This window comes from Anolis carolinensis, chromosome 1, assembly GCF_035594765.1.
Source record: "Anolis carolinensis isolate JA03-04 chromosome 1, rAnoCar3.1.pri, whole genome shotgun sequence".
NCBI lineage: Eukaryota > Metazoa > Chordata > Lepidosauria > Squamata > Dactyloidae > Anolis > Anolis carolinensis.
Window position 1 is genome coordinate 50,236,468 of NC_085841.1, and position 263,537 is coordinate 50,500,004.

General features: G+C 40.4%; 6 protein-coding genes across 19 annotated transcripts; 4 read left to right on the top strand and 2 right to left on the bottom strand.

Annotated features, from left to right (window-relative positions):
• The first annotated feature begins 34,124 nt into the window (after positions 1-34,124).
• On the top strand, positions 34,125-71,786 carry dlk2 (delta like non-canonical Notch ligand 2). Of its 4 annotated transcripts, none has more exons than XM_062974265.1 (6): positions 34,125-34,495; positions 44,046-44,147; positions 63,766-63,826; positions 67,437-67,567; positions 68,871-69,015; positions 69,292-71,786. In XM_062974265.1, the coding sequence occupies exons 2-6, from the start codon at positions 44,075-44,077 to the stop codon at positions 70,049-70,051; spliced, it is 1,170 nt and encodes a 389-aa protein (XP_062830335.1). In that variant the 5' UTR covers positions 34,125-34,495; positions 44,046-44,074; the 3' UTR covers positions 70,052-71,786. The 4 variants fall into 4 exon arrangements, with proteins under 4 accessions (XP_062830335.1, XP_008123535.1, XP_062830344.1 ...); XM_008125328.2 differs by lacking the exon at positions 34,125-34,495 and adding an exon at positions 34,518-34,902; XM_062974274.1 differs by lacking the exon at positions 34,125-34,495 and adding an exon at positions 36,096-37,383.
• A 10,672-nt stretch (positions 71,787-82,458) lies between these two features.
• On the top strand, positions 82,459-105,446 carry LOC103282643 (zinc finger protein 318). 3 transcript variants are annotated; one of them, XM_008125380.3, is made up of 7 exons: positions 82,460-82,734; positions 89,148-89,272; positions 94,561-95,125; positions 96,735-98,000; positions 100,088-100,187; positions 100,814-101,083; positions 102,063-105,446. In XM_008125380.3, the coding sequence occupies exons 1-6, from the start codon at positions 82,555-82,557 to the stop codon at positions 101,044-101,046; spliced, it is 2,469 nt and encodes an 822-aa protein (XP_008123587.1). In that variant the 5' UTR covers positions 82,460-82,554; the 3' UTR covers positions 101,047-101,083; positions 102,063-105,446. The 3 variants fall into 3 exon arrangements, 2 of the variants coding, with proteins under 2 accessions (XP_008123591.1, XP_008123587.1); XR_010003918.1 differs by lacking the exon at positions 100,088-100,187 and having other exon boundaries at positions 82,459-82,734; XM_008125384.3 differs by lacking the exons at positions 100,088-100,187; positions 102,063-105,446 and having other exon boundaries at positions 82,459-82,734; positions 100,814-101,741.
• A 5,584-nt stretch (positions 105,447-111,030) lies between these two features.
• abcc10 (ATP binding cassette subfamily C member 10) lies at positions 111,031-147,490 on the bottom strand. Of its 3 annotated transcripts, XM_016990616.2 has the most exons (23): positions 147,348-147,490; positions 146,468-146,542; positions 143,783-143,978; positions 134,945-136,307; positions 133,959-134,186; positions 132,858-133,014; positions 132,396-132,535; positions 132,117-132,196; positions 130,684-130,855; positions 129,467-129,565; positions 128,899-129,088; positions 128,024-128,101; positions 126,066-126,248; positions 122,471-122,615; positions 121,582-121,765; positions 120,496-120,839; positions 119,810-119,979; positions 118,646-118,806; positions 118,067-118,320; positions 117,311-117,456; positions 116,680-116,777; positions 115,541-115,653; positions 111,031-115,170 (listed from the first exon to the last, which is right to left on the bottom strand). In XM_016990616.2, exons 3-23 carry the CDS (start codon positions 143,941-143,943, stop codon positions 115,035-115,037), a joined length of 4,602 nt encoding a protein of 1,533 aa, XP_016846105.1. In that variant the 5' UTR covers positions 143,944-143,978; positions 146,468-146,542; positions 147,348-147,490; the 3' UTR covers positions 111,031-115,034. The 3 variants fall into 3 exon arrangements, with proteins under 3 accessions (XP_016846105.1, XP_008123598.1, XP_062830237.1); XM_008125391.3 differs by lacking the exon at positions 147,348-147,490 and having other exon boundaries at positions 146,468-146,875; XM_062974167.1 differs by lacking the exons at positions 111,031-115,170; positions 115,541-115,653; positions 116,680-116,777; positions 117,311-117,456; positions 147,348-147,490 and having other exon boundaries at positions 118,181-118,315; positions 146,468-146,884.
• A 236-nt stretch (positions 147,491-147,726) lies between these two features.
• LOC100559911 (zinc finger protein 318) lies at positions 147,727-188,066 on the top strand. Of its 3 annotated transcripts, none has more exons than XM_062974150.1 (11): positions 147,727-147,819; positions 160,156-160,553; positions 168,050-168,662; positions 169,240-170,646; positions 172,165-172,264; positions 172,588-172,871; positions 176,026-176,229; positions 177,543-177,642; positions 178,026-178,144; positions 182,532-187,118; positions 187,875-188,066. In XM_062974150.1, exons 1-11 carry the CDS (start codon positions 147,742-147,744, stop codon positions 187,920-187,922), a joined length of 7,938 nt encoding a protein of 2,645 aa, XP_062830220.1. In that variant the 5' UTR covers positions 147,727-147,741; the 3' UTR covers positions 187,923-188,066. The 3 variants fall into 3 exon arrangements, with proteins under 3 accessions (XP_062830220.1, XP_008123623.2, XP_008123616.2); XM_008125416.3 differs by lacking the exon at positions 147,727-147,819 and adding an exon at positions 153,787-154,161 and having other exon boundaries at positions 187,440-188,066; XM_008125409.3 differs by lacking the exon at positions 147,727-147,819 and adding an exon at positions 153,787-154,161.
• Positions 188,067-196,630: 8,564 nt separating this feature from the next.
• On the top strand, positions 196,631-213,346 carry fam98a (family with sequence similarity 98 member A). Of its 3 annotated transcripts, none has more exons than XM_016990620.2 (9): positions 196,631-196,765; positions 199,161-199,262; positions 202,836-202,984; positions 204,596-204,730; positions 205,370-205,554; positions 206,676-206,756; positions 208,791-208,907; positions 209,388-209,555; positions 211,572-213,346. In XM_016990620.2, exons 2-9 carry the CDS (start codon positions 199,210-199,212, stop codon positions 212,343-212,345), a joined length of 1,662 nt encoding a protein of 553 aa, XP_016846109.1. In that variant the 5' UTR covers positions 196,631-196,765; positions 199,161-199,209; the 3' UTR covers positions 212,346-213,346. The 3 variants fall into 3 exon arrangements, with proteins under 3 accessions (XP_016846109.1, XP_008123628.1, XP_003215972.1); XM_008125421.3 differs by having other exon boundaries at positions 196,754-196,858; XM_003215924.3 differs by lacking the exon at positions 196,631-196,765 and adding an exon at positions 196,867-197,001.
• A 2,885-nt stretch (positions 213,347-216,231) lies between these two features.
• Positions 216,232-262,279, bottom strand: rasgrp3 (RAS guanyl releasing protein 3). 3 transcript variants are annotated; one of them, XM_008125434.3, is made up of 17 exons: positions 261,740-262,279; positions 251,159-251,339; positions 247,818-247,920; positions 246,743-246,805; positions 245,157-245,288; positions 240,935-241,082; positions 240,483-240,656; positions 239,752-239,868; positions 238,515-238,790; positions 231,658-231,735; positions 228,454-228,570; positions 227,786-227,901; positions 225,275-225,422; positions 222,972-223,008; positions 219,743-219,868; positions 218,634-218,998; positions 216,232-217,076 (listed from the first exon to the last, which is right to left on the bottom strand). In XM_008125434.3, exons 2-17 carry the CDS (start codon positions 251,226-251,228, stop codon positions 217,068-217,070), a joined length of 2,079 nt encoding a protein of 692 aa, XP_008123641.1. In that variant the 5' UTR covers positions 251,229-251,339; positions 261,740-262,279; the 3' UTR covers positions 216,232-217,067. The 3 variants fall into 3 exon arrangements, with proteins under 3 accessions (XP_008123641.1, XP_008123654.2, XP_008123645.2); XM_008125447.3 differs by lacking the exons at positions 247,818-247,920; positions 251,159-251,339; positions 261,740-262,279 and having other exon boundaries at positions 228,454-228,567; positions 246,743-246,841; XM_008125438.3 differs by lacking the exons at positions 247,818-247,920; positions 251,159-251,339; positions 261,740-262,279 and having other exon boundaries at positions 246,743-246,841.
• Positions 262,280-263,537: the final 1,258 nt, after the last annotated feature.

Genomic DNA, 263,537 nt, shown 5'->3' on the forward strand with positions numbered 1-263,537 from the left:
ATTGGGATGTATTCAATGAGAAAGAAGCCGAAAAATTACCCCCACATAGACCTTATGACTGTGCCATTGACTTGGTGGAGGGGGCCCCGATCCCGCGAGGGCATCTCTACTCCCTGACTGAACCAGAGCAAGAAGCTCTCAGGGAATTCTTAGAGACAAACCTTCGCAAGGGATTCATCAGACCCTCTCAATCCCCAGCCGCCTCCCCAGTGATGTTTGTGAAGAAGAAGTCAGGGGAACTACGCTTGGTGGTGGACTACAGAGCATTGAACAATATCACCAAGCGGAACAGCTATCCCCTGCCCTTAATCTCGGATCTACTGGATCGGCTTCGAGGAGCCAAGGTTTACACCAAGCTGGATCTTCGGGGGGCTTACAACTTAGTTCGCATCAGGGAAGGGGACGAGTGGAAGACCGCCTTCCAGACCAAATTCGGATTATTCGAGTCCCGAGTTATGAATTTCGGTTTATGCGGAGCCCCCGCAACGTTCCAGCATTTTGTCAATGACATTTTTCAGGACTATCTAGACAGGTTCTTGATAATCTACCTGGACGATTTTTTGGTGTTTTCTAGATCGCAATCAGAACATGAGAACCACGTCAAAATGGTGTTACAACGATTGCGGGATCATGGACTTTATGCCAAGCTGGAAAAATGCGCCTTTGATCTACAAGAGGTAGATTTCCTTGGTTACCGCATCTCGCCTCTAGGGCTTTCCATGGATCCAGCCAAGGTTTCAGCAGTATTGGAATGGCGGGCGCCAACTAACAAGAAAGAGGTGCAGCGTTTCTTGGGGTTCGCGAACTATTACCGCAAGTTCATTCCAGATTTTGCCCGCTGGTCCGACCCCATCACTAGCTGCATCCGTGGAAAGCAGCCTTTCCGCTGGACTGATCAAGCAGAGAAAGGGTTCCAGCAACTAAAGAAACTATTCACCTCCCAGCCAATTCTACAGCACCCAAATCCTGGAACCCCTTTTGTGGTGCAAGCGGACGCCTCTGATGTGGCAATTGGGGCTGTACTCTTACAACCGGTGGGAGATCACCTCCATCCCTGTGCCTTTTATTCTCGTCAACTAACCACACCAGAGAGGAATTACACCATTTGGGAAAAAGAACTACTGGCCATAAAGGCAGCCTTTGAAACTTGGAGACATTGGCTAGAAGGGGCCAAATTTCCCATTGAAGTCCACACAGATCATCGTAATCTAGAACATCTAAGAACTGCCCGCAAACTAAATCAGAGGCAGCAACGTTGGGCTTTATTCTTTGAACGTTTCAACTTCCAGATCCATTATGTGACCCCAGCCCAAACCAAGCAAGCAGACGCCCTGTCACGTAAACCGGAATACGCTGCAGGACGCAAGGAGACCTTTGAATCCCAACTGCTACAACCCGAGAACTTTGCCACGCTCACGGTGGGGAACACCAAATCCATTCCCATTGGTTCAACTTCCCCTACTCCAGGACTCATCTGTGCTCAAGAAATCAGGGCTAGTCAGCAAGCAGATGCCTGGGCGCAGGACCAACTTCGCCAAGGTCTGCACTTTCCCTTTTCGCTTAAAGATGGGCTGCTCTGCTATAGAAATCATGTTTATATCCCACCCGGACCGGGCAGGGAAAAAGCACTTCGTCTGTGTCATGACTGCAAACCAGCAGGACACTTCGGACTATTTAAAACTATGCATTTGATCCTAAGGGATTTTTGGTGGCCCAAGATCCGCAAGGATGTGGAAAAATATGTCAACACCTGCCCAGTATGCCAGCGCTCCAAGATACGAAGGGAGAAGCCCTCAGGGCTTTTACACCCCCTTCCTACCCCATCTCGCCCATGGGAAATAATTTCCGCGGATTTCATCACTGACCTACCACCTTCCTGTGGATTCACCACGATCTTGGTGGTGGTGGACCTTTTCACCAAGTTAGCCCATTTCATTCCCTGTGAAGGCCTCCCCACGGCCAAAGAAACTGCGGATCTATTTCTTCAACATGTTTTCAGACTACATGGATTGCCCAAGAGTTTAGTCACAGACCGTGGATCTCAATTCACCTCTCGTTTTTGGAAGGCACTACAAAAACTATTGGGTATAGACTCTCGCTTATCTTCAGCTCATCATCCCCAAACAGATGGGCAAACGGAGCGCACCAATGCCACTTTGGAGCAGTATCTTCGCTGTTATGTAAACTACCAACAGGATAATTGGGCTTCTCTGTTACCACTGTCTGAGTTTGCCTACAACAATGGAGTTCAAGCTTCTACAAAAGAAACGCCGTTCTTTGCAAACTACGGCTTCCATCCACGTTTCTTCCCCCCTGTCATTGAAACTTCAGAAGTTCCCGCAGCAGAGGATTGGCTGCAGGAACTCACAGCGGTGCAACAACTTTTGCTCCAGCAACTGGACCAAGCCAAGGAGGACTATAAACGCCACGCTGACAAACATCGCCAGCCGGGCCCCGAAATCAAGGTAGGAGATCGGGTTTTTCTGTCCACTCGCTTCCTGCCCTCCCACCGCCCTTGCCGGAAGTTAGATGCCCGTTTCATTGGCCCCTATCCAGTGGTGGCGCAATTAAACCCCGTGACTTTCAAACTCCAACTTCCGCGTTCAATGCGCATTCACCCAGTGTTTCACCGTTCCCTGCTCCTTCCGGCGGATGGTGTGCGACCTGATACAGACCAACCAGCCCCCCCTCCTGTTTTGATGAATGGGGAGGAGGAGTTCGAGGTTGAGGACATTTTGGATTCTCGCTTTCACCGCCGCCGCCTACAATATCTCATTGACTGGGTGGGTTTTGGCCCTGAGGAACGCTCTTGGGAAGACGCCTCCACAGTCCATGCTCCTGATCTAACCCGTCGCTTTCATCAGACCTATCCCACCAAACCGCGACCTCGCGCCTCGGGGAGAGGGCCCCAGTTTGGGAGGGGCCTTGAGGAGGGGGATAGTGTGATGACCCATGGGCCTTGTAGTCCTGCTCAGGACATTGTAATTCCTGATGAAGATGAAAACTTGGGTTTTTTACCTTCCCAGTCTGAACTGGATTCTTCTCAGCCAGATCTTTCCCAGGCAGATCTGGGAACCTTGCACCTGCAAGAAAGTTGTCTCCCAGAAGTATGTCAAACAAGCCCAGAGCCTACTTCTCCCGTGTTCTTGCGCCGGGAGTTTTGTAAACAACAGAGAAGTTTGGAATCAGCTTCGCGCAGGAGTGCGAGGATTGCAGCTAAGAATGTGGCCAATTAAGACTGCTTCTCGTGAGAATCTTTGGGGAGTCTCACATCTGGTCTCAGAGTTTAGCTTTCGGTTCTGATTCCCAGAGAACTGCTTCGGCGGGAAAGTTAGACTCTATTTAGGTGTTTTACCCGCGTAGTAACTTCGCGGAGTCAATTCGTCAGCCTACGGAGCGAGTTGTGTCTGGACAGCGCGCTCCGATTCAAGCCTCGCTCCTGCTCAAGCCTTGCCTTGCTATCCAGCCTTCGCCTTGCTTCCCAGCCTTTGTTTATCTACGGACTTTGCCTTGTTTCCCAGGATCAATCTTTGCCTTGTTCCACGGATTCTATCAAGTTATTCCACGGACCTTGTTCTTGTTCTTAGTTACCCTGTTCCACGTTCAAGCCTTGTTTCAAGTATCAAGTTATTTCCTAGCCTCGCTCAAGTTTCATGGACTAAAGGACCTTGTCATCTCCCCTCACTTTGCTTGGCAAAGTGAGTGTTTCGGTTATTGGATTACAACTTTGGACCTTAATATTTCTTATTGGACATTGCTTTTTTGGACTAATTCTGACCTTTCCTGAAAGGTCTAATTCTGGACTATTTTCTACACTTGTTTTTATTAACTTTATATATTCCTTCAATAAAGATATTAGATAGATTCTGGCCTCTGTGTATGGTTATTGGTGCTCTGCAGCCTGGGTCTTGACAGCATGTATCTACACTGTAGCATTAATGCAGTTTGACACCACTTTAACTACCATGGATCAATGCTTATGCCTTCATAAGGAGGGTTCCCAACTAGAATATACTGATTGAATCAGTTATTGAACAGTGAGTGAACACATGCATAAACCGTACCCTTTGTAAACAAAGATTCATTTTCTCAAATGAGTGCAGTATTACCAGTTGTAATACAGAAAGTGGTATAAAGAGTTATGGTTACAACGAGCAGCCAGAAAACCATGAAGCTCCCAAGGGGAAGCAGGGGAAGCAACAATCGTGTCATTTTTCTATATAGTTTTCAAATAACTGAATAATCTATTCACAACAGCAGTTACTCTGAAAAGATTTTATCCTAGCTTTAGTACTTTAACGCTACAGTAGCTGGAAAGTTTGGTGTCCTTGTTAAAACTGAATCCAAAAATACAGAATCAACTATTACTCCCAATAAAGTAGGCCTGTTGTATGGGAGGGAATGTCATAAATCTCTAGTTACGAAAGTTCCATTTATGTAAGATGGATATACAGTGCCATATAACGCAGTTTGGAACTTCATTATATGGTCAATGTAGACCCATATAATGCATTTCAATTGCATTATATGGGTCTACACTACATTCCAAACTGCATTATATGGCACTTTAGATCCAGCTTTAGTGGGTCTGATGCAGTTGGAAGTACTAATAAGGTTTAGGCCAATGGAATTAGATTTGCTGATTAATTGTTTATTTCCAATTATTGTGTGAAAGATGCCTTGGAAATCTTATTAGCATCTTTTCAGTCTGCAGTAGAGTGCCTGTCATGCCACAAGGAGGCAAACATCACCTGCTACCCTGTTCCTTTAAGATTCTAAAGGGGCGGAGCTTAGCCTTGGCTCCTGCCAACCTGGAGATGGCAGTTATTTTTTGTCAGTTAGATTTTGTCACTTGGTGAAGCACTGGAAGGAAGTGTAGGAAGCAAAAGGGAGCACAGAAATTCACGTCACGTCGGAACTGTACTCAGATTAGGTTAAAGAGCCATAGAATACAGCAATAGAGAAAGTCACGACAACATTGTATTGAAGTCATCTCAAAGATACAAAGAATCCAGTCATGTCAAGACTTTATATTGTGTGGCAATATCCATCCAGAACTGCATAGACTTAAAAGATTTTCTTTCCTCACAAGAGACTTTATAGTGGTAACAAGAGGAAAAGAGATCCATTTTGTCTATTAATAAAATATTTTGATTTACCAAATACAGTCTCCGATCTGTCTCTTGTGCTATGTTGCCTTCCAGTTCATTTAGTTAAGCGCGGAGGCAGAACAGTGAATTTATTTCCTTTGAGCTTCCCAAGTAGCAGTGGATTTCTTTCTTTTGACCTTCCTGAGGAGAAGTGAAAACTACCTCAGAAGGTGAAGCAGTTCAGCAGCCATTTTGACTGCAGAGAGAACACAGTCACTAGAGGGCGCCATTTTGTTGGAACAATTCCTGAGGGAAGCCTTTTCTGAGGAAAATTTGGCTTTCAGAGCCACAATTGTTGTTTTTAAGTCTAAGTAAAAGGTTTCAAGGGGCTATTAATAACGGACAACAGGAGAATAAAGGACCTATAATCCAAAGTAACGGAGAATAGGATATTCAGTCCTTTCTGTCCAAAAGTATTTCAGTCTAATATAAGTAAAGTGACAGAAATTCCAGAAGACTTAAAGATGCCTGCTTCTTCCTCACAAAAGAGCAGTAGAATAACCAAGCCCACTTCAAAGATGATGGCCTTTTGGCAAGATAAATTAGATTCTTTAAAACCCAAATATCGGAAGTTATGGCAGAGGATTTTAGATAGGAGTCAAGCAAGCCATCGCTTCAGGCAGCAGAGAGAAATATTAGATTGTAAGGAAAGATTACAACATCAATACTGTGAGTGGATAACATATTCAGATAACATAATCTCTGCTTGAGCACATTAAAATATCAGAATCTTTAAGTAATAAGGAAGAAATGTTGTCAGAAAGAGAGAGAAGAGAGCTAGAATTTGATACCATCATGAATGATTTATCTAACAAAATATTAGAAGGTCAGGCAGAAGCAGACCCTGCCTCCCTTATAGAAACTGTTGACAAAGAACAAGTGCTACATATGTTTGGTATAGACACAGATGCAAAGTCAAACAGGTCTGTGTGTACATTGGCAGGCAAAACGAGAGGGACTTCTGTTCATAGTGGTTCCTCTGGGCAATCCCTTAGTCTGGTCATAAAGGCTAGGGCCGAAACAGCTGCCGCTGTAAAACAAATAGAGTTTCTTAAGAAAATACAGCAAATTATTGCAGAAAAGGCAGAACTGGATGCCTTGGCCACTGCCAAGAAGGCAGAGATGGAGGCCACAGCTGCCGCCAAGCAGGCAGGACTGGATGCAGAAAATAAGGCCCATCAAGTAAAACAGAAGCTGCTCTAGCAATGTTAGCACAGGTTGCAAAGGCCGAGGTGTTACAAGTAAAAGCCTCAGTCCTAGAACAAGGTCTTTTAGGAAATGCATCCCCTCCATTCGTAACAGCAGAGGAAGATCCCGTAGCAAAGATGGATTCTTATTTAAACACCCAAATTGTCAATATCGCAGCCCCTCCTGTGGTAACAAGAGAAAGTGCAGTAGCAAATAATCCTTTTATGTCACAATCAGAAATCACAGAGGTTTCTGCACCCAAAGAACATTATTCGCCATATACAGAAGTAACAAATCAAGCAACTGTCTCATCGCATGATATAGCTCAAACCAAGTTAGAGCAAAGTCTTCCAGTAGGCACACAAGACCCGATACAGCCAAACTGCACCATGCCAATGGCTGCATTCAATCTCAATCCCGAAGCACCTAGCTGGGTTCCAGAGAACCCCCAGATACAAACTAACTCTGAACCAATTCTGCAACAGTCCTCAGTCCCACTTGATGTTTTAAATAACACCTTCTATAGAAACCCAAGAAGGGACTTAGCAGACAGAGGTATTCAGAAATTCTCCGATAAGCCAGAAGGTTACATGTTGTGGAAGAATACCTTTCAGTCAGCTTTCAAGCAACTAAAATTGCTTGTAGAGGAAGAGTTAACTTTATTGATCGCCTGGTTGGGACCCACTTCTTCCATACAGGTGAAGAGAATTTATGCAGCAAACATAAACAACCCACATACAGCTTTAAATCAGGTATGAGACTGTCTCAATGAACATTATGGATCATCTGCACAAATAGAAACATTGCTCTTGCAAAAGCTTAGATCATTCCCTGCATTTACAAAAGGGGAATATGAGAAATTGTGGGATTATGCAGATTTGCTTGAAGAATTGGAAGCGGCTAAGGGAAATCCAGAATTACCAGGGCTTGCAGGTTTGGAACAATATTTAACACAAGAGATTATTGATAAGCTACCCTTTCCATTGCAGGAAGCATGGGGTAGAGAAGTTTTCTCTTATAAAGAAACTCATCAATGGAAATAACCACCATTTGAACATTTTGTGAGGTTTCTCTTAAGATCAGCTAGAGAGAAGAATGATTTGCAAATGGGGTTTCCTCTTTTATATCAAAGTAACAAAAAGGATAAGAAACATTTCATAAAAACCAAAAGCAAACCACAAGTTTTGGTTAGAAAAACTGAAACCAAAGTCAAAAGAGTTGAGCATCACACAAAGACATCAGCAGGAGTAATACGTCCAGTACATCAGATAGCACATGATCTAAATAACTGCAAAGAGTTCAGGAGTAAGCCTTATGAAGAGCATTTAACCTTTGCCAGAGATCAAAGGCTTTGTTTTAAATGTGGCCCTTTTAGAAACCACATAGCTAAGGACTGCAGAAGAAAAGTGAAATGTCAAGAATACTTTAGTGAAAAACACTGCTCTGCATTACACCATGAAACAACTCAACAGAAAGGAAAGAACTCTGAAAAGTCAGAACACATTCTTGTGGAAACGCCACAACCTAAGGAGATTAAGATAAAAACATCAGCTTGCACAGCTTTGTGTGGGAAAGTAGAAAAAGAGCAAACATGTCATCCTATCTGCTTGGTAGATGTCTACCCTGAGAATTCTCCAGATCAAGTTAAACGCATGTACGTTGCCTTAGATTCCCAAAGTGATTCCCTTTTGTTGTATGTCTTTCGGGCTGTGTGGCCATGTTCCAGAAGCATTCTCTCCTGACGTTTCGCCCACATCTATGGCAGGCATCCTCAGAGGTTGTGAGGTATGGAGAAAACTAAGCAAAGAGGTTAATATATATCTGTGGAAAGTCTAGGGTGAGAGAGGTCAGTGTGAATGTGTAGTTAATCACTTAAATTAGCATTGAAAAGCTTATCTGCTGTCTTCTTCCTGCCTCTGGGGCATCCTTTGTTTAGAGTCGTTAACTGCCCTTGGTTGATTCATGTCTGGAAACCCTCTGTTTTCAGAGTATTGCTTTTTATTTACTGTTCTGATTTTTGAGTTTTGTAATACTGGTAGCCAGATTTTGTTCATTTTCATGGTTTCTTCCTTTCTGTTGAAGTTGTCCACATGCTTGTGGATTTCAATGGCTTCTCTGTGTAGTCTGACATGATAGTTGTTAGAATGGTCCAGCATTTTTGTGTTCTCAAATAGTATTCTGTGTCCAGGCTGGTTCATCAAATGCTCTGCTATGGCTGATTTCTCTGGTTGAATTAGTCTGCAGTGCCTTTCATGTTCTTTGACTCTTGTTTGGGCGCTGCGTTTGGTGGTCCCTATGTAGACTTGTCCACAGCTGCATGGTATCCGGTAGACTCCTGCAGAAGAGAGAGGATCCCTCTTGTCCTTCGCTGACCGTAGCATTTGTTGGATTTTCTTCGTGGGTTTGTAGATAGTTTGTAGGTTGTGCTTCTTCATCAGCTTCCCTATGCGGTCAGTAGTTCCCTTGATGTATGGTAAGTACACCTTTCCTCTGGGTGGATCTTTGTCTTGACTCTCATGGCTTGTTCTTGGCCTTGCAGCTCTTCTGATGTCTGTGGTGGAGTATCCATTGGCCTGTAGAGCCCAGTTTAGGTGGTTGAGTTCACCTTGGAGGAGGTGAGGTTCGCAGATTCTTTGTGCACGGTCTGTCAGGGCTTTGATTGTGCTCCTTTTTTGACTTGGGTGATGGTTGGAGTTTTTATGAAGGTATCTATCTGTGTGTGTAGGTTTTCTGTAAACTGTGTGGCCCAATTGTTGATTGGGTTTGCGGATGACCAGAACATCTAGAAATGGCAGTTTTCCTTCCTTTTCTTTTTCCATGGTGAATTGGATGTTTGGGTGGATGCTGTTAAGATGGTCCAGGAACTTGCTGAGTTCTTCCTCTCCATGGCTCCAAATCGTGAAGGTGTCATCTACGTATCTGAACCAAACAGTTGGCTTTTTTGGTGCTGTTTCTAGGGCCTGTTTTTCAAAGTATTCCATATAGAAGTTTGCTACTACTGGGCTGAGAGGGCTCCCCATGGCCACTCCATCCTTCTGTTCATAGAATCCAGTGTCCCACTGAAAGTAGCTAGTGGTGAGGCAATGGTGAAACAGGGCTGTGATGTCTTCTGGGAAGTTTTGTTTGATTAGTGTGAGGGTGTCAGCTACTGGGACTTTGGTAAAAAGGGACACCACATCAAAGCTGATCAGGATGTCCTTGGTGCTTAGATTGAGGTTGCTGATCTTTTCTATAAAGTGTGTAGAGTCCTTGATATAATGTGCAGTGAGCCCAATGTGGGTTTGTAGCTGTGTAGCCAGAAATTTTGCCAGGTTGTAAGTCGGCGATCCAATGGCACTTACAATGGGTCTGAGTGGGATGGCGTCCTTGTGGATTTTGGGGAGACCGTAAAGCCTGGGTGGGAGGGCTTCTGATTTGCACAGCTGTTGGCGTATGTCAAAGTTAATGGAGGAGTTCTTGATTAGAGTGTTCGTTTTTCTGGTGATTTTGTTAGTGGGGTCTTGTTTCAGTTTCTTGTAAATTGTGGGATCTAGAAGTTGTCTGATTTTTTCTTTGTATTGTTTTGTTTCCATGATTACTGTGGCATTCCCCTTGTCAGCTGGAAGAATGATGATTTCAGGATCTGAGTTGAGATCTTTGATGGCCTGTCTTTCTTTTCTCGTTATGTTGCTGGGGGGGAGTTTTGCATTTCTCAGGATCCTTGCTGTTTCAATTCTTACCTCCTCTGCTTCTTCCTCAGGGAGCTGGTAAATTGCTGATTCAACATTGGCAATGATGTTTTCTACTGGGATCCTGGTGGTGGTGACTGCAAAATTTCCTCCTTTTTCTAGAATGGATACTTGGTCTTCAGTGAGTTGTCTGTCTGTCAGGTTGATGATGGTCCGTGATTTATCCAGTTCTGGCTTTGGCTGTTGCTTACGGCATTTGTCAAATTTTTGTTTTTGTCTCTTGGTGTGGAGAACCATGTCTTTCTCCATTTTCTTGTAGGTAAGGCTGTCTATTTTATCCCAGTCCTGGGTATTCATCTTTTGGCTGATGTTGATGTGGAGGTGCAGCAGTTCTTTGTCTGTGTTTGCGAGTTCTTTACGGATGGTGTGGATTCTCTCTCTCAAGAGGTTGCGTTCCAGGCGGTTGTAAATGCGATGAGCCTGTGGTGTTTTGAAGGTCCTTTTGGAGACCTTCAACCAGAGAAATCAGCCATAGCAGAGCATTTGATGAACCAGCCTGGACACAGAATACTATTTGAGAACACAAAAATGCTGGACCATTCTAACAACTATCATGTCAGACTACACAGAGAAGCCATTGAAATCCACAAGCATGTGGACAACTTCAACAGAAAGGAAGAAACCATGAAAATGAACAAAATCTGGCTACCAGTATTACAAAACTCAAAAATCAGAACAGTAAATAAAAAGCAATACTCTGAAAACAGAGGGTTTCCAGACATGAATCAACCAAGGGCAGTTAACGACTCTAAACAAAGGATGCCCCAGAGGCAGGAAGAAGACAGCAGATAAGCTTTTCAATGCTAATTTAAGTGATTAACTACACATTCACACTGACCTCTCTCACCCTAGACTTTCCACAGATATATATTAACCTCTTTGCTTAGTTTTCTCCATACCTCACAACCTCTGAGGATGCCTGCCATAGATGTGGGCGAAACGTCAGGAGAGAATGCTTCTGGAACATGGCCACACAGCCCGAAAGACATACAACAACCCTGTGATCCCGGCCATGAAAGCCTTCGACAACACATTGATTCCCTTTTAAAAGTGAAAATAATGGTTGTTCTATGTGAGCCATATTTTAAGGCTAAGTGACAATAATGCAACTTCTCTTAATTTCTGTTCAGGTCATGTGTTGGTATCAATCTCTTTTCATCTGTTTGTATAGAACTGATAAAATTGAATTGTTCTGTTGAATTCTGCTATGGGCAATAGGAAAGAAATTCCTATGGGGAGGATAATTTTTGAAAATGTTAGAGGAAGTTTGGCAATTGCAATCTGTGATCAACCAGGGCATCTGGGCTCATCAAAAATACAAGCAGGACTTGTTAAGTACTATACCAACATTGGTGGTGCATATTTATCTTCTCATTTTTTACTTGTAGTTCATTTATACTCTGAAAAGCTTATCTCAGGTTCTGCTGTAAAATCAGGTGTTACTTATTATTTATATATTCATGCTCTTATTCCTAACTTTACTTTGATCTCAGTGGAAGTTCATGTCGTTAGGTTAAGCTCAGTTTCCCATCCTGCAGAGATTAATTTGAATCCTGCTCCCATCTTGAAATCATTAACTACATATCCCAGGTTGATATGATCTACCTTTTTAAGGAGTGTCCTTTCTACTTCTTCATCCAAGTCATTTTTAAAGTTTGGAATAATACCTGTGACAAGACAAAACCTTCTTCCTAAAGTTTGGAATTCATGTTATATGGCATCTTTTACAACATGCTAATAAATTCCTGTTTTCTTGTTCTTTCTTTTTTTCTAAACATAGATAAATCTGCGCTATTGTTGTTAATGTTGGTGATAAGTCTGTGTTTATGCTGAGCTTCAGTTTAGCTAATACTCCTCTGTATATGTTGCTGTTCCTCTCCTTGGTCCATGGGAAAAGGTTGGTAAGGAATTGTTATTGTTATTTTATAGTATACTAGCTTGGGTAACCACTAACCAGCAGTGCCCAGGTTATTTGAAAAGGGCATTATTTCTTTTTGTATGTTAGGTAATATCAGTTTGGTCATAGGTTACACTATTTCTTACAAAAACACCTCAAGTCTTTCCTGTTATTTTATATTAATGTTCCCATTAGAAAATGCACAAGAATGTGGGTGACAGTTCCCAAAAATCTTGGGTCAATGCTCCCCAAATTCCACCAATATTCACAGTTGGCCATCTTGGGTCTGTATGCCAAATTTGATCCAGATCCATCATCTGCTGGATTCAGTATTCTCTGAATACGGGTGAACTATAAGTCTCTGATGCCAAGGTCAATCACCCCAAAGTCCACCAGTATGCAAAGTTGGCAGCATTTGGGTCTGTGTGGCAAGTTTGGTGGGGTTCAGAGGGCTCACGGAATACAGATAAACTATAACTCCCAGAGTTAAAGATCAATCACCCTCAAAGTCCACCAGTATTCCCAATTGGCCATGTTGAATTTGTGTGCCAAGTTTGGTCCACATCTATCATCAGATGGGTTCAGTGTTCTCTGAATATTAGTGAACTCTAATTCCTGGATGTCAAGGTCAGTCACCCCCCAAACCCCGCCAGTATGCAAAGTTGGCCATGTTGGGTCTGTGTGCCAAGTTTGTTCCAGGCTCATAATTGGTGGGGTTCAGAGTGCTCTTAGATAGCAGGTGAACTATACATCCCAGTCCCTACAATTACTAGAAATCATGATGAATTCTCCCCAAACCCCTCTCTCTAGTATGTTCAGTTGCTGTGTGCCATAGAAAATAATAGGAAATGGTTATGGGAGAGGCAGTGGGCAGGATTATGTGAATTCCACACCAGGAACACTGGGCGCTCACTGTAACCTGCAATGTCAGTGGAGGGAGAGCTTTGGTGGCTCTTCAGCACTGTGGGTTAAAGCTGTTTGTGGAGGTCGAAGACTATCTAAGCGAACACTCCTGCCACATACACACATACACATCTTCACTTTTATTATATGTATAGATTTGTACTACTGCTGGGAAGTCTGTGGTGCCCTAGGTCACACATAATCAAAAAGGAATATTTCAAGAAAAGCCCTCAATACCTAGCCCTCCATACATTTTCCAAATCTTCTCTCGGCAATGGAGTCAGATAACAGTTAGAAAGACAATGACTCCAAGAATCCAGGCTGTCCATCTGTTCTGTGCTTCCAGATTCTTGCCTCCATAGTGCCAGCTGATAAAAATTTCATAGCTGCTATAAGGGTTCCCATTTCCAATACGCCCTGCTGCCTTGAAGGTTTCACAGTTGTGCCCTGTTCAGGTTTCTGTTGTAAATGACAAAGAGAAGAGCTATTTGCTCTTGTTCCATGTTCTTAATGCCCAGGATTTCAAAGTTAATAACAAGTGAAAAGCCAATGAGACGATAAAAACCTACTTTATTGAATTGTTGAGTTTCGTATAAGTATGCCACATACTCCTTTGCTTCAATTTCAAGTCCTATGCTCAATATTGAGAAAAATCGCTTCTTTTAGATGCCGTTTTACTGTTCCTTCAGTCAAGCAATTACATGGTGAAATAATGTAAAAACTAGAACCCAGCCTGTACTTCTGATCACTAAAAATTCCTTCTTCCCTTTTCCAGTTTAAATATTGAATCCAATACTCTTGTTGGGAGCCTATCAGGTCCCCTGTCCATTCCTTAAATGGGTCTAAATATTTTCTTATAATTGAGATGGGAGATGCTTGATAAAATAAGGGGAACTTCACTATGAGATATCATATTTACTAATATAAACACCATTAATACCATAGTGTTGCTCATTGTTGAAACCAGTTGTTCACTAAATTCTCTGAACTTCAGTTAACAAGCATCAGGTAATTTAACACTGGGCTCCTAATAATCCCTTTATTTTAAGGAGACTCAGGCTGGAGCTAAAGTATCTGCCAAAGACCCAGGTGGAAATACACTGTAGGTTCTATTAAATACCAGCTGAATTTATGGCCCTCGGTGAAAATCAGAAAGTAATCTCTTCAAAATACTTTCCAAGAGGCAGCACTTTATATAGACCAGAGTAATTGTATAGAAGAGATCACCAGAGAGTCAGATGTCATTCTGTAGAAAGAGAAATCTCGTATCAGTCGAATTGAACCATGATAGTTGATTATGTGGATGCTAAGAATTTGGAATGAATTGCCTCCTCACATGTCTTTATTCCTTCCATGTCAGCATGAAATCCTCCCATTAATCACTCCCATTTTGAATTACATCTGCAAGTTTTTTTAACTAGTTCCACAGATTTGCTGCTGCTTCTTCTTTCTCCTCTTCTAGTTGTTATTTTATTTATTTATTTAATAACAAACCGCCTGGTCCCATACACAGACAACTGTATTTTGTATCAGCTGAAATTTTTGATTATCCTTTGATAAACTGTTGTTTATATACTTCATGGGAAAATTTAATGGATAGGTGAATGTTTGAGATAATAGGTAAAGATAGATTAGAACTACTGTAGGAACATAACTATGTAGTGAATTACACTGTGTAGGGAGTGCTAGGTGAGCAGGAGATGATAAATGGGGAAATACATTAGTGCTGGACTGGGCCTCGGGAGACTCAGGCTGTAGTCTCTACTGAGCCACAAAACTCACTCTGTGGGTGAGTCACTCCTGTGTATTTGACCTATGTCAGAGGCTAAATCCTATGCTGCAAGGATTAAATAATGAAGAGAAATATATCTGCCACCTTGAGCTCATTTGAGGAAAGGCAGGATATAAAGGTACCTAATATTATAAAAATTGTATGGGGTATTTGGGCAATAACTCAGCATACGAATTTTTGGAAGCTAATCAGGGTCAGACCTGGTTAGTACTTGAATGGAGACTGGTAATGAATACCAAGTTCTGTAGAGAGGGAACTGATAAAGCCACCTCTGAATATTCCTTGCCTAAAAAAACCTGGTCACAGTAAGTTGACATGTGACTTGAAGGTGTGTGTGCACAGACACACATCTTGGTGCATTAAGAAAACTGAAGCTTCCTCTTGTATATGGAGCCCCGGTGGCGCAGCGGATTAAACCCCTGCAGGGAGATGGTGGCGGGGTATAAATAAAGTTTATTATTATTATTATTAACTCCTGAGCTGCTGAACTTGCTGACCAAAAGGTTGGCAGTTCGAATCTGGGGAGTGGAGTGAGCTCCCGCTGTTAGTCCCAGCTTCTGCCAACCTAGCAGTTTGAAATCATGCAAATGTGAGTAGATAAATGGGTATTGCTTCTGTGGGAAGGTAACAGAGCCCCATGCTGTCATGCTGGCCACATGACTTAGGAGGTGTCTACGGCGGCTCTTTGGCTTAGAAATGGAGATGAGCACCAATCCCCAGAGTCGGACACGATTAGACTTAAAGTTAGGGGGAAACCTTTACCTTTACCTTTAAGAAAACCTGGTCACAGTAAGTTGACATGTGACTTGAAGGTATGCATGCACATACACACATCTTGGTGCATGAGGAAAACTGCAGCTTTCTCTTGCATAGGGAGAGAAAAAGAAATTACCATGGGGATTCTCCCATTCAGTCAATTTTAACAATACTGCTAGTCTGGTGACCTGCTCTAAAGGTCATTGGTCCCATACATCCCTTTCAGTCCATAGTCAGCTTTGCTGCAGAGGTCCCCTCTGAAGTATGCAATACTGGACTTTTGAATGTTGTTTATTCTGCTAAATAGATTCCTGCAGTATTAGGGACAATTCTTGTGCAATCTATAGCAGTGTTTTCCCCATTAAGCCTTACTTGTTTATAGGGGCAGGCCTGGGCAGGCAGAGGAGATATAACTTTACCTTAGGACATGGTTAGTGCTTAACAGAGTTCATTACTGCCTACTCACAAGATCACTTTGTGGCCAAGGAGCCATGTAGTCTGAAATCGGCTCTCTGCCATGCTGAGCAGGCCATAAACATCTGGCTGAGAAGAAGCTGCTCAGCTTTTACTATTATTTAAATTGTTAAGCTAATTTAAAGTTGAGTCAGAGCAAATAAACCTAGCATTTTAATGCAGTCCTTTCTCATTTAGATTATAATTACACAGTCTGGATTTTAGTGTTTTCCATACCTACCTTAACAAAGATCTACAAAAAGCAGTCAGACATGGCTAGATAGCTATTCCCCGTCATCTTTTCCCTGTATATTTTCCAGCTGCCAAATCATATAAAAGTAACAGACTACAGATGCAACTGATGAAGTGGGATTATGTTCACAAAAACCCATTTTGCAGTATATTTGTTAAACAGCACTGCAGCAATCTTGGTTGTTTTTCTCCTATTAAATACTCATATTCTATTAAAATAAATTCTAATGGAAGTAAAGAGTACTGAAGGAAAAATATTTCTGACTGTCAAAATTACAGCATTCTAATCCAACTTTTAACTGCCATGGCTACATCTTATAGCATCCTGGGATTCATAGTTTAATAGAATCCTTTGTTACAGAAATGAAGGCTACTCCTTTAAACTACAAAAACTACAAAATCAGCACTCTCTAGACAGGGTTTCCTAAGGACCTCACCAAACTACAAATCCCTGGATTCCATATTACATAGTGTGAATGTCATATATGATTCCTGCAGTCAGTCAAATGTGTAAAGTTTGCTGGAGGTTGTACTATTTGTTACTGTAGTTCTTGATTTTTATATATATATATATATATCCAAATGATATTTTCTAGCGGTTCCCAAGATAATCTGCAATATTTTATTGCCATCCTTATTATTATTATTATTATTATTATTATAATTAGACCAGTGGTTCTCAACCTGTGGGTCCCCAGATGTTTTGGCCTTCAAATCCCAAAAATCCTAACAGATGGTAAACTGGCTGAGATTTCTTGGAATTGTAGGCCAAAACACCTAGGAACCCACAGGTTGAGAACTACTGTCTTAGACATATGGGAACAAAAAGTTAACTCTCATCCTTGTTCACTTTGAAAAACTAAAGGTACTCAGCCATAGCGCATAAGTAAAATTGTAGTTTTGCACTATAAGACTATAAATCAAAGAAAATTTTATGAAATATTTGCCCTTCAGACCATAGAATCACTTCATCAGCCAGTCTTTAATTTAAAAATATTTTGAAGAATTCCTATCAACACAAACAACATCACGAAAAAGATGGAAAAAGAGGATGCCAAGGAAAGGACCTACCAAATATTGTAATAATTCAATGCTTTAACCATTTCAGGAAAATATAGAAGCGACGTTCTATCTGTTACAGTTTATTGGCAGAGCTGTTGGGAGGAAGAATTTATCTAGGTCACCATGTTGCAATCTGGAAATTCAGACTGATCTGGTTTTGTTTTTTAGAGTTAGTGGCTAACGTACTACTAGCTTGCCTTACTGTTAATATCCAAATCCTTATTTACAGAAAATGTTGTTCTTTTCTTTCCATTAGATTCATTGGAACATATTGAATACATTTCAAAATTATGTTATATTCTTGGAGGCACCAAAGACTCAGAAAGGACCACCTAAAATTTTCATATAGTTAGTGTTTATTCAATGCTTACACCATAGATCTTTCACATATAAGGCAAACAAATACATGAAACCCAGATTATTAAATACAATGTAAAATACACAATTAAAATCCTATATAAATCATTAAAATGCTACATATTTCAATGGTGAGATACACCCTTAAAATGCAACATAAGATAGTGCATGGACTAGCACCTGCATAATTAAAAACTAGATAAAACCAAGTAAATACAGCATTATTAAAACTTAAGTAGGGAACACCTGGGATATAAACAGTCACTAATAGTTAAAAGCATCCTCAGCACAGTCGACTGCAATTTCAGAAATTAGTCTTGCCCAAATTTTCTGTGCTGCCAGGGCAAACAGAGACATCTTATGAGTGACCACAGGGTTAGTGTCAACCAAAAGATAGAAAATCTTTTCTGACACAGTATTCGTTAGAAGGAGATAAAGAATAGGCCACAGGATTTTAGTTCTTGGCTCAGAATACAGAGGGAAGGAAAACAGTGAGGCAAATCCTCAATTTCCGAGCCCCCACCGCCCACAAACTAAGAGCCAGAGGGGTGCCCGTGTATCTACTGTCAATCACCGCTGTGGGCATACTTTGAAAACGAAGGGCTGTGAAGGTTTGCCTTAGTTTTGGAAATGTGAGCCTAGTCATGTAAAAACTATTAATGAGTTAGAACAAATCTATGAAAGTGATGAGGTGTTCGGAGGTTGGAGGGCTAAAGGAACATAGACTTTTTGATATCAAATTGTATTAGCAGGTCTTCAGTAAAAAAAAAAAAGCCAATCTACTCTAGACAATCCTACTGTCTCTGCTTGTAACAGGTATGGTAAACAGCAGTTGTCTCCAGAATACCGTTATGCTTGCATGGAGAACAAATCAGAGTTGAGATGGAGGAGGGCAGGGACATCTGCTGCCCCTGTTATTGAAAAAGCATAAATCTATAAGCTTGGCCACCAAACAGAAATAAGAAAAGTTGAGGCTGGTGAAATTATAAACTACAACTGGATATATTTTGGAAGTGATCTCTAAAAGCACCACAACGTCTTGGGTAACGTATGCATGGCATACAGTATCTGTCTTGTGTTTCATTTCATACATGCATATAGCAAGTTTAGAATAAATGTTTGCTGAACATGTTGAAGGGCTCTTATTTTTATGGTGTAGGAATCTATTCTTTCAAGGTTATTTTTACCAATGGCACCAGATTTTCTGTTCTAATTCCCTGGAATACACCTACCTCATTAATGGAGGTATATGCATATGGTGGCTTTTGTTGAGTTAGCTTTCACCAGACTATTACTCACAATGATCCTCCGGACACTGGGAGCTGTTACTGTATATCTAGCGTGAGTAAACTGCATTATTCCAGATGCTGGACAAAGACTTAAAGTGTGATGTTAACTCCATTTCACAAACACAGCCTACACAGATCATTTGAGGAATCCTACCTGAATTTTTCTGTGAATCATTTCTTTGTCTCAATCCTGGAAATGCACATTCTGTGTTTAGTGTCAGTAAAGACTGAATCACACAGCACACCTTCACCTTCCTATCCAGGGAATCTTCCTGTGACTGATTTCTTTGTCTACATAGTTTTGCAAATCAATTGTGTAAATGTGTGATGGACCTAGCTACCCATGAATTCTCATTGAGGCATCTGCATTTAGAAACAAATCCCACTTAATTCAATGGCCTTTAGGAATTCAGTGTAAAGCCCAGTTGCAGAAATGTTTGTAAGGAAGCCATTCACATGCATAATGCAGACAGATTCAGTATGACCCCTTCTCTGATGGGAATACATTCCCAGAGTTCACTTAGATACACAAAACCACAGATAATAACAAACCCTATTGAAATAAAGGACTTTGGTCCAGGAACACCATAAAATTGAGCTGGAGTACCTAGAAAATGCTTAGAGGGGATATATTTTGTTGGACATATATAACTGAAACTGTCCAGCAGATATGGCTGCTGTACTGTATTACTAGCATATACAGTAGAGTCTCACTTATCCAACATAAACGAGCTGACAGAATGTTGGATAAGCGAATATGTTGGATAATAAGAGATTAAGGAAAAGCCTATTAAACATCAAATTAGGTTATGATTTTACAAATTAAGCACCAGAACATCATGTTATACAACAAATTTTACAGAAAAAGTAGTTCAATACGCAGTAATGCTATGTAGTAATTACTGTATTTACAAATTTAGCACCAAAATATCATGATATATTGAAAACATTGACTACAAAAATGTGTTGGATAATCCAGAACGTTGGATAAGTGAGACTCTACTGTACCTGGCATATACCTGTCATTACCCAGTTGCCAGTGGGGCTGCTGCCCCACTGCTTCTCCCTTCTCCAACTCTTAAGAAGGCCTATCTCAGAGTTCCCATAGTGGCCCTCTGGCAACTCTCTTCGGGCAGGCTCACTTTCTTCCCTCGGTTTCCTTCATACATCTTGTCTCTGTCTCTTTTCCTGCCTGCCTGCCTTCTCTCCCTATGCACCTCCCTTTCTCTTCCTTTCTCTTCCTTTCTTCCTTTTGTTGAGTGATTTCAGTTCCACTAATACCTCAAGTTCAGGGGGCCCGGTGTGTCTAGCTTTCCAGAAGGCCAAATCAGACACAGATGGGTAGAAAGCAACAGCCGAGGTTTGTTCTTAATGGCCAGATATGATGTCAGCCGAGAAAGCACTCCAGAGTACTGACATAATACAACTGAAAATACAAAGATTTTTATTTCGTTTGACAGCCATTTAAGAGAAGCGTTATAGCTTCTGATTGATTCAAAAACCACTCTTCTTATGGCAGGAAAATCAACTGTCATTGGTGCATCTCAAGTGTCAGTCTATTCAATGATCCACATCCGATCCGAAAGGAATGCGGTGTGACAATCTGCAATGAGTCACTGATGGCTTAATGGGTTTGCTCTGGTTAACTTAATAGAATGTACACAATGGATACTTGGGTATGATGACCATTTCAGTAGATGAGTCTGACTTGAGGCATGGGTGTCAGATCTTTCCCGCAGAAAGCCCCAAACTTATAAATGGGAGCAGGAAAGAGACCCTGGGAACTCTGACATACATTCATTGAGTGATCCCCCCCCCCCCCCCGCCCAGGTCTCCCAGTTCATTGTGAGGGGATTGTGAAAACTGAAGGAAAGGGTTTGGATGTGACCCGACAACATTCCACAGACAATTTTAACAAAGGTTAAGGTGATGCACTCATGCACTTACTGGGTCCTGGCAGAGCCGTTGATAACCGAAACCCCGGGACTTCTATTTCATACTTTAATACATTTCATAATCTTGGATCCGATTTCCCTCCTCCTTTCTTCCTCTCTTCCTTCTCTCTTTCTTTACCTTGTCTTTCATTGTGTCATGAGCAGTGTCCCAGTATCTACAATCAACTGGGAACAGCCTTCTCTCTGTCATACCACCTGCTCAAGTGTAATTGATGTGAAGAAAGGAGACGGCTTTCTCGAAGTCTGCTCCCCGACTGTAGAACTCCTTCCCAAGAAAAACCAGGGTGGCCCCATTTCTGCTGGCCTTCTGCAAGCAAGTCAAGACCTTTTTTTGCCAGCAGGCATTTTGGAAAGGAAGAAGGGAATGCTGCTGGGGTGGTGTGGGTGGGATTCTGGGAAATTGTGAGTTTTAAATGCAATCTTAAGTGTATTTTTTATATTTTAATCTATATTTTAATCTAAATCTGTGCTGTATTATTAATTTTTTTAAAACTTTTGTATTTGTTTTATTTTAAACTGTGATCAGCATGTGGGACTGTTAGTCGCCTTGAACCCCCATGGGGTAAATAAATAATATAATGGCTGAGGTTTATGTAAACAAAAGATAAGTCGAAGACCATATTTCATTTATAAAAAACCCTAAAGTCTTAAGTCATAAATTTTTTTATAGTCTGTCCAAGATAACAGAATGGTAAAACACAGACTATGCCAGAGCCAAAAAAGTCCAATTAGTGAAGGCAAGCTGAGAAGTACAGAGTCAGGTCAGAAACATCAACAAACAATAGCCAAGGTCACAGTCTTTTAGTCAAATGCCAGGAGTTCAGTTGTTAGGGTCCTTAAGTCAAAGATCAGGTATTCACAAATGCAAACTGAAATCAGATTCCATAAGTCAAAAGCCAGGAGGAAGTCAGGAATACAAACTGGGTCTAAGAGCAGAGTACAAGGAAGCCAAAGAAGTAAAAAATAAAATAAAAATCCAATGCCAGGAGTTCTTGGAAACCAAGGGACAGAAGAGCCAGGATCCAGAACAACAATACAAAGTTCAGTGTATTCAATCAAGACAGTGAATAAGAAATATCACCCAGACACATGAAGTCTCCATACAGTAAGCAATCAAAGGCTTACCCAGACAAAGGATACCTCCAGGCAACAAACAATTCAAAGGGAACAAAGGCCAGGCTACTTCCAAGCTTGCTAATGGCACCCTTCGCACTGGTTTAACAGACAATGGTTCTTCCCTCCCACCCTGGACATCCAAAAGAAATATATACTCCACTTGCTTGACTACCATCAGATTGTCTAAAGATGCCAGCCACAGATGCAGGCAAAACGCTGGGATAAAATATTGCTAGAACACATCCATACAACCCGGAAACCACACAACACTCCAGTGATTCCGCCCCGAAAGCCTCCCACAACACAAAGTTGTCTGCTATCCCAGAGGTACTCCACATAGGCTTCTTTATTTAAAGGTCTCATCTGAAGCGCGTCTCATCTAGCCTCCACCTCTAATCACTGAAACCTACAATTCTCTTCCTTGTTCCAAAGGATTACTTAGGCTGAATCTACATTGCCCTATATCCCAGGATCTGATCTCAGAATATCTCCTTATCCCAGATTATCTGGCAGTGTAGACTCATATAATCCAGTTCAAAGCAGATAATCTGGGATCAAATCCTGGGATATAGAACAGTGTTGAAGGGGCATCGTGCTCCTTCTACACTGCCATATCATCCAGATTATCAAATCAAATAATATGTATTTTTATTGCATTGTGGAAGGGGCCACATAATTCCCAAACTTGCTGAAAATACTGGAAAGAGTCTTCTGCTAGAGACCTGCCTCTTTTTTCCCTTCCTTTTTCTTCCTCTCCCTTCTCCCTTCCTTTCTTCTCTTCCTTCCATCCTTCCTTTTCTTAATTCCCTTCATACATATGTTATTTAGCAAGAGCCAAACTTCACTCCCTTTCTTTCCCTGTTATATCATAGGGGGCCCCACTTTACCTACCCACAGCCAACCTTTCACCTAGCTTCAGCTAATCCACTTTGATCCTTTTCTTTCTCTCTATTCTGGGCTCCAAAGGGGTGGGTTTTTTTTTCTTCAATGCCCTCAATTGTTTTAAGTTGGATAATGAAGGGTAAGTATGCCACGTTTGGTCCAGATCTATCAAGCCACGTAGAAGCCTTTGTGGTATAAACGGACAAATCAGGATACATACATACATAACTTTGACTTTAATATATAGAAGAGAGATTTTTCTGTGGGTTATCACCAAACGGGGGAGCACTCACAGAGCTTTTAAATTAGCTTTTCTGGATTATGACTCCTAAAATCTCTGAGTCAATCCAGAACTCTACATTTCCCATGTTTTGTTATTCACACAGTTGCAGTTCAGGGACTGCAATAAATGTGACTCAACTCGCAGTCTGGCAGTGAGATACTGATCGAGATCAGTGTTTCTTCTCCAGTACGTAGGGAAGGGGCCCAAGTCTTTCCCTACCATGTCATTTGCAAGTAAAAGTTAAGGCGATTCAATGGGTGTTGAGTCAGCGTGCTAATTATAATATTGTTCTTCATTTGTAATAAAAGCACTATGAAATCCAACCAGTGCTCATCTTGTATCCAATTTATTTTAGCCCGAGGGCACGGTTTTTCAGCTAAGCTGGCGTAGAGAAGTCTGTTGAGCATTAACACTCCCTTCTGGCTTCCGGGAACCATTGTGAGCTGGTACAGCTAACATAGAGCAAAGCAAAAGTTATCTTGTTCTCTTGGTTTACACAGCTTCCTTATTATGTGGGTGGGCCCCTTATTCTGCTATAGTAACAGCGGCAATAAACAGACAAGAAATTAATCTATAGCAGACATCCTTTATATGGAACAGTTTATTTTGAACTTGGAACTTGGTCATGGATTTGGGGATATTGGAATATTCCCTTAAAATGATGTAGATCCCTGATCTAATTCAAGTGGGAATTATGTAGCCCGCCAGATGCTGTTGAACCAGAAATCCTAGCACACTTAGCCAGAACATTATATGGCGAAGAATGATGAGAGCGGCAGTCAACATCTGGAGGGCCTTATGATTCCCATACCTTGTCTGCCACCAGTAAGCTCAGAGCAAAGCCCTTACTACAGTCAGTCCTCCACATTTGTGGATCTGACTTTTGAGGATTTGATTATCCACCAATTTGATTAAAATGTTTTCTATAGGAATCTCTAGCCCCCCAGTACAACTCTATGGTCAACTTTTGCCAGAAGCTGATCATAGAGTCATGCTGGAGGACCTAAAGATGCAGAGAAATACCTCTCTAGAAATATCTAGACCCTTGAGTATGATCTGGAAGACATTGACCATAGAGTCATGGTAGAGTAACTAGAGATTCCTAGAATGGTAACTCCACAATTATTATTAATTTTTTTAAAAAAAACATTTTATTATTTTTGTTTTTCCCTTTTGTGAGGTCCTATGCCTCTAATCCCAGGAAAGATGAAGGATTGGGTGTATATATGTAATGCAAAAAATATTTTTTGGAACTATAAGTCTCATATTTCTCTGCTAGCATGGACAATTCTGAGAACAAGAGTCCAAAAACAACTTTTCCAAGCTCTGCATTAAGTAAGTAATGAAAGGACCAAAGCATTGACACCTCTGGTCCATCCTCTGCTTGGATATCAGCCAGCAAACCAATGTCTTAAATCAAGAAATAGCTTCATAAGATCTTCAGATCTTCAGATCGCAGGAACACCTCAGCAAGCGAGAGTCCAAAAGTGGCAGGTTAAAACCCAGAACCACAATCAGTAGCTGATACCAGATGAGAGACTCCACCCTGGACTTGGAAGGCACTGAACAGACTGCACTTTGAGACCACGAGATGCAGAGGTAACCTCAAGAAATGAGGCTACAAAGTGGAGTCCATGACATGCGAACGTGGAGAAGAGCAAACTACAGACCACTTACTACAATGCAGTCTGAGCCCTGCCACATGCACAATGGAGGACCTTCTTACAGAGACACCAGAGGCACCTGACGTGGCCAGCTTCGGATCAAAGGAATATAGTATAATGCCAAGTTTTTAACTTTGTTTGTGGTTTTTCTATACATTATAACTGTATTCTCAATTCGCTTCTGACACAATAAAAATAAATTAAATAAGTAATTGGCAAATTATCCTTGTTTTATTTATTTTTCCCACATAAGTGTTATTGAAATCCCGGGCCCCCAAAAGAGGACCCCCCAAACCCACGACCATGGAAAGGTGGCAAAGTCCTTTGTTTTAAACTGCTGTCAGAATGTTATACATATTTATGTATGTTTGCACTGAATTATGTCTGAGTTACAAGCGCATCTATATAGTCTTTGCCTTCATCTTATCTGTGTCTTATTCGGTCCTTTGCAGAGCTGAACATGCCAGGCTTCTGAACCCACAGTTATTGTGGAGCTGAAATCACTCAACCTAACTAAAGCATGATCTTAATCCAAATTTGGTCCACTACTCATGGGGATGAGAAGCTTCATTGCCTGGGCACACACATGTCCTTAAAACCAGGCATGAGCACACTTGGGGCTGGAGTTTGCCCGTGCCTGATTTAAACTCATCCTACATGGGGAGTCTATTGGCAATAATGTTTTCCTCCATTTTCTTATTTTTCACTATTATGCATATACTGCCTATATATGGCAGTACTAGTCCAGATCAGTATTTTAAAAATGGTGCATAGTTTGGAACCCTAGACTCTGGATGCTTCTATACTATAGAAATAATGCAGTTTGTCATGACCCAATGCCATGGAATCCTGAGATTTGAAGTTTGGTGAAGCAGCAGAGAAAGCTAAAAGCCTTGTAAAACTACAACTCTTATGATTCTCTAGCAATTAAAACAGTGTAAAACTGCATTAATTCTACTGTGTAGATGCACCTTTGGATATACCACATATAGGACTGGAACTGAGAGGTACTGTAGTAACAGATGAAAATGTGTCTGCAGACAGAAGTCAATACTGATCGTTGCAGAAACCCTACAATCCTTTACTTAGTTATTCAGATTATAATCCCATTGAATTTAGCAGCATATAAATCCTGGGAAACATCAAATGACCTCAACCTTGTTCATACAGAGATTATGAATCTCAGAATTATACAGGAATATCATATTTTGAAAGAATATTTGTACTCAAATCTGGAAGATTTTGGATTGGTCTGGGTTGACAGGAGAGTCTTCATTTAAAATGTTGTAGTTTTAAGATGTTAAGGGGACAATGTTTTTTTTTTTTTTTACAACAAATGAGGAAAATGTATGATTAAAATGCTGCCATACTGTCCTGGAAGCACTTGATCGCATCTGATCTTGGATGTTAAACAGGGTCAACCAGGGTAAGTACTTGCCTGAGAGATTACATGGGACTATTAGCTGATGCAGGCTTTCATTTCTATGTCCCAAGGCTGGTGAAGCAATGAAGGTTTCATTCCAGTTAGTGACTAGAAGTGAGACACCTGGGTAGAAATGCAAATCTATGACTATTTCATCCTAATGAGTGAGAGTGGATAATTTGCATTGCTTCTTCCCACTCCTGAAGAGAAAACAAGTACTTACATTCTGTGTGTTTTGCACCTGGAATGTTCATGGCCTAAAGTTAATTATTGTCTATTCAAAGATGTGGAGGGGTACCAACTAGAGCAGGCTTGGGCAAACTTCAGCCCTCCAGGTGTTTTGGGCTTCAACTCCCACAATTCCTAACAGCTGGTAGGTCCAAAACACACAGAGGGCTGAAGTTTGCCCATGATTGAACTAGACGCTTATCTCTAAAAGGGAGAGGAAGGGGTTTGGTGGGGAGAAGATATAATAGGACAGTCAGAAGCTACAATATCTGTGCTGTAGAATTAATGCAGTTTGATGTCATTTAAATGGCTATGGCACAAAACGATGGGATTGTAGGATTTGTAGTTTGGTGCGGCACCAGCATTTGACAGAGAAGGCTAAAAACCTTGAAAAACCTCAACATCCAGGATTCCATTCTATTCAGCCATGACAGACGAAGCGTTGGCAAGGGAAAAGCAATCTATGGCTCCTCATTCTGGTGCTTCTATGGTATCAGGGACAGTGCTAATTGGAGATGCAGCTACACTGTAGAATTAGTGCTGTTTGGCACCACTTTAAATGGCTCAATGCTATGGAATCCTGGGTGTTGTAGTTTTGCTAGGTCTTTAGCCTTTTCTGTCAGTGCTGGTGGCTCACCAAACTAGGATTCCATAGCATTGAGCCACGGCAGTTAAGTGGTGTCCAAGTGGTGTCCAAAGTGTATGAATTCTACAGAACCAACCAGAGATAGTTTAGGAAATGCAATGCAAAACGGCATTTTTTGACACTAGTTGTTGGAAACAATTGCAGTGACAGTTCTCATGTCCTGTTTGTAGCTTTCCCTTAGACATCTGGTGGGTCCTGGATGTGATTATGGGAAACAGGATGTTGGAACAGACAGGCCTTGGATATGATTTGGCAGAGTTCCGATAAACTCTGCAATGCAACTAGAGATTCAAGCAGGTAGTCATAGAGATATACTTAAGTGGCAGAAAGAGCTGCTCAGCAGCTGGATACACGTGGCATTTTTACAGGGCTTGTTCATAGGACAATGTATCTATTTATAAATACAAGGAAATCTACAGCTTTTCATACTTTCTGCATACAGCTTCCATCAGCCTCAACCAGTTTGGCTGATTGTGAGGGATTATAGGAACTGGAGTCCAGCAGCATCTGACAAGCACACATTTTCTATTTCTACATTCAAAGTAAGGATATGGAAGAAACGTATTTATTTCACATTTAATGTGAAGCTAATAGACACTTTTAAACTATTACATATATGCATATTGCGGTAAGGTCTACAAAATAAATTTCTACACAGATCTACATGATAGAGGAAAGTATCAAAAATAGGTAGGTTTGAGAAACTAGGATTTAACATTTAAAAGATTAGGAAAAAATCTTGCAAAAATGATTTTGCAAGACAAAAGTTTATACAAAACTATATTAAGATAAATATTGGTAAATGTTCATGATAGATAGAATTTAAAAGTGAAAGACCAATCCAAATTTGGGGAAAACTACTTAAAGATTAGAAACATGAGGAACTAAGAGAAATCAAAATTGATTAATTGATCCATCCCTAGCAACAGAAGCAGGGTGGCCCTCTGCAAAAGACAGTGCTATTCACAAGCTACTTGAGCTCAAAAATCCAATGTATAAGGAATAAAGACCTCATTTTGTAGCTACTTGTATGTAATGCAGCTGCCTCCATTGTAGTCTGAGTTCTGAATATTGGAAATATTATTTCAGATTAAGGAACCCAGAAATCAGTGGTCACAATGGCTGGGGATTCTGGAAGTTGTCGTCATTTCACCGTACAGTTGATGTTTGTGGAGCTGGCCATGGATGATCTTGCCTTGGAGCAAGAAAGTGAGCACTTCCCAATTGAACGAAGCAAAGGATAAAATCATCTGGTTCCAGGGAAGATCATCATAATAAATCAAGCCCTCTGTCCAATCCAAGGAAAGATTGTAAACACCTCGATCCCTTCTCCTCCAGCATGGATTAACCTACATAATCCCAACCAGAATGTGCGTGTGTATATATGTGTGTGTGTGTGTGCGCGTGCGTGCACGTGCATGCTGCAAAAAGAGAGTAGAAGTAGCTTTGCCCCACAAACATACAATCTTTTCTATATTTCCTTTGTCGGTTTCAAAAAAGGATCTGGTTAAAGGGAAACTCTTTTCTACAGTGCAGATATAGTATTTAAATAAAATCAAGTACTACAGGGAGACAGATAGGAGAAATTACCAAGGAAGAAACACATGCAGATTTCACTGTTGCCCACCCTGTCCCCCTCCCCTCTCTCTAACACACACACACACACACACACACACACACACACACCTCTGTCCATGGAAGCTATTTGTAAGCAATCCTGGGCATCTAGGGAATGAAGTGCTGAATACCAAAATGTATGCACACACGTGCATACACACCCCTGTGCGCACACACATATATAAACAGTGTGGCTGCAGAGTCAAATATAGACCACAAGGAAGGGAAACAATAGGAGGGCATTGGGTTACATTGCTGCAGGCTGCCTAGGTGGAATGGGGGAAAGCAGGCGGGAGGGAGCAGTGTGGGTGGATGTTTGGAGAGACCATTTGCTTCACTTCATAAAGTCCTACTTGGCACTGACTTTAGCCCTGTGTGTTTTTGCTCGAGACTGACCTGGAGTAAATCCCAATTTATGAGATATTAATCTGAGTTGGCAGCTCAGTGGGGTTTGTAGTCTCTCTCCAGCTGGCTTCCACTGTTCATTCCCCCTGCCCCACACACTGCAAGGACACATGCTCCCTGATGCTCATTAGGGCTATGGAGAACGTCTCACCAAGTTTCGAATCAGCAAAGTGTTTAATTTTTCTCTTTGCCTTGGGGAATGACTGTGGAGGCAAGAGAGATGCCATCGCATAATTAGATTCCTGCATCTGCATGGTGCCATTGATGTCCTTCTGCTTTCCAAGAATCATTTTGGCCAACAGAAGAAAGGCAAGCGGCACCAGATGATTGTATAAGGTATTTTTTTGTATGCTTGGGGATGGCAGTAGCAGAGGCGCCTTAGCAAGAAAGCATCAGTGGTGTAATGGAATCAGGACTCCCAAGGATCAGAGAGACATGATTTTGGGATTATCACAATGTCCCATGCTCTCAGATTCTGATGTTCCCTGGGGGCTTAGCTGTGAGTTACACGGCATTGAGAGGAAAACTGCTTTTCCCAATAACAATATGTTGTCTTGAGCTAACCTCCTTGTAGTACAATGTATTATGTATGGGGTGACTTGGTGCTGAATTAAGACCTAATCTTATTAAGGATTGATACTGTTACAATGGTTTGTTGGTGATACAGATTAATACAGCTATCTGCATTCTTAACTCCTTTAAGGGATGGCGAAGAGGCCTGTCAAGTCACCAGCACTTCGCCATTTACTGCTACACCACTGGAGGGAGCAGCCGATAGATTGAGGTGGAGACTCATCCCTTGCATCCCTTCCTAGCTTCCTCCAAGGTGTTATTCATTGATAGATATATTTGCATTCACTGCGTTCTTATGCGCCCGAGCACAAGGAGCTTCCCTGTTTCGAACTACCAGCTAATTAGTTCAATAAACATCTTGGGGATGTACAATAATAAGTGAAACAAGTCATGAAACATGCCAGGGGATCTCATGTAAGCTCTTCTAAATCTCTCGTCTTAGGCTTGATCTCTCCAACAAAGTAAAAAAAAATTACTTCGCCTAATAAGAGTGAGATGAAGACAGACTGGGTAGCATAACAACCCTACTTGAGGAAAAGCCTTCTCTCAACCTTACTTTTTCTTTCTTTGGATTTTGCGTAGCTTTCTTCTAAAAATTTAGAATGTTCTTAGGAAGTATAAGTTTTCCTGCTTCTGTTCTCCTGTCTTTGGGCTAAACCTGAAGGGATTTTCCCGAAAACTAACCTTTAAAAGCTGTGGGTAATTTTGGGGGGCAAAATCCTCAAAGTTCTTCTGATTTCCAAGGTCCAATGAATGAACCTCAAGCAGCGCACATCAGAGTTTGGGGAGGTGCATAAGGGAGAGAAACTCTCAAGTTACCACCCTAAAACAAGGCAGAGAAAAGACATTTGGTTTGCTACACTGAAAGGTTACACGGCATGCTTATCTCTGTATCTGTTGATTGCCACTGTAGCCAAGGCATTGTGCAAAAACTTTTATAGCCTTCTCATCTCAGACTTGAGGATGTTTTGCCAATACTGTATATTATTTAGCCCAGTTGCCTCAATCAGATAAATTATTTTGAGAGGGTTGTAACATGCCTGCTAATGGGTGATATCACAGGGCTGTTTTGCTGAGTGCAAAGACATATTCCCACCTTCTCTGACCTACATAGAAGGCAAGATTTGCAAGCCCAAAGCCTGAAAGTGGCTGCCAACAGAAGCCTCCAAGAGGATTGCAAATGGCATGATGGTGATTGTTGTTGTTAACTGCCATCCAGCTACCTTTGACTTAAGGTGAATGAGAGATCTCCAAGTTGCCTGACCTTCAACATTCCTGCCCAGATCTTGCAGACTTATCTCTCAGCACAGAATCTAGGAAAAGTAACTGTTTTGGACCACCTCCAATGTCCATGCGGGCTGGAGCATTATGGAAGCTATACTCTCTTCACCATCTAATTTCTCAAAGTTCTGTTCCAGTGGCAGAGTTCTACAGGCTGGTTGCAGTTTTTAGTTTGTCACAAACCAGCTTTCAGCAACAGACTTAGAAGAGGTCTGCACCACTCATTATTTTACAAAGTTCCCACTATTTTTATCCTCTGTGTGTGGGGTGTGTGCCTGTGGTAGAACTTTCCAAGTCTAGGGAAATCAGGGTGGAAGAAATGGCTGAGGATGCATCTAAACTGTAGAATGAATGTAGTTTGGTACCCCATGGCTCACTAGTAAGGAGTAATGGAAGCAGCTTGTTGAGGCACTTCTTCAGCAGAAGAACCTGCACCTCTTGTGTCAGACTCAAAGCTGCCTGCCAAATCTGGCCAGCCATGTCACTTTGTGTAGCCCTGCAGATGCTGGACTATAACTGGTGTATTCCTCATAATTATACACCATTACTAGAACTGATGGGAATTATGATACAGTGACATCTGGAAGAATGCAGTTTGTTCTGTTTAGTTACGATAGTGGGGTTTGAATTTAGATACAAGGCTTGTGAAGATTATGTCTGCCATTAAAATATCCTTTAATCTTTCCACAACCACAAGTACAGTTGGGTTGCAATTTCCATCATCTGTATGGCAGACCATCAGAAGTGATGGCAGCTGTCCGCCCATAACATCTGGGGACTCAAATTGATGAAAAATTAAAGACCGCCATGTAAAAAAAAAAATAGCTGGCCATCACAGTCCATGTGAGAAAGATCTTGGAGTCTTCATAGGCAACAATTTGAACATGAGCCAACAGTGTGATGGAGCAGCTAAAAAAGCCAAAGGGATTTTGGGTTGCAACAAAAGAGGTATCGTGTCTAGATCAGTGGTTCTCAACCTGTGGGTACCCAGGTGTTTAGGTCTACAACTCCCAGAACTCCCAGTTTACCAGCTGTTAGGATTTGTTGGAGTTGAAGGCCAAAACACCTTGGGATCCACAGGTTGAGAACCACTGGTCTAGATTGAGGGAAGTCATAGTGCCCCTCTATTCTGCTTTGGACTGAAGACCATGCCCTGTGAGGAGTGGCTTAAAGAACTGGGCATGTTTAGCCTGCAGAAGAGAAGGCTGAGAGGAGACATGATAGCCATGTACAAATATGTGAAGGGAAGTCATAGGGAGGAGGGAGCAAGCTTGTTTTCTGCTGCCCTGCAGACTAGGACGCGGAACAATGGCTTCAAACTACAGGAAAGGAGATTCCACTTGAAAATTAGGAAGAACTTCCTCACTGTGAGGGCTGTTCGTCAGTGGAACTCTCTTCCCCGGACTGTGGTGGAGGCTCCTTCTTTGGAGGCTTTTAAGCAGAGGCTGGATGGCCATCTGTCGTGGGTGCTTTGAATGCGATTTCCTGCTTCTTGGCAGGGGGTTGGACTGGTGAGATCTCTTCCAACTCTACTATTCTATGATTCTATGTCCATGTACTTGTGGACTTCAATGGCTTCTCTGTATAGTCTGACATGGCGGTTGTTAGAGTGGTCCAACATTTCTGTGTTCTCAAATAATATGTTGTGTCCAGGTTGGCTCATCAAGTGCTCTGCTATGGCTGAAATCTCTGATTAAGTTATCCTGCAGTGCCTTGCTTTGTGTTTGGGCAATGCTGTGTTTGGTGGTCCCTATGTAGACTTGTCCCCAGCTGTATGGTATACGGTAGACTCCTGCAGAGGTGAGAGGATCCCTCTTGTTTTCTCAGTCAATAGGCTGTTAGGAATTGTGGGAGTTGAAGTCCAAAATACCTGGAGGACCCACGTTTGCCCATGCCTGGTGTAGACACACTCATAGAAGACCCAATGGTCAAGCATCCTGGGCGCTGGAAGTCCAAAAGGATCTGGAGGCTCAAACCAAGGAACTACTGGGTTTCTGTGAGTCTTTCAAGCTGTATGTTCATGTTCCAGAAACTTTCTCTCCTGACATTTCGCCCACATATGTGGCAGGCATTATCAGAGGTTGTGAGGTATGCTGGAAACTAGGCAAGGGAAAGGAGTATGGCAGGGCTGTATACTCTCACCCTACCTATTCAACTTGTATGCAGAACACATTATACGTCATGTGGGGCTTGATGAATCCAATTAAAATTGCTGGAAGAAACATTAACAACCTTAGATATGCAGATGATACCACTTCGATGGCTGAAAGAGAGGAGGAGCTGAGGAGCCTTATAACCGAGGTGAAAGAAGAAAGTGCAAAAGCTGGGCTGCAGTTAAACATCAAGAAAACCAAGATTATGGCAACCAGACTGATTGATAACTGGCAAATAGAAGGAGAAAACGTGGAGGTAGTGATAGACATTGTATTTCTAGTTGCAAAGATTACTGCTGATGCAGACTGCAGCCAGGAAACCAGAAGAAGTTTGCTTCTTGGGAGGAGAACAATGACCAACCTTGATAAAATAGTGAAGAGACATCACACTGGCAACGAAGGTCCGCATAGTTAAAGAAATGGTATTCCTCGTAGTAACCTATGGATGCGAGAGATGGACCATAAGGAAGGTTGAGCAAAGGAAGATAGATGCTTTTGAACTGTGGTGTTGGGGGAAAATTCTGAGTGCCTTGGACTGCAAGAAGATCAAAGCAGTCCATATTTCAGGAAATAATGCCCAATTGCTCACAGGAGGGAAGGATATTAGAGGCAAAGATGAAGTGTGAAGTGAGAAGACAGCAAAGCTTGGAGAAGAGAATGATGCTGAGGAAAATAGAAGGAAAAAGGAAGAGGGCAAGATGGATGGATGGTATCCTTGAAGGGACTGGCTTGACCTTGAAGGAGCTGGGAGTGGCGACGGCCGACAGGGAGCTCTGGCGTGGGCTGGTCCATGCGGTCACAAAAAGTTGGAAGCGACTGAAACTAGCCTCCGGTGGCCTAGGGGATAAAAGCCTTGTGACTTGAAGGTTGGGTTGCTGACCAGGTTCGAATCCCACCCGAGGAGAACACGGATGAGCTCCCTCTATCAGCTCCAGCTCCATGCGGGGACATGAGAGAAGCTGCCCACAAGGATGGTAAAACATCATAACATCCGGGCGTCCCCTGGGTAACGTCCTTGCAGACGGCCAATTTTCTCACTCCAGAAGCAACTCAGGTTGCTCCTGACACGGAAAAAAAAAGCGGCTGAGAGGGTGGGGGGAGGAAAGGGCCTGAGGCCAGGAATGGTGGGAGAAGTCCAAAACCCCTTGAGGGCCCAAGTTTGCCCATGCCTGCCCTAGGGGCAACAAACAGCATGGAGAGACAGGTGCCAATCTACCCAGATTAAAGGCGATGCCGGGGTCGTGAGATGGCCCTGATGCCACCTCTTTTTGGGTGCTGTGTGAATGCGGGAGAATAGAGGAACTTAGTCCTCCTGGTTTGGCTGAGAGAGAGGGAGGAGGAGGCGTCAATGCTGCTCCGGGTTCATGGCAAGGCGCCTCTGCTGCTCTCCATCTCCCCGTGAGTCCCTCCCTGAGTCTGGGCTGAAGGATCGCAGGTGAGAGGTGAGCAAGGCGGGGAAAGAGGGCGGGAAGAGGGGCGCTGCGGCGTTCTCCTCTCGCTCTCTCTGCCTGTGTGTGTATGTGTGCGTCTCTCTGCCTCTCAGCTCGTGCCGCGCGGCAAGCCAGGCTGCGCGAGGAGGAGGCGGAGGAGGAGGCGGAATGTCCCAGGGAGGGAGCGGGGATGTGTAGCCACACGCCGCCCCTGGCAGCCGGCCTGAGCATGCACCCAAGAGGAGGAGGAGGAGGAGAGGTTCGCGCAGGCAGCTCGGCCGCCGCGGCGCCTCCCGAACCCCGCCGCGCCGCGGAGCAGCCCCCTCTCCGCCCATGCCCGCGCTAGTCCCGCGCCGGCCGGGCCACTCCAGAGGGACACCCCCGGGGCGCAGAAAGGAACCGTCCCCGCGAACGCCGAGGTGAGGCGCCTCGGGTGATTCCATTCCATTTCGAGGGGGGAGGGGGAGGGGGAGGGAGAGAGAGGAGAGCGGGAAGAAAAACACGCCGCCTCTTGGAAATGTGGGTACTCAAGTAGGCACACCCCCGGGGCGCTGAAAGGAACCGCCGAGGTTACAGAGACGAGAATTGGCTTAGAGGGTTCCATTTCATTTTAAGGGGGGCGCGCGCTTTATTTTCTAATACATATATATTCATATGAAGGTCTTTACCTTCAGGGTCTGAACCAGAGATGAGGGGACATAGGGGTGCCTTGGGTGATTCCATTTCGTTTTATAGGGGCGGTGGGAGAGCGAGAAGTGTTATTTCCCAAGGGGTGTGTACTGATATGCCCAGCGGTGCTTTAAGGGCAAGCACAGACTAAATGGTGAGGGAGATAGGGGCGAATTGGGTGATTCCATTTCATTTTAGATTGGGGGGGGGGAGTAGAATATTATGTTATTTCCCAAGGGGTGTTTAATAATATGCCCACCTTAGGGGCAAGCGCAGACTAAATGGTGAGGAAGTTAAAGGCGAATTGGGTGATTCCATTTCATTTTAGATTAAGGGGGAGGGTAGAGTATTGTGGACAATACCTCTTAGTAATGCGGGAGGCACGAGGGCACCTAAACAGCATACCCCCCGAGGCGCCGAAAGGAACCGCCCATGTTGGAGAGAAAAAGATGAGTTTGGGTGATTCCATTTTATTTTAAGGGGGGTATTGTGTATGTGTGTGTGTATATATACATACCAGGCTCGGGGGCAAAAGCTGGCAGAATGGGAGGGAAACGGGAGCCGGAGAGAGGCGCGGGTGGGTGGGTGGACGGCAGGCGTCCGCACCTGGGCCTCGTGGGGTGGGGCGCCTCGCGTGGAGCAGCGGCAGGCGGCAAGAGGTCTGTCTTCCTGCCTGTTTGCTGCCTATTTGCCTGGCGCACGTGGCGGCGGGAACGGCATGAGGCCTTGTTATCATGGGAATTGTGGTTTTACAACAGGCATGGGCGAAGTTGGGCCCTCCTCCCAGGTGTTTTGGCCTGCAACTCCCACCAGTCCTCACAGCCTCAGGCCCCTTCCTTTTCCCCCTCAGCCGCTTAAGCGGCTGAGGGGGAAAAGGAAGGGGCCTGAGGCTGTGAGGACTGGTGGGAGTTGCAGACCAAAACACCTAGAAGGAAGGCCGAACTTCGCCCATGCCTGCTTTACAAAGACATCTAGTTCCCCACCAAATTATAAATCCCAAGACTAGCATTGAGCCGTGGCAGTGAAAGTGATGTCAAACTGCAGCCACTGAAAGCACAACGGGGAACAGGAACACAGAATGTCTTGCCCAAAAAGAAGCACAATTAAAGCCCTGACAGACGGTGCAAAAAGGATCTTTGAACCCCACCTCCTCCAAGGGGAATTGAACCACCTAAACTGGGCTCTACAGGCCGATGGATACTCCACCACAGGCATCAGAAGAGCTGCAAGGCCAAGAACAAGCCACGATGGTAAAGACAAGGATCCACCCAGAGGAAAAGTGTTCTTATCATACATCAAGGAAAGCACTGACCGCATCGGGAAGCTGAGGATGAAACACAACCTACAAAGGATCTAGAGACCCAACAAATGCTACATTAAGCAAAGGACAAGGGGGATCCTCTCACCTCTGCAGGAGTCTACCGTATACCATGCAGCTGTGGACAAGTCTACATAGGGACCACCAAACACAGCAGCATGGCCCAAACACGAATCAAGGAACATGAAAGGCACTGCAGACTCACTCAACCAGAGAAGTCGGTCATTGCACAGCACTTGATGAACCAACCTGGACACAGCATATTATTGGAGAACACAAAAATGCCGGCCCACTCTAACAACCACCATGCCAGATGACACAGAGAAGCCATTGAAATCCACAAGCTTGTGGACAGTTTCAACAGAAAGGAGGAAACCATGAAAATGAACAATATCTGGCTCCCAGTATTTAAAAAATGCCAAAACCAGGACAGTAAATAAAAAACAACACTCAAAACACAGGGGAATTCCAGACATTAAACAAAAAGGGACAGCTAACACCCCCCCAACAAAGGATTCCCCTAGGCAGGAAGCAGCCAGGCTTTGAAGCTGCAAGGCCATTCAGTGCTAATCAAGCTGGCCAGTTGCAACATTCATACTTGCCTCAAACAGACAAGAGCTATTTCTCCCACCCTGGACTTTCCACAGATATATAAACCCCTCTTGCCTAGTTTCCAGCAGACCTCACAACCTCTGAGGATGCATGCCATAGATGTGGGTGAAACATCAGGAGAGAATGCTTCTGGAACATGGCCATAGAGCATGGAAAACTCACAGCAATCCAGAAATTCAGCCCATGAAAGCCTTTGACAACTTCTCCAAACTCTGCCTGGTTGGATGGATGCTGGAAACATCTGAATTGTTTCTCCAGAAGAATAGTTGTGAGTTGAACTGATCAAGGTGTCTACAGCAAGGTATGGTGGTCTCTCAGTGATTCTCATTGCTTTGGGACTTGACCAGGCAGGGGTGCCTCTACCCAGCAGAATTAATGCAGTTTGACAGCAGATTAGCAGCTATAGCAGGCAGGGGCAAATTTCAGCCCTCAGGTGTTTGGACTTCAATTCCCATAATTCCTAATTGTGGGAGTTGAAGTCCAAATCACCTGGAGGGCCAAAATTTGCCCATGCTTGAGCTATAGCATTGAGCCACATAGCTTGATGCTGTGGAATCAAGGGATTTGTAATTTGGTGAGGAACCAGCATTCTTGAGCAAAGAAGGCTAAAGGCTGTGTAAAACTACAGACTCACTGGATTCCACAGCATTAAGACATGACAGCTGAAGTGGCATTGAGCTCCATTCACCCTACAAATGTAGATGTAATCTACAAGTCTCTGCTGCAAATGATCACTGGCATGTTTCCCTTAGTAGAATGGAGGTCATCATCATGGCACTAGAGAGGCAGATTTAAGATTTACCAGGTGCTGACTGATCATAACATTCTGGAGAAGACGGAGGAATCACATCCATCTTAAAACAGACCCTTCCCTGACATCTTTTTAAAAGCAGCTAAAGACCTTCCTGTTTGCACAAGCTTTTGATGAATACACTTAGCTGTAATGACAGGAAGGCTAATTTTTATTTAGTCGTGCTAATGTTTACCATCTGTCTTGTTAAGTTGCCTGCAATAATTATATTAGACAAATGTTTTTAAATATGTTTATTTATTTCTTATTGTAAACTTGTTTTTATAGGTTATTTTACGTATGTATATTGTTTTGTATTGTCTTTTATATAATGTTGTAATCCACTTTGGGTCCCGTGTAGGGAGAAAAGTGGCATATAAATAAAGATTTATTATTTTTTGAGAGCTTGGAAAAATTGCTTTTGGGACTACAACCCCCAGAATTCTTTGCATGAGTCAGAGATTCTGAGAGTTTTAGTCCAAAAATAATTTCTCCAACCCCATTTCCTCCAATTTATGGGCTCCCAGGTATCTAGGTATATAAAATAGGTGTACAAATCAAACATTTACTGGTAACACTACATAACAAAATTTTAATTTTTTTCTGTTCCTGGTTTGAAAGTGTTATTTCTTGTTTAATTTTTCGGTACTTACTTTGAAAGTAGTTGTTATACTCAAGAAACTTCATTTTTGTAACTGCCACAAATTATGTTGAATTGGTTGAGACTATGAAATATTCATTGAAAAACAATAGCAAAATGTGCCACAGGATACCCCGCAAAAAAGTTTTTGCAGTTCAGTAAACTTTTTCCATGTTTTTAATGATAGAACCAATTAGGAAATGATATTTATAACCCAGGAACAAAAATCATGTTACTTAGTGTAATAAACCAGCATTTGCACGGTTTGTTAAATAGGCTTTTTTGGGGGGTACAGATTAAGTATTTCCTGCAGAGTCCCACTGTTAATACTGTATGTTGTTGCTAACAGATGTGAAAATGAGTGACGTTCACAAACCTTTTATTATTGCTGAAGTTTTTGTGACCCCAATTTTGAGCTAATTTGGGGTTGGGACCCATAGTCTAAGAAGCAGTGCTCTAGCAGGCTTAGGCCCCGCTTGATACAGTAGAATTTAAACCAGGGTTGGCCCTGTCAATAGAGAGAGAATGGCGGCCGTATCTAGCAGATTTTGTCAGTCATGAAAGGAAAGCAAATTGTTAGTTATTTGTTAAGTTATCCTCAGAGATGAAGGAGAGATGATTGTGGGATTTGCTGCCTCACCTGCCTAAATAACATGCCTGGTTTTGGATACTATGCAGCTTGACTTTGCTGCTTCACCACAGGTAGCCAAACATTTTGGGTATGCCCTGTCCTAAATCTATCTCACTGATCCTGTGCTATAATGAAGAATCTAGTCTTGACGCAGCAATTCTTGTTCTATCTATGGGCTAGACAGTAATCCCATACATTTTTAGCATAGTTGTTCTGGCTCATATCACTGCCCGACTGAATAGGTGCCATGGCTTTAAGCTACCCATTACCCAACAATTAACTCTCCATTCATCACAATCCCATTTTCCTAACCAATAATTCCTTCCTCTGATCAAGTAGCCCTCCACCAGTTAATGAAAGAAATATGTTTATTTATTTATTTATTACAATATTTATATCCCGCCCTTCTCACCCAACAGGGGACTCAGGGCGGCTTACAATAAAACAGACATATAAAAACAGTACATATAAAAACAGTACATGTTGATCCATTGTAACGAATCCTCCAGAATGCTTCAAGGTGTAGAAACTGTTGTGTGCATAATTGTAGGGGGGACACTAATTAGATTTTAAAAAATAATTGCTTTCTGATTCCCCAGGCTTTCTCTGCTCTGGAGACTTTATTGGGAATGGAAAGGAGAAATGACCTTTTCAATGACATGTGGCATTCAGCTGAGATCCTAATAGCTCAGGAGGAATTGGCTGCCAACTGTTCATCCTTAATCCATAAATTATTTTATAAGATTCACAGGAATCACTTTGCCCTTCCCTGATATGCAGCAGCTGTTCAGCCGCACAAAGGAACACGGCACAATACTTTAGGGTAGGAAGTGAAAGAGAACCTTCCAGCCAATTGGAATTGCAATGGCATGTTAGGGAAGCTGTAGAGTACAGTTACCCACAGATGAACCTGGCTAGAATTCTATAGAGAGCAATAAAAACAACAGCTTTTAATCATCAGAGATAATTAGAATATTTTCTGGAAAGCTCTTCTTTAGGCATCTTCAAAAAGAGGCTGGACAGCTACACAGTGGGGGATACTGAAGGTGTTGATTTTGCACTGAGCAGAGGGTTAGATTTGAGCCATTGTAGTTAAAGTGGTGTGAAACTGCATTCATTCTATAGCATAAAGATGAACCCAGCTCAGTAATGTTTTGATTCTATTAACACCAGCTTTTCTTTTAGCTATTCTAGCTATTCTGAGTGGGGATTCATGGGAGTTGAAATCTAAGACATCTAGAGGGCATCTGGTTGGAAAAGCTGTTCTAGATTAAAGAGTCTAGAGAAGCTGCTGTTTTGGACCAAAGCTTCTGGAATCCTACAGTTAGCATGGGAGTCATAATACAAAAAAGCCTTTTAAAAGGTAGCACATGTTGACAGCCAATATGCATGCTGATTGAGGTTTAGAGGGGATTGAAGATCAAGCAATCCCCTCTATTTAAGGCTTTGCTTAAATACTAGGTGCATCCACACCACAAAATTAATGCAGTTTGACACCACTTTGATTGCCATAGCTTAGTGCTATAGAATTCTGGTAGTTTTAGCTTGCTTCAGCAAGTACTAGAAGTACTTTAGCAGTGAAGGATCGCCTTGAGTCTCCCTCGGGGTAGAGAAAGACGGGATATAAATATTGTAAATAAAGAGTCGAGACCTTGTAATACCAAAGCTCCCCAGAGCCATGGAAATTAAAGTGGTGTCAACCTTCATTAATTCTACAATGTAGCATACCTTTAGTGTCACTGGAGTCACCTTTAACACAAATGACACCTCTTGTATCTATATTGCTATACATTGGTTGTCGTCTTGTGATGTTCATATTTAATCTTTTGATTTTTTATTGGATGATAAATACAGTATAAACATTCTGTTAGAGGGAATCAGTACTGGCCCAAGACATTTTGGTGCTTAGAGGGAAGGGCAAGATGTTGCTTTCCCTATTCCTCTTAAAAGCTTGCCAAATTGGCAGTAGAATCTAACTTTGGCACTGATGTCAACACTATGGCCTCCACAGCAACTGATGGTATGAAGCTGACATGGGGGTCTCAGGAAAGGCTGCTGTGTGCCTATTGCTCTCTGTCCCTCTGCATCTGCTGATTCACAAAGCTGCTGCCTTTTTCCTCACAAGGGACACAGCCCAGGTGGAATAAGTGCCAAACTCATATGTCTGTTTTAGAGATGAGCATACAGGTGTACAGTGTTCCCTCACTTATCACAGGGGTTAGGTTCCAGGACCACCCGCAATAAGTGAAAATCCGCAAAGTAGGGACGCTATATTATTTTAATATTTATACATTATTTTAGTAGTTATACACTATTTTAAGTCTTTATCAACCAATCGTGTGTTGATAAATCGCTTCCTTCTCCCGTTAACTGCTTGGGCTGCTTTTCCCTCCCTTTGGCTTCTCCTTCCTCCCTTCCTTAGGCTGTAAATTGTAATTTTTTATGATTTATATTAGAGTTTATTGAAAAACCGCGAAACAGCGAATCTGCAAAAAGTGAACCGCGAAGTAGTGAGGGAACACTGTACAGTTTTCCCTCCACATTTATGGTTTCCACTTCTGCAAATTTGATTAAAAATGTTCTCTCTGATCTCTAGGTTCTCCAGTGTGACTGTGGTCAGCTTAATTCAGAGACATTGGAGGACCTGGAGATTTCTAGAGAGAACACCTCTGTAAGAATCTCTAGGTCAGTGGTTCTCAACCTGGGGTCCCCAGATGTTTTTGGCCTTCAACTCCCAGAAATCCTAACAGCTGGTAAGCTGGCTGGGATTTCTGGGAGTTACAGGCCAAAAACATCTGGGGGACCCCAAGTTGAGAACCACTGTTCTAGGTCCTCTAATGTGGTTCTGTGGCCAGTTTCTCAAGGGTTAAGGGTACAGGACTTCCATTAAAGTGAAAAAACTACAAATAAAAATATTATTTGCAGTTTTTCACTCTCATCAAGGCCCTGTGCCCTTAGCCCCTGCTAGTGTGGAGGGATGTCTGTATTATAGCATTGAGAGAAGTGTAAAAATGTGACAACTGGCTATATGTTACTTTCTGACCCAAAGTTTGGGACGACTCTTACACATAGCCTGCTCAAATTCAGCCATACTACCTGGATTTCCCCCTTCTTTTTCTGCATAGCTGGGAGATTAATATAACAAGAACCAATTACTGAGTTATTTATAGTTTTTAACTGTTAATTTTGGTTGTACAGTAGAGTCTCACTTAGCCAACATAAACGGGCCGGCAGAACGTTGGATAAGCAAATATGTTGGATAATAAGGAGGGATTAAGGAAAAGCCTATTAAACATCAAATTAGGTTATGATTTTACAAATTAAGCACCAAAACATCATGTTATACAACAAATTTGACAGAAAAAGTAGTTCAATACGCAGTAATGCTATGTAGTAATTACTGTATTTACGAATTTAGCACCAAAATAACATGATATATTGAAAACATTGACTACAAAAATGCATTGGATAATCCAGAATGTTGGATAAGCGAGTGTTGGATAAGTGAGACTACTCTATTTACAATCTTATTGGGTTTAGCATTTTCAGTCTTACATGAGAATTGTAAGCAAATACCCAGCTCACAAAAATGATAATTCGATTACAAATATAATTGGCCTAATTTTTACATATAAGTGGTCTGTTGTGATGAAAACAGTTGGTATTGTTTCATATAATTTGAAAGTAGAATTTTAGAAAAATGTACACTCCAGAAACAAACAAACAAAAGTGATGAAGGAGGTTGGGCAGGGGCTTGGGACATCCAGGTCTAAATATCAATTGAGTCAAGAAACCAGGTAATCTTGGTTCAGCCAACCTGACATATTTCACAGGTGAATATGAGGAGGAAGAGAACCAGGTATGCTGCTCTAAGGTGACTGAAGGAAAGGTAGACAGTATGTGCATCTACTTTCATTTAGATATTAAGAAAAAAGTGGGATATAAATCAAATAAATATTGTCTCTGGAAGAAGTTGCCTTGGTGGCTCTGGGATGGGTGCCTTCTCTCAGCGTAGGCCACCTTTAAAGATTACTGTAAATTAGCTCCAAATATTTTGCTTGGAATTATTTAGAGGAAGAGAATCTATCAAAGCTGAGTAGTGAAGCACATGCAGACCATGAAGAAGGTCCCAGATTCAATCCCCAGTTGGTGAGAAAGATTTCTATCTGGGATTCTGAAGAAATAGTGTTGGCCCAAGTAGATCTCATGGGTCATCAAGACCAGAGATAGAAAAGCTGTCTTCTAAGTAATCTGCATTAAGAGATGGTTTAAAATGTCTATGATAGTAGGACACATACACGTGACAGGGAAATGAGGGGATCCAGCCCTTTTAAGATATTGTAGTATTGCTTCAAAAGATCAGTTAAAAGATGGAATTTGCTCTGCAGAAAACACAAAGCAATAGGAAGCGGTATAAATAAATTTCTGTATTGAGAAATTTGGAGACTGGCGAGTTTCCATTGCCCATCTCCAAAATTCAAACCTTATTATGGTTTCCAAGTTGTATGTGGAGAATGTGATATGATCTCAGTGCTAAAAAGGGTGAAGAAAGGATCTCATGAACAGTGGCATGGGAGCTGATGGTTCTAGCACCTTGTTCTATGAGGAGTGTACATATATATATGTCTATCTGTTGTTGTACTGCAGTTTCATTCTAGTTGGCACAGCAAATGGCAATTGTTGATGGGAGTTGAAGTTGAACAGCACCTGTAAATGTAATCCAAAAATCTTTGAAGAAAAGGGAAATGTAATAGCTAGAAGTACTTTTTGGTTCAATGTTCCTTCTTTTTATACATACTTATTATTCATAGTAATAAATCTGTCTGGAATTTGAAGTCCCATTTTAGCACTGCAGAGGTGCCTACAAAGTATTGGTCTGACTTTGCCTTCATGTTCTTATAGGTGACTCTCTCGGTGGGGCCACACTGACCATGCTCAGGAGCTTCTATCTTCAGCTCATGTCCTTGCTTTGGATCCTGGTGGCCCATCACCATTTTACCCAAGGTGAGGATTAGTGCAATGTTTGCTTGGGTGCACAAAGTCTTATCGCAAGAAAAGGAGCAATGACTCATGTACCATGGCATATTCAGGGGCCTCTCATGAACTCTTGGCGAGTGACTCGTTCCCTTTTCTTCCCCATTCTTTAAGTGCCAAATAAATCATTAAGCGGTATCTATATCCAGGAGTGGATTAAGGCATGTCAAGACATTACACTATGCCAAGTTTAAGAAGCTCCCTAATGTTAACTCTCCCCATTTTAACAATAATTTAACATTCTGAATGTATTTGCTTTACACTATTATATTAGCCTCTTACACTGTCTTGGTTCTGTCCTAAGGAATCTGGATATGCAGCTTGATTAGGTAATTGGAATTCTCTTATAGAAAGCTGTAGTCCAGTCCCCTGTACTACATTTCCCAAAGTATTCTGAGTGCTTACCTATGGAACAGGATGAAACTGATTTAACTTTCAATCCCTTTCTTTTTGGGGTATCTGGGGGCCTTCTAAATATACCATTAAACTAAAACTCCAGAATTCCTCAAAATGGAGCAATAATAAGTAATGAAGTATGAAAGTGATATAACCACAGACTGTCTTTCTGCATCCTTTAACACTAAACAGTGATAAAACTATGATTCCATTTTCACTGTCATTGCAATATCCTGTGTAATTTTGACGTTTGTAGCATTGTGAGACAAAAAAGCAGAGTTGCCCAATCACTGTCTTCTAAATGTTTGGGACTTCAATTCCCAGAATCCTTGGCCATTGTTGGTGCTGACATCCCAGACATCTGGAGGGCCAAATGTTGCGCTAGAACTCTTTGATTGTGGGTTCTAAATACCTCAAACTATACATCCTAGGATTCCATAGGAAATAATATGAAAATTAAAGTGGAATTATAATGCTGTCTTAAAGGGTTCTTTGACTGTGTCTCCATCCGACTTCCTTTCTTTCCTATTGAAGAAATATGAAATCTTAAAGGCCCCAAAAATCTAAGATTCTAACACATGGTCTATGTAATATATGAGTAAATACTGCACTTTGTGGATGTCTTGACCAGATTGTCCAACATGCTTGCAAGAAGGAAGCCAAAAATTATCAGTAATCTGCCTCTCCGGACCTGAGAAAATTAACAGAGCTGGATGCTTCTCTTCTTGTGTATCAGAATGACTGTATTCTCTCTATTGCTGCATGACTTGAGTAGGGCAAAGCTGCTCTATGTGTGTGCGTGCGTGCCTATGTGTGCATGCTTGGATGCACGCACAGGCACGCATCAGGCAATCCAGCATAAGACCCCGGGTGGGTTTTAATCATAGTAGTTTGCATGCTGCCAGCAGGATTCCTTGACTATGCACAAAGGGTAGATTCTAGCAATCAAAATAAAGAGATTTGTATGGCGCATTTCTTGAGTCATCAGAGAGATACTTACCCAAAAGGCTATATGTAAAGAAAGTGCTGTTGCTTGCCTCACAGCTTTGCCAGGTAGTTGTGCAGTGTTCTGGTGGATTATTCTGAGTGATGAATTAGATGTTAAATGATGGCTGCATGTTTCACTCATTTTTGTGTTTTGGTTCTTCAAAGGTGCAAAAATAGAGTTACTTAACTTCACATCTCTCCCCCCCCCCCCCCCCCCACACGCCTATTTCTTTTCTATCCAAAATACCCAGCACCTGCTTCCTTTCCCCTTCCCTTTTTATACCATGGAAAAGCAGTTGGAGGGAAACTCTAGGAAAATATTCCTCGTCAGACGTTTTCTGCACAGATAATGGGGGCTGTTGAGGTTTCTTTGGATTAAAGGAAGAAACAGAGTTAGTGTGTAACAGTGCATTGACCTGCACTGACAAAGTTTAATAGATTTATTGGTCCTAGCTCTCCTTCACTGACCCCCACCAGTGTTTGTGGGCATGTAGTGACATCTGCTGGGCAGTCTGTGAAAAATCTTAAACTCTTCCCAGTGGAAGCCAATCCATGCCTGAGGGCCAAGCTAGACAAAATGCTAAGCTTGTCATCACTTTTGTTGATCTGTAGCACATGTGTAAAACTCAAGCCTACAGGCCAAATCCAGCCCATCATTTCATTTTATGTAGCCCTCCAAATGCTGAACGACTATTCCTGTATTCCTTACCATTAGAGTATATGGGAGTTGTGATACAGGAACATCTGGAAGGCTGCAGTATGTTCTGCTTAGTCAGGATAGTGGAGTTTGAATTTAGATATAAAGCTTGTGGATATGATGTCTGACTTTAAAATGTCCTTTAACCTTCCTCCAACCTCTTGAGTCAGAAGTGCTGTTGGGTTTTAATCCCCATTATCCCCAATTCGCATGGCAGATAATCAAAAGCGATTGAAGTTGCTGTTCAATAGAATCAGGGGATCTAAACTGGGTAAAAAACTAAAGAACAAGAACCACTATGTAAAAAATTATAGTTGGGCCTCTGTGTCCACGGATTCTCCATCCATGGATTCAACTGACCTTTGAAGGCAACCATACGCTGATGTGGCTTTGATCAAAATGAGTTTGATATCCTTCATCTATAGCAGTGGTTCTCAACCTGGGGTCCCCAGATATTTTTGGCCTTCAGTTTCCAGAAATTCTAACAGCTGGTAAACTGGCTGGGATTTCTGGGAGTTGTAGGCCAAAAAAAAAAAAAAAAAATCTGAGGGCCCCAGGTTGAGAACCACTGATCTATAGCCATATGCAGTATGATCACTGCATCTGACAGTAAGCCCTCCTTAGGAATTTTTTGGGACCCCCAGGCAATTCTGTGGTATGTTTCCTTTGGAAGTTACCATAGAGCACGTTGGAAGAACTAGCAAAGTTCTAGAGGAGAGCTTTCAAAACATTTCATATTGATGACATACTTTGTAGACATGGGTCCTTTTATTTTATTTATTACATCACTTCTACCCCGCCCTTCTCACCCATCAGGGGACTCAGGGACTTTTGAGGCACAGTAATTCAGTTTTACACCTTTTAAGAGCTATAGACACATACATAAATTGTGGTAACAGGATGTATGGAGACACAACATATCTCATGAACACCTTTCATTTATATATATACTAGCTTGGGGACCCGGCGGTGCCCGGGTTATTTGAGAACCGAATTGTTTGCCTTTGTTCCAAGTTTAGTCTCGATCCAGTGTCAGTTGGGTTTAGTTGGTACGGGTGAACTACAACTCCCATATGCAAGTCCATGGTCGATCCCCCTCCAAACAGCTTCAGGATGTAAAGCAGGTCATGGGGACTCGATGTGTCAAGTTTGGTCTTGATCAGACATTGGTGAGGGTCGCAGTGGTCTGGGGAAGTGAGTGAAGGTCAATCCCATCATCCATGGTCTGTTGCTCCCTCAAATGATAGGAGGATGTAAAGTGGGCCACATTGCACCTATATGTCAAGTTTGGTACAGTTTCATCATTCATGGGCATCACAGTGGTCTGTGGGAGTTGAATTGGATGAAGGTACTGGAAATCCCATCATCCTTGGTGCATTCTCCTGCAAACCACACCAGGACATAAATTGTGTGACATTGCACCTGTTGCCAAGTAAGGTACAGTTTCGTCTTTCATGGGTATCTGTGATGCCTCATGGGCCTTGTAGTCCTGTTCCTAGTACTATTGTGGCAGACGAAGAGGAAAACATGGGGTTTTCGCCGGTTCAGCGAGAGCCGGAGTCCCTTCACCTGCAGGATGTTGATGTTTGCCCTCAAGAATTCAGCCAAACAGGCCTTGGGCAGAACTCCCCTCCGTTTCCCAGAAAGGAATCTTATTCTAGAGAAAGGGGAGTCAGAGAAGCCCAACGGAGGAGTTTACGCATCGCTGCCAAAAATCAAGCTGATTAGGCCTGCTTCCCTTGGGAAATTCTAAGGAGTCACACATCTGGACAGAGTTGGGTTTCGCTTCTCGTTCTCTAGGGAAAGAGTTCTGTTGGCGGGAAAACGAGACCCAATATAGGTGTTTGGCGCGAGGGATTCTTTGCGGAGTCAATTGATCACCTTCAGGAGAGAGATCGTGTGTGGACTTCGTAACCCCAGTTCCTTGTTTCCCGGATCAAGCTTCAAGCCTTGCCCTGTCTCGCGGTTTAACCACGGACCCTGCTCCATGCTTCACGTTTTGCCTTGTCTCCAGTCTCGGACCTAGCCAAGAATCAAGTTTATTTCCAGCCTTGTTGTCAAGTTTCAATGGATTTCTAAGACTCTGACATTTCCCCACACTATTGCTTGGCAAGAGTGTGTGTTTCGATCAAGTGGATTAAAACTTTGAACCCTAATATCATTTATTGGACAATACATTTTTGGACTATATTTGACCTCATTTGAAAGGTCTGCTTCTGAACTATATTCTTCACTTGTTTCTATTGATTTTATATATTTCTTTAATAAAGATATTAGATAGAGACTGGCCTCTGTGTATGGTTATTGGTGCTCTGCTGCCAGGGTTCTGACAGTTTGACTCCGCCACCCTAAGCACCAAATAACCTAAGGCCAGAATGTCTACAGGAACTGGAGCGGAAGCTCAACCACCCAGTTACACCATTTCCCAGGAAGAATTCAATCGGATCCGAGACACACTCCGTACGCAGGAGGGAGAAATACGGGGCTTGAAGGAACGCGGAGCCCGACTCCCTGCCCTAGCGCTACCAACCAAGTTTTCTGGAGAAGCCTCCAAGGTTCATGTCTTCCGTCGCCAATGTCAGGCGTACTTAGAAGCCCGCCAAGCCGAGTTCCCCCAAGAAGATGTCAAGGTGGCGTGGATCTTCAGTCTCCTAGATGGGCCTGCGGCCACTTGGGCGATGGCGTTGTACGATGCGGGTTCCACGCATCTAAACACCGCGCAAAATTTCTTGAACCACCTTAGAAAGACCTGGGGGATCGAGGACGACGAGGAGGCGGCCGGCCATAAACTCCGGCGTCTCTTCCAAGGGGACAGGCCGTTGTCCCGGTACATAGCCGAGTTCCGGGTGCTGGCTCAGAACACCGGCTGGAACGATATAGCCCTCAGAGGACAGTTTCGCGAGGGCCTCAACATTGAGATGCAGGAAGAAATCTCTAAGGTGGACCCCCCAGGGACTCTTGAAAGACTCATCAACCAGTGTTTACGGGCTGAAGTCTTGCTTGCCAACAAAAAACAGTGGCTCCGAGGCCAGAGTGGAAGAGCTGGAGTAAAGCCCCCCACTTCTACCAGCGTTCAGCCCCGTCCAATATGGAGAACCCCACCGCCAGCCCCAAACCCCATGGGAAGCGAGGAGGAGCCGATGCAGTTGGGCAATGTGCGCCCCAGACTAGATGTTGCTGAAAAGGCCCGCCTCCAACGTTTGAATCTGTGTTGGTACTGTGGGAATGGAGGCCACTTCGCCAGAGAATGTCCAGCCAAAAAGAAGCCCGCCGCCCGTTTGGCGGCGGCGTCCTCCGCGGAGGCGGAGGCGGCCGAGGCGGCTGGAGCAAGGCCGGCGGGGGAAGCCAGCGACCGGGCGTAGAGAGGCTCGCCAACCCGGTCAAAAACCCCACTCAAGAGCCGCAAACGGGGGTCCTATTTCTCCTGGTGGTCACGCTGTGGTCAGTGAAAAAGGGACCTGTCATGATCCATGCCATGATAGACTCAGGGGCATCAAACAATTTCATCGATAGAGAGTATGCTGACTCTCTGGGATTACAATATCATGATTTCAAGAATGCCCGGGTGGTGCAGGCCATAGACGGCCGACCCCTGAAGACAGGTCCAGTAAGCCAATGGACTGAGCCCACCAGAATGTGGATAAGGGAACACATGGAAGAAATCTCCTTCTTCGTTACCGAGGTTCCCCACTTCCCTGTGATTTTGGGTATTCCATGGCTGACACTCCACGACCCAAACATCTCCTGGTCCAACAGAGAACTGCAGTTCGCCTCAAGATATTGCCAAAACCATTGTCTAGTAGCCAAGGTCTGCCATGCCACAGACGCAGAGCCCATCATCACCTTGCCCAAGAAATATTCGGACTTTTGGGATGTTTTCAATGAAAAGGAAGCCGAGAAACTACCCCCACATAGACCCTACGACTGTGCCATTGACCTGGTGGAGGGGGCCCCAATTCCGCGAGGACACCTCTACTCCCTGACTGAACCAGAGCAAGAAGCTCTCAGGGAGTTTATAGAGTCAAACCTCCGCAAGGGGTTCATCAGACCCTCTCAATCCCCAGCTGCTTCCCCAGTGATGTTTGTGAAAAAGAAGTCAGGGGACCTACGCTTGGTTGTGGACTATAGAGCATTGAACAATATCACGAAGCGGAACCGCTACCCCCTGCCTCTGATCTCGGACCTATTAGACCGGCTCCGAGGGGCCAAGGTTTACACCAAGCTGGATCTCCGCGGGGCTTACAATCTAGTTCGCATAAGAGAAGGGGACGAATGGAAAACCGCCTTCCAGACCAAATTCGGATTATTTGAGTCCCTAGTCATGAATTACGGATTATCCGGAGCTCCCGCAACATTCCAGCATTTTGTCAACGATATCTTCCAGGACTATCTAGATCGGTTCTTGATCATATATCTCGACGATTTTTTGGTGTTTTCTAGATCACAATCGGAACACGAGCAACACGTCAGAATGGTGCTACAACGATTGCGGGATCATGGACTATATGCCAAGTTAGAGAAATGCGCCTTTGATCTGCAATAGGTAGACTTCCTGGGATACCGCGTCTCGCCACAAGGGCTCTCCATGGACCCGGCAAAGGTCTCAGCAGTATTGGAATGGCGGGCGCCAACCAAGAAAAAGGAAGTACAGCGCTTCTTGGGGTTTGCAAACTACTACCGCAAATTCATCCCAGACTTCGCTCGCTGGTCTGACCCAATCACCAGCTGCATCCGAGGGAAACAGCCTTTCCGCTGGACGGAGCAAGCAGAGAAAGGGTTCCACCAGCTAAAGCAGTTATTCACGACCCAGCCAATTCTACAGCACCCTGATCCTAAAACCCCTTTTGTTGTGCAGGCTGACGCCTCCGATGTGGCAATTGGGGCTGTACTCATGCAACCAGTGGGAGAACATCTTCATCCTTGTGCCTATTACTCCCGTCAACTAACAGCCCCAGAGAGAAATTACACTATTTGGGAGAAAGAACTTTTGGCCATAAAGGCAGCTTTTGAAAATTGGAGACATTGGTTGGAAGGGGCCAAATTCCCCATTGAAGTTCATACTGATCATCGAAATTTAGAACACCTAAGGACCGCACGAAAGTTAAATCAAAGACAGCAGCGCTGGGCTTTGTTCTTTGAACGTTTTGACTTCCAGATCCATTATGTGACCGCGGCTCAGACCAAGCAAGCAGATGCTCTATCACGGAAACCAGAGTATGCTGCAGGACGCAGAGAGACCTCAGAATCTCGATTGCTACAACCCGAAAACTTTGCCACGCTCACAGTGGGAAACACCAAATCCACTTCAATTGAACCAACTCCCTCTAACCCGGAATCCCTTTTCACTCAAGAAATTAGAGCCAGTCAACAGACAGATGCCTGGGCTCAAGAACAGATTCGCCAAGGACTACGTTTCCCATTCTCACTTAAGAACGGGCTACTATGCTACAGGAATCATGTTTACATTCCTCCAGGTCCCGGCAGAGAAAAAGCACTTCATCTGTATCATGACAGCAAGCCAGCAGGACATTTTGGACTATTTAAAACCATGCACTTGATCCTGCGAGATTTCTGGTGGCCCAAGATCCGCAAGGATGTGGAGAAGTATGTCAATACCAGTCCTGTATGTCAGCGTTCCAAGACACGAAGGGAGAAGCCGTCAGGGCTACTGCATCCCCTTCCCACTCCTTCTCGCCCATGGGAGATAATTTCCGCGGATTTTATCACTGACTTACCACCCTCCCTTGGATTCATCACGATTCTAGTAGTGGTAGACCTTTTTACCAAGTTGGCTCATTTCATCCCCTGCGATGGCCTCCCCACGGCCAAAGAGACTGCAGATTTATTCCTTCAACATGTTTTCCGACTACATGGATTGCCCAAGAGTTTAGTCACTGACCGTGGATCTCAATTCACCTCTCGTTTCTGAAAGGCACTACAAAAACTATTGGGCATAGACTCTCGTTTATCTTCAGCTCACCATCCCCAAACAGATGGACAAACTGAGCGCACCAATGCCACTTTGGAACAATACCTTCGCTGTTATGTAAACTACCAACAGGACAATTGGGCTTCCCTTTTACCTCTGTCAGAGTTTGCATACAACAATGGTGTCCAGGCTTCAACTAAAGAAACCCAGTTCTTTGCAAACTACGGTTTCCATCCACGTTTCTTTCCTTCTGTCATTGAAACCTCAGAAGTCCCTGCAGCGGAGGACTGGCTGCAGGAACTCACAGCAGTGCAAGAACTCTTGCACCAGCAACTGGATCAGGCCAAGGAGGACTACAAACGCCACGCTGACAGCCATCGCCAGCCGGGCCCCGAGATCAAGGTAGGAGATCGGGTTCTGTTGTCCACTCGCTTTTTGCCCTCCCACCGTCCCTGCCGGAAGTTAGATGCCCGTTTCATTGGTCCCTACCCAGTGGTGGCGCAACTTAACCCCGTGACTTTCAAACTCCAACTTCTGCGCTCCATGCGCATTCATCCGGTGTTCCACCGTTCCCTGCTCCTTCCGGCGGATGGTGTCCGCCGCGACGCGAGCCGGCCGCCCCCCGCCCCTGTTCTAGTGGACGGAGAGGAGGAGTTCGAGGTTCAGGACATTTTGGATTCTCGCTTCCATCGCCGCCGCCTTCAGTATCTCATTCACTGGGTGGGTCTTGGCCCCGAAGAACGCTCCTGGGAAGATGCTTCCACAGTCCATGCCCCCGACTTAGTCCGCCGCTTCCATCAGGCCTATCCTACCAAGCCGCGGCCCCGCGACTCTCGGAGAGGGGCCCTGAATGAGGGGGGCCTTGGGGGCAGGGATAGTGTGATGCCTCATGGGCCTTGTAGTCCTGTTCCTAGTACTATTGTGGCAGACGAAGAGGAAAACATGGGGTTTTCGCCGGTTCAGCGAGAGCCGGAGTCCCTTCACCTGCAGGATGTTGATGTTTGCCCTCAAGAATTCAGCCAAACAGGCCTTGGGCAGAACTCCCCTCCGTTTCCCAGAAAGGAATCTTATTCTAGAGAAAGGGGAGTCAGAGAAGCCCAACGGAGGAGTTTATGCATCGCTGCCAAAAATCAAGCTGATTAGGCCTGCTTCCCTTGGGAAATTCTAAGGAGTCACACATCTGGACAGAGTTGGGTTTCGCTTCTCGTTCTCTAGGGAAAGAGTTCTGTTGGCGGGAAAACGAGACCCAATATAGGTGTTTGGCGCGAGGGATTCTTTGCGGAGTCAATTGATCACCTTCAGGAGAGAGATCGTGTGTGGACTTCGTAACCCCAGTTCCTTGTTTCCCGGATCAAGCTTCAAGCCTTGCCCTGCCTCGCGGTTTAACCACGGACCCTGCTCCATGCTTCACGTTTTGCCTTGTCTCCAGTCTCGGACCTAGCCAAGAATCAAGTTTATTTCCAGCCTTGTTGTCAAGTTTCAATGGATTTCTAAGACTCTGACATTTCCCCACACTATTGCTTGGCAAGAGTGCGTGTTTCGGTCAAGTGGATTAAAACTTTGAACTCTAATATCATTTATTGGACAATACATTTTTGGACTATATTTGACCTCATTTGAAAGGTCTGCTTCTGAACTATATTCTTCACTTGTTTTTATTGATTTTATATATTTCTTTAATAAAGATATTAGATAGAGACTGGCCTCTGTGTATGGTTATTGGTGCTCTGCTGCCAGGGTTCTGACAGTATCACAGTGGTCCGTGGGAGGTGAATCGGATAAGGGTACTGCAAATCCCATCATCCAAGGTCCATCCTGCACCAAGCCAGAGCAGGACGTAAAGGGGGCCACACTGCACCTTTGTATCAATTTGGTACAGTTTTGCCATTCATGGGAATCACAGTGGCCTGTGGGAGGTGAATTGGATGAAGGTACTGCAAATCCCATCGTCCTTGGTCCATCCTCCCCCAAACTGCTGCAACATATAAAGTGTGTGATTTGGGATATATATACCAGATTTGGTTCAGTTCTGTCATATGTAGCAGTTGCTGTGGTCTCAAGAAGCGAGTGAAGGTACTGCATGTCCCATCTGTGTGCCAAGTTTGGTCCAGTTCCGTCACTGATGGGCATCGCAGTGGTCTGTGGGAATCGTAGCGATTGAAAGTACTACATATCCCATCACCCATGGTCCATCATCCTGCAAACGGCACCAGGACATAAAGCGCATCATGGGGTAGGCTCTCTGGAATTGTGGGAGTTGGAGTCCAAAACACCTGGAGGGCCCAAGTTGGCCCGTGCCTGGTGTAAAGGCTTCCATACAATCCTAGAGTTAGAAGGGGTGCCCATCTAGTTGAACCCCCTTCTGCCATAGAGGAAGACACCATCCAAGCCCTCCTGACAGATGGCCATCCAGTCACAAATACGATTGGGAGATAGATAGAGTCCTAGATTTGAAAGGGGTCTCTGAAGGTCATCCAGTCCAGCCCCATCTGCCACAAAGGAAGAGACCATTCAAGCCCTCCCGACAGAAGGTCATTCCAGCCATACATACCATTGAGACATTTATTTATTTATGTATTTATTTAATTCTGATATTTCTCCCCCGCCTTTCTGCAATGGACCCAAAGTGGCTTGCAAGGTCATTAAGCCACGTGCTAACATCCACCATATAAATAAAACATAAAAGTAATGTCAAGCAATAGTAGTATAAATAAGACATAGCTGTGTTCAGTGGGGGCAGGTGAACTACAACTCCCATATGCAAGTCCATCATCCATGGTCCATCCCACCCCAAACAGTGCCCGGGTGTATAGTAGGCCATGGGGACTGTATGTGTCAGGCCTGTTAGAGTCAGTAGGCCAAAGTGGTAGTATTTTGCCTCAGTAAAAAATGGGGGGGGGGGGAGTAAACCATCCTGAAAAGGAAAGATTTAAAAGATAAGTCATTATTTTCTCTTTAGTGTGCTGTGAATAATACTGTGTCCCAATGAGCCAGGGAAAACCTGTTTTCATTGGAACAGTATTAAGGGGTGAAGATGGCCCCCTCCTTTGGGCCTAGCCGGGCCTAGCAGCCTGTCAGTAGAAGCGCTGAAGGAGGTGAGGTGAAGGGGTAGAGTTTTCATAAACATACCCACAAACATTGTTGAAAAGGAAGCATTAAAACATAATTATTTTCCATCATTAGTTGGATTCAGAATGCTGTGAATGTGTGAGTGAACTGTAATTCTTAGAACCAAAGTTTTTATTATCAGTCTGACAGTTGGGCATGTTGGGTCTATGTGGTCCAGATCCGTTGTCAGTGGGTTCATGGGTCGTAGGGGTTATGTGTGTCAGGTTTGGTCCAGCTCCGGCCTTCCTGGTGGTCCCAGTGGTGTTTTGGATTACCAAAGTGTAGGCCGAGGCTGTTAACTCTCCCAGAGCTAGCTTCGTTCTGAGGAGATAAGTAGGCCGAACGAAGCCAGTTGGTAGTAGTTTTTGCCTCAGCGGTCCCATTGGCCTGTGAAAGTGGAGGCCAATCAGAAAGCTGATCCATATTCTGCCAGGCCAATCAAAACGCGAGCACATACACCGCCCGACCAATCAAAACGCTGACACAAACATACAAACATTCACTTTTATTATATATATAGATATAGATATAGATTTAAAATATGATCTTTGAAATAATAATAGATTTCCAAGACTTTTGTCATTTCTTGTTATGTTTGCACAACATAACTACACACTGCAGTTGATATACTAATGTGTCATGATTTAAAAAATGGAAAGCTCTGTCCTAGATAATATCTAGGACTCTGCTAGGTCTTCCAGGGTGACATCAGCAGTAATTCATTTCAACAGGCTTTGCTGTCATCCACGGTTTCCTGTTTCCATTGTAAGTTCAGGAACATATCTCCCATTGATAAGGTAGCCTTATTGTATCTAACACAGGCATGGGAAAACTTCAACCATTCAGGTGTTTTGGACTTCATCTTCTACAATTCCTAACAGCCAGTAGGAATTGTGAGAGTTGAAGTCCAAAACACCTGGAGGGCCGAAGTTTGCCCGTGCCTGATCTAGCATTTCCAGAAAGTGCTGAGTATAAACATAGCATGAGGTGTAACCCTTTTTCATCATTTGAGAATTTGCCTTTTTTTTTGAACCACAGAATCTGCCAGAGAATGTGAGTATAGCCATGCTGATTGGGGGATTCTAGTTCAAAAAGTAAAGTATCTCAGCTTTGCCTTTTCTTTCTCTCCCTCTCTACATCAGATCCCTGGCTAAAACTACACAAGTTCCTTCCAATTGCTCCTTGCTCTTAAAGGGATTAAGCTATTTGGATATCAGTTTTTCTCCTAATGGCAAATAGCAGCATTGGGAGAAAGGTTTTGTTAGTAAAAAAGGGAGTTAGCCCCCTCTCTTGTCCCACAATCCAGATTTCCACACATGATGCTCTTTAAAATATTAAATCAGAAAAAATGATTGCACAATTCACTGTACTCCTTGAGCAATTAAAAACAAAACAAGCAGCATATGTATAAATGTAATGTGTAGTAGCAGTTATATTAAGAGGTGTAGATACAGTAGAATTATTGTGTCCTGTTGAAGAAGTTTAACTCATTTTATTTATGCAAATGTTTGAGCAATTTGCATTTATATATCAAATATATCTACAACTCAGGCTTATACTATGCTAACATTTTTCCTGGGAACTATTTGTTTTCCCTCATAATTGCCTTTGGGAGCTCTTGTTCCATGAAAGTGGTCCAGGGACCCTTCCAGACAGGCGCTCTATCTCAAGATCTGATCCCAGGTTTTCTGCTTTAAACTGGATTATATGAGTCCGCACTGCCAGATAATCTGGGATAAACAGAAAACCAGGGTTGGTGTGTGTTTTCCGGGCTGCATGGCCATGTTCCAGAAGTATACTCTCCTGACATTTCACCCACATCTATGGCAGGCATCCTCAGAGGCTGTGAAGTATATACCTCACAACCTCTATGGAGGCCTGCCATAGATGTGGACTAAATATCAGGAGAGAATACTTCTGGAACATGGCCATACAGCCTGGAAAACACACAACAACCCTGAGATTCCGGCCATGAAAGCCTTCGACAACACAGAAAACCAGGGATCACATCCTGGAATACAGGACCCGTTTGGAAGGGCCCCAGGAATCTATATTAGTAAACTCTTGCTTCCCCATTAAACTTAAAAGAATTCTTAGAGGAAACCCATTTTTAACAGGTGAACTGATATGAAATGTAAATAAATATGCCGATAACGATGTGATCTAGAAGCATCATGGATTCCCATGATTGCACACCACCTTGTGAAGAAACAGAGAGGAAAGAGAAAGTGAGCCAAGCAGGAAAAAAATCCATGTGATCTGAGTATGGAGAAAGGACAAAAGTGATGAGAAAGCAGGCTTGAGAAGGAGAACAGAGGAAAAGAAAGAACCAAAAAATAGCACTAGGTCAGGGCTCAGTTACAGTACTGGGGACATTTACATAATTAAAGAGAAATCAATCCTTTGGCACAGTTCTAATTTTCATTTCAAGGCATGGGACCAAGAAGTGGAAATACTGGTTGCCTGGACGGTGAAGGCATAGGACTTCACTTCAGTTTCTAGATTGCTCTGCAGCTATAATTGTTTTGGGAATTATGCAGTGGGCCCTTTACTTTCACTGGGTTTGAGGGTTGAAGCTTATTTGAAAATGGGGAAAAATTTAAAACCTGTACTTTTTAAAGTGAGTGAACACAGCTGTAGGAATTTCTAGGTCCTTCTGCACAATTTCTGACAGAAGTTGATCATAAGAGTTGCATTGGGGGACCTGAAGATTCATAAGGGAAACACGTTAATCAAATCTATGAACAACCAAATCCTCAAAAATGTGACCCGCAAATGGGTGGGGAGGTGCCTATATTCTGTCTTGGGTATACTACACAGCAGGCAGCTACTGCTTCCATCTACAGTTTCTGCCTTTCAGTGGAGGATGAAGGAAGATGGAACAGTCTTGTGTTTTTCTGTGGTATTCTTTTAATTGCTGGTGTAGCCATTCCCTTGTTCAGTCCATTTTAAACAATGAATGTTGAATTTGCATTCTATTAGCATTGTATTTGTACCTTTGTACTATGTATTTTAATGGCATTGTGTTTTATTTGGGTGTTTTAACCTGCCTTGAGTGGTGAGGGGAGGTGGGTAACAAATAACATTTAAGATGATGTCAATGATTGTTGTTGTTGTTGTTATATCACCATGAGAGATAGCCACTCTTTGTATTAAAAATTCTGTATTGGCAAGTGGATATTCCTTTTGGTTCACTTGCTCAATGCTATAATTCCATCTTATGGAATCTTAGTTTTGGTGAACAATAACTTAAAATTCTGGTCTTTCAAGGGGAATCCAGAATTCTATGTACTTTTGAGTAATTCCATGGAAACAGGGCAATTAAAATGGTCCCAAACGACTCCATTATTCCTGAAAATGCAGATGACTTTGGCTGCAACTAGACTGTAATTTGACAACACTTTAACTTTTTTAAAAATTGTGTCAGAAGCTACTTGAGGCAAGTCACTTCTGGTGTGAGAGAATTGGCCGTCTACAGAGACGTTGCCCAGAGGACGCCCGGATGTGTTGCCATTCTGCTGGGAGGCTTCTCTCATGTCACCGCAAGCTAGAGCTGACAGACGGGAGCTCACCCCATCTTGCGGATTTGAACCAGCAACCTTCAGGTCAGCAACCCAAGCTTTAGGTCAGCAGTCCAGCTGCCACAAGGGTTTAACCCATTGCGCCCCCACAACTCCTTAGCTTTAATTGCCACAACTCAACACTATGAAATCATGGAAGTGATACTTTTACAAGCCTTCTTGCCAAGAAGTTCTGGTGCCTCACCATCTACAACTCCATAGCATTAACCCAAGGCAATTAATGTGGTGTCAAACTCCATTAATTCTGCAATGTAGATGCATCATTTCTTATTAAACACATTCCTGTGGTTTTCCGGTTGTTAATTCAGTCAATTCAATTTTTTAAGTTTCCATTGAAAAAGCCAAAAAAGGTTTTAAGGTGTGAACAGATTAGAGCATTATTGCCTAACTTAGTATTTGTTAATGTGGCTTGTGATAGTGTGTGATCCTGTCTCTTCTCTGTCATTATGATTAACAACTTCCTTCCCATATGTACACAGTTTTGTCTACTATGAGGTATATTTTTAAAGAAACCTACTGTTAGTTTAATCTGTACATTAATGGAGCTTCTCTACATTCAGTGCAAATAGGCAGGAGAGGGGGTAAGAATTCTTGACAGCTTCATCATTGCCACATCAGTTATTTAAATTAAAGTGTTGATTAGTTCTCTCTTTTCCCCTCACAGACACCTTGAAGCAGGGGTGGAGTCCTTTCCTAAGAAGTATTACTTACAGAGGTGGTGGAAGAAAGAGATGTGTTTGTGGGAGGGGGTGAAGTGAGGTTTCTATAGGTTCCTATGTGTTTTGTATGAGGGACAGTTGTCAGAAAATAGAATCTGCCACCCAGCATGGCCAGTAACTTTTCTAAGCTCTTTTGCTTCAGAGAATCAGTCTCACCAGTTTCATCATGGCTGGATGGGTTTTTAAAAGTTAAAATGCACTTTCTAACACTTCACAGATGAAAACTGGACACATGTGGCCAGACAATAGCAGAGTGCAGTCAAATTGACAAAAGTTATTTATGATGAAGACCACACAAGTTAGGAGAGTCTGCAAAAACTAGAGTAGACCAGCTTCCATTAATTCAATTAGTCTACTTTAGTTGTGAATTAATGGAAGCTGGTCTACTCTAGTTGAAACTAGCAATTAGATTTAGGCTCCTTTCCAAATAGTACTATTATAAATGTAAGTGGCAGAGGAAAGAATTGGAGGGATAACGTTCCATACTTGTAGTGTTCTAGACCAGGGCTTCTCAAATTTTTCTACCTGTAGCTCCATTTGGTTTGAGAAATTTTTATGTGACCCCAGATATAGCGGCTTACAAAATAGATATAAAATTAGACATTTAGAGACAACAAATCTGCATATGCAAGGCTTGCTAAACAGAGTGATTTTCCTTTTTATGAAGCACTAGCTGTGCCCGGCCACACGTTGCTGTGGCGTTGTCTGGTGGTGTCTGTATTTTATAGGCAGTGTGGAAGAGGCCTAAGTGAGGCCTAACTTTGCCTGTCCCCTGGGCTGAGTGGGTTGCTAGGAGAGCAAGTGGGCAGAGCTTAGCCTTCTAACTGGCAGCAATTAGATAAAAACAATTATTCCTCTCCCTCTAATTAGGACTTTTTTTTGTATCAACCTAGAGGCATGGATGAGGGGTTGTGCTGTCAATTTTTGAGGTTGTGGGGTGTTTAGTTTTGTTGTTTTGTCGGTCGCCAGGATTCCATCACTCTTTTATATATATAGATCTCTTGTAGAGTCCACTATAAACACTACACAACAGATTTGTGTAATTGTCTAAAACAGCCACTAGGGACCTCATCACATTACCTCATCATACAGACCTTCAGAAGCATGGGGGACCGTCTGTTTTTGATCCCCAGTTGTCCCATTTCAAGTTCTGTCTTCCCATCACACATGTTTCTCTCTTTGGTTTTTCCCGTTCTTGCCTGCATTCGAACCATCCCTTTCTCCGCTCTCTCCATAGACTTTTTTAAAAATCAAGGAAAACTTCAATATCAAAAATCAAGATTACTATGGACCTCATCCCATATTTAGGGGGGAAGGGGAGAATTTTAAATCCCTTTACCATGATAAGTCTTTCCCATACCTTCCCTCCCTCTATTATACTAGTGTAATTATAAACCACTTTGCCATGATCCCCTCCTGCTAGGCTTTCATTCCCTCCATTAGACCAGTGTTGTGTTAAAAAGCTAGCAAGAACACAATTTCAAGCCTAGATTGAGGAGAAAATACAGTGGAAGCAAAGTGGTGAGGAACGGACGTCCCTCCACGTCACATAAATGATTCAACATGGGCAAATCTGTCAGATCCCATCACAGAAGGCTCAGAACATGATTACTTGTCTGTGTTCTGAACTGCCTCCTTTCAGCAAACTTCATCTCTGTTTCAATGACGAAGGACAATGGATGACGGCCAGAAGTAGGCAAACATCATGTGGTGGGCTCCGTGCCTCTTTGTTCTTGAGATAGAGATGAAATGTCCTACGACGGAGGAAAAGCTCCATATGATGAGGTCCTCGGTGACGTTCAAGAAACTTTTATTTTTGTCAATTTTGAGGACCCCAACATTGAGCTAAGGGGGCCCCATTTGGGATCAGGACCCATAGTTTAAGAAGCAGAGTTTTTAACTACCAGGTACATAGCTATGACAGAACATCTTAGTGCCTTTCGATCTTACCCACTTAAAGAGTTTTTATTGTGTTTTTTTCGGATCACGTGAAGCAGTGGTATACTGGATCCAAGCATCTGTGTAAGAACTTCAGATGAGCCAGCATTTGATTGTCACAGCTGTCGGCTAGATGCTCCAATGGGAAACCTATACATGCGACACAAGCGCAATAGAAGCCTCTTGCTCATAATTCACCCCAGATGGTATATTAAGGGGCACGCTGTTCTGATACCAAAAGCCATATACAGATGCCATTCCTAGTATTTTTGATAAGATTTTATTCTTCCTCTAATCCGCTATTCCTTACATTGACTGGCGGCAGCACAACATAATCTCAGCTATCATCAACTACCTGATCCATATGGTTTGGCATGCTAGGACCTGAGCCAAAAATATTCTACATCCTACGCTATGATGTTTTATTCCAGAGGGTCTGTCTTTGTGCCATTCAGAAAGTGCCTCAATCAGAGCTTTAGAGGAGTTACTTTTCTGGAATTCTGAATAAAATGACTGGGGATTCTGATAATCCCCAAAGTAATTTTTTTCGAAGATATGGTTGAGACAGAAGTAGGCAACTCTGTATCCCTCCCTTTTCAGTTTTATATCTCTTTTTAACGTTAAACTTTCTGTTCAGTATGTGGCCTTTTATATATGCCACTTTTCTCTTGAACTGAGATCCAAGGTGGCTTGCAAAAAAAAAAAAAAAACACCAAAAGGCCTTTGAGTACCATGAGGACCACTGGATTGATATCCAGCTGCCTTCTCCTGGAGCTAGGGCTTCTGCTTCTAGGGCCAAGGTATGCATAACTTTCCAATAGCAATTTTATCTATGAAGACTAGCTGTAGTGCAGGCCACAATTTTTACTAGAGTTGTACTTTGGGAGGAAAGAGTTAAACTTCCCACCTGACATATTGGATAGAAATATGAAAAAGGAGACTTAGCCCCATTTGGTTGTTTGCCTGTTTTTCCTATAATGTATAAGTAACTCAGAAACTCCAGTAAGCTCTTCTGAGACCCCCCCCCCCCCCAATTTAAAACAGGGATGGAAAAAAGCAGCCTGTGGGCCAAATGCATTTCTATCCTATTTTTGTGCCTTCCTATACATCTCTAATTCCACTGGACCCTCTATTTTCAGGTGTCAAAACCACCATTGCAGAGCAGCATTAAAATGTGTGGTTTTGGGTTCTTTTGCCTCCCACAACTCCCAACCTGCCTTCAAACCATTTGTTGAAATAAGTATAAAATGTAGTGTATTGCTCATATGTAGTAATTCTAGATGCTTCTTTTAAAATGTTGGTTTGCATAATTTCATTATTTGTTGTATACTTTTATCTGAAGATATGTTGATCTGCTTGTGTTACAGATTTTTATCAGAAAAGGACTGGACTGTAGATTTGTATGCCAAAATCTTACAGCATCTTTGAGTTGTTAGCAAGATTGTACTTAAAAACTATATTGAAAATGAGGAGAGAGTAATCAAAAGAGAAGTTCATTTTCCATGTTGCAAAATAAAATGCATTGACTCTTGAGCAAATACAGTATTTATACTGGTCATTTAAGAGGCTCTGAGGACTGAATGGGGTCTACAAGCCATAGTTTCCCATCTCTATAGACTCAGTGCAGTGATGCAGTGCTTAGCTCATTTATCTATGATGGTGGTGATGATGATAACACACCGATACATCACTTAGTCCTAAACACTTGGGAAGTGCTCGATGTGTGATCCAATACAACAGCCAGTATAGTGATCTTGTTTGCTGTGTATTAACCTTGTTGTGTATCATACAACAACAACAACAGTATGGTGTAGTGGCCTCTCCTTACAGCTCAACTATGGAGACCAGGGTACAAATCCTTGCTCAGCCATAGAAATCAACTAGGAGACCTTGGGCAAGTGGTAGTCTCTCTGCCTCCATGAAAGGCAAGTGCGAGCTCTTCTTGAACAAATATTGCAAAAAAAAACCAAAAAAACAAAACCACACACACACACACAAAACAAACCCATGATAGGTTAACCTTAGGGTTATCATATGGCAGAAGACACACAACAACAGCAACAACAACAGACATGCATAGTCTTGAAATCAGAGACTTATTGTGTTTTGTGTGGTGAAATCTATCCAAACAAGGAACCTAACCTATAATGTGATGTAGTACTCTTGTTCAGTCTTATTTAAGTTATCAAATATTCCTTATGTATTAATTCCTGCTCTCTGTGTGGTTTTTCAGGTGATGACTGTAGCGACCATTGTAATTTGGCTCACGGCAGCTGTGAAGATGGCAAATGCAGGTAAAGCAGTTTTTGGATGATGAATAAGAAAGCTATTGAATCATTAGTTCAATAAGCTCCAGTTCTGCAGTACAAAGTCTACTTAATGGCTCATATTTGCTACACTGAAAATTCTACCTATGAAACAAAGTGCATATTAGCGTATGTTGATACATCATTCCTTGGCATCTGAGGAAATAAACTTGGGGCTCATCTTCACCGGGCAGTTTAACCTGATGCTAATATGCTTCAGAGCAGTGCTAGATCTGGCACTGTTGTCTAGATGGTCCAGGGGCGCCTGCATTTCTTCTTTATCATGTCATTGCTGCAGTAGCTCCTAGTCTGCCACAGAGTTCCAGCCAAACCCATAGCCATCTCAGGTGCCTCGGATCCCATGCTATCAGCAAGAAGGAATGGGGTGATGTCCCCTCCTTCTTGCTGATTGCGCAGGTCCCCTAGTCTGACTTCATAGATGTGACAGGTGGTGGCCAGGAGTTCTGATAGAGCTCCACGGACAGCTAGGAGCAACAGTGGTGGTGGTGACGTGGGCATGATCCATCCATTTTTCCTGTGTTGTAATCTTTTGTAATCTAACAAAAAAGCCTTGTTACATCTTGACACAGAGGTAATAACTTGCCAAGCAACTTTCTGTTAACCACTGTTGTATGCCAAGTGAAGTTATTTTGCACAATCCTGTTCCATTTGCACATTTTGGCCTGGGGAAGATGATTGGTTTTTTGTTTATAGCATTTTCCAATGTACGCTTTGCAGTTCTACGTTACCCCTGGGATATAGGTTGGTCTGAAAGAACACAGCTTTTTCAGGGTGACTCAGTGAAGGTATTGGCAGAATGGCAATTGGAATCTACTGTGAATAACTGAGGAACTATAAGATATGTAGGTCATGACTGAGTAACATGGACGGGGCATGAATCCAGGTTACAAGGATTTGCCTTCTTAATAAGCCAATTCAGGCAGAAAAGATCATAGTAGTTTGTAAACACTGCCTGTGCATGTTAGGAATACTTTATATATTGCATAACTATCTCCCATGGAGCTATGGGAATGGGAACATGCCTGGGGCAAGCAGGTTAACAACCACATGGAGAAACAGCCAGGAGCATCCTGAGTTGGGCTCCTGGTCTACGTGGAACAAGTAGACCAGGATCTCTTCAGCAAGGGGAGAGATTTTGGTAGAGGTCGTAGTCCCTGACCCACAGCTATGAGGAAGAAAAGGGAACATGTTGCTTATGAACTCTGTCCTTGTCCATACTACCCCAGGAGCAAGGAGAGACTGCAGTGATTGTGAAAGTATTTTTCCTGTGTCTATACTTTTTTTTTATTCCATGCATCTGGAGAAGATGGTAAGGCATGAGTACACAATGCCTATAAGTTTTTGTTTCCTTATGCCAGGCTTACATGAGCTAGTTGTTACATTTCTCATGCATAGTGTTTTAATTTCTTCTGAATCATATTGAACTGCTTTTTTCGTGGTGCAAAAACTTATACTCTTTCCATGCTATTTCTGCCTTTGATTTCAATAGTTCCATAAAAAAGTAATGTCCAGGAATATTTGTGCTTCATCACCTGAGGCATACCTTTATACATATATCATTTTTACATGATCTATACCAGTGGCTTCTATTTGTCATTGTTTGTGAATAGTAGATGTGTATTTTCAATGACTCCTCTTGTAGTCATGCATGGCAGCATGAGGTGGCTGTGCATCAGCATTCCTTCAGAATAGCAGAACTCTGCAGTTCTCCCTTTCTCCTTGATATAAGAAAATACCTAGCTAGGGGAGTGGCGGACTAGCATTGCCGTGGATGGCGTTCAAAGGAAACCACACCCACACAGCCTGGGGATAGCCTTTTTGGCATGGAATAGTTAATTGCCAGCAGAGCCGGCCCTAGGTATTTTTCAAGTGTAGGCGAACAGAATTTTGGCGCCCCCCCCAAACCAATCACTGAAAAATAAAAGCGTTGGATAAGTGAAAATGTTGGATAATAAGGAAGTATAAAGGAAAAGCCTATAAAACATCAAATTACATTATGATTTTAAAAATTAAGCACCAAAACATCATGTTTTACAACAAATCAATAGAAAAAGCAGTTCAATACATGGTAATGTTATGTAGGAATTACTATATTTGCAAATTTAGCACTAAACATTGAACAGGGATATAGGGCAATGTGGACTTAGATAACCCAGATAGCCCTCAGTATTAAAAAAAAAAAACCTCTAAAATCAGGACAATAAATAAAGAACAACACTCTGAAAACAGAAGAAATCCAGACAGTAAACAATCAGGGACAGCTAACTCCTCCCAAAAAAAGATTCTCCCAGGCAAGAAGAAGCCAGGCCTTGAAGCCACAGGGCCATTAAATGCTAATCAAGGTGATTAATTACAACATTCACACCTGCTTCAAAGAAAAGTTCTTTCTCCCACCCTGGACCTTCTACAGATATATAAACCCCACATACCTAGCTTCCAAGTTCCTACAGACCTCACAATCTCTGAAGGCCCCAAAGGTGGGCTTGCGTGGTGCGAAGGTGGGTCTGCGCTGGCCGGAAGGCCCAGCGCGGCCGCTGGAAGGTCCGAAAGAGAAGGAGGTGGAGAGTGGTGCCCTCCTCCCAGGACGATGGTGCCCCCGGGACGATGGCGCCACAGGCAAATGCCTATTTCGCCTTATGGTTGGACCGCCTCTGATTGCCAGGTAAACACAGGGCTTGCATCTAATTTAGCCTCAGTTAAAGGAATAGTCAGCAACAAATACAGTACAGTTCCCACTAATTTAGATAGAACTAATTTTGCATAAGTAGAAGCCTGCTCACAATGAGACTTTTATCCTCTTTCTTCTCCCCAGTAGCTCCCACTCCCCTCAAAATCCTGCAAAACAGGTGAGAGCAGGAAGAGGACTTAAAGGAAGTGGTATGAATTGTACTGATTCCGTCAGTAGAAGAACTTCACTGAATGTCACCCCTCCATTTTATTTTCCCATTTAGTATTTTCTCCATTTACACAAAAATGTTCTGCAGTTACATTAGTTCACTTTTACACATCGGAGATAGCCTGCTGTATGTCTTTCTTAAAAGTCCAGCTCTGTGCAGATTTACTTCCAGTTCAATAAGACTTATCTCCTGAGTAAGTGTATATAGAATTGCAGGTTTAAGGTCCTGATACACAGCTATTCTCTTTGGGAACAATTTAGATGTTACTGAAATAGAAAAGGAAGTAGTAGAAGCAAAGGTCACATTGCAGTTCTTTCACTTCAGCTGCATACCTCTTGGTCAATGGTTTTCCACACATTTTGGACTTCAGGTTCCAGAACTGGCTGTGGCATGTGGGAAATGAAATCCCAAACTTCCAGAGGACTAAAGTTTGGGAATCACTGCTCTAGATCCTCTTTGGCCAATGGTAGACTCCTAAGACCAATGAAAACATTGTGTTGCTTCTGTTGATCTCACACAAGATTTGTGGGTCAGCCACTGAAGGCCTAACCTGCAAAGTGTAATCATAATGGTTAAATGCAAATCTGTTGCTCTATGAAATTGTACTATTGAGTTTCCCTGCTTTTTATGTTGTATTGGTGTTTGATTTTCTCACCCCAGTTTTCCTGCATCTTTTCTAGATGTGACCCAGGCTGGGATGGGGCATCTTGTGAGCAGTGTGTGAGGATGCTGGGCTGTATCCATGGAACATGCCACCAACCCTGGCAATGTATCTGTCAAAGTGGCTGGGCCGGCAAGTTCTGTGACAAAGGTAAGTCATTCTGGTTTAAACTGGGAAAATTTTGAATAAGAGTAAAGGCTGCTCACGCAAAGGACACAAAATAAACATGCTATAAGTTTCACAAGAAGCTTTCTCATATGACATCAGATTGTAGGTCTATATAGCTCAATATCATCTGCATTGATTGGTAGTAATTCTTTGGTGACCCAGACAAGGTCTTTCTTAGCCCTTCCTGAACCTGCTGTTTGGAAAAGTTTATTTTTTTACTACCATTCCCCAAATCCAGGATGAGCAACCATTATCTCTGGGTGATTTTGTCATCCAAACGTGTAACTTTTCCATGTTTTTAATCTTCTGTATATATAACACATCCTACCTCTGACTGGTGGACTTTTAAGATATAATAAACACAATACATTATTTGAAGGCAAAATCCAACAGGTAATCAGAAAAGGTAGTCAATAAGTAAGACCTCAACCCAGCTGGTGAGGAGTGAAAACACTTCAAAGGCAATATTCCAAATGGTACAGGAAAGCAAGAATCATAACATGAGCATAATCTAAGGAAAACAAGAATCAAACCATGAATCCAGAAAAACCAAGGCTGTAAGAACTTCTTTAAAAATGAATAAAAACTCCCAGAAAGTAAATCATGCACTGGACATCCTTACTATTTAGTAGCAGTGCCTAATCTAAAATCTCAACTAAACGATCTCTGATTTAAGGCTTCAAAACATGAAAGCATTTCTTTGACCTTGAGGTTCCTTTCTTTGCACTTCTTTCTCACTTATTCTTTTGGATTTCCTGTGCCTGATGATTTTCTCCCTCAAATGCAGCCTGGTATTCCCATCTAACCCAGCTGTTCCCTCAGACTTCAGGTCTTTATGAGGGGTTGCTAAACTCCTTGTGGGTGAAAGGTCCTCTCCCTGTCTGCTGGACTCCAAAACAAGTCCACTTTCAAATTCCGTCTCACAGACAGAATCTTGCTCTGAAATCCCCACTTTTTTCTCATCTAAAGAACAATCTATCACTCTCCCAGGCTCTGAAACCCAAATCCCCTCATCTGGCTGAACCACAACACTCAGCTCCTGCAGCCTCCAGTTAGCATATTCAGCATAAAAGTTGTGGTGACTTTCACAAGCTCTGTATAAGAACTCTGTCCTTCTTTGCATCTGGATATCCTCTCACACACCTTTCTTTACAAAATATCTATTATAATTATAAATAAAAAATAATAAAGTCCAGTTTCTTTTGTTTGTGTTTTGGTTTGGCATGAGAAATGTACCGTTAATATATTAATTTATTACTGACCTATATCCCTCTCATCCTTTCAGATGTGCACATTTGTGAGCACCAGCCTCCATGTCAAAATGGAGCCGAGTGCATCTATGATCGTGATGGCGAATATTCATGCCTGTGCCTTGAAGAATTCCATGGGAAGGACTGCGAGCTGAAGACAGGGCCATGTGAGAAGTCAGGGTGAGAGATCCTAATAGAAATAGATGGAGGTGTACCCGAGAAGAGAGTTAATTGGACAAAATTTTCTGTGGGTAACACCAGCTGTAGTCAGGGGTGTGTCTATACTATAACCTGCTGAGCAAAGTTATTTACATTATTGCTTTTTAAAAATATGAATGTGGGACATAGAAATTCATAGAAATTATCTTAGTAGCATGGAGTGAGAGTCTAGTTTTTTCCAGCAAATACAGCACAGTCAGTTGTATGTTGTAACCTGTGCCTGATCTCTCATTTCAGGTTTCCATGCAAGAATGGTGGGCTGTGCCAGGATAAGAATGGCTTTGCTAGCAACTACACCTGCAAGTGCCTTGCTGGCTTCACTGGTGCGCATTGCGAGATTGATGTAGATGACTGCCTGATGCAGCCCTGTGCCAATGGTGCCACCTGCCTCGATGGCATGAACCGTTTCTCCTGCCAATGCCAGGCTGGTTTTGAAGGCCGTTTCTGCACTATCAACATTGATGACTGTGCCAACCAGCCTTGCAGAAATGGGGCCAAGTGTTATGACCGCATCAATGATTTTGATTGCTTATGCCCTGAGGGCTTTGTTGGCAAGACCTGTGAGCTCCCTGCACCAGAACCAACATGGGTTACTGCATTTGAGCCTGGTCACAAGGACAATGATAATGCTGTGACCAGTATTGACCCTTGGACAGCCCAGTCTGATCCTGCAAGGACTGCAGTTACTGGGAAAAGAATCACTAACTACAGTGAGAAATCAAATGGGGGAGGGCTCCTCATCTCTGTGAAAGAGGTGGTGACCCAGCAGGACTCGGGGCTAAGCCAATCGCAGCTGATTTTACTGCTGGTGTTTGGCCTGCTCACTATGCTTTTGGTCTTTGTAACTGTCTTGATGGTGCTGCTCAAGAACTGGCAGAGAGGGAATCAGAGGTGCCAGAGCCCATCCCAGTCTGCAAGGAAACTTCAGGACCAAGAGTGTCAAGTGGGAATGTTAAGTACAGTCTTGATAGAACCCAGGAAAACAACAGAGCTGTAAGGCTTCCCAGGCTGGAGTCTGGTGGATCTGTATACACTCATCAATGATTCAATGAGTCCTTTGAGCTGAATCCTGGGGGCTGTTCCAGATTGTGCATCTTGAGGGCTCTGAAGAACTTAATGTTGGGAAACAGTAGCAAAGAAGATGATGCCCACAAGGTGGTAAACCGAGTTCAGAGGTGTGCAGCTTAAGCCACTGGAATATGATACCACCTTACCAAGGCAGCCAAGGCATTAACTGGGTTTGGAGAATGGCCCAGTGTTGGAAACAGTATGCAAGCAAAATGGATGGAGACCATCCCACATGCACTTAAAAGGAGTTGCTAGAACATGGCCAGGTGTGCCATAACAGGATGTAAGAGGTGAACTTTGATTAGACCCTCAGACATCTGGATGGTACTTCTTGATCAGAGTCACTAGAGGTGTCATGTGGCCTGATAACTCAAGGGATCTAAGAAACTGCTCCGTGTACATCTCACTGTTAGCTCTGGCACAGACACCATAGGATTTCCAATTCTGCCTTGAAGCCCTTCAGTGTTTTTGAGCCACCATAAGCTCAACTGAGGGCCTAATATTGCCATGGGCCAGTTTGCAGATTATACTGGTGAATCAGGACCATGTCTCGCCTGTTCTGTCCTTTCTTCCTCTGGCTGAAAATGTTTTGAACTTTGTGTCCTTTCTGTTCTTTACCAACCTATCACCTCATTTATTCAGTTATGATTTCAGTCAGGAAGGGGAAATACATATACAGACCCAATGTGCTTTCTCTGTTTAAGATAACTGGTGTGTCTTTCCACTTGCCAGAAAGGAAATGTATGTGTTATATGAAGTTGGAAAGTGAAGTCTGGTTTAATGAGTAGCAATCCCAGTTCTAAAAAAATAATTTTGCCGAGAGATCAGATTTGGGAGTGACCCCAAAGCAACCACGATAGCACTTATCAGTACCATCTGGAATGATGGTATAGGGTGTTTGCATAGCTCCAGAACCTCTGATCACTTTAGTGGAGACAAATATATATATATGCAGAGCTATATTGAAATTTTGAGACAAAACCTGTTTTGAGAAATGCAAAATGCCACTTCAAAAAACTTCCTTGTTTTGCACTGTTACATGTGTTTTTAGTCAGTTGTTCACCCAGTAATGGAACGCTGAAAGCTGCTTTATACCAAGCCAGCCCACTGGCCCTTCTAGTTTAATATTTTCCACACTGATTTTGCAGCAGCTTGCCAGCATTTCATACCTGGATATATCAAAGATTGAACCTCAGACCTTCTGTGTGTAAAGGATGTGCTCTTCCATTGAGCAAGCTACTCCCCCTTCTTTCTAATTGCTAATGAAGGTGGTGATGTAATGAACCAGATCTAGATATTCATTCTGTTGGCAGTGTGCACCTTTTTCAGTAGAGTCTACCCCACTTTGACTATTCATACTGGTACTGGAGACAGAGGTCTCAATCCCCTCCCTTTCTCTGCCTGAACCCAAGGTAGCTAAGATCATATGAACAGAGTTTCCTCACTGATCCTAACTATTCTTTTTACCTTCTCACATATTAAAAATAAATTAAGACCCCAGTTCCATGTCCAAGAAGCAAAATATTATGTGTTAAGAAACATAATATGAGCTACTCAAAAGGAAAGGGAAGGATGGGTATTTCACCAGAAATATTATTTTTGTAATACACATTTGATGAATGGTGTAACTTTGTAAAATAAATACAACAACTAAAATACTAGAACCACTGCCTTGCTGTGTATTCCCCAGACCTCTTGGCTGCTTTCAAATGAAGAAGCCCAATGCAATCTACACAAAGATTTGTGCTCTTTGTTTCTCCCCACTACTCTTTTAAGAGTGGATGGATTTGCTATAAACTATGACTCATTTGGCAGGTGAACTTGTAAGTTCTCCACATGATCAGCAATATCAGTATAATGAGTTACATTTTTATTTCCTATTCACTTTAAACCAGTCTTTTAAGTAGTGCTAAAACATTTCTCAGAGAAATTTGTTCAGATGGTTCCTGCACATCAGTCCTATTACTTCTGCAGCAGTGGCCTCCTCGGATTACCAGGATCTACATCACCATAGATCAGTGGTCGCTGTTAAAGCAGTTTCTGGCTAAAACAGAAGCCAAATTGTACCAGGAAATGTATAACTAAATCCACTGAATCTGGAAAGAAAATCTATTTGTGGAAAGAAGACTTTTGTTACATGTCTTACCTCCATCCTGTATTTGTCTACTCAGTTGGGACTTATCTGTTAATAACTTATTAAATGATGACATTGGAGGCAGTATAAATGGCTGGGTAGGTAAGACTGATGCAGCAAATGAGGGACTCTAAAGATAATTACCCTCATCCATTTTGGGCCACTTTGACACTACACAATAATAGTGATATATTCTAATTCAATTGCCATGGAAACAAACTGGAAATCCTAAGATTTGCTGTTTAGGGAAAGACATTTATAATAATAATATAATAAGAAAAATAAACTTTATATCCCGCCTTCCTCTCCATGGGGACTTAAGGTGACTAACAACCCCACACTTTGAAGTTTAAAAAGCACAATATCAAAGTTTTTAAAAAAAACTAGTAACTGTGGTAAAAATGGATTAAAATACAGGGTGTTTGAAAAAGAACTCCCTATTCACCATTTATATTAAATTATGAATAAGGAGTTCTTTTTCAAACATCCTGTATAATAAATACACTTAAAATAGCTTTTAAAACTCACAGAAAGATCTAATTCCTTCACCAAACAACAAATCTCAGGACACTATAGGAACAGCCATGGCAGTTACATAATTATGGAATGTGAATGAACCTGTGGTTAGATATGATTTTAAACGGTTGGTTTATACTTGGAAATCTTGATATTCTGCATACGCATCTTAAACAGTCACAACTGAGTCTCATTCGTAATGGATTTTTCTACTGCTGCTGATCCTTACATATGATGAATTCCTGATCTATTATGTTCCTTCAGTGGTTACATTTAACAAATATCCTTGATGTTCAAAATGAAGAAATAATTGCTGAAGGGACTGATAAAGGTGCATTTCCGCTGGGAACATTTTCCCTTCGTCTTATGTCTAGAGAACAAGTTCAGTGTAGCATAACATGGAAAACTATGGGGGGAGTCCTTGTAATTCACATTTAAAATCAGTCAGGTTAACTCTCAGCCTTGTGTCTCATTTGTATAGGAAATAAGAGTAACTATATATATATCAGTGAGACACTGAAAGTAAAACACTAAACAATGGTCATTCTTATTAGCAGCCCCATGGAAGGCATGGCTGTCGTGCAGCCAATGGCCAAAGTCCCACATGCCCAACAGAATTCCTTTTCTTGTATTAAAATTCCCTTTCTTGCATTCACTCGCCCTCGGTGCCAACTGACAAGCTGGCTTTCAAATTTGGATGAGTTTCCAAAGTAACACACGAAGCTATGCTCAGAATCGTGTCCTTTTGGAAAATTCCCAAAGCCAAGATCTTCGGGAAAGATACTGCAGCCTGTACTTCGTATTCTTCTTGTTTTTATTGTTGTTGTGTGCCGCCTAGTAGTTTTCAGCTGTTGATGCCAAAGACATTCATTCTGCTTATATGAAGGCAGAGAACAAGTCTTATGGATGTGGGTACGTTGGGAAATTGAGACTTGAGGGGCAGACAAAGGGAAATAAGATGAGATCTTTTAGGCAGGGGAAGTAGCATAAAAGAACACACAAAGGCATGAAAAGGAAAGAGGTGATGAGGAAAAGGCAGCAGATGGGGTTGAGTAGAGGAAAGGGAGGGGCAAAAATAGCAAGGGTTTTCCTTTTATGGCAATTTGGTGAAGGTGTTGGGTTTTGGAGGGGTTTTTGTTCTTTGTCTCTTTGCAATGCAAACTTCGGAGAATAAGAGATGTCAAATAAGGTGACATCTTTTATCAGACTTGTTCCAATAAATTTCCTGCTGAACATCTTGTGTCAAGTCAGGACAGGCAGACTGCTCCTAAAAGGGAGGAGTTTTCTGGGAGCGAAGGAGAGACTGAAACAAAGCTTCTTAAGTTACTGAGACTAAAAGCGAGAAAAGTTAAATGTGAGATTGTGAGGTGGTGGGCTTAATTTACAGGTGAAGAGGTTACTACTTCTAACTATTATGATAATACTATAGGCATATAAGTTTAGTTCAGAGATAGGTCATTTTCCTGCTCTTCTTTCCCAAAAACCGGTATGGGGAGACACAGAGCTCTGATATTTGGAGGCAATTTAGAGCACTGCCCCAAGTGGGATCCCCGTAGCTCAATGATGGAGTCACAAAATGTTGGCAATAGTAAATGGTTTCTGAACACCATTTACACAAATCTGTTAGCAACACAATGCAGGATTTACAGTGGACACTGCAGAAAATGCCTCAGCTATAACAACAACAACAACAACAACAACAACAACATAATAATAATAATAATAATAATAATAATAATAATAATAATATCAATTTTCTTACTCGCCTCTCCTTTTGGCTTGAGGCAGGTCACAAGATAGCTAAAACACATAATTACAATGCACTTTATATAAAATACACATACCAAAACATATTTTTGCAAATACATATATTACAATACACAGAACAACGATTAAAATATAGCGAACACAAAACATAAAATCAACCTGTTTAGCAAGTCTTGCAAATATTGATTTATTAGGAAATGTTTAATTTTATACCTATTTTATATACCTGGGTTCATGTAAAAATTTATCAGGTAGAAAGGGGTGGAAAAAGTTGAAGTCCTGATCTAGAGCAATCATGAATAGAAGATATTGATATCCTTGTCCTCCATGAATAGGTAGACATCTAACAAGCAATACATACCTCTCTCGAGTATTAACCTTATCAAAAGCCAGATTGATAAGATTTTTATAAATATGCAGAAAGAATGAATCATGTGATTTTATGCTTACAGAAGTGTTCTCTACCTTTATGCCTACTGGATGTATGGATCAGAGCTTGGAAGGTCAATTTTTTTTAAGCAATTAGTTTATTTTATAATTTCAGCCCACTGCAGGAACTAGATATTGTCAGAATTGGAATTTTAGAATTGTAATTCTTTCCCATATCATAAAGAAATACAGGACAAACCACCTGAATCCTATAAGCTGGTGGCTTGTGACATCCTCTTCCTGACCAGTTCATTGCTGCCTCACCCACTTCAATAAAGTGCAAGATAGCAACAGCAGGCAGGCACAAAGTGGTTGAACCTTGTGCTCCATTCAATGAGGTCATATTCTTGAAATTATTGGTCTAAATAAGTATGAGTTCTTGCAACATAGAACCTTGTTTCTTTTTCAAAAACCTGTTGTGTTTGTTTTAAGACCCTTGGGTTTTGCTGGCTTTCCTTGGCGATCATCACCCGCTTGTTCCAGTCCTTTTAAAATTATATTTACAGTGATTTAATTTAATTTAATGTATAAGCACAAGGGCTATTCTGAAGGCTTTTGAAAACGGGGATATGATTGTAATAAGAAAAAATAATACGGTGAAAAGGGCCATGATGCCGACCAACTATAATTATAACTTTAAAAAATTAAAAGAAAGGAAGAGAAAAGAAAGGAACAAATTGTTCCAATGCCTGTGAATTGAAAAAGAAAAGGCCACCTGAGGCCGAGTAATTGGTGCTAGGAAATGTCAGAAAACAGTCCTGAAAGAGGTTGTTTAGATATTTTAAAAAGAACTGAAAAATACAGCAATATTTTGCAACTTTTCAACACATTTTCCCTATCTGGAGGAGCCCTCAGTTGCACTGGAAAATAATTTCTCATAATTACAGGAATATTCATAGTTTCTGTTACTGGAAATTAAAGACAGGTAACACATTATTTGCAACTAGCTACCGGTATGCCCAAGATCTTGTTTGGATGCCTTTTTTTTACAAGTTTACATAATCCCAGGCCATATTGACCAGGGCCAATGGAGTATCTGTGAATCATAGTGAACCCCCGGAAATAGGCCAGACAATGGCCTAAAAGAATTTATATTAATTGGGGTTATTAATTGGGGTTTTTAATCTGTTGAATGTTTATATTGTTTTAGCTTTTATAGTTTTATCAGTTATGTCTTGGTCTGATGTGTATGTTTATTTTCATGCTTTGAATTGATTTGTTTACATGTTTTTTGCTGCTTTGAGTCCTGATTTTGGGAGAAAAGCGGGATAGAAATAAATTAACAATGTGTTCAACAACATCTGGACGGTACCAGATTGAGGAAGGATGGCCTTTAGTCTCAAATCAAATGTTCCAGAAACAAATTTTGCTACCTAATTCCTTTTCTATGAGAAGTAGACCTAGGACACTGTTTAGCGATGTGAACAACAATGACATATTGATGAGCATTACTGCAAGAGAAAGACTGCAATTCTATGCATTAATGTGTAACTAAGGGTACATCTACACTGTAGAATTAATGCAGTTTAACACCACTTGAACTTCCATGACTCAGTGCTGTGGAATCATGGGAGTTGTAAATTTACAAGCCCTTGAACCTTCTCAGCCAAAGAGTGCTGGGGCCTCATCAAATTACAACTGCCATGATTCCATAGCATCAAGCCATGGCAGTTCAAGTCATTTCAAACTGTATTAATTATACAGTGTAGAAGCACCCTAATTTAACATGAAATTAGTGGGAGAAAGCCACATTAGAATGACAGGATCTGGCTTCTTCAAAATGCACTAGGTGTTCAGCTTTGGTGAAGTACTCTGCAACGCCCCCTGCTGGACAAGTCGGATTAAATAAATACAAACCTAGTTTTTCTTAAGCATTGTGGAACAGTAAGAATTAATTCAACAATTTAGTTAAAGGGCTACATCCTGATTAAGATTTTGAAGAGAAGGGGAACAGGGCAATTCAACTGCCTGCAGTGTGAACTCAATTTCATCCTCTGCTAATTTCAACCTCTCTTTTCCCACTCACAGCACAACTGAATACAGGGCTGGGAAGCCCATAGATCTTCCATCAGCTTCCTGTAATCTGGCCATGGAGAGGAGTCATGGCAGGAGCAGTTCAGCAACATCTGAAAGGCCATAGGTTTCCCAACCCAGCATTTAGGGTAGAATTTACTGTGGGCCACATAAACTGCACAATATGCATTATATTACAACTGTGAACACACAAAAACTTTATATTTTTTGTTGTAAAATCTGTAAAATTGTTTTTCTACATATCATAGTATCGTGCTAAATTCCTTACATTTATGTTCTTTGTGCATGTAACACAACCAGAGTCTGTGTGAGGATCTTGGTCGTCAGTATCTCACCTGGATAGCAGAGGACATGTACAATTCTGGAAGTACAGGAGAGTCTCACTTATCCAACACTCGCTTATCCAATGTTCTGGATTATCCAACGCATTTTTGTAGTCAATGTTTTCAATATATCATGATATTTTGGTGCTAAATTCGTAAATACAGTAATTACTACATAGTATTACTGCGCATTGAACTACTTTTTCTGTCAAATTTGTTGTATAACATGTTTTGGTGCTTAATTTGTAAAATCATAAACTAATTTGATGTTTAATAGGCTTTTCCTTAATCCCTCCTTATTATCCAACATATTCACTTATCCAACGTTCTGCTGGCCCGTTTATGTTGGATAAGTGAGACTCTACTGTACAGTGATACTAAGTTTTCCTTCTCTAGCTCGGGGGCCTGGCCTCTGCTTTCCTACTCCTTTATTACTTCTAATTATTGGGTGCCAGGCCTTTCCAAATGGACCAATACCTCAAGTTCACAGGATGATAGTAGAAGGTCCAATATCTGAGTTTCCTGGTTAGTTTGAGTTCTTGATGACCACTGCTTTACATTAACAGGCAGTAATTCTCCAGAGTTTAAGGAGTGTGTCACAAACCTGTTTAGAGCTACCAGGGAACCCTGGGATGCCACATATATCATGTTCTCTAGCATCTCTAAACATTCTTTAATGAAAACCAACCAATATGAATCAAATTCTGATATGAGATTAAACCAACCCTTATAAGAGATATGGAAACATACATGAATTGTAATGACGAAATGTGTGGGGAGACAACTTCTCATAAAAATCTTTATATATATTTTAAAATATATGATTTATTGCTTATTGCACATAGATCCAGAGGTTATAGATTTATTTTATTTGCTATACTTCTATCCTCTCTTCTCACCCTGAAGGGGACTCAGAGCAGCTTACAGTTTGGCCACTTCAATGCCACATTGCAAAACACAGTATATGAATACATCATATTAATCAATAAACAAATAAAACATATAAATACAATAAAACTTTTAAAACTGTTAAAAACATAACCCTAAACCTGTAGTTGTCCTTCATGCTGCAACACACCTACAGATTGCAGCCAACATATTAATGTGATGTGACACACAGTTTGCAAAGCTCTAAATTAAAGAAGAGCAAGATAACAATACAGTATAGATTCTGTTGCTCTCGTTTCACTTACCCAGGCTCCAAAAATATTTCACCCCAAAAAGAGGGCCTCTTTAGGGACTCCAGTGTAATTTTACAGTTTATTCCAAGATTTTACCATATAAGTGATGGGGCACAGACTATCAATATCTAAACTCCCTGTGACAGTTTATTATTATTTATTTATTTACAGTATTTATATTCTGCCCTTCTTAACATGAAGGGGACTCAGGACAGATCACAGAACATATATATGGCAAACATTCAATACCATTATACACAGACAGAACATAGTTGTCAGGACCCAGGCTGTAGAGCACCAATAACCTTGCACAGAGACCAGTCTCTAATATCTTTATTAAGGAAATATATAAAAACAATAAAAACAAGTGAAGAATATAGTTCAGAAGTAGACCTTTCAGATGAGGTCAATTATAGTCCAGAAATGTATTGTCCAATATAAGATATTAGTCCAAAGTTTTAATCCACTTGACCGAAACACACACTTTGCCAAGCAATAGTGTGGGGAAATAACAGAGTCCTTAAAGTCCAATGTAGCTAGACAACAAGGCTGGAAAATAAACTTGATTCTTGGCTGGAACCGTGACTAGAAGACGAGGCAAACATGAAACATGAACAGAGTCCAAGGAAGTCCGTGAGACAAGACAAGGCTGGAAACTTGATCCTGGAAACAAGGAACTGGGATTACGAAGTCCACACACGATCTCTCTCCTCAAGCTGAACAATTGACTCCGCAAAGTATCCCTGGCACTAAGCACCTATATTGAGTCTCGTTTTCCCGCCAACAGAACTCTTTCCCTAGAGAACGAGAAGCGAAACCCAACTCTATCCAGATGTGTGACTCCTTAGAATTTCCCAAGGGAAGCAAGCCTAATCAGCTTGATTTCTGGCAGCAATGCGTAAACTCCTCCGCTGAGCCTCTCTGTTTCCCCTTTCCCGGGAATAAGATTCTTTTCTGGGAAACGGGGGGGAGTTCTGCCCAAGGCCTGTTTGGCTGAATTCTTGAGGACAAACATCAACATCCTGCAGGTGAGGAGACTCCGGCTCTGGCTGAACCGGCAAAAATCCCATGTTTTCCTCTTCGTCTGTCACAATAGTACTAGGAACAGGACTACAAGGCCCATGAGTCATCACAATAGTACAGATAGAGGTATATAGGCATTTCCCATCTTGGGCGTCCTGGAGGTTGTGCTCGATTCTGGTCACAAGTGGGTACTATTGCTCCATCCTCCATGTTGAAGAACCCTATTCACAGACTTTATTCTTTTTTTTGATTGCTGGCATTTTCCTGGTATTTCCTTATGGTAGCAATTTAAATACCTCCCCACTGAAGGGTTGCCTGAGTCCACACTGCCATATATTCCAGTTCAAAGCAGAAAATGTGGGATATTATTCAGCTGTGTGGAAGGCGCCTGTGTCACAAAATTGTGCATGTCTAAAAAGTGTGTTTCAACATGAATTTTTGTAGAAATATGTTTTAATATGTGTATTTTGTAGAATGTTTTTAGATTAATATGTTTTTAGCGACAGAACCCTCCTCAAGCCACGAGGAGAAGTGGATTCGGCCCTTCCAGATAAATTCTATATCCCAGAATCTGATCCCAGGTTTTCTGCTTTAAACGGGATTATATGAGTCTGCACTTCCAGATAATCTAGGATAAAGGTTCAGCTAACAAGCTGAAACTTAATCCAGACAAGACAGAGGTCCTCCTGGTCAGTCGCAAGGCTAATTGGGTATTGGGTGGCAACCTGTGCTTGATGGAGTTACACTCCCCCTGAGGACGCAGGTCCGCAATTTGGGGATCTTCCTGGACTCAGCGCTGATGCTTGATGCTCAGGTGTCAGCGGTGGCCAGGAGGGCTTTTGCATAATTCAAACTTGTGCGCCAGCTGCGACCGTCCCTCGAGAAGTCTGACTTGGCCACTGTAGTACATGCCTTAGTTATTTCCAGATTGGATTACTGTAATGCGCTCTATGTGGGTCTGCCATTGAAGATGGCCCAAAAACTACAATTGGTACAACGGTTGGCTGGCAGGTTGTTAACTGCAGCAAATTATAGGGAGTGGACAGCCCCCCTATTAAAACAGCTCCACTGGTTGTCAATAAGTTTTCAGTCTATATTCAAGGTGCTGGTTATAACCTACAAAGCCCTAAACGGTTTGGGTCCAGGCTATCCCTGCGATCGCATCTTTTGCTTTGAACCTGCACAAACCTTCACAAGTGTGGTTGGTGGGGATGAGGGAGAGGGCCTTCTCGGTGGTGACCCCCCGGCTCTGGAACTCCCTCCCCAGAGAAACTAGAGTAGTGCCCATCCTGTCCACCGTCCGGGAAGATCTGAAAATGTGGCTCTTTCAATGTGCCTTTCACTACTCAGTTTAACATTTTGACTTGGCCTTTCAAGCCCTATTTAATATCTAGCCTCAGCACTTTATCACCAGCCCCGTCCCTGGAGTATATTGCAGAAGCCCTGGCCCGCCTTTTAGCTCTAACCATATCTACTGGGCTCGGCTACTGGTATCGGTTGCTGATGTTTATGTTTTTAATGGTGGTTTACATGTTTTTATGTGGTTATGCTTTGCAGTGTGCGTGTATTTTATGGTGTTGTATATTATTTTTTGTTCCATTGGGCTTGGTCCCCATGTAAGCTGCCCTGAGTCCCTTCGGGAAGATAGGACAGGATATAAGAATAAAGTTATTATTACTATTATAATAATAGAAAAGCTGGGATCAGATCCAGGGATATAGGGCCTATCTGGAAGGGCCCTTAGAAATAAAATTATTGCTATTACTCTGAGAGCTCTTCCACACAGCCATATAACCCAGAATATCAAGGTAGATAAATCCACAATATCTGCTTTGAACTGGGTTATCTGAGCCCACTTCCACACAGTTGAATAAAATCTCACATTATCTGCTTTGAACTGGAATATATGGCAGTGTGGACTCAGATAACAACAGTTCAAAGCAGATATTGTGGGATTTTCCACCTCAATATTCTGGGTTGTACAGCTGTGTGGAAGGGCCCTGAGTCTACACTGCCATATAATGCAGTTCAATGTGGATTGTATATAGCTGTGTGGAAGGGGCCTGAGTGACACATAAATGCAACCAATTCCAGTCTTTGGGTTGTTGTGAGTTTTCTGGGCTGTACAGTCATGTTCCAGAAGCATTCTCTCCTGATGTTTCGCCCACATCTGTGGCAGGCATCCTCAGAGGTTGTGAGGTCTGTTGGATGCTAGGCAAATGGGGTTTATATATCTGTGGAATGTCCAGGGTGGGAGAAAGAATTCTTGTCTGCCTGAGGTAAATGTGACTGTTGCAATTAATTACCTTGATCAGCATTGAAAAGCCTTGCAGCTTCAAAGCCTGGCTGCTTCCTGCCTGGGGAAATCCTTTGTTGGGAAGGTGCAGTCTGTCTCTTGCAGTGACTCTCAGCAATATTTGTTGCTGCTGATTAATAATAATAAGTTTATTTATATCCCGCCTCCATGTCCCCCGAAGGGGACTTGGGGTGGCTCACAGAAATATCAAATAAAAACAATAACAGTATACAATACCTCAATAGACAAAAACATGCACCAATTATAAAATCTAAACATTAACCTATGAAATAAAAACACACTTAATAAAACATAGAATTAAAACCAGCGAGATTACAGTAATAGATAAACTAAAGTGCGCATTATAAGTTGTAAACTCAAGATAACAGATAAAGTGCAGCTGATTAGACAGCAAACTGCGACTTAGGTCTACTTCTCGTAAAAAAGAAAATAAGCAACACTGAGCCGTGATAGCTAAAGTGGTGTCAAACTGAATTAATTGTAGTAGTGTCTATTAATCGGCCTTAAAAGAATATTTCAACACGGGCAGCACGCATGCGCATACCACTTCAAACCCCGCCTCCGCCATTTTGAAAGGATGGCGAATGAGAATTCTCTCCCCCCGCCCCTCTATTACCTCATTTCCGGCGCTGTGATATTCGCGTACGCAAGGCCGCAGGCTAGGCAGCAGGCTGAGGGGAGGAGCGGCCGGTTGGCCGAAAGGGCGTCATGCACCGAGTCGGCGGCAGCAACAGCAGCAGCACTCGGGACTCCCGAAGTGCCCGCTCCAGGTCGCGGCGGAGGCGCTCGGTCTCTCCTTCCGCTCGGGACCGGCGTCGGAGGAGGTCGCGCTCTTCCTCTCGCCGTCGCCCCGCTCGCCACTCGCCCGCCCCGCGCAGCGCCAGAAGGGTACGCTCTCCGCGGAGGGGCCGGGGAGGGAGGCCGCGGGAGACGGAGGAGGAGGCGGCTCGTCGAAATCATTCCTAACAACAATAATAATAACCACCATCATCCTCGTTGTCATCTACTATAACAGGTCGAGCATCCCTAATAATAATAATATCTATAACAAGTTGAACATCTCTTGCCCCTAATAATATCAATCATCATCATCATCTACAATGACAAGTCGAACATTCCTTATCCTTAATAATAATAATAATAACAGTAATCTATAACTGGTTGAACATCTCTTGTCCTTAATACTATCAATAATAATAATAATCATCATCATCATCATTTACAATGACAGATCGAACATTCCTTATCCCTAATACAGTAGAGTCTCACTTATCTAACACTCGCTTATCCAACGTTCTGGATTATCCAACGCATTTTTGTAGTCAATGTTTTCAATATATCGTGATATTTTGGTGCTAAATTTGTAAATACATTAATTACTACATAGCATTACTGCTTATTGAACTACTTTTTCTGTCAAATTTGTTGTATAACATGATGTTTTCGTGCTTAATTTGTAAAATCATAACCTAATTTGATGTTTAATAGGCTTTTCATTAAGGCCTCCTTATTATCCAACATATTCACTTATCCAACATTCTGCCGGCCCGTTAATGTTGGATAAGTGAGACTCTACTGTAATAATAATCATCATCTATAACTGGTTGAACATCTCTTGTCCCAAATAATATCAATAATAATCATCATAATCATTATCTACACTGACAGGTCGAACATTCCTTATCCCCAATTATAATTATTACAGGTTGAACATCTCTTGTCCCTAATAAAATCAATAATAATTATAATAATAATAATCTACAGTAACAGGTCGAACATCCCATATCCCTAATAATAATAACCTATAACAGGTTGAACATCTCTTGCTAATAACATCAATAGTAATCATCATCATCATCTATAACAGGTTGAACATTCCTTATCCCTAATAATAGTAGTAGTAGTAATAATAATAATCTATAACTGGTTGTACATCTATTGTCCCAAATAATATTTATTTATTTACATCACTTTTACCCCGCCTTTATCCCCGAGGGGACTCAAAGCGGCTTACAATAAATAGGCAAAAATCCAATGCCTAAAAACAATGTAAAACCAACAATTCATATAAAACAATCTACAAAACAACAATTTATATAAAACAGATACCATAACAAAATAAAATCACATTATATAAAATTTTAAGCATGTCCAAGATTAGAATCCATTCATCCAGAATCCTCAATAAGTCTTCGTACAGGTCATGTAAAGTCCATGTTTAGTTAATATCCTTAATATCCCTAATAATAATCATTATCATCATCTATAGCAGGTTGAACATCTCTTTCCCTAATAATATCAGTAATAATAAGAATAATAATGTACAATAACAGGTTAAACATCCCTTATCCCTAATAATAATAATAATAATAATAATAATAATAATAATAATAATAATTATTATTATTATTGAAGAAGGCATTGAAGAAGGGAAAAATAATTGAAAGTGAGGGCATCAATATGCCCAATGGCCAAACAATAAAGTGTCACCAGCCAGAGGCCTATAAATATCTGGGCATATTACAGCTGGACAACATCAAGCATGAACATGTGAAGATTGTGGTCAGTAAAGAATACACACAAAGGGTCAGAAAAATTCTCAAAAGCAAGCTCAATGGAGGCAACACCATCAAGGCCATAAACACCTGGGCCATACCTGTCATAAGATATACTGCTGGCATTATAAATTGGACACAGGCGGAACTGGACAATTTGGACAGAAAAACAAGAAAACTCATGACCATTCATCATTCACTGCACCCTCGCAGTGATGTTGACCGGCTGTATCTGCCTAGAAGATCAGGGGGCAGAGGACTCTTACAAGTAAAACAAGCAGTCAAAGAAGAAGAACATGCCCTGGCAGAATATGTCAAGCAAAGTGAAGAACCTGCTTTGATTGAAGTCAAAAATCAGAAACTCCTCAAAGCACAGCAGACAAAAAACCAGTACAAGAAAACCGCACTACAAACTAGAGCTGCCAGCTGGCACAACAAAACACTGCATGGAAAGTTCCTTGACAAAATTGAAGGAAAAGCTGATAAAGAGAAGACCTGGCTCTGGCTCACGAATGGGACCCTGAAGAAGGAGACAGAAGGCCTGATCCTTGCAGCCCAGGAGCAAGCCATCAGAACAAATGCAATCAAGGCCAAGATCGAAAAATCAGCTGATAACCCAAAGTGCAGACTGTGCAAGGAAACCGATGAAACCATTGATCATATCCTCAGCTGCTGTAAGAAAATTGCACAGACAGACTACAAACAGAGGCACAACTATGTGGCCCAAATGATTCATTGGAACCTATGCCTCAAGTATCACCTCCCTGCAGTTAAGAACTGGTGGGATCACAAACCTGCAAAGGTTGTGGAAAATGAACACGCAAAGATACTGTGGGACTTCCGAATCCAGACTGACAAAGTTCTGGAACACAACACACCAGACATCACAGTTGTGGAAAAGAACAAGGTTTGGATCATTGATGTTGCCATCCCAGGTGACAGTCGCATTGAAGAAAAACAACAGGAAAAACTCAGCCGCTATCAGGACCTCAAGATTGAACTTCAAAGACTCTGGCAGAAACCAGTGCAGGTGGTCCCGGTGGTGATGGGCACACTGGGTGCCGTGCCAAAAGATCTCAGCCGGCACTTGGAAACAATAGACATTGACAAAATTACGATCTGCCAACTGCAAAAGGCCACCTTACTGGGATCTGCACGCATCATCCGAAAATACATCACACAGTCCTAGACACTTGGGAAGTGTTCGACTTGTGATTTTGTGAAACGAAATCCAGCATATCTATCTTGTTTGCTGTGTCATACAACGTCGTTGTGTCAATAATAATAATAATAATAATCTATAACATGTCGAGCATCTCTTATCTCAGATGCTGGACCCAGGGAGCACACAACTCCTCTGCTACAGCACCTTCATTGGCTGCCAATTTGTTTCCGAGCCTGATTCAAGGTGCTGTTTTTGACCTTTAAAGCCCTGAGCAGTTCAGGTCTAACTTACTTATCCAACTGCATCTCCTCATACCAACCTGCCCAGTCAGGGGAGACCCTACTCTTGCTTCTGCCACCATCCCAAATGCAGTTGGCAGCAACGAGAGAAGGAAGGCTAAATTTTTATTGACTGGAGCAAAATGCAATATGATCTGACAAGACTCCACATTAATGTATATTGATTGTTTTATATGTTTTTATATGTGTTTTAATTGCTGTTGGTTTGTGCTGTATTTAATATGTTGGAAGCTGCTTTGGGTCTCTTTGTGGGAGAAAGACAAAATATAAATAAAGATTTTATTATTATTATTATATCTCTAGCAATGTCAGTAATCTACTTTAACAAATCGAACATCCCTTATCCCTAATAATAATAATAATAATAATAATAATAATAATAATAATAATCTATAAAGATTGAACATCCCTTATCCCTAATAATAACAATAATCTGTAACAGGTCGAACATCTCTAATCCTTAACAATAGTAATAATAGTAATAATAATAATCTATAACAGGTTGAACATCTCTTATCCTTAATAATAATAACAACACCTGGGTTTCTGAGAGAGTTCCATGTTTGCTTTCCGATGATTCAGTGGCCACAACTGGACCATCGTCGACAAAATTATTTTCTGGTGTACTGTATAGGCAAAATATTATTACAAATATCCGACTTACATAAGAATCATACTTAAGAACAGGGGTGAGACAACAGGAGGTAAGAGAAATCTGCCCCTAGGAAGGGAAATTCAAACCTGAAAGAGTTTTCTTGGGGGAAAAGGTGTCTCCACTGAAGCTTTTATCACCAATCCTCATTTCCACAGCAAGCCAATTTTTTCAAAATCCAGTTCTCACAGGGATAGAAAGTGTAGTGAAATCTTTTGAACAGGGGCACAGACAGCAAAACAAACATCACAGCAAACATCACATTTCCCTATGCTATCCAAAGCTGTTAGCTTCCGGGCACAATTTAAAGTGCTGGCTTTGACCTTCAAAACCTTAAACAGCTCTGGTCCAACTTACCTCTCAATGTATCGCCCCCTACGAGCCATCTCGCAGATTAAGATCTTAAAGTGAAGCCCTGCTCTCGGTCCCCCCACCGTCACAGGTGCGGTTGGCAGCTGTGGAACTTCTTGCCAAGGGAGATTAGGGAAGCTCCCTCACTTATATTTTTCAGGAAGCAGCTGAAGACCTGGCTGTGGGATCAAGCATTTGACCCACCCTAAGATATGATCTGATATGACCTGATGGATTAATATTAATTCGAACACAGATTGGCTCTGACTTGGGCTTGAAATTTCCCCTTTTGTAATGGTCACATGGTTTTAATTGTTTTAATTTGATTTGGATACCAGCTTACATTTGTGTTTTATGTTTGGTTTTTCTACATGTTGTATTATATGTGGCATTCTGCCATTATTAAGAGCGCTCTGAGTCCCTCTGGGGGAGAAGAGCAGTATATAAATAAATAAATAAATAAATGCTAAAAATATTTTTGACTGGAGTTATTCTAAAAAATGTACCTGTTCCGACTTACATACCAATTCAACTTTGGGACTACCTGTACAGAAAAAGAGATCCCACCTAAATATTAGGATGTGCTTCCTGACAGTAAGAGCTGTTTGACAGTGGAATGTAGTGAACTTTCTTTACAGGTTTTTAAACCGATGCTGGATAAGTGGATATTCATCTGTTGGGGGAGGTTTGGTTTTGTGTTCCTGCATGGCAGAGGGTTGGATTGGATGGCCCTTGTGTTTTCTTTCAACTCTGATTCTATTAATGTATCACTGATAGGGAAAGAGGTCACCCCATGGCATAAACATACTATGCTTTTTTCTAGGAAGTGAAAATATTTCATTCATGGCTATTGTTTACATTCATAAAAGAGATACAAAATCCAAATGAGTTCTAAGCAGGGAGTTCAGAGATGGCTGATAAAGATCTTAAGGTACATAGTAAGTAAATATATAGAAGAAAAGATGGTCTTTAAAGCAGAAAAGAACATATCTGTCCCAAATTGTGTAAATCCTTAAAAGTTTACACCAACACTTTTACCTAGCTACAGACTAAAAATTCATGCTGACCAAACATAATATGGTCAAATTTCCCAGTTCCGGTTAATATAGACATATCTCCATCAAGTTTGCAGACGACACAAAACTGGGAGGGATAGCTAACACTCCAGAAGACAGGAGCAGAATTCAAAACGATCTTGACAGACTAGAGAGATGGGCCAAAACTAACAAAATGAAGTTCAACAGGGACAAATGCAAGATACTTCACTTCGGCAGAAAAAATGGAAATCAAAGATACAGAATGGGGGACGCCTGGCTTGACAGCAGTGTGTGCGAAAAAGACCTTGGAGTCCTCGTGGACAACAAGTTAAACATGAGCCAACAATGTGATGCGGCTGCTAAAAAAGCCAATGGGATTCTGGCCTGCATCAATAGGGGAATAGCGTCTAGATCCAGGGAAGTTATGCTCCCCCTCTATTCTGCTTTGGTCAGACCACACCTGGAATACTGTGTCCAATTTTGGGCACCACAGTTGAAGGGAGATGTTGACAAACTGGAAAGCGTCCAGAGGAGGGCGACTAAAATGATTAAGGGTCTGGAGAACAAGCCCTATGAGGAGCGGCTTAAAGAGCTGGGCATGTTTAGCCTGCAGAAGAGAAGGCTGAGAGGAGACATGATAGCCATGTACAAATACGTGAAGGGAAGTCATAGGGAAGAGGGAGCAAGCTTGTTTTCTGCTGCCCTGCAGACTAGGACACGGAACAATGGCTTCAAACTACAGGAAAGGAGATTCCACTTGAACATCAGGAAGAACTTCCTCACAGTGAGGGCTGTTCGACAGTGGAACTCTCTCCCCGGGGCCGTGGTGGAGGCTCCTTCCTTGGAGGCTTTTAAGCAGAGGCTGGATGGCCATCTGTCGGGGGTGCTTTGAATGCGATTTCCTGCTTCTTAGCAGGGGGTTGGACTAGATGGCCCATGTGGTCTCTTCCAACTCTACTATTCTATGATTCTATGATTCTAATGAAAGAGTTGTATTCCTGGAATTAGAAATAGAAAAAATAGGATTAGGTTTCTATACCACAAAAAATGAGCAAGTATTGTAAACTTGTTTCAGGATAGCTATATGTTGTGTTTCTGAAACTACTGTTGTCTTGAAATTCTACTGCTTATTAGGTTGCTACCTTCTTACTTCCAAAATAATATCAGTTGTCTATGAGAGGGTTTTGCTGCTTGATTAACATATTTGCTGCTATAATAGGACAGACTTTTAATTTATTGCAGAGACATTCTCTGGACCGACATTCTCATTCACCAGGACGGCGGTCTCCAAATCAGCACTTTAAAGACAGTGTGAAGACCTCTACTAGACTGGGTTTACCAGTGGATAGTCTGAGGGATTTTAACAGGTATGGTACTTACAACGTTGCTATGTAATGATACAGAAAATATGTGGGACACAATATTCCAAGAATATTATGTTTTATGGTAAAGTTGTTTAGCTCGGCTCTGCTCTTTAAATTTAGGTTGGTATTCTCAGTTGAAGTGCATAACTCTTGTGAAGTATGTGGAATAGCCTTTAAGGTAAAATCCCCCAGTGACATTAGTTTTGACAGAATTATAAAAATATAAGCACAGGACTAGTAAAAATCATACAAGTTACTGTAAGTGTCTATTAATTAAACTATATCTTCATGCCATCTATGGTATACTGCCTGCAGTCATCAACTTTGTGCAAGTTGGTATATTTTAAAATTAAATAGAAAGTGTTACTTTAGCTTGTCTTCTGTGTGTATAGCTTTGCAGCCATGTTTAAACAATATCATTTTTAATTAAAAGTTTGATACTACCCAATAAACAGCACAATCTGTTTAAAATAAGACAGTAGGTGACAATTTGTAACTTACATATAGTCCCAAAGGTTCCTTTCTGCAGTACATCTTCTCTTGTTATAATTACAGAATCCTTTGTCTAACATACTTGATTGAGGAAATAGATTTGCATGTTCAATAGCAACATTCCCAGTACAGTTTTAAATGCAATATATTGATAAGCAATGTTGGTGGTAAGGTTGCCAATCTCCAAAAATCCTTCCAAGAACATTAGCAATATGTAGGCTCAATTCCTTTATCTTTGAGACAAGAGCCATAGAACTAGTTCTCCTAATGAAAGAGTGAAGTGGGTATACTTTGTCCTCTTCATAGTAGTATAAAAAGTGAACAGGGTTCGCTTGGTTCTGGATTTCAAATTTGTCAACAAATATTTGAAGTTCAGATGCTTCAGCATACTCCCAAGAACATATTTTCCCAGAAGACTCCCTCAATATATTTTTGGAAGCTTATTTTTATGTTGGTGTCTATTCATCATTGTGCAGTACCTTTATTTTTGCTATCATGATGCCCACTTTCAAAGCTTTTTGGATTAGCTTTGGCACATAAAATATTCAACATAGTCATAATTGTCTCAGTGGCCCACCTGAAACTGCAGCACTGTACTTGGACGATATCCTCCTAAAACTTCACACACTTTGGAGGGGGTGTCAACAAGCCCTGGAGATCACCATGGCAGTTCTCCAGAACCATAGATTTGCAGTCAAAAAACAAAACATTAATCTTATCTTAATCCAGAATCTAGTTTATATAGGTGTCCTTAGAGACACAGGAAAAGGGCACATTGCTTCCTCTCCAGGGGGAAACTTCCATAACAACACATTACCACATCAAAATTCAGTTAACGGAAAATTGGCTTACCTATCAACATATCCTCAAAAAAACAGATCAAAATGAAATGATCATAAAAACACAAGAAGAAATTAAGCAGGAATACCCAAAGACATTGTGGTTCCAATACTATCAAATATTACAGTGCTATAAAGAAGACGCCAAAGTAGGTTTTGAGCAAACAGTAGGTCCATGGGAGTTAATCATGCAAAGGGGGGAAAAGTTATTAAGATATTATACCAGATATTGCTGCAATGGGCAACGGAGGAAGAGCAGGTTAAGAACTGCCAGGTGAAGTGGGCTAGAGATTTAGGAAATAATATAAATCTAAGTCAGTGAGAAGAAATATGGTGTAAAAAACTGAAATTCATGACAGCCTCTGAGATAAGAGAGAATTGGTATAAAATGTTATTTAGGTGCTATTATACGCCAGATAAAATAGCCAAATTTTGTAAACAGGCCTCCAACAAATGTTGGAAATGTGATAAAGAGATAGGGACTTTTTCCATCAGTGGTGGAAATGCAAAAAAGTTAAAAAATATTGGAATGAGGTACATGACACAACTCAAAAATACTACAACAAATATTCCCACTAAAGTCCGAAATGTACTTATTAGGCATAACAAACCAAAAAATGAACAAAAATCAGGATAAAATGTTTTTCTTAATGGGCACAGCTGCTAGGATAGTCCTTGCCAAGGTATGGAAGCAAAATAAGATACCCTCCATAAATGAATGGATACTGAAATTGTTGATACAAATGGACATTTTATCACAGAAGTTAAGAGACGTAAAAATAAAAACAGATTGGTCAAGCTTTAAAGATTTTATTCATAAGAATGGAAACACATTTACAATTGATTTATCTGAAGTATGAAGAACAATGATTATGAATAAGGTCAACTGGACACTGAAGCAGACGCTGGAAACTACGAAAACATAACTCTGCAGGAGGTCAAAAGGAAGTCATCCTTTTTTTTCCTCCCCCTTTTTTCCCATACTCTCTTTACCCACCACTTACCATCACTTTACCCAACCTTATTCCCCACAGAATTGTTTTCCTCGCTTTACCTGTAAAACAACATTTGAAAAGCAATAAAAACTTTTTTAAAAAAAATCAGTTAACTGGGGACATCAGAGACATTTGTCCTCTAGTGAACAAACCATTATTTCTCTAGTACTGCATCTAAACTAGAATTAATGGTGTTTGACACCTCTATCATAGTTCAATAGTATGTAATCATGAAAGTTATAGTTTTACAAGGTTTTTAGCTTTCTCTTATCAAAATGTGCTAGTACTTCACCAAATTACAAATCTCAGTGTAGAAGCATCCAAGGAATGCTTCCAAGACCCTTCAAGGGAGGCCATAATCACAAATGCATGTCTCTTGGACTGAGAGGCTTTTGAAAAGTGCTGTGGGAGGGAGGATCATTTCAAAGGCACCTCAGCGGGAGGTGGTGGTGGAATTAAGCAGACCAGACATACAGCATCAGTCGGCTAGAGCTTCATGTTGTCAGCCTGTCTCCTACACTTTCAACAAGCACTCAAAAGGACAGATGTGATCATACACAGGGATAAGACCTTATCCTCTCAATTTACACTGAAACCCACTGACCTTTTTGGGGACTATTGTTCTATCCTTTGCAGCAAAACACATTCAAGACATCCTGAACTTGGAAGCTGCCACACCAATGGATCTATGGGAATGGAGCCTGGATCTGATAAACTTTCAAATTCAAGCGCACTTTGGCCACCTACATGTTAACCTTTGCACCGGACACAAACCACAAACTCCCCAAGTCCCATTCCCTCAGAGCAGAAGCCCAGCATGCTCTCCACATGATCTGGACACTAGACTGACTATATTTCTTACCACCAACCCCCCTTTATCTCTAGAGAGCTCAGGAAGTTCAGGTAGGAAAGAGTTACAATCATGCCGGTTGCATTTATAACCCAAAAACCATCTCAAAATCCAGCTCTATCCAACCTTCTCAGTCAGAATGGCAGTCCTATCTAAGAGCAGGTTATTCAGAGAAAGTGATCAACACACCTTTAGTTTAGTTTCCAGGCAAACTTTGCATTCTGGAAAGAAGGTAGGATATAAATGTGATCAATAAATCCAATAAACAAATAACTAAATAAATATCCTATATTTCATAAGCTTTCCTCAAATGAGCTTGGAGGACATCAGCAGGAGTGAAAGTGGTTCTAGATTTCTTACTAGCAAACCTTGTCCTAGGTCTCAAACATCTTACAGCTGCAAAATTGCCGCCTTCATTTTATCATCCTACCAGAGCCATCCTGTTTCTTTCCTCCTTTATGTAAAGTAGTTTTAAAGAGGGACTTTGCTTGTCAGTGGTAGCTCAACACTTCCATATCCTTGTCTGAACTGTTAAAAACTGACTGCTGTTTCAGATCTAGTCTATTAAGGTGCTTTTCCTTGTGACAGTCACATCAACCAAGAGAACCACAGACTTGGTAAACTTTTCAATGGACCCCTCCCACTGCAAATTCTGTTCTAGCTCATGTCTTTCCCTGACTTGATCCATAAAAAGGAACTCCCTTGTTGAGAATATGTACCAAATGATATTAACTGCAAGTGAAAAATTGGTGGGTTATGGAACTCACTGCATGAGCTACAAAATCCAGCCATTATATAAATTGGCAGGAACTCCAGGTGATTTATTTAGTACTGCTTGCTGTAATCTAGGAGAAAAACATCCCCATCAGAACAGAAAACAATGCTATGTAATTTAATACGTTTACAAACAAGTCTCCACATCCCATTTCAGGAAGGCAGCCCACCTCCTCTTCTGGAAAGAGTACAGTTCAATCTATTTTGGCTCAGATTGTACAAGGCAATTTCAGTGTATAGGTAGGCTATTTCAACAGTAGTATTATCCAGCTAGAAGCTTGGAGCCTGAGTCATGAGCACTTCATGCAAATGCTAATCTGGATAGGAAAATAGAGAACAAGTTGTCGTGGTTCTTCATATCAGATTGATGCCCACTCTCTAAACACATATGTGACCAAAGAATTGTCAATGCCTGCTTTGTTCACTTATTCTACTGACAAGAGTCAAGGATGTGAAGAAAGCATAAGCTCAGACAGTGCAAATAGTTTTAACCGCATAACTTGTAGTTCTTGGAAATCCAACAGCAATCAACAACCTCATGACTCCTTCCTCTGACACTAGACTTTCTATCTGCCGCAATATCCAGGTTGCCTCTGCCTTGTAGAAATGATGTTGAGCCTGTCCAAAGATTGTACAGACACTATTAATGTCTAGGTGTCTCTCTATCTCCAGATATATATAAGACCATTTTAAAATGTTTTATTCAATTTTAAATCAAATGCAGTTAACAATATACAAGCATGGGTGTTCGACTTCTTGTCTTTCTTTCTACCTAAATATGGGCTTCATCCATCAGTTTGCACGTGGACTGCCCATCATGCACCACTCAAAAAATGGAACATTAGTTATACTTAAAGTGAATGTCCCTTTTGTTGTTTAGAAAACAATCTATGTAATCCCAGGGTGGTGTCTCCATCACTTCTCCAGTTTATAGTTTATCTTCCTAGGGTTTAGCTGTTGCTTTCTCTGCATAATTGTTGTAAGGGCTGTTTTTCCTTTGACTGCTTAATTTTCCAATTCATTTGCATGGCAGTTTGAGAAACTGGCAGCAGGAAATAAAGACTCATCAGTTAAGATCTTCTGAGTTGCATGATTTTTTCCCATCACATGATTATGATAGACAACTGGGTGGATTGCTTCTCTGAGCCTCCAAGAGCAGACATTCATATTAAGAAAAAAGTATTCAATTTCCTTGAGAACAACATTGTGGGGAATTATACTAGCTAAGGTGGGTTCAGAATAAGAAGTGTTCATAATAGTCAGACCTCTTCAGGCAAATCTGTATTCAGGAGATTATATATCAAGATCCTCACATTGTAACTTGTGTATCTCTCTCATCAGGGATAACCTGGCTCATGATGCAGCATCTAGCAGACATTTTTCACTTCCTAAAAGTCTTAATCCATATCCCTTGGATGAAGACCATCGTTTTAGTCATGATGGGGACTACCGCCAGTCAGATTATGTGGTAAAATATAACCATCTAGCACATCTGTATCGGCAACAAGAAACTGATTTGAATGGTGACCCACTCAAAGAATCCTCAAATTCATCAAAAGATAGAAGGCAGGAACATAAACACCTTAATTATGATAGAAATGATAGACTGCTTGATGGGACTGTAGACCAAAATGATTTCGTACCAGGAATACAGAAATATTGTAAACAAAATTTTAGTAGAAGCCCAAGCCCAGTAGATTTCCATGAACTCAAACTTGATAAGCGAAAAAGAGAAGAGGTGCACAGAAATTTGACTCAAGAACTCCCTGGCAATAGCTACAGGCTTCCTGGGCAAGCTAAGCCAGTTTGGCCTTCTGAATCTCATCGCATTTATACACCTGATGAAGTGCCACAGATACCAAAAAAATCAATTTTGAAGAAACGTGTGGGGGATTCCTCTGTGCAGGTTTGTAGTGTGTTCTTTTCCTTCTTGGTTGAAGTTTTGTTTCCAGTTTAAACTTGAACCACAATATCTGGCTTAATTTCTGTTAATCAACAAATATATTCAGAACGTCACTGATATGAAATTGATTTGGTTTTAATTATCATCATTAGTATATTCATAGTTATCATCATGAAGACATTTTTACATACTTGAAAATTAAATAATAATAATAATAATGAATGTATTACCTGCCTCTTCCTGTGGCTTGAGGTGGGACACAACATCATTTAAACAAGAGGTAAAATACTACAAGATACACAGAGTTAAAATCCACTGATAAAATGTAGATTAAAATTCACAACTTAAAATTGACCCAGTAGGCCTGTCAGAAGAGCTGAGTTTTCAATTGTGTCTTAGATTCCAACAGCTGATTTAGCTTTGGAACTCTTCTAGCAGTTCGTTCCACAGTCTTGGGGTAGCCAATGAAAAGATCCTCTGGATGATAGTTGCCAGTCGGGTTCTGGCAGGCTAGAGTAGACGCCCCCCAGATGACCTAAGTGTTTGGAGCGGATTGTATGGGATTGTATGGGAGTGGATTGTATGGGATTGTATGGGAGAAGGCAATCCTGGACTCAAACCATGTAAGACACTAAAGATCAAAACCAACACTGTACTTTGCCCAGAAATGAATTGGCAACCAGTGGAGTGACTTTAATATCAATAACCAGGGGAGTGACTTTAATAGCTGTAATATGCTCACTCCTGGATCTTCTTGTGACCAATCTAGCTGCTGTATTTTGAACCAGCTGGAGTTTCCAAACTTGGTACAAAGGTAGCCCAATGTAAAGCGCACTGCAGAAGTCCAACCTTGAGGTTACCAGTGTGCACTGCTATCTTCAGGTCCTCAGATTCAAGGAAGGGGTGCAGCTGGAGTATCAAAATTCTTGACCAATTCTGTCCTCTAGAAATCTTTGGAAGTGACAAAGTCATCCTATAGAAAGATGCAATTTGTTTGTTTATATATAGTTTTACACCACCAATTTTGTGTTTGTAAATAACAAAGTCAGCAAATCAAACAATTTCTAATATCTTTCGATTCTAAGGTGAACCTATCAGGATTTTATTTTGACAAGATTTGTTCAGAAGGGGGTTGCCACTGCCTTACTTTCAGGATGAGCAAGTGGACCTTTTTAAAAATCACTTAGTGGGCTTCCAGAGCCAAATGCAGATTCATTGTTTTGTCAAGACTCAAACCATATACTGTACTGATTCAGGAACAGCAACTCAAAGTAATACGATCATATGCATTTTCAAAATTCAATAAAAACAGCTGGAAGATCTTTGTCATATGCATAAAATAAAATCAGAGAGCAGATATTTTCAGCATTTTGGTGCAGTGATTGATGTCCATTGGAAGCTATAAATAGAATTACACTGGAGGCCCTAAAGAGTCCTAGAGAAAACAGTTTAATCATATATATGAATACTAAAATCCAAAAAGATCAAAACTGCAAATGTGGAGGGCTGAGTATAATAACAAACAACATTTTTTAAAAATTTTTAGATTGATGTTTTTGTAGCAGCAATGTAAGAGAACCCGTTTCTTACTAATCCTTTTCTTTTGCCCTAGCCTTGCAGCACTGATAATTCATTGGATGCAGAAAATTTCCTCAAAGAATTCAGTACATGTTCAGGTATAGAATCAGCTGCTAGCAACAAATCTGACATCCCTGTGCATGATCGGCAACCACATTCTCGATACCAACAGAATTCTGATAATTTTTTGAAACAGAACAAGGATTGTGAGTCAACTTTCGAGCCTGCTGATCAACAGAGTGATTTCTTGCTCCCTCATGAAAGAGCCAGCCAGGATGGGAATGGCTTTTCATGCATTTTGGGCACAATGACAGATTCTACCAGTGCTCAAGAAAAAAGAAGACACAATGAAGATAAAGAGAAAATTGTTTATGATTATGGTCATAAGAATGATTCTCACATTAACTCTTGCTGTGCTCAAAAGATAACACTGGCTGTGGAAGAAGAAACTATGAAGCAAAAAGTAACCTCTTTGTCTCTTCCTGGTTCTTATGTAAAAACAGACACTTCAGAAAAGTCCCAGCCAGAATATGAGAAGATCCATGACTTGCTCAAAACCATTGGACTTGATATTGGAGTAGATGAAATTGGTAAACTTGCCGCCCGCACTCAGGAACGACTCCATGGGAAAAACACATCTCGTTCACCTGATCGCCATATGGTAGCTTCTCATAAATCAAAATCCCGGAAGAAGCATCAAAGTAGAAGTGACACTGATTCTCCAGAGCCAGTGCGAAAATACTCTCTCTCTCCTGGTTCTTCCTCGCCATCTAAAGATATATCTGATGACAATAAAAGGAAAACTGTAGGACAAGATAATTCTTTTGGCACAAAACCTGCACTCCCATCAGCTATAACTTGTCTTCCTAATTTGTCTCCTTTCACTTCATTATCTTGGTACAGCTTTCCATACTTCACACCATTTGGTGCAGCCCAGTTACCACAAAACTATACAGTTCCCACAATTCCTCCTGGCTTTATTCCATATGGACCATATGTGACTTATGGAGCTCCTGGCTGGCCCATGTATGCTCAGCAGGGTGATCCTGCTCTTTCAGCCCTGCATGCATATCATACAGCAATGATGCCAGCGTATTATTCACAACCCAAGCTCAAGGCAATTGAGGAAATTTCCGCAGACAAAGAGGTTCTGTGTAGTGAGTTTAATGACTCTGTTCATGAGGAAATCCCTGATACTGCTCCAAACTCCAAATTGCCCTCTCATTTGTCTCCACTTGCACTCAAATCTGCCAAAGAAAGACTATCTGATGAACAAAATCGGATTTCTCAGAGGCAAAAGGTGAGAGTTTTGAGAGTTTGAGTCTGTAGACAAATTTTTTATAGCTATGTTTGTTTTTCAGTCTTTCCCCCTCTTTCAGTATAATAGAGCAATGGAGTTGTTTCCAGTGAGAAATGAATTAATTGATTGTCTCATTGTTCCTTCATACTACAAAGCACTTTGGTATTTTAATATATAGTGTGTTTGCTCTTCCATGTAATACTACCTACCAAGTGGTGCAAAACTGATTACTTAGTTAAGAATTGTTGATCATCAACATGTTCATAGCAGAGAGTTCTTTGTTGTGACAACAGTTAGAGAATAGCCTTCCCTTGGAGGTCTGATTGGCACCAGTGCTTTTGTCTTTCTAACACCAAGTGAAAAAGGTATTTGCTAAAGCTTTGGGGACCTAGTTGGTTTTATATAAACCTCATGCACAGATGATTTAGAATAGTGTAAAATTATTTTGGCCATTTTAAATCTGTATTTTTAACTTTTATTATATTTATAGCTTTTGTACAATGTAAATGTTTTGCTTTATCTGTTTTACCTTGTGCAAGTCACCTTGAATTTCAAATTTGGAAAAAAGCGATATAATCATGATTTTGAGTAACAAAACAAAAACATCAGTGTTAAACATCCTTTGTTAAACCAGGGATGAACAAGATCTGGAAGTCTGGGGCCATGTTTTTATTAATTATTAGTGGAGTTATAGGCCAGGAAAATCATTCCAAAGACATATGCCAGATAGAAATGGTAACTGAGGAGTTAAATTACTTAGTACATGAAAGGGCTGGACAAAGGACGACATGTCAGATGGATTCAATATCTGAAGGTGTCACCAGAGATAATCAGAGAAAGGCAATGATATATAAGGACAGACTATGTGCTTGATCTTTCTCTTTTGCCACGATCGCCTCTGTAAGTAACTGTAAATTGTTAAGTTTGGAACAAAAATAAAGCATTTGCCGCCAAGGGCTCTTGGCAGAGAAACAGTAACAGGGTGTTTGTTTAACTACAGCAGGGAGGCAGAAGGAGAAGATAGGGTGCAGAGGTTTTTAAAGTGCAATAACGTTCATGATCTGGAGTCTGCAGAATCCAGGAGTCAGCGTGAATACCAAGTGTCTTTTTGGGGACCCCTGATAGTTTCTGCTTCTAGGATCTACCACAATATGGGTCCCAACAGCCCCTGAAACAAGTGAAGTGGTTAGGAGTTTATGTCAGATTTTGTAAAAGGCTGAATGGGGGTGGGGTGTGTGTTGTGTACCTTTCAAAAATAAAGAATTATTGTTTGGGGAGGGGGGCTTACAAAAAGAATAATGGTTGGCTATTGACTCGGTTTTTCGTGGCTGAAGGAACTTCAAGAGACGGGGCTGCAAAAGTGGTCTGGAGCCTACATAGGCAGTATATCGGCCACAAAAATCTATTAATCCTTTGAACCATATGGGTTTTTGTATTGTTCTATTTTGCTGATTTTTAGGAAAAAAATTATAGAGTTTTACATGCATTTAATTTTATGGGTAATTTACTTGCTTTTTAATAATAATTTATGTATCTTTCTTTATGGCCTCATCATTGCTTTAAATATATGTGTTCAATTTTTTCTAAACTGCCTTGGATCCTGCTATCAGGGAAAAGCTGGGACACAAAGGAATTAAAGCCCCACATTTTATTACAGTATAGTAAATTATGGCCACAGTCTAACACAGTTTTACATCTGCTTCACCCTATTCTTTTGAGTCCCTTCGGGGAGATGGGGCGGGGTACAAGAATAAATTATTATTATTATTATTATTATTATTATTATTATTATTATTATTATTATTATTATTATTATACTCTCAAGCATGCTTTATTCTATTGTATGGTCTTTGTCTCTCTTTGTTTGACTCTCTTATTTATTAGAATATCCCAACAAGTTTCTTAGACATCACCACACATTTTATGACAGAAATGCTATGTAATGTTAGTGAACTTATAAGAAATCAGTGACACTTTATGATCAGGAGGACACACATGAAGTTAACCACAGTGGCTTTTGCAATGTTTTGATATGGTCAGTGAAAAGATTTAGTTTCATTCTGCTGTTTTTTTCACAACCTTTTCAGGTTAAACAGGAAATAGAACAGTTGAAGGGTGAACAAGAAGCTCAGCAAAAGCAACTATTTTATTTGAGAATTGAGTTGGTCAGGCTTTCAAGACTAAAAGGTAGTGCCTCCTTTCATTTTTACAATTCTATTCTCATTGATAATGATGCTTGCTATTGCACAATGTACTAGAAGAACTTGGATTACATTACATATCTAACACATTTTTGTTCCTGGGATATAAATGTCATTTCCTAATTGGTTCTACCATAAAAACATGGAAAATGTTTATTAAACTGCAAAAACTTTATTTTTGTGTGACATCCTGCAGCACATTTTGCTATAGTATTTCAGTGAAAATCTCAAGAGTCTCAACCAATTTAATGTAGTTTGTGACAACCACAAAAACAAACTTTCTGGAGTATAACAACTACTTTAAAAGTAAATGTTGTACAATTAAACAGGAAATAACACTTTCAAACCAGGAACAGAACATTTTTCAAATGTTGTTACATTGTAATATTTTTATGTATTGCCTGCCCTAGGCATTACAGAATTTTTTTTTAATGGGGAAGAAAATAGGATTCATCAGATATCCCAACAGGAAGCTTTTGTCAGTAATGCACACACAGTTTCTGGCATTTGGGCCTGATAGGTTGTTATCTAACAATTTAAATTATTTAAAACGTTTTTATGTCTTAATACATTTTTCTTGTGCTTCCTGTTCTGTCACTTTGACTGGTGCAGACAAGATGTCCCGGAAGAAATCTAAAAGGAAAGACCCGTTGTTCATTGAAGTGGTCCACAAGCGAAACTGTATTCAGGTGGAGGTTGCTGACTTGGAAATCAAAGTCAATGCTGCAGAAGAGAAAAAATGTGAGCTTGACACGGTAGCTCAGATCTTAGGAATCAACATTTTTGAGAAATCTCAGAAACTGTCTTCAGAAAGGAGAGAGTCTTCAGAAAAGTATGGCAGATGACACAAAAAACAAGAGGAGGATTCCTAGCCCATTCAAGGTAACATTCTAAGTGTTGGTATTAAGTAGATGTACACAGATGGGTATTTTGTATCATGATATCTTAGCCAAGGTGAAAACAAGCCATCCTCTTGCGCATGCTTCTCTTATGTTTCTCCTTGTGCAGCAGACATACTGGTTAGTCTTCAATAAACTATAGTTTGCCTTTGTTTTGAACTTGAGAAACTATGGATAGTGTCAAACATGCAAATATATTAAACTGCAGTTTCAGGTGTATTTGATAACAAGGCTTGATTCAAAGCTGATAATCTGAAGGTGAAACCAATAGCCTGTTTCTACTCTTGGAATAGCACCTACTGATGGCAGATTACCTTCAACCTCCCCTTGTCTTCTGTGAATAGTTTGGGAATCCCTAAAGTAAATTTTGCATTGCAGAGGGACTGAGAGGGAAAGGCTCACTGCACATGAAAAAATCATCTTGAGCAGTTTTAGATGTATCCCATAGTTCTGTGCTTAGGATGACATGGGAAATTACAACTAAATGAAGAAATGCTGTTTGGTTTGTCAGCTTTTGTGAGGGCCAATGTGATGCGCAAGGGGAAAAATTACAGGCTGCTGTTCTTCAGTTGAAGCAGTATCATGAGCCAAAGATTGGTAACTGTTATTGTGAAATAAATAGATAAGTGATTGCAATCCAATATATTTTGTTCTGCTTTTTCTCTTAGCCTACTAATAGTATCAGCAAAATTAATTTTTAAATGCCTTAAAATAAGATGAAGTTAGTAATTTACACAGTAATGTAACAAGAAAATACAAAGCAATTTTTCAGGGTAATTGTTTTGAATAGGGTTGAAAGAGGATAAGAATAAATTTTAATGTAGAAAATTGTAGAACAATATTAGAACAATATGTATACACTTTCTTGTGTTGTGAAATGTTAGTGATGCTTGAACAAGATCAATAATTTAAGGGAATGTGCTGTTTAAATATTCTTTTTTTTTTAAATGATTTTTCTTCAGTCATAAGAAGACAGTCAGAGAAGAGACAAATGCAGCAGAAGCAAAGACTTTAAAAGTCTGTGCACCTCAGTTGACTTGATTCCAATACATCTTTTAGCAGATGTGGTAAGGTTCTTGAGATTAAGACTTAGCTTCGTGAAGCTCCGTAAAACAGCCTTCATTACTGTTATGATCCTAATCTTGTATATATTTCTCATATTATTTTGACGTTTAAAGAAAAGTAAATCTGTTGTTAATAAATTTTGTCTCATGGATTTTTGATGTATATAAAATGTCAATACATCACTTCTGCCAGATCCTTAAGAATTGACATATCCTCTCCATAGATAATATAGCCACTTTTATTTTTCCTGATCCACTTATGGTTAATTTACAAGAGGAGTTATCTTAAACTCCCACATCTCAGTCATTTCTTAAGCAGTTCTTCATTTTATGTGGTGGATTAGCAAAGACGTCCAAGGATTGGGACCAATGTAAGTAAAATGTAGTAATGGAGGCTTCTTTTAAACTTATTTACACTTTTCATGTGAAATCAGTAACAGTGGGTGGGTTTCTCCTGAGTGCTGTTTTGCCCCACAGGGTAAATGGAAGGATGCTCATATATTGTCATCTTAGGAATGCATTGTAAAACCACAAAGATTATTTTATTTGATTTTAATCACCAAGGTGATGAACAACAAAACAACATAGTATAAAGATAAAAACATTTTAATCCACATTAAACATTTTAATAACATGACTACTCTTCTGGAAGCAGATGCATAAAAGTCACACTTTTTGTTACTTTTTTTAAATAAAGGGGGGGGGGGTGCAACTATTACACTATGAAAAAAATCTGCCTTTGATGCTCCGGTTTTTGTTTTTTTAAAAAATTAACTGCTTTTCCTCCAAAAAGGGAGTAGGAGGTTTGATTCAGCTTCAAACAAATAGCTCCATTTCTGTTTATTTGTTTTTATAAAACTGTTTTACCTTTGGATGAAGAATGGAAGAGCAAAGCTCTAGAAACCTCCATTTCATAGTTTTTACGCAATGAAGCCTATGAAACAATCAACACAGCCTTAATCTAAACACTAGTCTGTGTTTAAATTTACATATACAGTAGAGTCTCGCTTATCCAACATAAACGGGCTGGCAGAACGTTGGATAAGCGAAAATGTTGGATAATAAGGAGCGATTAAGGAAAAACCTATTAAATGTCAAAGTATGGTATGATTTTACAAATTAAGCACCAAAACATGTTTTTCAACAAATTGACAGAAAAGCAGTTCAATATACGGTAACGTTATGTAGTAATTACTGTCTTTATTAATTTAGCACCAAAACATCGCAATATATTGAAAACATTGACTATAAAAACATTGACTATTAAAAGGCAGACTGCGTTGGATAATACAGAACGTTGGATAAGTGAAGGTTGGATAAGCGAGACTACTGTAAAAGGTTTAGGATCTTCTAATATAGTGTACATTTTTGATGTCATAACTGGAGAATAGGGTCCAGATCAAGTTTTGTTGTAATTATATTCTTATTAGAAAATAATCACAGACACCAGTCTGCCTGGGCTAATGTAAATATTTATTTATTTATTTATTTATTTATTTACAGTATTTATATTCCACCCCAAAGAGGACTCAGGGTGGTTCATAGAACACATTATAACAATGACAACACAGACAACAGATAGAGTTATATATAGGCTTTCCCATCTTTCAGCATTTTTGGAGGCTGTGCTCGGTTTGGGCCACCAGTGGGTGCTGTCCCTCAATCTCCCTGCCAAAAAGCTTTCTTTGTTCATAAATTTCCTCCTTTTTTTGATCAAATGCCGATCCTACTGTAAGTACCTCCTCACTTTAATGCGGTTCCTATTTACCACTCACATTTGTATTTGAACTGTTAGGTAGGCAGAAGCTGCACTAAAGATCAGGAGCTCACCCTGACCCAGGCATCAAGCTCTCAACCTTCCGATTGGCAAAATTTATTGGTTTGGTGATTAACCTGCTGTGCTAAAGCCTGGCCCAATATGAATATGAATCCACATCTTTGTTCATAATCCATAGTGTCCATAATTCATAAGGACACAAATACAGTGACAGCATGTTTCTGTATTGGTAGAGAAAAGAACTGGTAAAACATCTGCAACTATTCATTTCCTAAAAAGATTAAGAAGTTACTTAAAGGCACAAGCACACATACATACACAGAGATATGAAGCAAAGTTTAGAGAAATTTTAAATAGTTATTGTTACTTCTGTAATTCAAGGTATAGGGATGAAATAGCAAAAACAAGGAAGACGATACAATGTGAAAAAAAGTAATAATCTAGGAAGAGGCTGTTTTAATTTGAAAACTTAGTAGTTTAATAGCCAGGATATTCCTTTATGGATTTATGGGCAGAACTGGAAATATTAATTCCATAAACTAGGGTGAAACCTATTCAACTTGAATACCTATTGAACTTGAAATGTTGAAATAGCTACTGTATACCATAAAGCACACAGGCATTGGATATTGTCAAATCAGTGTAACACAGTAACTGCTGTTATTAATCAGAATCTGATAATAAATTACTCTTACAGTCTGGGACTATATATCAAAGCAATGCTGCGTTCTATCTCTATTTACTACTTTGATAAATAATCAAGCACATATTAATAATTTTGTAGACTTGTAAATAATACTTTTCAGATTTGAGTATTTGGCTATTTAGGAAAACAAAATGACAGGAGAAATGTCTCAGGGAAAAGGATGCCTCTCTTCCATAATTTTTTTGAATTTTTATTGGGGGATACTGGGATATACTCACATAATTTATTCATCATTATTACTTGAGGTCTCAAACACAAGAAACAGATTTGAGTTCAGCAGAAAACTCAAGTTCATTGAATTCAGTGGAGTTTATTTGTGGATAACTATGCACATGAATGGCTGCTGGTGAAACAAATAGACATTACTAGATTGATTGTAAAGGGATTTTGGATTGAAGAAATCATGTGAACTCTTTATAATTTGCTTTCAGTTTTTAATTGTTTTTTGTTCCTGAATTCTAGAGATCTGAGTGTATCATTACACATGTGTAGTCTACACAAATCACTTCATAATGTAACTGGAAAGCTATAGCCCAGATACAGTATCTACTTTTTCTAGTTTACTCCAACTCTAGAAATTAAAAATAATTATGATGTATAATTAATTTTGCCATGCTGACTAATTGATATTTGATTAAAGCAAGAAGTGGTTATAGAATCTCACTGTCCATGCCCAAATAACTGCCTAACTCTCTCTTCAGTTTGTGGTCAAAAAGCTCTGCATAGATGATGGATTAAATAAGTTCTTCTGAAAACGTATGGCTTCTGTTTGCATATAAAGATCTGATGTCAATATTGATTGCCTGTTTTTTGTTTTTAAAAAAATTCCTCACCTCTTCCAACTAAAATGTCTCTTCCATGAATATAAAGTGTTACATAATACAAGTAGATGAGCACAAAAACATGTCACATCGTCTTCTGATATACAGAAAACTGGAATTTTAAAAACCAACTTTTTGTCTTCTCAACTGAACAATCTTAGTAGTTGACATTTAGAAATGGCAGAAAATGCTAAACTGAAAAATTATACCATTTGTTCTCAAAATAACTAAAAAGACTTCTCTTTTAATTGATATGCATAGTTTGTTTGTAAATTGAAGATTTGCTTATTTGGACCTCCAGTAGATTTATTACTGCAAATGGAAGCCAAATCTCGATATTATTTATTTATTACAACATTTATATCCCGCCCTTCTCACCCAACAGGGGACTCAGGGCGGCTTACCATAAAACACACACATAAAACCTGTACAATACACTATAAATCAGTTAAAAATTAACTTACATAAAACATTCATAAAACGCATTATAAAATACAGATAGGCGTGTTCAAGTTTAAAAGACTGGGTCTGTCAATTGAGTTCCAGCGTACATAATAGTAATTAATGCTGCTGATTCTTATTTGAAAGCCTGGCCCCACAACCAAGTTTTAACCTTCCTACGGAATGATAGGAGGGAGTGAGCCTGCCTGACTTCAATGGGGAGGGCGTTCCATAGGCGGGGAGCCACTACTGAAAAGGCCCTGTCTCTCGTCCCCGCCAGCCGCACCTGTGAGGCTGACGGGACCGTGAGCAGGGCCTCATCTGATGATCTTAAGCTTCGAGGTGGGTCGTAGCGGGAGACACGTTCGGACAGATAAGCTGGGCCGGAACCGTTTATATGCAATAATAGATAACCGGATATGCAATAATAGAAGATAACCGAACATTTTAAACCATACAAACTTAGAAACAGGTTACATTTTTTGCTTCATGTGAACACCTTGCTGCTACATCCTTATTCTATTTATTTATTTATTTACTTGCAGTGTTTGTATTTCCCCCTTTTCACCCCGAAGGGGACTCTGGGCGGATCACATTGCACACATATAAGGCAAACATTCAATGCCATAACATAGAACAGAGACAGAGTCAGATGCAGGCACGGGCTGGCCTCGAACTCATGACCTCTTGGTCAGAGTGATTTGTTGCAGCTGGCTGCTAACCAGCCTGTGCTACTTCCCGGCAATGCTGCTACTGGATTTGTTATCAACGTCTGTATTACAAGAAAGTTTAATTAAAAATAATTCCTAGGCCAGAAACTACTCTAAATAATTATAGTCTAAAACAAGGGTAGAGAAATTGCAGCCTCTTAAGCGCCGCGCCTCCCCCCCCCCCCCCCCCCCCGGGTATATAAATGGGGAACCTTGGGAAGCCCTTCATACCATTTCCACCTACCTTCTTGTGTCTCTGTCAAAGTGGTAACTAGAAGTGATAGATAGTGCTGATGGAGAAGGTCTCTGGGCATCATCAGGGGCAGTCCACAAAGGAATTGGGATAAAAACTAGACTCCAAACCCCACACAGCTGTCCATCTTAAAGCAAAACTGAAGGATGATTTGACAAGAAGATTTTATAGAGCTTTAATCCAGTCATATTTAATGCTGTTGAGTATCCAAATTGTTATAATTTGGAGTTAAAAGGTGATCTTTTGGTGAAGATAATCCCATAAAAAGAAAAGTAATTGTTTTAGGTTTGAGGTGATATTGGTTATATGAAAGATGTAATTTCACAGTTGGACCTTTACAGCAAAGTTATTGTTTGCCAGAACTACTTAAACAGGCTATAAAATATGTTGATCGGTGTCTATATTAAAACAGGTGCTGCTATGACAACTTCATTTATTATAAAATATTTTTCTGCCTTTCAGAAATTGTATTTATGTTTTTGCTTGTTCTCTACTCAGTCTAAAGATGCTGAAGGTGTCCTGATTGCCCTAGGCTTTAAAACTAGAGGTTTAAACTGTTATATTTTGACCAGAAAGAAGCATTTCTCAACCTGTGGATCCCCAGGTGTTTTAGCTTACAACTCCCAGAAATCCCAGCCAGTTTATCAGCTATTCTGGGAGTTAAAGGCCAAAACATCTGGGGACCCACAGGTTGAGAACCACTGGCATACATGAAGCTTGCTCTCACTCACTGGGGATGGAAGTTGGAGAAGCCATGCCATTTGTGTTGGTATGATTGCATATAAAGACTATGTGAGTTCTGTTATTCTGAAGGACTATTTTTATGCAATCCCACAAGCTTATTTTGCTGTTTTGAACTCTGTGAAAATAAGAGTACATTTACATTTCCTTTTCATGTGTTGCTACTGTGTCTTTGATGGACAAGCTTCTATATTAACCGCAACAGCTTCCACACCCCAGACCCCCTGGGTAACACATACAGCAAGGATACACTGCAATTTTTTTACATGACCCCACTTGTTCAATCCCTAAGAAGACACGAGGGCTTTCATTAAAATCATTTCATCCTCTCTTCATGATCCCAAGCACTCTCCATTTCATTTTAGGATTAACAACGGATAATTTATCATATACTGGTGTTTATTACTTTGGGATGCTCTTACAATTATTAGTTAACTATTGTATATCAAACTTTGAACCTCTTGGTCCTTCGCAAGCCTAGTACAAAGATTTGGAGCTCTGACAAATGAAGAAGATTTCTTTGATCTCACTTGCAGTTGATAATTGCAACTTTAAACTGAGCTCATGGATCAGCCTGGGCAATCTCAGGCATCCACCCATTTGTCTTAAGATTTTTCTAGGCAAAAGGTTTTGTCATGATTCTTTTAATAGCAGATGTTGTTCCTGCAAACAGACACCACCAGAGAATGCTAAAGATTTCTCTCATATGTGTGTGTGTGTGAGAGAGATATCTCAATCATAGAACAATTCATGGGAAGTGAATCCAGAAATAGTTCTAAATATCATCACTCAAAATTGTGTGTGTAGAGTTAATTGATATTTTTGTCTTTTTCTTATAAAATCTTTATGAGAATACATTTTACCTCTCTATTTCTCTGATCTGCCAATCACTACATTGGGAGAGAAAGCTCTGCTTTGAGGTGATTCTCACCTCTTCTGTCCAGATCAACGGCAAACAGAAGAGAAACACTGAATATCCCAAAAGACACCCAGTTACAGCCCACCGGGAGTGGCCCAAACTTACTGGCCTTTAAAGAGCTCATTCATGTAGCCTGTGTATATAACCACCAGAATGAGTCCTTTTTCTCTTAACACACCTGTTTTTTTTTTAATCGTGTCAGAAGCGACTTGAGAACATACTGCAAGTTGCTTCTGGTGTGAAAGAACTGGCCGTGTACAGAGACGATGCCCAGATGTTATCGCCCTGCTGGAAGGCTTCCCTCATGTCCCTGCAAGCTAGAACTTGCCACCATGGCTCCTATAACACACCTTGTGCAGGGAAGGTAGTGATCCCACACAAAACTTACTGCCAGTTTTACAGAAACCTTAATAGAAGCTAGTATCAAAAACATGATTTACTGCTCTGACTTCAATCTTACTTCATGCAGTAATATTTTTTTCATTTTTTTAACATTTAAAAATACTTGCAAGTCAGCGTAACATGAGACTTCTGCATGAAGTATACCGTAATTCATTGCATAATAGTCACACCTTTTAACTCCTTTTTTTGTTGAAATGACTATTGCACAATGAAAAAAAATGGTGTATTGTGTTTGCTAGTTTCTGGTTTTTGTTAAAAAGTTGTCTTATCTCCAAAAGGAGAGAGAGGTCCTTGCATGTTTAAACTGTCTTTGAGGGGGAAGAGAGGAGGGAGAACTCCATTTTTTGTTTTGTTTATAATTGCTTGCGACAATTATGAGAGGAAAGGGAAAAAACATTTTGGGACTCATAAGGGGTGTGTGCCAACTATTATGTGGTAATAAACATATATTTATGTATTACAATATTTATATTCCACTCTATATCCAAGAATCTAGATGTGGCATACAATAAAATCAGTATGAATGGTTTAAAACAAAAATAATGTAAAGGATTTTAAACCATCTACCACCTCAGACAGATTAAATATCAAAACAGTTTGGAACCACTCACATGCGAAGTCAGACAAAATTAATCATGCCCCACAGCTATGTTTTTACTTGGCACTGGAATGGCATCAGCCCTAGCATCAGGTGCCATAGCAGAGAAGGTCCAATCAAATGTAGTTGCTGAATGTGATTAAGAAGATATCTGGGGGAGCAATTAAAGTACAGGTATTCCTCATGTAACAAAGTCGATGTACTCCTAAATTTACTTATTTGACAGAATCTTTGGTGCCAAAATCAGAAAGAACATGGGGGAAAATGGAGTAGAATTGCACACACAAAGGGAAGGTCAGTTCAACTTATTTCAATATATTTCAGTGACTTGTTTATTCAAAATTCACAGAAGAAACATCCAGATCAGGTAAGACATAAGAAAACAAAAGTAAATGGAACCTTCTGTAGAATGCTAGAAACCTTTTTCTAGGATGCATCTGCTGTTTATTTTGTGTATTGTGGACAGGCAGACACACACAGCTATAAAAGGGTCAGTAGAAGAGAATTCAAGAGTGCATCTATACCATAAAGTTAATGCAATTTGACACCACTTTGCTATGGTTCTGATGTGGAATTCTGGGAGTTGTAGTTTGGTGGGGCACCAGCACTCTAGTAGATATGGCTAAAGACTTAGTAAAACTACAACTTTTATGATTCCATAGCATTGAGGCATGGCAGTTAAAGCAGTGCATTAATTGTAGATGCACCCTGGTTATTTTCAGTTTTAACTTTCCTTCAATTTATTGCAGTCATGTTGATACAACTCAACATTCAGGAAGTGGAATATGAGGTCGGTCTCTCTCTCTCTCTCTCTCTCTATATATATATATATATATGTGTGTGTGTGTGTGTGTGTGTGTGTGTGTGTATACAGTGTTTCCTCACTACTTCGTGGTTTGTCTTTTGCGGATTCACTGTTTTGCGGTTTTTCAATAAACTAAAAGAATATTATAAATCATAAAAAATTAAAATTTACAGGCCGAGGAAGGAGAAGCCGAAGGGAGAGAAAATCAGCCCAAGTGGCAATGGGAGAAGGAGGTGATTCATTAACATACAATTGGTTGATAAAGACTTAAAATAGTGTATAACTACTAAAATAATGTATAAATATATAGCAGCCCTACTTTGCGGATTTTCACTTATTGTGGGTGGTCCTGGAACCTAACCTCCGCGATAAGTGAGGGAACAATGTATATATATTTTCTTTATATGATAGCAACCTATGACATAATACCTTAATCCGGAATACCTGTATGAAAATTCATGGCTATTAGGATATTGTAGAAAATCTAATTCCGAGTTCATTGTACATTTATTGGCTGGATCTATACTGCCGTATAATGCAGTTTCAGAATACAAATTGTCTGCATTGAGCTGGATTATATGACAGTGTAGATCCACCAATGTTTCCATTCTTCACCAAGTGTATTCCTATTCATATAGCCAAAACAACAATGACACCAAGGTACAAGAAGGAGAAGACGACTCAGGATAACACTGAAGTTTGCAAAAATATATTTTATTTTTAAATCCACCCAACAATATCACATGCACTGAGCATGTTCAGTAGTCACAAAACGATGACCAAAAGTTGAGGTGAATGAAAAGATTTCTGTCATCGTTTAGCCCAAGCATCAGAACCATTTTGGAAACATTCAGGGTCTTCCTTCCTGACCCATGATTTTAAAAGCTGTTTTAACCTCATTCAGGTCATTGAATCTGAAACCACATAGGTTGTCCTTCAGAGGTCCACACAGGTAAAAGTCAGAAAGGGCCAAATCGGGGCAATAGGGTGGATGAGGCACTACTGACCAGCTCATTTTTGCAATCGCCTGGGTTGTGAAAAATGACTTGTGTGGGCATGCATTATCATGATGAAACTAGATGGAACAAATGTCTTAGTGGTCTCTTCTTTCTTAATGCCTCCTTAGGTTTCTTAAGTGTGATTACATAGATTTTGCTGTTGATTGTGGCACCATGTTGCAAAAAATCAACAAGAATAACACCCTTTGCGTCCCAAAACACTGTTGTCATAACCCCCTGTGCTGATCTGGTAGAATTTTTTGGAACATGGAGAACCACTGTCAGTAGTGCCTCACCCACCCTACAGCCTATGTGGTTTTAGATCCAATGACGTTAAAGCACCTTTAAAATCATGAGTCAGGCAAGACCCTGAATTTTTCCAAAATGGGGTTGATGCCTGGGTTTAACAGCGGCACAAACATATACAAATTGATGGTGATTATGTTGAATGGTAGTTTTGTGTAGAGGATAGTTCAGGCTATGATCTGTTGCAACTTCTGCTGTTATATGTTCATTCATAATATTTTTATGACACAGGAGGCAAAATCTTTTTACCTACCTTCATATATATATATATGTATACGTATGTATGGCTGGAGTTACATTTTAAAAAATGTACCTATTCCAAGTTACATACAAATACAACTTAAGAACAAACCAAAATAACCTATTTTATTCAGAACTTGGGGACTGCCTGTAATTATATTTCACCAACTTGATAGATTTAGGCAATTTTGCCTGGATGGAGACAACCGCTTATAGAAGAGGGATCCCCATTTCACACTGTAGTCATCTAAAAATGTCCATACAGAAGCACTTGTTTGCATCAGGTATGCATCCAATAATCACACCTGTTAATTTACTTCTCCCCTTTAGCAGTCACTGCCAATTATCTTCTAGGCTAAGAAAACTTATCTCCTTGATTTGTTAAATACAGTTCTGCTTCTTTTGAAGCAGGGCCATCTAGGGTTTCACACTGCAGCTTTGGGGCAAGAAGTAGCGGTTTGGAGTTTCCCACTTTTCATAACCAGCGTCTTTAAGGGGAATCCCCAAATACTTTATTTCACCTTTTGCTGTATGTATTGTGTAAAGATGCATATTATTTTGTCAATTGAAGATATGTGGCCTTTTTGCACCCACCTGACACCATGCATGTTCATCCTGCAGTCCTTAAAGAGTGATGTAAAGTGTCAGAACACCCCAATAATCTCTTCCACAAAATACTGAGAAGAAAATGGGAACTGAAACTAATATGTAGTTAACTTTTAGTGGGAGATGAAGAGAATAGGGATGGAAGGTTGGACCCTGCAGCCTCAATTTCTGCCCATGTAAGCCTCTAAATTCAATATATTGCAAGTCGCATAGCATGTTTATAGTTTATATTTTCCCAAGGTGTTTCATAAAGTTCATGATGTCTCCTTGTCTTTGAAGGTCAGCATACAAGGCCGTACAGTGACAGTCCATATTTTACTCATCTAGATTTGCAGGAGTATATCACCACCATCACTTATCAAGGTCATCCTAAAACACAAGTTTATCTTCATGTGGTTGTCCAAAACCTCAACCTTGTCTTCTAGAAAACTAAAAGCTTCTTGCAGTTTACTATTTGGAACCAATCTCAGCTGTAAAGCCTCTATGGCCTGTACCTTCTGTCCATTTTGAAGCATGTGTTTATTTTGCATTTGTAGGCCATAAGGCAGCATATAAACCTGCTTGTAATTCTCCATGTAACAGTTTTGTATGTATCTAGAAATATAGCTAGCAGAACATTTAGCACTATTATGACACAAGTATTCCCTTGCAAAATATTCTCTCAGGCCTCTTAATTTGTGGACTAGATTTCTTTTGTCTTTGTTTTTGAGTTGTAATTTTAGCCTCAAGATCTACTGTGCACCCTGCTTTTGATGAAAAATTCTGAGCTCATTTGCTTGATCTTATGTTGCAGCAGTATCAAGTTTCTAGTTAGCAATTTCATCAAGTTTCACCTTAATTCAATTAATATTGTTATATTGAGCTCCTGTCACAGGTGCTTAATTTGTGATGCTACTTAACACTGACGGCTAGTGCCTTTACTGGGAAATCTTGTCCATCTTTTACCTCTCATTGTTGGGCTATCATGATCATTGATGTGGCCTCTTTTTGAGACGGGTTTAGCTACAAAAAAAGCACTGAGGAAAGTTTCTCCATGCTCCAATTAAACCTGACATATTTTAGTAGGAGACTGATAGTTATAAACAGATTTCTTTGCACAGAGTATTAGAAGAATGTGTGATTAGTTTGGGGACTGGAGAATGTGCAAAAATCAGCCATCTTTCTAATTTCTGTGATAGTACCTTGCTTTTTTCTTTTATTCTCCACTTCAATATTATCTGCATGTACATAAAAACAGAAAATTGTGTATCAAAGATTTTCCTGCTCATCCTGATCTTCCATGTATTCTTTTGTGACCTAGGATGAATGGGATATATTGTGAACTCTGTGTTCCAGGTTGTTACCATGGGGCATATCACTACACCTAGCAATGTATAGAAATACTCGGGCTGGCACATTTTGTTACCAAGACATGCCATTCTCATTTGGAACAAGGTGGAATACTTTCCAATGAAACATATGTTAGATCCCAATTTGAAAACGTATACCAGATTGGTGGTGGCAAAGATGCAGTGGTGGCAAAGATGCAGTGGTGGCAGATGAGAATTGTATTTGTATAGAATCCTCTAGTGGTAATTTTGGGAGGGGGTCAAATACCCTGGCCTGTGACCAAACTGAAAAAATGTAGGGACATCAACGTTATGGATAAAATTATTTGAATCTGCTCTGATATACTTCTCCATGATAATAACGATATTTTAGTTTGCGCTGCTCAAAAATGTAGACAAATGCTTTAGTGATGTCATAAAGATGTCCAGGTGGGTTCCAACACAGCGAGACTTTGCTCCCTACAAAAGCCCTCCCTAAATCCCACCATATTGATTTCTGGACAGTTTAGTCAGCCATTTTTGAATAAGGTTCTGAAGTATTTAAATTCCAAGGCTTCATAGTTAAAATGAATTATAACTATTTCAATCTAATTTTGGGTGTGGTTATCAGATGCAGACAGATTTGATCATCTTGTTGGATATGCTGGGAACTGGATATGGGATGGCTTCCACTACCATTGAATATGTTATTTTTCTAAGGCAACTGTCTGGGACAAAACATGGAGGCACTGATTGTTACTGGACAACTCCTGTTTCATTCTGGTCATTGGCCAGTAGGGTGCCTCACAGTTCTGTCTCAATTCGGTGCAACATGAAACTATTGGGAAAGGTTGTCCAGAGTTTTCCAGTTTAATGCCAACCACCGTTTAGAAAGGAAATCTTGACAGCAGCTCTGCTTTCATTCTGTAGTAGATCATAGTGACAACTCAGAAAGTCTTGATCTTTTAAAAGAAATAGATTCCTCAAACCATACATCACAAACCCCTTAGAAAAAGACATTAATTCTCTGTAAAATAATTATGTACTTCTCAATCTGAAAAAAACATATCTGTTCATACACTTGGGAGTACATATCTTCTTCTGCTGGCTCCTTAGCAGGATGTGGAGTACATATATGACTGTCCTGAAGATGAAGGGAAATATCAGGGGGGAAAGCCCTGTTGTTAGAGGGAAGGCTTCCAGGTACATGGTACTAACTTCTTTAGTCTTTTCAGTGGGATCATTGTTGCCCACTATGCAGGAGGTGCTGAAATAAAGAGTCCTGCTTCTGGCTGAGACTGATGGGAGAATCGAGCTCTGCTACCTTGCCAGCATGCATCACCAGTACTCGGTCTGAGTCCAAGATTGTGTTCAACCTGGCAAAAACAAACAAGAGCATGAATAGTCAGAGGATGCTTGGAGAAAAGGCAAATATCTAAAAAAAACTCAAAACCCATTGCCTTATTTTACAGCAGAACATAAAGACAGGATCTGTACATCTTTCTCCTATAATTCCAAAGCCCTGCTGGATTATATAAAAGGCATATGTAGTTCAGCAGTCATGTGCACTAATGTTCCCAACTCTTGTGCTAATTGGCACAGCAATGAGTGCCATTTCATTCACAGACTTGCAGTGTAAGTGCCAGAAGAAAATAAAGCTGAGAGAAGATAATTTATACTAGCTGAGTGATATGATTGTTGCCATTTGAGAGTCATGAGAATGAACATGAAAGCAAAAGTAAACACCTGTGAGCAATAGTCAGCACAGTTTTATCTGCAAATCTCTGGCGAATGGTCTCTTGGAGCAATCTGTCTGTCTTCTGATCCACACTTGCGGTGGCCTCATCAATGCACAGAATCTGTGATTCAGACAAAAAAAGAGAAGATTTATTCAGATTTTTAAAAAAAGGATTTTTGGCCAATGCACTGGTTGAATGAACTATGGCCCTTCAGCTGGCCTGGATTAGCATTCCCACAAGTCTCATACCATTGGCCAAGTTGGCTGGCACTTTAGGGACAAAGGTTCTTCATCCTGTCTTTCATATTCACAGAAAACATTTAAGTCAATTTAGTTGTTAAGCCAACCAATAAGGCATGAAGGCAGTCACTTTCTCCAAGTTTCTTGTTCCAAGGTCCTTGTCTTCAATGCCATACTCCATTCCATATTCCATTTAGCCGCCATAGCAAATAACCCACTGACAGAAACTGCTTTCTACCCATTTATCTAATCACCTTTCACAGCTATCAAATCAAAGCTAGAAGCACCATATACGACACCCTGTAGTAGCAAACTCTATAAAGGATTATTTACTTTATGAGAAAAGTGTTAGATTAGATCCAGAGTAAGTTAATTATGTAAACTACAGTAGAGTCTCACTTATCCAACATAAACAGGCCAGCAGAACGTTGGATAAGCGAATATGTTGGATAATAAGGAGGGATCAATGAAAAGTCTATTAAACATCAAATTAGGTTATGATTTTACAAATTAAGCACCAAAACATCATGTTATACAACAAATTTGACAGAAAAAGTAGTTCAATATGCAGTAATGCTATGTAGTAATTACTGTATTTATGAATTTAGCACCAAAATATCACGATGTATTGAAAACATTGACTACAAAAATGCGTTGGATAATCCAGAATGTTGGATAAGTGAGACTCTACCACTTTTTGCCAAAATTAAAGTCCTGAACAAAGTAATCTTCCTATTAGAATGTGTGCAAGCAAGCAAGCTCTGAGATATGTTATCTTCCCTATGAAATATACCACGATTATCCAAAAGCTACAGTATAAATCCTCCCCAGTCAAACATACCAAGGGTATCCTAAATTCAAAATTTTTACCACATACAGGCTTGCATTTTGAAATTATAGCACTTACTTTAGCCTGGGTCAAGAGAGCTCTGGCCAAACAAACAAGCTGCCTTTGTCCTACAGAAAGACTCTTTCCTCTCTCCCCCAGCTCACAGTCCAATCCACCTGAATGAAGAAAGAGACCGAAATTAATTTTTGAATTTTTAAGTACATTTTAGACCTTCATCTCAGCACTAGTTCATGAGCTGGAGTGACAGAAAGGGGACTGGTAGTTTGTAGCAATTCACATCTCTGACAAAGAGATAGTATGGAATGAGAGAGAATCTAAAATGGACAGAATGATTGAATACTGGAGAAGACTTCTATTAAGTGAATAGTTAAGACTTCTGGCAAGACTGCTAAACAAAGCAGGAAAAAGAGGATTGCATAAAAGAAAAAGGTGGGTTGCCCATTTTCAACTATAGTCTTCTTTAACACTACAACATGAAGTCTCTGACTAATTACACTTTAAGGAATGCAGTGCTTTCTGGGAAACAAGTTCTCCATGCCAGTCTATGGTAGGTTCCTCCGGTGTCCAACTGCTCTGAATATTGCTGGTTTCTGCCCTGTTTATTACACTGATCAGCATATAAATCCATTAAATTTCTAATAAGAACTCTATCAAACATAAACCTTTCTTCCCCAAACACTAGACTCACCCATCCGTTTAATTACTGCCTGCAGGTGACATTGCTGCAGGACTTGGTACAAGTCATTATCTGTGTGCTGTCCCTGAGGATCCAGGTTCTCGCGGACTGTCCCACTGAACAAAAATGGGTCTTGAGGGATGATGGCCAATCTAGACCTAAAAGAGGAAGGATTGCCAGAAGGCAAAGTTTAGAGTAAAACAAAGGTAAGTTGAGAGATAGCTGACATCAACATACAGCCTCTATCTGTTCTCATTAAACTGATTTTTAAGCTACTGAGTAAGAGACTGGGGACAATTACCATCATTGTTCAGAGGCTGAGTAATTACTAGTTTAACACACTACAAGCAGGGCTAGAGAATAGGCAGAAAAGGATTTTCACTGATGTCATGCCACTGCTAAATATTCTAATTACCCATATTTCATCACGTAATAGTCACCACCACATAACAGTTGCACCCCCTTTTGGGGAAGGCAAAATAGGACATAATAGCTGCACTCTTAGTTCACTCGCCTGTGTGGGTGCTTCCTTTGGGGTTGCAGCCATATGGGCGTGTGAACCATCACCCACCTATGGCTGAGCCCTCAGACTGACTATTATGCAGTAAAAGAAGCTCCTCAAATGGGGCTTTGTTCACCATATAATCATCAACCACCCCCCCCCCCCCCAAAATGGAGGAGGAAAGTGCAATCATTATGCAATGAAATAGGGTAAATTACATTGAATGTTCCAAGTTGTTGTCAAAGTGCCTGCTGAACATGACGTACCTCAGCTCCTTTAAGCCTACAGAACAGGTGTCAATATTGTCCAGGAGGATTTGGCCACCTTTCAGCTCCACCATTCGGAAAAGGGCCAAAAAGAGAGTGGATTTGCCAGAGCCAGTGCGCCCAACTATCCCTACTTTCTCCCCAGGATAAATAGTAAAGGTTACCCCATCAAGGGCATTGGGTAAGTCAGGTCTATAGGCCAAGACAACTTGCTGGAATTCAATGTGACCCTGGCTTGGCCAGTCAGGTCTAACCTTAAAGAAAGAAGAGAAAAACAGTAACAGTGAATGACAAGAACTCCCACAGTACCCTACTGTAGCCCCCCCCCTTTTATCTATTCTCATAAACACTAGCGAAAGTAGAGCAGATCCTGCTGTCCTTCTGTGGCAGTACTTATTGCCTTCCAATTGGAAGTTGGTAACGATTTAGCACATATTTGGCCATGATGCTAAGAAAGGCTCCAAATGAATCTGCCTAATGTCCAAGTACAATTCATGACAAATGTGGATAGAATTCACTATTAGCATGTCTGATATCCTAATGAACATGGCTTTAAGAGTCCTAAGACGACAGCCTTACCTGGATCAATTTCTCCTGAGGCTCTATGGGAATCTCTGTGGCATATTCCTCTGTTCGTTCTACACTCACCATCATGGTTTCAGTTTGAGTGAAGCTGGTAATGAGTCCAGACAGTAAATTTGTGACTGATAGGGCATATGAAAGGGCCAGGCCCACAAGACCTGAAAGGAAAAAGAGACTGCAATTAAGAAAAAAACAAAATGGAAGCGAGACTGTGGATATGAGGGACAGCTGCACATTTCTAAGACTGGAAAAGAAATAAATGAGAAAGGAGGTAGGAATGCAAGGCATTGCAAGTCCACCTTGGAAGTAATGGACAGCATGATGCTCTTTGGACCAAGGTAACTGTAAAACATTTTTACAATGGGTAGTAGTGTCTATTTATTCTTCCATTCTTGGTGCATGAATCACTTGCCTAAACCACAGATATGCAAGGTAAGACATATTGCTTTTACTTTTGCTACTATCACCAATGTATGGCCTAGTACAGGCATGGGCAAACTTTTTTGTAAGGGGGGAGTATGCTAAGCCAGGTCTGGGGGGGGGGGGAAGGCTGAGGATTGGCAGGGCGGAGGCCAAGGGCAGTTGGTGGGAGGGGGGAGAGGGTTTCACACATGGCTACGCGAAGCTCTTGGGAGAGCTCTGCGCAGCCGCATTTGACCAGGAGGGCTGGGGGCGGAGCTGTGACACACGGCCAGGGATGGAGGCAAGAGCCTAAGGGGCTGCATCCAGCCCATAAGTCTGGGTTTGCCCATGCCTCGTCCAGCTTGATTGAGATGCTTGAGAAGAGTCCTGCCTCCAACTAAAAGATTGCAGCAGATAATTGCTCTTCAGTTTGGTCACACTTTTCCTCTGCCTTATCTTCTATTTTTGTAAAAAACAAAACAAAAACATGCAGAGAGAAAAGAACACACAGAGAAAAATGTACTGTGACATATTGAAAATAGGTTTCCTATTCTATGTAATAATTATATCGTATCACAATAATATATTAACAGTAGGTCCTGGATCTAGAAAACTACTTTTCAGTTTCTTCTCAGCTCTCTATTCTCAGAAGGGAAAAAGAAAACGAGGATGCACCTTTGAGAGTGAGGGGAAAGGATGAAAGACATCAGTAAGGAGAGATGGCTACAACCTCCTTCAGGGTATTGTCATTTGGCTCACCTGGATTTCCAAGTTTCCTCTGGTGCTGGATGATTGCTATTCCTGCGATAGCAGTAACTACAGCAACTCCGATCATCTGCAGTCGAATGTCTAGCCACTGCATGGCAGTGTTGCTAGCAAAACGGCAACGCTGATTCAGCTCTAGTCGCAGTTGGTTCTCTGTCTCAAACCTAGACTGGATGCAGCCCAGAGGTTAATTTCAGGAACAATTTGCCTTATGGTTCTTGATGTCTCTTAATAACTGCCATAGTGCCAAAACCTAAAATCATTTCTGTGTATATTTGCTTAAAGATTTAAAAAAGTGCAGCCCATAGGCCATACACAGTCCCTAGCGCAATTTTTGTAGCCGCTACCATTTCTTTTTTGGGAAAGAATAATTTTGTTTACTGTGTATAAACGTCCACACAGAGCCATAGGGGCCAATTCTTGGTGCCAATGAGAGGCCATTTTATCAGTAGAAATTGATTTCCCAGTTTCTTCCTGTTTAGAGAAATGAGTTATCTCCTGGGCCTAAAACAACTCAGAAAGTTTTAAAAATATGGCAAAATTGCCCCCAGAAGAACTGAAATATAATTTAGGATGTGAGGAGGTGGAGGGTAATTCCCAGGATTCCCTGCAAGGACAATATAGCCCTTTAACGCATCCATCCCTGGTTTATACCTCCTTGGCTAAAAGACACAACTTACCTGTCTGTGGCCCTACTTGCCCGTATTGTGTTGAGCCCTGTCAATGTCTCTGAAAAATGAGTGTAGATAGGGGATAGGGTGAGGCTATAAAGACGCTTGAGCTCGCGGGAGGTGCATCGGTAATAGCGTTGGATGGAATAGTAGATGACTGCCAAGGGCAGCAGAACTAGGCCGATCCAAGGAAGTCCGTAAGTGATCATCACCAACATGCCCAGTAGTCCAAAAATGTTGGCCAGGAAGATGTTGAGAACAAAGGGCAGAGTATCATCAACACAATACAGGTCTGAAGAGAAGCGGTTAAGGATGCGGCCTGTTGGCGTGGTGTCAAAGAAAGTCATTGTGGCCTGGCAGTGAAGAAACAAAGAGTATGAGAAACAGGCGGACAATTTGTAGACCATTTCAGATAATTGGATTTGGAAATTAATCTCAGGGACTGCATGCATTTCAGAATTTTATTTTCTTCTGCATTATATTTGTGCACCCCAAGGTCTGGAATCTCTCCCGTCAGGGGACTGTACTCCGATTACACACTCAAAGGACATGGCTTGCATCCTCCCACCCACAATATGGGAAGTTAAGTTTCGAAAAAAGAGATTTGACAGGTCCTGAACATTTCTCTTCTTTCCAGTTTTTTTTACTCTTTTTTTGGCTAAAGCCTAACCACAAGAAAATGAAGTAGTAAACAGAAACAAAATTCTCAATGCTAAAATGCTGAAGTAAGATCTAACAGCCCATTAGTTGAATAGGGCAGTTTATTATCACCAGGGGAAAATAACATGTTAAAATCTGCGTGACAGAGTGTAAATAGTTTTATCCGAGATACAATCTGATTGGTTTGTTATTTAGATGGAAAAACTATCTGTAAGACAATACTGAATTGGTGGAATCAGTTTACAAATTAACATTGTAAGGCAGCAATTCTATTGTTTGTATTTAGTGTTAACCTAGTTGTTATATAAGACTTGAATTATTTTTTTCTAATTTTAAAATATCTCTAAAACATAAGCTGTTTTTATGCATCCATGTACCTCATCTGCCCACACAGAACTTCCAGGAACCATAGGATCTCTGTCTGAAATACTTTACCTTCACCACCCGCCTAAGCAGCCGATTGTGAATAACAGTAGCAGCATGGATGCTCCCATAGGCAAAGAGGAATGCTCTCAAGATGGTGAAGATGGAATTTGCCCCAGCAATGCAACCATACACAGTCAAGTAAAATTTCACATCTGAAGTGCCATTTGAAGTGCTGGAGACCAAGACTGGAGAACTGGGAAAAAACAGACAAGATTAGTCAGGCTGGGCATTTCAGAGGGTTGGCTCTTTCCCTGACTCCTTTCCTAGCTCTTTTCCCAAATCAGTAACATTCAAAGTTTGAGAGGGAGGGCCTGCTGCTAAGATGGAACCTTCATCTTTCCAACTGCGCTGTTCACCTAGACTTTTGAAGCTGTTGGCCATGTATTACACTCATAATTGTTAGCAGCTCTCATTTGTTCCCCCTGATGGTATCAAAACAGTTGTATACCTAATGAAATATACTCTTTTTCAGGGTGGTGGACAATACTATTCTTTTGCATGATTATGGTGGTGATGATGATTTTATCTTGCTGACGGTTTACCTGTTTAATAGGTATAGGGCGGCTCACAGTGACAACTCACTGGAAGTTTTTATATGCCGACCCACATTGCCAAAAATTTTATTGTTCCAATCACCTCAATCCAAAATTCCAATTTCCTGAATTTATCCTGAATAAATTATCTGGGTAAATTATTTGTTAACTTATCCTCACTTTCTTTTAAGCTTTTATTTGACAATGTGCAATTTGCCACCTGTTTCAGTGAGGGTACAGCTTTTTGCTCATGTCAAAAAAGGACTTCATGAAGGAACTGCTAGAACAATCCATGTATTCATGTGCCTTCACGGGCAGATGTGGTCCCCCAGTCCCAGTCCACCTCAGAGCTTATACTGACGTACACAAGTCCCCCAGGGGAGAAGAGCAGCAGCTGTAAATTGGGCAGAACCGATTGTGTTGTTGATGTGTTGTTGATAGAGGCATTTCCTGCAGGAGGTAGGCTAGAGATCCAGTTTGATAGCCACCAATCAGAAACATTCCTAGAACCTGTAGAAATGCATACATTGAATTTTATTTATTTATTTATTTAATTTTTATACCGCTCTTCTCCCCCAGGGGGACTCAGAGCGGTCCTACACAATGGTAGAATTAAATGCCACATATAATACAACATGTAGAAAAACCAAACATGAAACACAAATGAAAGCTGGTATCCAAATCAAATCAAAACAATTAAAACCATGTGACCATTACAAAAGGGGAAATTTCAAGCCAAAGTCAGAGCCAGTCTGTGTTCGAATTAATATTAATCCATCAGGTCATATCAGATCATATCTTAGGGTGGGCCAAATGCTTGATCCCACAGCCAGGTCTTCAGCTGATTCCTGAAAGATATGAGTGAGGGGGCTTCCCTAATCTCCCTTGGCAAGGAGTTCCACAGCCGCGGAGCCACCACCGAAAAAGCCCTGTCTCATCCCCGCCAACTGCACCTGTGACAGCAGTAGGACCGAGAACAAGGCCTCACTCGAAGATCTTAATCTGCGGGACAGCTGTAGGGGGAGATACGTTCTGAGAGGTAAGTTTGACCAGAGCTGTTTAAGGTTTTGTAGGCCAAAGCCAACACTTTGAATTGTGCCCGGAAGCTAACAGGCAGCCAGTGGAGCTGCTTCAACAGAGGAGTTCTACCTCTCCCAATAAAAAAAATCACTTTGGTCTATGAGAAGTTTAGAAAATTAACCATCGATAACTTTTCTCATCAATTTTTATGTGAGAAAGAAGCCATATGCAAATGCATTACACCATGGCCCTACAAATGGCTATACGTATATTCCACAAAGCGATTAGCTCCTTCTCATGTGAAAATAGAGGTTCTGACGTGTCTACAACAAATATTGTCACATGAAGCAGCTTGTTGCTATATTATTTGATAATATACTGGGCTATCACTATGAATGCTTCAAATTGCAGAGAAAGAGAACAAAAGCATAGACACCCTTCTTTCAATGCACTTTCCTCTATCCACTCTGCAGCACTGATACATCCCTATTATTATTATTATTATTATTATTATTATTATTATTATTATTAATTTATATCCTGATTTTCTCCCCCATCGAGGATTCAAAGTGGCTAACAACAAGGTATAAAACATACAAGGTATATTGGGATAAAAGAAGTAGATATACAGTAGAGTCTCACTAATCCAAGCCTCGCTTATCCAAGCTTCTGGATTATGCAAGCCATTTTGTAGTCAATGTTTTCAATATATCGTGATATTTTGGTGCTAAATTTGTAAATACAGTAATTACAACATAACATTACTGCGTATTGAACTACTTTTTCTGTCAAATTTGTTGTACAACATGATGTTTTGGTGCTTAATTTGTAAAATCATAACCTATTTTGATGTTTAATAGGCTTTTCCTTAATCTCTCCTTATTATCCAAGATATTCGCTTATCCAAGCTTCTGCCGGCCCGTTTAGCTTGGATAAGTGAGACTCTACTGTAATTAAAAAATAACAATTGAAACACAATAAAGCAGTTAGACCCTAATAGAATATGTTACAGATTAAAATATATTCAACACTTTAGGTATAGTTAAAACTAAATAAACATAAACCGAAGCCATTATCCGTCCAATTGCCACTTGTCCATAAAAGTATTGCACAAAAAAGGTTTGACCCAAATGTTACTATGGCACCTATCTCTCTTGTATTATTCTTCATTGAAGACCTGATTCCAGAGAAAAGTTTTTATCTGGCACCTGAAAGTTAGTATGGAGGGGGCCATTCTGATGTCTTTTGGAAGGGAGTTCCAGAGCTGCAGAGCAAACACCGAAAAAGCCCTCTCTTGTTCCCACCAACCGTATTTGCAACAGTGGTGGGATCGAGAGAAGGGCCTCTCCTGTTGATCTCGGGAATTGTGCAGATTCATAGAGGGAGATGCGGTCTTTTAAGTAGACTGGACCCGAGTAATCTAGGGCTTTATAGGTTAAGGCCAGCACTTTGAATTGCGCTTGGAAGCTGACTGATAGCCAGTGCAGTTGTTTTAGCAGGGGGGTAGCTCTTTCCCTGTAACCATCCCCTGTAAGTAATCTGGCTGCTGACCATTGAACCAACTGGAGCTTCTGAACTTTCTTCTGAGGCAGCCACATGTACAGCACATTGCAGAAGTCTAAATAGGATATAACCAAGGCATGTCAGATCAGGTTTTTCAAGGTATGGGCACAGCCAGTGTACAAGCTTTAACTGTGCAAAGGCTCTCCCATCCACCGTCAATTATCTGGACCTCCAGGGTCAGCACTGAGTCCAGGAGGACCCCCAAGCTGCAGACCTGTGTCTTCAGGGGTAGTGTTACCCTGTCTAACACAGGCTGTAGCCCTATACCCTGATCTGCCTTACGAATGACCAGGAATGCCTCTGTCTTGTCTGGATTCAATTTCAATTTGTTTGTCTTCATTCAGTCCATCACAGCTGACAGGCACCGGTTCAGGGTCAGGACAGCTTACTTGGCTTTTGGTGGAAAGGAGTAATAAGGTTGGGTGTCATCTGTGTACAGATGGCACCAAACCCCAAATCTCTGGATGATCTCTCCCAGCAGTTTCATGTAGATGTTAAATAGCATAGGAGACAATACTGAACCCTAAGGGACCCCACAAGACAAAGGCCATGAGGTAGAACAGGAGTCCCCCAGCACCACCTTCTGGAACCGGCCCTCCAGGAATGAGTGTAGCCACTGCAGGACAGTGCCCCCTAATTCCAGTACCGAGAGGTGGTCCAGGAGGATACCATGGTTGATGAGAGGTCCAAAAGAACCAACAGGGACACACTCCCCCTGTCTAGCTCTCTGCTTAGATCATCTACCAAGGCGACCAAAGTCATTTCAGTCCCGTAGTGAGGCCTGAAGCCAGATTGCGATAGGTCTCTAGATAATCTGTTTCATCTAGGAAACCCTGGAGTTGCGAGGCCACCGCACATTCCAGAACCTTGCTCAGAAAGGAGAAGTTTGAAACTGGTCAGTAGTTGTTCATCATGGAGGGGTTTAGAGATGGTTTTTTAAGAATTGGTTTTACTGTAGCCTCCTTGAGGCATGTTGGCAATCCATTGTTCTCCACTCTGCCAGCCCGCCCTCTCCCCTGTTTGATTAGCCACAGCGGGCAAGGATTGAGGATACATGTGGTGGCCCTCACCACTCTAAGGATCCTGTCCATGTCATCAGACTGCATCAATTGAAAAGAATCCATTAAGGTTGGACAAGCAGGTGACCAAGTTATATCTAAAGACAATGCGCTGGAACTGGCATCTAGAGATTCCTAGAGATCCCACTCATCATCTTGCAATCCCCAAAACTGAGAACTCATGCTTCCCTGCAGGTTCTTTTTTCCTGACAATGATACAGATTTTCTGAATACCTATAAGTGAGACAACTATTTGAACAGAATGCTGGGTGACAGCAGAAAAGTAGCAAAAGGGAAAAAACAAAGCCATAGTCTTTACCTTGCATTAGCAGCAAGGAGAGTAGTATGGACACTGCAAGGCAGCTGCCAACAGCCACCCAATAAACTCTGTAGACCTGGAAAGCCACTGCCCCTTCTTTCTTCTCTTCCTCCTGCTTGAGGAGACATTTGGCTCCGTCTGATTCTTCCTCCTCAGGTTCTATGACCTCTTCTTGGTTATCTACTGTAGATATTAGGAGACAGGTTGAAGACGCTTTTGTTGGGCAGCCAAGTACGCTAGTTATCTCTGCAGTCTGTGTAACAAGCCAAGCTATATCCACCCCTTAAATCAGATGCAAAGGAAAACACTTAAATATACTTTTTATTAGTGGTTCTATGTTCCTCTAATACACTCACTTATTCCTGGATCAAGCACTGAGACATGCCCCAAGCATTGTGCCTTTAAGTGTAATAACTACCACTGATGTGAAATATCCTTTCCTCTGGCTGCACTTCTATTGATAGTATAAATTTGATTACTGGGGGAATGTGATTGACTCCCTTCAGAAAACACATCAGTTGTGAGGGGTAATAGCATGTGGTTGTATCAGCATTATAGACACCCACTAGTTGGATCTGTTATATTGCAGTTGGTCCAACTCATCCCACACTGTCCTGTGAAGTGCTGGGATACTTGGAGATATACTTTTAGTAGAATCAAAATGAACAAGGATTTGTGACAATACCCTTCCCTCATGAACTTATGAATTCATTTTTAAAAATGATGGTACAGTTCTTCATGGGCAGAAGTGTATGTCCTTCCTAAACTTATTTTAAGCTGAGATTTCCCTCTGTAGTTATTCTGCTCTTTCTCACATCACAAGGAAACAAGAAATAGCTCTATTTTAATCTCTCTCTCTTGAGTATCTCCGATTAAGACATTAGGGAATACAGTTAGGGACTTAACGGTGAAGAAAAGCTCTACCTAGGATTCCGTTTTATGAATGTTTTAAATATGCTACCAGCAAGCAATGTGTCAACTTTGTGATTCATATCTATCCAGCTAAAAGAAATATGATGATGGAATTCTCTCTTCAGAAATCAACACGTGTTGTTGTTGTTGTTGTTGTTATTATTATTATTATTATTATTATTTGTACCTCACTTTTTCTATCAAAAAGGGAGAGTCAAGGCTGCTTACAGTAAAACCAATACAATAAAATTTAAAACATAAACATCTGCAAGCATTAAGACAGAATTAAATATCAATGGTATTAAAAATAAACAGTTAAAACCCTTAAAACTGATTAAAAACCTATTCATAGTGAAAAACTACAGCACCCTTGACTTGTTCTATTATTATTATTATTATTATTATTATTATTATTATTATTATTATTACTACTACTACTACTGTATTATTATTTTGTATGTATGGTGGAAGAGGGTATTTTCATCTAAATAATTAATAAATTTGTACCATGTCATATAGAAATTAAATTAGCCTTGATAAACTCTAGTAGCTTTTACTCTTTTAGTTAATTTTTCCATCAGCGTGATTTATGTTTGGCATTATATACAATCTTTAAGCATGCTGGCAAACATAAATACACAATCAGCTCTTCATGAGAAGGCTTCTACTAACATTTTCTCAATAAAGGGTGGCGATCGTACAGCTCTTCTGATGTCACTGGACTGCAACTCCTAGCACTCCTCACCATTGCCTATGATCTGCTTTCCAGGGCTGCTAGGGTTTGCAGTCTAACAATATCAGTCCAACAAGATAAAGTTCTACTGTGTAGTAATTTAACCCAGAAAGAAAAAAACATGCAAAGATAAACCCATGTACACATACCTCCTATAGCCATATTTCCTATTTTTTCCAGATTTCTAAACAAATTGTACTCCTTATCCTAATTCTCTAGTCCTGAGAGAGAACAAAAAAGCTGCAAACCCATGAATATTTTCACCAATCACCAAAACCATATCAAAGCCATTATAAAAATGCCCAGTACTTACTTTTGTCCTCTTTTCTCTTGTCCATCCTCCTAAAGTTAGAGGCAGTTTCTACCAGTGGTAGAATTTCTCCTGGGGTTCCTAAAAAAAAAGTAAAACAGAATGCACTTATAAGGCTGCAGAAGCTCCCTGAAGCCTCAAACTCTAACTTGGAGCCTATTGAAAAAGCCCCTTTCATTCTAGAGAGACTTTCTAGTTCTCACTAGCAGAAGGGGCCAGATTGTCACTGTTTTCCTGCAGACCTAGTACCACTTCCTATGGTTCTGGAACATAAGGGAAAATGAAAATTAGCAAACACTGCCTTTCTTTTGCCAATGCTAGCACCCTCTCAGCAAAGTTATATTTGGAGGAGTTTAGAATCCAAGTCACTTTCTACGTACCCGCCATAGCTTTAAAATCTCTGCTCAACAGTAGTTCACCCTTGCTCATGAATCACTATTTGGAAGACTTGCCTATTTTTTCCTTTACGCTTTAATAATTCCATAACCCTAATAATTTCCCCTAATCTTTATTTGCTTCCCTGCACTGTGTTTGCTATTTCCCCTATTGATGGCTATTTGGCTAATATACTGCTTTCCATCTAAATCCTAAGTTTTATTAAACTTCTATTTGAATACGTGAGTTTTTGTATTTATGGTCTAATGAGTTTCAAGTATAACTCACAAAGTATCAAAATACACATTTTGAAATAATCATCCATAAATCCGTAAAAGAAACATCATAACTGAGTCAATATGTAAAAAATATTAAGAACTGTACATCAACTATACTTGAACATACAAAACATTACTAGCCTGATATGCCACATTCTCACTTGGAGGAGGGAAGTGGAAGGGAGTGCTGAAAGAAACAAACCTAGTAGAAGGCACCAGATATACCTGTCTGGATGATCTTGCCATTGTCTATCAGCAATAAGATGTCAGCTTTCTCCAAGAACTCAGTTCTGTGGGTGCAAAGAATCCTTGTTTTATGTCTGAGAATTCCCAAAATACACTTCTGCATTAGGTGATTGGCTACATCCGCATCAACAGCGGCCAGTGGGTCATCAAGAAGGTAGAGTTCTTTCTCCTATGGAAAAACAGTAATATGAATCAATTCCCCTGTTAGGGCAACATAGAAGTACAGGCAGTACAAGATAGGTTCTGTAGATTTGTTCTTAAGTTTAATTTATATGTAAATTATAACGAGACACCTTTTCCCCGTGATAACTCTTCAGGAGTGGATTTCCCTTCCAAGGGGTAGCTTTCTCTCCCTTCCTGTTGTCTCACCCCTGTTCTTAACTATGAGTCGTTTGTAGGTTGAATGTTTGGAACTCAGAAACTACCTGTACATCTCAGTTAATGTAATTGATGTTCTGAAGCATGATGTCTTTCACTAAAACTTTGGTACTAGAGGTAGAAATAGCATGGAAAGAACAGAGTTCCTGTTCTACAGCCTTTTATCTACCTGGTAAACGGCTCTAGCAAGTGCAACTCGGGCTTTCTGTCCCCCGCTGAGGGTCACTCCATTCTCACCCACCTCTGTTTGATCACCTGCTGGCAAAATCTGGAAGAGAGAAATAATTTAAAACTTGTTGAACTAATACAGAAAATTAGTGCTTCTGATTCCTGGATGACTCATTGGCATACTATGAACAAACAAAAAACAAAAAGACTCACTCACTGTCACTGAAATTGGACCATGGATTCGTTCTATTTTGATTGTTTTCAATCCACTACAAAAGAGGAGCAGAACTTCCCAATGTATTATGTTAAGAGTTGGGCAACACTATGTTGGTGCATGGAATATGATGTTGCAATAGTTCACAGGATAATACCACAAACTAGAATTAGCAAAATGTTCTTCCTTTCCAGTTTCCTTAAGGTTGAACATAAGAATATAACTAAAAAGGAGCTTTCTCCTGAGAGAACCATGACTGTGGAAGTAAAATACTGGGGGTGAACATAAATAGTTAAAATATGTTGTCTAGTAACCAAATGAAATGTGTTGTTCTTAACTCTCAATTGGTCAGGTTAATTGGTTTAAACAAGGCTTTAATTTTTAATTTAATTTAATTTTACCCTATTTATATCCTGCCTTTCTCTACCCCGAGGGGGACTCAAGGCAGCTTACAAATGGCAATAATTCAATGTCTTAAAATACATACAAAACATTAGCTTTAAAATAAATTAAATTAAAAATTAATACACAAACCTTTAAAAACATTATATTCAAATTAAAATCATGCCATCCAGATTGTACTGATTTTAATGGAAAACCATCTCTAGACAGAGGTGGTTTTATACCAAAAGCAAAACAAAGAACAAAAAAACCTGCACGCATTAAGAACACATAACACATGTATTCAAGAAAGCTCATGGAACTCAGTTTGCAAAGGTGACTCATGATTGCAGAAACATAACACTGAAAAAATTATTCCGGACATATTTGAAAACTGTACAGCATCACTAAGCTCCAGAGAATCTTTCCTTCAATATACTTTGCTGGAAACTATATGTTTCATCTCCATTCTATTAAAAATGATTCCTTCAAAATTGTTCTACCTCATTAAGAATTCCAAAAGTCTGGAAACATAGCAGAAAAGTCTAAAATACTGGTCATTTTACTGAAATACTAGAGCACTCTGGTTCCTGAGAGCCTAAGGGTTATTATGGGGCACTCACATTCAAGTCATCAGAAAGAGCACAGGCCTCTATTACTTTCTGGTAAAATCTGGCATCATATTCCTTTCCAAATAGGATGTTTTCTCGAATTGTGGTAAACTGGATCCAGGGCTCTTGTGTGACCAAACCGAATCCTTTGTCTAGGTCCCAAATATAAACCTGTTCACCTTGTCTGTACGTATCCCACAGCAATGGGCAGCACAGAAAGTTTAAAAGAAGAAAAAACATAAATAAAATTGTCATGTAAGTGGGTTTAGCATTAGATTTTCATGTTGCATTGTTTTGAGAAAGAAATCTTGGGTTTGTTGCTAGTACTAGTAGCAATAGAAAGGGTTGCTGCATTAACTCTGTGAATAGTCTAGAAGTAACTGATGCTCAAGTGTTGCTAAAGCTGACTGCAGGGGAGACGACTGAGAATCTCATGTGTAAGAAGTGCACACTGCATGTGTAATGGACAGATGTGAATGATTGTCAATGGAGGCGGGCCACAGGAAGAGCACAACTCCACTGCCTGTTCCAACAGCTCCACTACCTGTTGGCCTGTTTCCAGGTACAATTCAAAGTGCTGGTGATGATCTCTAATTTCAACTCTGAGATCTTCTCAAGAAGCCCTTCTAACCACCTTCTCAGCATTTGGTGGGGATAAGGAAAATGACCTTTCCACTTTGCCAACCTCTCAGAGCTCATCCTTCAGTCTGTTGAGGGACCAAGATAGATATATTCTGGCATTTCTACATGTTAGTTTTAAAGCAAGTATTCCGATTGCTTCCTGCTCTAAAATGTAAGAAAAAAACCTGACATTGCCTACACTGTTTTCACATTGCAATTGGGACTCCTTTGTAGGAATAATGAGAAGAGGAAGAGACCCAGTGCTCACTTTTGTTAGGCAACCCACTGTTTGGATTTCTTTTTTCTCTCTCCTTCTTTTCATTTGTTCTTCCTATTCTACTGGAAATTGAGGCATCTGTGGGCCTCCTGTTCAAGTACATTAGATGACTAGGTATGAATTCAGTGCTTGCATGTTGTGCAGTTAAAACAACAGGAAACTTAATATGTTTTTAAAGCAATCAGAATGGAAGAGTCTTGATAACATATTTATATTTAAATGGATGTATTAGTAGTTATTTCACTACTCATGGTTGTTGTTTTTATTCACGTTGACCACAGAAATAAAAAATAATCAATCTTGGTATGGTTCCCCCCCCATACTCTATAGTTATTTATATCCATAAGTTAATGCATTGCTGTTCCAATTTTGAGTATACAGTATCAATAAACTATTAATTTGTTTTTATGGTGGTCATAAATCTGTGGCCCAATTTTATTCATGGCATTTAAGTTTGACCTCAGATTAACACTGATTGAAGCTAAAGTCTAGCAAATGAAACCATGGCTCCTATGAAATTAAAAGTGACATGGCACTGGCTATTTACCTTCTCAGTTCTCCAGTGATAGCTGCAAGCAAAGTGCTCTTTCCACATCCAACCTTTCCAACAACACCAACCAGTGCACCCTAGAGATGGGGAAAATACACCAATAATTTCACAGATTAGTTCTCAGTCTTGCTATACTATTTTAAAAAGGGTAATCTATTTATAAGTTTAAACTTTAAAGAATATCCTTGTTCTATCCACAAAATAAAGCACCAAGCCTCCCATGTTAAATAGCTTGTATAATGGCATTTGCATGTAGCAGTGCTCTTCCTTGCTCACCTTTGCCACCATTAGATCTTGAATATAAAGTTGCAAACTTGTGCTAGGTCTTTGTGGTTCACTGTTATCATTGCTTGGTGTTGACCACGAGAAGGTGGTATTGTGCATTTCTAGCAGAGAACATGGGTCAGAAGGGCCAGCTGAAATTGAAAAGCAGTAACATAGTCACAGGGAGATAGTCTCCAAGAGATGTGTTTGGGAACTGGTTGCTTAAAATAACTTGAATATTTATTATTTTATTAAAAATTTTGTATAATTTTAATGTATATTGTTTTGAAATGTGTTGCTAGCTGCTTGGAGTCTCATTGTTGAAAGAAAGGTGGAGTATACTTGAATAAATAAACAATGCATCCTCTTTCTGTTATCATGCTAACAACTAATAAACCAGAAGGATCTCTGCCTCCATTCAGGTGTCCTACCCCATTCAAGACCTTATACCCCCAGTTCACAAATTCACCATACCTCTGCTGTAGTAAGCATCCAGATCTTGATCTGTGAGCTCAAGGAAGTGCTGGATTCGATCCAATGATACTTTGGCTTCCAAGATCCCGTTTAGCACCCAGGGAAAGTTATTGAGAGGGAGAATGAGCATCCCAACGAGGGCCAAAGCTGTAAATACCTATGGTAGAAAGACAGGTACTCTAGATCTAATAAACACAGCAGCATTTCAGATGGTCGAGGCACTGAACTTTAGCCTATAAAAGCTGTGGGTACAATTATTGTATCTTAGAGGTTGGATATTTCAAAAAATAGTTTCAAATTCTAATCCACTGACTAGAAACATATTTTTAAGTGAAAGAAAAGACTATAGAATTTTGCTTTGCATGTCAAATTCCAAATGTGGACAATATATAGGCCCAAGGTCTGCTCCAAAGACACCACATTTAGCACAGAAGTAAGTGACAGGAACAGGTGATGGTTTAAGAAGGGTTAAGAGAACACACTGGTGGTAGTTCTGGGGCCCTTGCTACACTACCAAATAATCCAGATTATCAAAGCAGATAATTCACATTATCGGCTTTGAACTGGATTATATGAGTTTACACTGCCATATAATCCAGTTCAAAGCAGATAATCTGCATTTTATATGGCAGTGTAGAAGGGGCCTGACTCTTTAAAATGACTATGACTTTGATATGTACAGTATTCGCTATTTTCAAAATTCACCTTGGGAAGTAAAAGTTGCCTAAAGACATACATGGGGAAATCAAAGACTATATTGCACCTGGGGTTAGGCAGGAATATGTCCACTGTTCTACAAAACACTAAATGGGGGTGGAAAGAATTCCAAAAAAATGTTTGTCATAGTGAAAATTGTCGTTTTGTATGTTCCAGTCAATTAGTGTTCTAATAGCAACAGAGCACAAAGAAAGGTCTCATCAGTTAATCTCAGTGGATAGGCAGAATGAGAAGGTGATTTAAGTATACTAGTGTTTTGAACTTTCAAAAGGTAACAATCAGTATTTTCGATGGAATAAAAAAAGTCACCAATGAGCTGGTAACAAAGGAGTCTGTTTTCAAATCCATCTTAAGGAATTGCCTTAGAATGGTCATACCTCTTACCTTGGTTGCTGAAAGCTGATGACCAAGTAGAACATAAGTGATAAATATGACAATAGAGACAACCACAGGCAGTGCCGCCCAAAGGTAGACGCACACAGCATCTAGATACTTGAGGGCTTGTAGGCTCTTCAGCTCCCGAGCTCGGCAAGCATACACTTTTGTGCCAAAATGCTGTTCCCAAGTGTAGAACTTGATCACCCTCATACCACACAAGAACTCTGTCATCAGCTAGAGACAGAGGAAGACATAAAAGAACACTCACAGATAATATAACGTGTCCACAGAGAACCTTCTAATTCAGCAAAGGCTTAATATATCAGACCAAACATCATGTCTTTTTTTCTGGTTATCAGAGGAAGCAAGTACATAACAATGTCATTACAATTAGGTTCCTACATGGAGAAACCAAAAGCCCTTCACTGAGATGTTACCCAAGAAACAAGAGCACAATTTATATTCAGAAGGTTTCCTTTCAGTTTCTAGAGCTGAAAAAATACCCTGTCTATCCCTCCAAATTCCTTAAACAATTTTAATAAAAACAGAACTCTGCACATGCATTGCATGGCAGGGGGTTGGATTAGATGGCCAATGTGGTCTCTTCCAACTCTATTATTCTATTATTCTTTTGTTTTCTTGCACAGCTCCTCATTATTCAATAAGGCTGCAACTTTAACAGTTGATTAAATCCTATGTAATAGATTGTTTTGTCTTCTACCCTAGTGATCTGACTAGCACCTGAAGTTTGTTTTCTTTCAAGGGAGTAAACAGGAAATTTAACCCAGGTTGTTGGGGGGTGGGGTCATATTTTTAGTTTTAAATACATTTAATTTTTTTCCATATTTTGTGTAGGACTGGGATATCCTTCAAAGTCTCAGAAATGGCCCAAGGAGTTGCATGTGGCCCACCCCTTCCCCACTCCTACATTACAGAATGAATTTAAAGGGAAACATAAAGCAAGTCTGAAAACACATATATTTGCATCTCACCTTGACTCGTACATCCTTGTGCCTCAGCAACTCTTTGTTACTCTCCATCATGCGATTTGCAATCACTTTATTGATGGGCACAAGTAGCAGAGCCAAAGCCAGCCCTCCCAGGAAAGCCACTCCAACTTGCTGGTACAGGAGGTACAGAGTGATGGCAAATTGGAAGGCAAGGCTCCACAACTCATGGAAACTGAGGAAGAAGTTGACCAGCCGATCAGTGTCGGTGCTCATAAAGTTGACGATCTCACCAGTGGTGAAGCCAGACAGACTGCTTCCACTCACTCGAAGGGCTTTCTGGTAGATAGCAGAAACAACTGCAGTGCGCACCACCAGCATTATGTTGTTTATCTCGTAACTAAACTGGTTTCTTAAAATGGCACCCAGGAAGGAACCCGCAAAAAGTCCAAGTGCATACATCACCCCATGGCTCAGAGGTTCTTCACGCGACTCCATGAAACTGACCAGCAGATTCAGAAGCAGGGGCCCAGAGAATGCCAGCAGACTGCCAGCCAGTTTGAGGAGGCCCAGGGAATAGTAGCGTAGCCCAAAGGCTGCGTGTAGCACTGACAGAAGGCGTACGGACTTTTGAGTCTCATGAGACAACTTTGGAACTGAGAATTCTTCACTTGTGGCAAATAATCTGTCTGTGGAAGATGCAGTATTTTCATGCTCTTGGATGAGAGCTGCCTTTTTTTGCCAGCAGGAGGAGAAGTGCTGGCAGACTCTATCGGTTTGGAGATTTCGAGGGAGTTGAAATGTATCCTGTGGCCGATGTAGCATCCGTTGGTAGCCATACTTCATCAGGGGGTTCATCCAAGCATAGGAGAAACGAGACAGCCAGCTCTCTCCATCTTCTGCCACTCTTGGCCAGGTGGATTCTGAAATCCCTGAAATCAAGGGCTCATGCTGGTATGAGTCATTGATAGAATAAAAGTCTGGCCTGTGAGCCACAGGAATAATGCACCCGATGAAATAGAGAAGCAAAAATACCAGTTGCAAACAAAGGATGCAGAGCCTAAAGATAGTGACAGGCTGGAGATGCTGATCACCTAGTTCTGTCTGGCAGTGCCACACCAATGTGATGATAATGGAAGGAACAGGTAAAACAGGAAGAATCAGTAGAATGACTGGACCACGCTGGAAACTATATGGAGACTTATAGACAGCAAGCAGCGCCAAGCTATGGGTAAGCCATGCCACAGCGACAATGCCATCGGACAATATTTCTAAGTATAAGGGATATAATTTCTGTTGCCAGATGCTTGCAGGGATGATGTCAAGGATGGACAAACCAGTAAGAACAAATGATGCAGCAATTCTGCATTTCCATCCAGGTTTGTTCACAGCCTGAGAGGCTGAAGACCTAGGAAAGAGAGAAAGGAAAGCATTAAAATGGCGTCTCTTCTCCTTCTCTAATATCCACACATATCTATCTAGAAGTCTACATTGCTCATTGCTGAGTATCTCAAGTTCACAGAAATTGCCATCCTGGTTTGAGCAAATTAACTGTGCTGTCTGGTATGCTGTCTGTGGTTATATATTTGTATTAAACAGCTAAGACACACAAAAGATTCAACCATCTATTCATGTGAGCAGTGCCAGCACTGAAAATGGCTACATGTGAGCCAAAGGCAACACAATAATGCCAAGAGGAAGAATCACCTCATTATATAGATCCCACAGGCTCAAAAACGCACCCTCGTTGTATATAATCAGCTATTTCAATAACAGACTCCGTATGCACCTAAACTGAGTCAACCTATTCATGGGTCAATGCAAGTACTGTTATGATTGAGCCTCATGGCTCTGTTACTGACAGACGTGGGCGTAAGACTCCTCGAGAGTCAGATACTCTCGAGGAGCGAGAGAGAAAAAGACTGCGAGACATATTTGCAGCACCTTCTGACGAGGAGTCTTTCGAAGGGTTTACGGAGAGAATGGAGGAGGGGCTGGTTAGCTCAGAGGAGGATGAGATGGATTGGACTCGGGTAAGGGAGGAAGTGGGTGCCACTGGCCATGATGGGATAGAAGATGAATGGGGACCTTCAGGATTAGACCCATGGTTTAGCTGGAGGGATGGGACGGGATCCACAGCTGGAGATGCTGTTGGGCGTAGTCAGAGGTGTTCCAGCTCTGACGAGGAAAGTGATGAGGAAACGCCCGGGTTAAGGAGGACAGCTGACAGTGATGAAGATTTGTAACTGGCATAAAATGGGGCTTGGGAGCAATTGCAAATTGCGTTGGGCAAGGTAATCTGGGCAAACGCTTGGGATCCGTGTGTGTGTGGGACGCTTCCCTGAAGACTTGTGTGCTTTCCTGTGCTGTGACGTAAGTTGATTGGAATCCAGGGTCAGACGGCGGGAGGGATTGTGTGGGCATTTGTTTGTGCAAACCTGTGCTTACTCTTATTAGCTTGACCCTCCGTCGTCTTCTTGACGGACGCCATCTCCTGCTTTGAGAACTCGGACTGAACTGACCACGGCTTGTCTTCCCCCCTTCTTGGACTTGGAAAAACTACAAACGTCTGCTTCTGGCTTTGATCTACGGAACGGAACTGGTCTACTCAACTGCTACAATCCTTGGCTGTTTTACTCGTGTTGAAGATCCTGTCTGCTGTGTGTGTGTGTGGGAGCGACGCAAGTTACTCTAAGCACAGTGTTGGCAGCAGAGAGGAATCTGCTGCCAATTAGTTGCATTCTTTGTATCTTTTGTTCCTTGGCTTTCGTTTCGTTTATACCCAGGCTGACGCAAGCAGTTTGTTTTTACCCGGATTAAACTCCGGTTTAATCCGGTTTATCTTTTGAACATTTACTTTTGCCCCTTTTTGCTCCTAAAGGCAAAAACTGCCTGGCCCTTGTGTTTTACGGGCATTTTTGAGTTCTGTAATCTAATAAACTCTGTTACTTTGAATCTTGTGGCGTTCTGTCCTTTGACAGATTGCCCAACGCCATAAAAAGTTTATTGCAGCAATAAACCCGTCAGGAAGACGATGGATGAGTTACGGGCCAAAGTAGACCAATTGCAAACGGCTTTTACCGTTAGCCAAACAGCTCAGGCTGTGAAAGGACATGTTTTGACTCCTGAACGCTTTGACGGAACCAGGTGCAAGTTGCCAACCTTTTTGGCACAAGTGGAGCTTTATTTTTCTCAGCTCAGTGCTCATGCTTTTCCTACAGACACTAGCAAGGTGGCCTTTATTTTGAGTTTGTTGACCGGTCCCGCAGGACAATGGGCCACTAATTTAATTTTGGGAAATGACCCAGTCAAGGACAATTTGAATAATTTCAAAAAGTTGCTAACTGATACTTTTGGGGATCCTCTCCGCACGGAGAACGCTGGGTGGGCTCTGTATCGGTTGAAACAGGGAAAGGGGACTGTTTTGGATTACTTAAATAAGTTTAACCTGTATCGCCACCAGCTGGATTGGGGGGAAAATGCATTCATGCTTTTATTTACTGCCGGGTTAAGTGATATGCTCCAGGATGAATTAGCACGCTTGGAGCCGGCTGAAAGCTGGGACGCCTTAGTAGCTAAGGTGCTGCGTTTAGACGCAAGGTTCGAGGCTCGTAAACACTCAAAAGCAATGTGTGCGCCACCCATGCATGTAACCAGGGCACCTGTGGTGATGGGGGAAGAGCCCATGGAGCTTGGGGTCTTTAAAAAGCTGTCTACAGAGGAAAAGAGCCGTAGGAGGCAGCTGGGCTTGTGTTTGTACTGTGGGAATGCTGGGCATTTTGCCAAAAATTGTAATGTGAAACCTTCCCAGCTTTCGGGAAAAGGCCAGCCCTAGTGCGACGTGAGTCCAACGCACTAGGGCTCCTCAAGCAGTCAACTGAGGGGAGGAAGCATGTTTTCGTACCCATTACATTATCTGTTGGGGGAAGGGAACTTGTTTCTACTTTGGCACTGCTGGACTCAGGGGCTACGGTCTCCTATGTAGATATTGAGTTTGCTAAGAAGCATGGCATTCCTAGAGTGCGCAAGGCATGCGACGTGTGGGTGGAAGGAGCAGATGGGAGACTGCTGGAGACTGGGGTGGTTAACCATGAAACCTCAGCAGTAACGTGGGAGGTGCAGGGAGTAACGGGAACGTTTGTGTGGGATATTACGAGCTTGCCTAGATATGATGTGATCCTGGGAATGGATTGGCTAGCTGTAGTAAACCCACAAGTAGATTGGGCAACACGTAAAGTGATCTTAAAGAGGCAGGATTGTTGCACTCTAAATGTTACTCATTCTGATATGGAGGGAGTGCCTGCTGAGTATGGGGAGTTCTCTGATGTATTTTGTAAAAGAGAAGCGGACAAATTACCACCGCACAGGCCATATGATTGCGCCATCAAGTTGGCAGAAGGTGCGAAACTGCCAGCAGGGAGGCTGTATGCCTTGACTGTACCGGAAAGGCAAGCTTTGCGGGAGTTTCTAGATGAAAATTTAGCCAAGGGGTTTATTCGCCCATCTAGTTCTCCAACTGCGGCACCAGTATTCTTTGTAGCCAAAAAGACTGGGGAACTTAGGCTGGTCTGTGACTATCGGATCCTAAACAAATACACCATTCGGGATAGGTACCCGCTCCCTTTAATCTCGGAACTGTTATCAAGGGTGCAAGGGGCTAAGGTCTTTACCAAGCTTGACCTGCGGGGGGCCTATAACTTAATCCGTATACGGGAAGGGGATGAATGGAAGACGGCATTTAACACGTGTTTCGGATGCCACGAGTTCCGAGTCATGCCTTTTGGGCTTTGTAATGCTCCTGCGGTATTCCAGAGGTTCATGAACGATGTGTTCAGGGACCTAATTGATCAATTTTTAGTGATTTATTTGGATGATATCTTGATTTTTTCTAAGGACGAGAAAGAACATCGTCAACATGTCAAGCAGGTTCTGCACCGACTGCGGGCTAATGGGCTTTTCGCCAAGGCTTCCAAGTGCGTCTTTCATGTGCCTGAAGTGGAGTTCCTAGGTCATGTAGTGTCAGGTAGGGAACTTAAAATGGACCCACATAAGGTTGACGCCGTCAACTCATGGCAGGAGCTGAAGACTAAGAAGGATGTACAAAGGTTCTTGGGTTTCGCTAATTACTACCGGGAGTTTATTCCGAATTTTGCAAAGCTCACGGTACCTTTGACGCAGCTTCTGCGCAAGAAACAGCCATTTGTGTGGGGGCGGGAAGCTCACGAGGCGTTTCTACAACTAAAGTCTAGTTTTCAATCGGACAACATACTAACCCATCCTGATGTTGACAGACCGTTCGTGGTAGAAGCGGACGCTTCTAGTTACGCGTTGGGGGCTGTATTGTCTCAGAAGGATTCCTCAGGGACCTTGCGTCCCTGTGGATTTTACTCGCGGCAACTAACACCCTTCGAGCAGAACTATACCATATGGGAGAAGGAGTTGTTGGCGATTAAGGTGGCGTTTGAGGTGTGGCGGCACTGGCTTGAAGGGGCACGGCACCAGATCGTGGTCAGATCTGATCACAAGAACTTAGAGCACTTGCAAACAGCAAAGAAGTTAAACCAGCGTCAAATCCGCTGGGCTTTGTTTTTCTCCAGGTTTAACTTCAAGGTGCAGTTCGTGGAGGGGAAGGCAAATTTACGGGCCGATGCTTTATCCCGCAAGCCGGAATTTAAGACCAATGAGCAGGTAGTATGTCAGACCATCTTGCCTACTGCCTCTCTGTGTGTTGTAGATAATGAGCTTGGGTTACATGACCAGATCCTTGAGGCTCAGAAGGATGATGTGTGGACTCAGGAGCAACTGATGCTGCTCTCTGCAGGTAACCGTACCATACTGCCGCATCTCCAGGATCAAGACGGAGTATTGGTACGCAGGGGGCAGGTCTACGTACCAGTGGGGGCCCTCAGGTTGGAGGTGATTAGAGCCCACCATGACGAACCCATGGCTGGGCACTTTGGCAGGTTCAAGACCGTACAGCTTATCACCAGGAGCTACTGGTGGCCAAAGATGCGGCAAGACATTCTGCGCTTTTGTGACAGCTGCGCCGTTTGTCAGCAGAGTAAGACGCCTGTTGGGCGCCCTAGAGGGTTGTTATCGTCTTTACCTGTTCCGGAGAGGCCATGGCAAATCATTTCCATGGATTTTATTTCAGATTTGCCTAAGTCTGGGGGTTATACTTGTATTTGGGTGGTGGTGGATTTATTTAGTAAACTGGCTCATTTTATTCCTTGTTCAACCATTCCGGCGGCCCCTACGTTGGCCTTACTATTTACAAAGCACATCTATCGTTTGCACGGAGCACCCGAGGTGATTATTTCAGATAGGGCTCCGCAATTTGTGTCACGCTTTTGGAAACACTTCCATGAGTGTTTGGGGACTAAGTTAAACGTGTCTTCAGCTTTCCATCCGCAAACGGATGGACAGTCGGAACGGGTTAATGGGCTCTTAGAGCAGTATCTGCGTTGTTTTTGTTTAGATCAACCCACGGCTTGGGTAAAGTGGTTACCGGTGGCGGAATTTGCTTACAACAATGCGGTGCACACGTCTAGTCAGCATACGCCATTTGAGCTAACTTATGGTTTTCACCCACGGGGAGGTGTGGCGCCGTCGACCAATGTGGTCTCTTCGGACCCTGTGTACCGCTCTTCGGAAATGGCTGCATTGCATGATGTTGCCCGTCGCTTACTGTTGGAAGCTAAGGCAACGCAGAAGACTCAGGCTGACCGCCACAGGCAGGCAGGGGAGGAGTTGGAAGAAGGGGATTTGGTGTGGTTATCTTCCAAACATATTAAACAGGCTGGGGGAAAGTTTGCGCCTCGGTATTTGGGTCCCTTTCCTATCGTTAAAAAGATTTCTTCTGTTGCGTTTCGTTTGCGTTTACCGTCTAGTTTAAAGGTCCATCCAGTCTTTCATCGTTCACTGTTGAAACTTGATACCTCTAGTCGTCGTGGTGCTATAGCGGAGGGTATCACTGCCACTTCTCCGCCATCGGGGGAGGAGGCCTTTGTGAGAGGGGATAGTGTTATGATTGAGCCTCATGGCTCTGTTACTGACAGACGTGGGCGTAAGACTCCTCGAGAGTCAGATACTCTCGAGGAGCGAGAGAGAAAAAGACTGCGAGACATATTTGCAGCACCTTCTGACGAGGAGTCTTTCGAAGGGTTTACGGAGAGAATGGAGGAGGGGCTGGTTAGCTCAGAGGAGGATGAGATGGATTGGACTCGGGTAAGGGAGGAAGTGGGTGCCACTGGCCATGATGGGATAGAAGATGAATGGGGACCTTCAGGATTAGACCCATGGTTTAGCTGGAGGGATGGGACGGGATCCACAGCTGGAGATGCTGTTGGGCGTAGTCAGAGGTGTTCCAGCTCTGACGAGGAAAGTGATGAGGAAACGCCCGGGTTAAGGAGGACAGCTGACAGTGATGAAGATTTGTAACTGGCATAAAATGGGGCTTGGGAGCAATTGCAAATTGCGTTGGGCAAGGTAATCTGGGCAAACGCTTGGGATCCGTGTGTGTGTGGGACGCTTCCCTGAAGACTTGTGTGCTTTCCTGTGCTGTGACGTAAGTTGATTGGAATCCAGGGTCAGACGGCGGGAGGGATTGTGTGGGCATTTGTTTGTGCAAACCTGTGCTTACTCTTATTAGCTTGACCCTCCGTCGTCTTCTTGACGGACGCCATCTCCTGCTTTGAGAACTCGGACTGAACTGACCACGGCTTGTCTTCCCCCCTTCTTGGACTTGGAAAAACTACAAACGTCTGCTTCTGGCTTTGATCTACGGAACGGAACTGGTCTACTCAACTGCTACAATCCTTGGCTGTTTTACTCGTGTTGAAGATCCTGTCTGCTGTGTGTGTGTGTGGGAGCGACGCAAGTTACTCTAAGCACAGTGTTGGCAGCAGAGAGGAATCTGCTGCCAATTAGTTGCATTCTTTGTATCTTTTGTTCCTTGGCTTTCGTTTCGTTTATACCCAGGCTGACGCAAGCAGTTTGTTTTTACCCGGATTAAACTCCGGTTTAATCCGGTTTATCTTTTGAACATTTACTTTTGCCCCTTTTTGCTCCTAAAGGCAAAAACTGCCTGGCCCTTGTGTTTTACGGGCATTTTTGAGTTCTGTAATCTAATAAACTCTGTTACTTTGAATCTTGTGGCGTTCTGTCCTTTGACAAGTACTGTCTCTTAACTCTTAAGAAAATGTAGCCACCCCCTTCTCTGAACAAAATGCTAAAAGACAAGAGTTTTAGTCCATCCTGGGAGAACCTAAAAGAAGCACCAATACTCGTTCCTTTCTCCACTATGGTGCTACTTCTGGCCATAGTGGCAGGGTCAGCTATCCCAAGGTGGTGCTGGTGCCTTTACCTCTCCATGGAATAACCCTTGACTTAACATTGAGTCATATCAAAAAACATAATTTTAGTCTCAACATTTTCCCTTGACCTATACCTGAGGTTAACGGATACATGACTATATGATTTTCAAAACCAGAAGTTGATACTCAGCTACTATATGGATATATGCATCTAGCTACTATATTATACTATACTATACACACCTACACACATGCACAGATAAGCATTTTGGGCTAAGGATCTCAGTGGCAGCAAATTATAGATGACATCCCTCAAATAAAAGCTCCAGGTGCTCCCGAAGCAGCTTCCCCCTTTGCTTCGGTTCAGGACCAAGATTACCATATTACGCAAATCTAATGTGCACTCTAATGTTGGCAAGGTAATTTAGTCCAAAAAACTGAGTGTTAGATTTGAGTAAATACAGTATATTTTTTCTTAAACAGCTAAGACACAAAAAAAATCAACCATATATTCCTTTCGCATATAAACAAACCGAGTAACATCTTGCACATGAAATATTAACCATACCTTGGTGTTCCTATGTAGCAGGCACTGATTGTGGAAAGTATTACATGGGGAATAATGTTTAAAATCAGCTGGTTAAAGCAGTGTCCAACATTGTCATGGACCCAGACAGGAAGAGGATTTGTCGGACTGGTCCCACACAGACCAGCCAGGATCTCCTCCATCCTCCTCCAGGAAGAAGCACAACACCCAAGGGCTCCTGAGGGGAGAGAGTGGAAAACACTGGATGAAGCATTAAAAAAGGAAACTGTGGCTCTCGCTTGACAATCCTTGTTGGGCACTTTGGCTTTTACCTAACTTTTGGAACCATTGTGTTTTAAATGTGTTTTAACTAATGTTTTTACTGTTTACTGTTTAAATTGTTTATTCTGTTTTATTTGCTTTCCTTTATTAACTTGTCATTTATTTTGTATATATTGTTTATTGTATTTACTCTTGTTGTGAGCTGCCCCAAGTCCTTTCAGGGAGATGGGACGGGATAGAAATAAAGATTATTATTATTATTATTGGGAATAATAAAAATATTTTACCACTACATTTTGCCTCTTTATAAAAGGACTGTGAATCAATACATGAAACAAGAACAGTTCTATCCATTACATTTTTCTCTTTCCAAGGAAAGGCATGCACAAATATATCGCAATCACATATGAAAACTCGTAATTTAATTGGGGTGGAAAGGCTTCCCACTGATGAAGACCGCACCAAGACACCAGTTAAGAGAGTGAAAACTGAAGACAGAACTTGCATCTTTAATGGTTTTGGAGAAGAGGGAATTTCAGAGGTGAGGCCAGGATGTGAGCTTGCCCCTTAAACATCAGACAATATGTTAAAAATGTTAACAACCTTAGTTTGAAAAATATAATAGAAGTTCCAATGTTATTACTGTATGCAACTAAAACCTACACTATATTATTATTTGCATAAAATTAAAAAAAAATCAATGATACCTTATATTTAAGAATCAATAACTCTGAAAAAATAATTCTGATTCAGGTTATGTGAGGCTGACGCATACATTATATCAGCTCGGATATTTACAATTCTTTATTAAAATTAAATGACAGTCTTATAGTGAGCCAACTCTGTCTCCTATCAACCAATATGTTAGGACCTGGTCTGCCGCTTGGTAAAGCTTATTGCCTCTTGAGTACTCAGCAACATGGGGTGAAATTCCCTCTTCTACCGAATCATTAAAAGTGCCAGAATTATCTCAGTTTTCAATCTGGTGATGTGAACACTATGTCACTTGCTCTCATATCAACTGTGGCCATTTTGTCACCTTAATCAATGTTTTGAAGACAAGTTTTTCCATATTCTGCCTGGTTTTCAGATGCGAGGCAAGCAATCTGTTACTAGGCCTATATTAGTGTAATAAAGGAGCCCCTGGTGGTGCAATGGGTTAAACCCTTGTGCCAGCAAGACTGCTGACTGAAAGGTCGACGGTTCGAATCCAGGGAGCGGGGTGAGCTCCCATCTGTCAGCTCTAGCTCTCCATGTGGGGAATGAGAGAAGCCTCCCACAGGATGGTAAAACATCAAACATCTGGGTGTCCCCTGGACAACGTCCTTGCAGATAGCTAATTGTCTCACACCAGAAGCGACTTGCAGTTTCTCAAGTCACTCCTCTCTCTCTCACACACAAAATAGTGTAATAAAAATATGACAAATTTGATGGTCTGTGAGCACAACCTTAAAGAGTTCATGCTTGCCTCTACAAGACTAAAAATAGCAGGGTAAGGTTCAGTGGGGAGCTATACATATGAAATATAAATATATTGTTTTCACTGAGTCTGATGAATTTCTAAAACCCATCAATGTAGTTCTGGAAAATTTATTCCAGAGTATATTAGCAACTGGCACAAAATATCTATAGGCGTCTGATTTAAAAATAATAAATATTAAAAATCACAACAACTTTATAACTGAGCTAATACGTGTGCATTTTAATAGCTTGCTGTTCCCACCTTGATTCCATGGGAAGGAAAAGATAAGTAATATTAATCATTAGATTACTGTGTGTTTTCTGGGCTGTATGGCCATGCTCTAGAAGCGTTATCTCCTGACGTTTTGCCCACATCTATGGCATTCATCCTCAGAGGTTGTAAGGTGTGTTGGAAACTAGGCAAGCAGGGTTTATATATATATATATATATATATACACACATATATATACAGTAGAAACTCACTTATCCAACATAAATGGGCCGGCAGAACGTTGGATAAGCGAATATGTTGGATAATAAGGAGAGATTAAGAAAAAGCCTATTAAACAGCAAAATTGGTTATGATTTTACAAATTAAGCACCAAAACATAATATTATACAACAAATTTGACAGAAAAAGTAGTTCATTACACATTAATGCTATGTAGCAATTACTATATTTACGAATTCAGCACCAAAATATCACAATGGATTGAAAACATTGACTACAAAAAGGCGTTGGATAATCCAGAACGTTGGATAAGTGAGACTCTACTGTATATGCCTAGTTTCCAACAGACCTCACATCTTCTGAGGATGCCTGCCATAGATGTGGGCAAAATGTCAGGAGAGAATGCTTCTGGAACATGGCCATACAGACCAGAAAACTCACAGCAAACTAATGATTCTGGCCATGAAAGCCTTTGACAATATTAATCATGATAATAATTGTAATAATATGAGCCAACTTGTTGGCAACTTACAAGAAAGCAGCCCTGATGTCTGAATTTAAAAAGGTATTATGCTCCTGTTCTGTTTTTTCCTCCTTTATTGGTTTTCTGCAACAAGGAAGAAGGAAATGAAAAAGACAGTGGAAGGTTAGGAGTGAAGTGTGACATTGCCTTTAAGTCATCACAAAATTCAGTGATGGTGTCATAAAAGCCTCATCAGAAGCTGCTCTAAAGCCCTATCCATATTGCTATATTATGCAGTTCAGTTTGAAACTACATTATATGGTCAGTGCAGACTCAGGCTGGATCTACCCTGTCCTATAATCCAATTTCAGAGTGCAAATGAATTGCATTGAACTGGATTATATGGCAGTATAGATCCAGCCTCAAATAAAGTAGTTAAACTGCACTTGATGAGTCTACACCAGGCATGGGCAAACTTGGGCCCTCCAGGTGTTTTGGACTGCAACTCCCACAATTCCTAACAGCCGGTAGGCTGTTAGGAATTATGGGAGTTGCGGTCCAAAACACCTGGAGGGCTCAAATTTGCCCACACCATAGAATGCAGTTTGGAATTGCATGTCATGGCAGTATAGAAGAAACCTAAAAAAACCCCAAAATAATAAGGATGAGGAAGTACTGGGAAAACACAATATCTGAACCAATGTACATTTCCGCGAACAAGGCAAAACAAAATTAAATAAAAATTACACCACATTCAATTTTAAAAGAAGGAAGGAAAGGGATTTTTAGCTGCCTGATTTTTAAAGTGGACCAGTTTACATTACCAAAAGCTCCATTTCTACCCAGCCTCCTCGCCCTCCCCAGCTGACCCCATTCACCCCACTTTGATTTTGCAATCAATTCACTCCGTATCAAACTCCCCACCGCCATGCCCTTTTGCATGCACTACCTGGAACAAGTTCTACGATTCCGAAGCCGGTTTTTTTTCATAGAGCTATATCCAAAACTGCCTGTGAATCAACGCTTCCTGTTTTGGTTGGAGGCAGACAACACAGGGACTGGGGATTTCTATATTTTTCTCTATGGGCTCATTGCAGCCTTAAGTGGAAGCAACGTGTTCTTGTCTGCAGCGACCCCTGCTGTCGAGAAAAAGGCTTCGCAGGCATTTAAGGACAAAAAAGGCAGGAAACTGGGGGCTCTTCCACACAGCCATATAACCCAGAATATCAAGGCAGAATATCCCACAATATCTGCTTTGAACTGGAGTATCTGAGTCCACACTGCCTTGGTCAGACCACACCTGGAATACTGTGTCCAGTTCTGAGCACTGCAATTGTAGGGAGATGTTGACAAGTTGGAAAGAGTCCAGAGGATGGCGACTAAAATTGGAGAACGAGCCCTATGAGGAGCGGATTAAAGAGGTGGGTCTGTTTAGCCTGCACAAAAGAAAGCTTAGAGGAGACATGATCACCATGTATAAATATGTGAAAGGGTATCATAAGGAAGATGGAGCAGGTTTGTTTTCTGCTGTCCTGGAAACTAGGACTTGGAACAATGGGTTCAAACTACAGGAAAGGAAACTCCACCTGAACATTAGGAAGAACTTCCTCACTGTGAGAGCTGTTTGGCAGTGGAACTCTCTGCCCCGGAGTGTGGTGGAGGCTCCTTCTTTGCAGACTTTTAAACAGAGGCTGGATGGCCATCTGTCAGGGGTGCTTTGAATGTGACTTTCCTGCTTGGCAGGGGGTTGGACTGGATGGCCCGTGAGGTCTCTTCCAACTCTATGATTCTATGATTCTTTATATTCCAGTTCAAAGCAGAAAATGTGGGATTTCATTCAGCTGTGTGGAAGGGCCCTTGGCTAAGCAGTATTAGGCAAATGTATTGAGAGTCAGGGCTGAACAGGTTTCCATGCACATGTTTCTACCATTGGTTAAAGACCCCTTCTATAAGTAAAGGTAAAGGTTTTCCCCTGACATTAAGTCCAGTCATGTCCGACTCTGGGGGTTGGTGCTCATCTCTACTTGTAAGCTGAAGAGCCGGCGTTGTCCATAGACTCCTCCAAGATCATGTGGCTGGTATGACTGCATAGAGCGCTATTACCTTCCTGCTGGAGCGGTACCTATTGATCTACTCACATCTGCATGTTTTCAAACTGCTAGGTTGGCAGAAGCTGGGGCTAACAGCGGGTGCTCACTCCGCTCCCTGGATTCGAACCTGCGACTTTTCGGTCAGTAAGTTCAGCAGCTCAGAGCTTTAACACACTGCACCACCAGGGACTCCTTCTATACTGCCATATAATCCAGATTATCAAAGTAGATAATCAACATTATCGGCTTTGAACTAGATTACATCAGTCTACACTGCCATATAGTAAAGTTCAAGGGCCTGGCTAGGATAGCAGTTTAAGCCGCCTGCTATAGAAGATGATAATAATAATAATAATAATAATAATAAACAACCTTTATTTATATACCTCTCCATCGCCTCGAGAGGACTCAGTGCGGTTTCCAGAATGAACATAAAAAACATCCAGCTGTCAAAAAACACCATACAATAAAGTTAAACATAGTAAACATAATAAACAACATCATAAGGCAGAACCAAAACAATTATATTAAAAACAGACATAAAATTACAAATCCAAATCAATATATTCCATCAAGGATTCAAATACCAGTAAACAGGATTTCAAAGTAGACATGGTCAATCATAAGAGGTAGGTAAAACCTGTGCCTCAGAGTATCATAGAGCCAGGGAATGGATAAAGATCCTGCCGACCAGAAAGCTGGCAGTTCAAGCCCGGGTCAGGGTGAGCTCCCGCTGTCAGCTCAGCTTCCGCTTACCTAGCAGTTCGAAAACAGCAATGTAAGTAGATAAATAGGTACCACTTTGGTGGGGAGGTTAAAGGTGCCCTGAAAAATATGCCGGCAAAAATCCAACCAGGAAATGGGTCCATGGATATGGCTCTTTAGCATGGAAAATTAAACAATAGCACCTCCCCATGGCCGAGTGGAGCATAGCCGGATACTGGAGATGAAAAGAGAGAAGCCTGCCTCTATTTAGGTAAAGTCTGTCTTTGTCAATTGTATAACGGCATTGAATGTTGGCCACATATGTACCTGTAATCCGCTCTGAGTCCCCTCGGGGAGATAGAGTGGAATATAAATAAAGTATATTATTATAAGGCAGTGTAGAGGAGGCCTTAGTTCTCCACCTACTTCCAAACCAAAGGCAATTTGAGTATTTACATTGGAAACTTGCCGGTGTCTCTCTTGCTCCAGATGAAGGCTGTTCAAATGGAAGCAATACGTTTAAACCTAATAATTAATTAATACTTACCCAAGATCTTCATAGTATTTCAAAGACAGGGAACCTCCACAGCAGACTAAACAGAACAAGAAATTCACCACTGTCTTCTGATCTGAGTGATTTCAGCCTCTGAACTGTGAAGACACCTTCAGCAGGAGACTTTGTTCTGTCCTTATCTTGTTTTCACTATTACCGACAAGGAAGAAGTTTTATAGAGGTCCAAACTTTCTCTACAATAAGAATTAGTCTAAAGCTGGCAATGAAAATTGCATCAGCATTAATAGCGGTGAATGCTATGAACACCCTGGCCATTATAGGGTCATAAATTAGATTATGAAAACTAGGCCAGAACTAACCAAATGAGGCTAGATCAACACTGCCATATAATCCAGTTGCTGAATCCAGATTTACTTGCTTTGAACAGAATTATAGGAGTCTACACTGCCATATAACCCAGTTCAAAGCAGACAATCAGGATTCAGAAACTGGATTATATGGCAATGTAGATGGAACCTGAATTTTGACAGGGGGAAATGTACGGCACCTCATTTAGGCAATAAAATTAAATCCACAGAGAGAGGATTGTGGGGGTTGGAGTCCAAAACACTCAGAGGGCCAAAGTTTGCTTATGCCTGATCTACGCTGTAGAATTAAAGAATGCTGGGAAGTGTAGTTTTTTTTTTTGCAACTAACCTCAGGTTCTAAGTCTCTCATTCAACTACAACTCCCAGAATGTGTTGTCAAAGGATTTCATAGCCAGAATCACTGGGTTGCTATGAGTTTTCCAGGTTATATGGCCATGTTCCAGAAGCATTCTCTCCTGACATTTCACCTACATCTATGGCAGACATCCTCAGAGGTTGTGAAGTCTGTTGGAAACTAGGCAAATGGAGTTTATATATCTGTTGAAAGTCCAGGTTGGGAGAAAGAACTCTTGTTTGTCTGAAACGTGAATGTTGCAATTGGCCAGCTTGACTGAAATTGAATGGCCGTGCAGAGTCAAAGCCTGTCTGCTTCCTGTTTGAAGGAATCCTTTGGTGTTAGCTGGCCCAAAGTTTCAACTCTAGAATTCCTCTGTCTTCTGAGTGTTGTTCTTTATTTACTATCCTGATTTTAGAGTTATTTTTAATACCGATAGCCAGATTTTGTTCATTTTCATGGTTTCCTCCTTCCTGTTGAAATTGTCCACATGCTTGTGGATTTCAATGACTTGTCTGTCACCTGACATGGTGGTTGTTAGAGTGGTTCAGCATTTCTGTATTCTCAAATAATATACTGTGTCCAGGTTGGTTCATCAAGTGCTCTGCTATGGCTGAGTTGAGTCAGTCTGCAGTGCCTTTCATGTTCTTGATTCGTGTGTGGGCAATGTTGCTGCGTTTGGTGGTCCCTATGTAGACTTGTCCACAACTGCATGGTATATGGTAGACTCCAGCAGAGTTGAGATGATCCCTCTTGTCCTTTGCTGAATGTAGCATTTGTTGGGTTTTCTTAGTTGGTCTGTAGATAGTTTGTAGGTTGTGTTTCTTCATCAGCTTCCCTATACAGTCAGTAGTTACCTTGATATATGGTAAGAACACTTTTCCTCTGGGTGGATCTTTGTCAGACTACACAGAGAAGCCATTGAAATCCTCGTGGACAATTTCAACATAAGGAGGAAACCATGAAAATGAACAAAATCTGGCCACCAGTCATAAAACTCTAAAATCAGGACAGTAAATAAAGAACAACACTATCTACAAGGCCATTAAATGCTAATCAAGGTAAGCAATTGCAACATTCACACTTGCCTCCAACAGACAAGAGTTCTTTCTCCCACCCTGGACCTTCCCCAAGTATATAAACCCCCCTTGCCTAGTTTCAATAGACCTCACAACCTCTGAGGATGCCTGCCATAGATGTGGGTGACACGTCAGGAGGGAATGTCTCTGGAAAATGACCATACAACCCAGAAAACTCACAGCAACCCACACAGAGAGGATTATGGGGGTTGGAGTCCAAAAAACCCAGAGTGGCAAAGTTTGCCCATGGCTGATCTACACTGTAGAATTAATACGGTTTGACGCTACTTGAATCTCCATAGGCTCGAGGCTATAGAATGCTGGTGAGGGGAATGTGATTTTAAATGAGATTTTCTAATGATTGCAAGTCCCATATGTTCTGATTTAGAGGCTTTGTTGCCCAGAAACTTCTGATGCTTAGAAAAAAAGCTACCACAGGAAAGTGATTATTCTCTGTGTTCCCAAGATTGAATCTAGCCAGTACTCCCTAAATTTCTCATGCGCTTGAAGTGAAACATGCAAGTAGATAAGCCCAGCCCGCAGATGCAAGGGCCAGGGTCAGTGACATGAAAGTGCCATTGTTTAAAGAATCACGTGTTGCTTTTTTGCTTGTTAGAACAGAGAAACCAATGGACATGTATGTTAGTTAAGATGCTTGGGACTTAGTAAATTTCAGATCAATGGGATATTTGATCTTTGAAAGACATGCTTGTAACTTTCTGTAACAGTGATAAAAAGCCATTGCAACCAATTTGGGCTGTGGCAAAACCTTTTGATTGCACGCAGGGCCATAGCCAGAAAAAAATGTTGGGGAGGGGGGGGGGGGGTTGCAACTTTTTTTTAGCGAATCATGAAGAGTAGTTCCATAAAGCAAAATAATTTAGAAATCAGGCTCCATCGATAACCTTCAGCGGACACTCAAGGAGATTTGGTTAACCAGTTAAAATTTATGAGTAAACCAGTTTTTTAAAAAAAAAAAAAACTTGAAAATTTGGGGGGAGGTTGAACTCCTAACCCCCCCCCCCCCCCTACAGCCCTGATTGCATGATTTATGTGTTTTGTCATCATGGCTTTGGCCTGCTATAAACAGCTTCTGCAGTTTGAAGATTCAACTTTTGGTGTTTTTCCTAAGATTGCCCTCTTTGCCAAGGGGGCTCCTGCCTTCAGTGGGATCCTAGGAGTATCAGCATGTCTTTAATAATAATAATAATAATAATAATAATAATAATAATAAACTTTATTTATATACTGCTCTGTTATCTGTAGTTTCATGTTTTCATAATAAGTCCATATGCCCCTTTGATATGGAGATTGTACTATATAAATCAATACTGTACCATCATCATACTGGTTCCACAGACAGGGACTCAGGGTGGTTTCCAATACAATAGGAAACATAAAAGTTAAAAACAAACAGCAATTAGGACATACTACCACATAAACATAAATGAATAAAACATATAATCAGTTAATGGAGATTTAAAACCTAATGACAAAAACTCCATCAATAAAGCCAGACATAGCGACCACCAGGATTCAGAGTTGGGGTGGCCAACTATAAGGTGCTAGATGTGTCCGGTGCTACAGTGCAGAGTAGGCAAGGAAGCGGGTAAAATGCTAGGCGGAGGCATAGCCAGGAGGGCTAAGGGAGCTTTACTCAAAGATCTTCTGAAGCCACCAGGTTTTCAGATCCTTACGAAACGAGGATAGAATGGGGGCTAGTCTGATTTCTCTGGGAAGGACATTCCAGAGCCAGGGAGCCACCACCGAGAAGGCCGAGAAGGCCAACCAACCATGCTTGTGAGGGCAGGAGAGAGAGGAGGGCCTCCCCAGAAGATCTTAAGAGTCTTTGCCCCTTCATTGGGAACTGTAGTTTCTTGTGGCAACAGTAAACCTCTCATAAAACTACTCCCCGAATTCTATAGCCCTGAAGCATCATTCCGCAGTGCAGATTCTACAGCAGGCATGAGCAAACTTGGGTCCTCCCTCCAGGTGTTTTGGACTTCAACTCCCACAATTCCTAAGCAGCCTACTTGAGGCGACAGGTGTTAAGAATTGTGGGAGCTGAAGTCCAAAACACCTGGAGGGCGGGCCCAAGCTTGCCCATGCCTGTTCGACAACCTCAAGGCTGGCGCCTCTCGAGTGGCACGCACGCGCCAGAAGCTCCCTCCCGCCCGATTTTGTGTTTCTTTCTGCGCCTTGGGCTCGCCACGCCCCCTCCCCTTTAGGACACGCCCCTTCCTTTTTCATCTTTCGCGCGCATGACGGACGCCGCTCATGGCCCGCCATCTTGCCAGGAGCGTCCCTGCGCGCATGCGCGTGGAGAGCGGCCTGTGGGAAGGGGAACGGCCGGTTGGGAGAAGGGATGGAGGCGTGAGGGAAGCCTGCCTTTTGCCTCGCCGGACTGTTTGCCTCGCCATGTTCCGCGCCGGCAGCAGCGGGCTGCCGAGCATGTCCTCGTCGTTGTCCTCCAGCCGGGCCAAAGAGAGCGGCAGCAGCAGCAGCTCGGGCTCCCGCTCGTCCCGCTCGGGGCCCTCCCGAGGCCGCAGCCCCCCGCGCCGCTCGCCTTCGCCGCGGAGCCGCACCAGCCGGCGCCGCCACCGCTCCCGCTCCCGCTCCCCCTCCGGAAGCCGCGCCTCTCGACGCTCGCCTTCCCCGCGCCGCAGCAGCCGGGTACGCTCGGGGATCAAACCGCATTGACTCTGCAGTGTAGGCGCATAGCTTGGTCAGGATCACCTGCAGTTTTTAAGTGCAGCACAGCTTCATAGCTTTTTGTACCACATGTGCTGAGGAGGAGAAAGGGATTAGCCCACCTATGGGCAAACTTGGGCCCTCCCGCCAGGTGTTTCGGACTCCAACTCCCACCACTCTTCACAGCCTCATTCTTCACACCCTTCCTTCCCCCCCTCAGACGCTTAAGCGAGGAGAAGGAGGAGTAGGAGACGCTTAAGCGTCTGAGGGAGAAAAGGAAGGGGCTGTGAGGAATGGTGGGAGTTGGAGTCCGAAACACCTTGAGGACGGCCCAAGTTTGCCCGTTCCTGAGCTAAATAATCTGATCTAGAATGGCATATTATGTCGCAGGTGCTAAAGAATAAACCTCTCCAGTCCATGTGAAATAAGCATTCCATTTAGTGCAACAAAGGTGCCAATTAGTATCAGTAACATTATTAGTATTGGTAACAAACTATTGGGGGCCCTGGTGGTGGCGCAGTGTGTTAAAGCGCTGAGCTGCTGAACTTGCAGACCGAAAGGTCCCAGGTTCAAATCCCGGGAGCGGAATGAGCACCCGCTGTTAGCCCCAGTTCCTGCCAACCTAGCAGTTGGAAAACATGCAAATGTGAGTAGATCAATAGGTACCGCTCCAGTGGGAAAGTAACGGCGCTCCATGCAGTCATGCCGGCCACATGGCCTTGGAGGTGTCTACGGACAATGCCGGCTCTTCGGCTTAGAAATGGAGATGAGCACCAACCCCCAGAGTCGGTCACGACTGGACTTAACGCCAGGGGAAAACCTTTACCTTAACATACTAGTGCACATCAATCACAAAAACCCTGAAAACGTATGTTACACAAATCATTTTTAAAAGCCCCGTAAATGAAAGATCGTCATGTGATCTGTTGTGTCCCCATACATTTTATAATAATAATAACTAATTTTATACCCCGCCACCATCTCCCAGAATGGACTCGGGGTGGCTTACATGTGGGACCAAGCCCAAAGCATATAACAACAACTACTTTATTCTTGTAACCCACCGCTATCTCCCTGAACGAACTTGTGCTGCTTACATGGGGACCAACCCAGAGCATATAATAATACCTTGTTCTTATAACCAGCCTCTGTCTACCCAAAAGGACTCGAGTCGGCTTACATGTGGGACCAAGCCCAGTGCATATAATAATAATAATAACTTTATTCTTATAAACTGCCTTTATCTCCCCAAAGAGACTCAGAGCGGCTTACATGGGGACCAAGCCCAGAGCATTTAATAGTAATAAATTTATTCTTATAACCCGCCTTTATCTCCCCGAAAGTACTCGGGGCAGCTTACATGGGACCAAGACCGGAAACCAAGTATACAAGATATACAAATTAAAACGCATAACAAACAATATAATTAAAAACAAACCGCAGAATAAAAGCATCATGAGATACAGCAATGAATATAAAAGGAAAGGCAGGGTTAGTGCAAAACACAGAACAGTAGGACCAGAAGTGGGAATAAAGTGCTATAACACAATTTACAGCTAAAACACAATTAAAACATAATAACATATAATATAACATAAGGTAAAGCTTTAACCCTGACGCTAAGTCTAGTTGTGTTCAACTCTGGGGGTTGATGCTCATCTATATTTCTAAGCCGAAGAGCCGGCATTGTCCATAGACACCCCCAAGAACAACACTCAGAAAGTAGGAATTGCAGACACAAAACAATCAGGGTCAATTAACACTTCCTAACAAAGGATTCCCCCAGGCAGGAAGCAACCATGCTTCGAATCTGCAAGGTCATTCAATGCTAATCAAGCTGCCAATTGAAACATTCACACTTGTCTCAAGCAGACGAGTTCTTTCTTCCACACTGGACATTCCACAGATATATAAACACCACTTGCCTAGTTTCCAACAGACCTCACAACCTCTCAGGATTCCTGCCATAGATGTCAGCAAAACATCAAGAGAGAATGCTTCTACAACATGGCCATACAAAATTCACAGTAACCCAGTGATTCCGGCCACGAAAGCCTTCAACAACACATCCCCTAGATCAGGGGTCCCCAAGCTTTTTAAACAGGGCCAGTTCATGGTCCCTCATGGTCCCTCATAGTCATAATCATAATAAAAATAATAAAGAGGGTTGGAAGAGACCCCTTGGGCCATTTAGTCCAACCTCCTTCTGCCTCTATGCACCAAAAGCAGTAGCAAAGCACCCCTTAATAATTAATAATTAATAAAATAATAATTAAAATGCCATTATAAACAAGCAAAGCTTTGGAAAGCACACACCAGGCGACAGAGGAGACGCACATTTCCCTGTGGAGGAGGAGGGAGCTGCCACCGCAGGGGTCAGATAAATGGCTTCGATGGGCCGCATGTGGCCCCCGGGCCTTAGTTTGGGGACCCCTGCCCTAGATCTTCAGGGAACAAAATCAACCAGTGTCTGGCCAGATCCGAAGCTCAGGACTGTCAGCCTTAGTTATTTATGTTGAGCATTCCTCATCCCAAATCTGAAATACTCCAAACTAGTCTACGTGGGTGGCTGAGAGAATGATACCTTTGCTTTCTGATAGTTCAGTGCACACGTGCTATGTTTCATGTGCAACTTTAATTAAAAGATCAGATTACTTGTATAAGGAGTTGGCAAAACAAAAATCGATGTTGTGTTCAGATTTGGGCCCTATTTCCATTATATACTTAGAATGTATGCCGAGGGTGGGGGGTGAGGTTGACTTATGACAAACCTAAGGCAAACCTAACGTGAGGGTTTCTGAGAAAGATGTAGTCAGTGTGGTGTACCTTCCTCAAATGCTGGAAGAGTGAGATATGGCAAAGGTCAACCAGTGGGTTTCCATGGTTGAGTGGGTCTTTAAACCCTATTCTCCAGAGATACAGTCCAATGCTCAGATTACACCGTGCTGGCTCTCCAGTCAAGGTTGCCACCTCTTTCTTCTTAGAGGCACATTATATTTTAAGAGGATAGGTATTTGTTTTACTGTCTGTGCCCCTGTTCAGAACATTTAACCTCACTTTCTGTCCCTATGATAATTGGATTTTGTAAAAGTTGGTTTGTTGTGGAAACAAGGATTGGTGAGAAAGCTTCAATGGAGACACCTTTTTGCCATGATTACTCTTTCAGGAGTGACTTTCCCTTCTGAGCTGTACATTTCTCTCACTTTTTGTTGTACCACCCCAATTCTTAGCTGAGTTATTTGTAAGTTGAATGGTTGTAATTTGGCGACTTCCTGTACTCCAAACTAGTCTGCATGAATGGCTTAGAGAATGATTCCTTTGCTTTTTGATTCAGCGTTACACATGCAGTGTTTCATGTGCTGCTTTATTTAAAATATCAGGCTAGTTGTATAAGGAGTAGAAAAACAAAATCACTGTTTTTTTATTTGGGCCCTGTGTTCATTATACCCTTAGATACACTGAGGGTGGGGGGTTAGATAGAAAACATTTATGGTTCGTAATATTTTTGATCCAACATTTTAGCAATATTTTAAAAAATGCTTTGATTTGATAGTTTGCCATGGGGTGTGTGTGTTACAGTCTCCCTGAAAATGCAGGTCGCAGCTTGGGGGATACTGGATTCAGCTTTGAACCTGGAGGCCCAGGTTTTGCTGGTGGCCAGGAGTGCCTTGTCACATTTAAAGTTCATGCACTAACTGTCCCTGTTTCTTGAGAGGCTGGATCTGGCCACAGTGGCACATGCCGTAGTTACATCCTGTTTGAATTACTGTAACACACTCGGAGCTGTCTTTGATGAGTGTTCAGAAACTTCAGTGGTCCAAAGAGCTACAGCCAGGTTGCTGACTTTGTCTGGTTACAGGGAGCTGACAACCCGATTGCAGCAGCTGCATTGGCTGCCAGTTTGTTTCTGGGCACAATACAAAATGCTGGTTATGACATATAAAGCCCTATATCCTCAGGTCCAGGTTACTTGACAGATTGCATCTCCTGGTATGAACCTTCCCCGGGCCCTGAGATCCTCAGGAGAGGCCCTTTTTGTGGTCCAGTCTCCATGCACGCTCGATGGCCTTCTTGGTGACTGGCCCTCGCCTCTGGAACTCCCTATCCAAGGAAGCCAAAATGACCCCCTCCCTGCTTGCCTTTCACAGGCAGGTGAAAACACCTCTGCCATCAGGTGTTTTGGAATGATGAGAATAGGGCTTCTAGGAATTATAGGAATTTTGGCATGGGTGTGGAGTTTTTATGCATTTAAATATTTGAATATGCAATGGTTTTAAAGGTGTTATTGTTTTTTATTTTTGTATAGATATTTTAATGTGTTTACATTGTTTTGATTAGCATTATGTCCTATTTATTGTTGGCTGCCTTAAGTCCCTATATCTGGAGAAAGATAAGATAAACAAAATGAATAAATAATGTCCTTTCTTTAAGAGTGACCATAGCTTAAGGCTATGAAATCCTGTGATTTGTACTTTGGTGAGATGACATAATTCTTTATCAGAGAAGACTAACTCTCATTATCTCGTAGCCATGATAGTGAAAGTGATGTCAATCTGCAGTAATTCTTCAGTGTAGATGATCTTGAGACATCAGGTCAGTGAACCCCCTTTTGACATTTTAAACCAAAAAAGTCAAATTCTGTTTTCTTAGCCCCCTCCCTTAAGTTTTACCCTTGATTACCTTCCAAAGCCTCATAATTGCAGATCTTGAGACTCCTTCATAAGTCCACACAGAACTGAGAGGGAAAGAACTTTCCATATAGAACATTTTACCCATTTTTGCTTTGGATGATATTTTTACTTTGGGTTTAATTTTGTCAAGCAAAAATGCAGGTGCATACACAGATTTAAAAATAAGTAGAATATTTGGGGGCTTATGTAGGTATGTGTTTGTTTTGAATTCAGTCTCCAGTTATATATAACAGCAGTAATGTGTTTGTCTGGCAGAGTCATCCATCCAGACCATAAAGCCTAGTGTGCATAATATATACAATAACTAAATTAATATTTAAAGTATTTTAATCTCTCTGTGTTTGTAAACTGAACTAACATCCTTGGTCATTTAGATTTCCTTAACCAGCACATAGGCATGCAGTTAATGTAGTTGAAGCCAATGAAAGTATCTGCAGGAGAATTTGGAAAAGTTATTTATTTGGATTATATCTTCCAGGACCTTTAGCTGAGCTTTTTAGGGAGTGGTAGTTTGAAAAAGTACGGTAACTTCTTCAGCCTCTAATCTAAAGAGTTACATGGCTTCTTGTTATGGGACAGTTATCTCCATGGGCATAGAGTGGACAAATCTCTACTTCATGAGATTGTAGATAATGTGTGTACCAGGTTGTGCAGCTTTTATTCATGGTGGACAGAATGTTGGAGCTCCCCATAACAGTACTTCAAGATTTTGTTTAATGAAGTGTATGCAAATACACATAAATGTATGTAAGCCTATAAACCAGAGTGTGTGAAGAAGGTAAAGGGGAATGGGAGGTGAGATGCTTGCACTTCCTAGAAATAGTTTCCCAACTAAATAGGAGTTCAGTAGCTGTCCAGTTTCACTAGAGTTAGTGGTGCAAGGACCCTTGTAAAAGTGAAAAAGCCACAATTTTTTAATAAATGCTTTTTTAACCTGAGAGAATACCTAGAAATTTCAAGGTCTTCTAAAGCAGTGGTTCTCAACCTGTGATCCCCAGATGTTTTTGACCTTCAACTCCCAGAAATCCTAACAGCTGGTAAACTGGCTCTTCCACTGCCTGTTTACACATTTTTTTTACATGTCTTTGACAGTGATGATAAAAACTAGGTCACCAATTATTCATAGATGCTGATTGTGCTGACCTGTAAAATGTGCAAATTACTTTATAAGCAATTCATATCACCCAGCGATCATATATTCAATGATCATGAATGGATTTGGTTGTCTAGTCTAGATTCAAATGGTGTTTGGTGTTATACCATTGAATTTTTTTTTCAATTACAGAGATATTCCCCGGGACGACGCTCTCACTCCCCAGGCCGACGTTCTCGCTCCGCGGGACGGCGCTCTCGCTCCCCGGGACGGCGCTCTCGCTCCCCGGGACGGCGCTCTCGCTCCCCGGGACGGCGCTCTCGCTCCCCGGGACGGCGCTCTCGCTCTCCAGGACGGCGCTCTTGCTCCCCACGCCGTTGCTCTCACTCCCCACGCCGCCGCTCCCGTTCGCCAGGACAGCGTACTCGTTCTCCAGGACAGCGCTCTCTAAGTCGACACTCTGAATCTTCAGTGGAACAGAACTTGCAAATCACAGTTGGCAATGACCGTTATGGCATTGACACACCTGAGAGAAAGAGGCTATGTGATAGACTAGGCTCGCCAGTTGATAGTTTGAGTGATGTGGACAGGTATGGTCTTCTTGTAATCAAATGTCTTTCCTGATTAATATTTGGCTGATAAAACACACAAGGAAATGGTGTACAAAAGGCATTGCATATTTTACATCAAGAATCCTAGAGACAGATCAGAGATATTTAGATTCTCCATTTGATTCATATTGGAGTTCACAGATAACTATAAAGTAAAAAGATAGCTTTTAAATGTAGATCCCTAAACTGACACCAGAGAGAAGCTTGATAAGAATGCAAGCATGATAATAATACTGCTAATAAAGTAATACACACATTAAAGAGAATAGTATTACAGTACAATTATATTCATTGGTAGAATCCTTAGATATGTGAAGAGAGGCAATATTCTATCTTTTTAATGATAAATTTGGAGCATGAGATATTCTTTGTCTCAGGCTCTGTTAACAGTGGACTGTCATTTATAGTTAAATCACAAAAACTCAAGAGAGATCCCAACTGAACCTTTAACCATAATTTAATCTAAATTTGTAGAATAAAAGGTTTCTCCTAGATATGATTGCTAACCTTGCTTAACTTAGTATGCGTTCTCTGCATCCCATCTGGATCTATGAATTGCAGTAGTCCAAGCTAAACTTAAAGAAACATTCTAAGCCTGTTTACCCAGATGGAACTCCTATGGAATTTAATGGGATGTAAATCAAGGTAAGTGTGTATAGCAGAAGTAGGCAGTGTGGTGTCCTCTAAATGTTTTAGGTACAAATCCTATAATTCCAGATCATCGGTTATGGTGACACGGTGGATAGGAATGAAGTACAAAACATCTATAATGTCACTATCCTTGGTGTAAATGATTGCATTCACATTCAAACTGTATAATGTTGAAATGAAGTGTTCAATTACATTCTACAATCCAGGCTTAAGATCAGAATGTAAGTGGCAGGCCTTTTATTCATGAGGTAAGTAAAGTTTCCAATCCTCCTTCAAATACTAACAAAGATGGTTTCTCCTGTAGGTGTGTTTAGAAACATAGAATGTTTCTCTGATATTTTTTTCCCTAAGGTAAGTAGAAGAAGATACATTTCTTGACGTCCTTAGTATTTTCCTTCTTGTCATATTTTTTTGTACTGAATAAACAGACATTGCATTAATGAGAACTAATTAAAAATAATTCTATTACTTGTATCTCTGCCACACTAGAGCAGGGCTTCTTAAACTTTTTCTATTTGTGACCCCTTTTTACTTGAGAAATTTTGACACGGCCTGGGTATATAGGTATATAAAATAAGTATACAAATCAAGCATTTATTTATACGTCATAAATAAATTTATTTTAAAATAATCCTTTGGTATACATATAATTTTTGTTACAGATGAAAGCAAATTTCCATACTAATGAGATGGGTATGCTTGTTTATTTTTACATAAAGAATTAAATCTTGACTGAATATTTGATATTGCAGAACATAGAGCATCTTAAACATTTTTGTGCCATGCTGGAATGCTAGTTTGTAGTCTCAAGTGGTAAAATATACTCAGTTGGCTCTCCTTTTTTCACCTAATGTCCTATTCAATGTGCTTCATGAGAGACTTGAGTTCAAAACAACTTATCCATATTTAGAACACTATGTGAACTGTGGCTTATTTATGCATGCTTGTATGTGATGAAGTGCTGGGAAATAATCAGTCTGTAGCTTTGCATATGACAGATCACATCAGCTTGGCATGAATATGGGTATGCTTTTCATCACATTTAGAGCTTGAAAAACCCCCCAGAAAACCCCAGTCTGTATACAATTTCAAAAACCAGCATTTCTAAGTTATGAGCACTCCTTTGAACTATAGTTGCTGGGGAAACAGCAGTGGGAGAGAGCTACTGCAGTCATGTATTGCTTGTAGGCTTTTCCATCTATTCTCTCACTAAATTTCAGAGATATGTTGCCAGAATTCCACTAATAGACGGTATAGATCTTCAGAGTGGGAAACAATATATTGACAACAGCATCCATTGTATTAGACATGTCCGAAGTCTGGCCTGGAGGCCAAATGCAGCCCACGTTCAAATTTCCACAGGCTCTCTCTCTCCAGCCCTCCCTCGTTTGCATCTTCCTCTGTTTCTTGATTTCTTTCCTCTTTGTTCCTTGCTTTTTTCTTGGAAATCAGGGCCCCAAAAAAGGCGGGCTCCTCAGGAGAGAGAGAGAGAGAGAGAGAGATGGTAAAGTCGGCCTCTTGTGTCCCTTCACCCCAATTAAACATTACCTTTTTTCCACCGGTGTCTCCGGCCTTTGGCATCCTGTCCCAGTGGTCCCTTGTCACACTCTTTCTCAGCAGCCTTTTCTTTATTTCTTTGCAAAGGAAGATCGAACGCCTGCCTGGCTTCCCTCCCTCCCTTCTCCACACCGCCTTTGTCCCGAATTACTGCCCTGCTAAGGCTCCTCCCTTGAGAAGTAAAGAGGAGAACCAGGCAGCAACTATTTCCCTGCCACAATCAAAGCCTTCCTAACTAATGGCCATACCGCCTCTGTTGAAAACCCTCCAGAGAAGGATATTCCACCAGACTCAGGCAGCATATGCCATTGTCTGAAATGACTTAAACAACAATCCTAATTAATTTGACTCTCATCAGCCAAAATGCTGCCTTTCCCATTGAAAGAGTGGTATGTTTATGTGTTTTTTCATGGTTTTTTTGCACTGCAAATAAGACATTTGCGGTGTGCATAGGAATGCATTCATGTTTTTTTCAAACTTTAGGCTGCCCCCCCCCCCCCCCAATTGGCCAAGTGACCGTGAACTGGCACTTGGCTTTAAAAGTTTGTACACCCCTGCAATATATTATTATCAATGATAGGATTAGGGGGAGCTTTTGAAAGGAAGGGTCTAAAGAAAGCATTTGAGCATGTAGATAATTTTGCATAATATTTTGTGAATAAGAGAAGTTGGGAGGTGGATAAAAAGTACAGGTTTTTTTTATTAAAATAGATAACATAAATACCAAGCATTGCTGGCAGAATTATAACATTTTCCCCTTGAATAATGGAGTCCCAATGCTTCACTCTATGCAGAGATAGTTGTTTAGTGACATGTATTAGGGTTAACATAGAATCATAACCTACCAGAACTAGGTGCTGAAAGTGAAAATACCTTGTTCTTGAGAGATTTTTTCTAGGTCTAAATTGAAACTGTTTTAAGTGTAAAATGGGAAGTGAAAGTGTGTCTGTCACAAATGAAAAGGAACAGAAAAACCACGGTTGGTAATAGGCAAATCCATGTAGAACGTTTGCTAAAATATTACACCATGGTGTGCTTTTGTTCAAGGCATAGGCAAGTCAAGCCAAACGTGCTGCCTTTCAAGATATTTCATTTATTTTCTGTCCACAGCCTTGTTTTAGATTTATTTTTATCATTTACCAGTAGTCGATATACTGTGCTCATTGTGCATTAGCCTAAGTCCAGTTGGCTCATTCAATTTAGAACAGATGCATTGATTCAGTGGAATTTATGTAGGTGTTGAATTACAATTGGCCGTCTTTATTCATGGATTCAACCATATATTCTACACTCCAAAATTCCACAAAAAAGGCTTGATGGTTTCCATTTTATGTAAGGAACATAATTTTACTTACCAATTGTATTTAATGAGACTAGAATATACATGAATTTTGGTATCCATAGAAATCAAACCCATTCATAGCAGGGGGTCCACTGTACCAAATTTCCATTGATCCAGAGGATCTACTCCAGTGGAGACTACGGTTTCATTCAGGCTATGAATTATGCTATTCTGAAATTAGTAACAATAATTTTGACATTATTCATTTTTTCTCAGTTGATATCTATAACGTGTGAATTCATTGTAGTTCATCATCATAGGTGATCCCTCGTGGCCGAGTATGATTGCTTTCCAAGTGTAGGGTCTTGACAGTGGGTCCGTAGATGACTAGAGACCTATTCTTGATCTGCGTGTTCTTTCGCAGTGAGGTCATGGATTTACAGATGGAAGGTGGTCATGACAAGGATTTGCTTTACGCACCTTCCTCTTGACACGTTTCTCCTTTTTACTCTACATTTGTGCCTCTTCAAATTCCACAGCACTCTTGGTATCAGCTGACCTCCAGTTACAATTCTGAAGGGTCAGGGCTTTCCAGTTCTCGGTGTCTATGCCACAGTTTTTAGGATTAGCTTTAAGCCCATCTTTAAATCTGTTTTCCTGTCTACCTACATTCCATTTTCTATTCTTGAGTTGAGAGTATAGTAACTGCTTTGGGAGACGGTGATCGGACATTTGAACAATGTGACTAGTCTAGCAAAGTTGATGGCGGAGGATCATTGCATCATTGCTGGTGCTCTTTGCTTCTTCCAGCATGCTGACATTTGTCTGCCTGTCTTCCCAAGAGATTGAAATGATAAAGAAGGTATTTTTGTACTTAGATACAGTTACAAACAAGGTAGGATCTGTAGGTTTGTTCTAGGTTGAATTTGTTTAAGTCGGGACAGGTAAATTTTTAGTGTAACTCCAGCCATATATGTGTGTGTGTGTGTGTGTGTGTGTGTTAGATAGCACAGAGGTGTTAACATCCCTGTGGTGTTTTTTTTCTGTCTTTTGCTTCATAATGTCTTCTAGATGTTAGATCATATAGAAATATTCAAATGCATTGAACTGTCACAAAACAATAATATTCGGAATGAGTTTAGTAAGATAATGTGATAATCTTAAAACTTTTTTGTGGGAAAGCATATCTTGAGTCACAAGATTCAGGTAATTCTTATGTCATGGAGAAAGTAGCATGCATGTGAAAATTGTTTAACCCGCATACTCCAGAATTAAAACAACAACAAAATTCCATTTGTTGTGTGAGTTTTAGTGTATTCTGACTCCAATAAAAATTCCAATGTTGAAGGGCATAAAGGCACCCAGTCCAATGGAGTGGTACATCTAGAAGCAAGAAGCCAAATGCCTAGAGGCAAAAAATATTCATATGAAGTAGAACATTTGTTTTGATCAGTTGTTTATCTTCCCTTTTTGCATATGACTAGGAACATTTTTTGTGTTTAAAAGGCAAATTTTATTATTTTCAGTTTGAAACACCTCATTTTAACTCATCTTGAACGAAAAAGCAGTTGTCATTTATTTGTAGAAAGAAATAATATGCTCTTATGGGACTTTTAAATAATAACGTGATAGTAAAATAGTCTCTGCTTACACAGTGATCCCAGTGAGGAGCCATTCTTTTTTCCACTGTATGTATCAGTCATGTCATTTTTGAGGCAGATTTTTTGCATGTGAAACACTGTCAGTTTTCATAGCTGTTGTCCTACCATAGAAATAGGGGCATTCTCTTGATACAGCTGCAGAAACAAAGGTTGATGTGTATAACCCATATCCATTACAACCCTTTATGGTCTGGCTCAAAATTGTCATGTCAAATATTTGTTATGTCACAGAATGGATCAATTTGTTTCTAAGATTGATTTACCCTCTTCCATCCAAGAGCAATAGGTTTCCACTCAAGAGAGCTCTGGACTCACAGCACGTAGTAGTAATGTCTATCATATTTACTGACTGCTCTACAGTGAACTGTTCGTAGATGCCTGCCCTAAGAACTTTCACAATTTTAGTGTTTTCACTTGGTTTTCCGTGGTCATTTTGCTGTTACTGTCCTCCTACCAATAGATCTTCTGCCTTGTATACACACAGCCATTGGCCCTTTTTCTTCAATAGGTATCTAAAGACATTTCCAGAGGCTTCCCCTCAGTTGTTCTTGTACTTGACAGATGTTTTGGTGTTTGAGAAACTTTTATCAGGGAAAAAGGTATCCTCATCCCAAAGTGTAAAGTGCTGGTTAATCTTGAAGATCTGTGGTAAATACAGTGCTTTCATTTGATTGACAAATAACTGAAATGCAAACCACAGAAACAGTTGTGGCCAGGTGTGCTGAGTCAGTACTTTCCTCCACTCCTCTTCTGTGCTTCTATGAATGTGAATGGATTCTTCTACCTACCCCACTATGAAGCATTGGAAATGTGCTTAGCATCCAGAACAGAGCAAAACAGTTATTCTCTAATAATGTTTTGTCTATTTCTAGAAATCTTTGTCTTGGCAGCAAAAAATCTGATTGCAAATCTTACTTCACAAACTAGACAAATCGTTATCTTAGGAAACTATCCTTTTTATACAGGTGGCAGGATTCTTGGATACCGTTTGATAAAATTTTATTAGTTTGGGCATGTTGAGGCGTTACTTCCAATTTTAGCAGTCAACAACAGATTCTTTGCATTATAGTAAATAAAAAATTGGCACAAAACATTTTGGGTCTTACTATATTACATCGGTTTAGACAAAAATATTTCACTGGCAAAAAATTATTAGATTTGTTGGAAATTTTTGTCCCGGTCTTTATGATGACTTGTTTTTATTTTGTTTACTAATATAATTTTTTTAGTGGCAATTGAGTAAAATTTTGGGGCATTTTTTTATAACTATACATTTTGTGATGTCATGAACTTAGATTATCGATTTTAGTTTTTTGTGGATTATATAGTTAAAACATTGGAAATCTGAAGTATCTCATCTACATTTAAGGAATTTGCTACTTTGGAGCTTTAGAATTGTAGCTGGGAAGAGAAAAAAATTACACTTCATTGTACTGAAAACATGTAAGTTAGCATATTAGATAGAATGTTTTCCTCTTGAGAAAAGTTTATCTCCCTAGAAAATCCCATGCTTGTGTACTTAAATTTTTATTTATTTATTATTTATTTATTTATTTACAGCATATTTATTCTCACCCCGAAGGGGACTCAGGGCGGATCACATTACAAAGACAAAGACAAATCCCAAATTTAGGTCAATACAATAATGAAGTAGTTAGAAGATACATCTGTTCTACTTATGATAAACTAAAATACTGTGTAGATTCAGACATCCATTAATGGATTTCAATTTGCTGACTTCCCCTCCTTTTCCTGTTAATTAAGTTTTTAGACTCACAAACAACTCACGATAGAGGTTATTTTATTTTACTGAAACTGACATACTTTCAGTGGGTCAGATGAAACTACAGTAGAGTCTCACTTATCCAACACTCGCTTATCCAACGTTCTGGATTATCCAACGCATTTTTGTAGTCAATGTTTCCAATACATCATGATATTTTGGTGCGAAATTCGTAAATACAGTAATTATGACGTAGCATTACTGCAAACTGAACTACTTTTTCTGCCAGATTTGTTGTATAACATGATGTTTTGGTGCTTAATTTGTAAAATCATAACTTAATTTGATGTTTAATAGACTTCTCCTTATTCTCTCCTTATTATCCAACATATTCGCTTATCCAACGTTCTGCCGGCCCGTTTATGTTGGATAAGTGAGACTCTACTGTATTGCTGAAGAGGCAAAACCTTACAGAACCAGTTGAACTTGGGTACAAATCAAGAAATACTGGCTTGTTTGGGCAGAACTTTGTTTGCCAGCCTAAGGTTAGGGGATGCTAATACCTCCTTGCTGATAATGTAACATATGCTTCTCTCATCAGGGATGACTTGGCTGATGGTCCAATATTTAGCAGGAGTCTTTCACGTTCTCAAAGCCTTGAGCGATATCCCTCCCGTGAAGAAAATCTTTCTAGTCCTTTTCATATGAGACATGATGAAGATTATCACAGTAGGGATGTTTTTGTCCACCAGCTGGGCTATGGCATAAACTATGAGCATCTACAGGATAAACACAGAGAAACTGATCGAGATGGTGAAATGCTTAGAAAACCTTTATATTCATCAGGAGATAGAGGAAGAGAGACAAAGCATCCCCGATATGATAGAGATGACAACCTGCTTGATGCAAGTGTAAAGACTCAAGGTTTCTTACCAGGCATGCGAAACTACCGTAAACGAAGTTTTAGTAGAAGCCCAAGTCCATCATATGTAGACAAATATTTCCATGAGCTTGAAAGTGTTAGGAGAAGAAAGGAAAAGGAGGAGCTAAGCAGAAATTTGATTCGGGAAGTGCCTGGCAATGGCTACACAATGCCTAGCTCAAGTAATCCTGTACAGTCTTCTGAACCCCGATACCTTTATAGACCTGATGATGCACCAACAATGCCTAAAAAATCAATCTTAAAGAAACGTGTGGAAGAACCTTCTGTGCAGGTTTGAAATGTTTTCTTCCCCATCTTGCGAAGATGCTTATTATATTTTGCTGCTTTTATAAAATAATCTAAATATTTAATTATAACTCCCTTAATCTCTGAAATGTCCTTAGGAAAAATGTCCTCCCTGTTGAGGACATTTTACTTTTTAAAAATTATATTCTTTAAATTTTTGTGGTATGGTTCTGTCAGGTTTAGCAACACATGATTGACAGACATTTGCAACAGTTTTTAAAATAATTTTTACAGTGAACGCAAGTTTAGTTCAGTTTATTCTACATACAATTTTCTAAACTCTTAATTCATAGAAATTAGAGAATGCTAAGAAAGTTGAATCCTTGCTTAAGAATATCCTGGTATTAAAATATGCCTTAATTATAAAATGGTTACATATTGCCAAAGTGATAACTTTATATTTTGGAACTTCTGTGTCTTGTTCAGTACTACTTTTCTCTTCTTACGGTTTTCTGTTAGTGCTTGTAATTCTGTTATACAAAACGTATTCATTCTTATGGAATATAATATTGATTACTCTTGTTACAGAATGACAAAATGATGTTTTTTTTTTATTCTTGTAGCCTGAAGTCTTTCCTAGCAGTTCTGTCAAAGAGCCGCCATTTCTTTCAAATCCTTCTTTACCGCAGCATAGCAGCATTCCTGCATTTGCTCTGGAAGTGGAGAATTTCCTCAAACGGTTCAACAAAAATGCAGTTGCAGAGTCGGCTACTAATAAGACTTCTCAGGGATCTTTGCATGACTGGCAACCACTCTCTGAGCAACAGCAAAATGCTTCTCCATTTGAACAGAACTCAGGCAGTTTTTTATCACAGAAGGACCATCACGAGTCAGTATTAGAACCTGCTGACCCACAGTCTGACTTCTTGCTCCCTCATGAAAAAGCCAGCCAGGATGGGAGTGGCTTTTCACGCATTTTGAGCATGATGGCAGATTCTACCAGTACTCAAGAAAAAAGAAGGCGCAGCTTCCCTGATGACATTGAGAATGAAGAGAAATTTCTTTATGGCAATGATGATGATGATGAAGATTCCAACATTACTTCCGCCAGTACTCAAAAACTAACACCGATTGATGTTAAAGAGCCTGTGCAGCCGAAAGTAAGTTTTCCACCTCCAGCAGTGAAGCCAGACACTTCAGAAGAATCTCGGCCGGAATACGAGAAGATTCATGATTTGCTCAAAACTATTGGTCTTGAGATTGGAGTGGCTGAAATTGGCAAGCTAGCTGCCCGCACTCAGGAACGACTCCATGGGAAAAAGACATCTCATTCTCCTGATTGCTATTCAGTAGCTTCTCATAAACCGGAATTTCGGGAAATTCACCGCAGTAGAAGCAATACTCATTCTCCAGAGCCAAGTCAAAAGTGTTCTCTTTCACCTTCTAGCTCTTTCCCACCATCTACAGATTTGTCCTCTGTTTCAGTATCTGATCACACTAAAAATAAAGGACAGGATAATCTTGCTGGCACATTGGATCGTTCGATTCCCCCAATACCAGTAATTCCATCAGCTCCACCTTCTCTTCCTAATTTGTCTCCTTCTACCTCTGTTTCCCAGTATAATGTTTCACGCTTTCCGCCATTCACTCCAACTCAGTTATCTCAAAACTATCCATCTCCTACAATGCCACCTCCTGGCTATGATGCATATGGGCACTATATGGCTTATGCAGCTTCTGGATGGCCCATGTATCCTCAGCAGGCTCAGAATGAACCTGCACATTCTGACGTACATGGACTTGTCACGCTGACAGCACCACCAAATCCTTCACGACCCAACCTTAGGGTTATTGAGACAATTTCCACGACCAAAGGGACTCCTGAAATGAGGAGAGATGAGTCTGTGCTTGTGCAAATCCCTACTGCCACTTCTTACTCCAAAATGCAGCCTCAGTCCTCTCAGCCTTCTTTCAAAACTGTCAAGGAAAGACTATCTGATGAAAGAAATCGAGCTTCTCAGAAGCAAAAAGTGAGTAATTTAATATTTTTGTTTTGAGAAATATTTGCTTCACACATTCTAAACATGTAAATATGCTGACTATCTATGGTTTTTTTCAGTCTTACCATCTTGCACTTACATACCTAGCCAATCTTCTATGATATGCAAAACAGTAACAGTTAAAAGATGCAAAACAGTAACAGTTAAAACTTACATTCCTTTATATGATAGCAATCTTACAGTAATTCAGATCAATTATACTTTTCTTGAAAAAAGTTGTGCAGTATTTTACATTGAGTAGTATGTTCCCCAAATATTTTAGGATGCTTAGCTCTTATTCAGTAGTACAACAGCAATAGATTGATCACATTTTAATTATATTTTAAAATCTCTAAATATCACTCTAGTCAGTTCAAGTTTTATTTTGAATTGAAACCAATGTGTCATGTGTATAATAATAATAATAATAATAATAATAATAATAATAATAATAATAATAATAATACTTTATTTATATACTGCCCTATCTCCCGGATGGGACTCGGGGCGGTTTCCAATCATAAAAACAACACAAACATTACATAACAACATAATAACACATTATTAAACAAAGTAAAAATACAATTATAGAAATAACTAACACTTACATGACCTGATCAAGGGGACGGGAACCATAAACCCAATATATTAAAATGTATCATTTTAAGTTAGAGAAATCTTGTGCAATATATTCAGGCCCAGAAATCTGCGGTATTCCAATGTAATTACTGAAAAACCTGCCGACACCACCAGGTCTTCAGTTCCTTACGGAAATTGGATAATGTAGGGGATTGCCTGATCTCTTTTGGCAATGCATTCCAGAGCCAGGGGGCCACTGCCGAGAAGGCTTGTTCCCTCGTCCCCACCAGCCACACTTGAGACGGTGGTGGGAGCGCGAGAAGAGCCTCCCCGGATGATCTCAAGGTCCGCACTGGCTCATAGCGGGAGATGCGATCACGGAGATAGGTAGTGTATGCTGAATTAGCAAGCCTGTAGTGAAATTCTAATCTGTATTTCTGTGACATATTATTACATTTTTGTGGGTGTGATGTCTTCATTTGGAGCAAAGAGGAAATTTTTATAAATAAGATATTAAAAGTCAAAATTCAGCAGGAAACAACAAAGTATTTCCCACTGTAATAATGCTAAAAGTAGTTCTTATAATGACTATAGTTCCACATAGTTACATATTCTTAAGCATGCTGTTTTATCTTGTAGTCTTCCCGCCTCCTCTTCCTGGTTTCTAAAAGTTCTTTATATATATTAAAAGATTTGTCAGTGGAAGATCATATGATACTTTCATTTAGATTGAAAAATAAATTCACATACAGCATATATGAAATGAGATGTTTTTAAGAGCAACTAAATTTGCATCCTTTCATAAAATTTTAAAGTGATAATTGGAACTTCTTGGATTCAAGAAGATGCTGTGGTCTTTACAGAGTTGCTTTAGCTATGATAGGTGTAAAGGGTCATTCTTAATGCCCCTGTTTCTCTTACAAAATCCAGGTAATAGAGGAAAGAGAGAAGTTGAAGGCAGAACAAGATGCACGACAGAAGAAGCTGCATTATCTTAGGACGGAGTTAAATAGGCTCTCAAAGCAGCAAGGTAGTGCTTTTACTCACCATATATTCCCTCCCCTCTTCCCTGGATATGCTTTAGTTAAAGTGCTTGGTATTCTTAGTCTACTAGAAAAAATGGATTTTTTTCTGTCCCATGTATTTCAGTAATTAATGTGAATAGGAAACTAAATAGAATGGATGTAGTATCACTTTAGACAGCTCATTGCCAGGTTTGTGTTGGGTAGCACACACAAAAGTTCTGGCTTTGGGCTAAATTATAGTGTCTCAAATTTTAATTACCTGAAATGTTTTATTATATGTTAACATGATGTTTTTGTGCTTCCTTATCCATTGCATACACTGGTTCAGGGGAAATGCTGCGGAAGAAACGCAGGGAAAAAGATGGACACAAAGACCCTTTGCTAGTGGAAGTAAACAGACTACAAGAAAACATCATGAAGGAGATTGATCAACTGAAAATGAATGCTGATGCTGCAGAGAAAAAACAATCTGAGCTTGACAAGGTAGCTCAGATCCTGGGGATTAATATATCTGAGAAATCCCGAAAATTATCTTCAGAAAATAAAGACCTTTCAGAAAAAAACAAGTCAGAAAATGCAAAAAATCAGGAGAGAACTTCTGGCTCAATCAAGGTAAATTTTTAGATGTTGATGCTAACTGCTCACTTGAGGAAAAAAGTATAGTATGCGTATCCATTTATCACCATTTGCTTTAAAAATTATTTGTGTTTCACATCATTAATGCAGATGGATATGAGGACCTTTGCTTTTAAAAGGAGTAATCTACATTTTAGTATTAGTCTTAGAATTAACTGCTTACTTACTATGGAGTACAAGAAATTAAGAACATATCTGTAGATTAGAAGTTAATAAGTTTATAAATTACTACAAATGTAGAATTTTATGTAGAGAGATTTTTTTATTTCAGATATAATTTAATGTAGTTCATCTTTGGAAACTGCATAAAAGGAATAGTAGAAGTTACTAAAAAGTGCATTTTCATAATGTAATTTAGGATTTTCTTCCAACTTTAACAAGTACAATAGGAAAATGTATAAAAGGAAGCAATAAATGCAGTATTGAAGCATAGAATCTAATACACTCCGTTTAGTGATTTGATTGTCATGTCTTTTAAACAATACTTTTTCCTTTTTTACCTTGGAATTCTTTGCAGTAGGTAGATGCTACTGTCAGAATCTTCACCTTGAATTTCCTTTTGAATTTCTTTTGAAGTTCTATTTTTTTAATTGAAAGAATAAGATCTAATAGCTTGACTAGAAATGTATTCATACACATATCTGTCTTTACACACACCTCAACATGTACTCCTTTCGATGTACATTTAATTTCTTGATTACCACTTAACCTGCCATGCAGCTAGTATGCCTGAGTCTTGTTAGAAGCTCTTTTCTGTTGAGTAAACATAATCTGAGTCAGCAATTCCAGTTTACTGAAACTGTGGAATTATCCTGGTCATAGAAAAACGGCTGATATATCACTGCTTCTTCACAGCCTCATAATCCATATCAGAATGTGGATTAAAGAAATGAAATTCCACTCCGAAGAGTCTCCATACACACCCTGGGAACCATGAAAAAGCTCCTGCAGCATCCACAAAGCTCCCCTTGGGCTCACAATTAATTTTGAAAAATCAGAAATCCTCCATAAGAACTAAAAACCATCCAAAACATTTTAAGCATGAAATTGGGGGGGAAAAGAAGCTAAAATATCTAGGAGTAGAAATTCCAAAAATGTAAACAGCATTGCTGTAACGAACTGCAATCACTTACGGAAAAGCACAAGCAAATTACTTAACACCTGGGGAAGAAATTTCAGGAATCACTAAAAGACTAAAAATTTATAGGATGAAGATCCTACCCATATTTCTATACTTATTTCAAACACTTCCGGTAAATATCCCCATCAAATTATTCAGGATGTAGGACAGCTCCATCAAAAAATTTGTAGCGAGAGGAAATAAAAAAGAATCTATAACTTTATATTTTATGGCACCCAAAAATGGGTGGATGGGGAACCCCCTCCCTGGAGTTGTACTATGAGGCATGTCAATTTGCTAGATTAATAGAACTGGAATTGGAAGGGACAAAAATGGCTAAAATTAGAGAAAGAACTAAATGATTGGAAAAAAGGGATTGTTTATGGGAGGAAAAATCGATAAAAAATAACTTTAAGGGCAGGCTCCCTATTCTCAACACTGTACAGTTGGAGGAAATGGCAAAATATATTACAGATAAATAAAATAGATTCCTTTCCGTAAGAAACCCTGGAAAACATTTAGAAACTTAATAAAGACCCTGAAAGAAAACAATGTAAATAAGGTTGGAGACCTCATAGAACCCACCAGAGAAGAAAAAAAATGGGATAAGATAAAGGAAAAATGCGGAGTGAAGAACTGGATAACCTGGTTAGGCTTGTCCAAAAGAGCACAGGAAATGAAAAAAGAAAGAAGCAACAGATGGCCCATTAGATAGAATTATTAGCTGGAAAATAGAAAAAAGAGAAAGAAATTACTGGGGAAAATTTAAGTTTTATCCAACAAGACTAAACACACCTTAGTAGAGGCTTGGAAACAGGACATAAACTTTAACGAGAATTTAGTCATGTCTTGGATGGACAAAACCCAAAAAAATTGAAACACCTAAGGATCAAAGAAACACAATGGAAAATTAATACAAAATGGTATAGAACCCCCTTATAACTGGCACACATGGGAAACATTTCTAATCAGTGCTGGCATAAGTGCGAGAAGATTGGTACATTTTCACATATATGGTGGGATTGTATTGAAATCTAAAAATATTACAACACAATCAGAGAAGTAATAGAGGAAACAGGCAAAAATTATATTAGAATAATGCCAAATTCCTGTCCCTCAAAATAGAGGTAAATGAGAAGAATAAAGAATGGACAGAAATACTAAAATATATATCTGCCATACCCGCCACAATCGCCCAAGGTTAGAAAGATAAAGCAAGGTGGGACCTGGAAACCTGGTGGTCTTACCTCTGAATATTTAATTAACAACTTTTATCAATCAAAAAAGTACTTGAATTGTTACTCAAAACAACTCTGGAATATGAAATGGTATTGCTTAATTGACAAAATGGAAGGAAACGATAGGTACAGAATTTACAACCATGCCATCCAAACAACTAGATCAATGTATTGATATAAGCTGACCCAGGTTGGGAGTGGGGGGAATCAAGGGAAACTAATCTGAAATGAAAAGGGAAGTACAAACTGATCTCGTGACTTAGTTACAAAAACTGTAAATAGTCATCTACATTGATTTAGAGAAAGTTTGTACCGTAATTCATTGTTATCTGTTTCAAATAAAAACAATTATTCGAAAAAAATGCAACCGAACATTTTTTTCTTACCCTGTTTGAAGAAATGCACTGAACTGCAGCAGCCCATTCCATGAGAATCAGCAATGAAGCTCATCTTCTAACTCAAAAACAAAAAGATGTTCATTTACTTCCTTGAGAGCGCCATATCTGATTCCTTTACCAGAATATTCCAGAGGTGGCACTGCTTACACAAGTGCTGCTCATGTTCCAAATTAATTTCTGCTCAGCAGTATCCACATACTGATCAGCTGTAGTGCATGTTATCACTACTTTTGGATTTCCTCCAGACTTTAAAATGTGTTTTCCAAGTGGATGTATGTTGCAGCACACATCAGAGATGTATGTTTTCTAGCCATCTCCTCTTATAATTCACATCATTCTGAATTTTATAGCAAGTTCCCCTTTCTTCAATTTAGGAATCTAAAACATCTCATGAGAAGCCTCAGTCTAAGAGCCCCAAACCTACTGACTCCTCTTCACAACCATCAAAGCAGCATCTCCAGGCGACCAGTATTTATGACTACTATGATACAGGGAATCATTGGTGTAAGGATTGCAACACCATCTGTGGGACCATGTTTGATTTCTTCACACATATGCATAATAAGAAGCATAGGCAGGTATGTGATTAATTTTTATGTTCATTTAGGAGTTTTTGTTTCCATTGTTAAGACAAAAATGGTGTCAACAGGTTCCACACAGATCAAGCTGCTTCTTTCAGAACATAGTTGTAAAGTTTTGACTGTTAGTTTGGGCATGTAGTTTCATTTGTTCATAGGAGCATTTTATAACAATCCTTGTCTGAAAAAAATTAACCATATGGCAAAATCCCAATCTGATGTTGTGTGCAAAATCACTGGTTCTTGAATCATAGGGCACAAATGGCCTTTGGAAATCATTGTTTATTTTAAATCTTTTTCATGCTGTTCTGTATAGTTAAAACAAATTCCCGATTATGTCTACGGTCAGTTTTTTTTTAATCGCAGCTTTATTTTGGCTTGATTGGCAATGTGTGAGAAAGTGGAGTGTGTGCCTACTTGACTGAATTTTTTAAAAAAACTTTTCAAAACCATTGGAAGTACAGTGTTCCCCCGCTACGTCATGGTTTGCTTTTTGCGGACTCTCTGTTTCGTGGGTTTTCTCAGTTGCGGGCCCCAGCTGAGGGGTGCAGCCTGGCCTGTCCTCCTCAGCCGCCCGCAGGCAGTGCCAGTAGGCCTGGCCTGCGCCTCAAAAACCATCGGGCTGGGACGGAGCCTCTTTACTCCCCCGCCCTGGCTGGATCTCTGAGGGCCCCATTCTGGACGGTGTCACCTCACATGGTGCTGCCCCTGCTGCTGCTGCTCCATGCGCACACCCCACCACCGATCTGTGCACCCGTGCCCCTGCACCACCGCCGCTGCTCCGCATGCGAGCCCCCCACTACCACTGTCAATGCTCCGCATGGAGCGTTGGTGGTGGTGGCGGGGGGCGCGCATGCGGAGCGATGGCGGTGGTGGCAGAGCACGCGTGTGCGGAGCAGCAGCGGTGGCAGTGGGGCTTGTGGGGAGCAGTGATGGCAGTGGGGCGTGCACGCAGGGCGGCAGCAGCAAGGTGCGTCAGAGCGTTGGCGGCAGAGGTGCTCCAAGTCCATGCACAAAGCCCTCTGCACGAAGGCCACGGCTTAATACAGTAGGTACTGTACATTAAAAGAGGGAGGGAGGCTATACAGTACAGTATTTATTAAAATAAATAGAGTCCCTACTTCACAGATTTTCACTTATCGTGGGTGGTCCTAGAACGGAAGTGAGGGAACACTGTATGTTTTTTTTTCAGTTAAGGTAGAAAAGGAGAAAACTTAGGAAATTATTGTATCTAAACTCCTCTAGTTTTAATTTCTGAATATTTTATTACTGATCTTTGATTTTGACTAAAACTTCTATCACTCTCCAAATAGACCCTGGATCCATACAACAGACCATGGGCTTCAAAGATTGAAAATGAAACAAAACAGGACATTACAAAGCGCATTGACAAAATACCTGTTCCTGCTAAAGGTATGTTGACTTTTTATAACTTCAGCTGCTCAAAACATAGTGTAATTCTGTGTAATAATTATTCCAAATTATTTTCCTTTTATTTATTTCAAACTTTAGTCATTGTTTTATCTGAGGTATCAGAGTATTGAAAGTAGTAATTCCTCATTCCACTATGAACATTTTTGTAATTCTGCAGTGATAAGGAGTGTTGAACAAATGTGCTCTATACTTGCAATCTTCAGGTCAGTTTTTTCAGTCCCAAATGTCACCTGTAGAATTTACAGCCTAATAGTTTATTTATACTCTTTTGTTGCAATTGTTTTTGCTAGAATTTGTAGAATCTTTTGTGATATATTTCTGTGACTCATTCTTTTTTTTTTTGGGGGGGGGGCATATTTCAGGTTGTGAATTTCTAATCCCAATCACTGGATATTACTGCCAGCTCTGCCATGAATTTTTTGGAGACCAGATATCTGCAGAACAACATATGAAAAGTCACCCACATAATGAGAAATATATGGTATATATCTGAAATTGTTGTTATTTTGCTTGCTGCCAGTTCAGCTTGTACCTTTATGAATAAGAGACCTCCAAACACCCCATCATCGAAAGTTCTTCTGTGGCTTCCATGGTAGAATCAATCAATCTGTTGTGAGATTCCTTTTTTCCTGCTGCCTTCTTTCCCAGTATTATTTATTTATTTATTTATTTACTATATTTCTACCCCGTTCTATCTCACCCCAAAAAGGACTCAGAGTGGCTTACAGTTTGGCAACATTATTGTCTTTACAGTGAATCATGTCATCTCATAATACAGTAGAGTCTCACTTATCCAACACTCGCTTATCCAACGTTCTGGATTATCCAACGCATTTTTGTAGTCAATGTTTTCAATATATCGTGATATTTTGATGCTAAATTCATAAATACAGTAATTACTACATAGCATAACTGCTTATTGAACTACTTTTTCTACCAAATTTGTTGTCTAACATGATGTTTTGGTGCTTAATTTGTAAAATCATAACCTAATTTGATGTTTAATAAGCTTTTCCTTAATGCCTCCTTATTATCCAACATATTCGCTTATCCAACATTCTGCCGGCCCGTTTATGTTGGATAAGTGAGACTCTACTGTATGTCCAAAGTATTATAGCCTGAGTTTATTCGCTTTCACTTCTAACAAAGTTCAATATTCATTTTCCCCTTGAATCCTTTTATTTTTCTTTTCTGGCAGTCCATGGTATCTATAAAACTTTCCCAGCATCATATTTTAAATGAGTTGATTATCTTCCTGTCAACTTCCTTCACTGTTCATCTTCCCAAACTTTGTATATAATAAGAAATACTGATGCAGACTTTAGTATTAATGATATAGACAGGTAGCTGCCTTTTCAGCTCCTTGATTTGTTCTGATTTCTTGATTACAACCTCCATTTTGATGAATGGTTGAGATTCTCAAACTGCTCCGCATAGTCCTTGGGGCTCCGTGCGTGATAGTGGGATGCTCCTTAGCACCATGCCGTTTCTCGCCTCCTCTTTCCTCCTCAGAAATACAGGGAAATTAAAGTTTTGAGCTACCAAAACAACAGCAGCATCCTCCCAGGGCACAGACCCTTTCTCCCCCACCTCCCTCGCCACACAGACTCTTTTCCTGGCTGGCCAGACCCCCCCCCCCCTTTTTTGCTTCCAAAACTCTATTTTCCTCCCAACACTTTGATTGTGCTTTTCCTGCATGGCAGAAGGGAGTAGAACTGGATGGCCCTTGGGGTGGTGGTTATTATTATTATTATAGCCATCTGTTGTGGTGCTTTGATTGTGCTTTTCCTAGATCCTCTCTGGGGTTGCTCTTCCTCCTCCTCCTATTACAGAGGCTGGGTTGCCATCTGCCAGGGGCACTTTGCACTTTTCCTGCATGTCATAAGGGAGTTGACTGCACGGCTCCTGTGGTTGCTCCTGTTGTTATTGTTGTTATTTTACAAAGGTTGAATGGCCATCTGTTGGAGGTACTTTGATTGTGCTTTTACTGCATGGTAGAAGGGGTTTGGACTGGATGGTCCCTGGGGTCTTCCACTGAAATACTGTTAGGCTTATGTTTGGTTTAAAATATTATTCATTTTAAATATTGTATTGTTCGTTCTTTCTTTCTTTTTTCTTTTTGCACTTCAAATGAGATATGTGTAGTGTGCATAGGATTTTTTTTCATTTTTTTCCTGATTAGTTCACACAAATATCCATTTGCCATTGGCCTAGGCCTTCTGTCAAATTTTAAAATGCAATGCAGCCCTGTGTATAAAATTGTGTCCATACCTGATATATATCTATATATATAAAATGATAAAGTTGTTTGCGCAGTGACTATAACAACAAAACTAAACATCCTAGAAATACGAAATTTGGCAACACAATGCAAAAGGCTTGCCTCCAGGTTACAACAACACAACCACACCACAAAACCACAATCCAGACCCACAAAACTCACAACATCGCATCATGCGATAACAACACAACTAAATGCCCCAGAAATACAAAATTTGGCAATACAATGCAAAAGCCTTCCCTCCCAGTTGGAACAACACAACCACACCACAAAACCACACAGGACCCACAAAACTCACAACAACGCATCGTGACTATAACAACACAACTAAACGCCCCAGAAATACGAAACTTGGCAACACAACACAAAAGCCTTCCCTCCAGGTTGTAACAACACAACCACACCACAAAACCACAATCCGGACCCATAAAACACACAATAACGCATCGTGACTATAACAACACAACTAAACGCCCCAGAAATACGAAACTTGGCACACAACTAAACGCCCCAGAAATATAAAACTTGACAACACAACGCAAAAGCCTTGCCTCCCGGTTGTAACAACACAACCACACCACAAAACCACAATTCGTGCCCACAAAAATCACAACAATGCATCGTGACTATAACAACACAACTAAACGCCCCAGAAATACGAAACTTGGCACACAACTAAACGCCCCAGAAATACAAAACTTGACAACACAACACAAAAGCCTTTTCTCCCGGTTGTAACAACACAACTACACCACAAAACCACTATCCGGACCCACAAAACTCACAACAACGCATAGTGACTATAACACAACTAAACGCCCCAGAAATACAAAATTTGACAACACAACGCAAAAGCCTTGCCTCTCAGTTGTAAGAACACAACCACAACACAAAACCGCAATCCGGACCCACAAAACTCACAACGCATCATGACTATAACAACACAACTAAACGCCCCAGAAATACAAAACTTGGCAAAACAATGCAAAAGCCTTGCCTCCCAGTTGTAACAACACAACCACACCACAAAACCACACTGGACCCACAAAACTCACAACAACGCATCATGACTATAACAACACAACTAAACGCCCCAGAAATACGAAACTTGGCAACACAACACAAAAGCATTCCCTCCAGATTGTAACAACACAACCACACCCCAAAACTACAATCCGGACCCACAAAACTCACAACAGTGCATCGTGACTATAACAACACAACTGAACACCCCAGAAATACAAAACTTGGCACACAACTAAACGGCCCAGAAATACAAAACTTGGCAACACAACACAAAAACCTTGCCTCCCAGTTGGAACAACACAACCACACCACAAAACCACACAGGACCCACAAAACTCACAACAACGCATCGTGACTATAACAAATACAAAATTTGACAACACAACTCATCCACCTCCCCAATCCCTACATTCACACTTGGCCTCCAAAAAAACAATTACAATAATAACAATGACAACAACAACAACAATAAGAATCAACACCATCACAGGCAAGAAACAGCCAGGCACTGAGGCTGAGAGGCCATTCAGTGCTACACTGGGCCTCCAAAAAACAATACAGTAGCATCTAACTTATCCAACCTTCATGACCACTACAACAACAACAATAATAAACACCTACACAGGCAAAACAAAAAAAAGACTATTGTACCACAATAAAAATATAAACCGCACTCAGCAGATTCAGACATTACAACTAACAACAAACCAAAGACAACAGGGTTCTCAAGCAATTATCAATCAACACAAAAATTGAAGCAGGTAATAGACTTCAAATACTACTACTAATGTGAGTATAAAGAAGGTGGAGGTCACAGCATCAATACAACCTAATGTAGACTGACCAACACCACCAGACTAAGCCACAGCAACGCGTGGCCGGGCACAGCTAGTACATTATATATAATGTAATATAATATATAATATAAACATTTCTTGGGGCTCCATGAGAATCTTTTGTTTCAAAAAGGGCTCCATGGCTCAAAAAGTTTGAGAACCCCAGGTTAGAGTGTTCATGATGAATAATATGTAGGTTTAGTTTCTTGATCTTTACTTCTGAAGTAGCTGAGGGGAGGCCCTAACTCAGAAATAGAGGGCATGGTCTACACACAGAGGGGCCTGTGTCTGTCTTGGTATTTTCGGATAGTCTTGGGGGAGAATAATATTTCATCCCCATGATTAAAGCCAATCAGTGGATAATACTGATAGCCCAGTAATTTGGGTTGATGTACAGTAACTTCTTATATACCTGTATGAGACTTAGTGTATCCCTGAATTTCCTCTACATTCATTATGGCAGGATTTTTATAATCTCAATTTACTTGAATGACACCTCTTATTTTTTACTTTAGAAGGAGTACAGAAAATTTAAATTCTTTCTCTTGTGTCGGGTTTCTGAAGCTCAGTGGTCTGTGAACATGCTCTGCTTGTCTCCCTGCCCCATGTTAGCAATTACCTGGGAAGGAGTTCGGAAGGAGGAACTATTATATAAGGCATATCTGTACCTCCGATGAAATTCATTATTAAATATTAGAGCTGAGATTTCTTCCCTTTTCCTACAGAAACATATTGAAGAAAATCCACTCTATGAAGAAAGAAGGAACCTGGATCGTCAAGCAGGGTTGTCTGTGATTCAAGAAACAGAACGGAGACTGAAACGGAAACAGAGTGAAAAACAAAAGGATGAAAAATATGAAAAAACAGCAAAAACACCAAGGAAAGAGGAACTAAAGAGTGTCAATGAGCTAGGAGATGGAAATAAGGAATATGATGCTAATAAAAAGAGAGAAGTTCCTAGTGGCCAAAAAAGTGGAATTAAACTTAGGTTAAAGAAGGATGACAAAGAAATTGTGAAAAAGGAAGGGAAAAAAGAGGACTCGCCACAGGAATCAAAGGTATCGTCTTTTGGAAAGTTCAGCTGGAGGAAGACCGAGAAAGAGGAAAAAAATCAAGTTAAAGATGTGGATCTTTTAAAGGAAGAAAGTACCGAGGAATGCAAAGATAAAGACAGTAAGTCCCAGTCTGGAAAATCAAATTCAAAGCCCATTGCAATTAAGTTGTCTGGGAAAACTGTTATCCCACACACTAGTACCTGGACACCAGTTGTTTCAACTTCATCACAAGCAAAAATCAAACCCAATTTGCCAGTCCCCACAATGGTTCTTAGGAAGTCTGCAACTACAACAGTAAATAAGCCAGCTCCTTTAAACACTTTTCTGTCTATAAAATCTTCTGGTGCCAGCAACAAGCCACTTCCTTTTGTTAAAGAAGGGAACCAAGAAGTTGTTCTAGCTCCAGATATTATTTCAAAAGCGTTTGGGGGAGAAGTAGTTGACTTAAAAGGTTCACAAGAAGATGCAAAGACAGCAGAACAAGTAGAGGACAAAGAGCTTGAAAGTGTGAAAAAGGCCATAGCACATGCAAAGGGTTTGGAAGAGGCAAAGATGAGTGCAATAAGAGCACAGCTGGAGGAGGCAGCTGCTTTGGCTCAAGCAAAGGCCAAGGAATTTGCTATAGCAAAGCAAAGAATGATAAGAATGGCAAAGAAAAATGAGCAGTCTTTAATTTTTGAAAGATCAAAACAGCATCGTCCTTTTCTTTCACTCCCAGCAGGACCACTACGGCCACTAAGTCAACAACTACAATCTCCAGTATTATATCTCCTTCCATCCTTCCCACCACCAAAGCAGGCGGTTATCTTGGCAGATGATTTGGCTCCTGGTGTTTCTGAAGATGATAAAAATATACTGGCAATGCCCATGTGTCCCCGCCCTTTACCACCTCCAAATATTTTTAGGAACCATACCCAAAAATTAGAAAAAAAGAATACTTCCTTGGCAGCAGGCAATGCTCAAGACTTATATGACGTCTTCTACAACAGCACTGTGAGGAGTCCAGCTGACAGCAAGCTTGTAAATTCCTCAAATTCAGATAAAGGGAAATTTAATTCTGTTGAGAAAGAGAGAAAAAATGACATGCTGGCAAGTTCCAAAGTAGGAGACAGCTCTTCAGGACAACAGTCTTCCCATAATGTATGCAGCTCTTCAAGCGATCCCAAAAACCCCTTAGATGGAGAGGCATTAGAAAAAGAGAAACCAAAAACTGAGGAAGTGTTGGCAGTCTGTGAAGAAAGTTCTAGCATTGATAGGAAATCAGACAATATCCCTTTTTCAGACACTCAGTCTGTATTTGGGAATAAGAAAGCTCCAGAATATAATGTTATCTTAGCAAGTGACCCTCTTTCCTTTCAAAAGGACATAGTGATGGGAGCTTCTACTCTGACTGACTCTAGCAAGAAGTCACCCCATCCTGAAAAAGCAGAATTTGTTGCACAGGTGTCAGAAAATAATACTCCTGTTTTGGCAAGTGATAGCAAGAAGCCACCAGAGCTTGCAAAAACAGTGTCTGAATCTTCTGGTGGTAACACATTGACTATGCAGTTAGAAGACACCATTGGACTTCTAGAAGGTATTAACATGAAGCCATTAAAATGTGAGACATCAGAAGTAGCCATGGAAACTTCAGAAAGCAGTGTTTTACCTTTGAAGGTTGATAATAAAATGTCATCAGAGCTCAATATAGCTGAATGTCAATATCCTGATGATAACAAGTTAACCATACAGTTGCTAGAAAACATTGCTGTACCTGTGGAAAATGTTAACATGAAGTTATTGGAATGTGAGACATCAGAAATAGTAACACCCTTTTCAGAAAACAAGGCTTCTGTTTTGGAAGTTAATTTGAGCAAACCATTAGACATTGAGCAACCAGAATTTGAATGTAATGATAGCAAGTTTGCCATACAGTTATCAGAAAACATTGCACCTGTAGAAGATGTTAGCATAAGGTCATTAAAATGTGAGGCATCAGAAATAATTAAGCAGTTTTCAGAAAGCAATGCACCTTTGGAATGTGATAACAAGAAGCCATCAGAGCTTGAGATAGCAGAGTTTAAGTGTCCTGATGATAAAGAGTTAGGAATGCAATTATTAGAAAACACTGTTGCTCTGGCAGAAGATTTGAGCAAGAAAAAAACAGAGCTTGAAACAGCAGAATTGGCAGTGCCATTGCCAGATAGTGATGCTACTACTTTGGAAGAACTTCCCAAGAATCCACTGGTACCTGAGACTGTAGAGTTTAAATCTGCAGATAATTTTGCTATGCCATTGTCAGAAGACAGGCTTGCTCCTTTAGAAGATGCTATCATGAAAACAACAGAATTTGAGATGGAGGAATTTAGTTCTTCTAATGAAAAAGAGTCAGCAGTACAATTGCCAGAAAAAGACAGTGATTTTAATAAGAAACCTATAATGAGATATGATAATGTAACAAATTGTAAAGACACTGATGGGAAGCTACAAGACCAGCAGAATATGGGAGGTTGTGATAAGTCCAAGTTAGAAAATAATGACAGTGATTTGGAAATGAAAGCATCTGTGACAAGTTCAGGAGAGAGAGATTCAGAAATAAGAGATCCAGAATCAGCAGAACATCCTTTTGTACCGAATCGGGGAGACAGTCCAAAGTTATTTGAACTGCAAATTGAGGCTAACAAAGAAGGATCTGTTAGAATAGAAGGCAAGCAAAATGCTGGAACCTCTGAAGTCATAGCTTCTACTTCAGTTTCAGATGTGCAAAATGAACTGGTCTGGAATTCATGTTTAAAAGGGAATGAGGAAGACCTACAAATCATAGTAACAGATCAAACTTTTTCGAAAGAACCATTACTTAATCTAAAAGTAGATACTGTGAGATTTGATAAGCTTGAATTAGCAACAGCCAGTGATGAAATTCCTCAGACTTCTGAGATTGAAAACTTAGATACAGAATATAATCTTTTAAATAAAGGTGACCCAGATTCTTTCCATTCTAACAGAGAACAAGAATTGATGGTTAGTTCTCAAACAAAGGATGATAAAAGGTTTTATGTTGATGGTCCAGAATTAGGAAAGATACCAAATGAATGCCTTACTAATGTAGCATTGATAAGTAATATACTAGAGAAACATGAAGAAATAAATCAGCAGCCAGTAAGTGGTGAAGGCAAGTGTCTTCAAAGTGAGGAAGTTTTGAGGAGTATTTCTTCAACAAATGACGGTGTACCTAGTTCCAGTGTAGAATTCATATGTATTAAAAATGATACGTATGAAACTTTAAGCTCTGACACGGAATTAAATGGCAATGGGGAGAATAGTGTTGCAGAAACAGAAAATGTGAGTTCTTCCAATGTTCATTCAGAAACTGTCCAAGAATCGTTAGATGCTCTTTCGACAGAAATTAATGTTGGGCCTCTTGGAGATGGCACCCTTACCTTTACAGATATTAACACTGGAGTCTTAAATACACCAGCAGTTGGTGACTTTGACTTGAATTCCACTTGCTCAGCAATTGGCTTTCATCAGTCTACAACCCTTACTCTGAATTTAAATATAGAAAATGAGAGAGACTCTCCAAAATCTGATGAAATAAAGCCTTCTGACACCCATAGACTGAAAGCTGGTCTGGACTCCATCAATTTCAGGCTGGGGGATATTGAAATGGAACATGAACCCTTAGGTATTCTACCATCTGAAATTCTAAATGAGGATATTGTAGATAGCCCAAAGTTAGAAATGGTTCCTCCAATTTCTTTGGAATCTAGCAAAACTACTGAGTTGGACATTGACCGACTGGTAGTTGAATCAGAAATGAATGATTTTGTTGCATTAACCTCTGGAGAGGAAGAGGGTAAGTTTTGTCCTTTGCTTTCTGGTGTAACAGCCCCACATGTGGTTTTTCCTTCATCAGCAAATAATGTGAATGCTAAACCAAATACATCACTTCTTGAAATGCAGGACAAGCCTCCAATTTCTGAAGTGCTAGAAGAAAATATTGGCAAATATTGCACTGATGATATGCTGCCATTGAGTTGTGATGAAAAAGATATGCAAAGCCAAGTGTCCATGTACATGGACACTCTCCTTCCAGATCTAAAAAAAACGCCTGTAGAAGTGGGGGACTTGTGTGATAGTGAATTGTACAATGCCGAGAATGAGACACAGATATCTGAAGTTGAACTCATCAAAACAGAGGAAGAAAATAATGACATTTCATGTGAAGTTGCCACTAAGTTGACTCCAGAAGTTACTGAAGGTTCAACAGAGCACCTGGTAAGTTCAGACAAAATTGGCTCAAATGCCTGAATAATTAATATTGAGAGTTTGAAAATACTCTGTTTAAATTTAACATGTTTAATATCTTGTAGATTACAGTAGACATTAGTTTTCTCCCAAGGGTAGACTGTTGTACATACATTGAGTAAAACGTTTCCTTGTAAATCTCTGACCATTAATTTTCTGTTTCCAGACATAAAAATGCAATTACCCACATGCAACGTGTAATGTATTGGGCTATGGTTGGGTTTTTGGTTGGTTGGTTCGTTATTGTTTTTGCATTTTTGTTTGACATTTCATGGTTTCTGATTTATACAGCTTTTGTAAGTAACATTCCAAGTGCAACACTGACAAGCGCATGGACACATGTTCAGACCTTGAGGAGAATGAAGGCTCATTGGTGAAGGATTTAAGCAGTTGTCTTTGAAATGTTATGCCTATTTTGTGTTGAAAAATGTAAAATGCATGAAAAGTCCTTGCATTTTTCATGATGCAGAAGATTGTTCTACATTATTATTTGTCATTATGTGTTGAATTGAATCTGTAACCAAGACTGTAATGCCATATTGTATAAAACTTCGTATGGAAAACATCTCGCTGAGCAAAGAAGAAAAACCTAACTCTTTGGAGAAGATAACTGCTTGGTAAGACTGGCTCCACACCTGGACTCTGTATATTGAGGTCACATGATTTGAAATCACATTTCCTTGCACTATTTTGTGATACAGTAACTGTTTGTGTTAAATTGTTTAGCAGCTGCCCACCACAGAAGGAACAGAAGATGGGATTCACTTCATGTAACCAGACATTACAAACCTGAATGATTCCTCTGAGCCACAAAATACTGTTGTGTGAAGGTTTCACTTATACAGCCGGTCAAGATATGCATTAAATATTGCATGGATTTATCTGTAAATCTAAAATAAATAATAATTATGACATGGACACTTTTTTGTTCTCTTACGTTTTGTTAAAAAAGAATTGGTAATTCTCTATTTAAGTGGAACTAGAACTGGCTAATTTTTTTTCATTTTGCTTTATGCATAGAAATTTGATACACTTCTTATTCAAGCTATATTGGGAACATAATGAAACCTATAATCCTGCAGCAGTGGAAGCAAAATGTTACATAAATACCAATATTTAGCACACAAGTGCTAAAATCAAAATAGTGCACACTTGGTTTTAGAGGAAAATTATGTTCTACTGATACACAGTTCTCTCTTCTTTTTTACGTGAAATCCAGTAAAGGAGATTGATTGGAAGGAGGCGTAATTCATCAGAATGGTCACAAAAGTAGACTATGTCCTTTGCATATGAACCTCACCAGTAGTTTAGTGACTTAATCTCAGTGAAGAATATGCACTTTGATAATAAATTAAGTGGCATGATGAGAGTATTGGAACATAATATCTTATCCAAGCAGCTTTTTAAAAAATCCAGTGAAAATGAATTCTTACATTGCCAGTAAACATTGAATATGATGAAACAGCTAGCAATCATGTTCTCGTTAGTCCAAGTTAAAACTTTGCACTGGCACTCTAAAGATTGTTCTACATTGATGTAGTTATTTTGTCAATCCCAGCCAGCCCAACACAACGGATGAAGATAAAGACCATAGTTCAAAATAGTGGCCGGTGATTGAATGTATATGCTCTGTTTCTGTGCACTAACAAAAAGTAAAGTTGTGTGTATGACTCTTCAACATGAAAAAATTATTTATCCTTCAACGATGAGCTTGAAAACCATGGAAACTACCTGAAAATGTGTAATGGACTGCTGATAATCCATAAGAGGTGCTGGTGTTTTTTTTCATCGTGTCGGAAGCGAATTGAGGCAAGTCGCTTCTGGTGTGAGAGAATCGGCCATCTTCAAAGATCTTGCCCAAGGGACACCCAGATGAGTTGCTGGTTAAATACAAATCATGATGAGTATATGCACCTCGAAAGTGCCTTGTTGCTTACTATGTAACTTTCTAAATTTAAAATAATAAACTCATTAATATACATGAGCTTTGAAACCTTTAGTTACTAGACAGCTTGCCACAAAATGAATTTGAAGAAAATACTAGAATAATCCCTACTAACCAGTGGACAGAATGATATTGGGAATGCTATTCCTCAAATGGCTAGTAATAAGCAAAAGGCAAAAAGAGACAGGATCAGAGAACCACATGGGAACACAAAAAAACTTACGTTGTCTTATCAAAACAGTGTAAACTGCTGTTTCATTCTATTGCCAGCTATAATAAGTATGTTTTAGTATAACAAGAACAAAGAAATAAAAGGCTCTAAATTTAAATTACTTTAGAGATTGCAGATAGAGGACTTTAGTTTATAGCTTGTATTGTGATTAATATTTCCCGATCCTACCTGTTCACTAATTCTATTAATGTCAGAACTTCATTAAACTATTACTTGAAAATTTCCTCGTTAATGTATGAAGTCTAATAAAAAACTATTATGTAGAGGTGCTTTTTAGAAAATATGAGAAAGCAGACAACTACACACAATTAGTAGAGAATGTGCTCTTTCATTTCAACAGATTTGGCTGGAACATAAGTTTTGAAGTCCATTATCCGTACAGTCCCTTAGATTGCTTTCCAGAGAACCTTGAGGACTTAAGTGAAGAGCAAGGTGAGAGATTTCACCAAGACATAAAACAATGGAAGCCAGATACCAAGGAAGATGACATGAACACACGATGGCAGACTATTGTTGGAATCGTATGTGGGATTGTCTTGGCAGATCCCACTCTTGAAAGTCTTACAAAAGGAGCTTTTTCCACATCAAATGACTGAAAAGTTTGTATAATAGATCTATGCTTATGGTATGAAATAAGTAGATTTTCATGTATACTTTTCTTTTAATTTTTAATATTTTCCCTCAATGCTTAAAGGATACTAATTTAAATACAACATTAAAATATTCAGATTTTTGTATGGGTAAGCAGAATGAAAAATGGTATATAGCATATGTTCTGTATCTCAAAAACTAGAGCTAATGTGGGAAACTAATGCCACTTTTGGAATCGGCAGGTCAAATATATGCAGAAACATCTGAAGCACCAAAATGTGTGTCGGCTAATGTAATCATTTCATTTGATCTATGCACCCAATCTAGTGACATTTATTTATCAATTAATTTAATCTAAGTCCCCAGTCATTTAGAATTACTATTGCAATTTAAACCTGCAATCAATTGGTATTAATAATTTAATTTCATCTAAATCCACAGGCAATAAGCATTAAACATAATTTAAGTCAATTAAACCCCCAATTAATTGATGCAGCTTTTATCTTAGTAATATTACTATTTGTAATTTTGATATAGTATTAGCATAAAACAGTAACAGCAATAATGTTATTTACAATGTCAGTGTAGTTTGTACACAAAGGGATAAAGGTTATTTAATAGAAGTGTGTTGTTAGGACTTGTTATGAGGCTAAAGAAGGATGATGAGAGGTGTTGGTGAACAGTCTATTATTGCAAAAACAAATATGAAAGGCATAAGGCTGAGCAGGGGAGTTCTTTTAATAAGATGGTCTTGTCTTGTTTGGAGGCCTTGGGAAACCAACAATAGGCAGTAGAAGCTGGAATATCCACAGAAGAAGCCTGATCAAGAGGTCTCACAGGAGGATGAACCTGAACCTGGCTGGAATCAGGTGAGGTGCACAATGGCAACATACAACAGGCAAGGTCTCGGGTGGGATGAACAATAGCTCTTGCATGGTCTTGGACAGTTTGGATCCTATGGGTGGAGGTGGAAGTGGGGCAGGCTCAATCCTTGTGAGTGGCCATCTGGGGAACCTTTTGGGATCCTGCCAAAACAAGACCTGCTAATCCAAAATTCTAGAAATCGGTATATGTCTTGGTAACATTTTTGGTGAAAATAAGCATTGAAACTAACCTCTTTAGGTTCTGGGTCCTGGGAATTGGGCAAGAAAGTGACCTTGGGGCTGACATGGTAGTTTGCTCTCCTGTTTTTGAGTTCTGGGGCTTGTGGGAGGGGAAGTTTCCTAAGTCTGCCTTCCAGACTATGACAGGCCCATGTGAGCAACACATAACACTGGATTGCCCTTTGGGCTAGGTGTTTTTGGCCAAGGGAATGCTGGGGAGGATATCGCAGGTAGACACCAGTACCAACTTAAACCCCTCAGCCAGGTTGCTCCATCTCTATCACATTTTCCACATTGAAATCCTATTGTTTCATAGGTCAAATAAGAGGCCCTTGTTTTATCCAACTTAATGTGTCTGTACACATTATTTCAGCATGATCATCAACTGAGGTGTCCTTTGTGTTGCAGTTTGTGCTTACCATAACCACAGTATAGCCAAATTTACAGTAACAGTCAGTTTGATTTTCATACCTTATGTTGCACCCCAAGGCAGCGTGAGCACTGGAAACTAGACAAAGACCAATAATCATATAATACCTTTATTAAAGCAAATATAAATTCAGGAATGCATAAGCGGAATGGATAAGTGGGAAATAGTCTTTTGTGAAAAGGTATGAATAAGTCCAAAAAGATGAAGGAAAATGTCCAATATTATTGTCCAAAGTCCAAAAACCGAAACACGCTCAAACTGTTGGGAAGTTTGAGCAGGGAACAACAAGGAAACAAGGCTGAATAACAAGGTCCCAAGTCACTAGGAGATCGTGGATATCAAAGCAGGAACAAGACGAAGCAAAGATCAAACTTGATTCAGGAACAAGGCAAGGAAGTGAATTTACTCCGGTTTAACGCCGGAGTCGCAGGAACAGGAGGCTTGGCTTGGTGAAATCAGGGAACTGGAGTCGATGAAGTGTTCTCAGGAAATCGCTACGTTGACACCAAGTGTTTGCAGTGCAAGACGCTTTTATGGAACAAAGATCAGATCCCAACGAAGGGAAACCAAACTCCCCAAAGGTTCCCAAGGGAATCTTCTTATCCACAATCCCCTCGAGATGCCAAGCGGTTACTCCTTCTAAGCCCTTGTTTTTCTGATCTATGGCGATGCAGAAATTCCTTTCGGTTGAAGGGCACGTTCTCTGGGGAACTCTGTGGACATCTGGTTTAGCCACAGGAGTAACATCTCCAGTATCTCCCAATTAAGGAAGCATCTGAACTATCAACAGCTGGCAGCTGTAACTGAAAGGAGCTCGGAGAACTGGGAAAAAGGTCAGAATAAGCTTCATCCTGGTCAAAGTTCATTTCTGGATCAGGTTCAGAAGCCAAAGGTGGCTGGGGTATGACACCTTATTATACTTATTGTAGCCTTGCTAGAACCAGTGAAGCTTTGTTTGGACTACTTTAATCAGTTGAATCAGAATAAGGCTTGGAATTACTCATGCCAGGCAATATTTGAATGAAAAAAAAATTGTTTCATAAGTCACTGCTTAAAATACTAATTTACCTTTGTAATCCTTTGATACTAAAGCAAGTAACTTAGCATTTTTGTGTGCACCTTCTACTCAAAGTGTATTCAGTCATCCAGGAATATGTCTGGGACCAGGATGTGTCTGCTTAGGCATAGTTGCTGTTTTGCCCTTTGCCACTAATAACAATTGAGAGTGAAATGATGTGAATTCCTCATGACTAACTGATTGCTGATTGTTAAACACAATACCAAGGCGGTTTTCTGAACTTGCTTCTTGCTATGTTTAATTTCTCCATTTTGAAATGGAATTGATGGTGGTGAAGGAAAATAAAAGACTAGCGACCATATATACCATATATTGGAAGCCAACCATATTTATGTAGCAGGTTTTAGACATTTTTTTAAAATAATAAATTACTGTATCAGGAGCCTCTGGAAGATGATATAACAAAAAGGTAAGACACCTGGCTTTGAAGACTGTTCGAAAGATACAAATGGTCCAACAAGTGGCAACTAGATTCCTCACTGGAGCGGCTTACAGGGAGCCCTATGATTCACCTCAAAATTTAAGATCTTCTGGGGAGGCCCTGCTCTCGGTCCTGCCTCCTTTGCAGGTGCAATTGTTGGGGATGAGAGACAAGGCCTTCTCAGTGCTGGCCCCTCGGGTATGGAACACCCTGGTGAAATCAGAGCAGCCCCCTCCCTCCTTTCCTTTGGGAAGAAAGGAAAAATCTGGTTATGGGACCAAGCTTTTGGTTAGCAAGTTAGTGCAATATGAGTACAGTGTTCTCTCACTGTTTGTTTTTTGCAGACTCACTGTTTTGCGTTTTTTTAATATACATTAAATAATATTATAAATCATAAAAAGTTATGATTTACAGTGCTGGTGGTCTTAGTTGGGTGTGGACGGCGGGGTGGAGAAGGAGCCCAAGCGGCAGCGGGAGGAGAAGGAGGCGGTGCCATGTTCCCCTGCCTCTTTCTTCCCTTCCTTCCTTCCTCCCTCCCTTGTTCTACTTGCTTCCTATGGAGAAGCCTAGTGTCCCTACTTCGCGGATTTTCACTTATCATGGGTGGTCCTGGAATGCAACCTCCGCAATAAGTCAGGGAATACTGTATATGGAATATTGAAATGACTAATGGAACGGACTTGGATTTTGATTATGGACAACGTGATTTTAATATACAGAAATGTGTAAATTTCCTATCCAAAACACACTGAAGCTATTATTAAACCATCCTTAAAATACATCAATCATAATGTCTTTTAATAGTGTTTAATTTTTTGGTTTTTAATGTATTTGTTATTTTTACTGTATGTATGTTCATGGCATCGGATTGCGGGATATTAATGTAGTAAATTAATTAATATAGAATACAAAATGTGCTACTACTGCTAAATTCTTTTTATTAGTAATACCATTATGCAATTTTCTTAGAATGTAATCTCATATTTATATAATTTATATGTTAATAATTAGATCTGATGTTCTCAAAACAGCTATCTATATAAAGCAGTTAAGATCGTAATTTATAAGTAAAATATTAAATTTATTTTATTTATTTATTTACAGCATTTATATTCCGCCCTTCTCACCCCGAAGGGGACTCAGGGCGGATCACATTACACATATAGGCAAACATTCAATGCCTTTTTAAACATAGGACAAAGACAAACAACATACCTCCGAGCGGGCCGCGAACTCATGACCTACTGGTCAGAGTGATTGATTGCAGTTAATTGCAGCTGGTTTTGCTCTCCTGTCTGCGCCACAGCCCTAAATGACAATTGTGGGGAAAATGCAAACAGTACGAACTGGAAGAAAAAAAAACTTGTTTCTCCTTTGTGGTGTTTGTAAAATCGCACATATGGTACTAATCCCAGCGCATGTGCAGCAGCTCAGAACCTATAGCAAGCTCACTTACTTTAAGGCTATTATTAGGAATATATTCATAACCTGTTAGGACAGAGCCGGCCATAAGTATTTTTCAAGTGTAGGTGAACAGAATTTTGGCGCCCCCCCCCCAAACCAATCACTGAAAAATAAAAGCATTGGATAAGCGAAAATGTTGGATAATAAGGAGGGATTAAGGAAAAGCCTATTAAACATCAAATTACATTACGATTTTACAAATTAAGCACCAAAACATAGTGTTTTACAACAAATCAACAAAAAAGCAGTCTCAACTGCGCCCCCATATGTTTTGCGCTCCAAGCGACCGCTTAATTCGCCTCATTGTTGGACCGGCTCTGTGTTAGGCTTATGATACCAATATGGTTAGATATTGGTGCAGAGTAGTAAAAACGCAGAAGACTAGGGGTTTATGTGAGCAGAGGTGAGAAAAAGCAAAAAAGCCAGCCCCCCTTTCCCTTTAAAGAGTCATGTGCATAAAATAAGCATTAGAGACATCAAAAGTAAAATAGCAAAAATACGTTTACTCACAATCTTGTATGATGATGGTTATACAGGTAAAAACATCTAGTTCCAAAAGAATACAGTTCAGGATACTACATATATCTTAACAAAGAAGTAACATCAGCATGGCATGGCAGGATCAAGAAACAGGAAGAGGCAAAGAGAGAAAGAACAAAAGAAAGTCTCCCCTTTTATGCCCCAAATTCTAAAGGCATATGTCACTTTCTGTAAGTCTCCAGGAAGTATACTCCATTTCCCACATCACATGGAAAACCCCAAAGTGGTGCCATCAACTTTGGAATGCAGCTTAGGCTTCAGGTTACTAAGCAACAAGCAAAACTAACTACAAAAACCATCCCACATTGAAAATGCATGCATGATTGCTAGATAACCCAACAGCTATGGTCTCGCCCGTCCTCCACAGGAGGTATATAGGAAATGGGCAGGCCTATAACCTCAGTTCTTTTTTTCCGCCATGCTAGGCAGTGTTAGGAACCCGCTTTCTTCATATATTATATGTTTCATCAGCTAGGACCTTGGACTGTTTCATAACAACTCTTCTGGATAACCCTCTATAACTTACCTTTGGATTTGACTCGGACTCGTGACTATTCTTGTTTGCTTGTGGCCCTGACCCGGACTTCTCAGATGACTCTAAGGCCAGTAGGTTTTCTGCACCCTTTAAGAAGTGCAGCTCCTGTGAGGGAAAGTTGGCAGATTCAGATGGCCATGCTTAAATGCCTTCTGTGTTTGGGGGAATCTCATTCTACTCAAGCCTGTGATATTTGTAAAGCTTTCATTCCCCAGGCCAGGAAGAACCACCAAGCGCAGCTAAAGGCGCTTCTATATGAAAAAGCCCTTCCCGCCATTCTCAGCATTTCAAGTTTCCATTTTGTATAGAACAACAGCACTGGCCCGTTCTCTTCAGAGTCAACAATGGCTGCTTTCTATTTAAGGCAGCAGATCTACAATGGCATATAATGAAGTTTCAAACTGCATTATACGAATTAAACTGCATTATATGAATCTACGCTGACCATATAATGTCGTTTGAAACGGCATTAAATGAATTAAACTGCATTATATGAATCCACTGACCAGAGAAGGCAGCTTCAAACATTGTATGGCAGTGTGAATGGGGCATTATATGAACTAAACTGCATTATATGGATCTACTCATATAAAGCATCTTCAAATATTGTGAGGCAGTGTAAATGGGGCATTCTATGAACTAAACCGCATTATGTGAATCTACTGACTACATAAGGCAGCTTCAAACATTGGATGGCACTGTAAATGGGGCATTATATGGACTAAACCGCATTAAATGGATCCACTGTCCATATAAGGCAGCTTCAAACATTGGATGGCAGTGTAACTGGAGTAAAAGACTGCTGCTCAGTCGCCCAGTCGATTCCGACTCTTTGTGACCTCATGGACCAGTCCACGCCAGAGCTCCCTGTCGGCCGTCGCCGCGCCCAGTTCCTTCAAGTTCATGCCAGTAAAAGACACATGCTAGAAAATATCGTTTCGTAAAACGAAACGCCCGAAGTAGTTTGTCCCTCGCTGCACGTCTTCGGCGCTGTTCCTTTCAGGCCCCGTGCTTTCCAACGTGGTTTCCCCGCAGAGAGAAAGAAGAGCGAGAGAAGTCCTTTGAAGGCTGTCTATCAAAGTGCCTGACAGGAAACCCGTGTTTCACTTTGAGGTACACTTTCTGACGTTAAGAAGAAAAAAGACAGCCCGGGATGTATAAGATTTGTAAAAAAGGGAGACGCATCCCGCAGGCTGTAAACTCAGAAGGAAGGATCTACTTCGTTTAAAAACTCAGGCGTCCTGTGATGCCACCCTACCATGAAGTCCGGGGTGAGAGGTAAGGCGAAGAGGTCCTTCCGCTTCTCCTCGCCCTTCCCCCACCCGCTGACATGCCAACCCAGCAGTCGGCGGCGTAACAGCTGCGTGAAAGGTGGGCGCCGGGGCCAATTGGGGGGCCGGGGGAGGGAGAAGCCTCATACAGCCGAGAGGACATGGAGGAGACCGCCCGCCCAGGCGACGCAGGGAGCCTTCCGAAATGCATGGGGTCGCCATGAGTCGACAGGCCCCTTGAAGGCACGTTTCCACACAGAGAGGGAGGAGAAAGGGGGCCCAAAGGAGGAGGCCGCACTAGGCCTTTTCCTGCCGGGAAATGGGTCCGTGTGGAGAAGGACTCCTTTCAACCCGATGCCAAAGAGTGAGGGAGTTGGTAGGCTTAGCTTGGAGAAAAGAAGGTTGGGGAGGGGAGACGTGAGAGCCATGTTTGAATGTTTGGAAGGATTGCTGTGAATTTTCCGCGCTGTCTGGTCATGTTCCAGAAGCATTCTCTCCTGACGTTTCGCCCACATCTATGGCAGGCACCCTCAGAGGTTATGAGATATATTGGAAACTAGGCAAGTTGGGTTTATCTATCTGTGGAAGGTCCAGGGTGGGAGAAAGAACTGTCTGTTGGAGGCAGGTGTGGATGTTGCAATTAATCACCTTGATTCGCCTTGAAATGCCATGTAGCTTCAAAGCCTGGCTGCTTCCTGCCTGGGGGAATCCTGGGGTATAGCAACCACCACGTCAGACTATACAGAGAAGCCACTGAAATCCACAAGTATGTGGACAATTTCAGCAGAAAAGAGGAAAATATGACAATGAACAAAATCTGGCTACCAGTATTTAAAAAAACCCTAAAATCAGGACAGTAAATAAAGAACAACACTCTGAAAATGGGAATTCCAGACATGAAACAATCAGGGCCAGCCAATACCCCCAACAAAGGTTTCCCTAGGCAGGAATCAGCAAGGCCTTGAAGCTGCCGGGCTTTTCAGTGCTAATCAAGGTGATTAATGGCAACATTCATACTTTTCTCCACGAGTTCTTTCTCCCACCTTGGGCCTTCCACAGATATATAAACCTCCCTTGCCTAGTTTCCAACAGATAAATGTGGGTGAAATGTCAGGAGTGAATGCTTCTAGAACATGGCCATACAGCCCAGAAAACTCACAGCAACCCAGTAATTCCAGCCATGAAAACCTTTGACAACACATTTCAAAGCATATCACATTGAGGAGGGGGGGGGAGGCTTGTTTTCCTGGTGCTCCAGAAGCTGGGGCGCGTCTACATTGTCGTTTGACTCCACTTTCACTGCCTTGGTGCAATACCATGGGGTCCTAGGGGACTGTAGTTTGGTGAGACACCAAGTCTCTCTGGCTGGCTCCCATAATGATATACATGGAGCCATGATAGTTAAAGTGTCGTCACACTGCATTAATTTGACTATGTAGATCAAGGGTCCTCAAACTTTTTAAGCAAAGGGCCGGTCCACAATCTTTCAGACTGTTGAGGGGCCGAATTATCATTTTTTAAAAAATACGAACAAATTTCTTTGCACACTGTACATATCTTATTTGTAGTGCAAAAAAAGAACAACAACAATGAAAGAACAATACAATCTTTAAAAATAAAAACAATTTTAACCAACATAAACCTATCAGGATTTCAGTGGGAAGTATGGGCCTTCTTCTGGTCAATGAGATAGTCAATTAGGATTGTTGTTGTGTGCCTTCAAGTCATTTCAGACTTTGGGCAAGCCTAACTCTAAGAGTGAGGGTGGGGGTCAGGTAAATGACCTTGGAGGGCTGCATCTGGCCCCCGGGCCTTAGTTTGGGGACCCCTGATGTAGATGCACCTTAGGATGCAAAGCAGCGGGTTCAAATTGCAGGAAACGAGGCATCCTTGAACTGTGATCCTCCAGCTCAGGCATTGACAAACTTTGGCTCTCCAGGTGTTTTGGACTTCAACTCCCACAATTCCTAACAGCTGGCAGGACTAGAAGCACAAGCTAAAGCAGACATGAGCAAATTTCTGCCCTCCAGGTGTTTTGGACTTCAACTCCCATGATTCCTAACAGCTGGTAGGCTGTTAGGAAGTGTAAAAATCCAAAATGACTCTTAGAACTGCTTGGCAGTAGATTGTGCTGCCTTTGAGCATGGTGGAGTCTCCTCTGGAATTTTAAGCAGAGGCTGGATTGCCATCTGTTGGGAGTGCTTTGTGCATAACAGGAGGTTGGTCTGGATGGCCCATGTATCATCTTCCAGCTTTATGATTCTGTAATTCTAGGGTGGGAGGTGGTGGACAAGGGACCCAGTCGTACAAGGCACCCTTTCTGGACTCTATGCTAATATGAAGGTAATTTCTTGCATTTCTCCCAAGCAATTCTAACTTAGCTTTGGTTTTGCTGATTCTAGCTTCCAGCTTCTGTTTATTTTTCTGTTGGTTTCATTCTGAAGCCCCAGAATGGAGTTTGAGCTCATGGAGAATGATATTCTGGAGTCACTTGAAGACCTAGGGTATGTATGAGTGAAAATATGCTGCAATGCTTTTGACTGCTCAGCTTTGAAAACAGTGTTTTTACAGTGCAGCCCTTTTATCCACAGATTTAACATCTGCAGTTTTAATATACACGGTTTCAGTTTTACACACTCTTCACTCCCCACCTCCCGAAGTGTCTGTAAGACTCTCCAAATCCTCCAGTGCAATTCTATGCCATGCTTTCCTCCCAAGTATTCTTAAAATATAGGGTTTGCTATTATCCAAGGTTTCAGCTAGCTATGGGGCTGGGAGTGTCTTGGAACATATTCTCAATGAATATGGTGGTCGTACTGTATTGTTACCTGTTTTTCCAGCCTTTGACATTGGTATTTTTCTGTAGATGTTGTATTTCAGGTATATATAATCACTATTGGTTCATTGAAGCAGAGGTGGAAGGGATTCCTTTTTTGGGAAAATTAAAATATCTTCAGGGCATTCTTAGCAAGATGAGGTCCAGAACATATAAAGGTATTTTTGGCCATAAAAACAGAATAATAAAGCTGAATCAAATAAAAGATATTCTCCAGCATTCTATTCAAACAGTAGCAGAGCAGTTGCCACAAAATCACACACAAGAATGACAGCAGCACTTTCTTTCATAGCTAATTCATAAACAATAATTGGTCCAGTTTATCTAATGCTTTTCCTTAACCCACATAGTTATGGAATAGATTTGAAGAAGAAAGGGGAAATAAATATATATATGTATTTTTAAAAGTCCCTTTCAGTTTCTGGCATTGAGTTTTATCAGCAAGGCTCTGAGACCAATGCTATGCCCTAGCAAAAGTGGAAAAAATTATTATGCATAACATTGTATCTATCAGTGATTTATTATCTAGCACCATGGATGAAACTCACAATCTAAAATAGTACAGTAGAGTCTCACTTATCCAAGCTAAACGGGCCGGCAGAAGCTTGGATAAGCGAATATCTTGGATAATAAGGAGGGATTAAGGAAAAGCCTATTAAACATCAAATTAGGTTATGATTTTACAAATTAAGCACCAAAACATCATGTTTTACAACAAATTTGACAGAAAAAGCAGTTCAATACGCAGTAATGTCATGTTGTAATTACTGTATTTACAAATTTAGCACCAAAATATCACGATACATTGAAAAAATTGACTACAAAAATGGCTTCGATAATCCAGAAACTTGGATAAGCAAGGCTTGGATAAGTGAGACTCTACTGTATTTGTAAAGTAACTGGGATGTGAGGCTTTTCTCCTTGGTGCTCCTTGTTGTATTATTAGCTTAATTCCCTTTATATATGTTGTGTTATAAATCCTTTGTCAACTAGTTATTCCATGGAAGCCTTTAGCATGGACATAATTATGAGGGAGTATGTCCAACTGAATATTGGGGGCATACTTCCAAGTAAATTGCATGGCATTGCCCTATTGTCTATATTGTTAGCCTTTGTAATAATGTTGGTGTAATATTCCAATTTTATGCTTTGGAGAAATTAGTTTCTCGCTTCTTTCTTTATTTTGAAAAGTATGGTTATCTGTGCATATCAGTGTATGTGAGGAGAGTTCACACAAAAACAAGTAGAAGCAAACAGCTGTTACAACAGTGGAACAATAGTGAGCAGATGTGAGGTTAAAGGAGAATTATTCATGTTTGCTGTTACTTACAAAAAATGGCTAGGTTAGCCATCCAGTTTGCAGCGAGAGCTACATAGCTTTTATTTTCTTTAGAAGTTCATAAAACTAAAAAGTTCTAAAAAGTTTAGATATTGATACAAGGGCAGTTTTCTACTCATTAAATAAATATCACAGGACAGACTAATTTATTTCTGTTATGGAAGAATAAATAGAATAGCTGAGGTACTCATTGTTAATGTTCACATATAGAGACTAAAGGGTGACTGATATGTAGACTGCAGTATTGAAAATGACAGAAGTTCTTGGTCCTGTCCAGTCAATTGATCCAAAGTACAAATTACACAATCAATCAATTTCTTTCATTAAATAAATAGTTGTCTTCCAATCTTCAAATCAGAATTATTTTAGAGTTAGTTTAGGATTTCTATGTAGATCAAACTGAACTGATAAGATATTATAGTAGTCAATATTTTTCAAGTTTCTTCTTCATTCGTTTAGTCATTTTCGACTCTTCGTGACCTCATGGACCAGTCTACGCCAGAGCTCCCTGTCGGATAGATCACCTTAATGTAATCTCCCAATTTGGTGAAAATCCGTCCTGCTGTATTTGCATGATGTCGAAACAAATATAAACTTAATTTTGTTTATATGTACATAGATTGTACATATACTGAACAACAATCGGTTTTACTTATTGCAGATATTAGTTAATAATACAGTATGAATAGTCAGAAATGTATTTTCCAATAAAGACCAATTTTACAAAAGGATTTAAAGAAGTACTGGGATAAAGTAATTTGGAGTAATAGCCAAAGAAATGTGTGAACAATGGTGTGTTGTTTAGAGGGGAAAGTTATTTTACAAATAGGACAAAACTACTGTTGTACCAAAAATAATTGTTGTTCTGGCTCTGTAAGCACATTTGCATCATGTCTTTTAGATTCTGTTGTTCTCATATGAAGACAGAAACATTTACAATGAGACATTTGTTTGTTTAGTTCTGTATTGCATCCTGATCTTGGAAATGTTGTTTTTATGGATTCTAAGTTCCAGGATCTCCAAGCTAGCCTGGTCACAAATGGATGCTTGTCCCAAAGAACTGATATGATGAGTTTCTTTTGTAGGGAGAAAAGAGAAAAAGAGTGTACAAGCAGTCCCCGAGTTACAACTGACTCATAGTTAAGAATTGGGGTGAAAGAACAGGAAGTGAGAGAAATATACCCCTCAGAAGGAAAATTCATTCCTGAAAGAGTTATCATGGGGAAAAGGTGTCTCCACTGAAGCTTTATCACTAATCCTTGTTTCCACCAGCCAAATTTTTCAAAATCGAATTCTCACAGGGACAGAAAGTGAGGTGAAATGAAAACAGCAAAACAAACACCACTGGGGTGTTAACCCTCTCCTATGCTTTCCAAAGCATGCATACATTGTATATTTAGCTGGAATTACACTTAAACATGTACCTTTTTCAATTTACATACACATTCAATTCAAGAACAAACCTACAGAACCCATCTTGTTTGTAACTTGGAGGCTGCCTGCATTAAGACTTTCATACAGGAGAGACAGGATGGAGTGGGAAGGACAGTGATGAAGAGTGTGGAGAAAGGATAAGGCTGTATATTATTTAACTCTGCTTTGATGGGGCTAAAGGTGTAGGCTTCAGTTCCTAGCAAACTTATTTGGCATGAGATTCCCTGGAGGTTAATAGTGTTGTAAGACTGCTTAAATGTAAATATGATTTTTTTAGTGTACTGTATATATCATGTGGGTGGCGACGGCCGACAGGGAGCTCTGGCGTGGACTGGTCCATGAGGTCACAAAGAGTTGAAAACGGCTATGTGAATGAAGAAGAAGATATACATCATGTAGAGTGCATGTCTCATACATCAATGACTTAACAGTGAGGGATGCTGATCTTATTTTTATTTTCTTTGACAGTTACAAAGGTCCATTGTTAGAAGATGGAGCTCTGACACAAGCAGCTTCTGGTGGAGCCAGTTCCCCAGAATACACCAAACTTTGTGCCTGGCTGGTATCAGAGCTAAGGTTGTTTTGCAAGCTGGAGGAAAATGTACAAGCAACTAACAGTGAGTGACCATGACTCTGGCATAATGTATGCTTGTTTATCTATAAAAGAAAAGGTCTGCAGGAATATCTGTGTGTGTATGTGTGCATACTCATTCATTTCATTCATATAGTGGTGATGATCAAAGTAGCTCTTAATTTAGTGTCATAGCAGGATTACATCTTATGCAGCAGAAGACATGAACCACTATAATTGTTAAAAATCTACTGAAGTGTGAGGATATGCCTGCATGACAGCCAATTTGGATGTTTTCTGGTATCTGTGTTATCGATGCAAACAGATAACAATTCTGCATTCAGGTAGTTGGGATTATGTGCCACAAAAACAAAGCAAAATACTGCATTTACTCAAATCTAATGCTCATTTTTTTTGGCAAAATAAACTTGCCACGATTAGGGTGCATATTAGATTCAAATCATATGGTAATTTTAGTGCTGAGCCAAAGCAAAAGGGGAAGCCGCTTTAGGAGTGCATGGAGCTCCTCTTTGAGGGACCTCATCTCTAATTTATTGGTCAGGGCTCTATGCTATTCCATCCTGGAATTTGTAGTTTGGTGAGGCATCAGCATTCTTTGGAAATCTTGTAAAACTATACCCCCCATGACTCCATAGCATTGAGATAAAGAAGTTTAAGTGGATTCATTCTACAGCATAGATACATCTCAAAGTTTTCTTTTCTGTTGCTGGAACCTTTGTATTCTAACACTTTTGCCATTAAAAAAGGAATCTTAACAAGGCAGCAACTATAATGCACACCTTTTATGACCAAATTACCAAGAGTGCACTTTTTGCCACTGTGCATTACATTTGGCAGCAAAATCCCTGAGTTTCAGGGTTTTGAAAATGGAGGTGTGCATTAGATTTGATGGCTCATTAGACTCGAGTAAATATGGGTATATAAAGCCCTACCCACTAATGAGATTTGAGTTTTCATTCACTTGCTTAAAACAAATGAAACCTTAGCTCTTCAGCAGAGTGCATTCAGTGTCTATTTAACAGTGATTCTCAACCTAGGCCCCCAGATGTTTTTAGCCTACAACTCCCAGAAATCCCAGCCAGTATACCAGCTGTTAGGATTTCTGGAAGATAAAGGCTAAAAACATCTGGGGACTCCAGGTTGAGAACCAGTACTACATTTTTTTTCTTTTTTGCTCCCATAAAATTATAGCTTATGTGTGCGTGCACGCAGACACACACACACACATATGGCCCAAATAATAAAATTAAAACTGCTTCTTTCCACTTTGCTTGGGTTCTTAATTGAGTTAGAAAGCTTCATCTTTTTCTTTAAAATATAGCAGGCTGTTGTAATTTGCAGTCATGAATTTATTCACCTTTACCTTTTCACTCAAACACTACCAGTAGCAATAAAAATCAACAATAACATCGTATTAGAATAAACCTTTTAAATCACAGCACCAATCAGAAAGTACAGGAACAGAAGGACTATGTGCCAAATGCCTGAAGAAGCAAGATGGCCTTTAACTTTTATTTGAAATTGTTCACAGTGGGACAACTAGTTTCAGTTTAATGTTTCACCTTAATTCTTGTCTAAAAATTAGAGCCTTTAACAATTAACCTGTTTTAAATAAAAAAATAATCTTTGTGTTAAGGTCCAAATGAAGCAGACGAGTTCCAGCTTGAAATGAGTGGGTTACTGAGTGAAATGAACTGCCCATATACAATACTAACTTCAGGAGACGTCACCAAGCGCCTTCTCAATCAGAAAAACTGCCTCCTACTGCTTAGTAAGTTGAAGGAAATTTACAGAGGGGGGTAATTGGAACAGCTGTCCTTATAATAATGAGAGACTATAGTTGAATTTGTTCAAGGCCCAGGGTGAAACCTTCCAAGTTGTATTTATAGCTGCATCAAAGTCTAAAATGACTCAGCATCTTTTTTCTTTTGCTTGTCATAAACCAATTTTGTCAGTGAAGAGGATTAGCAATTGATAGGCAAAATTAAAATCTTACAAGTAATGCAGTTTAGTAGAAAAGAATGTCAGTAATGCTATTCTTGTTTTTAATACCAGCTTTTGTTGGAAGCGCTTTTAGATTTTTAATGATAGTTTTTTTAAATGACGGTTTTCAAAAGCTTTTCATTAAGTAGCTTGTTTGCCACTCTTGCTACTCAACATACATATTGAGAAAGCCCCCTGCTGCATTTTCTTTTTTTTCATGTTACATTCTAAAAAGCTGTGCCTCTGAATGAAATACTCTTTGCTGATATAAGCATTTTTATACAAACATGTTGTTGGAGATAATAGTTTTTAAAATGTTCTTGGCTAATTGAGGTAAATAATTCCCTTCTTGGTATTTCTAAAATGAGTGTGGATTATATTGTGAATTCAACAGTGTTTGTATTGAATGGTAACTTTTCTTCTTCAGCATACCTCATCTCAGAATTGGAAGCTGCCAGAATGCTTTGTGTGAATGCAATTCCAACAAAAGCCCAGGAAGGGAGTGGCAGTGAAGTCTTTCAGGAACTAAAAGGAATATGCATTGCTTTAGGCATGTCCAAGCCTCCAGCCAACATAACTATGTTTCAATTCTTTAGTGGAATAGAAAAAAAGGTAAGAATTTCTGTGGCATTACAATGATTAAGGTCCAAACTTTCTGTATGTGATCAGTTGTAATGCATGAATTTACAACTCTTTTCCTTTCCTCTGAATTGTTATTGAGGAAAGAGTTCCACGAGACCCTGAAAAGTGACTTTTGATGGGACACAATGGGTTATAGCAATAATATGGAGCAGGAAAGGGGCCTATTGTGTTCATATAGCATGTCAGGTTTTGATTCAATTTATTGTACAGTTATTTAAATAATCTGTAAGAAATTCTCAAACATTTCATCTTCAAAACAGTGAAATATATAGTTTAGGAGAATGAAATCAAATGTAACATGCAAAATAAAATACAATAGTACAAGAAAATTAAAAGTGAAGAGTATGACAAAATATTTTTTAATTTAAATGTTCTGTTAAGTAAGAGTCATAACTTTTTACCCTTCAGCTATTTTGAAGAGGAATTAATCACACATAACTTGCTGTTTTTAATTAGTTACTGTTTTGTAACATTTTGGTTTGCTAATTAAAGATTCTGCCCTGCAATGGATTGCGATATATGTGATTAGGATAAAATATAACTATTTTATTTTATTGCTGCCATAATTATGAAAATATCACAAAAGATCTTTTATTCTTTCAAACGTATTTATGTTTCTCTATTGGTCTAAAGGGGAGCCCGGTGGCGAAGTGTGTTAAAGCACTGAGCTGCTGAACTTGCAGACCAAAAGGTCCCAGGTTCAAACCCTGGGAGCGGCAGGAGCGGCCGCTGTTAGCTCCAGCTTCTGCCAACCTAGCAGTTCAAAAACATGCCAATGTGAGTAGATCAATAGGTACCGCTCCGGCGGGAAGGTAACAGAGCTCCATGCAGTCATGCTGGCCACATGACCTTGGAGGTGTCTACAGACAACGCCGGCCTTTCGGCTTAGAAATGGAGATGAGCACCAACTCCCAGAGTCAGACATGACTGGACTTAACGTCTGGGGAAACCTTTATCTTTTTTATTGGTCTAAAGATATTAGAAATGTATTATATTTATGTCACACATAGATATACACATTCTTATTGCTACTTTGTTTCAATTGTAAAGAGAAAGTTGCCTTTCAATGTGCTATATTAATTTTGTTACAGTTAAAAGAAACATTAGCAAAAGTTCCTCCAAATCACGTAGGAAAGCCTTTACTGTCAAAACCACTTGGTCCAGTTCATTGGGTAAGTTATTTTTCCATTGAACTCATAGTTTCTATCATTAACTGTTTTTATTAGGGTTTCCACTTTTTCTTTTATTTATTTCTTTTTCATATATTCAAAAATTGTTAGGCATTATAGATGAATATAGCTGATACTAGACTCTGTGTTCCTAAAATGTTATAGGTATCCTCTGCGAATACAGTTTTACAAAATTGGTTCTTTGTTTTTATTGTAGACTATAGCAAGCAGAAAGGGAAGGGAATTAAGTTTTTCTGCACCGGAATGTTTTCAATGAATGTTCAGTTTAGTACAGTTATCCAGCTAGCTTGAGATGAATTTAGTCCTTTAAAATGAAAAAAAATCTTTTTATCAAATTGTAGCTATTGTGATCAGAAGATGAGTGTCTTCATTAATAGAGCACTTCCAGTTTTACTAAAGGAGTGAAGCAAAATGAATTTGCAGAATATATTTTGTTGGATCTCTGACAAAATTTTCAACTGAGCTGAACACCCAATTTCTGACCATGATTTTGTGCTTTACCTAATTTATTTATTTATTTATTATTTATTACAATATTTATATCCCGCCCTTCTCACCCAACAGGGGACTCAGGGCGGCTTACAAAAAACACATATATAAGAATTATACAGTGCAATATAAATCAGTTAAAAAGTTAAATTATACAGTGCAATATAAATCACTTAAATAATAATGATGACGATGATTATGATGATGATGACAACAAAATAGGAAATATTACACGGAGAGAATATTACACAAGTCGCAGCTGTAGCAATAAATAATAATAATAATAATAATAATAATAATAATAATAATAATAATAATTATTATTATTATTATAATGACAACAAAATAGGAAATATTATGGGGAGAGAACATTACACAAGACACAGCAGTAGCAATAATAATAATAATAATGTAGGATGGAAAACCAAGTGTTCAGTAGGGTAATAATGGAGGAATCACATTCTCCTATCTCCATGACCTTACTATTGAGTGATGGCATATGATGAGTTTACTCAAATGTAGGGTAGCTTAGCAAAGGCCCATGCACAGCAAGGCTCCCTCAACCAAAAATATAATAATGGAAATAATTGATCAGCTATAGCTGTGATGATTTCTCTTCGTTGTAGGGGAGGTTGTAAGAGAAGGGAATAGAGCAAGAGCATTCTCATCCCTAGTTGGGCTGTTCAGTCTAGTTAGAAAATAATTACATTTATTTTTTTAGTTTACCCAGGCATGTAGCATTCTTATAATAAAGCTGCAGAGAAGTTTGGAAATGTGAATTTAGGATTATTTGCTTCTGGACAGTATGTAGCAGGGGACAGCAAAGCACAGTCCTTCAGATATTGTTTGTGTGCAACTTCCAGTATTTCTGATCAATGGCTGCAATGACTAAACTTATGAGAGTTTCAGCCACAATAACATTAGGAGGACCAGTTTGCCATCCCCTAGGTTGATAGTCAGAAAGATGAAAAACTGCTTTTCAGCTTACTTAGCATTCTCAGATTGCAGAGGTCCATTGGCTATCTCTCACTCCTTCACAGGCTTGCACTGTTTCCTGGTTACCACCCCTTTATTCATTGGCACCTGCAGCAGCTCTCTGATGTGGAAAGATTGCCAGTTTTGGAAGCTGATAGAGCACTGTTGGCAGAAATCAACAGCTATAAAAAGGGGTTAAGAACTGCATGTGGCTCACAGGCTCTGCTTTGTTCATCTGTAGCTTAAAGAGATTAGGATGGAAGCCTCTAAATCAGTATACAAGGAGCTCATTGCTTTTTATAAAAAATCAAGAATGTTTATTTACAGTATTTATACCCCGCCCTTCTCACCCCGAAGGAGTCTCAGAGCAGCTCACAGAACACACATATGGCAAACATTCAATGCTGATTATACAATTAACAAGGACAGACAACACAAACAGAGGTTATGTTTGTATAAGCCATATGTTGTGGTAAGTTGTTAGTTAGACAGAAAACACTGCATCTAATGTAAGTGTTTAGATTCCAGCAAATCTTTCTGTTTTTGTTCCAGGAAAAGATTGAAGGTATTAATCAAGCCATAGCCAATGAGTACGAAGTTCGGAGGAAATTATTAGTGAAACGTCTAGATGTAACTGTTCAATCATTTGGCTGGTCAGATCGAGCAAAGGTACAATTTATTTTTTAGAAGAAACCTTTATTCTAGTTCTTGGTGGTGGGGATGAGAATTCGTAGTTTACGTTTCTGGAATTGTTCTTACTCAGGATGCCAGCCAATTTCTATTTGATTTTTCCCTCTGGGTGCCTATATTTTGTAGATATATCTGCTAGCGTAGGACAGATACCTTTAAGAAGGTTGTAGAAGTGCAGAATGAAATCTAGTTTGATTTTTTTGTTGACATTATAGATAAAGAAGATGCTAATTTGAAGCTCCGGAGTTAGGTACCCCCACTTGCACAGCACAAGAAAGTGGTAGCTTACCCTATTATGCATTGTTCCAATATTGGGTGTATAATTCAGTAGTTGTTAAGGGAACTTTAATATGTTAGAATGTTTTAAAAGTCAGGCAATGAATTGTTCAGCTGAATGTTTAATTTGGATACCACTGTCAACTGCTGACTTCTCCCCCTCTCTTTCTTTTTGTGTTATAGAGTCAAACAGAGAAATTGGCTAAAATCTACCAGCCCAAACGTGCCATGTTATCTACTAAATGTGCTATATCTGTTGCTCACCTCTTGGCTGCTAGGCAAGACTTGTCAAAGATTATGAGGACTAGCAGTGGGTCTATCAGAGAAAAGACTGCATGTGCCATTAATAAGGTATCTGTGTTGCTCAACTCATACAGATTTCTTTTAAAAGTGCTATAGATGTTGATAAACTGCATTAGAAATTTTCTTTTTGCAATAATATAACCTTTAATACACACCTGCACTTAGTACATCTCTTCTTTTTATCTTAGTTTTATTTCACAAGGAAAGAGAAATATGTTTTAGGAATTTGTACCTATGACAGTTCAATATATTGCCTTGCTCAGATTTTCTAAATCGCCCCATGTGGCTATGTTTATACACCACATCAATATCTCTGATCATGGGCCAGCCACATATTTGACTACATTATGTGTTTGCTTAGGGAGATTTTGGCTTACAGTTCAAAAATTTGGCACAAACCTCTACTTTGAAGATTAACATGTTGTTAATCTTCAAGACTGAGACTGGAGGTTTTGTGCAGTACACCAACACAAGCATGCTTCAAAATGGCAGTATAGTGATGTGGCACTATGTAATTTAATTGTAGTTGTTTTATCACAGATTTGTTTCTATTAAGAAATTTCAGTTAAGGTGGTGATGCCTACTTGATAATGAGACAAGAGCAGGGGTGGCCAAAATGGGGTTTTTTGGATGTTTTTGCAGCTTCTAGCATTCCTCACTATGCTGGTTCACACTGATGGAATATATAGCCAACCATCTGGAAGGCTGTAGTTTGCCCTATCCTAGACTAGTGAGATGTGACTGAAATTCCATTTCAATCTTGGATTTACATGATCAATTTTAAATAGTAAGACTCGTAGCTCTGTGTTTATGTGCTTGCAATAGTTGTAATTTCAAGAGTTTGTTTTAGAAATAAAAAATATCACTCTGAGAGACATTTAGGCTTTACTAGATGGAGCCTGCTACTGTATAAAGCCTTTGCTTTTAAGTTCTCATTGTGTGAGAACAATTTTGTGCTTGTGATATTTAAAGCCTCAACACTTGAGTGACCTTAATACCTGGAAGAGTGCTTCTTCTCATATACTCTTTCCTCATGACTGAGGTCTCGTGGAGGGGGGCTCGTCTGTGTCTCATCAATGGGCATATTGGGACTACCTTGATTGTAGAATGCCATCCCCTTAGATGCGTACTGGGCTTCTTTCTAGCCCCAGCTTAAGGCATGGCTTTTTATTAAAAGTCTTTGGGTTCTTACAACTTTTCCCAAATCCTTGCAGCTTTTAAATTGATTTAATCATAGCTGCTTCTTCTTCTTCTTCTTCTTATTATTATTAACTGCATTTCTATACCGCTTTTCTCACCCCTGGGGGGACTCAAAGCGGTTTGCAAAAAAATAAATGGCAAAATTCAATGCCTTACATATATATAAAAATATATCACATATCTAAATCAAAAACACACAACTGTAGATTAAAACCATTAAAACTATAAAAAACATCAAACATAGACATATGCATGAAACATGTTATTACAGCAATTAACATAGGTCCCTTCTCTTCCCCCCCCCCCCACCATCCCTCATCTCTCTCTCCATAGAGTTTCACCCTTTATTTATATACCCTCCCTGCTACCCCAGGGAGCAAGATGGTGGAGGCCCTCATCCTGACATGTTATGAAATAAGGTGGAATATGAGAATGTTAATAAACAACACACAAAGGTTATATCTGATTGGTCAAAGTGCTCCTCATTTATATATTCCACTTTAGAATAACACTAGTATAAATGTTTCACTGTATAGATTTTTCATTTATGCATTCCACTTTAGAGTAACGCTAGTATAAATGTTTCATTGTATAGATTTTTCATATTATCAAACTATTCAACTACACAGTTAATATTTTGTGTTCATTTTCTAATGTTTTTATTAGAAACTGCAATTTTCTAAATTAGTTACCTGAAATTTTCTATGGAGAAACAAACCTGTGATAAAACAGATTCGTATTCATGTTTATACCTGTCTTGAATCATTGAATGTTTGCCTCTGTGTTTTTTGTTAGAATCTGCCCTGGGTCCCCTTGGGGTGGAATACAAATAAATTCTTATTACTATTATTTATTTTGCTGTAGGTATTAATGGGCCGAGTACCTGATAGAGGAGGTAGACCTAATGAAATTGAGCCACCACCTCCTGAGATGCCACCATGGCAAAAAAGGCAAGATGGTCCTCAGCAGCAAAGCAGAGGTGGAAGAGGTGGATATGAGTCGTCATATGGGGGTCGTGGCGGTTATGAGCATGGTGGTCATGACAGAGGAGGTCGAGGAGGATATGACCAAGGAGGTTATGACCGAGGAAGCCGTGGAGGATATGACTCATCCTATGGAGGCCGTGGAGGTCATGAACACGGGAGCCATGAACGAGGCGGGCGAGGACGTGGTGGTTATGACCAAGGAGGCAGGGGGGGAGGAAGAGGAGGCAAACCGCAAGGAGGCTGGACCGATGGAGGAAGCAGCTATCAAGAGGTCAACTATAGGGAAAATAACTATAGAGATACTGGCTATCAAACTGGCGGTTACCATGGTGGTGGTAGCACTGGCTACCAAGGAAGTGGCTATGGTGGCTATCAATCTTCATATTCAGGAAGTGGCTATCAAGGTGGTGGTGGTGGAAGCTACCAGCAAGACAACAGATACCAAGATGGGCATTCCAATGAACGAGGTGGTGGCCGTGGAGGAGGGCGAGGTGGTCGTGGAGGCCGTGGCCGTGGCGGGCAAGGTGGTGGCTGGGGAGGAAGAGGTGCACAAAACTTTAACCAAGGAGGGCAATTTGAGCAGCACTTCCAGCATGGAGGTTATCAGTACAATCAATCTGGATTTGGACAAGGAAGACACTTCACAAGCTGAGGCTACAAAATCTGCCATTTTGATAGAGCTCATGTAATAGAAGCCTGATAATCTCTTTTTCCCCTTTTGAATTAGTACCATGTGGCAGACTGTTTCTGGACGATCATCTTTGCTTTTGAGCATATGAAAACATACAGATTAGTCTGGGGTTGCCTGAAGGCCAGCTTTTCTTCTCCAGGACTTGCCGAACTTTAAAGCAGCAAGTGCAATTCTCTGTACTAAAGAACTCTGGGGATTTAGAATACATGTTGGTTCACATCCATAAGAACTTGTCATTTCTACATTGATTATTTCTTTTTAAATCTTACCAAACATAGTCTGAATATTGCATTTCATTTAGAGTTTTTTAGGCAACAAGCTGACTCCTGATCTGTATTGTAAAGCTGCAGATAAGTTTGCATAGGCCCCTCTGACATCAGTTGGATTTACACATTTGTAACTGTTCAGAGAATTGTAGACCATTTCAGTAGCCCTGTGTCTATTATATGAGCTCTATTGCTGACACCTTATTCAGTAGCCTTATGTCTCACACTAATCGGAAACACTTTTACATGTCTGAACCGGAGACGACAAACCATTATCATACCATGCAAATGCCATCTATCAAACCAAGCTAAGTTATAAATGGATAGTATATGTAGCCCTATGCTTCAGCATAATTCAGACTCACTTTCATCCAGGGTTTCTTCCCTGACCAATCTAACTTTTACTTGAAGTTAGCTAGCAGTAATGGCAATCTGAAATTTCTTTTATGCACGAGTTAATACCACTGATCAGAAAAGGCAGGATGTTTTTTATTTAGGCATTTGACTCAAGGCAAAATGCCCTTCAGCTGGGTTGGTTACATTTTTCTTTACTGGAAAGTCGCATCAATGCGCCTTGCTGGTGTTTGTGTGTGTGCGTGTGCGTGTGTGTACAGAAACATTGTCAAGCTGTGAAAGAAAATGGCTGAAGGTATGCTGTTGTATAAAAGATGGGCAATAAAAGCATCTGTTCTCCTATTTCTTGATTTAACTTTCATTTAGAGACAAATGACTTCAAACAGAGGTTAAGATATACCTTTCTTTCTTGGAAGGTTATGAAACTTTGCAAATAGTGTTTTGAGTGGCTTCCCATCTCCCCCTCTATCCTTTGAAGGTAGCAAACAGGAAATGTAACTGTCAAGTGGAGACTGTATCACTTTTGTGATAGGATATATCAATAACATTCATTTCTCCTCCTGATTAAGGCAAAGGTAGGTTGAGGCAGGAGGAGAATTAGAGACAGGAAACCATCTCATTTAGATTGCTGAAACAATTCTTCATTTCAAACTAGAAGGTATTCAGAAATACTTTATGGAATTAACAGATTTACCAATTACTTTAGTTTGCAGCCAAGGAATCCAACTAACACTATCTTTGCTGAGATAGTTTTGGAGGTGTTATGTTTGTAGAACCATGTTTAATCAGAAATTGATTTTTATGGCCACTAGGTGTTGCTCCTGATCTACAAGCAAAAAGTAATTAAGCAGCAATGTCTTTCTCAATTTTTTGGTTGGCGGATGTGGATTTTGATGTTCTCTAAAAAAGGATGAGATTAAAATCCATATAGTGAATCTGTGCGCTGCCTGCTGCACTACTGATCTTCCTGAATTGAAGGAATGATCTGAAAGGGTTTTCTCTCTGACCAAACAGACTTTCTAAGCCTTCATATGATTGAAAATGGCTTATTATAGGTTCTGATATTTGGGAGGCATCCTCAATATATTCAGCCAGATGTGGAAGTTCCCTTCAGACCTTCAAGACTTGGAAGAGAAAAGCTAAGTGAGATGCTTATTGGCCTTCAGTGTATCTATCTGCTAATTTGCTGCCTAAAATAAGAAGTGAAATATGTCAGGGGTGTTTAGTGTTTTTCCTGCATGGCAGGGGGTTGAACTAGATGGCCCATGTGGCCTCTTCCAGTTCTATTATTCTGTTATTCCCTGGTGGAAGGTCCCTTGCTAGGACCTGGGAAGTGTTTGGGATTTTTGCTCAATTTTGGAAGGTTTGCATATATACAATTTTGAAATATCCCGGAGAAGACATTAAATTCATCTGTGTTTCTTACACATAATCTGAAGATAATTTTAATAATTTTTGTGTATGGGAGAATGTGTACATTCAAAAAATAAAAAAGCAAAAATGTCACTATTTGAACCACTCATGAGGACAATTTCAAATCATTTTGTATTTCTGGATAAATTATACTCAACCTGTATTTTGAAGAACATGTCATAGAACAAAAGGGGCTATTTGCAAGCCTCTAAACAATACAACGCAAACAGTTCTGAGGCCACATGACTTTTCATGCCCCTCAACCCCTGCAGAGTCCCTGGATCTTGTGTTTTCTCTCAAAATTTGCATTTTCAGTAGGTTGCAAGGTGTCACTGAACTGGTTTAACATTTTAAAAATTGCATTTTTCAAAGCAGGGACCCTCAACCAATTCTGGATATTTTTGTTTATTCAGCATAGTGTGAGCGAGAGTCCAAGGGCAGAAAATTGATCCCTGACTCACTACAGTCATCTAGCTTTATTTTGCAGTTTCTTGATACCTTCTTTGACTTTGTTTTTTTTTGTGAACAAGTAGTGCTTTGGATGTATCACAAGATGTTTTTTCAGGTTTGAACAAGTTATGGAATACATATAAATGCAGAATTGTGAATTATGGATGGTGTATGTATTCAACTTGTATTTGGCACTAGTGAGTAATGTTAATTGAACAATGTATCAACATGACGGCAAAACCAGTTGTATAGGTTGAGTATCCCTTATCTAGAATTCCAAAATTGTCCACATGGATGACTGAGATAGTGACACCTTTCCTTTCATAGAATTGTAGAATAGTAGAGTTGGAAGAGATATGGGCCATCTAGTCCAACCCCCTGCCATGCATGAAAAGCACAAAGCACCCCTGGCAGATGGCCATCCAGCCTCTGTTTAGAAGCCTCCACCACACTCCCAAGACAGAGAGGTCCACTTCTGAAGAGTTCTCATCAGGAATGATGGTACAGTGTACACCAGCATGGTTTCATGCACAAAAGTATTGATATGCTGTCTAAAATTGCCTTCAGGCTATGTGTATAAGGTGTATATGAAACACACATCAATTTTATGTTTAAACTGGGGTCCCATCTCCAAAGTATCTCATGTACATGTACGCCAATGCAAATATTCCAAAATACAAAAATAAATCTAAAACATTTCTGATCCCAAGCATATTGGATTATGGATACTCCATACTCCACCTGAAATGCTTCTAGGAAATATTTCTAGCCCAAAATGGTATGAAATCTCAAAAAGAACCGAACAATCTTAGTCTGCCAAGTGGCTGAAAAATTGGGATTAATTTGCGAGCTTCTCCTGATGTCCTATCAGTATGAGAGTCACTTCCCCATTGTAGTAAACACCCACAGACTGCAACCATGTGAGCAGTTAGTTCCATTCTCTCTGACAGTCATCCTTATTCCCATCAAATCATTTTCTGCCTGTGGTGAAACCACTATTTTTTACATTGTCAATATATGACCCTGCAGGTATCTCTGTCTTATATACTTGTTGCTTTCTGACAAGAAAGTTAAGAGATTGGCTGGATTTATGTGAGAATTGGCATGAGATCTCCTCAATAAGAAGAGACTCTAGGTAATGTGTCTTGATAAGGAGCCCTGGGCTATTTTTAGGGAGGGAAATGTGAGAGAGGGGAAAAGAAGAGGGCAGTGAAAGTTGTGTGCGCGCACACATCCATGTGTGCCATCTGTACCTCTTGTATGGCTATTGATAGCAGAGTAATTAAGTCCCTTAAGATACTAATTCTCAGTGGAAGTACACACTCTTTTTGTACAATTTTAATTTTACTACAAGAAATCCTTCATGGCTATCAAATCCAGTGTTTTATTTAGATAACTTCCAGTTTGTTGAAAGGTGTAAAAAAACTCCCTAAGACATCAATAACCTCAATAACCATGAAATGAAAACATGTGCTACATGATTATGACAGCATAAGGAAGAGTGGGAAGGCTGTCTTCCTCCATTTCTTTCAGCATCCACACGACTAAAGAATACAATCTGAATTTCACAAAGAATTTCCACACTCACTACATGTTTAAAGTTCCTTCATCTGATTACCCATTGCTAGGAATCTTGCCGCACTCAGGTCAGTTGTTTGTCACATATTTCGTGGGAAAGGTAAACATCTTCCAGATTTTGTTGGGTAACAAAACACAACCTAAAGAAAGAATTTCACTGGGAGTGCAGAGGGAGTCTGCGATGGGAGACATTTTGCGTTTCAAAAGTCATCACACTCACATCTAGCTGTCTGTCAGATAAATGATGAAGTTTTCATACAGAACAAAATTGCAGAGACAAGAAGGCTGCAGGTTGCATTGCCCTTCATTTTGTAGCTGTCCTGTTTTGAAGATCCAGTGTTCCTTCGGTAGTAATGAAATGGACTGAAACCAGTTTTCCTTGTCTGAGAAATAGCAGTGAAGAAACCAGGACTTGCTGGAGCTATAACACTCCTTTATTTTCTGCCCTGTGCAAGGATGATCAAATGACTTAACCTTTGTGAAAGAATAAATACTCTGCTCTATCATTAAATGTCTGTCCACAAGTGATAAAAGAGATTTTGTAAATTTTGGCCATTTACAGAATATAGTTTGGTGCTTTCTTGAACTATCTTCCATTTTTTGCAGCAGCAGAAGCAGCAGATCAACTGGCCTGTAATAAATCAAAAGAGTTTATCTTATATTTCAGAATGTTCTTGAAACAGAAATGGGCCAAGTTAGATAGTCAACATTGCATTACTGGATATTTACATGCATCCCCACATTAATAAAAAATTCTCTCAGCTCAGAAAATTTTCTGGTTGAAAAAAGGCAAAGTTTTCTTTTACCTTTCTCCCTGGTATGATAGTTTTCTTAGAAGGAGAAAGCTTAGGAACATATAGACATACTCAAAGAGCTGCAAATTGTGACTCTGAAATTGCCTGAAATTTTGAGATATGTAATATTCTAGTTTCCAAACTATTATTTGATTTAACTCAGTGTAATGCTTTGCTCAAAAAGATAAAGCTGCACAGCATATGTAAGATAGCCACTGAATCAATTTCTGAATGGTATGTCAATACTTCCATAAATCTCAGTATTTAATTGGGGCAAGTAGTTGGGTTTACAAATGTTACCTCTCTTCCACATGTTATGCATATATTTTACTTATAAGTAAAATACAGGCTGGGTCTCTCTTATCTGAAATGCTTAGACCAGAAGTGTACTGGACTCTGGATTTTTTTTCAGATTCATAATAACTGTCTTGGAGATGGCACTCAAATCTAAACACAAAAATAGTTTGTGTTTCATATACATTTCACACACAGCTTGAAAGTAATTTTAAACACACTATTTTTAGTAATTGTGTGCCTGAAACCAAGTTTGTAATGCATCTATTGAACCATCAGAAAGCAAAGTTGTCATACTCTCAGCCACCCATGTGCCCAATTTTGGATTTCAGATTTCTGGATAAGGGATACTTAACTTGTACTAATTTGAATTACATTTGAAGTTTGGAAACTGGGACACTGCGCTGCTTGAAACCTAGACAAATCAGAAGAGTCACCTGATACAGGTCATAGTGAAAGATTTCATAGACAAGTCAGGAAATACCGGGACTCCTGGAAATTAAACTTCCTAAAGTTCAGAATTAATTTGATTAAGGAGTATTTGTCCTGTCCTGTCGTATGAATATGGAAAAAACGATGGAAGTATAGCATTGTAAAGGCTGTAAATTAAGGATTTGTAGGCCTTTCACCCAATTCCTAGGCCCAACTAGACTAGACCCATTGGTTTAATTGTTCAAGTACAAGTAATTAAGTTAATGTTTAATGACTAGTTGGGATTAGCCACTGGATTTATAGAGCTTGACAAAGAAAGCAAACCAGTGGTAAGTACTGGATTTCAAGTCAGTAACATAGATTAAATTTAAGATTTAAACTCTAAGATTAAATTTGAATTTTAAAGAAGGTATCCAAAGTGCTGAACCCATATTCATTTCTTATCATTTAAAATCCAAAGGGAGCAAAATGTGTTCATAGTGTGAGATACATACAGCCCCTAAAGCTGTTTTTTTTTTTTTTTTGCAGCCCGTGGCCCCTCCAGTCTCCCTGGGACATCTTTTTCAGCACCCTGAATAGGTCTTTCAGGCTAATCCCTGAAGCTGGTTCACTGCCAGTGAAATGAAAGGTATCAGCCACCACTGGGCGCTTTGAATTCTGAAACTCACCTGCATTTCCTGTCTTTCTAGCAAAGTTTCATTTCCATTCTGATTCAACCCCTGTGTTGTAGTTGCTACTGGAATGTCCATGTTGGCTTGAATGCTGGGTTTTTCATTCTCCCATTTTGCAAAACCTTTAGTCTTTCCTGATTTTCCATGGAACTTAGACTTCATTTTTGGAAATGTGTGGGACCCTGAATCGCCCCAACCAGGCTCGTGCCATAGTGGCTCTGTCTGAGTTGCCTGGCTCGTTGTCACCCGTTGTAGATGGACCGAAATCTTCTGAGAAGAGCCTGTTACAAGTGTGATTGCTCTGCTAACTAGATCCTGGTTTTGTGGAGCTACACTGGGAAAATTAAATACTTCATCTTGGACTGCAAAAAAAGAAAAAGAAAGAGAAAGAAAGAAAGAAAGAAAGAAAGAAAGAAAGAAAGAAAGAAAGAAAGGAGAAAATATAGATAAATTCACTAATAATCAGCATTTGGAACAATAGGTTTTTGGGCACCAGACTCATATAGCCAACATTGTCATGTTTACTGCTGGTTTCTGCCAGCCATAGTCCAAAAAGTAACTTTCTCAAGCTCCATTAATAACACAGGTGGTCTGTGCAACACATATAGCATAGAACTAAATACTGCTGTAGCATGCCTACCATCAGAGAGCCATTTTAATATGTCTGTTGCTTCATTTGCACAGTGATGACTACTCCCAGACACAAGATGAACTCTATGTGAAAAGTGATGATAGAAAATAAAAAAGCAGTGCAGAACTGCAAGATGAATGGGTTGACACTATGGCTCCCCACATGGTCAGCATAAACTCATACAATGCAGTTCCATGCAGTTAAACTGCGTTATACAAGTCTACCTTCACCATATAATGCAGTTTCAAACCACATTATATGCCAGTATAGATGGGCAAATTGGGCCAAATACACCATCAAGTTTACTCTTGGCCTTTCTAGGAATGATGTGGACAAGATTAATATGGAAATTCTAGGGAACAAGAAGCTTGATTTCATCAGTGCAATGGTTATGATTACTTGCATTCTAGACAAACTGCTGGGCAATAAACAAAATTGTTCAATGACATCCATGAGACATATTGTCTTCTCTTACCAGCTGGCAATGATGGACTATTGGGCAAAGAACCATGGTTACTGCTCAGGGATGTTCCTCTGGCAAATTTCCTGCAGGCTAGAACTAGCAGATCTCTGCACTGTTTATGACAGTTGGCACCACAATCTGGAATAAATGACCAGAGCAAAAATTAGTTCTGCTTCCCGCCTCCCAATATGAAAAAGCCTACCATTTTAAATCTCCTTAAAGTCTATAGAAGGCAAAAATCCACGTGATGTATTTCTAGCTAAATTTGCCTCTGATCTGAATTCAAGGTGTTGGCTTCAATCTAAATAGCCTGAAATATTTCAGTGTATCTGAAGGACACAAAAATCCAGAGCAATAGGCTAGATCTGTTGTTTTTGAATGTCCAGCAGGCAACCAATTTTTTTTCTATATGGCAAAAAAACCCCTACATTTGTATATGGTCTCTAAAACCAGGGTTGACCTTTGGGACTGTTCAATTGAATTGAAATTAATCTTTTTAATAAAGAAAGTTGTTTTTGGTTTGTTTTTAAATAACTGTCTATCACCCCAGGGTCCTAGCAGACTGAGAGATAATAAATATTTCAATAAATAAATTATAGATAGGATGTGGATGATAACAGAACATGAAATCCCACATCAAAGAGGTTCCAGAGCTGTGTGCTGTGCTCCCTACTGCTAGGCTGGCAGCTATTCACTGCTAGGAATTATTCATCAAGTACAGGAAAGAGCTGCTCAATGTGCTAGGATTAGCTGATTTTCAGTACAACAATGCAAACAAAATATACAGCACTACAGAAAGGTGAGAACTAGGGCAAAGCCCAGGCAAAGGTAAGCACTTCTAAGCCGTATAGGGTTTAATATCAACTGAATCTAATGTCATTTGCTGTACCAAATAGGAGATGTAACAAAATATTACGCTGTAACCTTGTGAAATGGAATGTGCCTGTTTATGATTTTAGCCAATTTGCCAACAATTCATAACCTTCTCCAGGCCATGGTAGTCTATTACCAACCTTGCTCGTTTATTTTCTGGTTTGTTTTGTTTTTCCTCTGACACTCTATATTCAGACTATTGAACACAAATCATCCCTGGGTCTTGTGTATGTGAGTGCAAACACTTCATTGATTATCCATTAGTCATCCACAAACCCAATCAACAATTGGGCCATACAGTTTACAGAAAACCTAAACACACGGATAGATATTTACATAAAAACTCCAACAATCACTCAAGTAAAATAATAAACACATGTAAAGCCCCGGCAGACTGTGCAAAAAGAATCTGCAAACCCCAACTCCACTAAGGGGAACTGAATCACCTGAACTGGGCTCTACAGGCCAATGGATACTCCACCACAGACATCACAAGAGCTGCAAGGCCAAGAACAAGCCATGAGAGGAAAGACAAAGATCCATCCAGAGGAAAAGTGTTCTTACCAAACATCAAAGGAACCACTGATCGCATAGGGAAGCTGATGAAGAAACGTAACCTACAAACTATCTAGAGACCCATTAAGAAATCCAACAAATGCAACGTTCAGCAAAGGACAAGAGGGATCTTCTCACCTCTGCAGGAATCTACTGTATACCATGCAGTTGTGGACAAGTCTACATAGGGACCACCAAACGCAGCAGAATTGCCCTAATACGAATCAAGGAACATGAAAGGCCCTGCAGACTAACTCAACCAGGGAAGTCAGCCAGAGCAGAGCACTTGATGAATCAACCTGGACACAGCATATTATTTGAGAACACAGAAATGCTGGACCACTCTAACAACCACCATGTCAGACTATACAGAGAAGCCATTGAAATTCACAAGTATGTGGACAATTTCAACAGAAAGAAGGAAAGCATGAGAAAGAACAAAATCTGGCTACCAGTATTTTTTTTTTTAAAAAAACCTAAAATCAGAACAGTAAATAAAGAACAACATTCAGAAAACAGGGGAATTCCAGACAAGAAATAATCAGGGCGAGCTAACACTTCCCAGCAAAGGATTCCCTCAGGCAGGAAGCAGCCAGGCTTTGAATCTGCAAGGCCATTATATGCTATTAAAGCTGGTCATTTGCAACATTCATACTTGCCTCAAACAGACGAGAGTTCTTTCTCCCACCCTGGACTTTCAACAGATATACGAGTTATAAACCCAACTTGCCTAGTTTCCAACATACCTCAGAACCTCTGAGGATGCCTGCCATAGATGTAGGCAAAACATCAGGCGAGAATGCTTCTGGAACATGGCCATACAGGCCGGAAAACTCACAGAAACCCAGTGATTCCGGCCATAAAAGCCTTAGACAACACTCAATTATTTTTTAAAATGTGTTTAAATGTTTGGGTACTTTTACAAGCCTCAGGGTTTCCCTAGCAAATTTATTTATTTATTTACATCATTTATACCCTGCCCTTCTCACTCGAGGGGACTCAGGGCGGCTTACAGAGATTGGCAAAATTTAATGCCAAAAACACAATTATTAAAATCAAAATAATACATCCAAATACGTTAATAATACTATTAAAATATATTATAAAACATTAAAAGCATATATATAATTAAATCCATTCATCCGGAACCTCGTGCATAAACCTTAAGTCAGACCATGTCGACTCAGATGCTAATTCATTAAATGCTTGGGCACACAACCACGTCTTTAAAGCTTTTCTAAAGCCCAGAAAAGTCGGGGCTTGTTGGATGTTGCTAGGGAGTGTGTTCCACAGCCGGGGAGCCACCACTGAGAAGACCCTGTCCCTTGTTCCCAGCAGCCGCACTTGCGAGGCAGGCGGGACTGCGAGCAGGGCCTCTCCAGATGATCTTAGGGTTCTTGAAGGCTCAAATTGGTAGTTTCTCCTTGATTGTCAGTGGGGCCTGTTTTATCTACATTGCTGTTAGCACTTACTATCTGAGTTGGCAACTAAGAGAACGATGATCAGTGGTAAAACATGTATACAGACACAGATAATTTGAATTCTTTTTTAAAGGAAGTGAAACACTGAAATTAATTTTTAAAATGATAAGAGTGATCTCTCAGCGTACAAGTGTAAGGCTGCAATTCAATGTATACTTGCTACTGAACAGTGTTATTTCCAGGCAAGGGTACATAGCACTGCATGTCACATAACTCTTCAGATTACTAGTCTGAGGCTAAAAGTGCATTGTCTTGTGTTGCCGGCAGTTAGGAGATTAATTTGGTTAATAACTGGAGAACCCAAATCAGCATTCATGCGTGATTTACAATACCTTTGCATTTGTAGCCTTGCTTGATTATACCCCAGAGCTGTAATGAAAGACAAAAGGGATAAAAAAGAAAGCAGGAAGGAAACAGAATCATTATGAAGATAGGAACAATGGCTACAGAACTGCAAACAGGATATTACTGGTCTCAACACACTTCCTGCCAGAAAGATCTATCCATTCATCTGTGAGGGTCTTCCCTTCACCATTTTCCATGACCTACAAGTAAGGCAGCACCAGAGAAGTGATTCAACTCAGTATCATTTACTTTAATCCATTGGAAGGAACCAGGTTAAGAATTTTTAATTTGCTTATGTCACAATGTTATTTTTGTTCCTTAAACACCTGAAGTCCCCTCCCCCAAATATATGAGTGCAAAAGTAAATTTTGGATAAGAAAGTATTGAAATTTGGTTGAACTCAAGCAAAAAATTGGACTACAACACCACATGCACTTACTTGGGGGAAAGTTTTACTGGAATTAGTGGGATTAAGTTATCTGAATACACACAGAATCAAAGGTCATCCAGTCCAATTCTGCACTGTGCGGGAATACATAACTAAAAGATACCTAATCTTTCTTTAAAGTCAAGTCCAAAGAAGGAAAGTCCATCAATTTCTAAGGCAATTTTTCCCTTGTACTTTGAATCCATTGGTTTGTGTCCCAGGTTGCACACTGGATATGTTTAATTGTAGAATTTGTTGCAGTTTGATACCACTTTAACTGCCATGGCTCAATGCTATGGAATCCCGGGAATTGTTGTTTTACAAGGTCCTTAGCCTTCTTTCCTCTCCCAAAGAGTCTTGGTGCCTCACCAAATTATAACTCCCAGGATTCCATAGCATTGAGCCGTGCCAGTTAAAGTGGTGTCAAACTGCACTGAATTCTATAGTGTGGATGCACCCTAGTCTCTGGAGAAGCAGATAGCAAGTATGCTTCATTTTCTGGGTGACATTTAGATATTTAAAGATGGATGTCATATCACTCCTCAGTATCTTTTAAGTTGAACATACCCAGCCCCATAAGCTTTTAATCACAGATTTTGGTTTCCAGAACTCTGTTATCAAAAATTGAATCCTCTCCTCTAACAACAACAACCACACAATAAGTCTCAAGCCCTGGCTCAGCCTCAAACATTCCTGGGAGGATTAATCTAATCATTAACCAAGTGTAAAACTGGTTTGGCAGTAAACACCTCAGGCCAGACAGAGTGAAGAGGAAAAGGTATGTCCTTAAGATGCAATTAAGAATTAGACCCTGGGTCATCCTATTATCTACTTCCTCAGACCAATCTCCCTTTCCCCCCTCTTCCCTGATAAGAAAACTATGCACAACTGTATTGAAATAATTATTTTTTCCAATCTCCTACTGGAGGAGAACCTATACACATATCTTTTCTTTATTAATGAACAATCAGGGGAGATGACTCACATCAACATGCACAAGAATGGGACACCCAAAGAAACTTGAACTTGAAAATATGCTTGGGAAACTGTTGGTGGTTGAACATCCAGGAAACCAGCTGAGATGGAATCTCCTCAGGGAAGCAAGATTTCTTTAGAGATGTAATCAAGGTATTTGTATAAGCTTTGTCTTTTGACTCTGGCACCTATTGTCCCATCATAGACTATTTCAAACCATTTCCCAAGTTTTGTCGTTTTTCTCCTGGGAGGATATTCCAAATGGCTTCAGCTTCAAATGGACAAATAGCAGCTCTCCATTTTTCCCACCACAAGAGAGACTCCATCCACCTCTGACATCACAGGGAGTCCCCAGCCAAACTTGAAAATTCCTGAGCTAATCAGGGGAGGGAGTGGGTCTTCTGAATGACTGCCAAAAAGGATAAAATGCTTTATATGTTATGTCAGTTCTTTGGAGATATTATGCTGTTCTGGCATCCATCTGGTCAGATGAATAAAACTTCTGTTACTGCCTTCAAACCTGGGTATGTTTTTCCTTGCTGTCAAAGTAGCATGGTATGCTGAGCAATGAACCTACACTACCCCCTTGTGGCAGATAGCTGATTTTGGTAACATAACCATCTCAATAACCTTGATACATGTACGTGGATAAACATCTGTAAGTGTCAGAACCTTCAACTGATAAATCAGTCTGTTTTTTTCCTTCCTTTGACATCCTATTCAGACTACCCATTTCAAAGTCTGTCTTTAAAAAAACCCACTCAAATATTGTTAGTCCTCAGCCATTTACATCTTCAAAATAGATCTGATTTTTAAAAATGGAGCCACATCTGTAAAACACTCATAAATAAAACTTAGTATATTTTCATGTAAAAATGGAATACTTACAAACCCAGCACAATGCTCGCAGAAAGTTGGTTTGAGATAGGTCATCTCTTGGAAGTTATGTATGAAACCAGGTCCCATTTTACATTGCAGTTGTGATTTGGCCCTCAGAAAATAAGCCATCATTTCTCCTTTGCTGATAAGACCATCTCTGTTTTGTTTTTGAAACAAGAGAGGATTGAAAAAAATATTATTTTCATGCCGTAGAAAAGCCTTCCATAACTTCTTGTCAACCAGAGGTTTCAAGTACACCTCCACAATCCTCTGGTTAGCTATGGCTAAAGGATTATGTGAGTTCTAGTCGACCTCTCTGGAAGGCATCAAGTTTGGAAAGTGTTTCTTTGGAGTGTTTCTTCAGAGGTATGATTTTTCAAAATGCACGATTTTAAAGTATTAGACTAATAATTGTGATGGGTTATGGAAGCCTGGAAGTAAACGGTACTTCTTACTAAAGAGTTACAGCTTTCTAGCTTAGCTGCTTGTTCCAATTCTAAAATATTTCAATATAAACCAACTGATATTAATCTCTAAAATATGTGCCTACCATTTCATATTTACTGATTAATTGGGAATGCATAGCTGGGCACTTGATATGCAGAATAAGTTTTTAACTTCTTCCAAACCTGCCCCCCCCCCGCAGATATTTGCATAAGAAAAGTGGGTAGTGAGGTGAAAAAGGTTAAGTGCTGGTTCTCCCCAGTAAATTCTAAATAGTCACTGTATTTTCATTATTTTTTCATGTCAGGAGCGACTTGAGAAACTGCAAGCTGCTTCTGATGTGAGAGAATTGGCCGTCTGCAAGGACATTGTCTAGGAGACACCCAGATGTTTTATGTTTTACCATCATGTGGGAGGCTTCTCTCATATTCCCGCATGGGAAGCTGAAGCTGACAGAGGTAGCTCACCTGCTCTCCCCAGATTCGAACTGCTGACCTGTCAGTCAGCAGTCCTGCTGCCACAAGGGTTTAACCCATTGCACCACTGGGGCCTCCATTTTCATTATAAAGAGAGCATTAAGGAAAAAAGGGGTTGCTAACTGTAGTGGCTCTATCCCAGGATCCTACCCCAAACTGGCAGAGTGTAAAATCTGCTAGGAGTCACAAAGTGTCCTGCTCCTCCTTGATCCCTGGTTTTATTTCCTGATTCCAGGACCACTCCATGACCTTTAAGTGGTAAGAGAATAACTATGGGAAACCAAGTAGTTCTCTTGTTTATGCAACAACCAGCTCCAGGAAGGTGACATTATCCACTAGCACTGTTGATAGCTATTGAAACATGGTCAACCCCATCATTAATTACCTTACCACTAAATGACCATAGAGGGACCCTTAACACCAGCAGAGTTTATAGGACCAGTCTGGTTGGCAGATCTGAATTCTGCCATATGAACTAACCATAAAAATGTCTATGTCACTGACCATAAAATGTCTATGTCACCAAAAGGATGCCAGCCATGATCTCTAATACTGGCTTATCAGAACTAGTATTCTTCTGAAAACTAGTTTTTAAGAAACATAAAAGGAAGGGTGTTACTGATGTCTTATTATGCTTACAAGAGTCTGGCTGACACCCTGAGAGCGAAATGATGGACTAGATAAGCCTTTATTTGAATAAGCGAGTTATGATCTTCTTAATAAAAGGTTATAAATTGGGATAGAATCCCACATTTCTCTTGCAACATTTGGTTTGTCCATGACAACTGCAGGAAAAAAATAAGGGTGGCCAAGATTGTCAAGTGTCAATCTATACTCATCATAGTGGCCAACATCCCGTTGAAACCAGTTTTCTATCTGTGAAGGTATGCATACCTGTGGTGGTATACAGACTTATCAGCTTTTCCATTAGAAGAACTTATCAAACTTTAGCAGCCATTCACTGATATAGGTGTGTGCATAAGATCTGTCTCATAGAGATGAGGAAGTCTGGGCACAGATCCCAGTTTGGCCATCTACTTATATTGAATGGTTGATGTCTAAGAACATTCTGAAGGGCTTCAATACCTTAAAGGCACCAGATCCCATCTGATCTTGGAAGATAAACAAAGTAAGCCCTGGTCAGTGCTTGGATGGTATGTTGCCAATGGAGACCAAGTACTGTAGGCTATATTTCAGAGGAAGGGACTGGAAAAAACACTTCTGAATATTCCTTCCCTAAATAAATCATATGAAACTTATGGGATTGCCATAAGCCAACAGGCAACTCAAAGGCACACATACAGACACAAATATCAGAAAATCCTTTGTACTCCTTTAGACTTATATGGAATGAGAATATTAACCATCCATTCCATGGTATGTTAAGACAATTACCAAGAAAAAGGAAAAGCCACACCCATCTTGACCATCATAAATCGGTAGCAAGACAATTAAAACAAATGAAAGTGATTTATAAAATGAGACTACAATCCTGAGCACATTAACCTCAATATAACCCCACTGAACATAATGAGATTCACATCTGAATAAATAAGCATAGTGTGCTCTGTAAAACACTTACAGGAACAAGTCCACTTACTGATCTTTGTCTAATACACAGAATGAGTCCAAGAAAGGAAAATTAGCTGCTATACTTTCAAAGTCTTCTTGGGAAATATAGCCGTCATGATCATGGTCATAGTTTCTAAAAACAGACTGGAAAAATGAAATAATACAATGAAGGTGGTGATAATAGCAGAAGAGAACATGCTTAGTATAGAAGGCAAATAATATAAACAAAGCTAACTCCTGAATGGAGATTGCTGCACAAGTGTATATACTTTCTGCTTGTAATTTGAATCCATTGGTTCATGTTCTAAACTCTGGAGCAGCAGCAAAAAAACCCTTCACTTTTACATTATAACCCTTGAGATATTTAAAGATGGCTATCATATCACTTCTCATTCTCCAAGTTAAACATACACGGCTCCCTAAATCATTCATCATGAAGCTTGGCTTCGAGATCTATGAACTTTTTGGTCACCTTCATCAGGCGATGTTCCAGTGTATCAATATCTTTCTTGGGCTGCAGTGCCCAGAACTGAACAATGTATTCCAGTTGAGGTCTGGCCAAAACAGAATAGAGCTTCTGCCTTTAATCTGGACACTATAATGCTGGGGTAATCCAGAACTACAAACTTTTTAGTCCACCACAACCTGCCTCATGTTTACTTTGTGATCTACTAGATTTTTTTTGGAAGTACTTACCTCAACTAGCTTTTGGATATGTTTGTTGATTATGCTTGGATCAGGCTTTGGTATTACTCCAGACGCCCACTCAAGGGGCACCACAGGTTTGTTAGGGGTTGTTGGAGAGGTAGGCTGCTGACAAATAAATCAGAAAAAAACATACTTAGGCTTTAGTGTGAATGGGGCTTAATACCTCTCACTCCACCCCTTGGCAGATTAGAGACTTTCTGAATAATAGATGGTTGCATTTTAATTGTTTGATAACACTACGTAACGCAATATTTGCTTCTGGGTTATATGTCATTTCCTAATTGGTTCTATCATAAAAACATGGAAAAAGTTTATTAAACTGCAAAAACTTTGTTTTTGTGGGACATCCCACAGCATATTTTGCTATAGTTTATCAATGAATATCTCACATTTTCAATCAATTCAACACAGTTTGTGGCAGCCACAAAAATGAAGTTTCTGGAGTATAACAATTACTTTCAAAGTAAGTACTGCACAATTAAACAGGAAATAACACTTTCAAACCAGGAACAGATGTTTAAAAATTTATTTTACATAGTGTGATAATTGATGACAATCCCATTTGTCAGGAGTGCTTTGACTGTGTGTTCATGGCAGCAGGTTGGATTGGCTGGCCTTGTTGACTGGTTGGCCTCTTCCAACTCTATGATTCTATGATTGTATGATTAAAAAAAAGAGATATGTTGCATCCAAGTCCTGCTAATTTGTTTTTGCATATGAGAAAAAAAAAACCCCTTCAAGTACCTTTCCCCATCTCTGATAGTTAAACAACAACAACAACAACAACAACAACAACACTAATAAGGCAAATAATTTATGGTCCTGGTGCTTGAAGTGGGAGCTTCAGGCTTCCTTCTAGTAGGAAGAGTGCTTCTTCGAAAAGCCTATACTCCTGTTAGCACATATGATACCAGTTGTGTGTTTAAAAGATTGCACAGCAGTGGTGAGAAGAGGCAGAGCTGGTTCCAAGCAGAGTATTTCTCCAGATTGAGCTTATTTCATGGGTGTTGTGCATGCTGTGGCCTTTTAGTTCCTGCTGCACAACCTATGTTGGCATATTTACACCAGCATAGTTCAGAATTACTGCTCCTCACCAAAATTTTCCTCCTGCGGCTACCAGCCTTCTTTGGAGGAGAACTTCTTCAGACAATATTGACAAAATTAATGATGCTTGCCTTCACTTTAATCACCATGGCTCAATGCTATGGAATCCTGGGATCTGTAGTTTGGTGAAGCACCTGCACTTTTTGGCAGAGAAGGCTAAAGACCTTGTTATACTACAACATGCAGGATTCCAGAGCATGGTGCAATGGCAGTAAAAATGGTGTGAAAATGCATTAACCCTACAGCGTAGATGCACTCTGACGTATTCATTATGGTGATAAAACGAACTCTTAAGATCTTTGGAAGACATTAAATCCAGGCTTCTGTGGTTTAATGTAGTGCAGAACGACTTGTAGTGAAAGTAAGGTTCCTCTTCATCCTGTTAATTTTGCTTCCTCCAGCTTTTTGCATTTCTTACTTATCAAGGTTAATGCGATTTGTTCTTTTTTCTAACTGAAGGAGATATATTAATAATACGTTAGGGTTTATTATTTTGGGGCATAGTATCCTGTGGAAAGGTGACATACAAACAAGCTGAACTAATTTCAGCATTTAAATAAATTGCACACACATTTTCTTATTTACATTCTTTCAAGCTGGTCTTGACAGGGTTCCAGCCAAGAACATATAGGAAGTTCAAGACCCATACCCAACTTTTGAAAGTTTTAATCATCATTTGGTGTCTTCAGCCTATGTACTTCCAAGCCCATTTCTGTAACAAATGCTAAGGAAAAATATATAATGGATATACATAAATTTCTTAATTTTGTTGAAACTAAGTGAGCCCTAACCTTTCAAAACTGCTTTTTGTGCCAGGGCTGGAACAAGGTGCTCTCCCTAGCACTGTTCTTGCTTATTAATACTCACTCACAGAATGAGGGGATAAGTGACTACAATAGGCCAACCCTACTGGTAGGGCCGGAGGGAAATATTGCAGCCCTCAAGGTGTTGTTCAACTACAACTCTAGCAGCCTGAGCTGTGATACAGCTAATGGTAAGGAAAACCTCATACCTATATTACAAATGGCGAGAAAGCCATCTCAACAAATAGGATGGCGAACAACTGCATGGTAGTGAGCTATAAAGGTCAAAATTGTGTGTATCTTGGATCTTCTAAGCAAGCCTCTTTCTCGGGGGCAGTAGAAGATGCTCTCCCATCACTGATGAAATAAGATTTCAGGTACTCATACTTCAACTAAGAGGCTAACAATTCACTGTGGTTGTGCTTCATCCAGTGTTTAATAACATCAAAATAATAATAATAATAATAATAATAATAATAATAATAATAATAATAATACTTTATTTATATTTGACAGTTGGCCAAATAGTCTGGAAAGCAAGCGCAATCAACAGGGGAAGAGTTCCCCCTCTTTTATTTCCATGCTGTGCTTAATTTTGTTATCTCAGTTATTAATTTGAATAACTTATCTCCTCCACCTATCCAGAAAGTTCACCAGAAATGGTAATATGGTTAATTTGCCAATGCCTACACATCAAGATATAGACATCCTGGTAGGTGGGAAACAAAATGGCAGCTATATGTGCCAACAGACTGAACAAACAATGGACAAACTATGTACTCCAAGGCAATTACATGCTGGCTGGGGAAAGGCATGTAGCCGGGGGGAGGGAGGGGGGGGGGGTTGAGGGGCTTCAGCCCCCCCCCCGAAATTCTCAGGGTGGTCCGTGAGATGGCCTTACATTTATTATTTAAACTGTTATATTTATTCATATCATGATCTGATCACCATGTTCAATATATCCCATATGCATTGGGATAATGATACAAAAGGTTTGCTAGGGTAGATCCTCTCTCAATCAGACTCAGCCCCCCAAAAGCAAAATCCCAGTTCCCTCACCCAAATCAAAATCCTAGCTACAGGCCTGGCTGGGGATGACAAAACTGCTGGATTGAGAACAGGTGGACTATGGGATCAACTCGAGGTTAATCAGGGGTAACTTGTAGATTTCAGTGACATGCACAAGTAATTAAAAGGGATGTGCATTTTTACATTTGGAGGACAGGATATGTATTTCTCAAACAATTTCTAAAACAATTCTCTGAAAACTGTAACAGTGACATACTGATTTAGATGTCCTTGGTTCCAACACAAGGGAAAGTTTGTAGATATCATCTTCTGTGTGGTAGAGATCCAGAGAAAGCTAGGAATAAAAGAAAAATGAAAACGGCATTAGTTACTCATGATGTGAAAGAATGAGTGCAAGAGAACTCCCATAAGTTCTTTATGTTACAGCAAAACTGCTTGGCAACTTGCAGCAGAGGGGCACTTATGAGGAGCATATAGGCCATATTCCTTCTTTGTTCCAATTTCACCTAAAGCAAGTCACTCGCTGCTAAGATGTATCAGGGATAGCAATGTGGCTCCCTTCAGATGTTTTGAACTGCTATAATCCCTTTCCACCGACTGTCCTGGAAATGATGGATGTTGTAGTTACAAAAGTTGTAAGCTGCCAAGGCAATATAAAATAACCCCTTTAAAATAAAACAAAATAAAATATCCTGCCTTTTCATGAATGTTCCACTTATATACTTCAGCTTCTCCCTTCAGTCTTTTACTTTGAACTACCGTATATACTCGAGTATAAGCCGACCTGAATATAAGCCGAGGCATCTAATTTTACCACAGAAACTGGGAAAACTTATTGACTCGAGTATAAGACGAGGGTGGGAAATGCAGCAGCTACAGGTCAAATTCAAAAATAAAAATAGATATTAATAAAACTGCATTTGAGGCATCAGTAGGTTAAATGTTTTTGAATATTTATAAAAAACTGTAATTTAAGATAATAATAAGACTTTAATAAGATAAGACTGTCCAACTCTGAATACCTATATACTCAAGTATAAGCTGACCTGATTAGAAGCCGGCCAGGACCCTCACTCGAGTATAAGCCGAGGGGAGCTTTTTCAGTCCTAAAAAAGGGTTGAAAAACTAGGCTTATACTTGAGTATATACAGTATTCCTTTCTGATTGGAGAATTCATCTTGCAAACCGGAATATATTAGAGCAAACTACCTGGGCAACATATGAATGATACATAGTGAATTTGATAACAGTGCTGTCACCAAGCTATATGAAAAGATTTGTTCCACTGGTATATGTGTCTCCAGGCAAAATGCCACTCAGAATGTTCCCAAGTTTGGAAATAGAGAGACACTTTCACTTATCTATTCCTCACTACCTCAGAAACCTTCAATGCCATCTCCTCAGTATTCTGGAAGATTTACCAATCCCCCGAGATTTTTGGAGAATATATAGAGAAATGTAGTGAAATTATTCAGACAGCTAGTCTTCACCAGATGAAAAAAACTACTGACAACATTGTTGCTAATCCCTTCAACATTTAAATAGGAGCCCCTACTATATAATCTGTGGATGATCAAGTTCAATTATATACAATGGCATAGTAAAATAGTGTTGCTTATATAAAATAATAAAATCAAGGGTTGCTTTTTGGATTTTCAAAGTGTGTATGGTGGAATCCATGGATATATCCATGTATAGAGAGGGCCAACTACATTAAATACCAGATCCCAGACCCTGAAAAATATTCCTTTTTTATCTTCATAGACTTTTCTTCAGTCAGAGAAAGGAGAAGAAGTGGTAAAAGGTCAGTTTTATATCTAGCTCTTCTAAGGAAAGTCATTTCTCACACCTACCACCTTATCACATCGAGAACTTTCCCAGTCGTAGGACACTTCAGCCTCTTTACAAGCATGGAGAGGCACTGAGCTCATCACATGAGTTAAACTACTTCTGGCCTTCATGCATAGCCCTCCTTGGTTGAAAAGAGGCAGAAGTGTCCTGAAGGGAGGAATTTCTCATCACATTGAGAAATTTTCCCCTCATAGGGCACTTCAGCCTGTTTCTAGCATGAAGAGGAACAGAGCTTATGAAGCAGAAATGTCCTGAAAGGGATGAACTCTGAACACGGGCCAGCAATCGTGTTCAGAGCTCCTACCTCTTATCACACTTTATTCCTGTCTTTGCAACTGAAAAACAAGTGGGATGGGAACCACCAAATTTTTCCATTCTGTTTCATTGCCCAATTGTCAGCAGTCTCCTGTATCATATGGGATTAGATGCAGAACAATAGGATCCCATAGAAAGAAATATCTTTAACCTGGATCACTGTCTCTTCTATCCTATGGAATTTGATGTAGAACAATATGATCCCATAGAAATAAATGGTTTTAAACTGGTGTCAGTCTCCTTAAATGTAAGGGGCTTTGGGCAGGGCAAAAGATCTCTTGGTTTTCAGATATTGTTGCTTCTCCTGATTAAAAAAAAGTAATACTGATCATGTGATAAATGTAATATGAATGTATTACCAGCTCTTAAGTTTCCATGTGTGAGTGTGATGGGGAGGCAGAACTCGAAATGGGACTGCTGACAATATAAGAGGAGCGATTCTCTATGCTAAAAGGACGGACACCCATACTTTCTCCTCTCAAAGTGATGAGGTCATTAGAAATAAGAGTTTGGATACAGTACTTTGAATCCAGTTTCTCAGCCAGCATGAATATTAGCTTTGTTGATTGAAGCATTTCTGAAGCTATAGTCTAAAAACCAACTTTACCTGTCCTCATGCTAGCTGAGGGTATGAGGAGTTATCATCCCAAAAGTAATCTTTCAAACTTAAATAAAAATGGTTGCTGTCGTGTGCCTTCAAGTTGCTTCTGACATATGGAGGCCCTAAGCCTATCACAGGATGTTCTGAGGTTGATATGTGAAACTAGCCATCTCATTTAACACAATATGAATGCAGATCCAATCATTGTGGGAATACACGAAACCATCCATGACCATAAGCTGTAAACCAAAAATTTTGTCCTTAGGTTCCCTTGGAGCAGTCCCAAACCTGTATTACATTCTGTGTCTGGAATTTCAGGGATTTGTGGAGCAGCATGTCTTTATAGTTTGTTGGAATTCATGGCCATTCTGATAAATAGAGCAGCAGCACCTCCAATGTGCCTTTCGCTGTTCTTGTAAAAGAGTACACAACCAGGTATAGCCACATCCTACTGAGAATGTTTCATGTACTAGATCCAACCTATTTTTTTTTTCCAAAAAGAGCATGGCTTGGGGTTGTTGTATGTTTTCCGGGCTGTAAGGCAATGTTCCAGAAGTATTCTCTCCTGACGTTTTGCCCACATCTATGGCAGGCATCCTTAGAGGTTGTGAGGTATGGAGAGGATGCCTGCCATAGATGTGGGTGAAACGTCAGGAGAGAACACTTCTGGAACATGGCCATACAGCCCGGAAAACATACAACAACCCTGTGATCCCGGCCATGAAAGCCTTTGACAACACATAGAGCATGGCATGTCCACATGAACAGCTTTGGGTTATGACTGATGATAATCTTTCCCCTCTACCTTCAAAGTGCCTATTGAAAAGCAACTTCTCTAAATTACTTTCAGTCTGGTGTTTTTCAAAAGACTGCTATTTGTCACGCTTTCACTAGACTAGAAAGAGGCCTGGGACTCTCCAGATATTTGCATAATTTCAGGGCTGGCTAGTTTGCATTATCTTGCTGGGCTTGTAACTCCAGCACATGCAGATGGAGAACTTCTCATGGGAGCAATGAGAGGAGGTATTGTATACCTGTTCCTTCGTTTCAACCCCATAGGTTTATCAAAAAAAAGAGGAAGACATGGTGGAGAACTAGGAGATAAGTTAAACTCTTTGAATCAAGCAGAACAATGGTATGGTAAAAATCTAATCTAGAAGCTAATCATAATTCAGAACTTTAGAGCAATCTTCTCCCTGCAGGATGCCTTCCATACACACTGCTCCTCAAACTTACAATAAGACAACAGGTGACTCAAAGGCATATGTACACATGGAGAGAAGCATTACATCATTTAACATTTAAAACAAGACAATGTTAACTATTAGTAGCCCACACAACTTATTGTGTGTGACATTTGCAGAATGGATGGGGCACGTATCTCCCACATGGCCATTGGTCTGATATTTTCTTTCTCGGGAGACTAAGTACTTTGTCCTATTCCAGGAAGGGATGCAAAAGTGGCAGCCAAGTAGATCAAACTGCTGGATTTTATCTCCTTGGCTGGTAAGTCCAAGCTGGATAAAAACTGCAGTCTTTTCCTAGGTCAACTCAGGCTTATTTAAGCTCTTGCTGGGTGCTTGACTGAACATTTGGCTTCTGAGCACCAGTCCACTCACTCACTCTATATTGTTCAAATCTCTGGATGGGGTATGATGGTGCTTTGATATGTGTCATTTGTCACAACCATGTAGGAGGCTGACATACGTCTCAGCTCTAGGAGCTGGAGTAACTACACTCTGATAATGAAAATGAGGATGAGTTTAGGGGCTCAGAATGTGACCTGTAGCAGTAGGTCTGGCCCGGCTCAAGAGGACAGATCCTTTTATGGCACCTTCTTGTGGCAGGGGAGATCATCCAGTGGGGTATATCACCCACATGGTCACTTCCCTTGTCACCCCAGGCCTCTGGCTACAGCTGGATACCCAGGTGGGTTGGTTGATGTCTGGATCAAGGACCCATGTGGTCCCATTGCAGCTGTAACCAATAAAATTGTGGCCATTTTTGCTCCAAAGATATGGTTGTAATGTGCTTTGTGGGGTGGAGGGGTATTGCTTTAGACACGCAACACGCTTCCTTCTTCAAAATGCCTAATGGTTATACACTGTTCTGAAGAACTAGTTATTTGGTCTTTTAAATCATTATCATCATCATCACCATCATCATCATCATCACCATCAATATCATAATCACCACACTGAAAACATTAGGGATATCTTCTAGTTTACAGGGCAAGAATTTTCGAGCATGTTTTCCTCTTTGCCTTAGAAAACCAAGAGAGATGTTTAGCTCCCTCCCTCCCATTCACTAAAGCTGTTTCAAAGCTGAAAGGGTCACATTTTGCATTTCACTTCCTTGTACAATGTGTATTATATAAAATTTAGCAAAGTACATGTCAGCATTAGGAGGCTGCTGCCAATGCAGAGACTGCTGAAGTGACCTGAATTGTAAGCAAGCTCTTTTCAGGCCTCATCCCTCTACAATAGCTTTGTTGTTAGGTTTTCCACTGCGGCAGAATCTATAATGTGGAAAAAGTATCAGTTACAGGGAATTTTTTATTTAAAAAAGTAGTTCCAAATAACAGAAAGAATGACAGATTACCAAATGTCAGACATAAAACTGATTCAGCAACAAAAGATGACAGTGGAAATATAAGAGAGGAATACAACATTATTCCTAATTGGAATCAACATGTGGAACTGACCACATTTGGATAATATGTGGATATTTGCTCCATTGCTTCTATGATGTCATTTAATGAAACTAGTTCAGCTGTCAAGGCAAGCCAGGATTTTTGAAAATCCTGCCATACTGGGAATAAGTAAGTGTGTTGGTGCAATCGGTTCAATTGCTTTCACTTGGCTCTTCCAGCCAGTGGGATTAGCTAGATAAATCAGAAAACTTTCCCCTACGGCTCAGTCCTTGGACCAGGGCAGAGTAATACAAGTGTAAGAGATCCTTTAAATAACCTGACCTGAATCAATTTATGATTTAAAGCAGAAGGGAATGGAGCCCTCCCCCTTATTTATTTTTATGTTGCCTCAAATATCACTAGACGATGGGCAGTATTTTTGTTACTTTTTTATTTACTGAGAAATAGCATGTCCTTGAATCATTGTGGGGACATTTGTGAGCAAAAAGCTTTTAAAAAAAAACAAAACAACAACAACAACTTGAAAATCTGCCATTGGGGACCACAAAAATGCACTTTGTCCAATCCACAGCACTTTGGCCACTCCAGGTTTACAAATATCCACAATTTGAGGGCTTAGAAATGTATTTTTTCTGTGTGGATATGGCTTGAAGATGACTGTATTTATGGCAATCCCATCAATTTCATAGGGTTCCCCTAGGCAAAGAATACTCAAAGTGGGGTTTGCCAGTTCACTTATCTGAAATACAGTGTATAGCACCTGGTATTTTTTGGCTGTCCCCCTTCCAAGTAGTAACCAGGGCCAGTCCTGCTTAGTTTCCAGGATAATATGGGATCTGGTGCCTTTAGGGCAACTATTAAGATTGACATTATGAAATGTGTTACAAATGTAACTGCAAGGATGGATCTCTAACATTATAGCTACATCTCCTGAGGCCAATCTTAAAAGCCCCATCTTTTCAGGCAGGGACTGCCCCAGCTGAAGGCTTTTTTTTTTTTTTGAAGCATTGCAGATTGGGGTCATGGGAAAAGAAATCTATAGTGTTTTCTCAGTTTTGGGAAGCATTGAGAACTGGCAACTGGAGAGACCTCTCAAGGTCCTGTCAAAATGACTTCTCCCTTTCTATCACTTCTCCTTGGACAATTCCTTCCACCCCATCATTCTGTTTGACACTAAAATAATACATAGGTTACAGTGTATTGCTGGAACATAAATTTTATTATATGTGGATCGTACCAAACCTTTCTACCAGCAGCATAGAAGGTAAGGCATCCATCCTTGGTGTGTTGGTGGTGGTACTTCTAGTCATTTCCTATTAAATCAATCCTAAGGCAAACCCCTTGCAGGGTTTTCATGACAAGATTTGATCAGTGATGGTCTTCGATTACTTTCTCCTGGGACTGGTAGAGGGTGATTTGCCTGAGGTTGGTTTCCATAGCCAAATGGGGATTTGAACCCTGATCTTCAGAAGCATAATCCAGTGATCAAACTACTACAGAACATGAAATCTACCTTACATAAGATCAATTCTGTGTTTAATAATTGCCAAATTTTTATATAGCTTAAACTATTCAATTTTCAACAATACTGATTTCACTTCAATGTTCAGCACTACTGATTTTTTTGATCTCAAATGTGATAGTAATGGAACAAAGAAAGCTTTCCATATCCATTATTTATCAGGGAACTTACTGTTAGCAGGTTAATTAAGTCCATGTTTGGTTCTAGATGGTGAGAAGCAGTCTGCAGGGAAACCAGCTCGCTCAAGGTGACTGAAAGCTGCTGCATTTTCACAATGTTGACTTTGTTCTCATCGATCCAGTCTGGAAATATGACATGAACTGCTATCAGGTCCTTCAAATGGACTCCTAAGATTGGGATTTTGAAGCCAACACAATCAGCAAAAGCTTTGCGGTAGTTGCAGTAGTTTCCGTTGGAGGAGACTAGTTCAGTCATTTCATTCCAATCCTGCAGACAAGGCATAGAAGAAGCAAGACCTAGCATTCCTAGCATAGCTTTGATCAAAGAGGCAGAGCTTAGGAGAATCATACTGGAAGACCGGGAAACTAGTTTACTTTGACCAATGAGCCCAAAGGGAAAATAGCACCTGTGATGCCTTTTAATACATTTCTAATGAGAGGTGTAGGTCAGTAGAGTAATAATACATGGTATGTAAGCAGATGGTTTAAGTTCAACTTCCAGAATCTCTTGTTTAAAAAGGGAAGGGTTTGAGAATGACCTGCCTGAGACCTTAGAGAAATGCTGGCAGTAAAAATAATCAGGGTTAAATGAGGAAATGACTACATGAGACAGCTTTCAGTTTTTCCTACTCCAGTGGAAAGTAAAGTAGACCCTCCAGTTTCACAAGGTTTAGGAGCAAAGGACCTCAGTGAAAGTAAAAAAAATTGTAAGTAAAAAACCTGCTGCCCCATCATCTCCACCCCAGCTCCATAGGTATATCTAGGTCAGTGGTTTTGAATCTTTGGTCCTCCAGGAATTTTGGACTTCAGCTCCCACAATTCATAACAGCTGGGAAGATGGTTGAGATTTCTGGGAATTGAAGTCCAAAACACTTGGAGGACCAGAGGTTGGGAACCACTGCCCTAAGTCCTCCAGAACAAGTCTGCTGAAGTTGACCATGGAATTGCATTAGATTTTTATAGAAGTGTTCTTTCGAGGTCTTTCACAGGGACTCTGTGGTCAATTTCTTGTAGATGTTGACCACAGAGTTGTGCTGAAGAATCTAGATATTCCTAAAGAGAATATATTAATCAAATCTGTAAATGATAAAATTCACAAAAGCTAAACATGCTGGTGTGGATGTGATAGTACATATATCTCTTTGAAAAAGTACATTTGCTTTTAGATATGCTCCTCTATATAACATTTATAAAAATGTGAACTGGTTGGAGGATAGATACTGTCATACCTTGGTAACTTCTGAAGAAAGGTGAGAATGTGTTTCTTTGAGACGTGAAATAGAACTATGACTTAGTCCTCCCACGACAGCCATCAGGGTATTGAAATTTTGGAGATACCGAAGTTTCTGTGGACATATTAGATGACATGGCTTTTCGTTACTACTAGAATACTATATTCGGTCTTCAGATAGGTATAGTTTAAGAACATATGTTCCAATTGATAACTATACATATTTGTGCAGTTAAGGCCTCTATATATGACAAACCAACATAAAAGCCAGGACAAAACAAAACAATGCTTTAATAAAACTGTTTTCTCCCATGTTGGCAGAAATATTTTTTGCAACACAAATAGAGATTAGGTACCATGGCTAACAGTTAGTTGCTTCCATTTGGGGAAAAAGGGATGGCATTTGGTAAGGTAACTGGGGTTAGCAAATGCATAATGTACATTATGCCTTAGCCTCAACACACTGAAATTTTCACTGGACTTAGAACATAATTCACAAACCACTAAATCTATTTTTTAAAAACCTCTGAGCATAAAATCAGTGATTGGAAGGTTTTCTATGTTTAGTACCATTTTTCATACTCAGCTCACATCTAATTTATTGCCCCCCCCCCCTTTATGACTGTACACATGGCCCTACATACTGGCAATATGATTCACTCACTGATCCACATCTCTCTGTACTTCATTGTACTGGGGTCAATACCACTAAAAAAAAGCCAGAATTACCTGTGCAACATTGATGAATTTTGTAATGACCTCTGCTCTTTGCTGTGGGGTGGGCTTGCTAAGAACCATCAGCTGGACCCATTTAGAGATGCCATTAAATAAAGCAATTGATCTTTCCAGAGTTGGGTTGTTATCAAGACAGCCGTGGATCACGTAACTCTGATAATCTGTAAACTAAACAAGGGGAACAAATTGATTTTACATGGGCCCTTTGAATTCACAAACACATGTGCTACAGTCTATACCACAAGAAACTTTACTTCTTAAGACATATCCCAAGAATTTGTTATTAATTTAAACTCTATTGACTTACTTTAAAATTACTACTGACTATAACAGAAATTGAATTGAGAGATGCTTTATCATATTTTCATTTTAAGGGCTTTACAATTCTTATCTGCAAAATTCTGAAACTGCAAAAATTGTTCATTCTGCTTAAAAACAATTCTTACAGAGATTCTCCTGAAAGATTTATGCTCCAAAAAGGTGAGATGCTCAGCAAGTTCAATAGGTTCCAGGTGATCAAAGAGCAAGCACGCTTTGCCCTTCTTTGAAGTTCTTTTCCTTTGTGTGACTCTTCGCATCCAGTCATAAGAAGGGCTGTAAGAAACAATGAAAGAGCCGAAGTCAGGTGGTTCTGGTGCCCAAAAGTACATCAATTGAATCAGAAACCAGAAACAGCATTGACAGATCACATAAGTAACAAAACATTATTTCTGCACTTTTTGAGTAAATCAGAAAATATTTCCTTAAATCTTCAGATACGGCAAAACAATAGCTCAAATTGCTACTTAGATAGCCACTTTGAAGACAAATCCAATTATAAAAATATATAAGCAGAGCTTTACTGAAATATATCAAGGGCCCATTAAATAAAACATCTCTGTGTCCCACAGTCAGATTTTCCCCAGGAAAAGCACAAGGAGGTGATGAAAGCAATAGCCATTCCTATGTCATTCGAAGAAACTGGTTTAATGGTTTGAACACTGGATGATGACATTGGATAGCCATGTATAAATATGTGAGAGGAAGTCATAGGGAGGAGCAAGCAAGCTTGTTTTCTGCTGCCCTGGAGACAAGGATGCGGAAAAATGGCTTCAAACCACAGGAAACGAGATTCCACCTGAACATCAGGAAGAACTTCCTCACTGTGAGGGCTGTTCGGCAGTGGAACTCTCTGCCCCGGACTGTGGTGGAGGCTCCTTCTTTGGAGGATTTTAAGCAGACGCTGGATGGCCATCTGTCGGGGGTGCTTTGAATGTGATTTCCTGCTTCTTGGCAGGGGGTTGGACTGGATGGCCCATGAGGTCTCTTCAAACTATGATTCTATGACTGGAGGCCAGGGTTTGATTCCTCACTCAGTCATGGAAAGCCACTGGACTAGTCCTATGCTGTCAGTCTTAGAAAAATTAATGATAGCTTTGCCTTAGCATTACGATAAGTTGGAAATGACTTGAAGGCACACAACAACAGCAACAACTCTTGAATAGGATATTGCTTTTAGTTATTAGTGTCTTAAAACATTTGTGCCAAATTATAGTCACAGAAAGTCTAATCCAGTGGTTCTCAACCTGTGGGTCCCCAGATGTTTTGGCCTTCATTCCCAGAAATCCTAACAGCTGGTAAACTGGCTGGGATTTCTGGGAGTTGTAGGCCAAAACACCTGGGGACCCACAAGTTGAGAACTTTCCCTGATGCAAAGCTGTTGACATGTATTAGACATCATCTTCTATTAGTCTGAATTCAAAGGCAAATCTCAACTAGAGTAGGTCCACTGAATCAATGGGACTTAGACAAATAATGATTTAACATCTCAATGGATGAATTCTAGTTGAGTAGGCAAGAAGATTTAAACTATAATCCTCAGCCAATATGACGAGGAGCCAGCTTGACTGTGGGTGATAGGAATTGCAACTGGAGAGCATCTAGTTGGCTAGTCTAATTTTTTAAAATATTATTGCTTTCTGTAAAAAAGTGAAGTTGCGCTAGAGTTGAGTACAATGGCAACCATGCACAACATAGACCATGAAACACAGCAAGAGGCGTGCTGAATAATGGAGATGTGGCTGAATTCATCCAGTATTTATATCTAGAACTGGAAGAAGCCTAAAGGAATAGGTGGCAATCTTTAATTTTCCAAATATTTTGGGCTTCAGCTGCCAGAAACTGCAGCTATTTCTCATCATCCAATGAAGAAGCAAACATTTAATTCTACCTCATTACAAATCAGGGAGAAATATTCCACAATTTAATATTTATTCAGATGATTTGAAAAGGCACATCCAAAGTAATGATCTATGTCAGTTTACATTGACAGGATTTTTTTTGAAAATTTTTCTCAATGCTCCATCCAAATGCTTTCCAAAAAAACTCAGATGGAGAGGCAACACAGTTCAGTTAATTTGTGGTGGTCTTATTGGATATGCGTTGTGACAGTAGATCACTCTTGTATCCCTCCCTAGAAGTGTTTCCAGATGAGTTGCAATTCTTAGATAGCCTCCTTTTCTTTCTCTTCCAATACCTATTTTAAGAATTTTTGTTTATGGTTTCTCCAGAACAGGTCTAGGCAACTGTGGGAGGCTATGATGCTTCACTACCACTATAGGATACTTTAGGATGCTATACCTTCCAAAGCAACAAAACAAAAACAAAAAGGTACCCTCAAATGCCTCCAACACTGTACAGATGCACTGAGGACCATTTTCACAACGTTTTTAGGCCCCAACGTCCATTGCAGACCCCATTTACATTACCATAAAATGAGTTTCAAACTGCATTATAGGACAGTGTAGATGGGGCCTTAGACCCAGGAGAGGCCTCTACGAGAGTGCCCCAGAGTTCATGGGGTTGCCACAAGTTGAAACTGACAACAAATAACAGTAAAATGATAAACTATGATGGTGCTATTGCTGTATTAGTTCCCCACTCTCTGGGCTTTCTCTCCTAGTCATCCAATACTGAGACTAAGCTGACGCAGATAATATGATTGATCTAGCTGTAGAGAAGCAAACATAGCAGCACAGTTTATAATTGTAAAGAAGAATGTCACATTTATAAAAGACATAAAGGAGAAGAACACATGAAGATTGCAAAGCGGAAATGGACCTCAAGGCTAAATGGGGGGGAGAGAGGCCACACTGGAAACAAATTGAACACAGCAATACTTCCATGGCAGCTTAAAAATTGGCTCTAATGTTGTATACAGACTGAAAAATATAACTAAAAATATCTTTCTGAGCTTTTTTTGAATTATATTAGGTAAGGGGGGGATACAGTGGACTCAGGATGCTGTTATGTCTCCTTGTTTTCAAATCAACCTAAGAAGGAGCTATCATAGGGTTTTCTTGGCAAGATTTGTTCAGAGGGGGTTGCCTTCTCCTCCCTCTGAGGCTGAAAATGCAGAACTTGCCCAAGGTCACCCAGTGGGTTTCCGTGGTCAAGCGAGGATTTGAACCCTGTTCTCCAGAATTGTAGTCCAACACTCAAACCACTACATAACACTCCCACTCTGGGAGAAAGGAAGCGTAATAAAGCTACAAACAAAACTTCTCAGGTGGCAGGCTGCAAAAGCTTTGTTTGAGATTGCCAAGAAGGCAAAAACTGGAAGCACTGGGAGTAACTCCCATCTCTTTGCTTGTCTGCTTGCAACAAGTATATTTACATAAAGCTCAAATTTGAGATAAGACTGTCCAACTCGGATTAAATCATTATTCTCATCTTCTTCAATGTAAATGTGTTTATGTATCATTTTAATAATAATAGAGTAAAAAATACATGTAATAATAATAATAATAATAATAATAATAATAATAATAATAATAATAATAAATACAGGAAAATAATACATGTAATAATAGAGTAAAATAATAAATGGAATAATAATAAGATCAGAGTGAAATAATAAATGTATTAATAATAATAAAAATAGAGTAAAATAAATGTAATAGTAGCAACAATAATAGAGAAAAATAATAAATGTAATAATACCAATAATAATAGGGAAAAATATTAAATGTACCATATATTCCCGAGTATAAGCTGACCCAAATATAAGCCAACCAGGACCCTCACCCGAGTATAAGCTCAGGGGGGCTTTTTCAATCTTTAAAAAAGGGCTGAAAAACTAGGCTTATACTCGAGTATATACAGTACCAAAAGCAGCAACATTAGACACCTCTCCCATTCGTTTCTTTCCCCCTCCCCCCATTTCAAATGGTGTATGAAAATTGTGTTGTAGCTACAACATTAAAATTAACACCCATAGGCCATGTCGCTGCACATGAAAGGCAGTGCTGCACTCCCTCCAAAGAAGCAGGCAGCAAAGTGTGTACACAGATTTAAAATTCAAAAGGTACCAAAAAGCAAGCAGGACAGTAAAAAAAGTACAGCATACAGCTAAGAAGTAAAAAGGTGTGATAACTGACGGAACAACAGAAACATTATTTGGATATCACACAAAAAATATTTAAAACAATGAAACTCTGTATCCCAATCTATTTGTTCATATAAATGAGCCCAGAAATTCAGAATTTTTTAAAAGGCTGTCCAGATTTACATTAAGATAAAAGTTACTTAATATGGATTTGTTTTCTGTTTTACAATGGTGATCAATAGAGTGTTGCAGAATTCTGACTGAATAATTGTTCTTTGTCACATTGCAGATGATAATCTTACATGCTAGAAATATCAAGAAGGTGAATGTGATCTTCGAAGCCTAGATGGCTGGCTAATTCTTGAAACTCCTCAGTAAGACGAACCAAACCAAGGTCCAGATTAAATTCTGCAGGAAATTCTAAAATCCAGAATCTGAAATTATGATAGAAGAATTATTCACACATCAACTAGTTAATTCTTTAAGTATGTACTTGTAGCAGAATTTGCTTAGCTTCATGAAAATCAGTCTTTGTTCATATAAAAAAAAAACCAATTTCTTAATTGGAAAATATTGTCTTTTATGTCAGTTGCAGTGGCCACATTGACTGGAGAAATACAGCCATGGATTCTTCTCCAGTACTGTAATAATGACAATCCTTAATGGGGAACTTTTCTTATGTAGATAGTGAAGAACACAAACATGGCACAGAAAATAGCTCCACGGCTGGTTCTCCACTAAAAGGCCAAGTACATCTGAGCTACTCTGTCTAGCATATTATCAATAATTACACACAAGCTAACACACCATCACAGGTTTTACCAAAGGCTATTTTTAATAAAGACATTACAAATATTATACTGACACTTGCAAACAGATTGGCAGATAAACATATGCAGCTGCCTTATATCAGAGCTTGGAAGAGCCCCCTTTTTAACAGTAGTTCTCAAATTCTAGGATCTAGAGAGTGCTAGTTGCAGATTATGGAAGCGATTTTTTAAAAGTGACTTCCTCAGACTCGACTGAGCCTGACCATGGATACATCTAATCAAGCCTTCCCCAAACAAGTGGCCTCCAACATCCATCAGTTCCAAGCAGCAGAGTCAGGAAAGGATCTAGCCCCATTCTTTGACCAGCAACATCTCCCTAGGGTTCAAGTAGAGCTCTTCTGGAGGAGGACAAAGCACTTTGACTAGGGAATCAGTGAGCAAGGCAATACCTCTGATGCCAGAAATATGGCCATAGTGCTCAACATTATCCAGTCTAAGGAAGGCTCTTGATTAGGAATATCTTGTTCTAGTTCAATACAAGAAAAGGGATTCAACCTAAACATTAGGAAGAACCTCCTGATGGTAAGCGCTGTTCCAATGAGTCTCCTTCTCTGGAGGTTTTTAAACAGAGGCTGGGTGGCCATCTGTCAAGCGTGCACGTGTTCCTCCATGGCAAGAGGTTGGACTAGATGGCCCGTATGGCATCTTCCAACTCCATGATACTATGGTTCTCTATAATGAAGCATATATTCTACCATATATTCTACCACAAGCTTTTGTCTTTCATGTTATTATTTCCACAACTGGAAACACACACCTGGGAACCAATGTCATGGCAGTGGCGGGGGCGGGGGGGGGGGGGCGAGCGCAGGGAAGCAGAGATTATTTGGACATCATCCTTTTTCACTATGAAACTATTGGGGGCGCAGGGTTACATTAGCATCAATCAGAATGCAGTAAAGGAAAGGCAGGGGAATTCCGGAGATCCAAATATGCATCTCCTGAATCATGAGACTCTCAGCATCATGCTGCCGCCACCTCCGGCAGTCTTCTTTTAGATATCCATGCCTCTCTATGTAAATTTGTTCCAAATCCTGGTAGAATAAAATCTTATTCACCTCATGAAGTAGCAGATTTTTAAGCGGATTTCACTGCAGTTTTCTCCATTGGCATTTCTATATGTAGATTAGTTAAAGAAGTCTTTCTTCCTCTTGATTTCAGTCATTCTAGCACAGTACATTTTTCTTCTTTAATTAAACACTTTATCTGTAGTAGCAGTAGTAGTAGTAGTAGTAGTAGTAGTTTTGCTGTTGCTTGTTTGTTTATATGTTTATTTTTGCTCCTCACTCCTCTCAATATTGAATATACAGTAATTATATAAATTTTCCCAATCTGTCTGTTTGTCTATAACCAAATAATTGAAGGTAATACATCTTCACCATGATGATAAGAAACTAAAACTATATTAAGAAGTTGGAAAAGGATGCAGTATGTTTTTAAAACATGGAAGGATAAATAATTTGTCCTAAGAACAACCAATATTTGCAAAGTTCCAATTTACATAATTTATAGACCTTTATATAAGACCTGATTTTAGTACCTCACCCAAAACATGCAAGCTATGTGAACTTAAATAACATCCTTGCATCATGCATATTGGGGGCTGGGCTTTAGCAGAGAAGGTTAAACCACTAGCTGCAGTAAATCTTGCCAATCCAAGGTTGACAGGTTGAAGCCCAGGTCAGGGTGAGCTCCTGGCCTTTAGCCCAGCTAGTGGTTTCAAAGCAAAAAATGTGAGTAGGTACCACTTAAAAGCGGGGTGGGTTATTTTAAGGCACCCCTGAAGGAAAAATGCCAGAAAATGTCAGTGATTTGACCAAAAAAGAAAAGTTTACAAGCAAAAAGGCTCTTCAGCAGGGAGATGGAGCGACAGCGCACCCCCCCCCCCCCGGAGGCTGGAACCGAGCACTAGCCTCCAAGATGCCGAGGATGGGAAAATGCCTATATATGCCTCCTTCTGCGTACAATTGTCTGTCTTGTCTGTGTCTAAAAAGGTACTGAATGTTTGCTGTATATGTATGTTCTGTGACACACCCTGAGTCCCCTTCGGGGTGAGAAGGGCGGAAGATAAATACTGTAAATAAATAAATAACCACATTTTTGGTATGCAAATACATCTCTCTAAAAGGATATAGGGAGAGAAGTCTGCTTGCCAGTTCTGTTGAGGATAGATACCATCGGTGCATTAAAAGGAAGGTTCTTGGTAAATAATTATTACTTAGTTCTCCTTCACGATCTGCAAAAGATATGTACAGGCATTATATTCAAAACAGGATAAGGTACATTACTAAATTGTATTAGTGCTGAAACAATATTAAAGTCAGATGGATATTTCCATATATACATTGAAAGTGATATTGACACAGATTTAAAAGACAGCTTACAATTATTAGTAGCGAAATGAACATATTAGAAAACTCTCCTATCCTCTTAATAACAGGTTGTGTGTATATCAGCTGTTTTACTATGGATAGGTCCAATTTCAACAAATAACTCACAATATCAACTTCCCAGACATTGTTCTCCCCATCTTCCTCTATTACCAGAAACCTATTTCCTTTAACTGGTTTGATTTTCCCATAATTACAGCCATTGACATCCAGCCACTCAAACATCTTGTTAATTCCATCTCCTAATTTGTTATTTATCAGTATGCAATTGGGTTGTTTGAACTTTGTACAGTCTTGACTGCATCATAACTCCATTTTTCAAAACACGTCCCCTACTTTGTTTAATATGAAACATTCAGGTTATCATAATATGCAGGCAATTGCCTAAATTTGTCATTACCTGTCACCCTATATCAGCTATTCCATTAAGTATATGTAACTATACTGGCCCAGTTCCCTCTGAACCAATAGCTGGCAGTCCTTCTCCCATGCAGCCAGTATCTAGGAAAGTATATCTGAGGAGAGTGATGACTGTGGTAATAGTAGCAAAATCATGACTAAATAGCAATTGTGAATACAAAACAGTTACCTAGATTTAATTAGCTAAACTGTTTTATATTTGCAATCACTACTTAATCATGATTTTGACAGTATTTCCCCAATTGTAATTCCCTCTAGACCTACTTTACTGAGCATCAACTGTAAAGGGCGAGGGAGATTTGTTTTGCTAGCGATTGAAGCATGGGTGAATGATGCCTCCATCAGGTTTGGGTGCATCAGGTATACCTAACTAGAAGGTTGATAGAGGGTCAGGGCCAATATTTTTAGGCATGGATTGCTACTCATCATATTGGATGGCAGACAACTGGACTGGGTGGCCATTGTGGTCTCTTTCTAATCTATGATTATTCAGTGAGTCCAAAATCCTAACAATAATGTATTTCTTCAATTGTAAGATACCATAGACTGTAAGATGCACCCTAATTTCAGTATCACTACCACCAAAAATACGTAAGATATACCTGCAATTCTAAAATGCATCCTATTCTTAGAGATGTTTATATAGGAAAAAAGGGCATTTTAAAAATGAAGAAATACAGTAATAGATGTATGCATCCAAATGCAATAATGCACTACAATGCAAACAGAGGTTGGAAGGTTACTGTTTGGAAGTGGAGAATAACACCTGTATTGGGGACAATGGCTGGAATTCCCTTGGTAATTTATGCTGATGTAACTATTTTTGGATATTGTATAAGAGCATATTGGTTCTTCATTCATAATGTTCTTCCCAGGCTGTGTAAAACAATAGGATGACATCCAGGTGCAGCTCTGTCTTCCTGACCGAATAGGCAACTGATTGGCTGGAGAGGCATCTGCTAGGAGTCTTCCCTTGACTGTCATCTTCTCAGAAATCCTCCCCCTATTTCCCCTATTTACCGAAGGAGCCCCGGTGGCAAAGTGTGTTAAAGCACTGAGCTGCTGAACTTGCAGACCGAAAGGTCCCAGGTTCAAATCCTGGGAGTGGAGTGAGCGCCCGCTGTTAGCTCCAGCTTCTGCCAACCTAGCAGTTTGAAAACATGCCAATGTGAGTAGATCAATAGGTACTGCTCCGGCTGGAAGGTAAAGGCGGTCCATGCAGTCATGCTGGCCACATGACCTTGGAGGTGTCTACGGACAATGCCGGCTCTTCGGCTTAAAAATGGAGATGAGCACCAACCCCCAGAGTCAGACATGACTGGACTTAATGTCAGGGGAAAACCTTTACCTTTTATCAATTTCCCGTCTACGCTCAATAGAGAAACTTTAATGAGCCACAAGAGTCAAATAGAGTCTTTTTTGTGCACTTAGGGTGCAGTGGTGGCATGGACACAGATAGCCAGGGACCCTTGAATATTTCCCCTCAACTCTCTGATTTTTCTCCATCTTAAATGCTAATTTTCTCATAGATGACTTCCTTTAACCCCTTTATCGTTCATCAATCCTCTGCCAAATATGACAGAGCTTACCAGATAACTTTACTATCTGAGTGCTTATCTACACTGATGGGAAAAATGTATTCACCTCACAGGAATTCTGATCCTGGCATAAATTGCTAGTGACGATTTGTTTGCAATGTGTCTCTTTGTCTTTAAACTGCTTCAAAAAACACCGTTTTACAGAAATCCAGTGGTTTGCTCCCTGGCTGAATTTTATTTCTTTTAAAGGTTCATGGTTGCAGATACTCACATATCAGTGTATTAGCATAAGCACAATTCTGCTGAATAGAAAATATATACCTCATCACAATAGGCGGATTTTGGTGGCATATGCCAGCTCCATCCTACATCACTCACAAAGCCCACTGGCACCCATCAATAGATGCTGGTGTGACTCCATGGGTGATGTAGGGCAGAGCTGGCACATGCTGCCGCTGCAACAATGCTGGAGGCTTCCCGCATTTCCATTAGAAGCAATAGGGGGAAGCCGTGCAGTCCACACTTCCTGTTATGGGATTGCCCATATCTGGAGCCAGGTAATGTGAGGTAGGGGGTGCTGGGTTCCCCACACACCCCAATGATGTGAGGCGATTCCAGTGGCCATGTGACAAGGTTGTATGTTTAATGTCAGGGAGAAATGTAGAAAGTCCTTGACTGAAAATAATGAAGGATTGAACATGTGAACCACTCCGTAACAGCAAGGTGAGTTCAACAGGGGCGAACATGTGGTCAGTTATAGCCATCACACTATGATGTGTGTGGCATTAGCAGGGTCACTGCAGGGCTAATGTGAACTAGCAAAAACTTTGCCAAACAGATTTGTTTCCATCAGTGTAATCAAGCGCTGAGATGGTGTTCATGTAATAGGCTTTATTTTCTTTATTTCTCTCAAGCTGGCCTTTGTTCCTGCCTCACAAACCACACAATTTAAACTATTTTTTAAACTACAGTCCTGCATTCTGGGATTCTGGCAGTTACATTTTTAAAAATAAAGGTTGTCTAAGCTCTGAATGTCACTGGGAATCATATCCCTAGTCAAAACATAGTATACAGTAAAAAAAGGAAAAACAAATGAAGGAAGTAGTTAAAAATTGAAGGGTCATACCAAACATTTTAATGCAGGTAGTTAACAGCTCGTCCAACGTTGCAGTTTTCCCCAGAGTATTGGACCCCATTGTCCTTCAGCCGATGTCAGAAGATTGAATTCACTTTCACCATAGGGAAGAAGAGAAGGGCTCCCATTAGATGAATATCAATTGCAATTTCTGTGGTACTTCACTAGAAAACTGGAAAAAGAAAGGTGGGATGAAGCAATTGATTATAAAACTATTCATTTATTATATTCATTAATTTATTTTATTAAAATGCATATACACCACCATTTATCCAATGATCTCATGGAAGCATACAACAAAATAAAGATAAAACAATAATTACAACAGTTATTAAATGGTTTTTCAATTTAAAAACAGTTATAGCAATCTTGAATTGTATATCCATAAAACATGTGCAGCCTGGAGAAAATCAGTTCAGCCTAAAGCCTTTAATAAAATGATTCCAGCTTTGGCACCAACTTGGCTTCTAATGTATTTCCCCTACTTATGGGATACAAAGGAAAGGCCCCTCCAACAGATCTCAAATCTCAGGTAAGTATATGTGTGTGTGTGTATATATCTATATATATAAAAGAGTGATGGAATCAGGGCACCGGACAAAACAACAAAACTACAGGCTCCCCAATCTCGAAATTTGACAACACAACCCATCATCCACGGCTCTAGGTTGATACAACAAAAGCAAAAGAAATATAAAGTCCTCATTAGAGGGACAGGAATAATTGTTTTTATCCAATTGCTGCCAGTTAGAGGGCTAAACTCCGCCCACTTGGTCTCCTAGCAACCTACTTAGCCCAGGGGACAGGCACAGTTAGGCCTCACTTAGGTCTTTTCCAAAGATTATCTGATTTTAACTGGATTATATGGCAGTATAGACTCAAGGTCCTTCCACACAGCTATATTACCCATTTATAATCTTACATTATCTGCTTTGAACTGGATTATCTTGAGTCCTCACTGCCAGATAATTCACTTCAGTGTGCATTTTATACAGCTGTGTAGAAGGGGCCTCATATAATCCAGTTCTAAACAGATAATATAAGATTATAAATATACAATAGTCTCACTTATCCAACATAAACAGGCCGGCAGAACGTTGGATAAGTGAATATGTTGGATAATAAGAAGGGATTCAGGAAAAGCCGATTAAACATCAAATTAGGTAATGATTATACAAATTAAGCACCAAACATTTGTTATACAACAAATTTGACAGAAAAAGTAGTTCAATGCTCAGTAATGCTATGTTGTAATTACTGTATTTACAAATTTAGCACCAAAATATCACAATGAATTTAAAACATTGACTACAAAGACATTGACTACTAAAAGGCAGACTGCGTTGGATAATCCAGAACACTGAATAAGCGAATGTTGGATAAGTGAGATTCTACTGTAATATGAAATAATTACTGTGGTAATCCAGTCCAACCCAATTCTGCCATGGAGGACACAATCCAAGCATGCCCAACAGATGGCCACCCAGCCTCTCAATAATAATAATTATAATACAGTAGAGTCTCACTTATCCAAGCTAAACGGGCCGGCAGAAGCTTGGATAAGCGAATATCTTGGATAATAAGGAGAGATTAAGGAAAAGCCTATTAAACATCAAATTAGGTTATGATTTTACAAATTAAGCACCAAAACATGTTATACAACACATTTGACAGAAAAAGTAGTTCAATACTCAGTAATGTTATGTTGTAATTACTGTATGTACGACTTTAGCACCAAAATATCACGATATATTGAAAACGTTGACTTCAAAAATGGCTTGGATTATCCAGAAGCTTGGATAAGTGAGGCTTGGATAAATGAGACTTTACTGTAATAATATCATACAATCATAAGGTTAGGAGACACCCCTAAGGATCATCCAGTTCAACTTCCTTCTACCATGCAGGATAACACAAATCAAGCACTCCTAACAGATGGCCATCCAAGATCTGCACAATAATACAAATCAAATCATAGAATCAGACAGTTAGGAGAGACCCCTAAAGGCCATCCAGTCCAACCCAACTCTGCCATTGGACGATACAATCCAAGCACTCTCAACAGATGGCCACCCAGCCTCTCAATACTAATACTAATACTAATACTACTACTACTAATAATAATAACAACAACAACATCAACATCATACAATCCTAAGGTTTGGAGTGACCCCTAAGGATCACCCAGATCAACTTCCTTCTACCATGCAGGAGGACACAATCCAAGCACTCCTGACAGATGGCCATCCAGCCTCTACATAATGATGATGATGATGATGATGATGATGATAATAATAGAAGCATTGAATCCAAGAGTTTGGAGAGACCCCTAAGGGCCATCCAGCCCAACCCTTTCTACTATGCAGCAGAACACAATCCAAGCATTCACAACACATGGACAACGTATAAATACTATACAATACTACACAGGGACATAGACCCCCTCTATCCTCACCACTTTCACAGTACACAAACAACCAAATGCATACTAAACATAAAGACAACCATACAACAGACATTCAATACCACCACTACCTCAACAATTTCTCACCAACACCACCAGACAACGCCACAGCAACGCGTGGCCAGGCACAGCTAGTGTGTGTGTGTGTGTGTGTGTGTATATATGTATGTATGTATGTGTGTGTGTGTATATATATGCTACTTCCTCAAGTATTGATGTCCCAACCCATTTAGGAGGTTAAATGCAATTGCCAGCACCTTGAATTCTGAATGAAAATGTATTGGCAGCCAGTACAATTTCTTCAGAACAGGTGTGATATTTGAGTGGAATCCCAAATGAAAAATCTAGCTGCTGCATTTTTCACTAGTGACAGTTTTTCAAGTGGTCTTTATGGGCAACCTCACATACAGTGCATTGTAGCAGTCTAATGGGGAAATTATAAGGATATAAACTACTGTGTAAGTAACCCTTGACCAGGGAAGATAATAGCTGATGGACCAGCTGAAGCTGTGCCCAAGCACTTTCAGTCTGGGCTTCCAGTGACAAGGAGTGCAACCCCATCCAGGACGAGTAACCTACTCAATTTCCAGACTCATAAACCACTAATCCACAGACCTTTTGTCTTCTCAAGATACAGCCACAATTTATTCACACACAGTCATCCCATTATAGCGTTCAGGCACTCTCCTAGCACCTCTAGAGCCCCAGGTGACTCTATTGGAATTAGAAGGATGGTGAAGAGGAAATGGAGAAACACAGACTTTCCCTGTCAGGAGAAGCAGAGCTGAGTGTCATCAACATACTGACGCCACTCAAAACATCTTAACACCGTTTCCCACTGGCCTTATATAAATGTTAAATAGCAAGGGAGACAAGCTTGAACTTTGTGGGATCCCATAAATGAGGCTGAGCAGGATTCTCCCAATGCTACTCTCGGGAACCAACCACAGAGAAAGGAGTGGAGCCACTGTAAAACAATGCCTCCAGCCAGGCCACCAGAGCCCATCTAATGAGGTATGATCAAAAGTGTTTAAAAGAATAGGCAACTGAAATAAAGATTTACATAATACAGTAAAATATTTAATTTGGAAGAGAACAATAAAAATTTGAAAAGGAACTATGTACTAACGAAGAACCAGTGATTCCGACCATGAAAGCCTTCGACAAAACGAAGAACACCTTATCGGAAAAATACATAAAATATTACTGAAGACAGACACGGAACCAGAAGTGATAAAGGAGCGTAGGATTAAACGGGTACAAAAAAAGAAAGTTACAAAGAAATCCAGCAGGAATAACAGATAGCACTTCCTGAACTTTCACCAGAGTAGGACCAAGATGGTCTTGGTACCATAACATGGTCTGAAACCAGACTGAAATGGCTCCAGATACAGGCATTCCCCAGTTAACAATATCTCTGTCAAAGAAACTCCTTAATACAAAGTTTTTTTCACACTTGACAAGCCCTACATTTCCTCCCCATCCTCTATTTGCTAGAAGCAGTAGCATTAGAAGGATGGTGAAGGGGAACTGGAGAAATCCAGACTTTCCCTGTCAGGTTGTAACAATGTATCTGCAATAAACAATGCAAAAATGCATGACCTGAGGAAAAAGCAGTATTCTACTCCAGCTGAATCTATTGCAGTTGTGTGTGCCTGCCTGCAATAGAAAAGATAAACAGTAGTTGCCTCCAAAATCCTTGATACAGCACACATAAACAGTGAAAGGGGATTGATTTGTCTGCTTCATTAGAAGCCCTCAGCCAGTTTTTAAAATAAGCACAGAGCTATTTGTTTAGCCACTAAAATTAAAATCGTAATAATAATGGAAGAGTTTTTGTAATTTTAAAAATACCGAGGTGAATTTTGTAAAATTTCAAATAGTCTCCAGAAGGTCCAAATGTTTTGTTTGTTTATGCAAGTCCTACCTGGCCTGAAGTTTCTCCTCACATGTGGATATTGCTAGCATTGAATAAAATGCTCCCCAGCAACATTCGGCAGGCCCCAACTCTCCTGGGCTTTAGAAAAACCCTAAAGACATGGTTATGTGCGCAAGCATTTAATGAATACGTACAATGATTTCACATGAACTAAGTCTGAACTAAGATTTACGTATGAGGATTTTGGATGAATGGATTTAAATTTATATATGTTTTTAAATTTTGTATAACGTGTTTTTACTTTGTATTGCTATTTGATTTGTATGAGCAGTTGTTTTTAGTGTATTGTTCTGTGCATTGAATTTTTGTCAATTTATGTAAGCCGCCTTGAGTCCCCTCAGGTGAGAAAGGCAGGGTAAAAATGCTGTAAATAAATAAATAAAATCTTTGATGAAAGTTGTTCAACAGCAATTCTTTTGTGCTGCTGGAACCTATCCCAATTCTTTCCATGTTATTTCTACATCTAGTACAAAATTTCCTCTTAGAGAAGCAATGCCAAGGAACATATTTACTTCATTAATTTATAGATGTTATCTGTTTTCTCCAAGAACATCTGAAGATGTCCAGCCACCACATGTGCAAGAACCTTGTGCAAATACAGGATATTAGGGATTATTGTTGAGTACCATCAAGAATCACTTTTTAAAATGTCTCCCCCAGGATAGCAACAGAACAGTGATAATGAAAACTGATAAGCCCCAACAGAAGGTGCTATTATGTTAATGCAAATGTAGTTTACCTGTCTTGTGTGATAAGGTTTCTGATCTACTACAGAAAGGATTGTAGTTCAGGATGATTGTAGGCCCTGAGATATTGGTGTTGAAATATGAAACCTGGAGATAGCCTTGTGGGATGCTGGAAAAACATTCTCTCCAATTGTCCTGATTATTTATTTTACTTTTAACCTATCTTTCTCCCCGTACAAGACTTAATTATCTACCTGTCACTTTTTCAGCTGCTTTAAAAATGTCCAAGTTTCTCTCTCCTCTTTTCCTTTCCTTTCATTGCATCAAACTGAATTCAAAGTGCAAAAGTAGTTTGTTCTCAGCCAGGGGGAGAACTTTATCCTTTCTTGTATGACCTCATTAAACAAGGCTGTTTTCGGTGGCATAAGCCGGTTCAGCTTTAATTTAGCCACAGAGCCCACCGGCTCCCATCCCACGACATACAGCTATTTCCGGTGGGGCTTCACAGCTAAACTAAACCAGAACTGGTGTATACTGGTGTATACCATTGCAGTATCAACACAGGAGGCTTCCCGTGTTGCACTGGAAACAATTAGGGGAAGATGGGTGGTGGATGCTTCCTCCCATAGGATGGGGTTTCTGGTCAGTCAGGCAATGCAATGGGGCACTGGGTTCTCCACACACCCTGATGGGCACTAATGGATTCACCACGATCCATGGCAATTCCGGAAGCCAGTATGATGAGGTCCGTAGACTCATCCAAAAGTTAACTGCCACATCCTTTCCTATTTTATGTGTTATTCCCTGTCAATAACTGTAGCCAACTGGACCACACGAGCTGCCCCCCCCCCCCCCCCCCCCGTCAGCAATTGCCAACATAACAGCATGGCCCAAAAGGGCCGAGTGCAGAGGTCCAATATCTATTTAGCCATCCTGATGCTTAAGAAAGATCTGGCACAACAAAGGGCTGGATGAGGATGAACAAATTGAAGCTTACTTTAGACAAGACAGAGGTTCTCCTTGTTAGTCAAAAGACAGACCAAGGACAAAAGTGCAGCTTGTTTGGAAAGGATAAAACTCTTCATGAAGATTTAAGTTTGCATTTTGGTTTGCATCTTGAATTTTCTCCTGAGCCTGGGATGGCCAGTTTCAGCAACACTTTCAGCAATACTTTGCAGAAAACTGCCAGTATTTACTCGAATCTAATGCTCATCTTTTTTGGCTATATTGCCTTCCCAAAATTACTGTGCACATTAGATTTGCGTAACACAGTAATCTTAGTGCTGAGCCAAAGTAAAAGGGGAAGCTGTTTCAGGAGCACCTGAAGTTCCTATTTGAGGGACATCATCTTTACTTTAATGGCCATGGCTCAATGCTATGCAATGCTGGAATTTGTAGTTTGGTGGGGCATCAGCATTCTTTGGCAGCTCCCATGATCCCAAACTACAACCCTTATGACCCCACAGCATTCAGCCAGAACAGCTAAATTGAAGTCATTCTATAGCATAGATGCACCCTAAGGTTTTCTTTTCCATTGCTGAAAGCTTTGGTGTTCTAAGACTTTTGTCCTTAAAGAAGAAATTATATTTATTTATTTTATTTCGTGTCAAAAGCATTGCATAATAAATAAGTTTAAAAGTGATGAAATAAAGGAATCACAAGCAGGTAAATAGTTTTAGACCAAAAGCGGGCAACAGCGACCACATTGTCCATAGCTTTAAACAACTCCTCCTCCGTACATGAGGCAAGACATTGTGGGCAAGCATACATATGTGGAGTTGTTTGTTCTGCTCCACAGTCACACAAGGTGGAGGATTCCTCCAGGTAGTGCCATCTTGCCAAGTTGTCTTTTGATCCGCTTCTGAGTTTGTTCAGGGACTTCCAAGTTGCCCATTCTTGGTTTGCCCCTGGAGGCAGACCCTCTTGGGGGGCCATCCAGTTAGAATTGCCAGGTTTAGCTGCCCAGAGGGACACCCTTGCTGTTGCTGGGGGAACATTAAGAGGAGTGGTGGTTCTCATGAAGCTTTTCCTTGATTTGAGTCTAGTGGGAGGAGGCTGATAGTCATGCAGTGGGTGGCTTTCACAATGTTCGACCTTATTTCTCTCACAGTTAGCAGCAACTTCCCATCGCACATCGGGGGGAGGGGGAGGCAATGCCAGCTAATTTGTAGAGTTTATGAACAGGTGTAGGTTTAAGGCATCCTGTGATTATTCTGCATGTTTCGTTCAGTGCTATGTCCACCTGTTTCGCATGGGCAGACTAAGCATGCAAACATTGTAATGCACATCTTTTTTTGGACAATTTACAAAAAATGCACTTTTTGCCACTGCACAGCACATTCACCAGCAAATACTTTTTTTTGGTTTCAGGGTTTTGAAAATTAAGGTGCATGTTAGATTCAATGTCGCATTAGATTCAAGTAAATGGGATATATGCTAATGACATCCATTTCTGGAAATGTCTGATTTGGTCAGGATGACACATTTATTGGTTACCTCTGTTTGGAATACTCTATTTCTGGGGCTACCTTTTAAATTTCTGCAAGTTTAAGATGCTTTGACTAGAATGAGGACTGAAGTTGGACACAGGAAAAAAAGGAAATGCCTTGTTATGACAATTTCACTGCCTCTCATTCTGTTTGCAACCACATTTCAAAATGTTGGTTTGAAGATATGGTTTAGGTCCAGCCTACTTGAAAAACTATTTCCCCACACAAATCTATCCTTGTATAATATTTTTGGGGAAATACTTTCTTTAGGTCCTTCCAGCATCACAAGCTTATTTGCTGCGGAGCATGAGAGGGCCTTCGCTGTGTTTGCTCCCAGACTATGGAACTCTTTCTCTGGGAAGATATTCTGGTCCTTCCTCAGCTTTCCTTCTGCTAATATGCAAATACTTTATTTTTCATACACACTTTTAGACCTCCCATTGGCTGTTGCAGCAAATAAGCTTGGTGCCTTAAAATAAATGTAATGGTTTAGCTGCTAGTTGCAACTGAAACAGTGGAAGCTGCATAACATGTTGGCTGCCATTCTGCAATTAATTCAATCACTCTATTTTCCTTGGGACTAGATAGCACTAGCAATGAGATTTTGGCCTGCTTTTAGCATTTTCGTGCTTATTTTCTTGCTTAATATTGCCAGTTGTTATCCTGATTTAACACATTGTTTTAATTAATTATTGTATTAATATTGCTAATTTATTCTTTTAGCACTTAATTTTATTATATTAATTTTTACAGATGCCACTCTGAGATTTTAATTAAATAGAAAGTGGTATGAAACTTTTTAAAAATAATTAAAAGTCTCTGTGAGTCAAGTTACATATGGATTGGAGTCCTGCTAGAGGACAAGAGGAATCAACTAACTGCTTCCTGCTTTTACACTTTCTCAGTGAAAACTGTCCAGCTTTCACTCTCCTCCTATCCTTTTCCCACTAGCTGGCATTGCCTTCCTAATGTGCAATGGGAAGTTGCTGCCAATTGTGAGAGAAATAAGGTTGAACTGTGAAAGCCACCCACAGTATGGCTATCAGCCTCCCCCCAGTAGACCTAAATCAAGGAAAGGTTTCAGGAGAACCACCACTCCTCTAAATGTTTCTCCATCAACAGAAAGAATATTCATTTGGGCAGCAAAATGAGGCAATTCCAACTGGATGGCCCCCCACGAGGGTCTTCCTCCAGGAGCAAATCAAGAATGGGCAACTTGGAAGTCCCTGAAAAGTGGAGTTGGCAGATCAAAAGACAACCTGGCAAAATGGCACTACCTAGAAGAATCCTCCACCTTTAGCGACTATGGAGCAGAACAAACAACTCAGCATCTGCATGCTTGCCCACGATGCCCAGACTCATGCAAAGAGGAAGAACTGTTTAAAGCTACAGACAATGCAGTCACTGTTGCCCGTTTTTGGTCTAAAACTATTTAGCTGCTTGTGATCCCTTCATTTTATCCATTTTAAACTTACCTATTTATGCAATGCTTTTGACACGAAATAAATAATTTTCCCACTTTCTCTTTAGTTTGCTTTAATTGCTGCAAACTAAGTTCATCGTGCAAAAATAGCCTGCAATTAGGTCCACTTTGGGAAAGGACAGAAGGAAGCGAGAGGTTGCCCTTTCAATTAGCCTCAGGCAAATGCAGACTGCTGCAGCCTCTCCAATGTGTTTGCTTCATTGCCTGTAATAACTTTAACCATCTTGACAACGCTCTGCATTTTTCAATGTTTTTCAAGTTTTTTCCTCCGGGTGTTTTGGACTTCAGCTCCCATAAAATCCAGCCAGCTTATCAACTGTTAGGAATTGTGGGATTTGAAGGCCAAAACATCTGGAGCACAGTTTGAGAAGCTCTAGCCACATGTGCACCCAGTTTTCACCTGTTAAATGTTGGAAAGTATACAGCATCTACCTTTCATCAGCAGATCAAATATACAATGAAAGGTCCATTAAGATTCCTGTGTCCTGTGGTGGATCTACATTGTAGAGTGAATTCAGTTTGACACAGTTTTAATTGCCATTAACTGCATTCCTGAATGCTCAGTGATGCATCCAGGAAGTTCACAAGAATGGTGTAAATTAGTAGCCCTCCCTTGCCTTCAGGCCCTGCAATTGATATGGCCAACCAGATGTTTTAAAGACACCCACAAAAAAATACAAGCATATTCTAAAAGGCAGCAGTAAAAGGCAGAGAAGCTTGCCATCTTTTACATGATAGTTCTTCCCTTTCTCACATACTACAGTTATGCAAACTGGCATAGTCTTCACAAGCAGTCTACAGCACCATTTATACAAGACGGCACTTATCTATTTTATTTTTTAGAAGCCAGCGCTCTTCTATTTACACTTTCAAGGATGCCACAAATAACCCCAGAAACTAGCAGTGCTGTGTGTCAGATGAGCTTCTTGAAAAATGCAAGGGTGTCGTTAAATGTAAGCACAATGCTGGCATTATATTGTGACCCACTTCACAACATTCCAAGGAAAGCAAATCTGTCAGGGCTTGAGTAGGACTAACCACTTCCAAAATAAAACAGGGTGCCTGTATCACTAATGGCTTTACAAGAAGGAGAACTTTACCAGGTGCAATTTCCCTTCCACTCCAACTCTGCAATCAAAGCAGAAGCAGCACCCAAAATTCTTTCTTTTTGAAGATACGGGATCCTTATGAACTTGGCAAACCATGCATTAATTGACGGGCAAAGTAATCCCATTCATCCAATTTTACTTTTTTCCCTCACTGAAGGGAAACACGAGTTCCTCATTTTGTTTCTATTATGCTAACAGTCTCTGGGGGAAGAATGATTCCCAGAGGGAAAAAGGACAGCTGATTTTGGATCTGTGGGGAGGCAAAATGCACTTCAGCCATGAAGAGATTTTGCAATAAGTTCAAAGAGAAACGAGGAGGCAATTGTGGCAGAAAAACACACGTATAGAGAGACCATAAGCATACAGACAGAGAGCCCAATGACAACAGGGAAAACCACTTACTGTAGTGGGTTCTGCAGAGGTATTCAACACAAACATCTCCTTTCTTTGTCCAGCTGCCAAGCGCGAAAGCATAAATGAGCAGCTGTTTCCTTCAAGCCGGGGTTGTGTGTCTCTTGCTTCACTAGTCACATGCCCCCTCTGATAAATCTCTCCGTTGTGCCAAGAGGTCAGACTCCGAAGATCATTATGCCCCCCACCCCATTTCAACAACAGCAGCAGCAGCAGCAGCAGCAGCAACAACAACACAATTCTTTTCTTCACAGCAAAACACTTTGAGCAGAGCATGGGCTACATCCAGCGTTTATTCTTTTACATTGCCCACTGGAAATAAATCAAATAAAACAGATAAGCTTCATCAGTGGGCAGGACCAGCTAGGATGGAAAATTAAACAGCCTACTGTAGTTTGACCTGCAAGGGTTGTTTTTCCACCTGGTGTGACAGTGCTCTTGCGTGGCTGGCTGGGTGACAGCCAGATTTCTGGAAAACTTTGCTGGGTAGGCAGCCCCCACATTTGCTGAGAAAGCCTTGGTCCACATGGCAGCCGAGACTGCCTTTGGCTGGGTTATTTGCTGCAAAGCTGGGTTTGGCCACAAATCCCGTGGTGATGAATCAGGAGCCGCAGGGCTTTCTTTGCATGCCCATTCAGCCCCAGCGTGTTCAAATGAGGTGCTTCAGAGGGAGACTGTGGCTTCTCCTGCCACTGTGGAACAATATATAAAATATGTATCTCTGCACAGGGAAGGTATATCCACTCCCTATCCATTCTGTATTTTATGAGTAAGCTGAAAATATCAAAGGAGTATTAGTGTGCATGCATGTGTGTGATTGACAGAGAGCATGAGTGATTTGCCTATTAACAAAATAAACCCACAAAGTAGGAGTTTTCCCAGTATATAGAAAAATAATAAAGTATTATGGGAGAGCAGTGCACAATGAATGATATAACATTCAGCAGGGCGAGCAGAGCCCTAACCGAGTGACACCATTATTACAGCCAAGTGGTTTGAGACCTGCAAAGGGCGAGGATCCATCCCCTCCCGCCACCCTGGTACCTCCGAAAGTCAACCCCAGTTTGGGATCAAACATTTGGCTTTCTTGAAATGCTCCTAAAAGCCATCAGTATTTGTCGGCAAACCCCAACGACATTTAAAGCAATAATTGACTTGCTTAAAACATCATTTCCCCCTTTTGCTGACAGATGTCAGTGGCAAACCACAGTGAGATATTTCAAGCAAGCAAACGGGGCTTTCCCACATTTGCCGCCAAATTTCAGTAACACAATTCACCACCAAAAGCCAGCAGTGTAGCTTTTAAGGGTGTTTGTGGGAGAGACAACCACAGTACTGTCTGTGTGCCCATGTAGTCCACGGAGCCTTTAGCCATGGCAAGCTAAAGAGTCCACTAAGCACATTAACAAAAATGTTTATTATTATTATTATTATTATTATTATTATTATTATTATTATTATTATTATTATTTTAAGATAATCTTATTGAATTTGAAGCCTCTATAAACTGAGGTCATAAGCTGTTGCATGTTTTTCTTGTACCAAAACTTTGGCACAACATTTAGACTTATATCAGGTACTTTAGCTAGTAATCAGAGATATTTTGCATTTGTGAGCTAGCAGTAATCTTTTGCAATCCTTGCAAGAGCCTATTTATTTACAGCACATAGCATGACACTTTAAAAAGTATTAACCATCCAATCAAATTACAGAATTGCCTTCTCCCTTACAATCCTCCCCAAACACTTAGATCCTCTGGGGGATGTCTACTCCAGCCTGCCAGAGCCTG

Coding starts and splice junctions, on each gene's coding strand:
- dlk2 (XM_062974265.1), top strand. CDS start 44,075: ATGCTCAGGAGCTTCTATCTTCAGCTCATGTCCTTGCTTTGGATCCTG. Junction 44,148..63,765: donor CCATCACCATTTTACCCAAG/GTGAGGATTAGT, acceptor GTGGTTTTTCAG/GTGATGACTGTAGCGACCAT. Junction 67,568..68,870: donor CGGCAAGTTCTGTGACAAAG/GTAAGTCATTCT, acceptor TCATCCTTTCAG/ATGTGCACATTTGTGAGCAC.
- LOC103282643 (XM_008125380.3), top strand. CDS start 82,555: ATGCACCGAGTCGGCGGCAGCAACAGCAGCAGCACTCGGGACTCCCGA. Junction 89,273..94,560: donor AGTCTGAGGGATTTTAACAG/GTATGGTACTTA, acceptor CTCTCTCATCAG/GGATAACCTGGCTCATGATG. Junction 100,188..100,813: donor CAGGCTTTCAAGACTAAAAG/GTAGTGCCTCCT, acceptor TGACTGGTGCAG/ACAAGATGTCCCGGAAGAAA.
- abcc10 (XM_016990616.2), bottom strand. CDS start 143,943: ATGGAGGAGATCCTGGCTGGTCTGTGTGGGACCAGTCCGACAAATCCT. Junction 134,187..134,944: donor ACAAGGATGTACGAGTCAAG/GTGAGATGCAAA, acceptor CTCTGTCTCTAG/CTGATGACAGAGTTCTTGTG. Junction 115,654..116,679: donor CTCTCTTGACCCAGGCTAAA/GTAAGTGCTATA, acceptor TCTGAATCACAG/ATTCTGTGCATTGATGAGGC.
- LOC100559911 (XM_008125409.3), top strand. CDS start 153,802: ATGCGCGTGGAGAGCGGCCTGTGGGAAGGGGAACGGCCGGTTGGGAGA. Junction 177,643..178,025: donor AATACCTGTTCCTGCTAAAG/GTATGTTGACTT, acceptor GGCATATTTCAG/GTTGTGAATTTCTAATCCCA. Junction 178,145..182,531: donor CACATAATGAGAAATATATG/GTATATATCTGA, acceptor CTTTTCCTACAG/AAACATATTGAAGAAAATCC.
- fam98a (XM_016990620.2), top strand. CDS start 199,210: ATGGAGTTTGAGCTCATGGAGAATGATATTCTGGAGTCACTTGAAGAC. Junction 206,757..208,790: donor CACTTGGTCCAGTTCATTGG/GTAAGTTATTTT, acceptor TTTTTGTTCCAG/GAAAAGATTGAAGGTATTAA. Junction 209,556..211,571: donor CTGCATGTGCCATTAATAAG/GTATCTGTGTTG, acceptor ATTTTGCTGTAG/GTATTAATGGGCCGAGTACC.
- rasgrp3 (XM_008125434.3), bottom strand. CDS start 251,228: ATGGGGTCCAATACTCTGGGGAAAACTGCAACGTTGGACGAGCTGTTA. Junction 239,869..240,482: donor AATTCATCAATGTTGCACAG/GTAATTCTGGCT, acceptor ATATGTCCACAG/AAACTTCGGTATCTCCAAAA. Junction 227,902..228,453: donor ATATCCAAAAGCTAGTTGAG/GTAAGTACTTCC, acceptor TCATTTTTCCAG/TCTGTTTTTAGAAACTATGA.